Source organism: Drosophila sulfurigaster, chromosome 3 (genome assembly GCF_023558435.1).
Source record: "Drosophila sulfurigaster albostrigata strain 15112-1811.04 chromosome 3, ASM2355843v2, whole genome shotgun sequence".
NCBI lineage: Eukaryota > Metazoa > Arthropoda > Insecta > Diptera > Drosophilidae > Drosophila > Drosophila sulfurigaster.
Window position 1 is genome coordinate 6,868,922 of NC_084883.1, and position 267,437 is coordinate 7,136,358.

Below are 267,437 nucleotides of genomic sequence, written 5' to 3' on the forward strand. Positions count from 1 at the left end.
GTATATAACTTGGCATATATGAGCGTGTGTGTGAGTGTGTGTCCAACAATATAAACAAATCACAAGCAGGGGGCACATTTACATTTGCGACACTTTCAGACTCGGCCAATTGCTGTTGCGGTTTTGTAGTCGGACAATTGGTACAATTCAATTTTACGACAGCTTGTTAATTATTGTTGGCATTGCTTGTTTCTACTAATTGTTGTGGCCTTTATTAGAGCTTGCGGTTTGCCCCTGATTTTACGATGAAGACCAGAAATACCCTCAAGGCAATGTGTGTGGTGGTCAGTTTTTGCAAATTTAATACGTCTTATTTATAGCACAAATAATAAAAATGACTGCTGCATTAAGTTTCGCTAAGTTAACTTTAGGTTGCTGGAAGCGATCATTATTTTTCTTGATCGCAAACATTCTTATTACTCTTCCTCTCTCTCGCACCCAGCAAAAATGAAATGCAACTTATACACCTGCATATATATGGACACGTACGCTGCAGATCAATAGGTGTTAAGAGCGCAGGTCAACTAAGCGCCAGCAACAACAAACAGTAAAACAAATTGCCAAATGACCAAACAAACTAAAGAACGAATGCCAGAAACAAAAGCAAAAACACACAAGCACTGGAAGAGCGGCAAATGCAAACTCAAAGTGTTATACGTGCTAAGCGCAAGCCTATTGAAACCGAGAGAGCAGCTGTTATACAGCGAGAGAGAGAAAGAGAGAGAGAGAACAAGCGCTCTCGTGGCCTGCTTTGCCATATGCAAAAACAATTTTGCCAACAACAACTGCATCTACTACACTGTTCGACGCCATGGAAATGATGACGTAAATTGAAAGCAAGTCAAAAGCTGCAACAACTACAAAAACAACAAGAAGAAGAAAAACAAAATCTATTTGCATTGTACGTCTGCCGTCTTAGATTTGTCTGTCTGCCTGTCTGTCTGCCACGCAATGTGCTCAGGTTCAGGTGCTGCTCTGCTTTGCTCTGCTCGTGTGCTTTCAGCTGTCGCTTGTTTGTCGAGCATTTGTCGATTCGTTCGGCCAAGTGCACTTTTTAAATGCGGATACAGTTACCACTTATATTTACAATTGTTTGCGAAGCAATCAAACATCTTTTTGATGAAAATATTAAATAAAAATATTATTAAAAGTATATTTAAGTATATCAATTATTTTTAAATTATATAATTTGTTGTAAACCTTTCTTGTTTAGTTAAAAAACTATAAATCTATTCTTTTTTTTATAATCTCAAATGAAATCAAGTTTCATGTGTTGCAGGATGCGACCTGCAGTTGGTTTGTTTGCTTGCTGACTTTGTTTGCTGTATGTGTCCTTCGCAGGATATCCACTCACTCACTCATACTCACACATACATACACATGCTCACACTCAGTGTCTCATATTTCTCTGTGTGCGTCCTTAAAAACTTTTGCACTTTGTGCTCAATTTTGTTTTTTTGTTGCGTTTGCGTTTCTATTTCTATTTTTAGGCCGCACAGCTCGTTGCACACATTTTTTACCACGCTAAGGTTAATGGTTTTTCTTAGCCAACACTGGCTCAAAGCATTTGCTATATCAATCATACGCCATGTGCTACGTTCACTTTCTCTCTCACTCTCGCTATCTCTGTCTCTATTTCTATCGTTCTCTCTGTTGCCCTAGCAGCAATTTTTCATGCCAAAAATGTATAAATTAATCAACAATGGCATAGAAATAATCGACATTGTTGGCGAATATCCGCACACACACATTCACTCTTACACTTAGACAGTCTGCTGCTTAGCACACAAACACACACACACACACACACACCCGCATCAGACATTTCCTCTGTGATTGTCTTTGGCATTGTCCAAGTTTGTTGACGTCCCCGTTCACAGACAAACCATTGACGTCACAGCTGCACATGCACGCTGCTCAGCACGCATACACATAACATAGAGAGCGGGTGCCAGCTGCTGATTTCAGTGATTGCTGCCTCCGATTGTCGCATTGCAATGATGCTTGAGGCACAAGCATAAGCACTAGCATCAGCTAGCAGCTACACTTGACTGACCTTCCTCAAATTGTTTACACTTATCATGACAAATGCTTTTACAAAACGTTGGCCAATTACCAATTTTTGGCGTACTTGCAGCAATTCGTAGCTGTAAAATGTGCTATTGGAGGAAAACATTAATGTTGAGCAAATAACTAGCTTTGTAATTTCAACTCTAATTAACACAACTTGAATTAAATATAGTCTTTATGATTCCTGAAAATTTGGTTGTGATCAAATTAAAATACTTATGTATGGCTAACAATCTGGTATATTTTTTTACTAAATATATAATTTCGTATATTTTTAGTATTTTTGGTAAATTTTTAAATAAATACCGCTCAGTTTTGCTCTTATTCACAATGGCTAGCGGGTATGTGACAGTCGAGTACACTCGACAGTAGTTTTCTTACTTGTTTAATACCAAAATAATGAAAATTTAAATTACATTATAAATTGTTGTGTTAATAAATACATATATTGACATAATATATATCAACCTTTAAATTAATATTCTATTTCATGATTCTAGATATATTTTAATTGCTTTATATTGCTTTTTTTTATATGTTGTATTTTGAATGAAAAATAAAATAAATATACCAGAATATGTGATATTTTGGTATAAGCCATATTTTCAGCATATATTATTATTTAAATATATTAATTTGGTATTTTTTAACGATAATATCTCTTTCGAAGTTGAGAAAACTCGACGGTAGCTATCTTACTTGTTTTGTTTTGCAATATTTTGCATAGTTGTTAATTAGTAAAAGCGCAATTCATACCAGTACTATACAAAAATAAAATGCAAGTCCGAGCATAAGTACTTTATTGACCTCTAGACCTGGAGAAGCATTGCAACTGCTGGGGACTAACTTGGATGGCTTCTTTTGTTCAACAGCGTTTAACTATCGACTGCAGCGGGTCAGTTGACAGTCGCGCGTCGAATAGCGCGGTATTGCCTGAGGCAATATTTCTTTTGACATCCTTGGAGTATCCTTTTGAGCCATGGCGGCCGCAGCAGTGGCAACACCTGGCGCTACAGTGCTACCCACAGCAACTGCGGCACCAGCAGGTCCTGCCGCACCAAAAGCACCGGCGGCAGCTACAGCAGGAGCTGCAGCTGGTGGAAAAGCACCAGTTAACCTGGTGGAAATCGCAGGGGAAGCGAATATTGTCAACTATATGAAGAATCGATTGCGTAAGGGCGCCATGAAGCGGAAGGGTCTGGAGATTGTGAACGGACATCGGTTCACAGTGCGTTTCTTTAAGCAGCCAACGTACTGTGGCCACTGCAAGGACTTCATCTGGTGAGTGAGCTGGAGGACCACAAAAACCGCAAAAGATAAATATAGCCACGACCCATTTATTTGTGCTGTCGACCCTCGGATTGTGCAAGTTTCTTATTTTTTGCCGCTTGCTTGCAAGCGCTGCGTCGCCTAATTTAATTAGCATTCTGTAAGTTGACACGTTTTGTTGCTCTTTGCATTGTTGCATGCGGCGCCGTGGATAATTTTCAGGGGCTTTGGAAAACAAGGTTTTCAGTGCGAGGGTATGTTAAAGAATTTCTAGCAATTCAAAATTAAATTTAACAGTTTTGCTACACAGAATGCCGCTTTAATATTCATCAGAAATGCTGCAAATTTGTGGTTTTCAAGTGTCCTGGCAAGGACACCGATTTCGATGCTGACTGTGCGAAGGTGAAACACGGCTGGATCTCGACCACATACACAACGCCCACCTTCTGTGATGAGTGCGGCATGTTGCTTCATGGTGTTGCCCATCAAGGCGTCAAGTGCGAAAGTAAGTGATGGATGAAAGTGAAATAATGAGGCAAGTCCAGTGTGGCGAGGAGTAAGAGCTTAATGCAAAATTTTTGGTAGTGCAGAACTAGTTTAGGTTTAGGGAATTTAAATGTTCGGGTTAGAACCAAATAGCGCTTTGATGAATCCAACTGTGTCTCCTTGTTATTATATATATTTATTTTAAAAGTTTTATATTATTATTATTATTTCATCTCTCTCAAATTTGGAGGAATTTTAAAAAAAAAACTTGATCTACTTACTTCTAGTTTTTATAAATCTTGTTTAGTTGTTTAAACATACTAATTTTATTCTGTTACTTGTTGGCTGATTTGTCTGATCAAGGATATATATAATTTATGAGGTGCGAGGTGCTCTACTCTAATCGTTAATTATAAAATAAAGCTGCCGTATACAAATCCTTACCTATTTATCCAATTACGTCGCAGACTGCAATTTGAATGTGCATCATCAGTGCAAGGACCAAGTGCCGCCCATGTGTGGTGCAGACATCAGTGAAGTGCGTGGCAAGCTGCTGCTTTATGTAGAGCTCAAGGGTAACAATCTCAAAGTGGAAAGTGAGTGTGACCTTTAAATTATTGAACAGTTAAGTTCAATCTCTCTGTAAATTTTTGCAGTCAAAGAAGCTGCCAATCTTATTCCCATGGATACCAACGGCTTCAGTGATCCTTATGTGGCAGTTCAAATGCATCCCGATCGTTCGGGTCGCACTAAAAAGAAAACCAAGACCATACAGAAGAACCTCAATCCTGTCTTTAACGAAACCTTGACCTTGTAAGTGACACTTGATGGCTTCAGAAATTATACTTATTTTATTATTTTAAAGTGAACTGCAGCCTCAGGACAGGGAGAAGCGACTGCTGATTGAGATCTGGGATTGGGATCGTACCTCGCGCAATGATTTCATGGGCTCATTCTCATTCAGTCTGGAGGAGCTGCAAAAGGAGCCCATCGATGGCTGGTACAAGTTTCTGTCCCAAGTGGAGGGCGAGCACTACAACATTCCCTGTGTGGATGTCATTAATGACATGGCACGTCTACGAGATGAGGTCCAAGTGAGTAGAGTCTGCTTTTCCAGTTGCAACCAGTTTATTGACGCATCTTGCGCAGCACGAGCGTAAACCGAATGAGAAGCGTCGCATGGACAATAAGGACATGCCGCATAACATGAGCAAACGGGACATGATACGTGCAGCGGACTTTAACTTTGTTAAGGTCATCGGAAAAGGATCCTTTGGCAAGGTCTTACTAGCTGAGCGCCGTGGCACTGACGAATTATATGCTGTGAAAGTGCTGCGCAAGGATGTCATCATTCAAACAGATGACATGGAGCTGCCAATGAATGAGAAACGCATCCTTGCACTGTCCGGTCGACCTCCCTTCCTTGTTGCAATGCATTCTTGTTTCCAGACCATGGATCGCTTGTTCTTCGTCATGGAGTACTGCAAAGGAGGCGATCTCATGTATCACATGCAGCAATATGGACGTTTCAAGGAGTCAGTGGCCGTGTAAGTTACATACATTTTTTTTCCGACCACTTTTCGTGGATCAAATTTTTTTTCTATGGTCACGATTATTAATATTAACAAAAGTCATAGAAGTTACCTAAAAAATAATTTTATATCGCAAAAAAACTTCATTCGGGTTTTAGTTGCTTTGGTTGTTTCTGTGGGTTCATTTGTTTTGGGATTGAAATATCTCCTATTCACAATTAATAATCAAAGAAAGATCTTACAATTTTATGGAGTTCCTTTCGGTCAAGAAAACTCGACTGTAGACTTCTTACTGGTTTAATATATTTACTGAGTTTTCTTTTATAGTTTCTATTCGGTGGAAATTGCAATTGCTTTGTTCTTTCTACATGAACGTGAGATTATTTATCGCGATCTAAAGCTTGACAATGTGTTGCTTGATGCCGAAGGACACGTCAAGCTGGTGGACTTTGGGCTCAGCAAAGAAGGCGTCACTGATCGACATACTACACGCACTTTCTGTGGCACTCCCAACTATATGGCACCAGAGGTGGGCTTCTACTAGAAGCGTATGAATTTTTATCAAGAAAGCATTTTTGTTTATCATTTGTTTATAGATTGTGAGCTATGATCCTTACTCGACTACGGCTGACTGGTGGTCATTTGGAGTGCTGCTATACGAATTAATGGCTGGCCAGGCGCCTTTTGAAGGTGAGGATGATAATGCCGTTTTCCGAAATATCAAGGAAAAGAAGGCTGTCTTCCCCAAGCACTTTTCACAGGAAGCCATGGATATTATCACCAGCGTAAGCATAAATTTAAAAATATTCTAATGACTATTAAAAGTTTTGATATTCTCCCAAAGTTTCTAGCAAAGAAACCTAACAATCGTCTGGGAGCTGGTCGCTATGCCAAGCAAGAAATTACTACACATCCTTTCTACCGTCTAATTGATTGGGATAAGGCCGAAGCTGGAGAAATGGAACCACCTATTGTGCCCAAGATTGTGTGTTACTTGACCGATATAATAATCAACTCTTTTTAGTAATTCCTTAATTTTTTACAGAAACATCGCAAGGACATTAGCAACTTTGATGATGCTTTTACCAAAGAGAAAACCGACCTGACTCCCACAGATAAGCTTTTCATGATGAACTTGGATCAAAATGATTTCATTGGATTTTCGTTCATGAATCCAGAATTCATAACCATTATTTAAGCTTTGATTCTATTGTGAATTCTTGAAAGCTCCAAAATAACTGGATAATAAAACTTTGCGTTAAACTTGAGGCAAAAACCTGGACGCGTTAAAGCTATTTGGAAGCTTTCGAGCTTTAAAAGCTATTGTATAATCGATAAGCTTGGCAATATAACAGTTTTAGATTGAGACAAAAAAGAGAGCAGGCTTTGCTCTATGTGCTTTTCGCTGTTAACTGCTAACATTTCAAATCCCAGATAGTAAATGAAAACAAACCCGCACTCCTGGACGAGCAGTCTCTGAATAGAGTCGCCAAGTCTCCGAGCTGCTCAGAGTCACCCAGTTACCCAGTCGCATCGAGCTGAAGCTGCTCAGCTGCTTCCACCCCAGTTTTGACCAGGTGAAAGCTAACGATGAGGTTTTTACGGTTTCCCCTGTAGCATACTACTATATACATATGTATGTATGTATACTGAACTTTAACCTTCAAAGGGGAAGTTCGCATATGAAATTAGTCAGGGGAATAGACGCTAGATGAAACTCACCATGTGCTTTGAATTCTTAAGACGACGCGTCGGTGTTGTAGACCAACAACTGCGGTACTTGTGTCTGAGCCTAGTTGGCTAATTGAGTGACCTGCTGCTAAATGATGAACTGGCTGTTCAGCATTTGACAGGTCTTGTCAAATTTAATCATTTGCTGGGAAAGCAGTGGTGGGTGGACAGGTCGTTGGGCCTTACTTGTTGCACCTGTCACACGTTGATTTACCATGACAATTAGTCAAGGCTCTTGAGTAAATTAAATTTATTTCGCACTTTAGTTGCCATTTTTGCCACTCGACCACCAGTCTCCCAGTCCTCCACCGTTTTTTGATAGCCACGAATAGCTGCCAGTGGCGCGCTCAGCTGTAAAATTCTTCGAAAATTGTTTTCCTGGCGCCCACACTTACACACGCATACACACTCACACACGCACACTTACATACCTATATACTAAAGCATAGACACACACACATGCCATGGGGCAGATGCCTTTTGCTTTATTGTGGCTTTACATGAAAACTATGGCATCTGCGTTGTTCGTGGACCCTCGCAATAGTTTTCGGCAGAACAAATATTTCTTGGCTCGTCTTCCATAGACATTTTAATACAAATTCCATGGCCAAAATGTTGGCACAGCCAACAGACACACAACGCTGCTTCGTTAAAGGTCAGACTTCAGAAAAAAACAACAATAAGCTAGTGGAAATTGTGGTATGCTATAAAAGTGGGAATTCGCAATGAAATTACCCAATTTGAGATAGCCATTTGACAGGTATTTGGCTAGTTAGATCTTGATAGCACTATTCGCTTTAAATAATGGATTGTGCAATAACGAAAAGAGAATTGTTTGATGTTATTCAAGACGCGTGCATCATCATATTATAATTCCAATTTTTTAGATCGATTCATTTAATCAGCGATTATATATCAAAAAGTGCGTAGAGTTGTTCTGTATTGTAACTTCTTTGGTCCAAAATGTCAACCTACTTATAGATCAACTGTTAGACCTAGGAGGCTGTTTTATTCACACAACATATATTGATGCAAGCATATTAAAATAATTCTTAATAAGATATTTCTAAATTTAATTTAATTTAGCTCACCATATTGAATTAAAATAAAATATAAGTTCTTGTCATTTTCTATATACAGCACAATATCAGTGAGGGTATTTTAGTTTCGATTGTCTAATGCTTTTGTTCTCACTTTTCACTTTCCGTCCTTTTCCCTTCGCATCGTTCGACTTTAAAGCTATTTGCACTCTATTAGTGGCAATTTACAGCTTTTACGTGCACTTTTCGTGGCTGTTAGGAACGTTGCAAGCTTTTCAATGTATTTGGCTGAGCATTGCCCTGGTTGCCCATTTCCTGTTTGTCATAATGCTGCATTGGTAGCGTTGGGTGACGAGCTGCCGAATGCTTTGTCTGCAGCTCTCTTTCTATCACTTCTAATGCCTGAGGCATTCTTTTGACTTACGCGAAAAGAAAGATGGAGCAGAAGTAGTAGAAGAAGGGAAGCGGGGACAACACTACGCATTAGGATGTACTAAAGTGCTTAACACAATATAAATAATAGCATAGCAGATGACAACGGATGGCTGCGGATGTATGTATATAGCAGTGGCAATAGTTGTGGCTAAGGCAGTAGCTGTAGCTGTAGCTGTGGCAATTGGAAGCTGTTGCGTAATAAAATGGGACACAACTGAGTGTGGAATATCCTCCTCAGCTCGCACAACCCTGAAGCTCATTGCTTCTGTTGATGCTTAGGAAGCCTTGACCTGCCACAAGATAAATGCGCCGATAGATGACACTCAAGTAGTTAGTCCAGAGTACAGCATGCATAAATCAGCACTCAAAGATTTCCATCTCAGGCTAACTAAGACATAAACCACAATTACGAGCATAGCAAAGCTCCGTGATGAGTAGCAATCGACGTAAATAGGGAAGTGAAAATGCATGTATAAACAATGCATGTATAACAATAAACATGATTAGTTATATAATTTTAATGTGAGTATAAATAACATAGTTGTGGGGTATCAACGATGGTGAATTAGCAATCTGATTTTGTTTAAATGTACTCGTTTAGTATTTCTGAACTTTTATAATTATTTTCGAACTTAAAAAATTATTAATTATGGTAGGACATCAATATAACCACAACACAATATAACCATTAAATTTTACAGTTTTAGATAAAATAAGTAAGATAGCTACCATCGAGTGTGTTCGGCTGTAAAATACACGCTATCCATTTTTAGTGAAAGCAAAACAATAATAAATATATCGATAAATAACGGAATTTACCAAATGACACATTTAGTATACTGATATTCAGTTGCATTCAAACTTACGAAATCTAATATTATATAATTGGTATACATATATGTATGTGTACAAAATATTCCAGATTATCAGATCTTGCGAGGGCAATAGTGCGAATGCCAAAAATCTAAAACGAACTTGAGTTGCGAGTAACAATAAATAGATAGACGGGACATGCTAAAGTTAATGAAATTATTAGAATTAAAATTTGTAACACTTTTTAGAGTCGAAAAGAAACCCAAACATTTCTCTACGAATCATTATTTGCGCTTCTCTATGGAAATTCATCAATTACCTCAATTTTTTCTAAAAAATATTTCCACTTTAATTTATTACGTAGAATCTATTAACCTCTATGAACTACATGAATTGTTCGTATTGAATTTCTAGGCATAGATAATACAATAATTAATCGTCTGATTATGAGTTAGTTTTAGCATGCATTAAATTAAAATTCTTCCTTTTAATTATATGATTAATGGTCTTTTCATAAAGCTTGTATTTGTCGTTAAGAGGCTGGAATGGCAAAGCTTAAAGAAAATATCACAGCAGCCAAGTGCAGGGTGCTGAATAGCTTATCTAACACATAGCTACACTCACACATATTGTAGAGAGGCACATTAGGAGCGTGCCCGCATACAATATGGCATGTAAATACTTAGATATTTATGCATATGGTTTTGTCAGTTCGTTTGCCAGGGACAGCGATAACGATAACGATAAAGATAAAAATTGTTACGATTTACGAAGTGCGTTTCATATTCATGTCCCATCTCAGTGCCATTTTCAGGCCCTGCAGACTTCTCGTTCCCTTGACGTCCTTGCGAGTGCTGCCCGTCCATCTTTTTCATACACTGTCACTTCCGTTTCCGCATGAGCACCCGGCCCCGGCCCCGGTCTCAGTCTCGGGCTCGGTCTCTGCCAGTGGCAGACTGCTTGTCTTTTTTGTGGCACACCACTCTCAGACCAGACCAGACCAGACCCTCCCTCTTTATGAGGCTGTTGATGGTTGGTCTTCCCACTCTGTAGGCCCACAAAAGCCACAAAATATTGCTCAAAATTAGCCGAGCTCAGTTCAATGTGTTCTTGCGACAATGAATTTGATCCTCTCAGGTTAATTTCATTGGTTACACTTTACGCTAGTTGTTGATGTTGTTGCTGTTATCCTCTGTAAGTGCTGCCTAAATATTTAAAGCTCTATGCCCACCAGCCTCCAGTTGCTCATCTGCAATGCAAACATGCCTATGCCAGTGTTTGTTTTTGCAAATGTATCTCAGTCTTTTTTATTCCTATCTGCATCTCTATCTCTATCTGTAGATATAAACGTATCTGTATCTGTATCTCTTTCTACGACTGTTTTCTGTATTCCCATTTTCGCCCCACTTCACGGTTCCCTCGGGCATGCGTTGCGCGCTTTCAACACTTTGACAAACAAACTGTTGCCGTGTGCCCTTGTTTGCTTTTATCCATTTTTTGTTGTTCTTATTTTTTTTATTTTTTTGTTTCTGCTACTGTCATTTAGCTGCCTCAGAGGCAGCACAATACGCTCGCTGTTGCAGTTTGCAGTCGTCAGGCGGCAGCCGGCAATTTGGTGAGTGCACAGCTTCAATTTTAAGCCGGGACTCGGCAGGCTTCAGTGCCCATCAATGGACCAAAACGATTTGCATTTTCCCCTCCTGTCAAAAGCACAACTCAACAGCTGAAAAAACAACAACAAAATATGCACAAGGTGCGCATTTCTTTTATTTTATTATATAAACAAACATAGAACGCTTTCATTTTTTTTTGTCATTTGCAGCAATGCTTTAAATTCGTGACGCAAATTCTATTCCCTCATACTCTTGTAGCACCATCAACAAGAAAGTTTGTTATTCGGAGGTTGCTAAATTTAAAATTTCAGAAAATTATCATAAGGAAACATTTGTAATATTTATGTTTACATATTTACATACATACATCCAGATTTTTAATTAGAAATTTATACCTTTAATTTTTTTCACATAAAATCGAGGCAATACAATTTATGTAACGGCTTAAAGTCGTTATTTTCCACCCTAAAATTTATTCACTTTTTCTCTTATTATGAATAATATTCTTTCTATTTTATTTTTTCATATTAATTAATTTAGAAAACATTTTAGCGTAGCTATAATTTAATATTTCCAACTTCACATTTATAGATACTGCAGTTAAAATTCCATAAATATTATATAGTGCTGTACATAGTCAAACTCTGGCAATCATTTTTGTGTCTCTCAATTTACTTTCCCTACAACTATGAATTCAACGTAGAGATGGAAACATAAACAGAAGCCCTTGGGCAAGACATAAAATACTTGGTCTAGTAAGCAACGTATGTCATAAGTAGTTCTGCGGCGGAAATGTTGAAAATAAATGCGCAAGCAATATTTGAAATTTCATTTTTGTGGCATTTTTTTTATATCTATATTTTTTTTATTTTTTTATTGAACGACCTGGACACGGCACGAAGAGAAAACTGAACGAGAAAAAAATACGACACGTGGACGCATGTCGGCAAAAAATTATGCAAATTCTGAAAAGATTTCAGATTTCAGTGGAATTATTTGTAGCATATTTGCTTTTATTTACGTGTTTGCTTCTGCTACGTTTGTTATTCTCGTGTATTTCATTTGATTACGCATTTGATGACCTGAAATGTGAGATGCAGGATGCGAACCGAAATTATTCCGCAGTATACATTATATGGAAATATGCTCGAGAGGCGGGATATGCAATTGTGCGTAGTATAGTAGCTGGAAGCGAAAACAAACTAGAAGAAGAAATAGTTACGCTTAAAGCATGGCTTTTAAAGCACGCACAAGTCATCAATTCAGACACTCTGGCGACTCGTAAACCAAACACACAAAGTCCTTGCTACTGACAGTGGCGCAGCTTAAAAAGGGGATATTCAAATCTACTCACTTGCACTAGCATTAAAGATATGCTAGTTAAGTGAAGTGAACGAAATGAATAAGTTTCCATTCATCGTTCCTTTTGTTCAGTTGCTCAAAATTGTTCGAAAGTTCGTTTTTTCAGTTGTTAACTTTTAATGTTTACACCATATTTGTACCAAACGCATCTGCTTGATGTTATTCTATAATGCAAAGGTTTACACTGTAAACTTTACATCAAAGTCGTATTATTCAAACAGGTGTTTGGGGGTGAAAAAGTTAACAAACTCAGACAGGAATAATAATATCAAAAGTCAATTACAGAGCACACATAAAAATGATTGGTTACACCAAATGATTCCAAAGAATCCAGCAATGAAGAATATAGTAAATTTGCAAGTGAACATGTGAGCGAATTAGCAGTGAGTAGTGAAGTGAACTAAAAAGAATAACTAGAAAAAGACTTGTTCACAAGCTCTTAAATGAGCAGATTACTCTTTTTCAGTTACTCTCGAGCAACCCAGCACTAATTCACTATTCCATATTTTATTCATTTAGGGTTTCTTGTCTTCCACGAGCGTTCATAGGTTCTGTAAATTAAATTTTCACCATAGAAATTTAATGTAAAAATGCAAACATTTATGAAACTGAATATATAATAAATATAATACTATAAATTAATATAATAGTGTACCTACAAATAAAGCGAATTGAAAAGGAGGAACGTTAAATAAGTAACGAACAACGCTAACTAGTATTAACTTTAGCACCCTCTTTAGGTATTTTATAGGATGTCTCTGGCTGCTTTTAACACGCACATGTGCACATTTGTTGTATAGTTAGATTTATACCATACACACATACATACATACATATATGTAGTTGGTTTGGAACGTAGAGAGCAGTCTCAGCTTCCCCCTTTTGCATATTTGCCTGCTGTGCGTCTCTTATTCCCAATCCCAAGTCAAACAGCGCGCATGAAATAATTATGCAGACTTTACTTTATACATATATGCTACAGGTAGTAGACCCCCAATCCCAGTCCCAGTGGCAGTCCCAAAGCCAACTACACGAATACACAAGCACACACAGCTACATATTGTGTATTGATAACTATCCGGTGTGTGCGTGTGAGTGTGCCACGGCAGCTCTCTTTATACTTGGGCAACTTTAGGCGCATTTAAAAATTTCCGCACGATTCGTTTTGTTGCGACTTTGTTCGAGCAAGTTAGCTCAGCAACAATTTTATTGTTATCTGCTGCAGTGACGTGCAGCGCAGAATATATCCAGCTGGTGGTCAGTCGTGTGTTTAATTAAAGTAGGCAATGTAAAAATGGAGACGTTGTCCGAGGCAGCTCATTCGATTGCTATAAACGAATTTATGACACGCTCCGTCATAAAGTTATAAACTGCAATAAAAATAACAAAATCACAAACAACAACAGCGAGTAAAATAAAAGACCAACTTCGCAGTATTTTCTGTTGTAGCATAAAAGCGTCAATAGAATAGACAAAGTAACTCGGCTAAGTTGCTCGGTCGTTGCGCTCGTTACGCTTCAGCGCACTTTAAAAGCGCACTCTGATGGCGTTGATGTGTGCGTGTGTGTGTGTGTATGTGTGTGTGCTGGTGTGTGGGTGTTGGTTGTGGACTGTGCTATCTAACGGCGCAATGGGCGATGCTTGCATCAAAGCAATGTCCTGAGCTATTTGGCTCACTTTTATTTCATTTGATTGCCCGCGCGGCTAACGCGGCGTATGTGTTGCCTTTTTTATACTAGTACGCAGACGGTTTTAGGGGTATATTATGCTTATGAGATGCTAGTAATGCGTTTGCGAAGGAATTTATACGACTGTTATGATTTTAGGCCACTTTATTTAATATATGTGCATATTTTAAAATGATACTTAAGCGAAACAGACACAGATTCTGGGGAATGGCTTAAAGCAAACGAAATGAGTAATCTTATAGTTGGTCATTTAAAACGTATCAAATGTTGCATATTAAAAAGGCTAGTACTGCAAATTTTAGAAGAATGGTGCAAAGAAAAGATAACGAAAAGATAATTGGGCAGTCGATCATCTGAAACGCTTTATTTTAATTTATTTTCAATTTGTGCAACTGGTTGGCCATGCCGATTTGGGTATGCGTGTGTGTTTGGGTGCTTAATCAGGCACATGAAAGGGCTATTTTGGGCTATAAAGACTTCATGGTCTCAGCCCAAACTGTTGCCTCTAACTTGGTGACCTTCAATCGCATATTAAGCACGGCGATAGGGTTTTCGTTTGGCTTCGGTTCTGGCCGTGGAAATGTTTATGGCATTACGTGTGCGTTTTCATTAAAGGATGAAGCAAGGAAACGAAAATGGCAAGAAAGAAATCAAGAAAACGATGGAGTTGGAAAAAGGTGGGGAAAGCAACCCAATGAGCTTTTAATAAAAATGCACATAAATTTTTTTTTTGGCCCACCTTTCAACGTTAACTTAAGTGCCAAATTGTTCGGCGTTTATTGCCGCTTTGCAATGTTATTCTTACAGCCATTACTGAGGGCGTTGATGTGGCCACATAATGCCAAATTGTAATATATTTAAGTGAATTTTTCATGAATAAAATGTTGCATATTGGGAATGTAAATTGTACATATTTAATTTATTGCAATATTAAGCGGTCCGCAAGTTCAACCATTAATTGCTCCCCGCAGTGCACTAGAGGAACTCTTTTTCGCTGTCCCTAAGTACTTCATTTGACTCAAGCTGCCAATTTGCAATTGACAAAATGCCAGCGAAAGACAATTTCATATTCTTTCTTTTGTCAATTTCGGGACAAAACATGCGCCCAGGAGAGCACAGCTCAAATAATGGAGGAAAATACTAGAAGAGAACACAATAGAATATGTGGACCAAGATTATTCCCATCTGATAGTGTAAATACTGAGGATGGTAAACGGCTGAGGAAGCTAAAAGTGATTCGCTGCTGCGTTTGTTGCATACCAATGAGAATAATATAAGCATCATGAGATTGACAGATTGAGCCATGAGATATACAACTATGTTAATATGCGAGGGTGTACAAAGAAATTTCTAAAAATGAGAATGTTTCTCATGAGCAAAGAGAGATTTTAAAAGACTCATCATAAAGTTAAATTATCAATTCAAACTTAACAAAAGTAATTCTTTAAATGTTTGGTGGGTAAAATAAAATAAATTAAATTAGTTAAATGAAATGCATAAAATAGTGCTAATGGGATTACTAATGTCATAAATTGCATAATACGTAAAGATGATTGAAAATTCAATTTCTTTGATAAAGTCTAGATATTTTTGTATAAAGTGAAATGATTAATTGTTGGAAAACACCTCTTAAATTTATATGTGTACTCGCTTTTATGTGCTGACACTCTTTCTGCTCTTTTCAATAAGCCAACTGGCTTACTCTGCGATTCCGCCCTCTGGCAGAAGTCAGGTGTGTTATACGTTTCGTAACTTTGATTAAAAATTCATGTCGTATACGAAATTCAACGAGTCGCAGGCATATTTATACGACAATACGTATGTATATACTATATGGCATATTTGGAATCTCTGACTGACAAATGAAGCAGCTGGCTACGGATTTCTCTTGATGCTGTTGCTGTTATTATTATTCTTTTCTGTTGTTAATGTTGCGTGTAAATAATGTAGGCCATAATCAAAGGCAAGCAAAAGTAAGAGTGGCAAAAAGGTCAAGTGCGAAACAAACAACAAACAACAGATGGAGATTGAGAGAGAGTGAGAGAGCGTGCAATGAAGATGGAAATGAAAATGAAAATGAAGATAATCGGATTGAAGATGATGGCATCCTCCATAAAAGAAAACGGAAAATCGCTTAATTTGTGCTCCTTAATTGTAAGGGAAATCGTCGCTAAAAGGTGAACAAGATGAAAAGAGCTCCAGTGTAAATACAAGGAAAAGCGAATGATGCGATAAACGAGTAAAGAGTCGCTCTGCTTGACCACTCGGGCGTATGCGCAATATGCGATGTAAAAGGAAAGAGAATAATCAAAAAACAAATGTAATATTATTGATAGGGAGCAATGTCAGAAACCAACTTTTAAGAAGATTCACTGAATGCCTTTAAAAAGTAATTTAAAATTGATAGAAACGACTTTTATTCATTGATATTAAGAATGATATTCAATTAAATATTAATTACAAGAGTGCATGTAATAATTTCTCCATTTACCTCAAAGAATACAATGGAATGCATTCAACTGGTGTCCATACAACAAATAAAGTCAATAAGTTCAACTGCAGCTTAGAAAACTTGACCCAAGGCAAAGTTTACCATATTGTTTTTGAAAAGTTAACCAACTGTTCTGTTGAGCATAATCGCCATTTACTTAGGATAATCGCTTTAAGGCCAATTTGTAAGTTGATAACAACAAAAGCAGCAACAATGAGTGCCAAGGTCTTAACTGCAGACTGCATAGTGAAAATGAAACTACGATTCAGACAGAAAATTGAATGTGCTGCCAACTGGTAATCGTATCCATCATCATCAGTAGCAAATAGCCTTCGCACTAGTCATTATCGTCTTGATTATCATCATCATGGACCGACTCTGTTCTGAAGCGACTGCATCAGCTGCAGGCACAAGAAATAATATAAAGAAGAGAAGAACAAAAAATATATATGTATATATAAAAGACAAACGGTTTCAACTTTTTTGTGTTGCTTGCGTCCCCCTTTATAAGCAAAAATTGCTCAATTGAAAAGGAAAAAGGCATCTGCAATGGGAGAAGGGCATCAACGCTGCGCCGCCATCAAGGCCTTCCACATCAAAACTTTTCACTTTTCGGCAATAGAAAACTTTTTCAGGTTCATGTGGGCGCTTGCGTGTATGTAAGTTATGTTGTATGTGTTTGTCCCTGACAGCAAAATAGTAACAATTGAAGTAAAGAAACAAATTAAAACCTGCACTAAAGATAAATTTTAAAAATTAACATGTTTAAGAAAATTTACCAAGAATTAATGCAAACAATATTCACTGATAGATAATCGTTTATATTCGAGTTTTCAGAATTTTTTTTTTAAATTGTAAACATTTGATTTCAGATTTACAAAATTTTTGAGAGCACATTTTCCTTTACAAATCGTAATTAATGCGGAATTAGTTTTCTGGAAAATCAGTTTATGCTTAGTTTGTGACATTCAGTTGCTTTTATTTTAACCACGCCATTAAAAGAATCCGTTGAATGCGATCGTGGATAATTATTCGCATGTCTCGTTTTTGGCATTTAAAATAAAACTACCTCGCGATAGTAATTTGTATGCCTCGAAGACACTTATCGAGTGTTAGGATTGGATTAAATGCAAAACAACGCTTTTTTGGCTAGAACATTGCGCATATTTTAGTATTTTTGCGGAATATTGTTTATTTTAAGAAGTCGAGCACACTCGACAGTCGCTAAGCTAAGTTGTTTTTCCTTTCATTTTGAAAAACGCTCACTCGCTAAATTTTTATTTGCATTATTCCAATAAAGTGTCCTAATTATTATATTATCAAACATGATTTGAGACTACAAAGATGTCTTGATACTTACATAAGTGTCCGCTTTAAAAAGACCTTAATTATTGATTGTGGCAGCTGCTGCTGTTACTTTTGGTTGAAAAGTTTGTTTGTTGTTGTTTTTGCAGCTGCAAAGCAGCCAACATTAATTGCACAACTATTTTAATCAGCTTTGGGCCAGAAGGAGCGACCAAGTTTCCGGGTTGTCAAAACATTGCTGGCAAGCTTTCATAATTTTCAATAAATTACAACGACCGAAAAGCCACGCCCACTCAAACCCAAAAGCGTGGGCGGGCAAATATTTAATCAGTTGTTGCCAAAAAGTCAGCGAGCCACACTCAAAAGACGCAAGGCGCTGCTGCTATTTGCCCACCATAAACAACAGCAACAGCAAAGAGCAAAACTGAGCAAAAGCAAAAGCAAGACGAAGGAGCAGAAAAAACAGTTGCAGGCTGCGCGCAACGGAAACGGAAATGAGTAAAGAGAAACTGTGTGAACAACGTTTAGCAACAGCGCAAAAGGAAGAGAAGAGCGGGACGGAAAGACTGGGACAAAAAACGGAAACAGCAACAGACACAAAAGCAACCGAAGCAACAGTTCAGCTGTAAAATATTAAACGAAAATGAGGCGATGGGCTGTGACTGTTTCGAGACTCACTCTTTTGCTGGATACTAAAATACGAGTACAACAAACTGCCCTGAACGCAAAAGACAGACCGGCAATGAGATGAGAATGGGGGAGCACTGGCATAAAGGCAAACAAATCAGCCAAGTTGAGGCAGTTTTCTATACACACTCGTACTCTTCCTCGTTTTATCTGAAAGTGTGCATGTGTGTGTGTGTGTTGTGGCTATGGGGCAAACTAAGCGTACAAGGGAATGGCATGTTAGTAAGCAAAACATGTTAACGCTAACATTAATGTTTACTTCTGCCTTCTGTGCGAGGCAAAGGCACCGGCAAAGGCACAGCAACCAAAGAAACACTGAAAAGCTTCAAGGCTAAACGACAAACGAAAGGAAGCAGAAACATGCAAGCCATGTTATGGGAATAAAAATAACATGTTCGAAACTGGCGCAAGTCGCGGATACATTTTGTGGTGATACCCTGTGTATCGCGGTGTTCTTTAAGCAATCCTTTTTAAGGGATTTTTAGAAGAAAGCTATAGACGAACGTTGAAGGTACACATATTAAACGCATAAACAAAATAAGTTTCTGAGCTAATTAATAAAATGTTAATATACAAATTTATGACTTATTATATTACTGGTTTATTTTTTTTTATACCAAAATTCTTGAATTTATAGAGTAGTTTTGTTCAGATATTATGAAGTTCATTATAAAATGGCTTAACCGGACCTGTACGCGAATGCGAAGCAAACGACCACTGATCGTGTGAATGGAAATCTAATTACTTAGCTTCCAAAGGTCGCGAAAATAAATGGACTACTCTTAACTATAGTAGATATTTAAGGGAATTTTTCTGTATTTTATGAAATAGTTGTACGCATGTTTACTATATAAACAAGCAAGAAAGCTACAGTCGAGAGTGCTCGACTGTGAGATACCCGCTACCCATTTTGAGTAAAAGCAAAATATAGCGGTATTATTTTCAAAATATACCGAAAATACTAAAAATATATTAAATGGTATGTAATATTTGGTATATCGATATAGTACCACATTCAAAATATACCATAGACGGCACAATATACCAGATTGTAAAAATTTGAAACAAATGCTGTCGAAAAAAAATTATAGTTTTATCTCTTATAGTCTCTGAGATCCAGTGTTTCATACAGACAGACAGACAGATAGACGAAAATGGCTGTATCGTCTCGGCTGATGATGCTGATCAAGAATATATATACTTTATGGGGTCGGAGATGCCTCCTGCTTCTACCTGTTACATACATTTCCTGCCGACAGAAAGTTATAATACCCTTTGTGAAAACCTTGGTACTTATGTACTATTTATCCTAGAACATTGTATTTATATTGCATGATAGGCATTCTCTTAACTCTATTTTTTTAGAGAGTATACAAATATTTGTATCGAAAAGAAACCACATCTGCCAACGCGGCAAACTGGAAAACTTAACCAGTCGACTGCTTTGCCCTACACCATAGTTAAAGCCAAATGCAACAGCAACCACGTCGTCAAATGCCACCAAATGCGATTGACATTGGCCACTTTATCGCAGCACGTGCTCAATGGGTTTGTTTTTATTTATACCCGTTACCCATGCGGTGTAGAAGGTTACTAAAACTTTGTGGCAACAAGAAAAGCAGAGACGAAACCAAACTTGGCTATATTTGTGTATATACTGCAGATCAAGTAATCATAACCTCATTTAATAGTGAGAATCCGCAATTAAGAGTACAATTAAAATAAAGCAAGAAACAATTTGACAAAGCACAAATCACTGGCTTCAATAATTTGAGGTCGTGCAAATGTAATGGTATATGTTCATATCAAATATACAATATTTTGGTATATTACAGAAAAGTCCGTTTTGGACTACCTCAAATATACGCTTATTAATTTAACAAAATGCGTAGCGGGCATCTCACAGTCGAGCACATTCGCCTTAGTTTCTTAAATTTTTTGCGAAGCGCCGCATGTGGTCAGAAGGATCTGTCCCAGTTTGGTGCTGCTGTTGCTTTTCAGTGATGGCGTTGACAATGAACGCATTTTACTGTTGTGATTTTTGGCTGCCTTGAGGCCAAAGCCGGCCAGCTGACTGGACTGGTGCAAGACAGGATGTAGCTGCCCAGGATGTCGCTTGCCACTGTGCATGTCATAGTCAATGCCTGGCAGCTGCTTAAACACTGTAACGCGGTCACGTGGTTGGATGGTTGGTAGCTGTAGCTGTTGCTATTGCTTAACGGAAACACCGCAGGAATTTAAGTGCTTCCGCTTTCAGTAGTGGCACAAATAGAGCATGAGCTCAAGAATGGGCACGAGGCACGAGGCGTGGCACGGTGTGTTCTCAAGATAAAATCAATAATCGAAATCATAACCAGCACAAGCACTACTACCGTGTGGGGGCGTGACTTGGCTGGAGTGTGTGGCCCGGGTGTGTGAGTGTGTGTGTGTTTGACAGGTCAAGAAAAGAACCCACAACCAAAAGCTGCTGGCAGCCTGTCGATGTCGAAGTCGATGTCGATATGGATCATGTGGTTGTGAGTAACTGCTCCCTTTGCTGCTGCCCTTGGCACAGCAGTTTCGGTAAATGCCTCACATAATTTTGGCATTAATAAAGGAAACGAACTGAGCAAGTACGAGCAGCAGCAGCAGAAGGTTCAGGGAATTGCCAGCACAAAACGAATTTTTAGTGAATTCATTTTGGCCAGGAAAAAGAAAAGCAACGAGAGACAGCGCACAAATAAAATCAATATAAATAAGTGTACCATAAAAAAAAAAATAAATAAAAATGAAAAGAAAACTTTAAAATACCGTCAGATGCATGACTGTACAGAAACCTTTATGTGGTAAACAGCTGCTTCTGATAGCCTTCGGCTGCTGTCAAAAATGTCCTCAAGTAACAGTGCAGGAATGATGATGATTCATTGCTTTCCTTACGTTGTACGCAGCGTAGTTGTAAAATATTTAAACTATAAAATATCAAAGATGAAAAACATTCCGACGACGCTGAAGGAGTAAATGTTTCTTAAACAAGGTAAATACATTGTTATAGTAGGCAGGGAATACATACATATGTGCCTACTAAATGTGCAAAAGGTAAAACATTATGCCTTTTAACGAAACGCTGACATTTAAATGCCCACATTAATTATACGCACCATAGCACCAAGAACCCCAAAGTGTTTTGCTGTAGTCAAGGCAACGCAACGCTGATGTTAAATGAGCGAAGGTAGCAAGGAAAAGTTACTTCACCTTAAATGCGAAATAAGAGGAGGCGTTCATTTTTTGTGTGTGAGCCACATTTGTTAATTACTTTTGCCATAGACAGTTTTGTGTGTGCTCGTGTTTTGTGCTGACCTCAATGGAAAGTTTACAATTTACCATTTTCCATTCTACAGCAAAGTGCGGCTCAGATTCGGCTGAACTTTGACAACTTAAGGCAGAGGCTATGGCTATCAACCTAACAGGCAGACGGACAGGAAAATGAACAGGCGGATAGACGAAGGGACAGAAAGACCAACATTCTGGGAATCATCGTGGCAGCTCAAGCTCAGCTCACGTGGGTTTTGCAAGTGGGTGGATTTACAACCACCTGGAAAAGGCCATAGGGCCGAAAGCTGGGAGTAAAGGCAATTAAAAATGCGTACTGCTAAATGAAAATTACAGATTTCTCAGCTGTCAAGCAGCATTACAAACAATCCACCTTCTCCTTCTCTCTTCCCCAACAAACAACACACTCCATGGGGGCAGCCCTGTGGCAATGTATTCAATAAGCAAGCGCATATAAATTAACCATTAAGGATTTGCCAGGCATTCGAGAGGCTCCAGCAATTGGCAAGCAAACGGGCCGCAGAATACAAACAAACTGTGTAAGGAAATTAACATAAAGAATGAAAATAACAACGCCGATGTTGAAATGCTCTTACATATTGCCTCTTTTACTTTATACAGATATTCATCTCGAGATAATAAGATGCTTAAAGCTTCTCAGCATTGTCGTATGTGAAATTTACTGCTTTGAATTATTAAAATTGAATTGCGGCGCATGCATAAAAATGTTATGTGATGGGAATGTGACAATCATTGCTGCTCTTTGTCATCGTCATCCTTCTTCTGCTTCTCCTTCTGCTTCAGCTGAATACCTTCATCTCGGCCATTGAGTGTGGGAGTCGCTGGCGATTAATCAACTTCTCGTTGCGAATGGAGTTCTATGTGATATTTTATTTCTTGTCTGCGCACCATGCGTAATTATGTGCTGTAATCAATATACACACGTACACACACACACATAGCTGCACCCATACAGCCACATTACAGCTGTTGCGCCTAGAAGTCGACTACAGTCTTTGCGCTGATGCATGACAATCGTAAATTCAAATCAACTGCTGAAATTGCCTGATAAAAATAATGGCTGTCATATGGCAGAGCGCGATAAAAAACGAAAAGGAGACACCAAAATCGAGAGTCAACCAGAGAGAGAGAGAGAGAGAGAGAGAGAGAAGCAAAGAAAGTGTGTACGTTAAACAAATGTGAATTTATATGTCTTGGTAGTTAAGTTGACAGCCAAAGGCTGCTTCCCCGCTTCAGCGTTTTGATTGCTGCCAATTTAGCTGGCCGGCATTACTTTTAGCACATAATTATATCCTTGGCCCATGCAATTACGCTGATACTTGGCCAGACACCCGGTTGTCCCAGGCCAATGGGCTGAAACCCGAGGACTCAGATGGGGGCGCGGCACTTAAAGTCAGCAAAGTGTAAAAGGGCGCGACTAGCTTTGCTAACTGGTTGAATGGACTTGACACAAGCGATAATCAATAATGTGATTGGAGCCGAGCCAAGTAAGAAAAAAAAAAACTGACAACCTCAGCTCAATTCTGCTGTGCGATTGACCTTAACATAAGTTTACTTAAAGTTGACCGATTGCGGTTGTTTTTGCTGTTGTCTATCTCAATGAACTTGTCCGAATTTGGAGTTCAGTTCAATGTCTCTTTGCAGTCAAAAAACTTATTACTTTCTGTAGCATTATTCAAATGTAAAGTTTTCAGCTAAATCATTTTCTTTGCCAACAATACAGTTCATGAACCGCAAATAAAAGTTGAGTTTTAAGAAAATTAATTCTCAAAATAGTATTCAAGACGAAGAACAATAACTTTGGAAATATTTTATTATTACTCCTATACATATTTTTATGGTAATCTAAATTAAATGATTTCAACATTTTGTTATTCTTGTTTAAATGAACTACAATTTAAATATTTCACAAACTAAACATAATATTGATTAAACACATCTTAAAAGACAGACATATCATGAAAATGAACTTCCATAAAGTTTTCTGATTTACCAACTATAACATTAACCCTAGATAAATGAAAACATGATGTACTAGTCCCAAATCTTTAGTCTTCACAAATTACTAAATTGTTATGCAATCGTGCTTAAGTGTTAATATGCTGATTTAAAACAAAAAATTAATTTAATTTATTCGATAAGTATTCAAGTTTCATTGCATTGCTCAACGCATTGATTTTATTTTATAAAAATTGTATTTTTAATGCATACATATTATAAAAGAACTGATTTCCCAATAAATGTTCTCAAAACAAGCATTTTCAGAATTTACCACTGAGCTTCAATTCAACTGCAATAAATTCAATAAGACAATATTTATCAATCGTTTGACGGTGAGGTAGTTTACAATCATCGCTTTCAGCGACGGAAAATTCGATGAAAAACTTGCAGGAAATTAAATCCCTGCCAGAAAGTGAAAGATGCAGGAGATGGAAAACTATATACGGACAATATGATATCGCATCGTCAACAGACGTTTTTAGTTGCAATCAAGCAACGTAAACAAATCTCAAGTGTCGCCATTGCTTTAACCATCGCCATTTCCATCGCCAATGCCATTCGCATCATAACCCAATGCTATTTTCAGAGTTGGCTGCAGATGACGCTATTGCGCATTGAATCAGCTCAATGGCGAAGAAGATGCCGCGGAAAACAGCATCGCATATCGAATACTGGAAATTAAACACGCAACAGACCTTTTACGCATTGAATAAGTTGTTATTGACGTTTATACGTTCTCAGTTGCAATTCAATTTAAAGACAGCTCATAATGAGCATCCAATGTATTCGCAATCAATTGTTAAGACACTTCGATTCATGGCAATAGACAGTGCACTATCACATAGCCACTCAACACCGGATAGTAGTTTCTAATACTACCAAACATCACTTCCCTAATTGCAATTCCGTGTTCTTGGTAGTTGCTGATAGTGGACGTGAACGAGGCGATTCATCATTCACTTTTCTCTCCCAACCGATTTCACCTTTGCCGCTCAATTAGTTAAACAGCTCCTTTAGCAGCCCTTTCGTCCTTTCGGTGCTTTAAGTTAGCCAAATATTTCATTGATTACTGCTCAGTTACATGGGGAGAGAGAGAGCACTTTGAAAAGTTTAACAGCTGCCGCTTGTCGGGTCATTATAAATGGCACCTAACTAACACACACAGTCAGACATACTCGTACTCAGATGTCGGACAGGAGAGACCCTTACAGACACTTGGGCAACACTTTCATTTATCTTATCGAACGCACTGACATAATTTCTTTTACTGCTCTAGCGACGCCAGCAATACACTATTACCATTTATATATAGTCCTTTAAGAAACGTTTAATCCTGGATGTTTAAGTATGCATTTATGTTAAGATTATATTGTTAAAGTAATCCTGTTTGAAGATTCGAATTATAATAAATATAAAATATTAGTTAGAAAATACTCGATTCTATCGAAAATTCTATTTTGAAGTTCGAATATATGTAAGTACTTAGAAAATAAACATTTTCCGTATTCATTTAGAATTAAGTTGTTAAATTAATGCTGTTTGAGGATTAAAATTATATTGTTAGACTAAAATATAATATTATCCTGCAAAATACTCTAGTGTATTTTTGTGAATTAACGAATTTCAGAATCTAAAATGTACATTATTTTTTTTGGGTTACGACTAAGACGGCCGAAATTTGGAGAATTTATTATGAGCATTTATTCCGAATATTTCCCTTTGTAGTACATAGTCAGTACTTTACTAAATTTTAATGAGAATTCAAGTTTTAATTATGGATAAATAAATATTTAAAATATTTTAGGCAATCCAATTAGATTTTTAATTACTGTACTTATGTAAGTTTTAATGAGAATACAATTTTTAATTATGGATTCACTAAAATAAGCAAGGTAAATATTTGTTCGATTACCTTACATCCAACAAAAACCAAAAATATTTTTTTGATCCGATTTGTTTAATTATATACTTTCTTTAATTCAATTTTGGTTACATTACAATTATACATTTTTTGTAACTAAAAGAATAAAAATACTTTAAGCTTGTTAGATTAGTTTATTGACTTATAAAATGTAGAGCACACAGCATTCGTTGCGTGCACAATTTAACTGTTTGTAATTAGCAAATGGCCGCATGAAAAGCAATACTTGTCCCCCTGTTCCACCTCCTCAAATACCCTGTGCATCACATCCCGTTGCATCTGGCTTGCACTTAAGATGCCTTGTCAAGTGATTTGAATATAGCATTCTTTCCATCACGTGTTGCTCTTGTTGTTCAGTAGAATGGAAATGGCAATCATGGGTGCGTTTACATTTCAATGAAATACGTTTAAGCAAAAGTTTTACGATGTTGTTGGTTCTGCTGGTTTACTCTGGCTGTTGCTATCGAATTTCTGCAGAAGTTGTGGGTGCTGTTGCTCTTTCAATATTTATTCAATCGTGAACTTTCAGCAGCTTTTATTTTACATACACACACATGAACTTTTCTTTGTTCTCGTTGACTGTTGAGGAAAATAGAAAAATAAATTTGATTTATGCTCCGAACAAACTTTGTTTATACCCCCAACCAACTGAAACCACATTGAATCTTGTTCGGTTTCACTGCATTGTACTGGCTGAGGTTTAAGTTCTGTCTGGTTGCGTTAGTTCACATTCGAATCTTGTGTGCTCCTGCCGCATTCACAATCTAGTCGCTAATACTCAGCATTTTCTCTGCACTTCGATGTGACAGCTGCCACTGCATTGATTTTCAGTTATAAATCTTGGCCAAATCACTGAAAGGGCTCTTCGCACTGAGTTTCACATCCCGCCAATGTTACAAGAGAAAATACGAAAATTTATTCAAATAGCAAAACACAGCCTCAGATACAAGTACACTTTGAATTTGCATTTTAAAAATTTGAAATGTGTGTGAGTTGGTGTGTGTATGTGTGTGTGTTTCAACAATTCCTGGAAGGCATTTCATGCAACGTCTTTTTATCTGTAGTGCCCCGCCCCATAACATGTTCTGTAATATTTTCTTTTCTTTTTTTTTTGCATTCCAAATTGGCCCAGAGCAAACGAGAACAAGAAAAAAGAGGACAAGTTGGAGTCGGGTGCAGAATACGAACATCATTCTCGTATTTTCCGCTAAATTTTGCCAATGTTTCAATGTGAACGGTACCCAGTTGTTGTGTGCCTTCCCACACCAGGCGAAATTGGCATAATAAACAATGACAATGTGCGTGCAAATGTTGTCAAGGATGCTGACAGGCAGGACAACATCGAAACACACACACATACCAGACAAACAGAGAGTCCAAAAGGCTCAACGGCAGAATGTGAATATGCCAGTTCGAAAAGCGAGTTAGCAAAGTGAGTGATGAATGGGAAAATATGAATGGAATGGTGAAGAAGTTGGCATGTGAACGAATGGGAGACATTCAGACTCAGAGTCAGACTCAGACTGAGACTGAGACTCACATGTGGCCATATGGGGAATACTTTGAAGACACCGAATTTACGAGCACTCGTAAAACTTAATACATTGTGCGCGTGTGCGCGATCCACATGTTCAAGTTGGGTGTAAGTGACTCTCATGGAGATATGCTTACGGTTCTGTTTGCAAAATATACAGTTAACAGCTATCACGGGGTAATTATCAGAGTCACAAATTGACATAGCTGTTACACCCTCGACCTTAAAAGGCCACAAGCTAACTTGACTACTAATTACACTGAAATAAATTTATACAGAGTTTTCTTTTCTAGCTCTGTTCTAAAAACCATATATATTTGTCTGTAATTTTATTTATCTATTTACTCATATTGAAATTGGTAATAGCGTTTATTTTGATATATCGATATTTGTCGGTAATATATTTCTCAACACTACTTGTTGATGTGTCGTGATGAAGTTAAATTTATCGTGAAGAAAGCATACGGACAGAAAGTCTGCTTGGTAGATCTGTTTTTTAATTTTTAAATTTACTGTCCATCTTAACAACTCTTAACAATTCGCATAAAATCGGCAATATAGTACCACAAAAAATAACTAATTAAGTCTTCAATCGATATATATTTTTTCATGACATTAATATTTTGAAAACTTTAGACTGCACACTAAATTTCTCGTTTACTTACAATTTTTTGTTTGTTTTACTTTTTTGACTTCTTAGCAGGTTATAATCTTAATCGTTTTTTAAGCACTTAATTTAAGTTTTTTAGTAACTTAACAAAGTTAATCAAAATCAAAAATATAAGTAAATTTTATAATTTTTTTTAGAACATTTTGAAAATTGGGATTTTAATAGATTAAAATTGTATTTCATTTAATATATTTCTTAGCGTTTACTATTTACTCCGACCAAATTTCTTTATGAATTCAGATATTGGTTCGGTTAATTTTTCACCATTTTATATGGTTTGTTTATTAATGAATTTCTTTATTTTTATAATCCCTTAAGAAAATAAAGTAATAATAAATATAAATATTAACTTTTTTTGTAATATTTTTTGAAAGTTTAAAATTTGTATATCATTTAAGATATTTGTTTGCGCTTACTATTTACTCTTACTTAATTTCTGAAAGTGTTTTAGTGACTGTAAAAGACAAGGCATTTCATTTATCAGCCAGACAAAATGGTTATTTCTATTGTCATCTAATGTCCTTGTGGCCATTGCCTCACTCCTGTTTAGTTTATCTCTACTTTATTGGAAGCTTCAGAGTTGGCCGTTAACTCTACTGACTGTGAGTATTAAGTACGATGAAAGCAACTTTGCCACATCTTCTATGCGTCTTATATCAGCTTCTCGCGAACTACTTAGTTATCCTGGACGTAATCCACTCACAGAGACACACATGCCAGCACTCAGCCTGAAGGCATTGAATGTGTTAAAGCCAATGTTGCATGATTGATTAATCAGATTGAGGACATAAATTAATAGCTTTAATTAAGCGTAATTAGAGACCATGAAATTGAATCTAATCCATCAGCAGACTCACTTATATTGCTCATTACTTCATTTTCAGCGAAAGAAACGCAATCTCAAGACGCTGCGTAACGCTCTGAAATTGTTAATTAACTTTCTATAAAATGAGCCACAGAAAACCATAAACAATAAACGAACAAAGTTCACAAACTCTCGACTTTCTAAAATTACTAGCTGACTGCGTTCGTATGTATATCAGTATGTATAAGTTTGTATGTATTTATGTATCTGAGAGTATGTATTTATAAGTCATTGGTTCCTTGTTTGTCCTTTAACGATTCAATGAGCTCTAAAACGACTTTATTGATTTTGTGTTAGCCTGCCGATACAGAAGTCAACTCTCGTTGGCAGGGAAGGAGATAAGTGTGAAGGGGAAGCGAACATATATTATGACACAGACCGATTATAAATATTTATCGCACACATATGCACAATTTAGACAAAAGCGAAATGTGATACGTGCTCCACAGGAGAGATTATGAGAGCTAATGAGAAAGACTTTTGGAAATTTGAGTAAATAAGTAAGCTAAAAGGTGTTTAGAATAAAATGCTATGAACTTGATGGATGGGTGGCCCCATCCATAAACATAATAAAATATTAACACATAATCGATTTTCTTTTATTAGACCTACACCAAACATTTATAACGTTTAAGCTGAAATCTTAGTGTGTAGCACTCTTGAAGGTGTTTTTTTAGGAACGATTTGATAAAGTTTGTGCTTGATTGTTGTTGCTAGTTGGTTTAATTTAGTAGGGTCATATAAATTTGTGCCTACAGAAACTAAAAAGAAGACATCTCTGCCTCGATAAAGTAGATGCTGCAATTAGCTTTTCATTACTTTTTGTTGACAATAGTCTTGATTTTTGGTATATGTTGAATTTAAAAGAAAATTGTTATACCTAATATGATTTTTGTTATACTAAATTATTTTGCGGTATATTAATATTAGTTTGTTATATTTTAAAAATGATTAGCGTATATCTCACAGTAGCTTTCTTACTTGTTTTACCTAAAATAATTAGCATATTTTGTAAATTTACTAGCACACTATGATAATACCTTTGTAACAAAAATTCCTGTACTCTTGGTATACACAGGAGGACTATAAACTTGGCACAGTGCACTTTACATGGACGCTTCTTATTCATTGTTCATACTAAAACGTACTACCGACATCGCAAGTCACGAAGTGACTTCTTCATCTCTGTAAGTAAACCAAAATGGTCGAAAGCCACTCACGTTTCACTTAACCATTGGCAGGCGAGAGGTAACTCTAAAATGACAGCACCAGAAGTTGCAAAGGTAGCAGCAGAACTTAAGTATTGGGTAAGAGGCAGCAAAGACGTAATTAGAAGTGGCCAAGCTTGTACTTATTATATGCAAAATAGTTATTCACAAAAATAACAAAAATTGCCAATTTCACTTTTGGCTGTGGGTCAGCGGAGAAAGGCACTTAATTACTTTGGTTTCGTCATTTTCTTTGTGGGATTCTTGTTTATCTTAAACGTTCGGTGCTCTCAGACATTTTGCATTTGCCTTTCGCGCTTAATTTGCGGAGCTTAAGCTTCGAACCCAAAAAGAAATGGTAAACAAAACAAAGCGAATGATACCGGAACTGACAGTTGAAATAAGCAATGGCGAAAGCAGAAGGAAAAAGCATGAGGCATGAGGCATGAGGAGAACAAATAAGGCTAAGCACATGCCGCACTGCCAACAATCCAGGAGTCAAGCAGCTGTTGCCTGCTTTCGGGTGCTAGGCATTTGTTTCACGCTCTTTTGCTTGAGTGCCTCACGACTTTGTTTTGCCTTTATCTTACTTTGGCATTGTCATTGTCTTTGTCGATTTGAATAGCATTGTGAAAAAGTGCCGTTAAACTGCCGCAGTGATACGGCAGAAAAATTGAGTGTGGAGTCGTTCTCCCGTGACTGCTAAAGGTACGTGCGAATGAATTAATATTCAAGTGCTCAGATACTATGTATACATATATTTAAAACTGTTTTTTTTAATCGGCTATAATTAACCAAATTTCATAATATTATTTAAATTATAATATTAATTAGAATTATTGGATGGAATTATAAAAAAATGCTTTCAAATTATAATCAAAATTAACTATATAGTAGGTTTAATTCATATTGTAGTGACTAAAACTCTTAAATTGTAAAAAAATATATTTCACAATGTAAAACCAATTTACACTATCAGACAACTGAGCTTATGGTTTTTAATAATAATTATTTTTATGTTTTTCTAGAGGGGCTTCTTTTAATGACTTTGTAAATCTCTATTGCATATCTTATACACCTTTTTTTATTATGTGTTAACAATTTTTTGTAGTTTTTATTACTTCTAATTTATTTTTAGTAAGGCAACTTAAACAACTTAAGCACTTACAACATTTGCATTGAAGATTGAAGCTACAGCCAGCTGTAGTTAAGACAGGATTCTGGAGTATAATGAAATGAACGCCTATTGCATACTTTTTGGCTTTACTTCGTTTGTCTTTCCTTTCTTTTACCATTTCCATTACGCAAACAACTCTTATTGTTTTCTCCTCAAAATGTTGCGTATTTGCTCTCACATTGCCAGCGGCTGGCAGAAAAATGTTCTTTGTTATGCTTGCCAATACCATTGCCATCTTTTTCCATCTTTTTCTCTCATTGTTTCCGTGGTTACCTCAATGACGCGCCATACGCAGAGTATTACCAATTAAATACGTTAAGCACACACACCTACTCACAAACACCCTCACACCTCGACAACGTCTATGAGCATAATTAACGCACATGACTAGACGAAAATTTATCTGGCTGGGCGTTGAGCTGGAAATGATTGGATTAGTGACCAGTGTACCAAGCCCACAATGGAAGCCCTAATTAATTTGCACTCAACGTGGAATTAATGAATCTATTTGTTTCTGGTTACATGGCCCTTGAAATCGAAATTTCAATACAAAACAACTCAATTGTTTTAAGTCCCAATTTTGAAATTCCCTAAATAGCAGAATGCGATTGGAATATGAGGGAAGAAGCAGCTACTGCAAAGAATTCCACAAGTGTAATACACATGATAATATTTGTATCGTTTATAGATGTACAAATATAATAAATATAAATGGTGACCCACCCAACATAGTTCGTGTTCTTTATCAGCATTCTTTCATGTACTTTAAGTGCTTATTTATGTGCTACGCCCACATTTAATCCACAGCATACCACATCGACGACCCCATTCTGTACTTTCATTTATTTGAGCTGGCGATTCGCCTTCAATGCTTTCAACTCTGCTGGCAGCTTAAGCGCTGCTGTTGCAGCTTTTTGTTTGGTTCGTAATTAAAACCCATTGAAAGTTTTGCTCAGCTCGGGGAATTTTTGCAACCCTCTCTTAGTTTCCTAGCACTCAAGAGCAGCCCAGCGCCATCGACATCGTGTCGGGAGCTGCAGTTGAATTTATGTACAATTGATTTAGTCCGGGTGAGTAAAAGTTTTAATTAAGCAAACAAATGGGAGCAAAAAAAGAAGAGAAAAAAGGGAAGAGAAGTAGATTCAAAACGCGAAACACATTTCAGAAAAGTCATACGTTGCGTATACGTGATGCCATCTCAAATATCTGGCCATGCGCGTTTCTTTTTTTATTTGCCTTTGCCAGATGTGCTGACAGTTTGCATTTTGGAGCATTTATCGCTGAGCTTGCGTGGCATGCGGTAGCGGTATATGTCTCCCTATGGCGTTTCCTATTTTGCTATTTACCCATTTTCAACATCTACTATCAAATGGCGTCTGGCAGTTGCCACGTCCTTATGGTGCCCTGGCACGCGCTACAATTTCCTTTTAATTACACGCCGCAAAGTCACCAACTGTTTTGCGTGCAAATTGGGAGACGCTCCCGATCAAGCTTCTGCTCCGGTCGGTCCGTTTAGCTGCCACGTGTTGAATCATTTATGACTGACAAGAGGGTCGAACGAAGCTAAAGCTGCAAAACCTGCGTCGATGACGACGCCTAAAATTCCCACGAAGTGCCCTTTGGGGGCAACAGCAAAAACAACTGTGACGGCCGAAACATTTAGCTGCCCGTTACAAATGTGAAATGTGCAAATATTTTCACTTTTACATTTCCATGGATTAATTTTTGGGATATTCTCCTTTTTCACTTTCCACTTTCATTTTTGACTTTCACTCTTAGTGCCTTTCCAGCTTTGTGTGAACTTTGCATATAAATTGGTATTTCAGGTGGCCAAACAAAGAAAGTGACAGCTCCAACCCAACAACACACAAGCGGGAGGCGTTGGCAATATGTAAAGGATATCAATTTGTTTGGAATTTCAAGGGTTTCCCAGCAGCTAATCCAATCTGTCACACTGTCATATGAATTTAAATCAATTTATCTGATTTACCGTGTAATTAATGCATTCCGCATTTCGCACACTTAAGGTGAGCCCAAAACCGATTTGTCAAAATAAATTTAGCATATTAAGAAAATTCCTAAGAACCAACGAAATCAGATCAATTAATTGAAATGAATGTAGGCATTATATAAATAAACTGGTTTCTCTTAGTTCCTCTGTTTTATCCGTAAATTGTATTTAAAAAGTTTTTTTTCTTGAATTCGCCAATTTTAATTAAATGTATAATGTATAATTTTATTATAATTTACATACTATTATTTAATAATCTTAGCTACTATAGGATTGAAAGATTGTATTGTTTAAATGTGAAAATAAATTAATCTATTAAAATAAAATACCCAAAAGACTAAAATACATATATCAAAAGCAATAATTGAATTACAACTATTAAAATACCTTATAGGGCACAAAATATACCTGATTATATAAACATACTTTTTCTGTAGGTTTAAAGTTATAATACCCTTCAATCCTATGAATAACGGTTTTAAAAAGAATTTGTAACAATTATTACAACACGAACGGCAAAATAGTATTCGAATTTTAAAGGGCTATTTAAACACTTAGCGTAATATGTTATTTCCAACATGAATTCTTTATTTCAGTTGAGTTAAGGAATAATAATTTATTTAAAAACTTATTCCCTTAAGAATTGTCAGCATGAAAAAGTAATTCTTTTTTCGGCGAATTGAAATGCAATTAAAATAAAATAAATGAAATAACTAATGTCGAGTGTGAAAGCAAAACAATGCAATATCATTCTTCAAATATACCAAATTAATATAAAAAATATGCTAAATATTGATGTACTAGAAATTGTAAATACTTTATGGATTACCAAAATAAACCAGAATACCATCCGAAGCAATTGAGATCCGATTGCAGCAGGCATTCTATATCTTTTCTGAAGGTTCAAAGCTATTCCCTTATACCATATTGGTATTTATAGTTTAACGAGATATTAAAGAACTTAGCTTACAATAACATAATATTAATTTTCCAACATAAATTCTTGATCTCAGTTTATTAAACACTAATTTATTAAAAGGACTATCCGTTTTGATATCAGCATGAATTCAGTTAACCTCTTCTTATCTGGAGCGACAGATCCTTGACAGCAGCTCATTTCAGAGGTCAGCAGCTGACATATACACACATAAGTCAAAAGTTTCACTTACAAGGCAGCTGGCCACAGTTCAATTGTTGTTGAGCCCTTTTCAGAAAGAGACTGAACCACTGAGTCCATAGTCAATTCCAATGTTGGCCAGGCTATTGTTTTAAGCCCGGCAACTCTTGATCTTGCTCATTGCCTGCCTGCATGCCCCCTTCCCCCACTTACTTGCTTTTACTCCTACTGCTACCTACCCTCGTCTTGTCTGTCATGTGCAGTCCGCACAGTCATCAGGATGCTCATCCTCATCAGCTGGTTGGCGTTATAGCACGTAACACTAACGCAGACACTTGCGGCCATTGTTTACTTGCCGGGGCGCTACGGATTTTCCATTGTTTAGGCCAAACTGGGCGTGCTTCGAGTGGGTCAGTCGTGCAACTAATGGAGACCTCTGCCTTTCCATTTTAGTGCCTCGCACTTCTGAACATGTGCTTAGCTATCGTTATGTTGATTTATGCGCCTGACACTCGACGAGCATGAAAATCTGCGTATATCGATTTACATTGCAATATTTATGATTTAAAGACTTTTGTCTGAGTCTCCGTCGATTAGGAAAAAAGTCATCAGAATTTTCTATTGCTCCAATTAAGAAACATAAATTTTGATCAACAGTTGGCCAAGTCTCGGTTCCCTTTCTGCCATCATCGCGAATTGCTTAATTTAATAAGGAATAAAAAGCGTGCCCAGAAACGTTGTCAAAGTTCTTCGAAACTTGTCTGCCAACCATTCTGGAAGAGCAACCGTCAAGTTAGCCCCAGATGTGGTACATAGTAGAAATACATAGTACGCTGCCAGGTATCATCAGAAACTTTTCACAAAGTGGTAACAGCGCTCGCTCTTGCATTGCCAGAGTTGGGTAGCACGTATTTTTTGTGTAAAGTGAGCTTCAACTTTAAATTGTCTTTTATTTATTAATTCTTAATGCTTATCATTTTTTGTGCAGTTGTTAAAACTTTTTGAGCCTTACTCACCGCTTTTTGTTATCATAATTTTTTTTGTTATAATTGGTACTTAGAGTGAAACAGCGTGAAAAATTGTTCACATAATTTCCAATTTTTGCACAATAATTTTGTGCCACTTTTGATTTAATTTAATTCCCACAATATGGTATAATGAGGAAGATTTTAAATGAACACCTAAATGTATGCAACATTATTTATAGCGCAATCAACGAAGCTGCGAATAATGAAATGGTTATCAATTCCTCATTTATTTCGCCACAACTATCCACGACTGAAAGACGCAGCATTGAATTGAGCAGCATTTCGCTGGGAAATTTCACAACAATAAAAATAATTTTAATTTATGTGCATAAATAAATATTAAATGAACATTCAGTGGGGCATAACCTGAAGTATAACAAATCGTGCGGCACGGCAGCAAACGGCGCCACAGAAAAGCACCGCTAGAAATGTTATTAGTACAAGGCAAAAACACAAGAGAAAAAATTAAAAGCTCGGCCACAATCAAAACACAAATTCCACGGCCATCGGCGATGGACTTCAAGTCTGGCCCGAGTATTTTGAATAAGCAACACCGAGTCGTCATGAGTTCCAAATATGTTAAATATATTCGTCGGTTTATTCGACAGCAATAGTGTCAAGAGAGACTTTAAAATTGAATGTTGAAATCGTGTACCCAGTAAAGAAAATGAAAAGTAGAATAATTTCACAAGAAATAAGTATGTAATTTACAAATAAATAAAAATAAAATGAAATGAATGCTGTCGATATCCAATTAAAATAAAAATTGCTTTCGACCCTGAAGCAAAGTTTGCAATGCGATATTTCTCCAATGATAAAACTTTGACCTTCATCTCGCATATCAGATGCTTTCGATTGAAATTCTCCACTTGCTGTATTTAAATAGGCGAAACTTCCATTACACTGTGAGGTTGTCCAGATGTTTAATAATTTTCACTCAATTATTTATAGAACATTTGATTTATTCACTTGAATCGTTGCTGATAACTTGACCGAACATAAAAATAAAGAAAAACAAAACTCAGCCAACCCATATTCGAGTGTACTCTGCAGACGAAAAGCAAAAAACAACAAAAAGAACAACTTTACGATAGGCAAACAGGCTTATAAAAAAAAGCACGCCTTAAATGTTTACAACAATTGTAGCTGGCAAGAACAACGAGAACCAGAATTCAGGAACTGAAGAGATAAAAACAGTAAACAATTTAATTTCAATTTATTGCACTGGGCCTTGTCTATTATACAATATATGCGTGATGACGTGTGTCGAAAAATTAAAATTGGGATAGGTTTTATTTGGCTCGCAATGTGTGCATAGAATTTTAAAAAACGTTTATCAAAGTTTAATAATGTGACAGAATAAACAAAGCAGAAAAAAAAACAGCCATTAAATAAAAGCAGAATCAATAAATACAATAGTACGACTGGCAAGCAGCCAGCACAGAAGCGTTTTGCGATGAATCTGTAACTGCATCCATTTACAATTGCCGGTCCAGCAGATGTTTGTGTTGTGCAGTTGCCAAAATAGTCTCTCGAAAGAGGCAGTGACAGAGAGAGAGAGAGAGAGAGCGAAGGAGAGAGTGAGCAAAACAGATGCTGTGATTAGCTGCAATCATTCAGAAAGCGGGAAACGCCAACGCATGGCAAACATAGTAGCTGCAAATTGAATGAAAGAAAAAAGCAATACCAAAAGCAACAACGTACTTATGTATGCAATAGCAACAAGCGCAGCGACAACAACAAGAACAACAAGTAAGAAAGTTACAGTCGAGTGTGCTCGACTGTGAGATACCCGCTACCCATTTTTAATAAGGGCAAAATATTGTGGTATTATTTTCAAAATATACCGAAAATACTAAAAATATACCAAATGGTATGTTTGGTATACCGATACAGCACACCATTCAAAATATACCATAGACGGCACAATGTACCAGATTGTCGGCCAAAGCAACTAAGAGCCCTAGTAAGTGGGCGTCAGGAATCATAACTACTATAGTAGTTATAGTATATACCAAAATTCACAGCTCTAGCTTTAAATTTACGCTTGTTATTCGATTTTTTTGATTTGCGGGGGCGGAAGTGGGCGTGGCAAAAATTTGAAACAAACTTGATCTGCGTGCAAACATAACAAATGCTGTCGAAAAAAAATTATAGCTCTATCTGTTATAGTCTCTGAGATCTAGGTGTTCATACGGACAGACGGACGGACACACAGACGGACAGACGGACAGACACACAGACGGACAGACGGACATGGCTAGATCGTCTCGGCTGTTGACGCTGATCAAGAATATATATACTTTATAGGGTCGGAGATGCCTCCTTCTGCCTGTTACATACATTTCCTGCCGGCACAAAGTTATAATACCCTTCTACCCTATGGGTAGCGGGTATAACAAAGCTAAAAGTTCGTTTATCGAAGCCAAACTACTCTAGCAAAAGCATTCATTGAATTGATTTAAAATTGGAATGATTTTTTAGATAAATTATAATAATAATAATAATAATAATAATAATAATAATAATAATAATAATAATAATAATAATAATAATAATAATAATAATAATAATAATAATAATAATAATAATAATAATAATAATAATAATAATAATAATAATAATAATAATAATAATAATAATAATAATAATAATAATAATAATAATAATAATAATAATAATAATAATAATACATCATCGAAAACGAAAAATGAAAAAAACATTTGTAGCATACTCATTCACATAACATACTCATTCACATAACATATATACCCCATTTCATTCGTGCTTACCTTACGAAAGCTAACTTCTCGCATTTATTCGCATGGCAAGCTGAAAGTCAGATCGCATTTGATCGTTGCCGGTTGTCGGTGGCACAGTGGCCCAATCGTCGTCGTCGTCGTAATCGTGGTCGTTGTCGAGTTTGTTCGTCGTCCGTTCATCGTAACCGTCGAACCGAACCGGTGTGGCCTGTCATAACAAATCGACAAACAGAGACGCTGACGCAAACAGCGACCGCGACCGTGACTGCGACTGCGACTGAGACGCAGACGCAGACGCTAAAACAGACTGCGAAGCTCATTGCTGGCGGCTGTGAAGATCTCAGCGACTGACCAGCGTTCGTTTTTATGGCACAGACAGACTTGAATTGTATCTGTATCTGAACGATACGAAGTGGCATCGGGGCAGCATCAACAGATAGACGACGTACGTAAACAAAAGTGGGGCAACGTGTGGTGTGTGTTTTTTGATGCGGTTCGCGCTCTCGTTAAGTGCTTTTTATAACGGCTACCGGCAAAGCATCGATCCATCTGCGATCGATGATTGATTCGATTCGGAGGCAAATTGCTGGAACATTTGTTGCATGCTGCCGCACTGCGAATGTTACATATTTAATTAAATGTCTGTCGACTCTCTTTTTCTGTATGTTTGTGTATAATTTGCTCAGCATCAATTGACAAAGCGGCAAAAACCTAACAAAAGAATTCAATTTATTCGCGTAAATTCAATTAATCCCACAGTCGCTACATTGACACACCTAACGTATATACTAAAATGAATAAATAACCACAATCTGATTTGACTCAAATCTATTTATTGCAATAAACAAACATAAACACGAATTTAATCAATAATCACATGATAAGTGGTAAACCAATGAAAAATGTGCAAGTTATTCTAACCATTCATGCGAGGCAAATTAAACTCTGTTATTTCTATTATCGCTATTCGTTGCTTTGATTGTCCTAATTGTATAAATTTGTTCTTTATGCGGGTGTGTGTGTATATGTGTACATGTGTTTGTGTGTGTGAGTGTGTCTCAGTCACGCCTTCGACCGCATTCAAGTGATGATTATTTCTCCAAAATATTTGTTGTGCGTGTAAAATTTATATTAATTACTCTGCCGGAATTTCTGCCACCAATTATCTTGTTAACATTTTATGTCTCGTTCTCTATTTGTGTGTGCGAGCATTTATAATTTTTTTATTCGCATTTGTAGTTGCATTTACATGCTGAAATAAATTTATTGCCAACAGTAAACAGTAATTAGCAAATTGTTTTTATCAGGTGCACAAATGACGTCACATACAAAATACTGTTTTATTCATTATATTTTCGCCGTATTCACATAAACAATATGTTTGCATTGTGTTGATCAGCGAGAGATGTTTGCATAGTTTTTTTTCGCTTATTTTAGAATATGGTCAAAGAAATTAGTTTGAACTTTTCGAACTGCCCTCGATTTTGAGATTCATTTCTTCCATAAAAAGCACAACTTTAATTGGGTCAAAGAGTTGTGCTTACAATGCTGTATTCATAAAAACCCAAAACCATATGCAAATGATATTCAAATTTTATGGTAATTTAAAGAGATTGAAGAAGTGAAAGGTTTACCTTAAATTCAGATCAACAAAGCTATCATCACTTTCACTTTCAAGTTTGCTAAAGCTTTGTGTAATTTTCGATTTGAGGATTTTCCAAGTGCCATCGGAAGTCCTTGAACTATCAATCGACTGTGCATACATGCAGAATGAGATGAAACATGTGACAGCAATTCGAATACTTAATTCAAGCACTCATCACATTCTAAATGGGTTTTAATTGGCTTGCGGCTTTCATTGAAATTTATTACTACATCAACATGCTCTGCATTCTTGTATTTCGAAAGATTTTACGTACTCTTGCTCTTCTCGTTACATTAACAAAATACTTTAAAATGCCAACTGTAAGTGCAAACAATTTATCCAGCATGAAATCAAAATCCATTAGCAAGAAAATGATTACCACAACATTTAAGTCACAAATTACAATTTGCATATATAGAGTGTGCGTGTGTGTTGTGGCTTTCTGTGTGTGCATAGTTTATGAGTTTTACACAAATATTTGGCGTTTTTATTAGAGTTCATCGCAACAAACCGAGCAAAACAATCTGAGCAACTGACCCAAACTCTATGTAGAAACCCAAAGCACAAAAAAAAAAAAAACCAAAAATATTTTGATTATTTATGGTCTATGCTGCTCTTTATATCTGCAACTTGTAGATATTTCCATTTCTATCTGGGTGTAGAATACATGCATAAATAATTATTGCATTAGCCGCAAAAGTTGTGCCGTTACTCAGTGCTCCACAGCCGAAACGTGACACTTTGCTATCAGATTTTGCACTTGGGTGCTAATAAAAAAACACGAATCACCTGAAGGTTGCGGTTGTGGCACGTAAATACACACAGTTAGCAGCGTCGTAAATACAAGTGAGTTGCAGTTACCCGTTGATAATCAGACCAGTCCAACAATTGCAGCAGCAGCCGAAAAGGCAATCGCTTAGCCAGTTTTTAATAAATTGTGCTAACCATCCGGTCTTTAATAACTTATTTCAACTAATTTACCAATTGGGTAGCTTAACAATGCTGCTAGAGATAATCAATTTTATTTGGATTGCAAATAAGAATCCAATGCTAATTTCACTTATGTAATGATTAGCAATCGAAGTGTATTTAATCATTAATTAAACATAATTCAATGCTAAATTCACTTAACCAATGATTTGCAATCGATGTGTATTTAATGATTAATTTTGTTATTTGTTATATATGACACATTATCGATAAAGAAGTTCAGTTCGTCATGAATATACATAAGTAAAAATACTTGTCGGGGTTTCAAATGTAAGAGTTTCAACGATATTTCCGGTGTTGTTTTTGTTCAAAAAAAATTCAGCGTAAGCTCTGAATTGACTTTGAAAATATTAACCGAACTCGGAGCCATCGATACGAACCTCTCGATTCTAGTTTAAGAATTTCATTCAGATTCTTCTGGTAGCCCAAATAACGTCACTACTCCAAAAAATTTGTGTTACTTATTTATAGACGGAAAGTCAGTTGCTGAAAGAGTTTCAGTCAAGTGCATTTCAAGTTTGGTACCTTGCATTTGTTTAAAAGAATTAATTACTTCGGATTGCAAAATAAGTGTATGCTAATTTCAACTATTTTCATTTAATGATTTATTTTAGTTTCTATTAAAAGAGCTTCAGCCAAGGGTATTTGAAGTTCGGTAGCTTGTGTTTTATATAATTTGTAGCAAAACGAATTGATATTTATGTGAGTGGTTGTATTTAAAAGTGACTTGAGCACTTCCCAAACAGCTCTCATATGCATTTATGAGCTTAATTGAGCAGCGCGACGCGAGGCAGACAGCGAAAAAAACACGCAGCGCGGCATTAACACGTTTCGGCCAATTGCCACAAGCATCGTCAATTAGCGGTTAAATGATGCTAACGCGATCATCGTCATCGGCAGCAGCATCACCGTTCGCCAGTCAAAGTCAACGTTTGTGGTCGTCGTATGGAAATTAGCAGGCTCGCAGACGCATGACATAAGTATAACAGTTGGCTGCGTATACGTAATTTCGTAGAGTGCGAGCTTACAGCTGGCTGTTAGTTAACAGAGACGGCGACATGCTCAAAAGCTCGCTATGGAAAATGGCAAACAGAGCACAAAATGGCCGCCTGTGGCATTAGAACGCGTTTGTAACTCGAGCGAAGCGCACGTGCTGTGGACAAAACTCGTGTCAGCAGCAGTTGAAGTGGACACAACAGAGAGCATAAAAAGAGGCGCCCCTACAACTTTAACTGGGGCCAACAACAAGTGTGTGTTTTCAACCTCTCGGAGTTCAGTCTCTATCTCTCGTTCTCTCTCTTTCTTTCGATGTGTGTATGTGTGTGTGTGTGAGTGCGTGTATTTATGTGTTTTTGTGGCAAAACTCACCACGTTGATACAACTAAGGGGGACACACACATACATAGTGTTGTGCCTTACATTTTGTGCTTTTTACAACGTGTGAAAATATTTGCACATTCACAACATCTTGGCCACTACGCGAAGGCGGTCGCTCCTCTTGGAATTTCAGCGCGAAGTGCGAGTTGCGAGCCATGAAGTGAGAGTGAGAGTGAAAGAAACAGAGAAAGAGAGAAAGAGAGGGAGAGTGCTAACGAAAGTAAACAAACAGCGACACGTCGCGTGCAAACAGAAAGAGAATCAAAACCAAAACAGCAACTCGAAAATTTGTCAACTGCCAAAAATAAGCTGAAGCGAAACGAAATGCAAACACGAATAATTACAGCAGAATTTACAGATCCATTTATTGTTTTCTGAAACTGTTGCTTGCCATTGGAACATGTACACTCACACACACACTAACACACTGTCACACACACGCACTAACACTTGCTCACTTGGTGGCAGGCGTGCATATGTTAACATATTTCCCTGACCGCCTGTAAATTCAATATAAACTTTATAGATTTTTTACTGTGCGAGCACACACACAGCAGGGTGGCATTTGTAGTGGGGGTTGTGAGAGGGGGTTGTGTGGGCAGCTACTTAGCGCGGAAGCGACGGAACGTGTCTATTTAAACGAACGAAATTGGCAATGCAAAAAACAAATAACATAAAAAAATACAAAATATAAAAACAAAATTAAATTAATAAGAATCGAATTATTTTCGCTTCTTTATTTGCACGCGCGAGCTAAACGAAAACAAAACGATATAAAATAATAATATTCATTTTCAATCACAAGCAATAAAAAAATGTAATGAAAGCAACAATGAAAATGATTACGTTGTTGTTTCAAGCAGTTAATGAACTGAACTCTAATTAAAATTAAAAGAAATTGAATGAAACTGTCTTGTTTTGTGGTTGTTTGTCAATCTTCAAGTTATGAATTCCGTTCGCCGATAAATTAAAAATCTTGTGTAAAATGTCAAAAGGCGAACAACATAAATACATGAAATTAAACGCATATATTTGTGTGATATATGTAGATTTAAGTGCCTTGTGTCGTTTCGTTATTCGTTTCGCACAAACTCGACCAAGTATCTCATTTGCATTTTAATCAATGTAAGCAAAATATAATTACCTTATATCTCCAGTTTCTGGTGCGGTTCCGAAGAACAAACAAAAGCATTAAGCATTTTGCCAGTCATTTAAAAATCAATACTAAAACAGACCAAAAAAAAGCCAAAGAAATTCAAAACAACAACAACAACAAGTGAACAAAGCAGCCAAGAATCAAATGAAGCAACAACTAAAGCAACAGCAAATAACACGAAATACAACAACAACAACAAAAACAACAATAGCAGCAACAATACGACGACGACAACAAATTAAATAATCTGTGCAATTTGCAAAATACAACAACTAAATAAACAACAACAACTACAACAAAGCGAAGTGCAACAACAACATGTCGGAGAGCAGCGATAATAATGGCGAGCAGCAAAGCCAGGGCCAAGGGGCGGAGGGCGAGGCCGTGGGTGAGAATAAAATGAAGTCGCGTCTGCGTAAAGGAGCCTTGAAGAAGAAAAACGTCTTCAATGTCAAGGATCATTGTTTCATCGCACGTTTCTTTAAGCAGCCCACATTCTGCTCGCACTGCAAGGACTTTATATGGTGAGTAAACCAGACGTTTGTTCAATGCTTTCGCTATTCTAGTTTTAGGTGTGCCTTAGAAATAATCAAACAACTTATTTGCATTTTAAGCTATGGCTCATTATTTGCCAACAACTATTTAATTAAAGGATTATTGCTAAGATAAGCGAACACAGATTTTCATTTATGGTGTAGCTCTTTAGTAAAAATCCTTAAGTAAAGAAAAATTTAAGCATTAGCTTGAGATGGAAATTTAAATTTTGAATTTATTTAAATTCATTTCTATACCTTATATATTAATATATATATATATATATATATAATATTAGATTTCTATACATTCGCTATTCTAGTTTTAGTTGCGTCTTAGAAATAATCAAAGAACTTATTTTCATTTTAATCCATGGCTCATCATTTGCCTGCAACTTTTTAATTAATGGATTATTGCTAAGCTAAGCATACTCAGCTTTTCATTTACGATATAGCAAATCCTTACAACCTCTGATGTAATAAACCTTAAAGTAAAGAACAATTTCAACTTACCTTGAGATTAAAATTTAAATGTATTTAAATTAATTTCTATACTCTATAAAAAAAAACACATTTTTGTTCTATGCTTTTGATATTGTAGTTTTCGTTGTATTCTAGAAATAATCAAAGAACTTTTTAAATAATTAAGACAAGGCTCTTCATTTGCATACGACTTTTTAATTAAAGGATTATTACCAAGCTAAGCATACAAAATAAGAAAGCAGAATGTAGTAAATCATTACAAGCTCTTTAGTGAATAATCCGTAAGTAAAGAAGAATTAAATTCTTGAGATAGAAATTAAAATTGAAATTGAAATTGCATTTAAATTCATCTCTATACCCTATAATTTCATTGAATACTCTTTAACTTTCGAGAAACCTTGTGGATTTCCGAAAATTCGAAAGTATTTGCGATATTTTTTGAGCCCGTTGCTAAGTCTACTTGATACTGTGGAAATTATGTTTCATGTGCAGCGCTTGTGGCACTTGTGGGTCTTACGCAGTGTGACTGCAGAATTGGCCACATAACTAAGCCGCCTGCCAAGCGGGCAAAGCAGCAATCGATATTTTGTCTATCGACACAACATTGCAGCAAAAAACAGAAACTAAACACACAAGCCAACAACAAGCTAATGACATTGCAATGGAACTTAAAATTCACAAGCCAAACCAAGCGACAAGAACAAGAGCAAGAGCAAGTATTGGGGAACTGCTCGTGTATAACATTTAATTTTGGTAAAACCCACTGTAGAAATCTTGCTTAATCCAATGTTATGCCTACCAAAAACAAGGCAAATATAAATGTTGCCATACTCGTATTTCCCTCTGTTCCTGGTCCTCGCTTATGTCCCAAACTTGTGGATTATAAACCAATCTCATGCGCATTAGGCACACCGTAGAGTTTTTGGGTCAGCTCAGTTCATTTTCTCGACTCCATTTGGATTATGTTGACACTGCGAGACCTCAGCTAATATTTGCGTAGTATGCCAGAGAATCAACAAAATTATACGCGACACTCTTTTACAAAAAGTTAATTCTTTTGGTTCTTACAGCGGCTATCAATCGGGATATGCGTGGATGTAGGTATTCTTCAAGTATATCTAATACTTCCTTGTAGAATCATTCATAATTATCATCGACAAGTTATTAAAACGAGGGATTATAATATACAGAATCGTGCGTTATCATTTTAATTGACATTTTCTAATAATTTCATTTAAAATGCATAGCTTGGGCAGGCCATCGAAATATACTTATGTCAACAGCTTTGGCTTAATTAATTCACATTTAAAATGCACAATGAACAGCAAAATACTCTGAAATGCTTGACCCAAGCAGAGAGCTGACAGTTTAAAGCTATATAGCATGAAAATGACATGAAAATTAATTGGAAAATTGCTCAGTAAATAGCAGAGCACATGTCAACAAGTCTATTGGAGTTTGGGCCCAAAGTGTCCGAACAGTCGGACAGACTTTGGGTGTGACGTTAATCATTATTGTTGTTCTTATAGTTATATATACATTTAGCCTAAGCTCTTAGCTAATTGCTACACAACAGCGTTTTGGGCAATAATTAATTTAATTACTGCTTAAAGTGCGATTCTGACAATCGAGTATGGCTAAAAAATGAGACTTGAAATGTAACTGAGCCATGTGAAAATACTTTAAGATACGAGTCAAGTTTGCCAACAGATACAATTCGAGGCATTGATTGAGATACAGATATAGATAAGCGGCTGGCACTGCAGCGTTTCACAATGTTGTTGTTGCTATTGGTCACATTGTGTACGCCTCTTTTGGCCAGCAGCTAATTAACAACTTCACCTCAACTCAGCCGGGCTCTTAATTAATAGTGTTGGCTCTTTGGGTGCACACGTCACAAAAGGCGTTGCAAGCACGTAGCCAACGCAACGCAACGCTCGCAACGCAAAGCAAAGTGAGGCGCCACAGGATCCAAACACGATGGGGTTGCAAATATGCGAGCTGCGATGATACAGCTGTGTCAGGTGGCTTCTCGCTTCTTCCCGCTCGCTTTGTGTCTACACCTCAACCAACCCACTGCCCACGTGGGCAAATGTTTCGTGTAGCAAGCAAGTCGTGGCTGGCGGCGCGTTTATGGCATATCATTTGCATAACAACGCCCAACGAAATGTGGTGCCTCTGACAAATTTTGAAATACCAGCTTCTTTGAGATACTTAAGTATCTTCTGTTAAATGCACTGAAACTTGTGCTACTTTCTTACATAACCGTAGAAACAGATTAAGCTAAGTATTTGCTATGACAGCTTAAAATTAGCTTATATATACTAGATGGTGAAGGATATAACTCGAATATATATTTAAATGCCATAATAAATGTCGTCAAGTTTCAAATGGATTCTTCAAGTTTATTATACTACAAAGATATAATATGACTATTTTAATAGTAATCGTATAAATAATATTTCAAAAGCAGAAGCAATATTATTAAGAAAGCTAAATAAAAAGCTAAAACATAATAAACAATCCTCTTTTGATTAGTCTAATATCTAATTAATATCTTAGTTTATAGAATACTGTTTTGAAAAGAATTATATTAACCAAAGTATTGGCTATGACAGCTTATAATAATTATATTTTATGGTACATTAAAGTGCTAATTTTAAAAGTGGTCGATTTTTTAGTCGATTATCTAAGTCAATAATAGTGTGAAGAAGCCAAAAAATTACTCAAAAAGTTTGAATTTTAATGAATTAAATATTCAAAGATTATTTTTAAAACAAAAGCAATAACATATTACAAGTTTTGACAATAAGACCCCTTTCACTTAGTCTTTCTAAAATTAAGAAAGCTCGTCTGTCGAGATCATTAAATACAGGTTAAATCTCATACTTTTGAGCTATATTTTATTTGTGAAAATCCTTTGTATTTTAATTAATTAATTAAAATTATGAAAAACAAGTAAGAAAGCTACAGTCGAGTGTACTCGACTGAGAGATACCCGCTACCCATTTTGAATAAAAGAAATATATTTTGCGGTATTTTCACAAAATATACCAAATATACTGCAAAAATGCTAAAAATATACCGAATGGTATATATCGACATAATACGTATTCAAAATATACCATAGACGGCACAATATACCAGATTGTCAGCCAAAGCAACTCATACCCCTAGTAAGTAGGCGTTTTTGCCCATACAAAAGTATTTGTTTAATAACTTTCACAATTTTTATCTGATCGCAACCAAATTTTCAGAAATTTTAAATACTATAGTTATTATTATACCAAAATTCGGAACTCTAGCTTTAAAATTACGCTTGTTATTCGATTTTTTGATTTGCGGGGGCGGAAGTGGGCGTGGCAAAAAATTGAAACAAACTTGATCTGCGTGCAAACATAACAAATGTTGTCGAAAATAAATTATAGCTCTATCTCTTATAGTCTCTGAGATCCAGTGTTTCATACGGACAGACGGACAGACATACAGACACACAGACGGACAGACGGACATGGCTATATCGTCTCGGCTGTTGACGCTGATCAAGAATATATATACTTTATAGGGTCGGAGATGCCTCCTTCTACCTGTTACATACATTTCCTGCCGGCACAAAGTTATAATACCCTTCTACCCTATGGGTAGCGGGTATAATTAATATAAGATGAATTTCAGTTTTTTATACCCGTTACCTATAGGATAAAGAGGTATTACAACCTTATGTTTGGTGCACTCTGTGGTATATTTTGAATACAGAACTATGTATATTTATATGCAAAATATAGGATTTGGTGTATTTTAGTATTTTCGGTATATTAATTTAGTAAATTTTAAAATAATACCGCTCTGTCTTGCTTTTATTAAAAAAGCGGTATTCGGTATCTCATTTTCCTACTGGTTTATAATGAGGATCAACGAAACTTTAACTATTATTACAGTTGAAATCTATTTGTTCGAAAGAAAACTGTTGCAGATTCCGATTATATATAATATTACTCCCTCAACAATATAATTTTGACAAATCGAATAGACCCCGTCTATTATTTTGTAAAATAAAGACTCTAATTAGAAGATAAAAACAACAACTTTTAAGCTCCATGAAAACTGAACCACAAAAGCATATATTCTCTATTATTAGATTGCCGCCAAATTGCAGTTGTATTGATATTTTTCTTAGCTGCATCTGAGAAAATCTTTACTATATTTCTAATTACTTGAAATCAGTGAATAAGTTTCATGTATGAGTCACGAGCATGTTTAGTATTTTATCTGTGCAACTTTTTAACTTAATCTTAAATCTCTTGCGTGTGTTTTTACTTTTTTCGTGGTTGCGTGTTAAATTGACTCTCCTTGCCAACATTTTTATTTTCCGTTTCTTTCATTTTAATTTCATCCATTATAATTTGCTGCATATAATTTTTTTTTTACTTATTTTCGCCACGCTTGACATGCGCTGAAACCCCGAGCGGCAAAAATGCGCTTAATTAAAAATTGAAAAAAAAAAACACAAAAAGAAAATTCTGAAATACGGCAAAACTGAGAAAAATAACAAAAAATAGTGTAGCATAACTACAGGCGCGGCGCATGGAAATTTAACTTCTAGTTCATTTAATACGCAAACAAAACTAAAATGAAATGCAAATCTAGTAAACAAAAAGAATCATAAAATGTGCAAACTGTAAGCAAAACCAACGAAATGTGATTGAAACCAATTTATAAATGACAAACCGTCTAAAACTATGCAATTTCATTGTAATTCTCAATTTGAATGCCAAATCAATGTTGTCAAATCGTATAATTTCATTTGACAAATAAGCAATGATATTAACTATATACATTGATATTAACTATATGCGTTTTGCATTCAATTTATTTTCGTAATGTTATGCATTAAAAATGCCAAGCGGAATAACAAATGTTGTAATTGCAATTTACGTGGCCCGATTTCAGTTTACTCGGGGGGCATGTCGCACAGTCGATAAGCGGCTTGTGGTCAAGGCATTTATGGCTTATGGAATATGCCTAATATGACTACGCTCGTTGTATTCATATGGCACGTAAGCTACAACCCGGCTACCAACCCGACAACAACTGGACCATGCAACGTAACGCTTAAGCTGAAAAGTAGGCAATATAAATAAGTTAACACACACACACACACACATACACAAGGCAAATGTGTGTGATGGCTGAAAAAGTTGGCTGAGTCAATGACAACATGACGGGAAATGTTTTGCATTGCAAATTCGTTCGTCACAGTACAACTTTTGTATGTAATATTTTTTTGTAGAGAACCTTGTTAGACAATTTAATTCGCATTTTATGAAAATAATTCAATTTAAAATCGTTTATTTCTTTAAGTATTGCTCAGTTGTTCTATTTTCACTTAATTTCAAAGTTATTGGACGGACATAGTTCGAATTTTATGAAAATTGTTGAATTGAAAGAGATAATCTTCATCTATTTATTCGTATAATTTATATTTTTATTTATTTTTAAGCTATTTTTCCTAACCAATAAAAAAAACAGATATTATACTACGGTATTATACTACAAATATACCAAATTAATATACTACAAAATAGTAAATTATACAGAAGGCTATAAATGGTATATAGGTTATTATTATTATTACTCTTACATTTAAAATACCACAGAGTACAAAATCTGCCAATTTGTTCACCAAAAATACTAAGTCCCAACTGCAGCAGCCGTTTTTCCATCTTGCTATTTCTTATACAATGATGATAAGTACGGTACTTATTATTGTGACTACTAATGTAGAATTTTTGTATTTACATACATATTAATTTATTTTGAAATAAATATTTATCACCTAATAAAAAACAGAATCTCAACGCCATCCTTACATATGTATGTTTATGTTTGTTAACCTTTTTTTTAAATACTAATCTTCTCTGTTCAATTTTTCTTTGTGAAAATTATTATTACAATTTATTTACACAAGAAAATGGTGTTTATTGTGGATTTAAAAATTTGAACGATCCTTTTTTTTTGACGCGAGTAACGTTTGTTGAAAAGGTTTCTTACATTCACATTGGGTTCTGCTTGAATTGGCTGTCTGTCATTAAAAATAATTTGAGTGGGATACTTGTTCACGACGACCCTGAGCAGTGCTTGCATTGCCCAAGGGGTTGACCTTTGACCTATCTCTCTTATATTAATTATATTGATTGAATTTAATGAACGTCTTTCGCAAAAAGCTACGTCAAAAATGTGCATATACGTTTCTGCTGTTTCTGCACATTAAATATTTATGCCTTGTGGTAATAATACTCATACACACACACACACACATTCAAGACCGTACATATATAAAAAAAAAAAATACGGCGTTTCTAATAACCATTCTATTCAATTAGCTGATTAGTATTCTCGGTGTGCTAGTAATTTAACTAATTTGTTTTCGATTTGACATTTTATAGGGGCTTCGGCAAGCAAGGATTCCAGTGTCAAGGTATGTAAAGACATCGGATTAAAACACAGAGCATCTAACTAAAGTGAATTTAACTCTTTTTACAGTTTGCTCCTATGTGGTTCACAAGCGGTGCCATGAATACGTCACCTTCATATGCCCAGGCAAGGATAAGGGCATCGATTCCGTAAGTATTCCCTTGTCATATATAGCTACTACACAGAGTTAGTCAACCTAGAGTCAATAACTAAATATTTAGCTGTAGCCTTAAGCGCCGACTTCAGCATTTTCAAGAGAACTAAACAAAATTCAATTTATTTGGTTGCCCAAATTTACTGTTGTGTTGCGCTGTCACTTCAAGGTTTCTTTTTGCGGAAATGCTTAAAGCTTTCCTTTAATATATCCACATTTTTCGTCCGCCCCTGCCACGCTGACGACAGTCCTGTCAGCTTTGCTCTTGGCTTATAAATGTGTCATTTTGGCTTTTTAGCATACCCCGATTTTCATATTACCTGAGCTTCAATGCTGTCCAAGCCAAAATGTGTGTGTGCTCTGATTATCTGTCACAGTGCACAGAAAAAACTTCTATTTATTTATGCAGAAGATGCCAAGTATTTATCATATGCTTACTGAAAAAACTAGAAAAAATTCATTGAGCAAGTTTAATATAAATAATAAATAAATATTTGTACGCAGGTGAAGTTATTTTTTGATATATTTAAAAAAATGAAATACCATTTTGTTTAGTAAGATCTTTAATAAACTGTAAAATAGTTTAATATTTATTGAAGTGGCACTGTAAAACTTTAAATATTTAATATGATTATTTCATTTGTTAATAATAAGATGATATTATATGAGTAACTAAATACTTTAACTTGAAAATGCCGTAAGTAGCCGTTGAATAGCTTTAGTAATCACTTAGAATAAGTAACTATTTAAAAGAAAACAGAATACATTAAAGAAAATATCACAATTTCAAATGTAAAACTGTAGTGTTAAACTTGGTTATGCTTTATGTCATCGAGCAATGTTTTATCGTCTTCATTGTGATCTGTTTATTTATCATAAATTGTATTTTGTATTTTCATGAACCAAACAAAAAATACTATCAAATTCTCATCGCTCACCAAAAAATATAAAACGTAATTGTGGCACGCATTCAAAATTAAACAAACAAACAAAAAACAAAATCGAAACCGCAGGATTCACCAAAAACTCAGCACCACTTCGAACCATTCACATACGCAGGACCCACATTCTGTGACCATTGTGGTTCCCTGTTGTATGGCATATACCATCAGGGTCTCAAATGTTCAGGTAAAGTCGTTCAACTTTCAACCACCCTTTATGTCCCCGCTCTTTTTCTATCTCTCTCTATCTCTCTCGCTCTCTCTCTTTCTATCTATCTATCTGCCCCTCTCTGCTGTTGTATATTACGTTCTCCCTTCTTTTACTCCTCTTAAGAAATACTATGTATTAATGCTATGTTGGCTAATCACTGTTGGACCTTAATCTATTGCTATTTGCTTACAACCCTTTTTAAATTTGACAATCTAAACCTTTTCCTACCCAAACTAGCGTGTTTATAAGTATGTGTGTGTGGATGAGAGTATGGGTGAAGATAAACATAAAATTTTAAAACAATTTGCGCCATAAATTAAATGCTCTTAAAGGGACAACGCCGCAGCTGAAAAGGAAAGAAAAACCAAGAAAAAGGTGCAGGCACAAAACTTAATTAACAAGAGTTATAAATATATATTGTGTGTTATATATACTTATGTTCGAACAAGAATATAACATTCTTTAACATGTAATTACCCGTGTATATACCCATTAAATTTGTTGTAACATATCTCTGGCTAACTTCATGTATTTCGTAAATGTTCCCATTTTGAAAGTTTTCGTTTTTTGTTGGCACATATCCAGAATTTATATACTCCTCCCTCCCCATGCCTGCACTCCCCAACAACGTCGTTGAACCAACAAGCCAATGGGCAGCAGGTTCATTTGCATAATTATGCACACGACAGCACTGAACCTGGAGTAAGCACTCTACCCCCTTAAATATTGAATATGCTATGTGATTCAGCCTTATACTCGTATCTAGTTTGTCTAAACTTCTTTAGCCATGATATAATTAAAATTTTAATGTTTGTACAGGCCGCTTGAGAATGATGTGGAAGCCATCAGATAAGAAGCTACTAGCTACTATTCACCTAAATCTTAGTGAGACGTACTAAAATGAGCTTTTGTTCGGCTTCCATGCAGCACAAATATTTAATGCACTTTCTGTTTTCGTCGCACAAATTTAATGTTATAACCATCTCGTCTGCTCTAGTGGCGACTCAAAACACACGAATGCGAGAGAAATTTCTGAAATTTTCAAGACAAAATAAATTTGCGATATAGATAGCTATTTAATTTGTCAGCATCCAGAAATTTCAGTGAGAGATAATCATTAGATGCATAAGTTTGACCCTTCAAAATGGTGAAAATACTTTATGGTCACACTGAAATTATTTTTATAATATTACTGTGCTAATATCAAATATCGATATAATTTTCTGCCTATGTCTGTCTTGCTGGCAATTTATAAACGAACTCAGGAAATAATTTTCAAGGTCTTTTATTTTAAATGAAGCTCAGCATAAACAAACGAGATATATTTTGACTGAAAATCTAGATTCTGATTCAAAGTCTTTCATGTGAAAATTGAACCATAAACACTTGACTGATAGTAAGCTTTAAATTTCAGCAATAACTTCTCGAGTTACTACAAAAAATTGCTTTCGTGCATTATTCTGATAATTACATTTCTTGGAATTTGAAAGAAATAGAAATCAATTAAAAAATATATTTAGAATTAATTTCGCGCTTTTGTGACACTTTGAAATCTAAGCTTTATCGAGAACTTAAAATAGAACCCTCGCACATGTGTTTGTTTACAGAAAGCTGAAAGTTGAGGTTGAGGATGCAATTTAGTAGAGCTCTTAAGTGCTATGTGCTTGCCGAGGCCAACTGGCAACACATTGTCTGTGCTAGACCCAAGGAAAATCGATGGGGAAATATGTGTGTTAGAGACGATGCGACGTCGAGCCATGGCAACTTTGCATACTTTGCGGCGCGTTTTCTTGTTTTGTTAATCAGCGCGCAGGCAAATGTGAGCGTAAATACAAGTTTTCTACGAAGCAGAACACTCAAACAACGCATAACAAAAAGAAGTTCAACTCGTGGGTGTGTTGGTGGCATTTCATCATAAATTTAAATACACTTGCAACACGTGTCTGATAAGTAAGCGCAATGCCGCAACTGTGCGGCTTCCCGCCCACATTTGCAGCTCACAATGAACACAATGTTATCAATTATGGTTCTCGTCGTCATACCGTCTGCCCCCTGCCACCTGCCACCTGCCCCCTGCACTCAGGCCTCAACCCTGAACCCTCGAAAGCCAAGCACATATGGCGTACAGGGCGTATGAGTGTTGTTTTTTTTTTCTTCTTCTGTAATACAATCCAAGTGCTTAAGTGTTGCCTTTGACATGTTTGAATCGCTTGTGATTGCAGATAACTTCGACAACTGCTTTGAGGACGTAGAAGTTCTCTAGACGTCCTGCTACTTTTACGATTTGTGGTATTGTTGTTAGAAATCGGATCAAATATACATTTTATTTGTTACGACTGGCAACTGGCGACTGGCAGAGATAGACTGTGTGAGATACTCGTATAAAGCAATCAATTTAGCAATGGTCGACTGCTCACGCACCTGTTGGGGCCACAGAGCAATTTTTCAAGTGTTTGCCAACTTTTTTTTTTTTGTTGCTATCGGTTTGGCAATCATTTCGAATTTCATCAAAAAATTCTTTTTGTAGGCGGCAAAAGTTTGAATTTACTCCATTTGAGAAATCTCAGTTCATTGTTGTCAAGTCAATTTGTGCATTTTATTGCGTATATATGGATAGATGTACATACTACATATATGTATATGTTTGATTGAATCGATGTCGATGTGTGTGTTAATTTATGTTCGCTTTGCACGAGCGGAAATTGAAAACGAAATTAGTTTGCAGTTCTGCTATTTGATTTACTTGATTGGCTCGTCTCATCTGTGCATCTAATTCAAATAAAATGTGTGATTATGCGACTAGGCGATGGAGTGTGAGTGTGTGTGTGTGTGTATCACATTTATTTTATCCCCACCCACACATACAGACACAGACACAGCAGACACTCTGCGATACGCTCCTTATCAAGCTGGCTGTCATAATAAATGACACGGCAATTTATAAATGCAACCCCAACTGCCAGCTGCCAACTCCTGGCCACGTTATCAGGACATCAGTTGTTAATATGATTCCACTTATATTATACGACTATGTCGCATACGTTTTATATGTCTACGCGCATGAATTACTGAAAATGAGTACTCCGAAATGGAGTTGGAAAATTGCTGGCTGGCAAAGATATGCTGATAGAGCACAGAGCGAACCCCCAACGAGGACGAGGACAAGGACGACGACGACGACGACGATGACGAAACATTCTAAGAGTGGGCGGTGTCTACAGTAAAGAGGCGGCAAATTTGTTAAGTGACAACAGAAAATGCCAAAATGTACAAAAGAAGTCGTGACAAATTGTTGCAAATATTTTTGAATTTTCGTTTTAATGCTCTGTGGCACGTGGCAAAAGGAGCAGAGACCAACGTGCCACACACACATACACACTGACAGTCTCTCCCCTTGGACGTTTTTTAATAAAATTGTTGTTTTTATATGTGAGCGACTGACACAGCAAATATAACTGGGGGATAAGTAAAAGTGTCACAATATCAGACTGACCCAATGTTGGATAAGTCGCAACATTAGACAAGCTTAAGAAATATTTAAATTTTGTTGCAGTTACTCCAAAGTTTATAGGAATTAAAAAATCTCGCCATGCTGTTCGCTTGGCGTTTGGGGAATCTTAATGGAAAAATGATGTTGTTCGCCCTTAGAAGTTGTTTGCTGAATTTTGGCTGGTTGTTTGTGCTGCTCAAGTGCAAAAAATAGCTGTCGAAACTTTGCAACGCGCAACATCCGAGTGGCACATGGCAGTTAACACCACCTGTCGCTGCTGCATTTGGGGCAAACTTTACAGCCAAGGTTGCACCCATATACAAGCACACATACACACACACGGGAACTCAAATACAATCGCAGAGCAATTGGCAATTCAATTTTACCTTCAAACAACTTGCAACACTGCACTACATTTAGTGCAAGCGCAAATACGCAAACACAAAAACCGAAACCCAAACCCAAACCCAAACCCAAACACAAATACAAATACAGACACCCACACACCCTCTCTCAGCCTTGGGCAACACTTTTTGTGTTTCTTTGTAGTTGTGCCGCTCTCTTCCCTTTGCCTTGCCCGCCAAAAGGCAATGCCAGCCACAAAGCAAGGACACCCCAAAAGCGATCTGCCCCCATCTCTGTCCACAACATGTTTTCTTTGTTGGCGTGTGTGCTTTTGCTCTTGAGTTTTGCTCTTGGATCGACTCTATTTTGTCTGTGTGTGTGTGTGGGTGTCTCGGCCCTGCCAGATACTCGTCCATATTAACGGCTGAGCATCACTGCAAGCTGTTGAGTCGCAAGAGCGACAGCCAAATGATGCTCATGCATGCGCATAATATGCTGCCCATACATTCATAGACATTCTCGTGTGTGTGTCCTTGCCCACTTTAAGAAAGCTGCCTTGGAAAACTAATACTAGCAAAGGCACAACTAACGGCGTCTGTGTGTGAGCGACTTTGGCACTGATGATGAGTTCAAGGCTCTGGCATTGCGAGTTCAACATCAGATAGCGATATACTCAACTTAGGCATGCCCTGTAAACATCTGCTGCTAACATGTTACATCAACTTAGCCTGTTCTTAGCTGCTCAACTTTGCAGGGTATAAATAAGCCTTTCGCACAATATTTCCTTGGCCTTGTGCAGCACTGCGTGTGTGTGTTCGTCTTTTTTGTCGCTTATGTATCTTTGCACGGATTAGACAACAATTGTCTGTTCTTGTTGAGCCTTCAAGGAAAAATAAAATGATGTTCGATGTACCCAATGAAGCATTAAAGCATAAACTTCAAGTCCGGCAACTGTCCATTATGTAGAAGTGTGTTCAAATTTCAAGACAAACCGAATTAAATTAAATGTTTTAATTTTTTGTTAAAGTAACCTCAGAAACGGGAAATTTCTTTGAAACATTTTTACAATAAAATACTCAATCTTTTACCTGCACTTTTAACCTGCCCTCATGCACAGAACCCATAACCAAATCCATATCTCCATTTCCATATCCATATGCACTCTCAACCTCTCTCCCATATCCATTTTGCTAAAAGAAAATTTAATTAATGTCGTGATTCATTTATCACAAATAATTCACGAAGAAAGTTTTGCAATGTATTTTTTTTTTTTTTTTGTTTTTGCTTGTGATGTGTTTTTATTACTTAGGCTGATGTCAGAGTGCGCGCGAGAAGCGAAGCGAAGCGATGCGAGAAGCGATGAGCGAAGCGAGAAGATGTCAGAGTGAGAGCTTTGCAAGAGCGATCTACATTGTTCTATTTTTCAGTTATTAATATGATGGTGATGGATTTGGACGAAGATTTTTTTTGCTTGAAGTGCAACATTTAACTTTGTTTTAAAAAAAAGTGGCGTCCATCCGCTTAACTGCAGTAGAAACGAAAAAGGAGAGTTCAAAAATTTATATAATGACTTGCGAAACCACCCAGAAAAGTTTTTTTAACTATTCAAGGATGTCTATTTCAACTTTTGACTATATATTAAATAAAATTAGTAGTCGGCTGGAGAAGCGTTGGACAAATTTTGAAAATAAGCGGTAATTAAATCACAGAATGCAACAAAACAATCGTACGCTCTGAGAGAGTTGAAGCGATAAAGCAGGTTGCAAACTGCTCTCTCGCTTTGCTCTCGCTTTCTCGCTTGAACTCGCAACTCGCTTCGCTCTCACTCTGACATCTTTCGAGCGATTGCATATGAAAAAGGTTGCAATGGTTTATCGCTCGTTCTCGCCCAATATTATCGCATCGCTTCTCGCGCGCACTCTGACATCAGCCTTAGACGTGTAATTGTGCAAATGCTTTAGTGTTTAATGTGTTACGCGTTCATAGCGAAAAACTTGCGTTAATTTTCCATTAGCTCTCTCCAACTGTTCCAATTCTCAGGCACACCAGATGCCACACAAATGGCACAACGTTGCCTTCCTATCGCCGATGTTTTGCGATCATTGCGGCTCGCTCTTGCACGGCATCACACACAAGGGTCTCAAGTGTCGAGGTAATGGTTAACAGACTGATCGATTGAGAGACACAAAGGACAGTCCCTAACTCTCGCACACATAGTATAGTCTCTCTCTCTGTCTTTTTTTGCGTGGCTTTTTATGTGTTTTTCTATGTATTGAATCTCATGGCGTGTGCGTTTCATATTATATCAAAGAATTCATTAAGTGCATAATACTGTCGCAGGTAAACCAAGAGAACAAGCATGCGATAAATTTATACGACACATGTTATCGATAGCGAAATTATGTATATCGATTGCCATTATTTAGATTTTTATTATTGTGTACACACTGAAAAGAGAAAGGAACTATTTGAAAAATAAAGTCAAGTAAAACACTTTAGGACATTTACAATAAGCTTTAACTTCTAAATGAAAGAAAGCCTCCAAATAAATGACAACTAGTCAAAATATTAGTTAGACTTTTGTTACAACTATACCTATTCAAAAATTACATTTTATTTTATTGTCTCTCCTAAATTATAAATAGTTTACGTACAATATTAATAAAATTTTAATTCAATTTAATTTATAATTTATATTTTTTTTTGGCATTTGACGATCAATATAATCAAGTGTTATACTTAAAATGACACGCTCTCATTTGATTAACATCCAAAACAATCGCCTTGTGTCGACTTGCGGTTGAGTTCTCTTTTTGGATGGTTGCAATTTACAATTTGCAACGCTTTGTTTTAACTCAAGTGCACACTTGTCTCGCGCATTGTGTGTGTGTGTGAAGTGTGTGTTTAGTTGTACAAGTATGTGTTGCACTGTGAGATATACTTAAGCCCATGTTTTTGTTCTTGTTCTCGTTCTTGGTGTTATTGTTATTGTTGCCATTGTTGACAAGTAGACGACTTTTCCGCTAACCTCTCGCGTTTCTCAGGCGTTTTGCGTTTTTCTATTTGCTTGCACTTTACAGTTTACAGTTTGTTAATGTAAGAAATGTTTGTATTCACATTTACAGATGCATTCGAAAATTAACGCTAGACACTGCTAATTATACGATTTAGGATTGCAATGTTCATTAGTTTTGTCATCAAAGGCATTTCTGTTTAATTATATTACTTACTTTCTGTTACTCTTTCTCGTTATTGTTTTTGGTACTGTTGTCTTTTTCGTTGATTGTTGAGAGTTTTTACTTTGCTTTGGTTTTTACTTTGACGAAAAAGTGCGCAATTTTCCAAGTCATTTGTTTGAAGTCGCAAATTGCCGCCTTTAATATCCGGCTTGGCCCTTGGCAAACAAATAATTTACTTACGCCTCATTGCCTCGGCCAGGCAAACAAGGCAGCATAACCACAATAACAACAAACAATAGATAAATAGACCACTTCACCCACTCACACACATACACCCAAACACATACACAGAAGGACACAACACACAGAGAGACAGGCCAAAAAACAAATATGAAATGGCCGACGAGCAAACAGATTGCGAATGGAAATGTAAATGTGGCAACAAAAAATCCTCCAACAAAGAGGCTCAACCACAACCGGATGTGCGTGTCGCAATGTCTATGTGTATGTGTGTGTCTGTGTCTGTGAGAGTGTATGCTTCTGTGCATGGGTGTGTGTAATTGTCATTATCGAGCGACAATTTCATGTTCGCGTATACACAAATGTGTGTGTTAGTTGTTTCAGTCTGTTCAATAATGATTGCAATTCTATTGCAATGCTGTTTACTATGCACTGCAGCAATAACCAGATCCGACCATTTTGAATATACATTTTTTGACAAGACTAGCGAATATCAATATTGAGAGTATTATTATTATTAAAATTATGCATTATTCTTATAGTGCTTTGTGACTAAAAAAAAAGGGTCAACACATTTTTTGAGTAATCGAAATCGAGTAGATGAGAATAAATTCAATGACAATTTTTATTATACATTACTACGAAAAATATTTCGAACTATCTTTAGAAAAGAAAATTGAATAAATATGTGGAATTAACAGGATTATTATCATAATAAATTTTTAGATATGCATCAGCTAATAATGTTCCTTTTGTTAAACACATTTTGTGCAATAAATTAAAGTCATAAAATATAGTTCAAAAACTTTTTTAAAGCCAAAATAAGCCTTAATACTTGTATACAACTATCATCCACCTGACTTGCCTGGCTTAAGTATAAAATTCCCTCCATTTCGTTAATATTAACGTATAATACATAGAGTCAGTTACATAAGCTTGCATATGTAGCTACATAAATAAATAATTTTACGCAAAAAAGCAGAACACACAAAACTGGGCCACATAATGAAAACACACGCACACACACACACACTTTCATTTACACTTGTTGTTGTTGTTTTTTGTATAACATAATGCGGCACGCAAAGGGAAAACCTTTTCTTTTCTTCTCCTTTATTTGCTTGTTTTTTCGTTGTATTTTGTGTTGTTTTTGGTGCGCTGCAAAAAAAAAGCTTCTTTCATATTTTCATTAAACACAACACACAAACAGCCCAACTGACCAGCCTGCCACGCCCACAGCCCACAGTTTGCCCTGAGCCCTGTCCAATGTGCTTGTGGACATCAAAAAATGATTACTTTTTCCATGTGTTGCGAGCAACAAGCGAAAATTTCAAATGTTACGTATACGGCACATGTGCCGTGCGTCCAATGACGTTGCTGCAGAACTTCACAGGGCCATGTGAAGGGGATGGGGAAGCGGAACGAAGAAGGGGATGGGACTTTAGGATTGTGTCCAAATGGTCAAAGCAATTTTACACATGAGCAAAGCGACAGAAGAAGGCAAAATAAACAAACAAAGGAAAAGCCGCCATGAAATCAAGCCAATGATGCAACGCCGTAGGACGAAACCGTGATGATGATGATGACCGGTGGAAACGGACTCAATGAAGTGAACAGCAGCCAGTAACGAATTCAATGCAAGCAGAGCAAATTCATCAGTTTGAACAGTTTTTAATTGAAAACCTATTGACTTTTAATAATACGTCTTCAGTTGGCAATTCTGTTACTCGAACCACATTTACAATTAATAGCTGGCAATGCTGAATTTTCTGCGTTGCCGACAAAACGAATTACAATTTCATTTGCAATAATTTCCAATTGAATACTTTTCCCCGTGCTTCGCTCCTGTGCCAACTCCTGCTCACATGACAGCGGCATATGCGACTCAAACTGTGCAACAGTTTTTGCGGCGCGCTGCGGTTCATTTCCTATTGCTGCCGCTGCTGTTGCTGTTGCTACCAAATTGATTGCGATTGCAGTTGACATCGCAAATTGGGCGTTGATTTGTATCTGGCGCTGGGTGGATATGTACTTTTTATGTGCCATCTGTGTGGGCTTGTGGGCTTGGCTGGGCTCCGCTTGGCTTGAAGAAGGCAAAATGAATAGAATTGCCGTTTGGCAATATTGGAGTCGGGTGAGTTTATTGGATTGTCGTGCTGATTGATAACCAAACGCAGCTGTTTGCCGAGTCTGTCAAGTAAGCGACACTTTTTGCTCGTCTCTCTTCCCACTGCAGTGGCGGGGTAAGTACTTGAGGCACATCAAAACTCACTTTGTATGCGTGCCATGTCGCGTGTCCTGTGTGTTATATTTATATACTGCAATGTGTATGTCTGAGTGAGAGAGTGTGCGTGTGTGTGTGTGTGTTTGTGCGTACGTTTATCCCTGCTTTCTATCACTTTACCCACATATTGCCCCACCAACAACAAAAGAAAAACACTTTCAATCTATGCCAAAAACTTTCTCTGGCACAAATCCAAACCTCCGGCCTCCCACAGAGTTGCCTGCCCCATCTATTTCAATGATTGCCAAGTGGCCACTAACAAGCGACTTATATTTATTCCACTACGTGACATCTGACCTGACCCGACCGGACACAACCATGGCGCTTATTTAGCATGCGATATGAATGTTCATGCCCGCTGCAAGGAGAACGTGCCCAGCCTCTGCGGCTGTGATCATACTGAGCGACGGGGTCGCATCAATCTGGAGATAAATGTCAAAGAGAATCTACTCACCGTTCAGAGTAAGTACGGCATAATGCCCACTTCAATTCAATGCGTACTACGGTCAACACAGCTCTTAACTTGTTACACAAACTTTCCATTCCTTTCCTTGTCATGCCTTTCTCCACTGAAATACTCGCATACCACTGTAAAGCGCTTAAGTTTCAACCAATTACGGCGCCTAAGAACTTTGCCATAAGCCTCCAACTCCGAAGTTTACGAACGAAATTTATACATATATACCAACAAAAAAAATAAAATAAAAATGCAAGTTGAACTTTTTCAACAAGGCGCTTAAAATGTTCAAGTTGTTTTCCATTGTGTTAGGCTTTAAACAAAATTCTACATTTTGGAAAGGAATATTCCGACTTTAAGCTAGTTAGAAGGAGAAGGAATTAATCTAAGATTTACTTTGCATTTTTCCCACATTTTTAAATACTAATGTAAAACTCAACTCTGCGTATGAATATTTGTTATGCAACGTGCAAGAAAATATTTAAAATTCAAGTCGTTGCATCAACACTGGCAAATTGCTTTTGCTTCTTAGTCATCCATAAAGAAAACTTAATTTTTAAGACCACATAATGAATAAGCCACTGCAGTAGCAAGACAAAAGCCTGGGAAATATGTTAAGTGAAGGCGAACACAAAAGCAATAACAAACAATGGCCAAGCTAATTCCTTGGCAACTTTCATACAATTGCGTTCGTCTTTGGCTGAGATGCTGAAAACTTTTATTTGCATCGTTGCAGTCAAGGAAGGGCGTAATCTCATACCAATGGACCCCAACGGACTTAGCGATCCGTACGTGAAGGTGAAGCTGATACCAGACGACAAGGATCAGTCCAAGAAGAAGACGCGCACAATCAAGGCGTGTTTGAATCCTGTCTGGAATGAGACCATCAGCTAGTAAGTTCAAAAAGAAGAATTGAAGAATTTAAAAAGAATAATATGAAACTTCGATACCATTGCAGTGACCTCAAGCCAGAGGATAAGGATCGGCGCATTCTGATCGAGGTGTGGGACTGGGATCGCACTTCACGCAATGATTTTATGGGCGCCTTGTCGTTTGGCATTTCGGAGATTATCAAGAATCCAACCAACGGCTGGTTCAAGCTGCTCACCCAAGAGGAGGGCGAATACTACAATGTGCCCTGCGCGGATGACCAACAGGATTTGCTGAAGCTGAAGCAGAAGCCATCGCAAAAGAAGCAGCCGGTGATGCGCTGCGACACTCATACGCACTCACAGTCCAAAAAGGACATGATACGTGCCACAGACTTTAATTTCATCAAGGTCCTAGGAAAGGGATCCTTTGGCAAGGTAATCGACACATCACATCACAAGCTCAATAGTGTTTGCTTAAATGTATTTGATGGAATGTCACAGGTGCTGCTAGCAGAGCGCAAAGGTAGCGAGGAGCTCTATGCCATTAAGATACTCAAGAAGGATGTGATTATCCAGGACGATGATGTGGAATGCACGATGATTGAGAAGCGTGTGCTGGCGCTGGGCGAGAAGCCGCCGTTCCTTGTCCAGCTGCATTCATGTTTTCAGACAATGGTGCGTATGCGCAATCATGCAAGATAATACGCTCATTTACACTTGTATCACGTATATAGGACCGCCTATTCTTTGTCATGGAATATGTGAACGGCGGCGATTTGATGTTTCAAATACAACAATTTGGCAAATTCAAGGAACCAGTCGCCGTGTAAGTAAACACTTGCTAACAATTTGGAAAAACAGACACGTAATAACACGAGTGTACTATATTATTTTATGTGTCGATAGTTTCTATGCTGCCGAAATAGCTGCGGGTCTATTTTATCTGCACGCCAAGGGCATCCTCTACAGAGATCTAAAACTGGATAATGTGCTGCTCGACGCCGATGGACATGTGAAAATTGCCGACTTTGGCATGTGCAAAGAGAACATAATGGGCGAAAAGACGACCAAAACATTCTGCGGAACACCCGACTACATTGCACCCGAAGTGAGTGATTCTTATGTCCGCCACTCGTAGCGGAAGAAGGGTATTATAACTTTGTGCCTGTTAGAAATGTGTGTAAAAGGCAGAAGGAGGTTGCTCCAACCTTATAAATTATATATATTCTATATCAGAGTCATCAGCCGAAACGATATAGGTCTATATAGGTCCATGTCTGTCCGTTAGTCCCTATGAACGCGTAGATTTCATCTATAAGAGATGAAGATATAATTTTCATCAGTACTTGTTATTTTTGCACTCAGATCAAATTTGTTAAAGAATTTTGTCACGCCCACTTCCGCCCCAAAATCGAATCACAAGCGTAATTTTGGAACTACACAATATATGATTCCTAAGATTTCGGTTGTGATCAGATAAAAGTTTTAAACGTCATTTGAGAAATACTTTTGTATGAGCAAAAACGCATACTTACTACGGGATTTAGTTGCCTTGGCTGACAATCTGGTATATTTTGCACCCTATGGTGCATTTCCAATGTATAAATATACTAAATATGGGTTTTGGTATTATATTAGTATTATTGTGGTGTATTAATTGGGTATATTTTTAAAATACCACACAGTTTTGCGTTTATTCGAGCACTCTCGACTGTAGCTTTCTTACTTGTTTTGTATGGTAAAAAATACCTACTGCAGTTCGGTTATTTTTATATTTTGAATTTATAACTACATCGATATACGAAATATAGCTTTCGGCAGTATTTTTGGTATACTTTTAGCATATGATTTTATTGAAAATGGGTTGCGAGTATCTCATAGTTAATCACACTCGATCGTAGCTTTCTGACTTGTTATTTACCTCATTGAAAACTTATTGAAACTTCTCTGTCTTTTATTAGATAATACTTTATCAACCCTACGGTAAGTCTGTGGATTGGTGGGCTTATGGTGTGCTGCTTTATGAGATGCTGGTTGGACAGCCACCATTTGACGGCGAGGACGAAGAGGAGTTATTTGCGGCCATAACAGATCACAATGTTTCCTACCCGAAGAGTCTAAGCAAGGAAGCCAAGGAGGCGTGCAAAGGCGTAAGTAGACTAAGAAACTTTCTACTTTCAATGTGCTTATTTCAATAAATATTCCCTTCCAGTTCCTAACAAAGCAGCCCAATAAGCGACTGGGTTGTGGCTCTTCAGGTGAAGAAGATGTGCGTCTGCATCCATTTTTCCGACGCATCGATTGGGAGAAGATCGAGAATCGCGAAGTGCAGCCTCCATTCAAGCCGAAAATTGTAAATAATTAAGAAAGCCTCAAACTAAACCTCGAAGCAATTAACTCTCCTATCATTTACATTACAGAAACACCGAAAGGATGTGTCCAATTTTGACAAGCAATTCACATCAGAGAAAACAGACTTGACGCCAACGGATAAAGTATTTATGATGAACCTGGATCAATCGGAATTTGTTGGCTTCTCCTACGTGAATCCGGAATACATTGTGAGCCCATAAGCAGTAGCAGTTGAAGCTATCGAATAATTGTAATTGGGCATTGAAATTACCCAGCGAGTTGTGTCATCAGTTGATATTAAGTGTTAATTCAAAAGACATTTGTTAGCTCATGTTTATTTAGTTTATATCTTGTTGTTATCTATGCTAAATGAAAGCAATAATATTGTCTTAAGCTTTATTTAGTGCTTATTTAATTATATACAACTAATTTTTAGAAATTCATGAGTACTTTAAGTTAACAAACCGCAGTATCTGAATTTAGTTGCATATTTCAATATCACTGTAAAGCAATTCTCCACGTTGAAACAGCAACTCGAAGCCAAAAAAAGCAACAAAACAAAAAAAAACAAAAAAGGAAAAAACTATGGAATAAAAACTTTTATTTTATATACCATTACCCAACGCTTTTCTCTGCTTTCAACTTTCACTACAAGCTGTAAAACTTTTCCTTGCACTTGCCTTTTTTCATTTTCATATTTCAATTTTCCTGACCCATTTGACAACTTTCTCTCACGATAATTCCAAACTCTCGGATTCAGCAAGTATTAAATTTGTGCTAAATTATTTATATGCATACAAATATTAGTCCATAATATAATAAAAGGAAAATAATTTTTAGCAAAACATCTGAATGTTATCTCACACATATTGAATACATAGAAAAATTAAAAGCTCACTCCGTTGAATTTGATAATCTATAAATCTCTGAATACACTATATATTTTTAGCCAAAGCACTAAGCAACAAAAGTTGAACTCAATCTCAGCAAATAGATGAATACAAATACCTTACAAAAGAATTCTACGATTCGGGTCAGAGTTGTAACGTTGTTCGATTATAATGTTGGCCCCTGCATTATCATCAAATCGAAATATACGTTTCACTATGTTGACAAGGAAAATTTCACAAACCTAATATCAAAAATATCTTTGCATAATTTTTCACAAATATTTCAAGTGTTCTTGAGCCACCAAATATTATTAAAACATCTTTTTATGTGTGCTTATGATTATATTATATGAATATTCATTATTCGGAAACATTTTTAATTCACATAAAAGTTTTATTTCTTAGCAGTATGTATAAGCCGAAAATATATCGAAAGGAATATATGATCGGCATAGAGTCTCAATGTACCATAATAAAAATAAACAAAAAAACACGTAGCAAACAAATTGCATAGCAATAAGTTAAAGCTATAATGTCTAAGTTTAGTCTATTAGTAAATAACTATATCAAAAGGAAGAAAGATGATGATGTCAAAGATAAATTATTGCTATTAACTGCGCCAGAAGTGTAGCTTTCTAAAGTACTTACTTATAGGTGGGAGGAAAAATACCTATTGTCTTTGTTTTGACACTTTAGTACCTAACAAAAATTAGATGCTAAAACTACTGTTAAACAATGAGAAAAGACAATCTACTATAAGCACATGAAATACCTTGAGTTACACAAACAAACATAAAAAACCAAAAAACAAAGAAAAGTAAGCAGAACAACAGTTAAATGAAATCAAATTCAAACTTAACATTTTTGGTAGCGCAACCTAAGCTAAGCTTTTGTGCCTCTTATAGTTCTCTTTCTTTCAGCAAGCGTAAGAAATTCTGAACTCTGAAATTTAACTTTAAAAAGAATAATACAAAATACAAGAAAATTATAACTTACATATTTAATAAATATTACATAATACGTATAGAACTTAATCAACTGATATCTCTGTAGCCAAGCTATGTGCTAAAAAGTAGGGCACAAAAACCGATAGATTGAAACTAAACTAAACTTAACTTAACAAAATGATAAAAGCAAAAGAAAGATAAGGAAAATGTATTATGAATTTGATGAATATCTAAAGTAATTTGACACATATTTATATAAAAGATGTATAACTCCGAACTTGAAGCATTTAAATCATTTATTTCATAGCAAAATGATGCGTCGAAATATTATGAGAAATGAAATCAAATATTCAGATATACGTATTGTAAGCAAAATAAAAAATAACATAACATAATATGATACTATTTTAATTTGATATAAACTAATTTTGTGACTACTTATGACTACGACGAGTACCACTAAAAGTTCAAGTTCAACAGATTGTATTTGCTCGTATATTATATGACCTAAAATATGAATATAATATATTTAATATGACGATTAATATGCATATGTATGTGTGTGTAGTACGAACATAAGATGATTGATTACTTTAATGAATTTGATGGTAACAAAACAAAATTTCCAAGTCTGTTCAAATATTGAAAATATTTACGCATTAAATCTAAAATTACAACTAAACTAAATATTAAAGTTTAGATAAAATTAATTTTACTATTGAACTATACAAATGGCATATTTATTATTGACATATACATATAAATACCAAATATGTATAAGTATATACGTTTATATATACTTGAATATATTTCTTATTAGTCATTATTGCATATTAATTTGTTATTTATGATAAGCATTTTACAACATATTTAATTGTTTGTTTTTTTTTTGGTAATATTTTTGAACAACTCATGTATGTGTTTTTTATCGAATATTACTATAAAAACAAGCATTAATTTAGTACAAATTCAACTACAAATATTAATATAATATATATCAAAATCAAATACAAATCTCGATGTTTGCCGTAAGCATATTAAAAACATAAATTCAACTCAATAAATTTCTTCAAAAAACCAAAACATAATACCTTTTAAATAGAAAATAGAGTAGCAGGGCTCAAGTACTATAAAAGGTAAGGAACTGGACCCTGTCTATAGAACAGAAATCCAATCGATTCTAAAAATAAATATTGTATATTTTGCATTCGTCGAAAATATTTTTGCTATGTTGTCATCGATTTTCCACTGACTCAGCAACAAAACACTGAACACTAAACTAAAATGAATTATCTGCACAAATACTACTATTTATTTGGGAATGGTATGTACTCATATATTACATATAAAATAAATAAATTTAACGCAAATCTATCGAAAGTTAGCATAATGTATCCGAATTCTTATCTCCCTACAAAATCTGAAAAGAAACATTAAATTTGTTTCTCATCATAAAAGTAGTTTCCTAAATTTAAAATGTTAATTTTTAAACATTATTTTTTTTTTTTTTGTTATTAATATTAATATATTTTAATTCATGCTATTTTAGGATTACATTCAAGACTTTTACAAAATATAAATTAATTTTTATTTATTTATTTACTATTAAATAGTTAAAGGCTTTACTAATATGTAATTAAATCAAATTTTTAAAATACATTTTTAGAATGCAACTTTGTAGGGGATGCAGTAGTCGCAATATTTAGGGAAAAGTGTTTATTCATTGTGAAAGTAAGTTAGTTAGGGGCGTCTAGGTACTCGAACTGTTTGGCTCTTTATCATTGATTGCATACAAATTAACATTTATGCGCACGTTAGCATTAGATAATCTTATCGTATGAATTTGCAAACAATTAGATAAACATGTCCCACAGCCCATCCAGTAAGTCAGCAATCACTCAGACTATCAGTCATGTTAGTTGTCCTGAACTTCACCAGCCCCACGAGCAGTGGCAACAGCGACTTTCGCAATTTGGACCCAACAAATCATGAGTGCATGTTCCAGAGAACTCCACCGACTGTAACCATATTGCTAATCTATGGATTGGCCGTTCCCACTCTGTCATCCTTTGGGCTGTGCACCAATTTCATAAACTGCGTGGTCTTCATGCGACCAAAGATGTCGCCATCGGCATTTTCATATATGGCGGCACTTTCGTGCTTGGATTGCATCTCCTGTATGCTCATCACATTGACAGCGCTCTCAAGAAGCTATTTCTATAACGATGCCGCATGGATAGCTTATGATTATCAGTGGCAAACGCCACTCTTTGGAATTAGCACTGGGGCTGCCAATCTAATCCTGGCAGGCCTCAGTCTGGATCGTTTAGTATATTTGTCGCGCTTCAAGCGCAACAATGGTGCCCCAAGATTCTGTCGTCGAAAGGTTGCTCGCTACATGATCTGTGGTGGCTTACTCGTCTCAATAATTGTTAACATGCCTTACTTTTTCGTATTCGTCGTCGATCTGGATACGGCCACCTGCTATGTTACCAATTTGTACTACTCCAAGTGGGTGACAGAGTTTCAAGTTCAAAGCAAAGTCATCTTGATTACTTTCATTTCATTCGTAGAATATACGAGTGGCACAATTGGTTCTCTTTTGCCCTGTTGGCCCTCATACCGGCTGTGTTTCTGTTGATGGGCAACATTGTCACCATTATTGTCTTCCATCGCTGGACCAAGCAAAGCAAATTGTGCCATCAAAACGGCAACAATGACAACGATCGCACCACGCAAAAACGCTATCAGGTATGCCTCGACTACTATTAATAAATGAATTAAACAGCATCTTTTACTTCTGTAGCATCAAATGAAACTAACAATCAGCATCGTTATAGTCATCACATTATATATGGTGGGTGAGTTGCCCGCTCACATGACATCGAGGAAAAGTTCATTGAATCTGCTCTTTGGCGGCGATGCCAACAAAGTGAATGTGGAGCTGATGGAGCAACTGGAAGTTATATTCATTACACTAAACGCACTCCAGCTCAGCCTCAACATTGTGGTCTACGGTGTCATCAATCCCAGCTTCATGCCAGAGTTCTTTTTATGCATGCGCAACACTTCCGACATCTGCTTCAATTTGTGCTGTTTGCCAGCGCTTTCGCGTGGCTGCCGTCGTTGTTGGAATTGGGCACGACAGCGGGATGAGGCAACTGCAGAGGAACGCGTGGTCAGTTGTGCGGCGCCCCTTCAGCTGCCTGCGGATGAGGCACCCAACTGCGGCTGTGAAAGCTGGAGCAGCGATTCGGGCTGTGAAAATGACGCCCATTGCAGGACAGCAACGGGGACGTTTGCCTTTGTCGATGAATTCGACTGCCAAGAAGATGTGCAGGAACCACAACCAGAAGTCTTCCTTACCAAGTCTAGTGCTCTCATGCTGCCCTCCGAATGTATGCATTCTCCCAACAATTTTACTGTAATTACATAGATTTATTCGAATAATAAACAAATTAGTTGCAGTCATATGACGATGTTATCGTGTTGCTCCAAGAAACGTCGCCACAGTGTATTGGTGAAGCTTCGCGCCGCTGTTGCATTACCATTGAAGATTCTATAAAATGGATCATCTGGGAGCACTTTATGAATGGTAATTCGAAACGCACTATTCGATGAACTATTACTCGTTGCTTGCAACATGAGCAGACAGAGAACAAGAAGGTACAAACAGCTTCGCATTGCAGCAGTGTCAAAGTAGAACTGATGAAGAAACCACAAAGAGCTCGAGACCCTACAGCAGCTGAACAAATAGTATGCAGTCTTTGGGATATTGATAGTTTTCTTATTTATTATGTACATTGTAATTCATTCATTTCCATAATTACGTTCTTAGATAGCTTACATTTATATTTATGTATTAGATATAGAAATTAATATTACATAACAGAATGTTAACAGTTACGGAGCTTCACTTAATTTCATAGCAATTCAAAATTATGTACACTTATCTCCACATAAATTAATTTGTTATCTCTATGTAACATACTTTGTTTATATCTATACATTTTTAGATAATTCTAATAAATTTATTTGCCCTGAAGCTTTGACAGAAAGTCCATCAAAAATTGGTGACGAGCTCGCAGTTCGGTTTCATTCCGATGTGGAAGCTTGGCGACCATCCTCTGAATGAGATGCTGGCGATCTCTTGCGCCCATCTTCATTTCAATCAATATGATTTTATCCTCTTCACGCTTCCAGGCATTCGAAGTGCCTGCTATTGCAGTTGGCGATGCAGCTGTATTTGCTTTTTCAGCAGTTGACTCAGCTGGCGAGGTCTCATCATCCTCCTTATTTGTACAGTTTGCTAGCGTAGCCACAACATCCAGTTTGCAGTCTTCATCGCTGTCAAACTGTGTGGTAATCACATGTTGTGGAGTACTGCAGGCACTTAATGACTCCAGTTCATCACCAGAATTCTCCACATCCATTTTAATTACTGGTAGAGTTTGCTCTTTATCGTTTCCCTCTTCTACTTTAGTCACTGGCGGCTCTGGGCTTTGTTTCGCCTGTGCAATGATACGAATGCCAACTTTGCTGTCTACCTCATCTGGAATAACACTTTCCTGATCGATCAGAGTACGCAAGCGTTTGGCACATTCAATAGCTGGTGAGACGGGCGCCGATGAACGCATTTGAGGCTCGTGGATTACCACCATGGGTTGGTTGTTATAACGTGGACGCGGTTGCGTCTGAGCTAAAGGCGAGCGAACTTTCTTGCTTGGCGATTTCCTTTTGTCCGACTGCGGCGATGCGTTGCTTGTTGATGCCGTTGCTCCAAATGGAGTCACACCCGACAAAGGCGAAACGTTCGACGAATTTTGACGACGTGGCGACATTTCGCCAAAGTTAATGGCCGTCTTCTTAGCATTTGGATGATGCTGAGCATGATGATGCCCACTACTAACATTTGGTGTGCTGGTGGTTGCACTATTGAAGTTGTTGCTATAATAGCTGGCATTCAGTCGCATTGCGTGTGCTCTTAATGCCACATCATCGCACATATCGAGGGAGGAGCAGCTGTTTTCCTCGTCCCCCGTTGTAGTGTCAATGACTAAGGCACGACTCGCATCATCCTCTTCGCTGCGTTCAGCGGCATCATCACTATCCACAGCAGCTGCAGCACTAATCAGCTTCTCTCCCTGGGCTCGCACACCATGAGCACAAGTGAAATTCTCTCCAATCAGCGCATCATTGTGTTGTTCATTGTAGATGCTGGCAGCTCGAAAGGATAATTTTGCCGGGAGCATAATTTTGGAGCCATAGAATATACGACCATTAAGATATCGCAGTTGGCAACCAGGTGGCTTACCCTGAGCAGGCACATCTTCCAACAATTCATTGACAGTCTCCACAAACTCGCCGCTGTTGTTGTTCAGCACCTCATGCATATTGATTGTCTCCACAGGCGGCAGCATTCTAATAAATAAGAAATAATTTATATTACTTAAACAGTTAAAAAGAAAGTCTTATAACTTACCTTTTGGGTGGTTTTGCCTGCGGAAATTGCTGCAAAAACCAATCGCATAGGAACTGATTACCTTTAAGCAGTGGCAAGATTTTGGACTCAACCTTTTTAATGCTCACACTTGGCAACTCGGCCAACTCGCTAAGGCATGCATAAATTTTGCGTATTTGTGCCGGTTGCTTGCAGAAATATATGTTAAGTTTGTTTATAAAATTGCTGGAGTTGGTGATCATGAAGTATTCGAAAAATTTGCCTAGCTCGGCGGCCTCCTCAGGTAGCAGAAAGTTGAGAAACACTTCAGCCAACTCCGGATGCTCAGGGAGCAATAGTTTTTCTATTTTCTGAGGATTTTAAGAATATTATTAAATCAATTGATTAGAGAACAGACATATCGTACTTACCAAGTATAAATCCGATACTTTGTCCTTCTTGGGATCGAACGTTTGCAACAACTGATTGAACTTTTGGCAATCTTCCAAGCGATTTGATGAAAACAAAGCCTCCTCCACTTTGTCATAAAAGTTAAAGGCAAATGCTAAATAGAAGAACACGAAATTAATGTGACGCGTTGAACTGTATTCTCTTGACTTACTGGCATCTTTGCGATTGCGCTCCTCAGCACTATCTGGCCGCATCATATGGCGCAGCATCTCCTCCTGCCGATTGATTCTGCGATTGCGAGCAGCTTCTTCGCACCGTTGTCGCTTCTGCTGTTGCTGGGGCGAGCTTGCCGTTGCCGCCACAGCTTCCTCTTGCTGCTTGCCTTGAGTAAACATCTTCAAATCGACCAAGAGTTGTGTGTACAGTTCGAGTGCCAAGAAGCGTCTGTGACAAATCTGCACAGCCTCGGCGTGGTCATATAGATTGCGCTGTTCTTGCAGGTAGCTGGTATACAAGGTAATTAGGAACGCGCAACGTTGCCTGAGCTTGTGGCGCAAACGTTGGCGCAATAAATGATAGCGACTACGTCCTTTTAATCCTTTGCGTAGTTTATGACAGGTAACAATGCCCCTCTTTAAAATGCAACAACGCGCCCTTTTGCTCTTGACAGATGTTGAACTGTGATCCTTAAGATTTATATCATCTGTCCGCTCTGCAGACTTATCCAATTCTACGATTTGCACCGTCTGGGATGCATGATCGAAGTTAAAGTTAACTGCCGGCAGCGCATCGTCGGGCAATGGTGGAATAGGAGGCGGAAGATCCAAGGCAGTAGATTCTTCATTGGTGTGAAGTGTTGAATTTAAATTGGCAACGTTATCAGCAAAAGGGCCAGGCAACAGTGGCACGGATACACCAGCGCATTGTGACTGCGGAGTTAGTCCACCGCCAAAAACGTAGTTAACATTGATGGTAAGTGATGACGCGTTGGCTTGATTTCTGGCCGGAGCGCGGGATTTCTTTTTGGGCTTGTTTTTGCATATCTTTGGTGCTGATGATTTGGTAACTGAGTCCTGCGACAAATGACTTGTATCGCTGCCATGAGGCACCGCAGCCTCGCCCAAACTATCGGGTAGCACCAAATCCTCGCCAACTGCTTCGCGCACAAATTCTAAGAATGATGCACTTGCTGCTGGCGAAGCTTGAATCGTGGGTTTGCTGTAGCGGCGCGGTCGTTTTGTGTTGTCCCACTTTTGCTGCAATGATTACGCAAATACAACGTAATTTAATTGCCAAAATAGCATATACAATTGTTTTTTCTTGTTGTTTTTGCTACAGTCCACGATTTGTAAACAGTGTAATTGTTTTGTTGTTACTTTATCGATATATCGATAGCTGGTCAAAAATATTCTTATTTCAAATATAATCGATTACTCGTAACGTATCGATAACGCGTTTAAAGAGTCACATTTGAAATCTTATCGCTTACGCAGATATCGCTCATTTGCCCATCACTGTGAGTAAGAGCAGAGTGCATTTATTTTTTGTTTTCATCAATTTTTGCAAATACTTTCACTTAATGGACGATAATAAATAAACCCAATATTCAAACAGGTGTTGCAGCAAGTACACTCCTTCCCAACAACCCCTGAAGCGGTGTACATAGTGCTAACAGCTTGCAGTTCAAAAGTGAAACTGACCACGTCACAAAGTATTTGCATTCCGACCAAAAACACAACAATAACGCAACATAATGAGCAAAGTGACATTTAAAATAACGCTAACATCGGATCCTAAACTGCCGTTTAAAGTGCTCAGCGTACCAGAGGCGACGCCCTTCACCGCCGTGCTCAAATTCGCCTCCGAGGAGTTCAAGGTGCCCGCGGAGACGAGTGCTATCATCACAGACGACGGCATTGGAATCAGTCCTCAACAGACAGCTGGCAATGTGTTCCTCAAGCACGGCTCCGAGCTGCGTCTGATTCCTCGAGATCGCGTCGGTCACTAAACTAATTTACTCCCCTTTATCCGTTAAAATAAATCGAGATTTGTAATCCCTTAAACAAAAAAAAGAAAACTTACCCCGATATAATATTTCCAGGCGTTAGCCAACAGATGATACTGTTCTCGAGGGGTGAGCACTACGCCGTCTTTGAATCCCAAAATCATGCGATTGACGGGCGGCGCACGCTGATGCTCAAAGTAATACTTAATAGGATTATAATGCGTTCCTTGGCACAGTTCGTTGACTTTAAAGAAGATTCGTCTATATTCTTTGCCATGTATCAAATCCTTAGCCATGCGCTTGCATGCCACACGCACTGGATCTGCGTGCTTACGCAGTGGCTTCTTGGCGCTCTTTATCACATTCAAATGCTTTTCCAGTCCCATAGCAATAAGCTGATACTCCGACGGCGCATAGGCGGTGAATTGGACATTTTTTGGCTGGAACGCCATGCGAGGCAGATACTGTGGGTACATAAACACTGGACTGTCCAGCATGAGGTCCATGATGCGGGGCGGTAGGCGTGGCACCTGCCGATTATTCGATTCGCTAACAATAGAAGTAGTGAGTTAAATTATCAGCTTAGCGTGAGAGTTTTGTGAGAACTTACGTCAATTGCGCCTCCCGGTTAATGAATTGCATCATGGCTTTATTCTGCTCTTCAAACTCGTCGCTGCTTAGCTCATGCTCCCATTTTTTAACCAGCTCAATTGCTCTACTCAAATTCCAGCAATTGAAGCTGGCATCTTTGCTCGATCTCTGCAGCAACTCCTGCAACATCTCCCTGGGTTTATGGGCCATGGAATACAGAGTGGGATGGGAGTAAGTTTGCACGAATGACTGCGTCAGCAGCTGCGTGTGGAGGCGCAATTGTTGCTGCAGCATATCGTGCATATCCTGAGTGAAGCCCATGGTGTTTGTGGGCGGATATGAAGGTATTGGATTCAAGTGCCGCAGACTCTCAAATTGCTCTTCGTACTCGGAGTGAATATGCTTGCGAACCGATAGATATTTGCATGAGAAATTGAGGTCATATGGCTCTTCTGATGTAGACTCCTCCAATACGGTCTCTGATGGGAGCTCCGCTTGAGGGGGTGCGGGATCCAACACTTTGGCCAGCTGAAAGCAGTTGGGTTGTCCTGGCAGTGGCACTGCAATGAACTCGGATGGCTGATCCAAATCATGAGTTGGTACGCTTAATAATTTAAGAGTGCCGGTTGCATCCATGTGAGAGCTATTCAAAGAAGTGTCTGCTACCACATGGGATAATGTGCTGGGAGTGGACATCACGTCCGGCTGAAAAGTGGCGAGTTCAGTGTGCGATGTCACCGACAGCTCAGCTGCATTTGGTGCTGCAGCCGGAGTTGGACCTGGTGTTATTGAATGGCTTAGTGGCGCAAGTCGGGGTGGACTGTCAAAGTTGATCAGACGCGTCACCTGCTCCACGGGATCACTTGGCAGGACTACAGATGGCTGCGAGTCCACTTGATTGGTGAGAAACTTTTGAGGCGTTTCCAATTCTATGGAATCGAGTGAAACGCCTTCCTGCAAGAGGCCGGCAAACAGTTCCGAGACCAAGTCAGTGAGTTCCTTCTTTGATATATTCACATCACGCAGTTCCTCGGCATCTACGGGCACCATCTCGGCGGCCACATACTCGGGATCATTAATGGGATCGTCATCGTCGCCCAGGAAGCTGTTGCCTAAAGAAAAAGGACAATCAATACAACATACAGCAAGTTGCGTCGACTACTTACTCAATGGTTTGGAGAAGTCGTTGAGAAACTGCATCCAGTCCGCATCATTGGCTGTCATATCATGTTCGTGCACATCGTTAGGTTCCTCGACGTCTGGAGGCACAAACTCCGACTGCAAATCCTCAATAGTTGTCTGCTGAAGACATAGCTTAGACCGAGTACGCGTTGCAATTCGTGGATCTTCGGTATTTTTATCCAATGGAAGCTTAAAACAGCCATCGGAGCTGAATTTCACTGGCGAGTCCTCATTAGCAGTCATCGGCGTTTGTGGTGTGCAGGGATTTGAATCGAAATCCGAAGCAGTGGTATTTGGATCCTCATCCGACTACGAGATCCATATAAATAGCATTATTAATGAATCAAAAGATCTAAAACAAAAGTTTACTCACATGAAAATCATCTTCCTTGAATGTATACTCCTCGTCCTCCTCGTCTGAGTGCAAGTCCTCGCGTATTAACGCTTCAATATCATTATCCACCGAAGTATCCTTCAGAGGAGGCAACGTTATGCCTGGCGTGCGATTCAATTCTCTTGCCTTGGCTCGCGTTAATTTGGCCACCGATGGGGTCTCGGTGATAATGATGGCACCACGTTGCGGCTGCTGTTGCTGCTGTTGTTGCAGCTTCTCTTGGGCTTCCGCCTCACGCTTTTCGCGTGCCAATTCGTCCTCAGCCTTGAGCGTAACCAGCGCCAACACGTGCTCATTGCGTACTACACTGCGGACCACTTTGTGCATATCCTCACTGGTGATGGCATTCACGCGAGCCACCTTGCGCAGCCGTCGATCAATCTCCTTCACATCCTCAATGTTGCACTCATCCAGCTCAAAGCTCGGTCGTCGCTGCTGTCCATTGTTATCCTTTTCCAATCGACGCCGCTTTCGCGATGGTCGCCGGTTGCTGTTTGTTGGCGTGGAGTTCACACTGCTGTTGGTGCTGCTCGCTGCTGCTGGTCTTGTAGGAGTCTTCAGTTCAGACAAGTCTGATTTTTTTTTGAATTACTTGGCATGATTTTGTGCTCATTGAAATAAGAATTGTAACAAATTCACAAAATGCTCGCTCGATCAAAACAAAAATACGGCCAGTGTGTCCATAAAATGCCGCCACATAAATTGCTGGATATCGTGCCAGGGCGCTTAAAAACTTCATTGATATCGAATACACAAATCGATAAATATTAGCCAAAATCGAATGTAAAATTTATAATTGATATAACATTTATGTGGTTATTATAAATATTTTCCTTTTTTTTTTGGAGCAACTAATTTGCTAATGTAATATTTGTGAAATCTTCGTCAAAGTGTAACCAGCCATGTTAAGTCATGCGGTAACATTTAGGATTCTATTTTTTTTTGGTATATCAGCGCTAAAACGTATATTTTAGAAATGGTGCTGGTGGTCACACCATGAAATTCGGAAAACAATTTCTTCGATAATAAATGAATTTATAGTATTATTTGTTTGTGTGATGTCAGTTCATGTGAAATGCGTATCTGCATGGTATCCGACTTTTTTCTACCCCAGTATTGGAGGCGTCGAAGAACATGTCTACAACTTGTCACAAATGCTGCTCGCTTTGGGTCACAAGGTGCAATTAAACTAGAGAAGCCACTCAATATCCTTCAATATCTACTTTAACTGAGTTTTATGCTGCAGGTCGTTGTGCTAACCCATGCCTATGGTGACTGCAGCGGCGTTCGTTACGTGACCCACGGCCTTAAGGTGTATTACCTGCCCATCAAGGTGTGCTACAATCAATGCATCCTCCCCACCGCAGTGTGCAATGTGCCCATGTTGCGTGCGGTGCTGTTGAGGGAGCAAGTGGACGTGGTTCATGGTCACTCTGCATTTAGTGCCTTGGCGCATGAGGCTTTAATGGTTGGCTCGCTGCTCGGTCTCAAGGTGAGCGACGTAATTAATCACATTGCCGATTCCTGTTCTAATTCATCCCCGCTTGCAGACTGTATTCACGGATCATAGTCTGTTTGGCTTTGCGGATCTGTCGGCGGCGTTAACCAACAAGCTGCTGGAGATTAATCTGAGCATGGTCAACCATGCTATCTGTGTTTCCCACATTGGCAAGGAGAACACGGTGCTACGTGCTCGGGTTGCCAAGCATCGTGTCTCGGTGATTCCTAATGCGGTAGACACCGCACTCTTTACGCCAGATCCGAAGCGAAGGCCTGACAATGGTGTCATCAACATTGTGGTCGCATCGCGTCTTGTCTATCGAAAGGGTATCGATCTGTTGGCGGGAGTGATTCCCAGGTTCAAGAAGACGCCCAATGTCAACTTTATTATCGTAGGCGATGGTCCTAAGCGAGATCTACTCGAGGAGATCAGGGAAAAGACCAATATGCAGGATCGTGTCGAGATTCTCGGTGCAGTGGAGCACGCCCAAGTGCGTGAGGTGCTAGTGCGTGGCCACATCTTTGTAAACACATCGCTGACTGAAGCATATTGCATGGCCATCGTCGAAGCAGCCTCCTGTGGCCTGCAGGTGGTCTCCACCAGTGTGGGCGGTATTCCCGAGGTGCTTCCCAATAGCCTAATCCTGCTTACGGAACCCGACATTGAGACCATTTACTCGGCCATATTGGTAGCCATCGAGAGGCATCGCAATCTCGCAACAACAACATCGCCATCTGCAGCGTCTTCCAATGGGCACATTCCTCCAAAGACTGAGACAAATTGTCGCTCCAAGCGAGCAAAACGTCGCAAGAAACAGGGAAACGATGTGCCTTCCATGCCTGCTACTGTCCAAATGGCTGCAATCGCTCCTGGCTTTGATAGTGGGAATAAGACAGAACCAGTGCTGTGCCCATATCGATGTAACGAATTGGTGGAAACGCTTTACAACTGGGAAGATGTCGCCCAGCGCACGGCTAAAGTGTATGAGCGGGTGATGAAGGAGCGAGCATTTACGTTGAGTGAACTAATCTATGCGGTGTATCAATGTGGTGCCTGGTTTCTAGCCTTCCTCGTGGTGGGCCATTTTATGCTACGCTTACTCGAGTATTGGCGGCCTCGCAGTCGCATCGAAGTTGCATTTGAGCCGCGGTCGCAAAAGGGCTTATGAAATAGATATTTCGTTGTTAATGACATTGCCATAGGTCAACAATTTTGTGAATTAGTCAAATATACTTGTATTTTCTCTTTTTGCTCAACTAATTCTGCTTATTTAAATTGGCATTTAAATTTTAAACTGTCAACCCAATTGTATATTTAACATCTGTTAACAGTATTGGGTTATGTTAACGCCAATTTGAGTCTCTAATATAATCGATAGAAACGTGTTTCGATAACAATTGACTTCGGTAATAGTCAATTCGTTTATTTCTTGTGAATGCTATTTAGAAGATAGAAAAACTAATTTATTTGGCTGATACCTTAAATTGGAAAGTATGTATATAGAAAATCATGATGTTGGGCCTTTTGCGCACTACAGAATATCTCGATATTTCGTGTCATATTTTAGGCATAAGTTAGTATATTTTTAAATCATGTGGTATATTTGAAAATTCGTCTTGGGTCTCACTGACCGATTGAAACTCAGTCTAATAACAAACGAGCTTCGGTAGACGGGAAGACGTGTCCGCGGTTAAATTGAAGTTGAAGATTTGCGTATAACGAATAGCGTTTAAATCGTCTTCGACAGGTCGGTATTTTGACGGAATATGCAAAAAAATCGCGAGCAGTTTTATTTTTCTGCGAAATGCAAATGGATTTGCTGATACGATCTAGTTATTAACAATTTGTGAAACTATTTCAAAGAAACGACAGTTATATTATAATTATAGTAAAGTGTATAAATTATTTGGCCGTTTTTGATGTGTGGTGCAAAAAGTGCAACTAACAAAACGTGTATTTGGAAATCAGCTGAAAGATAACTGCAAGATTGGCCAATTTAGATACGAAGGCGTTCAGCATCCTTGTTGCTTTATGACGTCATTCGCGCGCTACATTATATACAATTCGCAATCATTGTGTGTATACATTGTATGTGAGTGTGCGAGAGTGTATGTGCGAGGCCGAGGCTCAGTGTGCTTGACTGTGTGAGAGAAATTAGAACGGGCTGTGTGTGTGTGTGTTTGGACCAACGAAGCCAAGGCCAAATACCGTTGGCATTCTTATCAGCCTATTTATTTTTCATCTCTTCGTTTTCGCACTTTATTGAATTGCAAACGCGTTTCGTTTTGTAAAATTTCTTGAAATTTGAATTAATGAAGTTTGTGTTTTATTTAATTTCTTTCCTTCCTCTTTTAGCACTTTTATTAACAATAAGAAATTAAACAACAAAAACTTGCATTTGAATATACACAAACAAATAAAGTCAAGGATATTAGAAAATTTTTTCTGGTGAGTACATCTTTTAAATATTTCTGTCCTAGATCCTTTTTTTTACGTATTTGGAAAATGTTAATTCATTTTTCAGCTTTAGGCAGATTTTTTATATTTTTTTTTTTCGTATTTTGGGGGACTTTTTAGTTAAATTGCATTTGAGCGCGTTGAAACTTCAAAGATTTCAAGCTAATGAATTTTTAATGCGTGCTAAAAATCTCCTGTGGCATCAGGGTCTCCTAAGTGCGCGTCTCCTCCGAGAGGAAGACGAAGAAATCGTGCCGGAAGAACTTAAACTCCCATAAATTATACTGCGAATGTGAATGCGGGCAGCAAACTCAGAGATACGCATACATACACATAAGAAACAACAGTATTCCGAAAATTCCGAAATGGCAAACCACCGAAATGCCGCACACCGTTGGGAGGCTGTAAATAATGAAACACCAGACAAGCACCAGACTGCACAACAACAACAACAACACGTGCAAAAACTCAAATAATAAAAAAAGAAGAAGTTGGAGTAGAGGAAACCCCTCGCTTTGGAGTACATGGAAAATAACAAATCTCAAAGGAATAAGGGGACATCATAATCAAAGGCTTTTATGGCGCCATTAAATAACCAGAAAACTGTTGGCTCAAGCGTTCCAGGGGAGTCTACAAACGATACGATTGCCTTTTTTCTCTACAAGAGACTGGGGAGAGGGAAAAAGAGAGACTGTTATTAGGCCAGTCTAAGGAACGCCCGGAAACCGGGCACAGACAATTTGCCTAGTGCGCCTCGTGACAGGGCACGTTCGACCTAATAAGCATGCGGGAAGGGAGAAGGGGAAAGGGACAAAGGGGAGTACGGGTCATGAAGAGACACATGGGGTGGGGAGAACCCTATGGAGAATGGGACGAAAGGTTCCCCAACATACTTCTCAAGCGGTTGGTGAGCAAAGTGCTTCCGTGTTGGAGGCCAAATCGATTTTTATTGATATTCAAGTTGAATGCACTGCGAATTGGATTTAGTTTTTGGAGCAGTTACCAAATTGCTTAGGGGTTGCTTTGTCCCTGACAAGCTGAACTTTGTGGCGAACTTCAATTCTCTCTGATATCATCACCAAAAACCGTCTGCAAGTCGCGTCAACGTTTCGAGACTGAGAAAAAGTAATAAAAGTTTGTTTTTTGGCATTTGCTACGCACTTTTCGCTCTTGATATCTGATAAGGTCTCGACGAATCGCAAATTCCCTATTGCCTCTTGCGTCGTGACGGTGGCTATGGAGTCAGCTTCAGGTCTTCTTTGGCAATCGTTCTTCTTTTGGGGACTTTGTTCAGAAACTTGTTTTTTGCTGCTGTTGTTGTTCTTTTCGACCTTTATTTACTTACCAATTGTGCTCTATTTTTATTCTTGTTTTTACCTTCTAACATTTTTGACATTCATTTTTCTTGTATTCTTTGAGTCGGGTTGCGACTTGTACCGCTCTCTCTCTCTCTCTCTCTCTCTCGTTCTCTCTGTCTCTCCCACTCGCTTTTTAAGGCCGAAACAATAGACACTTAATGGCGCCAGCAGCTCGTAGAGTGCAAATGATTGCTGTAGTATGGTAGTTGTTGTTCTTGTTGTCGTTGCGCTTTGAGCCCTTGGTCGAAAGTTAAGTGCTTTGGGTCGAGCGATAAGCCGATTTTGGGCTTAAGCTGATGGGTTTTGCGGGTCTGGGATCAGAGTGAATTTGGCTGGTTAAAACGATTGTTTAGTGGGCGTTTCAATAATCAATCAGCAATGAGAAATTGCTTGGCAAAAGCACAAAATTGAAAATGTTTTTTAGTGAAAGGAAAAATCGCTGGAGCTTTCTCGATAATCTTTAAATAAGGTTATTGCACGCAAAAGTTTTATAAAAAAGCTTAAGTTGAGAGGACTCTTTAAATCTTATTTAGTTAGAGAAGTTTGGTTTATTTTTTCTTATTTACTGAATTCAGATTTTTGATTTATAATTTGCAGTACGCGGCAAATATTTATCAAATTTTGAGTATAAACATATACATATAACAAATATTTTGTTATTTATAGAATTTATATATTTAAATTGTAGAACTAGTCAAATCTATGTTGAAATTTATATTCAGAATGGGACAAATGAATATGCAAACTTTTTTTTTTTTTTTTGAACTTCAGCCAATTTCAATTGCGAATTTGTTGTTTTTCACCTTTTAAATGCTCACCATACTTTTTATACCCTTGTATATCGACTATTGTATTCTCGTGATTGCCTCGTGTCATGTGTAGCTGACAGCTGGCTAGGATGGCGCTACAATGGCGCCATTGGTCTGTTTATCCTTCACTTGGCTGGTCGGGAAATGGAAAAGTGGGCGGCAAGGATATGAAACCTATTTGCGCCACGCAAACAGCTGAGCTAAAGGACAGCCGCATGAAAACAAACAACTGAACACACACACAAGCTCAACTCTACACACATGGTTGGTTGTTCAAGGAGCAGCTAAAACAAAAAAAGTAAAAAGGACAATTGCTGGTCTAACAATGTGAGGAAACGGAATGAAAGCCATATGAATAAAGTTCAGAGTTAATTTGTTTTATTGTTGTCACAACAAAAGCCACGCCAACGAAATCCGAATCCTGAAGACAGCCCCGCGATTCGTTTTTTCATTTCGACCTCGCCCCGACAGGATTGAATCCTTCTGAAGGCCATCGCCAAAGTCGTGAGTCATACTTGCCACAGAGTGCGTAGCATGTTGCTTTCGCTGTTGCTGCAGGCATAACTTTTATAACATTGTTGCCGCTCTGTCGCTTCCACCTACATCTCTCCTCTCTGCTCGCCTTATTCTCTTTATTGTCCAGCCGGCTCCAAGAAGGAGCCCAAAAAGTCGTAAATTTCCTATTGCGTTTGTCGCTGGTTCCATTTGAGCATTGTTTTTTTTCTTCCATTTTCGCGTTCGTTGATTATGAAATTTCATTTGGGGCCCAATTAACTTGCGTCGCGCACGCGATTCTGCTGCCCCACATATACAATTTTTAACGTATAGACACATACAGTATATAATACTACCATATATCTGCATACATATATAGTTTGTGTATCTTTTGATGGCGTCGTCGCCTAGCATTCGGCGTGTGGTAGGTTGAACTTCTCGTTTTCGCTTAATGGTCTTTTAAATGTGGCGCCAGTTTTGCGCAGTTTCTGTTACCGCCCTCCAAACGCCTCCTCAGCAAACGGAAATGTACATTTAAGTTCGGCAAATGGGTTTAAGGACCTTCAGAGACAACGAAGTGTCCTGACCAAGTTGGCTTTTTTTTTTGCGTGTGGTGTCGTTCGAAATCAAATCGATTTGATGTAAGTTTGACATGTGAGCATGCTTTTAGTTGTCAAAGGTCAACCTCGAGGGCGTTGATGTAGTTTCTTTGCCCCAAAGTGAGTGTGGATCAAAAACAATAGGTTTAATGAACTGGTGGAGCGATAATCAAATATAGAACAAGTTGACAAGTTGATATAAAAACTATGAAAAGTATCACTTCTTAGTATGAAACTTCTTATATGTAAATATCTAAGTATACGAATCTGTACTTTAGTTAATTCTTATTAGCTATGTTACTTAAAAGCTGTCTACTTTAGGAAAGTATAAAGCCGAACTCCTGTGCATATCAAAACGAATTGTAAAATAAGTCTATAACAAAAATAATCAGGTAAAAAAATCATAATAGCTAAAATAGTGAAATATGTGAACTTACATCAAATTCCTTAAATGTGTAAAGCTAAGCCGTATGAGAAAATCAATGAGTGACTCATGAGAACAGCATTAGTTTGCCGGGCCGATGACGAAATAGACAAGGCCCAAGGTCTTGACCATATTAACATAATAAAACATCTTGAATTTGATGATATCACTCAGTAAAATTGTTCACCACGTTGCTGTTGATTAGGAGAGAGCTATGCTTTTTTATCAGTCAATGTGCAAAATTGTTCTGTATTCATTCAAAATGGATAAAGGTCGACGTCAAAGTAGGAAACTAAGAGTCATAGGAAGACGTATGATAATGAGAATAAATCTCAAAGTGAATAGAAAATTTATAACAAACACCAAATAAAAAATGGAGTGCATGGAAAACCTAAACCTTAATTGTATATTCAAAATTAACTCCATTAAATTATTGCTTTTAATGTAAATAAAAAATTTTGATAGCAATTTAATTCGCAGACTGTAGATTTATTCATTTTATATCATTTCATTTTGATAGAGTTTATTAGCATGCGGCTATGTTATTAATCTTGTGATATTATCGTCCCTTGGGCGCTCTGATTGTGTGGATGATAAATGGCCACAAAGTTTTTGCTTTTAGCCAAATCATAATGATAATTATGATGGCTTAGCTGTAGACTAAGTCGGTTGACCAAGAATTGGTAACCTCATTAGTTGCCACTAATGTATTTGATTTTGGTTTGAATTTGAACGGGTTTGTTTTTGTGTCTGTGTTGAATTCCTTCTTGATGTCTCACAAACTGGAGCGAAATCCCCAAGAATGAATCACGAATTGCCTTACACAGCAGCCACTCTTGTGTGTGTGTGTGTATGTGTGTGTGTATGTGCCTGAGTCAGTGTTTGTGTGAGTGAGTTCACTTCCAGGACCTGCATTGGAATGGGCGCGCGTGAGCTTGGCCCTCTGACGGAGATTCAGACGACGGTACCGAGGATGACGCGTCGAGACAAGTACGCAAAAAATGCCTGCAAGCAAACTAACAACTGGCGACAGCAGCTGCTGTTGCTGTTGCTGTGGCTGTGGCTGCTTCTTCTTCTTCAACTTCTAGTGGCATTGTCCTTGCTGCGTCGAGGGGTGGTTTACACTGCTTTTCGGCTTCGGCTGGCTTGGTGTCTGGCCTCTCGCTTACAGCATTTACACATTCCTCCTCATGCCGTTGCCAAATCCTCCACTCTGCCTGCCGCTCGCATCGTTCCCTTTGCCCTTCCCCTTCCCCTTGCTATTCGTGATCCTGTTTTGTTGCTTGTTGCCACTCGCAGAAATCGTTGCTTCTATTTTTTGGACAGACAACAAGGACTGTCGGGCAGCAGCCGAGGACAACGTCAACGCGCTTACTCTCTCTCGCACTCATCCATCCGCTCATCCCATTTACATTCGTAGACTCGGGGGTTGGCATCGGCTTGCGGCAGTGGCGGTGGCGGTGGCATGCGGCATGAGGCATGCAGCATACGGCATACGGCATGCGCTTATATTTTATTATTTATTTTCTATTTCATTCTCTATTACGCTTTGTGCGCATTTCGCTGCTTTCGGCCTCTCTGTTGTGTTCGCCCATTCGCACAGTTTTCCTCGTTTTGTTTCCATTTTGGGGGGAGGCAAAGTCCTTTTCATGAGTCCCTTCACACGTTTTCAGTTGCGTCGAGTGCGAGTTGAGTGGAATTTTGCCTCTAGCTCAACGCCAAGGCGAACAGTCGTGTCCAAGATAATGGGCATGCCCTTTGAGTGCGTTTGAGACAAGTCTTGTGGGTTATCCAAAACGAGATTTATATCATTGATGAATTTGTAATATTTCCCATGTTCAGCCCATTCTTGGCAAGTAAATCTATGTTAATATACACAAATTATTGATTTATTATTAACTTTAAATATTTCTTATATTTACCAAATTCTTTGCAAGTAAATCTATGTTAAAAACCACGAAATATTGATTGATTATAAACTTTAAATAATTTTCACATTTACCAAAAAAACTATCATATTAAACAGGAAATATTGATTGATTCTTAGCTTGAAATACCTCTCATATTTAACACACTAATTTAATGATGCTTTTCATGAACTCTTTCAAAAATTCTCCACACTCTTGTTCACTCATTTCACCCATTGAGTAGCATTTCACTCTTAAATTGTCAATTGCCAAGCTTCCGCTTGGCTTTTCAACGAGTTCAACGTAATGTCTTCATCTTTTTGAACTGCATTTCCTGCTCTTGTGAAATTATGAAATTTCCGGATCAGAAAAGTGCCAAAAAAAGAAAGCAGCAATTCAAGAAACAGTTGGATGTTAGAAGTCAGAGGTGGGCTGAGTATTTGCTGAAAGGGAAGGGGCCACCCAGTAGCATCATCCGCTGTCAGAATCTGTTTTGCTGGTTTGTTGACTTTTTGGCAGCGATTTCCCAGGATACACAGTTGCACGCCGCAGGCGCCATTTGCAATGAAAATCCGAAAAGCAGAAACCGCACGCGTTGCCACACGACGCCACACTGCAGTGTGTCCGGGTCCTGATCCTGATCCTGTTGCGATAACCCAAGCGGCGCCCGTCAGCAATTACTTCACGTTCTATAAACAAACAAACAACAGGCGCATAAAATTAATTTCTACACTCGAAAGTCGGCGACGAAATTGTTATTTTGCGTGAAATCGCTCGACACCGTCACGAGTCTCGTTTTCAAATATAAAATGCGTTGTCCCCCGCTGTCCTGCGGTGTCCTGTTCCCGGCTAATGAAAACCACCCCGCATTATGCCTTTGTCTTCTATTGCTTTTGCTTTGTTTCACTGAGTTCGCTTTTTTTTGTTGTAATAAATTGTGAAAATTACCCACATTGGGTTTTGTTTTTACTTTACCTTTATTATTATTATTATGCTCGTTTGGTTATTGGCTGCGTTTCTTTTGTTGGGGGCGGGTTTGCGTGCGAGCTTCCCTCATACCTTTAGGTTTTTTAGGGACCTTTTTGGACAGGAGGTCACATCGCTTGCATTCTTGCAATTAACATACTCGACACTCTCTAACTCTTGAGAGCTTTAAGTGTTGTTTGACGTGCCTTTGAAATTGTTGTTGTTCCCCTTCGAGTTGAAGAAGCGTAAACAGTTTAGCTTTACGAGTTGAGAAAAGCGTAACTCAAATGGAAATAATTGCTTGTTATGGGTATATTGTAAAAGCAAGATGACGATGTTATTGTTGACTTGGCAGAAAACTTCAAGTGGGTGGTAATCTTTTCTCCCCAGCGAGATTCTAAATAGATATATGGACGTAAACTTATTGAATAATCGTATTACTTCCTGTGATTGAGGTCTTATTTTTCTATTTATACCTGGAACCCATAGAGTAAAAGGGACGATATAGCCTAGTCCCTATGAAGACCTAGATCTCAATAATAATAAATACAGTATTTATGATTCCTGAAAATTTAGTTGCAATTAGATAAAAATGAACTTTATGGTAAATTTATATAGTAATACCAAATATAGCCTTCAGTTTATTTAAGTATTTATTCGGTTTATTTTTATAATATGGTTTTATTGAAATTGGTTATCGAGTACATAACAGTCGAGCACACTCGACTGTAATTTTCTTACTTGTTTAAATTTTCAAAGATTATCATGTTAAACCCAAACTCAATATTGATACCCTCGAAATCGAAATCTTATTTACGACTTTTTTCTCCCTAACAATAAAAATCTTTTTTTTTTTTATCTTCAATTGTGTAAAATAATTTTTTTTTAAATTTAAAATGCAAACGTATTGCTTTTCATATAGAGTTCAAGTAAGAAAAGATTTAAGATTTATCATATGTAGAACCCAACCCTAAAAACCATTTCAATAACGTCTTCACCGCACCATATTTTTTGTAACTCCACCACTTTGTGGCACATTCAACTTGCACTGCGATTATTTCGAGCAAGCAACTGCGGCAAATCCGAAAAGCCATAATACAAAAGACGAGCATACGAACTTGAGATTTTTCACTTTCCTTCGACAAATCCTGGCGCACAGAATGCAGAACGACAACAAATAGAAGATGAAGTTGAGGCAGCGGCAGAAGCTTGTAAAGTTCACGCTAAATTTAAAGTATACAAAAGAAAAAGCAAACGCAGGCCAGACCAGACCTGAACCAGACCCAGACCCAGGCCCAGGCCCAGCCCGATATGGCCCAGGAAACATTTTAAAATCCAACATCAAGGTGTGTGTATGCACAGCTGTTGCCAACTCATAGCGAGACTCACCCACAATTTCAGCCCGGAGGCACTGAATTCGATATGCCTCCCCCCAGCAGAATAATCGTACTCCCCCAATCTGCCCCCCGACTTGCTCTTATGCTGAATTGCATTTTCGCAGAGACCGCAGACGACTGCAATTGCTGCCGCCAAATGGCTTTTATGAATGCTCCAGCAAAAAAAGCGAGAGAGAGCTATGGCCAGGGCCAAGGTGAGCACAGGGAGTGAAAACCTGGAGATGCTTTGCAGCTGCTGCCTTGGCTGCTGCTGATAAGCGGATACAACGTTAAGCAGCGCGTTCGAGTGGTTTTCTGATAACATGTAACACCCTTTAACAACCAATAGTCCCATTTATGTTTAGCTAGATCAAACTCAATGTACAGAGCAGCAATGAACAATTGTTGTGGGGGGAAAATCAATAGTCGGACTCTTGGCAACTCGAATGCGAATTGTTGCAACACTCATTCTACGCAGTTTGAATGGGCTCTAAAATGGACTCTCCAATGTTAGCGCCATGTCCATGTCCATGTCATGTCATGTTGTTATTTCTATTTTCCTTTTTTTTTTTGTTGCTGACCTGGCACTTGACATGGTGGCTGCTTGTAAAGTGAATCCTGCTGGCATTCGGACTTCTTGTCGCCGCAAATTAAATGTGCAGGTTTCCCAACTCCAGTTCCTCCTACTCCTCTTTTTCATTTCCTTTAGGAGCAAGCCCACAGTCAGCCCCTAGACAGGTTCTTAAGCCAATTTTCCATGCGGTTGGCCAACAATTGTTGCGCTCTATGGCACAAACAATTTCTCTTTTAACGTAGAATTGAACCTCTATAAGTATTCATAATTGGACCTGACCCGGCAGCTGGAGTCCTATAATTTTCTTGTGGCCAATGGAAAATGGGCTGGGTCACTATAATTGCGAGTGTGTGTGCGTTGAGTGTATGCGTGTGTAATATTGATTTATATATGTGGTTGACTGGCGACAGTTAGGCAGCTCATTAATTTTGTGGTGGGTAACTTGTGGCAACCGCAACTCGACAATAATGCTCTTATGGCAAAAGCAATATACGAAAATCGAATACGGTATGGTTAACAATTGGAAGTATTAATTGATAATATGAGGGGAAGCTCAGTAATGTATATCTGCTAATAATAGCTGAAAGCATTTCCCAAATAATAATCCTTTAAGCTTAACTATTCATATTGCAAAAACATAATGTTTTGATTTTAACTGAGTTTTTCATATTGGAATAATTCTTTATCCCTATGATTATAATTCTCCTTAAAGTTCTCTGATATTAACTTGCAACAATTGTTCAATCTACTAATAATATAAAACTTCCTTGCTAATTTATATTAATGACTCACATATAACAACAAATGTTGGCAAATATACATACATAAAAAGAAATTTAAATTGTATTTTCTGTCCCAAAAAATACAAGTTTCAAAAAAAGGATTTAAACTGCAAATTATATCAAATTTAATTTCACTATTGCTTTTTAAATATTTCTGGATTTCATCGACATTTAAATTGAAACTTAAGTGTTTCTCTATAACCTAAGACTACCCACTAACTTAGCCACAAGAGGCTTACATAAGCTTAGGACAAACGTTTCAGGCCTTACAGCACTTCAATTGCAATGAATCTTCCTACTTGCTATCATCTGTCATCTGCAGTCTGTGGGACATGGAATTTGCAATTCCATTCTCTAAATTTGAGGCTCATGAGCTAACCACAACAATTCGAAAATCTCGAGCAAAACCACAACAAATCTTAATCCACTCTTGACGCCTTGTCATTTTGCATAGCTCTGCCTCTTGCCCCGCCCCCATAAAAGGGGCGAGTACAACTAGCATCCACAAACAAACAATGTGAGCTCATGTTTCGGGCATTTGCTGATAGCTCTGAATTGTGAGGCAAGTGATTCTCGGTCAGTTGGCATAAATACCACAAAATAGCAAGACAAACAACAAACACAGACAATCACAAGCAGAGCACACTTCACACACACTCACATACGCACTTGGGCTAGTGTCATCTCAATTAAAATGCCGTTTGTTTGTTGTGCTGACGGGGGCAACCTAATAATGAACTTCCGTTGCCACAGTGCAAGCAAAAAGTATGACGCCAAGCAATCAAACAGCCAGACAAATTTCAAAGATACATCTACAACATCTTGTGTAGGAGATGAGCCAACTACACTCAGTTACGTAAATAAGAAAGTAATTAATAAGTACTTCATTCCCTCGTGACATAATCGATATACATATGTAAACATCGTAACCATCTTTATTGCTTTTTGAGGCGTGTCAACAAATTGGAAATATTATTATTAATGGATATCACAATATTATGCACAGTTCTAGTCAGTCTCTCAGTATGTCAATCAATGTCGCAAAAGTTATGAACTTTTCACACCTTAATGGCTGACACGAGTCCCCAGGTGGCATTTTGTAAGCCTGTAAACTTGTGGTCGTCTAACGGTTAACGGTCTCGTGGTGTCTTCATTCACCTGCAACGCTATAAAATTTTATGGACTTCGCTCATAAAAGAGACATTTCGCATTTCCATAATTAATTAGTAAATATGTTTTATGTCATTTTATGACCAGAGTCGTTAATTAGCGACAAAAAGGTGTGTTCCAATTATTGTACGTACATTGTTTCAATGTCTGAAAAGCCTATTGAAACATTTGAATTTTGTCGTACGCAATTACTTACTACATTGTTTTCAACATACAATGTAATCAAGGTAGTTTAATTGATATCGTAAAAGCAAAGCTAACAAAATAAAAAGAAAGAGGTCGAATGAATAAGAAGCAATAAACCATTTTTAATCGTTTGGTCAATTTATTTTTACAAGCACTTACGTGCATTTTTAATGTGTGTAGGGTATAGTTACTGCATGAAACATCAACATAAATTGTTTATTATTATCGACTTCTTATTGATAATTGCATACCAATTAATAATTTACTAAAAATTGTTGTACGTACGGGTATTTGTACACCATTTGCAAAGCAGAAATTCGAGCAAAAATAGCATGAGCAGGGGCAAATGTTCTTGGTTTTATTGAATGATGCCTTATGAAGAGAAGGTATTGAGGTATCCACTATTGTGTTTCAATGCCAATTTCAAAGCCAATGTAATTGTAGCTTCTCGGGCAATCCAATTGAATTTCTTGACTTCAATTATGATTGGCTTCTGGTCTGTGTTTACTGACTTGATCCGATTAGATACTTAACGTTGCTGCCTCACATCACGGGGGCACGCCACGTACTGTTGAAGTTGCATCTTAGCAAACGCGACTCGCGAACCTTTCTCCAGCCCGGCCTCCGTTGCCCCGATTGCTTTTCGTCGGTTAGCTCCAATTTCCTGCTGGCGGCTTCTTTTGTTCTAGCGCTCTTTAATGTGTCTTGGCCCCGGTACAAAAGCCACGTGCAGTCGCTTTCCTAGACTTGCCACCGCGCGCGCAGCAATCGCAAACGGGTTTCACCATATCAAAAGCCAAAGCAATAGCAAAAGCAACACAACACAACAGTCAAGCACATATGCCACACAGAGGTAGAGCGAGCGACTCCAAAATGTTGCTTGTTGGCGGCGGCATTGCAATTAGTCTGGCTAAAGTCGTGGCCTAACGGTAAAAGCATAATGTTCTATCTGCCATCTAAAAATCCCACCTCCTCTCTAGTCTCATACCTCAAAACTATGACCCATAATCGCATCAAGCTCGTGAGATTTACACCGATAATGTCGGCTCAACTGATAGATTACAATGTTGCTTTGGCTCCATGGGCTGGGGATTTTGAGTATTTTATGGAAGAGAATTCTCTAATGGGGTTTTCATGTTTGTTATTTCAAGCTCCTGATTTAACATATTATTAATGATCATTTACTTTTTTTTATTTGCAGATTAATTGCATTTGCAATTTGGACAATCGAGTCGTAAGTATACAAAATATTATATACATTTTATTTTCGCCATAAAATATGATAGACTTACTTATAAATGGATAGGAGACTTTCACAGTTTCGTTTTGAGTTAAGAGTGTGTTTCTATGTTAGGTAGTTTCTATGTGTTTCCTTAAACGAAACCCAACTAACAACTCAATCAACTGCCACAAATTGATGCCATCAGTTTCAGTCGCACCTTTTACGCAACTCACCTGAAATGCGGTGCCATGTTTAGAAATTTAGATACAAATAATTGAAGTTTTCAACGGTTACGCAGACGCACTCCAACTTTTTCAGTTATATTTGCTGGGACTTACATCACTTGGTCTGTCAATTAGCGACGCGTTTCAAACGACTTCATTACCATCAATCTTAATTGAATAATCATTGAGGCTGCATATAAATTCAGTGAGAAGATGCCAGAGAATCGTCAAGGCTTGTTCTCCCTGTTCCATCTATCCGACCCGTCTATCCTTTGCGAATTTCCGCGATTATTTGCGGCCCTCGGAGCGTGTAAAGTTGACCGTGCGACAACTTAAGTAGCATGAATTATGAAACAGACAGTCAAGACAGATCCGGACAGTCAAGTCTCAGAGTGTCTACAACGGGCATGTCTATATATATCTGCATCTGCATCTGCATTTCTATCTGTATCTGCATCTGCTGTTGTGTAGCTCGTTTTGTGTTGAGCAAATTGTGGGCAATCATTGTCAATTTACAATGCAAGCACAAAATGCCTTCTACTTCTGATTGTCCCCACTCAAAAGAAAGTAAGCATCTACAGTGGTGTTTGCCTTGGCAATATCAACGACAGCGTGAGAAGTTCATCAATATATTTTTATATGATATTTATCAATATTTCCTTTTAAACAAATTGTCTAAACTAAGCACAGCTTTTGACTATATTTTAACGATGTATTCACATTGTTTTCCTTTTATTGAACAGTGGTTATTTTCAAGTGGAACACACTCGACTGTAGCTTTTTTCAATTCTGATTTAATATCTACATTTTAAAATAACAGATAAACAGTAACTTTCTAGGATCCCCACATTTTTACCCAGAATAGCTACTAAAATTTCATGAGCCAATAAAACAAAGTTTTCTAGAACGTTAACTAAAAACAGGTATTCTTAGTAATATAAAAATTGACAACCGACTATAAAAATAGTTAAATATAGTTTATAAACTTCGACAGATATAGAACTGAAACATAAAAGCTGACTACACTTGTCTGACACATTCTTCAACCAGTTTGCTATGCTGTATCAATAGAAGACTCCTTATCCACTCCATTTGGATTTGCATTTCCGCAGTACTTAAGTGCTTTCTAGTGAAGCCTCACTGTGCCCGCATTGTTGTCGCTGTCGCTGTCGCTGTCGCTGTAGATGTAGCTGTAGCTGTCTCTTAACCGTTTGTAGGCGCACCTTGAACTACAACCGACTTCGTGTGCATGTCAAACTGGTGTTGCTAACGGAGACAGCGGTAGCTTAGGGGCCGGTACCCGCAGCGGGTCTTATCCAAGCGCTGAGATCACACGAGACTGTTATCGTTGCTGTTGCTATTGTTGCTGTTGCTGTTGCTGTTGGAGATGTTGATGATGATGGGGTCGTTTGAGGGGTTTTCTGCGCTTTTATTTACCTTGTCTGCGATTTTATGAGTGTCTGTCTCTCTTTCTTTCTAAACTGTCGGTCCGTCTCTCTGTCTGACTGCCTGTTAGTTTGTTTGTTTGCTTGCTTGCTTGTTTGTTTATTTGTCGCCCAACACTTTTTACGCTTTTAGTTGCAGTATTTTGCATTTTGTTTTTGGACTTTTGTTCGCTTTTTCATAGGTAAATTTGCATGCTTTGTGCGTTTGTTATTTTTGCTTTTTCCACACATTTTGCTGCTTTTATTGCTCTTATTTATAGCAATTTGTTTTTGTTATTGTTTCTCGCGTGAACATAAATCCAATTGCTTAAATAAATAGCCCAGAGACAGGCTTTGCAACTGAACTTGTGGATGGCTGTTGGACTGTTTGAAGGGGGGGAAAGTGACAAGTGCGGAGAGCAAACGAACCACCAAATTGTCGACAGCTGCTGCCTGTGATTAATTTCAATGTGGCGACGCTTTGCATTTATTCATTCAAATTTACGGGAAATTTTTTGTTTGTATATACACAACATATATTTATATACTCGCATGTTTTTTGCTGCTTGTCACGAATTCTGAACAATTTGATGGACACATAAAATTTACGAGCCCATTGAGAACGGCTTGCAAAATGGGACAGTCTCTGGAGAGATTCCAAAGAAATTGGCCGGCAAGGTTAGCACAATTGAATGAAATGTTTGCAAGTACTAAAGCAAGGAATTTATGATATCAGCCATCAGCCACTTGTAATTGAATTTAATTTTGGCAATAGGCTATAAAAGAGTATAAAATGTAAATGAATTAATTGTAATCGATAAAATAATAAAGTAATTAAATCTCTAGTGAACCGTTTCCAAGCAGCGCTTCTCTTCGTTAACTTGTAATTAGCGGCCTACTTTTTATCTGATCTGATGTCAGTTATTATCAAATCAAGAAGAAAATGGACGTGTCGTTTGCGAACTCCTGCGTTTTAGTCTTCCATGCCACTGCATCACTTTTTATTTGATCAACTATTTTTGACATAACATCAAAGTGGATATACATAGTAATCATTTTTAACCGACATTATCAAATGGTAAACAAAGCCAAAACAGCTGATACCACAGTGTGATTCTTTCTGTTTGTTTAATATGTTGAGACAGCCAAACCGTTTTCATTTAATCGATAAATTAGTTCTATCGTTAACTAACTATGTATGCAGATATCGAGAAACCGTCCCCATGCCATGTATTTCAAAATTAAACTATAATTATATGTGCACTTGACTAACTTTACCCACTTAACCCACTTACCCACTGCCGTGCGGCACAGCAAGAGCAAGTAGCAAGAAGTGCGTGGCACTCGTTAGAAAGGGAACTCGAATTTGAAGTGCATACTCCAGTCTTGCGATGCCGCTTATCGCGTTTAATGCGACATATCATGTGCTTTGAAGCTCACCCACACACTCGCATCGCATCATTAAGACAATGGCTGAGGAACACACTCCACTGGGAGAACGCGGCGGGTGCAGTTCCGGGCCATTAGGTGCTCGCTGTGGCCAACATTACATAATTTATCTGGGTAAAACATCTATTGGATGCGTTTTGTCAAGATGCGTGTCAATGTTGTCAAACGATGTCATCAGCTTCAGATGTAGATGTGGAGCAAATCATTATGGCTGCAATTTAATTCCATTTAATGTCAAGTGTGAGCAGACGGAGCAAACGCGTATACACACATTCAAACATATGTTAGATAGATACTTATTGGCCTCTGCATGATATCACGAGATGATCATGGATATGTTCCTGGCCTGTGCCCGCTTTCAACCTCAATTAGCAAATGCAGTGACTGTGACTATGACTGTTTGCCTCAGTCCAACTCAATTATATAATTGCTTTGGCTGACATTTTTCGTAATTGCAACAGCAAACGGCAGCGTGCATGTCATCGCCAATTAATTGGGGCGTGCCACAAGCAGCAACGCCACCTGCCGGCCGTTTGTTGCATTTCTCAACTGCGTTTACGGCGTATTAGACTCATCTTTATCCACTTTACGGACTGTTCATTATCATCACATTGCTGCATGCTAATTCCTGGCCACATTCTTCAGTTTTTACAATTACTCGAAATGATTTCACAGTTTTCAGTCGGCATCATTAACATTCTTTTGTAATGTATTTTGTTTTGTGCTTATTCTCATTTGAAACTCATGTATCTGGTCAAGGCCTCGAGAGCATTGTCATTACAAATGTGTGTAGTGTAATAAACTTGTCTGAAATACGATATTCCTATTTTAATTTAGCTATGTTATTTCCTGCGTTTTCCATTCTTCCAGAACAATAACCATATACTAGCAAATTAAAAAATGGTTATAATATGATATGATTCCCTTCATTTAAATTTGCGAATATGGTGTAGAATTTAAAAACACTTTAATTTTAAATCGCGAATAGAAACATAGTTGAAAATGAATTTAAATTAAAGAAGAAATTTGTTCCGCGTGTTTAATAATAATTCAGAAAATGAATTTAAAAGTAATTTAACAATTTTGTTTAATTTCCCATGATATTGGCGAATATTGTGAATTAAAGGCAAAAGACATTGGCTTGCTTTTTTTATTCTTATACAAATAAAGTTGACCGATTGTTCGTTTATTTGTTTGCTTTGAAGAACAGGAAATTGTGAATATATAAGCGATTTACTGCTGTCTGAAATGGCTAATAGAAATTGAGGATTTAAAGATCTGAAATGTCCAGTACTTTATATTCAATGCGTAGTCAACATATACATAAATTCTTATATAAATGTATAAAAATTGGTAGAGAAACGACGAGAGAGAATTCCTAGAGTCATGTCGTGATGCAAGTTGCTTTATTTATTCGTTTTCAGTCAACAGACTCCAGTAATTTGCATTTTTTGTGAAAATTTATGCTGATTGTGTGAGTGGCGCCAACAAAACTGGTCACTCGGGCGTTGTCCGTTGTCTCAGATGGTCATTTCGACATAACTAATTCATTCCTTAAGCTGATAAAACGCATAAACGCATTGCTATAGCGAATATGTCTCGCTTCAGACAGTGTAGGGGCGATAGCAGCCTTTTTTTAATAGCTCCCTCGTCCAATGCTGACCTCATTCGGCGGATCCATGTCGCAAGCCAGAGCCGCAGCAAAAATATCTGAAAACGCGATTTAAATTGCTAGAAATTGAAAGTGACACTGAACGCATACGAGTAGAACAAATGACAAGTTAGCTTGTGGGCCACACACACTAATAGACAATCTAAAATAGAAATTCGTTTTTATTATAACAAATTAAATAGCCTGACTTGACTGCAAAGCACCGTCCCACATTTCCACTCCGACCGTTGCCAAAAAAATTGACTTATATACGCGATAAGAAAGCTGGAGACTGTGATGTCTTAGACCCAAGTAAGATGGGAACAGCGAGGGGAACGAAACACTGCAAAAAAGGGAACAATAACAAATTAGACAAAGTAAACAGCAAACAATCGCCATTCACAAATTTATAACAACAATGCGGCCTGACGAAATGTAAACAAGTTACTGTCGCGTGTGCTCGACTTTGAAATACCTGCTATCCATATTCAATAAAATATACCAAAAGCAATACTTAAATATACAAAAATATGTTATATCGATACACTCCTACATTCCAAATATACCATGGAGTACAAAATATACCTGATTATCAACCAAAACAATGAAGTCACAATACCAGTAGCTGTTTTATGTCAGATAAAATTATTTCTTGGTTACTTAATGGTGTGCGAGATGCATCCTGTCCTTTGTTGTATTCATTTGCTCCAGACACAAAGTTATAATACCCTTCTAACCTAAAAATAGCGGGTATAAAAAAGTACGAAAGACAAAAGCTTTGAGGCTAAGCTAACACTTTTATTGGGAATGATGGAATCTGAAATGCCCTGTAATGACTTTGCGAACAGATTAATCGATTTACCATACTGAAGAATGAGCTATACTTAATATGGCTTAACTGCGCTACGGTATAACAAGGCTTCGTTAAAATGCAAATTGCCAGTTAATTACGGCGCAGTTTAAACGTGTTTTTGGGGAGGATTCGACCGAGCTGAACTTAGGGCTGTCCAAAGGATCGAATGACAAATGTGTCGAGTTTAGCTTGAGGACATTTTTTAGTCATTTAACTGGGCAATTCGAGCTGACAGTAAACGCAAAAAAGTTGAGTTAATACTTCAGAACCATCAACACCATCGAGTGTGGGGCACAAGAGAGCTTTGTCAACATATCTTATATGGGTGTCAAACGGAAAAGTACTGGTAGTTGATGATGAAGACGATGATAATGAGATACTCTCGGCTATACAGTTTATCAGTGAAATTTGAAGATTCATATGTGTTGTAAGGCACTTCAATCCAGACGATGAATTATGCACTTTGGCGCTATAATGTTTACAAATTTCATTTGATGTACACACAACATTGACATGGAGTCAGGTATGAGAGATGTAGTGCTGTTTATTGATGGCCTGTCAAAAAGTCGTCATTGAAAGCTAAGGCAAACACTCTATGATGATATTTACTTATGCTGAAGCAATATCAACTTCAGATGTGAGGAAGGTTCTGCTTATAGGCCATGAAGGCAACCACAAGATACATGCATAAATGTATCTTGAAGATACATAATAAGTGCGGCACGCGATATGCAGTAAACAGCAGCATTTACTGGAGCACATCATCAATGTGTAATCTAGTTTCAATGTGATATCCAAGCATATTAAGTGCCCACAATGCAGCTGCATCTGCATCTCCATCTCCAACATTAGGTGGCAGTAACAGTAGCGTTAGCGGTGCGTAACTAGATGCGAGTTGTCTTGCCTGTCAATGAGGTGCTAATGGAGCCGGCGTTGAAATGTTGTCATCGCATGACCGGCAAACAACCCTCAGCGAGTCAGCTCAGCTGCAGTTAACCACCACACAAGCGTAACCATAACTTTGATGTACAGTTAGCTTAACCTGGCCAACAGCAAACCACAATCAAGTCATGATTTATCATGCATCAAACCGATAAAGCCTGCTGCCTCTTTAAAAACATTGTTTAAAGTTGCAATTACCACCAGCATTCGCTCCGTTCCACAAGTTTTGTGCTTAGAGTGTAATCCAATCCCACATCTGTTGGCTGTACATTAAATTTGTAAGGGAACTTGAAAGTCCCATGGGGTTTCTGCCTAAGTCGACTCTTTAATCAACTCTACTGCAAGAAATCAACAGTGTCTAAGTATTTTTTGAATATTTGTACAAACATACCACGTGATATTGATGAATATTCTAATACTTATTGTATTTGTATTTATGTTATCGACATATAATAGTAATCAATGGTGTATTTTAAAAGTGGTAATATATTGATATACCAAACATATTTTTTCGGTATATTAATGTTAAAAATGGGATGACCTTTCTGTCAGATGGTTAACGGGATCTTACGACTGTAGCTTTCTTACTTGTTAATTGTTAAGTATTGTTAGAAGTTAAAAATATTAAGAAAAATAATTCAATTAAAAATAAATTTAATGTGCGAATTCATTTTGAATATTTTAATCTTTATACGGGTTGTATTTATAAAGAATGAAATCTAATTAACGTCAAAGAATTCTTATCTGCAACAATATTCCATTAAATTTGCAATGGCAAAATAAACGGCAGCTGATATAATAAAAATTAATTGCATAAAGCCTGAAAAAGTTGTGTGATGTGTTGTCGGCTTTTGAAATAATGAGACATGATCACGCTACAAAATAAGAAAACAAAAAACCGTTGGAAGCTCAAAACTATGCTTTACACTGGAACAACAAATACTCAAATAACAATAGTGTGTAACTGGTTCTGCAATTTTTTTTAAAAATCTAACAAAATTACATTTTGTCTATTTTTATGACTCAGACGCGCAATTTTATTGCGAGTGTAGCTTTTTGAGATCTGTGAAGCAGCATTGAAGTACTTTTTGTATTCAGCTTCAGTTTGTTGGGTGTCAAAATGATTTGTGATATGTATTATGCTTTTTAATGCTGACATATGCGAATCTGATTGTGATTCTAATTTAGATACTCGAAGCGCAAGCAACAAGTCAAAATTACAAAAAAATATCTGTGACAATGAGCTCGCTAACCGGCTGTTTGCTGGCAGCTCTGACAACAACGAGATAAATCTGAAAATTGATTAACTTTGATGGCAATCACACCGATTGAGTACTGAGAGTAGTAACGGCGCACTGCCAGCTTTTGGGTATTACGTCACAGTCACAGTCACCTTGAGAGTGGGCTCATAAATTAAATATTCAGCTACACAAATACATGGGTATGGATACAGATAGAGATATATTTGTAACGCAGCTTAGAACACTGCTGCCTATTAATTATTTGAGGCAGTCAAATTGAAACATGGCAATGAACATTGAATTCAAAACAATACTCTGCTTAGGAAAGGGCTATATGCACTTCATAACTCAGTTAGCTGGCAAATTTATAACTTCACTATATGTTTTGGCGTTTCATTGTTTTCACTGTGGAAGCGCCAAAAAAATAAACGAGTTCAGTTCTGTGTTGGCTTTTGTTTTTGGCGGCAAATGGGAAGAGCACGTGGTGTTGTCATTGGACCCTCTATGAATACCGGTTTCAGTTGTGAGTTTTTATTTCTGCTGGGGCCCGATGACGTAGTTCTTTTGCTGGAACATGTGGCAACTGTGGATCTCAAAGTCAAACGGCCCATGACCAATTTAGTTGAGTAACTTCGCAGTCGCCACAGCATGCTGCAAAGTGGGGTCAATGTATTCGATATATTCCATATATGAAAATAAAACTAAAATTGGAATAAAAAAATTTTAAAATAAAAGCTACACATTGTTTTCATACTGAAATTTGCTTTTAATGGAAAAATCGCCTATTGAATTATTGAACTTAATTAATTTACTCAAGAGGTTTTAAGTGCTTTTGCCATCTTTTTGTGCATAATTAAAATGCCATTATAATGAAATATGCGATATGTGTATGTGACGTTCATGTGTTTCTGCTGCAAGTGCACACACAGAGGTTCAAGAACACTTCAGTCTCCGTCCCCTGAAATCCCCTATTTGTGTCTTGTTTTGGCCTTGTGCAGAAATGTGCCACACGAGTTGCTGGCTGCATTGTTCCCATATGCGCTTGCCTCTTGAGGCATTTATCTTTTGTGTCAATCAAATGAAATTCATTTCGACATCGCAGCGAGTGCGCATTTGAATGCTCAAAATTAATTGTTATTCGTATTACAACAGATTTAATTGATTTTAATGATGCAAGTAACGATAAAAAATGCTTTTTGTATGCGCAGTACAAAATATTTCAAATTTTTTTCAGCTTCTACATTTGTGTTATTCTCCCAATTACAATATAGTCAAGCAAATCAAATTAACAATGAAGACAATTATAGACATACATTGATGTTAAAATACTTAAAATTTACATCTTAAAACAAAATGTGTTTCATTATTTCATTAGTTTTTGCAATATGTCGATTGGCAGTGGAAAGACGATGGCTTCGGTTTTGTCATTGCAAATAGTGTTCAAGGTTTGCAGGTAACGCAGCTAAGTAGGAATGAAATTAGGAATTAGTTACGGATTAAAATTAATATTAAATCGATAATAACTTGTAATGCTATTGGATTCGATTCCATAATGTCAGCTGCTTCCTTCAGAGCCTTCACAGCATCCCGCTCGCCATTTGCAGCAGCAACCTTGGCCATGGCCTCTCGTCTTGCCTCCTGCTCCACGGCCATGGCACGTTGCAGGGATTCGGGCATAAGAATATCGGTGCTATTACATTGCTGATTAAACGAGGTTGTTTTTAATTGGATCGCAACTTACATTTCAACTCGCTCAATGCGAATGCCCCAGGGATCTGTTGCACCAGTGGAATCGAGCATGTTTTTGATTTGCCTGGATAGTGTTTTCTTAGCGGAAACCAGTTCAATGAGCATATACAGACCGGTGACATTGCGCAATGTTGTCATGGCCAGCAACTGGCAGCAATATGCGGGATCAATCACCTGGAGTGCCACGTCCAGCGGATTACTGATTCTATAGTAGACCACGGCGTCAACACTGACGGTCACCGAGTCCTTTGTCAGTATATCCTGCGGCGGCACATCCAACGATGTCGTTCGCAAATCCACCTTTTGGTATTGATCCACACATGGCACAATGAATATCAAACCTGGACCTTTGGGTCCGCCCGGACGCAGACGACCCAATCTTAAAACCACAGCACGTTGATACTCCTGCAGTATGACGAGACACATGAAAACGGATATTGGGAAAAACACGATCACCAAGACATAAGATAATGCTATAAAAATGGTTTCCCAAATGCCACGAGGCTGATTCTCAGCTGGATATGGAATTGGCTGACATTATTTTGTAGAATAAATGAATCATCGGAACTCACTGGTTTTAACATTTCGATGTATATTAGTCAAACGTCCCGAATCGGAACTTTCCGAATCATCGTCGTCGGTCTCGCGACTTTTATTAGTCGGAGTATATTTGATATGGTCAATTTCCTTATATCCCTCTGGCGTTTCCTTTGCTTTAGTATCGCTTTTGTTCTCCATACCCAAAGTTGTAGAAGTAAGACTAGAAATTTGTGTGAATATTGTACAGAGAACAAGTAAACAATTGAATCAGATAAAACTGTCAAACATTTGTATGGCAAACAGGTTTCAAAGGTTATCAGAATTGGCATTTACATACATTTAAATATTTGAAAGTCACGTCTTAGGCACGTCTCTCAATGAACTGCGTTTCTCAAATCAATAGCTCTAAATTCAGCTTAAAGAGTCATGTTAAACATGCTGTACATTGGACATATTGTCTTCTATAAAATGTTTATCAGTGAGCTTGTAAAGATATTATTATAAATTTATAAAACTAAATTAAATGTTTAAATACATTTTTTTCTAGTTGCCATTAGTTAAATTGAACATTGTGTTTAGTAATGTCTATAATATTTTCCATTTGTAATTCAATTGAAACATTTTTTGACCTTCAATAAGTTTGAGTTGCGGCTGATGAGAAACATGCAAAGGCATCAAAAAGTTGCCGTCTAACGACTACAATTTAAATATTTAATTGCGCACATTTTTTTGAAACGGAATCATCGATTTTATTTTTTCTTTCATGTGAACGTTTTTTACCAAGCGAGGAAAATTAAATTACAAATAAAGTAAAACAAATTATGAAACGAATGCGGCCCTCTTTGTGGCCCATATGCATTTTTTTGTTAGCATATTTATTTAATTTTGAATTGGAATTAATGACAAATTTATTGGGCTTAACGAATTAATTAATTATCCGCTCATTTGTTTGTTTAATTTTCTATTAATTGAATGTTTCTCAATGGCATGCGATGCCTGTTTAAATCTTCAAATCTGTATAAATTACTAAGCGGTTTTGCCTATTAAATGTGAGTCAACGTTTTTCTCATTAGCGGCAGGAAGCAAGCACGTTTTGGACTATCAAATTATGTGATGGCGATTTGCATAGAAAATTGTAAACATAATGATAAATAAATGAATTTTGAATATGGTGATTAAATTCATGCAATATTCATACTGGAGCATAAACTAATTAAAGATTATTTAACTTTCCATTGACTTAAAGCTCTGCAACACCTCAGGTGGTAATTGATGGGAATTGAATCGGTAATAGTACAATGGCACACAAAAGCGTTTCAAATTAGGCTTCCAACTCGTTAATTTAATGGTTGGACTGCCAACCAATCGCCTTTTTCCTAGCTCCTACTCTTGTGCCCTTTCTACCGCATGTCGTCAAACAAAACGATCGATTGATCCATTAAATTAATTGAGTGTAGTGACAACGTTTTGCCAACAGAACCAGACAGATGACCAACATTGGACAGAGTCTGTGTGTTTAATCGAGGAAGGGGAGGGGTATGTACTTTAACCTGAGGGAGGAACTCCATTGTCAATTGCGTCACGTGCAAACTGCAGACGATTTAATGGGCTGCACCTGGCTCAATCTGTTGCTAACGAGTGTTTCAGAGTCCTCCAGACGCCTTAATTAATGCAACTGCAATGGCTGCACATGCAAATGGACGCTACTGTAACACAATACAGTGGAGGGAGACGGTAGATGGTGTGAATTGTATGGCAGTAAAGCTGGGGCTCAGCTGGCCAAACAGTTGCGATGCTCTGAAGTGGCCTCCAGATGACGAAAGAAAAAAACAATGTTGAAAAAGTTTCAAAAGTAAACAAAAAAGAAAAATAGATGAGAGTAAAAGAAATCGTGACATATGAACAGAAATATTTTGATTGATATGAAAGCACAAAAGGTGAGAGAAAAAGATTCGACGAAAGCTAAAAGAAGATGTGTTGAATAATGAAATTATAATAAAGTAAACAAGACTTAAAGATGACGCAAGGCCTGTACATGAAATAACAAATGTGATTTAAAACTTGTTCAAAAATTTAAGCAAATTTTGCTGCAGAATTTAAAATATTTAAAAAAAATTGCTGAAAATATTAATTTTAGTTGCTAATAGTTGACAACAAAGTACGCCGTACCCAAATAAATATTTCCACACACACAATTAACAAGATTAATTAAAACACGTGCAATGCGAATTATTGCGTGAGCGGATTTTGTCATCAATTATTTTCTGATTTGCTTTTGTTTTACGAACAAGTCACAACGTGATTAAAAAGGTGTTATTATATCACATTTATAATTGATCTATTGTTTCTATACACTATAGCATACGAATTTGTCGAATTAAAAATGGAAATAAGTAACGTTCAGTTCTTTTTGGGTTTTTGATTTTATTTCATATGCTATATAGACAGTGTTATTATACGCAGGGAATATAAATGAATTTCATGTACATATGTCATAAAAACGACAAAAAGTAAAAAGTGTGATAAAAAGGTAAAATGAAATCCACACGTACTCAGCCAAGTGTTTGTGCCCTTTTAACTGTTAACTTAGAACCTCGTCAAATATTCAACCTAGGAACGAAGGGGACTTTGAGTAGTCGCCTCAGCTTGGACCACGTGCTGCTTTGGTGCTTATCTCTTGTTACCTTTACGCTGTGCACTTTAATTAAGTTAACAACTGTTTGAGCCAAGAGAGCAACAAGCGAGCAACACTGTAATTTCGTCTTTTCTTTGATTTTGCCTGCCACAGACAAAACATCAGAGAAAAACTGCGGCACATGCCGCACGGCACTTGAGCAACAGTCCGTCGCTCGCTTGGGGCAACGGTTGTGGACTGTGCTGAGTGGCTTGTGCAACTGTTGCATAAACAATCGATAACTATATTTGGGCGATTAGCGTAGGTGTGGTAAGAAGGCGACTGCAGGCAACGACATCGTCATCATCATCATCACCTGTTATCAACTATTGTAAATCCAATAAGCAATTATAAATCTTGGTGAATGATCCAGTAGGTTTGCCTACAGGCACCTTTAATAGCAGAGAGCAATTACAATGCCCAACCCAAGATGCACTTTTGACTGCTGTTGCCACCCACAATTTCAATTGATGATCAACAACAAAACAAATGCAAAAACACTTTGTTAAAGTCATTGAGCAAAACTCAACTCAATTCATATTCAAGCTCAATTATGACACTATATCGTGTCGTTGGCTTGTCGTTTGCTTTTGCCTGGAATTGGCATTCCATAATTGAGGAAACGCCAGAGCAAAACCAGCAACCAAATTCCAGACTCAACTATCAATTAAGTTTTCTACTGCAAATTGAAAAAACATTTATCAGGCCTGGCCTGAAAGTGGCTCAATAGACTGCGGATACAGATTACAGTCGGCCACAATTACGAGTATTGAATGGAATCATTGAATTGATTGTACACCTAGTTTTCTCAACTGGAGCACACTCGAGCAATTACACAATCGATAGTTGTGTAAATATTCATTTTATTCACTTTATACTTGTTGCAACTTAACTGCCTCGCATACATATTTAATTATAGTTTAGCCAATAGCAACATTAAAACAATAGACTAATATTGCGTGCAAAGAAATTCAACATATTTAAATATTTATTTATTTCCACATTTATTTCGTGCAATCTTAATTAAATCTATGCTCTGATTTCAATCGAATTTAATTACTTTCTTTGCTCAAAGCATTTTCATTGCATTTATTCGAAGAGTAAATAATTGAAAATACATTTTCAGTTGTTACTTCTTACATTTGCAGTCTGATTTATTGCTTAATCAAAGCAGCAAAGCTTAGCCACCTTTCGGTCACTTCCAACTCTCAATTGTAATTGAATTTTACAGACAACTTTTCACTTTACATCAATTATCCAAGTGTCGTAAATCTGGAAATGTGTTTTGTGTTTCTCTCTTTCTATCTCTGTTTCTTATGCCATCATATTATATTTTTGCTACATTCCCACGCCCAACGACAAGCGTCAGCACGTACAGCAAAGTCTGTTGGGAGGAAGGTTTCGATTTGGCTGGGGTCAAATAGTTGTTAATGACTTTCTAATTAATTTTTGTTTACGAAGCAATCAAGCGATTCTTTAATGACCCCAACAAGTGCACTGAACTTTGGCGAGTGTCTAATTCTCAGCTGAGAAGTGAGAAATCAAGTGTGTGGCACAGTCAATACGGCAAACCTTTTGTGCAGTGGCAAATTGAGTTGATTGAAGCGCGGGTCGCCCTCATAGCACATTATGAAAAGTGAACAGTATCCATAACGGATCATAATTGAGTGTACTTGTGTTTGCTGCATATGCAACACGCTCGCCTATCGGACAGTCCGATCAGCAACAACTTGTTGCAGTTGCAGCAACTATGAGGGTCAGAGTCAAAGTTCAATAAAATCCAATTAAAGTGGCGCAGTGCTGCCTCACACTCTGCCTCCTCTTCTTCTTTCGAGGTATGTTGTACCCGCAGACCTTTCAACAAAACCAGTCTCGTAAATGTAAATGAACTACAACCTGCAGCTGCCCCCTCCTTTAGCTGCCCAGAAAAGTTGCAAACTTGCAGCTATTTCATTTAATAAAAGGCAGCATGAACTTTCACCGGAGTTTTTCCCAGCAGCTATTTCAATTGAATTCTGGCGAGGCTGCGTCTACACTCGGGTCATTATCTGCTTGCAACGTGCTGAGACCGACTGCAGCGATATTGCATTGACTGCGCCTTAAATAATATTCGTATACTGGTATAAGTAAATTTCCTTGGGTTATACTTAATTCGCTTTGCTATTTTTAGCATATTTATTGCCATGCGCAGAAAAGGGGGCCAAACTCTGCGGTTACCAGAGGTCAATTTATGGTCTTGTTATTTCCAACACAAACTCAACTACGTGCACCCTTCCCTCCCTTTGCTTCTTTATGACAGTTACTTCCGTTCAAGAGTTCTTCTTCAATTCCATCTCTTTCAGTCATGCGTCACAGTAGTTGAGCGCATTAAGTAACGAGTTGCAAAGTGAGTGTTCGTACATCTTATGGTTTTGCACACATTCCGAAGCATGACCCAAGCTTAAGAGTACAATCTTTTAATTTTATTTGCTTTTGAGTTTAAATTTAAATTTTACACTGTGTGATTCATACGACACCCTATAAAGTTCGTGATTAAATTATAATAGAATAATTGAATTGGTCACAATAATAAATTGTTAAATTTTCACACAAAACAGCATTAAATTCGAAATTTTTATAATGAATAATAAAATTTATAACTTATAAATAAATATAAATAATAATATTAATAAATCATTCAATTTTCACAAATATTCTCTACTTGTATTCATTAAATTTCAACTTTCGATATTCCATCAAATAGTTATTTTATCTAATTAAATTAAGTTATTTAACGAACATTCAATGTCTCTGTTAGCGAACTTCAAGTCAAAATAAATGTAGATACATTTGAAAAGTATCTTGTAATCGCTGTAATCCTTTCAGGTCTGAAGCAACAGCATCGCCATCCATCACTTGCTGCAACAATCGCTGCAGCAACCGGCAGCACTTCACACACACACTCGAGTTGTGTGAATTATTTAAATTTTTGACTCACGTCACTTGAACTCAACGCCCCTCGCTTTTCGAGGCACTCGAAAGTTGCATGCCCGACGTTGGCTTTAGAAACACTATCACAATAACACATCATTTGTCAGGCAAACAAATGATGTTGCATGTAACCTTATCATCTCATATCCGTTGCAGACAGCGGCTACAATGACAGTGAGCGGACACTACAACACAGAGGGGTGAGAGAGAAAGGGGGGCACAAAGCGAGGTACAGCACACCTAAGGTCAAGCGCTAAGGTTAGACGATGCCTTGCAGAGAAAGCCAGCACACAATGCAGAGTGTCGAAAAGGGGGCGTGACGAAGACGGAGCGAAGAGTTCTGGTGGACACTGACAGGATGCAAGCCATTCACAATGGCTGCTAATGAATAAACATGGTGTCGTGTCAACTTCCGGAACAGCATTTCCCTATACCCTGTATCGATAGAATGTGTAAATATGCATAGAACGATGTGCAGGGTGGTTACAAGTCCACAACTTTGGCTAAAATGCTTGCCATGTTACGTATACGCTCCATGTGTCAGTTGCCGATGAAGTTGCGCAAACAAGTGACAAATTTATTGGTAGGACAGCACAAAGTCCCCTTGCGAGCACAACAATGTCTCGACTCATGTACTGTGTCCCTGACTAAGGTCTGAAGTGGTCTGTGCTGGTTCTGTCGCTGACATTGACGCGTCTAATGATCAGAGATGTCTGCCGGACGTGGTCAACCCGCTGCACAAGCAAATAAGTTTGGTGTTTGTTGTAAAATGCTAAGTGAATTGTTTTTCGCTTCACAATGTGGTTCCGTTACATCTTTGCCGACCATTGTTTATCCCATTTAAGCTTCGAATGTGGACGCTCGATAAAGGCAAAAAAATGTTTGCCAATGGCGTTGGAGTCGTCCAAGCGAACTTCCGACATGGTTTTCGGTCTAGTTGGATTAATTTCTTGGTGCGAGACAGTATGTGTTGGCTTTGCTGATTGCCATTGGCACTTGCTCGCATTGTAGTTAACTAAAAGCCATATCAACGGGTTGAGAAAGTCTATTAAGGATGGCAAGCTAAGATAATCGGACAGTTACGTCAATACTATTAATAAAAGCTTTGACTAATGATTAAGTTAGACTTTTACCATAGCTTAGAAGAGAAAGGTTAAATAAAACAGCTAAAAACTGACTACGAACAGCAAGGAAAATAGTTACATTCAACATAAATTGTTAAACCAGAATGAAATGTTATGTTTACTTATTACATTTTTGTATTTCCTTTTTTGCAGAACTCTCATCAAACCACAGTGGGCCTAAACACAATGAGCAGAACCAAAAACCAAACGAAACGAAGTACAATCAGCAGAATGACCTCCCGCTCCAATACTGCAATTGTAGGATGTCTTCTGACATTATTGCATTTAATCACACCCATGCAGTGTCTCACGCATTCGGTGTTCACGTTCACGAATGCTTCGACATCCTTTGGCCAACTTGTCACCTCCAGCACCTTAGTGTGGGAGACCTATGAGGATCCCAAGCAGCTGCAATTTGCCGTCGAGGGTGGCAAATTCATATCGGAGGATGAGCATTATCCCATTTACGTTTGCCGTGTGGTCATCGATGGCGTGCCCACATCTGGTCACACCGAGAAAGTACAACAGAAGCATGTGTGTGTGGCAGCTCTCGCCAAGCGCAGTGTCAACCAACATTTCGATGTGCTGATGAATAAGGGACATCTCGGCAAGATCGCTTGGAAGCCGTGGCGAAAGTTCAATGTGGGCATTCCTGTGGGTGCCATTCGCGTGGGTGACGACACCTATGTTGCACGCCACCGGGCACAGCATGACGCCAACGCTGGAGCACAACACGGGGCTGATTACTATCTGGGCCGCTTGGAGCAGGTGGGTCTTGGCAAAATCAAGGTTGTGGAGAACGGAATGGAGAAGTACTACGATGATGGTGAACTTCTCATTGAAACGGAACCCTTCCGCTACGAGCTGCGTGACATCAAGTTGGATGGCGGTCGCATCACTATGCGCGAAAATTCCACCGAATTGGGTAAGTGAACACATCGTACTTATGACAATTTGTATGCTAATTAATGTTTACGTTGAATTGTCCATATAGCTACTGGCAAACTAGAAAATCGCGGTGACACCTACGACACCGTGGAGATGGTGATGAGCTACAGCTTTGACTACATGCAGTACTGGGGAGCCCATGACGGTGTCGCCAAGGGCTTGCCTACTAAGATCTTTGAAAAGAATGTTGACACTCCAGCGGAGATCAACTGGGCCCTGAAGCATGGCGAGAAACGGCGGGAAAATAAAGCCGTATACTCCAAACTCTGGCCGGGAACAGCCATTAATGTGACCCTGCGTGGCAACTACGTGACTCTAGATTCGCCCTATTCTGCCAAACTCTCTGCCTTCTACTATGACAGCGAGAGCGTCTCACGTTTGATCAACGCTGAGGTAAGCTAGTCGTATTCTATTAAAGCGAAAACTAAATTAATTCGTATATTTATTTTGCAGGTGCGTAAGAGCTACTTGAAGGATGTGAAGATGGAGTTCAGTCCAGTGTATTGGATTGAAAATGGCACCGTGGTGCCGACAACAACCACTACATCGACAACGTCAACGACGACACACGCAACTACAACCATCAACAACGAACCTACGCCCATCAATGAACCACCGAAAGTGCGTATTGAGCACATGGGCGTGAAGCATTCCGGACCGGACTCGCTGGAAAAAACGTTAAATGATGCCAACAACGAAGTCAACTCAAATGATGCGCCCGAAAACATGTCCTCAAAGGATGCAGCGTTAGCCGGCATTGGTGTGAGCGGTCAATCGGGAGCTACAACAATCACCGCAGCAACAGGAGCTCTATTCACGTATCTAATTGTGACGCTAATAAATCTGTAGATGGGAATCATGCCAGGCCTTAAGAGGGCTGAGACAAGAAGGTCTCCCTATTAGCATAGCGTTTAATTGTTGTTGTTGTACCTGTTGTACCCGTCTTTGAGAGCATGTCGTGAGATGCGAATAGAAACCGAAACAGAAAGATAGACAGACATGGAATAGATATAGAATGGCATGAAATGAAACCGGATCGAGGTTTGTGTGGCTCCAGTGTGTGGGTGCGTGGTTCAATAGATGTATGAGGCGAAGAAGAAAAGTTGATATTTTTATACTTCTCCCATGACTGCTTCTTCATCTATATAAAGCATATAACGTACGTAGCGAACAAATTGAATTTTAAGCAACATAAAACATTCCTAACTAGCCCTCACAAATGAAAAATGAATCAAAAAAATATACATATAAATATATATATATATTTCCATATATATCTTTAACAAAAAAAAAAAAAATATTTACATTTTGTAAGCAGATTTGTTTTAATATTTGCTTCGTCTTTTAGTTTATTAAGAGAGCGCAAAATGAATTCACAATAAACTGTAGGAAAATAATTAATTGAATGATCTGGCGATGATGATAATAAAAAAGTAGGGCTAAAGAATGTGTGTACATGCGTTATATAGCGTACGTTCAATGATAAAATGATGTATATGTATGTCTAAAATGTAAAATCTATGTAAAACATAAGTATCTATGTATAAAATAAGTCAAACACTCCAAATATATGTAAATTAGTTACTATTTTCATTTCCACCACTAACTTTAAATATACTTTGCTCTACTTTTCTGTCTCCTGTCTTTCTATAAGTTAAATTTTATGTTTTTTTCCAATTCTGTGTTGAGATATGATAAACGAAGAAGAATCTCTAACTTATAATTTCGTAAAAACTGAAATCAAATAAAGCTTGTAAATTAAAATTGATCGATTTTCAGTGTGGATTACCTTATCATTTATAATTGGCGAACTGGAACTCTTGATATTATTTACTGTCTTTCGATATATACTGTATACGATCTTTCTAGATTTCTATATCAACAGCTGAGACTTGTTGTTTAATTAGCATTGATTATAAAAAACAGCAAACAAGTTTCAAAAAGCTGTTCAAATTGTAGTTAGTATGTATAATATGTTATGGTATCAAAATGCTTTCATATTTGCGAGATAAACAAATGCTGTGTTTTCTCATCTTGGTATTCAAAAGCTTGTATTGACGGATGGTTGAATTTATTTAACATGCTGACAAATATCTTAACTGAAAAGCTGAGTTCAGAATATGAGACAGCAACAGAGGAACATAAAATATATAATATTTATTGACAGAACATGCATTAACTTACTATATATATTTCAACACTCTATGCATTTCTTAAGACTTTACGTACTATGTGTATACGCCTTGAAACGGTTACCCAATGTCATAAAAGTCGCCTTTAATTAATTCTATAAAATATGCCCGACACATCGCGCTATTAGCCTCACGTTTAATGTCCAATTACATCTCATGTGACACCTGCAATTCTTTTCAGTTTATTTGATTTCGATTTTGACTTACGAATATGTGCGGTGGCAGCCAATTACAGAAAACGGTAGACAGTTAGACAGCTAAACAATAGAGCAGCGAAAGCCAGATGAGGTCTGTCAGATAATTTCCCGTCTATTACTCATACTCAGTATAGACCGAGTTGCCACCAGCTCTGGGCGGGTTCGGCAAAAATAAAAAAAGAGTATAGAGATCACAGACCGGCTGTTAGAGCCAGCTAATTAACAACACGCAGACTGAAGTTGTTTATTTTATATTTCTGTATATATTATGCGATCGTTGTTGTTATTCTCATTGTTAATTTAAATAACAAATTAGCAATGGAACTGCCATGCAGTCTGCTGGGTCCTCGATTATAATGCAAAACACGTCGGCACTGCTTGCTTTAGCTGTGATAATGATGTATGCGACTCGACGAGTTTTTGGCGTACACGTACTTATCGCAGCCACTGCCACGATTTTTATTACACATCAATTCGAATGCTGTTGGTTCTGGTCTTTTTGCTGCCATAGCCACCAAACACAATAGCGGCCAGAAAGCGGTTTTATTTTATGATTTAAAATTCGAATTTTTGCATTAGAATTATTTTCTATGTAGTAGAGTAAACGTGTGTGTTATATTTTTAAAGCGTGACCTCACCTAGGCGATTTCAAAACGAGTTTTCATCTGATGCCTATTGAACTAGTGATGTTGTTATTATAGGGGGCGTACACAATGGGGAGGGCTGCTCCAAAGTGCTATGAATATGAACCGAGTACGTTTCACGTTTACGCTATAGGTTTCTTGTTAAAGTGCTGGCCAATTTTCGAGGCGGCAACAAGTCTTCCAAAATTGATTAACCTGTGAACTCAAGTGGGCATTTGTGTATGCTATATGTATATTAAAATATACTTTTAAAATTCAATTAATTACATTTCGTATAATCCTCATGAAGGGTCTCTGTCGATAGTGTTGTTAGAATTTTTATACTCATAACATAACTTTGTGCCTACACGAAATATATGTTACAGGCAGAAAAAGGTAAAACACGGCGCTTCTGTCGGTTGACTGTGGTATATTTTGTAATTTATAGTATATAATGGTATATCAGATATACCAGATATGTAGCATTGGGAAGTCAGTATTTCCTGTGTTGTTTTGATTTTATTGAAAATGAGTAGCTAGTATCTCACAATCGAGCACAATTGGCTGTAGCTTTATTACTTGCATTTAATATGCAACTATGAACAAAATGAGAATAGTATTTTCCCACATATGAATTGAATTGTGTGTGTTATATTTGAAATTAATTTACTGCTCCAATTATTTTTATTTTTTGACTAATTTATTAATTTGATTAATTCTCTTATTAAATGCATGTAAAATTCTTTCTTTACTACTTCAATCATGCAACTCACCTTTCGCACTCATTTTGAAATTTAGCATTTTGTTTAAAAGTATTTGTGGTTTGCTACGATGAAAACGGTTTGTGAGAAGGCGTTCTATTTAAAATTAAAAACTTTTTGTTTGTTGTGGAACTCTCATTAAATATTTGCCTTGGTTTAATATAAAATTGACTTCAATGGCAAATGTTTTTAGAACACTTTATCGCCGCAAATAATCAGCCTGCATATTTTATGCGCCCAGTTGACGATGCTGCTGAGGATGAGGTGAAATCATCCTGGACAGCAGACTGTGCCGCTGTGCTCTGCTGGCGTTGGCGCTGTACTAACCGAATTTTATGCTTGGCTACGTTGAAACAATTGCCTTCGCTCCCGCACCGCCGCAAAAAGCAGTTGCACCGACCGGCAAACCACCTGCAACCCCTTCGCATGAATTTCTATTTGACGTGCGTTAACTGAATTTAGTTTAGTCCCGGCCGGTTTTCAGCTTCGTGGCCTCTTGCATATCGGCGTGCAATCTGAAATCTGCATTGAGGCGTGACGAGAGCCCGCGGTTGCCTGCTGGCCCCTCATAGTGTGAGTATGTGAGGTGCGAGGGTGTGTTAGTGTCTGTGTGTTTGTATTTCTCAATATGAACCTAAGGTGCACTTTGTGCAATTTACGCGCAGCTCCGCTGACGTTGTGTTTACGCTTCATAATTTTTTTTAAGTATTTGCATTAACATTCTGTATCCTTTGCATTACAGAAGCAGGGGGAAACGATACGAGTGCATAACATATGGCGTGAAACTCGCTTATATTGGTTAAGAAATTTATTTCTTTTGGGATTACGTTGACTATTGACTGTTTCACCTTTACTCCCGTCATATGTGTAATTAACCTATAGAAAAGTAAATCGATTTAACTATATTATAAACAGGACATTTAATGAGGAAGTTTCAGGAAAAGTTTAAAGGTGTTTAAACGGAATCATCAGCATTCTCTTCAGCATCATCAGCAACATCGGCGTTATCGCTGTCTCCAGAGCTTTCGAAGTTAGATGAGCCACCCTCTGAATCGCCTTGGGAGCCACTTTCCTGATCTTGCTGATCATCTTGCTCTTGTTGATCTTGCTGATCTTGTTGATCTTGCTGATCGCCTTGAGATAGTTCAATGTTATCCTGCTCTTCCTGCTGTCCCTGAGCAGCAGCCACAGCAACCAATCCAATCAATACAATCACGATGTAGAAACGCATTTTGTTTTTTTGTTAATGTTACTTTGCAAAGAAGTAATTTAAACTGTTTTTAATTATCGAGATCACTCCAGCTTATATAGGCGTGACTTTTATTCGAAAATCCCCAACAGCTGTAGGCCGAAAACGTTTGTATCTTTATTTGATTTGCCCTAATGCATGTGGTGAGAATAATTGATGGTAGTTCAGCTGTTCGCACATTGTTTTCTTATTTAGATTTCTCAGTATTTATTTTACATGTGACGACATAAAAATAAATTACGTCAATGATATTTAAAAAATGCGTAAAATAAAAATAAAGCTCAAAGCCCTTACAATACAAATTTGAATGTTAATACTTCCCTATTAATTAATAAAAATCATTTTCAGTAATTCATATACGTTTTAATTGAATTTGTTAAATAATGCGAATAATGCAATAACCGAATGAAATTATGTTTAAAAATAATCGAAAGAAAAATATGAGGTCAAAATATTAATCAAAGTGAATTTAAGGATATTCTTGAAATAAAATATATATATAATTATTTTTATCTATTGTAACTTAAAGATTCACAAATCAATATTAAAAATTAATTAATTTTAAAATATTAAAATTATTTTGACTTTCATTGCACATGGGAATAGAGTATTGAATTACGATTTGGAATTTAAATCCAGTTGAAAAGTGTCACGTATAATTTCGAGAAAATTTTATGACTGCCTTATGAAAATGGAGAAAGCTTGGCGGTATATCAATGCTTTTGAAAAATCGCATTTCTCATTTAATTGAGTGCTGAGCGTTGCGCAAGTGCTGTAACTGGCTGGATAACAAACGGGTCCTTAGAGAGCCTTGGGCATATGGATAAATAGGCACGCAAGAGAATTGACATTTAACTCTCTTTAACCGAAGGCAAAGAGTCACTCGCACAGTTGGTCAAAATGGAAAATATAATGCGAAAATGTAAAATATTTTTTGAATTACGATTTAAAGGAAGGTAATGCATAAGGGGTTTACTATATTGTCGTGAATCACCTATGAATATAGCGTAAGCTTCAGTTATATATTTGGGTTGCTTTGTGCAACTTGGGTTTATAATTTTGCAAAGCTATGTTGTTGCCACTGTGCTGCATGCTTGCCCTCAATATGCCAACAAGTTACACTTTGAAAGCGAGCTGCTATGACGTCATTACCTACATAAGCAGCACACAGAGCCAGAAGGAGGAGCTGCCGGAGCAAGCCTGCAAGCCGCTTGCCAACTAGCAACAGATGCCGATTGTGGAACTTTGCGACTCTCGTTACGACCCGAGAGAGTAATTCGAGGTGCCGAGCGTTCTCAGTTTATCCGGGCGTTGTGTTCGGTTCGGTTCGTGTTCGACAATGGGCCAGTATAAATAGCAGCGTGTCCTGCGTGCAGGATACAGTCAAACGAAAGACTTGCTTGCGTGCGTGTTCGGAGCTAAGCTGACACTCAGCTGAGACGGTGTCCGTTTTTAAGTTACAAACAGTTTGAGAGTGATTGTGCACAATTGAATTCACCGTTGCATACTTTTAGGCATTCATTTTGACTTGCAAGTGCCAAGTCGTCTCTTCTTCCACTTGTTCAACGCTCAACGTTCACGTCGCGTCGAGTCTCGTCGCGTCGCTAATAAAACAAAAAACCAATTAATTCGGTCTTAGCTGTCAACGAGGAGCACTTTCCATCACAACCAGGACAATGCAGGCCGTGCACAAAACTGCACAGAGGAGCAAGTGGCTGCTGCTGCTGCTCTCGATGCTACTCAATGCTGTAAGTCGATGGGGGGCAGACAGGATGCAAGGGGGTACCGTTAGGCAGGGATTATATTTTCAATTTCATATTACCGCGTTGCCCAGCTATCACGCAACTTCAGCAGGGCTTTTCTTCTGGTCCTCGTGCTGTCTCTTCTAATGTTTCGTTGTTCTATTTGTGTGTGCGTGTGTTTATCTGTCCTAGCAAATGGACATGGACGTGTGTGCGTCGAGGCGTAAATTTCCTGCAAAATCGTCAACCAGTTTTTTATTGTACTCGCGTATACCATTATGTATTTAAATAAATGCGGATTTCAATTGAATTTGCCAGGGGATCAGCAAAAATAACCAGAGCAAAAAGGTTTTTTGTCTTATTTTGTGTACAAATTTGTTTGTCATTCTAAAAATGAAAACTGCGTAGGCGTTCATTAAGCCTAAAGTAAATTACAAAAATATTTGAATGAAAAAGATTTTTAAATTATATTTAAATCCGAAAATTAATTATATGCAAAATTACATTCTGTTTTATTTAGGAATTGAGAAATATTTGTATTTAAATACACTTTCTAGTAAATCTCCCACATAAAAATTATCACATTAAAAACGAAAAGACTTCAATGCCAAAAAGTATTATAAATTAAAAAAAAAGAGTTACAAATTATATAGTTTATTAAATAGAAGTCTAAAAAAACGTGAGCATGCAAAAAAATTGTATTACGTAATACTATAAAAAAAATTAAAAGTTTTGTAATTTAATTTGTATGTAATATTTCACAAAATGATTACAAATTTTTGATCATATTTTATTTAAGTTAGATCCTTCCCAGGCCAGCAATTAATTAGAAATACTACTAAGAGATTTTATATATCTAAACTGTATTTCACATTTTTAATTCACTGTGACTAGGAAAAGATGTAGGCATATATTTTATCAAAGCAATAGCCATTTATCCATTGCAATGAACTTAAAAATTTCTATAAAGTCATACAACGAAGAGATGTAAAGTATTGTGATTAAATTTATATTTCACTTTGTCTTTACATGTTAATAAGCAATTGATACATTACAACATTTATCGGAAGCAGTAGCCTAGCTTATCCATTGCAATTTTTAGATTAAACTTCTCCATACATCTTAATTTAGTTAATAAAATACTCTTTTTTTTTTGGCTGTCATGTTTATAAGAAACTTTTTTTATAATTAATGACACAATCTAATCACATAAATGCAGGCATTTGGCTTGCCACACATTCCTGTTCTTAGTCAGTGCAAGTTTTCCCACACAATTACAAAATTAAAATGTTAACTAACAATGGGTGGCACTTGAGTGCGCTCCCAAGTACAGTAAGCACTTACTTAGAATGCACTTGACTTACAGCTGCTACAGCTGTTCAGCTAACGGCGAACTGAATTGTCTGCAATATTTCAGTTGCACTCAGCAAACGCCTTCGCTGTGCAGTAATTTATGTTGCTGTCACGCCTCCCTGGGGCGCAGGAAGTGCAGCAACAGTTGCCATTGTGGCTACCATGGCTGCACCGACCACAAACTGGTCCATTGCCATTCTCAACACGACGAGTTGCTCTTGGTCCAGGCGCCACGTGCAACTGGCCCAGAGTGCAATTTGTTTTTTACTCTTTTCAGTATTTATTATACTGGGTATGCAATATCTCAATCAAAACGGAAATGCATATTTACTTTTGTTCTTGATTAACAGTCTATCTATCTCAATCAATATTCTAGTGAATGGACATTCTATCTCTACTGTGGTTTGCTTTAAAATGAATTCGTTGAAAACTCCTGATTTATGTAACAAGTATTTCATAGTCGACTAACCCCTTCGCAAGTTTCTTGCTTGTTTTTTTTTCATACTGCAGTTCAACATTGAACAATTTATGGGGTAAGCTCAACATTTTCTATTGTTGCCTGCTGACATTTGTTGGCATTTGTCAGCGGCTGCCTGCGGTCCTGTGACCTGTCCGTGTCTGTGTCTGTGTCCCTGTCCAAATCCTTTTTTCCGTGTGAAACCTCGAGACAGCTGTCCGTCATAAATGCGTGACTGAGGGTGAAATTAAAATTGCGCTTGAAAAATAACATTCCAAATCTGAGTCTTGTTTTTCTCACAAATTGCTTGTTGCACATTTTTGCTTTCGGCTTAATTAAAGTTTTGCAGGCTTCAAATTCATGTGCTATATTATTCCAGCTGAAACTTATTACCCGGAATGAAGCGACTCAAGCGTTTTGATATTGCATTAAATTACACAGATGTTGCTAAAACTACAGCTTCCACAACAAAGGAATAGGACGAACAAAACTGTAAGAGAAGTACTTAGAAACAGCTCAAGTGACAGGACTAATAAAGGGAAGGAAAACTAGAAGAAGGAAGCTTCGGCAAAGAAGCTTAATTGCGGTTAGCTGGCGCGTAATTAAAGTTGTTTAGCAGTGGTATAAAGTGTTTATCAAACTGTCTTAGTTAAGGTTGTTGCTATGGTGTCTTGCAAATACATTTATAGAGAAAGTAAACAGTACTTGCAGTTGATTGATTACATTAATCAATTTAGGAATCTGTCCCTATTTGTGCGGAGGTCAGTTGTCTGCATACGTTGTAAATATGTGGATGGAAAATGTACATCTTACATTTGTAAGATTAAATATTTTGAAAAAATAAAACGAAAAGCAAGTGTAATCTTTAAGTCAACAATTTGAAAAAAATCGAAAATCAAGCGTACTCTTTAAGTAAAAGTCACAAAGAATCATAACTACTGTTGTTATAATCCCTGAATCCCTGATTTGGACCAGATGAAATACAAATTGAGCTATATTTTGAACGTAATGGTATATATTAAATAATCAAAGAATAACCACAAAAAGTTTGGGTTAATTTACTTTACTCATAATTTATTTATGTTTGTTTAACTATCCTTCCGTATGAACACCTGGATCTCAGAGACTATAAGAGATAGAGATATAATAAGATTCCACAGCACTTGCACGCTGATCAAGTTTGTTTCAAAATCTTGCCACCCTCACTTTCGCACCACAAATCGATAAAAGTCGGATAACAAGAGTTCATGCATGATTCGCAATTGTTGGTACATATAATACATTTTTTCTTTATGGTTTATGCGATCAGATATAAATTAGAGAAATCATTAAAGAAATACTTTTGTATAGGCAAGTCGTCTACTTACTAGGGATCATAGTTGCATTGGCTGACAATCTGGTACATTTTATACTCTATGGTGTATTTTGAATGTAATATTATATCAATATACGTCATAGCCTTTGGTTTAATTCAGTATTTTTGGTGTGTATTAATTTGGTATATTTTAGGAATAATTCAAAAATGGGTAGCGAGTATATCACAGTAGAGCGCACTCGTCTGTAGCTTACTTGTTTTATTAAAAATGGGTAGAACGTAGAGTCGAACACACTCGGCTTTAGTACTTACTATATAGCTAATTTAAATACTTTTGAATAAGTTCAAAGGTTATAAAATATCCTTAAGCTTATGTTCCGCACTTTAAATATAGTATTCAATTCTTTGTGCAATGCATAGATTTATAATTAGCAATATCGCACACACTATAGTTGTACATCAAGATTTGCTGACGCAAATCAAAGCACTGCAGGCGATATGTGTATCAATTCAAATGCTGCTGACAGCAGCAACTACGTCAACTTAATTGCAATGCGCGCATGTTGCTCAACATATCCTGGCGCGTATGCCAACTGACGCTTATTAAATCCTTTACTGTTCGACGCTTGGCGAGGATGCTCATCCTTCTTGTGTGTGTGTGTGTGTGTGAAGAATGCGCTGATAAGCGAACAAAGACAAAGACAACGCCATGCACATGTATTCGGATTGACATGCCGTCTGTTCTGTTTGATGTAACTGAAGCTTGCAGTGTTATGCTGTGATTTTGCGTCATGAATGTTGCAGGCACTTATGACGACTGTATAACAATGCTGGCGGCTGCATGCGGAATGCAAATCGAATTATGCAGCCGATCGATATGGGAACTAGGCTGTACTATGCGCTATGATATCGTATCATTGCGTCTCATTAAATACTGAATGTTGCTCATACGCAACGTTAACCAAAGCAAGCAAAATGTTATAAAAATAATCAACATTCATGAAAATGCACATGGTGAGCATATATGTGTACGCTGAGTGCTAGCAAATATTCATTATCTTGGGCAAACATCAGGCACCCACATACACTCTTGAACAGTCAAACACTCTCACCTTTATGACTGCAAGTATGTATGTGAGACTTTTCATGCCGTTGTCGTTGCCGTTGTCTTGAGCCATAAATAACAAAGCGGAATTCAAGCGCCAACTGGGAAGACAACTGTAAGCTGCGCGTAATTGAGAATTCACACCTGAATAAGAATTTCCCCATACACACCCCTCACGCACAGCAATTGTATTTGTATTTGTATTTGCTCAGATGAAAACTGAACTTGAAGCTTGGTTACTTATCGAACCGCATCAACCAGACATTGGCCAAACAATTGTTGCTCAACTTGGGGGAACTGTCTAGAAACTTTATGAAAAGTTTTGGGGTACGCAGGTTTTGTACATTCAATGATTGGTAAATATTACCTTTAATTAAGTTTCTTTTTATAAAACAATCTAATGTACTTTGGCTGATTGTCATTGAATTTTTTCGATTCAAACTTTAAATGATTTGTATTGTTGTAAGTAAATAAAAAGAAGTCATAATTTCCCTTAATTCTACATTTACTTAAAGCAATGACAGCCAAACTTGTTGAATAGGATGAAAATAAATAGATGTTAAATTTAATAACCTACATATAGTTTCATGTATGGTAAGCTAAAATTGAATCTGAATTAAATTCCAAAATTCAATTATCTGTTGCGCTGTTCGAACATAATATCGAAAATAATGGACTTTAGTTTTTGGCACAAAATCGATTTCAATTTACATGTTTATTACTTTTTCGCACCATTTGCAGTGCGAATACTATGAGGTAAACAACTAACAAACTATGAAGTGAACTAATAGTAGTAGCAAAAACGCTGAATAACTTTTCTCAACTAACTTCAACGCATAGTTCAGAAAGTGTTCTGATAAACTGACTGCTGTTTGAAAAATTTTCCTTTATTTATGCTCTTCTAAGAATTTATTATGTTTGAAATCAGAAACAGATGAGCTCAATATTATGCAATTCAATAAAAACACGGATTTCTGTTGTCAAAGTATATTAAAAAAGTATCATATCGAGATATCAATATGACGTCATGTTTTTGAGCTGGCTTTGACTTAACATTTTTATTAAAATACCAGCAACGAACGCCCTCGCATTCAAATTATACAGAACAAGTATCAACGAAAAAAGTGGTGCAAAGGGGGAAAGGAGGAAGCTCCGCCTCTTATCATGTCTATGCAGCACACAAAAAACATTTGTTGCTTTTACGGTCCTGGCTGGCATTTGTTGTTATGGCCTTTGTTATGTGGCAATGGATGTAAAAATGCTGTTGCCAACATTTCGGCGTTGCGATAAAATACGTATACGCCACGTGTGCATTTCATTAGCAATATTCGGCTTTAAATCTTGGAAAGATTAAGGTGCACATTAAGTTAGGGTTTCAGTTACAATATTATTTATTTAATACTTTCATAAATGTATTCAACTTTATTTGCTTTATTTGACAAAGGTCAATGATTAAAGATATTGTATATCCGAACTGATTTTTATATGCACAAAATTCGACCTGTTGTTATTTCACCAGCGACTTAACAACTTTATTACGCATACGAAAAAGGAAAAAGCAATTTCAGCTTGAGTCCCATTTTATTGATTGATGACCTTTGATTTGGTATAAAGAGGGACATCAATGTATTTGCAGAGACCAGCTAAGGGAACAGCTGTGCTTTAACTCCGAGTGGATCATCGCCACAATCAATCACCACTTGCTCTGTGTGGTGCGTAGGATTTCAGATTGAATTCCATTCAGTAACATTAACGCAAATGCTGTCACTGTTTGTTGCCTTTCCACTTCTGGCATTCTATTCTACTAATGTGTGTAATTGCTCGCCTTCCCCCAACGCTTTGTGTATTGTCCACATGGTGTGTAGATTTCTATATGTCAGTGAAGGACGTTGGTATTTCTGGGCATACATTACCATAAAGGCATGTAACAATGGTACATCGAGCGGATTCTCGTGGGTAATTACAATTACAATTGTGTGGGTAGTGCACCATATAAAGATAATGCTCTGACATGCACAATTGCTTAATGGACGCCTTTGGTTTCAAATTGTAGTAGACAGACATTCAAATTAATGTGATTGTTCCGAAATGGACCATGTCTCGACTTACGCAGTATTATTAAAAATAAAGAGTATTTATGCAACGTGAGCAAAGTCTATTTGAAACAATTTGTTCAAAGAAGAAGCCCTTTTTTATTCAGTTAATATTCTTTGTGCATTTTCAAGCAACGGCAGCAAATATGTTTTCAAAAGAAATAGCGTAAAATTAATTACTGCCATAATTTGCAACCTTTTCTTAAGTCCCTTGTAAAGAAACTGCTGAAACACTGAGCTCACTTTGGACTACGCGATGCTGTGGCGCACAATACGGAGCAAAGAACGAAAAACAATGTTGGAGAGGCCAAAGCACTTAAGTTTTAATGCCACCTCACAATATTTATTTAAGTAAAAGAAAAGCCAAACGAAAATAGCAACAAACTGCGTCATTAAATTATCCAAAGTAAACGAGAAAAGCAACAACAACAAATGGAAACATTCCAGCTCGGACGTTGGCGATAATAAAATTTGTGTCCTGTGGCAGGAGCAAAGCGACATAAGCGGCTCAACAGGCAGCCAGATGATAGCGAGCACGGGAGTAATCAGGAGAAGGCGAAGTCGACAACAGACTGTCGTTAAGCTCGTTAGAAACCAACAAATCTTGGTCAAAAGATGATTAAACTGTTGGATTGCATGAAAGTGGTTAGTTAAAGGCGACGTACCCAATTAGTGAACAATATATTATATATATAGATATCGACAAAGAAATGAATCGCTTCGGACAAATTAAAGTCAATTGTTATATCCCGTGGACAGCCTTTCATTTCATTGCACTTCACGGTAAATTTAATTGACATTTTATATTGGACTTTAATTAATTTTTTATTACGCTGCGAGGAATTCGTTATCAGGTGAATGCGGACGTTGCTGCTTTTGACACCTTTCCACTTTACACTTTTCATTCGCTGTCATTTTAATTAGCAGGCACAATATTAAATAATAATTATTGACCACGCTTTACACAGAAATTTATTCTTATAAAGAAAAATTCAAATTGATTGCCGCATTCTTCAACATTTAATGAAAACTCAATTGTTTTGAAAAGAATTTAAAATCATTTAAATAAAAATACTTTCCTTTAAAATTGATTTGAAAGTAAATGTAAAAGTGATATTTAAAGTATATAATAAAATTTGCACTATAAATCTAAAAATTTATTTTAAATACGTTGTTTCAAAACTTTATGTAAATTAAGATATAATTAAGAAAAATGACTTTAGAAAATTGGATCCTTGTAGCAAAGAAAAAACAAAAACTATGAATTAAAACATCGTGTTAATCCAAGCAGGCGGAAAAGACTAATCCGCTAAGTTTTTAGACAGCTGCACATAAATTTAATATATTCAGAGCAGCATCGTGCCAAGTTTTTTGTGACAATTCCTTATCTTCCCCGAAAGAAGAACAAGTGCAGAAACCTTAAGAATTTTGTCAAGGCTTCTGCGCTTCATTTTATAGTACAAAAATGTTTGGGTTGATAGTAAAAGAAAATGCTTTATTTTGCCTCATAGCGCCTTTGTTTATTTGGGCGTCGAGACTGTCAGAATGGAATGAGAAGGACTGTCACTAAGGTTCTGTGTTCTTAGGGGCGAAAATGTGAGCTTCAAGATCTTGAAGGCATAAATTTTGAAATTAAATTTTTGTTGCATGCTTTTTTCGCGCATTTGCATGAATTGACAGTTTTATGCGTGCGAAGAGATTCCAGAACAATGCAGAGACAGAGCAGAGCATGTCACTTTCGCAGCCACTGTTGTTCTTGTTGTTGTTGCTCTTGTTTATCTCTTATTTGTTTTTGCAATCTACGCAGTTCACATGAATAAACACAAAGACAAAAAATCACGGGTGCGCTGAAAAGTATGCACTAATATTTTGCCACATTTTCAGCATTGTCATGTGGCGATTTATGGTATTCCTGTGCAAATTTACGACTATGGCAATCATTTATGATTCTGCAAATATTTTTATACGCTCCACAAGATGAAAGGGCTCCACATCGGGATGGGACAACAAAATCAACAAGAGGAAATTCAATTTGAACATGTACTCGGATATGTACTATACAAGTTGTTGCCATTGGTTATTGGCTTATTGACACTCGTGAAGAGGAAATTAATTTGCAATAAAGTGCGGAATTCAATAACCATAAACAATTTGAGTGGAATTGTATTGTTGTGGTGCGCTGTAATAATAATGTATGCAGCAACCAAGTAGTTAAAGTAACATTAAATAGCATAAGTTCCAAGAAATTGTAGGAATTTCATTGTGAGACGTTATTAATAAGATTTCGTTAAATGTTTGTAAACTGATTACAGTTACAATCAAAATCCATTTATTTCTTTATGAAGTAGAGAATCCGTACAAGTAAAAGACAGCAGGACAAAAGCAGGTTAAAATTACGAAATCGACTCTCTTTGAGGAATTCTTTAACCAAAATCACTGAGTATATAATATTTTAGTCAACCTGATTAAATGTAGTTTACTTCTGAAGTAAATATTTGAAAGTTCGTTTATAAGAGCGTTTCAAAGTGTTGCTGAGCAATTGATATATTTGTGTTATATATTTTTTATTCAATTCAAGTTAAATACGAAAATGCTATCGACATCTGAATTTAACAATCATGTTAGGGCCTTTGAAATGCTATTGTAGCAAACTGGTTAATGAAATACACAAATCTATATATAAAGGGTGCACCTAGAAGTTGAATCTTAATTCTTCTTTTAAAATATTATATTGTTAGCGAATCGATTTGTCTTTCTGCGTATACTCGTGAAAGTCTTTCACATTTGTCATCGATTCAGCGTTAGATTACACACAACTGGTTCAAAGTAAAAATATTTCTATTGAGATCTTCTTCTTCGTATATAAAGCTGTGGGTTAGTTAACGTAAAAGTTGCTACACCAACTGCGAAAGCTTTAAGATCTATTCAGTGAATCAAATGCTAATAGATATCATTCAGTTGACTTAGTAAACACCTTGGGGCCACTATTTGGAGTGCTAATAAGCGATAAGGCTCTGACATGCAGTCAGTAAGCTTAATAACAAGAACAACTGTGGCGAAGCTAAAAGAACAACAAACATTCGCACACTCACGCACTCACACACTCATATCGCACTCACATGTACACATGAGTGCACATAAGTAGTTGTCAATTTCTGTTTGAGATTTACGGTGCTTATGCCGCCGGCGAGCACATCCTCAGTCATATCCTCAGTCCTGCACGCGCCCTGCTGAGTTATTAAAAACGGAAGTTTTGTCTTTGCCTCTGAGGAAGCGCACAATACACACACACACACACACATACACAATCGCACACAGGCAAGCTCACGCCTACCCGGCGGATGAAGGACATTCTCATGCGTTAGCGACTTGTTCTTGGGCATTATCCTTTCGCTACAAGTGAGTTTTCCTTAGCAAAATGTTTTCTCTAGCATGCGAGTCTATGAAAACCAAAAAATATTATGTGCTTAGCTGTTGCTGTCGTCTGTTTGGCCAAGTCAATGTGTTAGACGTGAAGAGTCTTTTGAGATTTTATTGGCCTGTTGCTATGAAGCATTAGTCTCAAGAATAAGGGATAAATAGGCTCAATTGAAATGGGACTCTCAAATATTTAGAGTTGCTAAAAATAGAAACAGTTTGGCAGAGTTTAGTAAATGCGAAATGCTGGTTGCTGATAAATGGTGCCCGAAAGTGAAACAAAGATAACAATAAATTATGCTGTTAGAGTGAAGGAAAGAGCCAATATTCGTGGCGCAAATGCGCCAAACTTCGACACATTTTGAACTTAATTTAGCGTAAATAAATGTGGCAATTAAGTGAATCCCAAGAATTACCCAAGAAGAGGCCAAGCAAGGAAAAAAGCGCGCGTACAGCTAATTGAAATGTTTTCAACGAGATTTGAGCGTATTTTTCATTGTGTTCTTTTCTTCTTCAATCTTCTTCCCGCAAACAACATTATTTCAGGCATTGCAACCACGCGCTTTTGCCGTAAATGCCACAGAGGATATTGGCAATGTATCGCCTTGCGAAATGGAGTCGATAATAAATCAACTCATGAATCCCAGCCCGGAGTATCAGCTACACGTAAGTCACCTGCCCGTTCCAAGGATTTGCTGCCCCTGGCAGCAGCTGCTGTGGCTTTAAATTGAAATTGCCATTTTTATTCCCCACTTTCCATTCCTTTTCCATAGGCATCCGCTTTACGTAACCAACTTAAGAATCTGCTGCGAGAACGTCAACTGGCTGTGGGCGAAGAGCAACCGTTGGGCGATTACTCCGACTACTTGGACGAGGATAAGCGTTCGGTCGCCGCCTTAGCTGCCCAGGGATTATTGAATGCACCCAAGCGTAGCCTTGCCACATTGGCCAAGAACGGACAACTGCCCACGGCCGAGCCGGGAGATGATTATGCCGACGCCGAGTCCGGTGAGCCCAGCGAACAGAAGCGTTACATTGGATCCCTGGCCCGAGCTGGTGGTCTGATGAGCTTCGGCAAACGTAATGTGGGCACCTTGGCACGTGACTTCCAGCTGCCCAACGGAGCTGGCAAACGTAATCTGGCTACCATGGCCCGTCTCCAGAGTGCACCCACTTCGCATCGGGAGCAACCCAAACGCAATGTCGCCGCCGTGGCACGCTACAACTCGCAACAGCATCAGAATCAACGCAGTGCTGCCGAGAAACGTAATCTGGGTGCTCTGAAGTCATCCCCGGTGCATGGAGCACAGCAGAAGCGGGACGAGGAGGAGATGCTATTGCCCGCTGCAGCTCCCGACTATGCTGATGCCATGCAAAGCTACTGGTGGTATCCCAGCTATGCTGGCTACGCTGATCTCGATTGGAACGATTATCGACGTGCCGAGAAGCGTTTCCTAGGTGAGTAGCGATTGTAAATTGAAAAACTATGCTCATAGTCTTGCAGAGTCCGATTTCCAATCTGAATTGCTTACGATCTTTCTAAAATATCTGCAAGACACGAAGTTCTTCGGCAGGCCGAAGATGAAATCCGATGCACCAACCCAGCACCTTGCACCCAGTTAGCTATATTTTTCTCTATTGCACTGTTTGTATGTATATAAATATATATACCGACAACCTATTCGACACGAACTATCACCGCAACAAATAGACACCTCGAAGGATCCCGAATTGTTTGGCATTGAGCATGGCAATGATGCTGATGTTGCCAATGCAGAGGACGATGCTGATGCTGATGCCGTTGCCGTTGCAGAGGAGCTGGAGGAGCAACATGAGCAGCAGACAGCGTTGCCACAGAAGCGTCACATTGGCGCCGTATATCGATCTGGCTTTCTGCCCAGTTACCGTTATCTGCGCAGCCCCACCGGCAGCACCGGAGGTGGCTTCGACGGCGCCAGGGGACGCTTTAGTCGCTCGGGACGTGCCAGGCAATTTGTATGAGTAAATGGCGATGGTTCGATGTGTGCTGCATAATTTTATAATTTCCCCTCATTCATTTCGTTGTTGTTCAATCGTTTTCATTTCGTGTGTGCGTCTTGAATGTGGATCTCGTATTATTGTTTTCTTATTTTTGGAGTTAAGGCCTGCCTCAAAACACACTCAAGATCAGCCGCCTGTTGACTTTCGCCTGTCGTAAACTTCAGATAGAATGAATGTAATTATCACGCGTGTCTACTTATATTCTATATATAATCTGTTCTTAGGTTGGAGCATGTTCAACTGCTACCTTCTTTTCTCCTCTGTCTTTCTCTTGCATCTATACAGACTGTTGATTTGCTTTTATAAAGGAGACACGTATTTTCAAGCATGTGATTTGTTTAATATCGAAGTGTGAAAATAATATTGATTTCATAGTTTCAGGGCTAAACAATCGATAGTAAATCCATCAAAATGTGCACAAAAGCCATTCATTTGCTATAACAATCCAATTTTTGTTCACATTTCCTTCAACACATTCAAATGCTGTGTACAATTTGTGCTCATATTCAAAGAGATTGTCACATTGCCTAACGGAAATTCGATTTTCCGTCTGCTTTGCCAAATAAGTACATTCCACCCGAATTTAGATGGGGATAATCGTCTAATTTCCGGCATTTTGTTAGCTGTCGGCTCACAACTTTCATTTGGCTGCAGTTTATTTGCTGCTTAAAAGTTTTTGGCGAGCTTTTCCAAATGTATTTTATTGCTAATCCGAGCGAATTTAGCACTTAAACAATTTAATTCTTCAAACTTTATTGCAGTTTTGTTGCTGCTTTATGCTACTCCAAGCTATTTTAAGCATTTAATACAAATTGAAAAAATTCTGTTCTTTTTGTGTAATAGGAGGGTTGTTGCAACAACTAAACTGTTCCCAGTTGCCGCTGGCAACGTAAAATACGTAGCATACTTTTGGGTGGTGCTCAGAAAGTTTTGTATAAAATACTGTTGCATACTTTTAAGCTGCTATCAAATTTATTTCTTGCTGTGAGCGATTTACAAAGGAATTTCATATTTTATGGGATTGAATTTAGCGAGAGTCGCGCAGGGCTCTAAATTTGCCAAATTAATAATTTCTGTGCGTTTTGTTTAATAATGATGTTTATGTTTACTAAATTTACCGTATCATTTAAGTTTGTTTTTTCTTTTGTCTGCGGTTTTTGATGATTACTTTAAACATTGGCATGTTGCTCAAACAGAAAACTCATTGGCATGTTTGGAATTGATATTTATTTTGTAATTTCAGTGTACTACCTTTAATTTAAGTCGTCTTATGAAATGTCTGTGTCTAGGACTGACAGAACATTGAATAGAAACATTCACAATAGTTGCATGTGTTCTGGTAAAAACACATAATCGTAGGTTGTTTTTTAAATTTCAGAGAAGCGTATTGCATTGCATACTCATAGTTATTGTATAATCTGTTGAAACATTTGTTAGTGTAATGACTTCAAACTAATGCAAAATGTGTGTGTTTGGCAACTGCAGGTCGAGTACTACCCCCAACACGAGCGACTGCGTCAACCAATCGCAGCCGTTTGTAAACGATGTTTCCTACCCAATCGACCGATGATGAACTGGAGCGGTGCTGGCATACGCGGTCGTCTGTCCAAAATCTATGCGGATCCCATTGAGTCAGCCAGTTCATCGGCAGCGATTGCTGCACGCCAGCGCAGCATCTCAACAAACTCGCTGCCCAGTGGACCGGCCGCCATCTCCCGCGGTCCCCCATCCTATCCACCCTTCCACTCGTGGGGCACTCCGCCGCGTATTACAGCACTGCAACGAGGCGTCTATCGACGCAACGGTGAGTCCATGGACAAATACGAATACTAAACACAACAAGATTTATTAAGACAATACTATATAATCGAACTATACAATAACGAAACAGTATTATATCACATACAAGATAATGGTTATTAACGGTTAATTATAGAGTATTTTCGATTTTCGATTTACGATTTACGACTTACGATTTTCAATGTACTACGAGTAGTTCTTGTCACCGTCACACACACACCTGCAGCACTCGCGGCTACACAGAGCAAATGTGAAATTTGAAATGAACTTTGCGCGTAGTTTCGGTGCCACCCAATACGTATAGATGCGTACCATAAATATTTATGTATATCTTAATATCAATGTAAACTGGGTAACTGATGTCACAGTGCAAAGCAAAAGAACGTTTAAATATCAATACTTAACTAAACCATATCGAAACTATAAAAATCCTAAAACAAAAACCAAAAACAGAAACGAAAACGAAAACCCAACTGCAAATTAGTGCCAATGCCGTTACTTGGACACAAAGTGTTTAGCTTGAATCCTTTTTGAAATATTTTCAACTCCCTACAGATTGTTTTATTATAATTATTATTATTATTATTATCGTTATACATACGTGTGTAGTTCAATATGACAATAAAAATGTACCAGCGTTATAAGTCGAATAACGAACGAAAGTATGTAATGATATTAGTACTCGTATATACGAAAAAGAATGTTGGAAGAAAAACTGCGTCAAAGACAATAATTAAGAAACTTTGAGAAGATTTCAGCGAATCAGACAATAATTGAATTGACAATAAGATATCGAGCAGAAAAATGTACTCAATCATTTTAAACATTTCTTTGTCATATAACAAAAAATAACCACAAAAAAATAAGAGAAACAATTATATAAATCCTAAATAAAAAAACATATTCAATGTGCGTAATTATAAGTCTGATGTTGTCAATATTTAACTTAAATATTTATTTCCGATTTAACGTATTCCAAATGCAAAAAATAAAACTGAAAACAAAGAATAAATACTGTATTTAGATCTATATTATATATATTTTAAAATATATATATAATATACATATTTACTTCGTTTATCTATACATGTATCTTTGCATAAAACAAAAGGATGCTCAACGCAAAATGGCGCTGTAAAATATAGTACACACCTAACAAGATGTTATATCTATATACAAATTATATGAAATACCTAAAATAATACTAACAAACAATATATATATACATACTTATTATCAGTTTGCTCCTAAACTACTGAATTATGTTGTTCATTTATTTAACGGGCTGGATCATGATTTATAATAAATTTAGAGATTTAGACAGAAGTAAGAATTGGTAAGTATAAAGTAAGTGTAAGTGGACATTATTGATTCAAAAGTTTTGCGATCAAAATATAATTCAGAAAGAAGGGAATCTTCTACACATTTTCAATTAAAGCAAAACAGTGCGAAAGCGATATAAATAATTTATATACCAAACAGCTACAGTCGAGTGTGCTAGACTGTGAGGTATCCGCTACCCATTGTTGATTTTTAAATATACTAAATTCATATATCACAAAAAACTCAAAATATACCAAATTGTATAGTTCAAAATTTACCATAGAGTGCATATATCAGATTGTCGTCCAAAGCAACTAAGCAAAATTTTGAAACAAACTTGATCTGTGTGTAAACATAACACATTCTGACGAAAATAACCTCTACATGTATATATATATATGTATATATAGATATATCTACTATATATCGTCTCGGCTGTTGAAGCTGATCGAAAACAAATGTACTTTATAGGGTCGGAGATGACTCCTTCTGCTTGTTTCAAAAATTTCCTCATACCCGATGGGTATCGGGTTATAAAATATATATCGTATAAATTTTATATCGTTATGGATGTTGATTAAGATATATAATATACCTTATGTATTCCGGGATACATTCTTTTGTAAGTTAGATACATTTCCAGCACAAAGTTATAATAACATTCTTTTCAGGTATTTCTTGCAAATTACCCACATGTACATACATATATGCCTTTTGTTCTGCAATTATTTAAACTCAATAAAAATTCGTTTTGATTTTATGATAGATCTCTGTATTTTATGAATAATATCGCGTTGTATCTAAAGTTCAAATAAATATACTTAAGTGGTAAGTAAACACGTTGCCTGGCAAAGGCTAACTGAATGCGCCTCTGAAAGCCGTGTAATATTAAAATTATAATATTTTATATTTAGCTAAGCGGATTGATTTTCATATTGGGCGAATAAATAGATGCCTACGATTTACATGTGCCTCTCTGCTGTTAATTGAAATGCATAAAAAAAAATAATAATCATCAACTAACTGGCTTCTGCTGTTGATGTTGTTGTGGTTGTTGTTGTTCCTTTTATTGGCTATGAATTAACTCATGACCAGTACTTGGCCCCCTGACCTTGAGCGGGCAGCGGATGATTGTAGGCAGCGGCCACATTGCCATGTGCCGCTGCTGCCGCATAATCAGTCAACTGATGCTGGGCGACTGCATGGTGAGCTGCTGCCGCATTGTAGTTGGCCGCCGCCACCGCCGACTGGTTAAGATGGTAGGCGGCCTGGGACCAGTTGGAGGGCGACTCCAGCTTCGAGTAGTTATCGCTTAAATGCAACGAGGGCGAGATCTTTGAAACGCTGTCCGCGGTCAGCTTCGAGAAGTCATCAATAGTTAGCTTGGAGTAGTCTAGAAATTTGTAGAAAGAAAGAGATATTTAGGATTAGAGTGGATAATTAGAGATAGATACGTATGTTAAAGATGCTTGGCTTGGAGAAAATAAAATAAGGCTAAAAGATGCACTGCGAATGAACAATAATTGTAATGGGATACTTAATGAAAGTATTAATGCAATCTTATGAGTCTTACACACTGACATTCGTATTCTCGGTTCAGCTTTTAAATAAAGAAAGCGACCCAATTTAGTTCAAAAAATAAATAGTTATTGTTGCGTTTGATCAACCATTCTTGGTTCATTAAAATGATCAGATAGATCGTAATAACTGATTTTAAACCAGCCTATTTTAATTTCATACGAGAGTATCTCGAAATGAAATTGCCTGTCTTAACATTTCTCTAATAAAACAAAAATGTAAAGTTCGCATTTACGAAAAAAAGGTAATACAAAAAATTTGGACTACTTCAAAAAAAATTAAAGGAAAAACATGTAGTGATGTAAGTGATGTAGTGATGTATCCTTTTTAAACAAGAGCTTATACACTGTCCCTTTAAACCACAAATATTGAACTAATGACAACATATGATATTTGTGCGGTTTTGCGAACTAACTTTACAGCAGTACAGTCTTTATATATCGACAATTTTTTTCTATCAATATATTGTAAGTATCGGCATGGATGACTTAAAGTTGAAAGAATAGTGAAAGATTCAGCACGTAAGCGAATCAAATAAAAAACAAATTAAAGATGAATACACAAATCCTCAAAGGATAAGATATGTATGGATGTTGAATAGGACATAGATAGATGTACAAATAATTCAGTGGGGAGTACAATAAAGCATGTATTTAAGAAGCAGCACTCACCTTGATGATAGTAATTCTGGCCGCCAAAGTGGCCATGCTGCGCAAAGCCGCCTGGGAAGCCGTGTTGTGCCGCGGTCTGCACCAGATCGTAGCCACCCATCTGTGTGTGATGATGAGCCGCTGCCGCAGCGGCTGCTGCGCTGTGAGAGGTTGGTGCATGTGCTGTGGTGTGATGATGATGCGAACTGTCACTCATGCCCGTTGCCCCACTCGCAGTAGTGCCTGCGGCGGGACTGTAGCCGGCCATGGAGCCAACACCAAGTGGCCCAAAGCCAAGTGGGGCAGCTGCGCTGCTGGCAGTGACGCCGACGCCAACATTGGAGCCGCTGCTGTTCATGGGCGAGAGGCCAGAGCCGGAGCCGCCCGAATGTTTGCGTAGACGCGCACGACGATTGGAGAACCAGACTTGGATGCGAGCCTCTGTCAAGCTGGTGGTTTGGGCAAGCTCCTCCCGAGTGTAGACATCCGGATACTGGGTGCGGGCAAAGGCACGCTCCAGCGCCTCCAGCTGCTCGGCGGTGAATGTGGTGCGAGAGCGTCGCTGTTTGCGTTTCAAAGGAATGCCCGGCTCCGATTCGGTGTCACTGATGTCCGAGTCGCGGCCTGCCAAAAACAAAAAGAAGAAAATAAAGGAAAAGAAAAGAAAAGATGAGATGAGAAAAGGGTGTCAACTCGAACTTTATTAAAAGACTACTAAAATTATAAACGGCTCGTAAGAAGTCATAAAATTGTTCACGCTCCGCGCAGCCGCACAGAGGCGAAAGGGAACCAAAAATGACTAAATCATATTCGATGGGGCCACCGACGTGGTTCTCACTCTGATCGTGTGAATTCCCCCTGCAAAATCGAATGAGAGTGCGAGTGTGAATGTGAATGGAATCGTAGAGGAGCAATGGGAGTGTCGACGTTCACTGCGCGCCATTGCATATTAATTGAATCGTCAGGGAGCGCAACAAATCTGTCAAAAGCCACCGCCACCGCCATCGCATCACAGATGGCAGCAGATTATGCGATCGGCAGATCTTCAACTGGGGCAAAAGGGGGAGTTGCCGCAGGCAGCTCGTAAAAGTCACCACAGTTGACAACTGACACAATATATCAAATTACACAAGAAGATGATCGGCAAGTTGTCAACGAGGCTACGCTTACTATGTACATACATATATAGTACTCTATAACTATGACCCACACACATGGAGGAGTGCGCCAATTAACTTCGGCATCTGTTTACGAAAGCCGAATGCCGACAACGTTGTCAAATCGGCCATGAAGCGCGGCGTGTGGCAGATCTTCCAAGAGTGTTGGTTATGCTAGTGGCATGTACAATTATTTGGAGAGCTCATTACACAATAGATTGACAGGCGGAAAGTGTAATAGGGTTCGTTTTCCTCTCTCTCTCTCTCACTTCGAATTATTCAACGAGATGGCAAGATCATTTTTCAAAAGAGTTACCATCACCCACCACACACACAGTTTGACTTGATCCTGCTATTGTCCTCAAAAGAGGAAATTCTTTCATCGCATTCCGCGCTGCTTTCACTTCTACTGATCGTCCTTAAGTTCCATGTATATGTGTATCTGTGTTTCCTTTTGATTGCGGTCAGTGTAATCTTTTCCGGTCTGTCCATCCTCCGAAATTATTAATTGATTTACTGGATTAGAACACTTTGATACCGATCGTGTGATAAATAGTTTTAGCTAGTCGAAGGGTCTTAACAGGAAGTGAATTCGTAGAATTCTCTCTTCTCTTTGGGATCATCATGTAGTACAGTACACAAAAACTTATATAGGCAGCATGTGAAAAAGTTAACTTGCAGATAAGCATGAGAAACTAGTTTTTACACACTGATTTTTTTGTAAGATTTACAGTAAGTGACAATTTCTATTTTATGTTTTTAATTCGATTTTGTATAGTAAGTAAAAAAGTTATAAAATAAATTAAGTAATATTTTATTTTAAGTGAAATATTACACTGCAGCGTTTAAATAATTCTCTTCTTAATTACTGACTAAACTAATGATTTAATATTATCGTTTGGTACCAAAAATATTGGAAAAATAGCTAAGAATATAATATAATATAATCTTAGTTATTCCATTCACTTGCAAGCCAATAAAAGAATAAATATTTCAATGTTTATACTTCATAAGAATTTTTGGTTAATTTGGAAAATGCTCATCAATGAAGTTCTGATTAAATGCGTATTATTTTAGCTCAGAGTAGGACAATGAATAAATCTTATTTATCAATATATAAAGGCAGATCTTAGTTAAACTATTAATGCAAAGTAACAGTTTTTGTGAAGCTGTTGAAATTAACGCTTTACTCGCTTTATGAATGGAATTATGCACCTGCTATATATGGAAATCAATGCAAATCCTTAAATCGTATTTGCAGAAACCAATTTTAATGGCTATAAAACACACCCAAAAACACAAGAGTGTATGATGGAAAGAAATCTTGAAGCTTGGAACGCCCACTGTTTAGTGAATAGACATCGAAATCGACATACGAAAATTCACAGTCTTATAAAAAATAAGATGAAATATAAAATACAGAAGTCAGACTATTAATCTTTCATCACACACAACAATAAAACTTAATTAAACGAAACGGGTTCCAAAACAAAAAATAAAACTGCAGAAGCCGTTCAACAAAACGAAACGATATGTGAGAAAGACAACAAACTTGGCGAGAGGAAAACAGACTTCGAGTGAAATAGAAAGAGAGAAACAGAAAGGGATGGCAATACAAATATGAGAAAAAGAAAAATCAATTAGTTTTTAAATGTTAAACAATTTATTAATTTGTTGCTACCACCACAAAGAAAGACAGAAACTAAGAGCCAGCCATGGCTCTGGTGGTCGAAAAAACAATCCAACACAAAAAATAACAAAACAAAAGGCCACTTTTTGGCACCACAGTGGCTACTGGCGGCAGTGGCTTTCTTTTTGACTCGCCTTGTGATAAATTGCTGCGGTTTTGTAATCCAACCCGGGATATCGATCATTTTCAACGACGTTTTGAGCTGCAGTTTCAAACAGCAGGTAGTAAATGTTGGACTCCCTGAAACTGGGGGAACACTGAATAGCTCCAATGTGTGGTCATTGGGTAGTGTGTAGTGAGTGCAAATGCCCTAACACCATTCACTTTTGATAGACTGTCCAGGCCAAGTAGAGAGGGCAAAGATCAATCGGTGGAGGGGGTCTATTATCTGTGCGTATCAGTGCACATTATTGGAATACCCCAAGTGAGACCCCGAGTAACAGAAATTCTACAGTCATCAATCAACAAGAATCTGACACAATTTAAATTGCCTGCATCTAATAAACTATGCGAGAGACTCGCTGAAGCTCTCTCACTTCGCCTGTTTCTCTTTCTTTGCTCAGATCTCAACAATGCTCGACATAAGCAAATGAATTCTGTGGATTGAGCATATGACATTTTATTTGTTGGGGAATGTGAGACGAGGCCCACTGTCAGCTGTCAGCTAGAGACATGGAGACACGCGCGGTTCACGGCTCACGGTTCTGTCACCGGGCAGATTTGGGAAACATTTGAGTTTCATTTTGGGGCCTTCCTTCATCTGCTGCCTCTTGACATATAACATGGCTTATGGGGCGCTGGCTTCAACATCAGACTCCGATTCAGACTTATACGTGAAGCGGACTCAGTGTTTGCCTCGGTTATGTTATAAGGCTTAAGATTCTTGTCAGCAAAAGGATTACAGGAGCATTAAAAAATATGCCACTTTTATTTTGGATTTGAAAAACAACACGCGTTGAGTTGGAATTCTTTTGTGTTGTTTATTTATATTCTATTCTTGGTCTTTGTCAGACATTTCAAGTGAATTGAATGAGTGATCGTTATATTTATTATTGCATATTATATTTATTTTCCATAAATATTTATTGTCTAGATTTATTTCTTTTTGCGTTGAAAGCTCCAAAGAAAAAAAATGAAAACTAATATAATCCATTTCTTATTAGAAAATAAGACATCCTCCAAACATCGGTAACTGACTTTGCCTTTGATATTGATCAAAAGTTACCCCAATTCTTTCCTTCTCTCTCTATTTCTTTGTGAGACCGCCCAGCTTAGAATTTGTAAGTAAACGGATGTCAAAGAGCGTATAATTATATAACAAACATTTATTTAAATGCTTCTACCGAATATATTAACTATAATGTATCCACAATTTATGCTATCAACGCCCTCGCGATGCCCAAGTGATTTGAAATACAAATGAGGAGCAAATTATTTGTGACGATGACGATGCACGAAGAGCAACCCTGTTTCCATCCAAAGAAGAACATTTAAACTAATTTACAAAATTGTTAACTGACGACACGAAAATTGAGAAAAGACCAAAAATTAGTTATAATCATAATCCGGCGGCAAAAGAGCCGATTGTATGAAGCCAGGGCCCCCCGAAGATGCCAAGATACAAATGCAGATCAGAAAATGCAGAATGAAATGAAACTAATTTAAATAACAATGCGCACAAACACTTGATCAAAACAAATCCCCACCGAGATGAGCAGACATACAAGACAGCACAAGACAGCGACTGCGACAGCAGCAGATACACAGATGCAGATGCAGATACTGAGACACAGATACACAAACACATACAGATACAGATACAGATACTGCATTGGGTAGCCCGGAGTTGGCTAAAGTGCGATAATACGTTAATAAAATATTTTGTAACTCATCAACACGAACGAGCCCAGCGGTACATCGAGTCGAGTTGGATCGACGCGGCGGCAAAACAGTCAAGCCCATTGGCTCATGGGCCCACAATGAGATCAAACGGAACGCACAGGACACCCCGGTGGGCATTAAAGATGCCGCATACGATCGGTGCATTTGAAGTCGAAGCGCTGCTTTTGTTAACGTTGACACTTTTTTCGGGCATGAACGATTTTAATGGGTTTTCTGGCCGAACAAATGAGCCACACCACAAGCACCACGAAGACCCCAGACCATATGGATGATAGAGGGCAGACAACGACCACATCTCTACTACACAGTGTGTGTGTGCGTGTGTGTAGACCGCACACACATGCGCTGAAGAAAAGGACCAGGATATTTTTGCGCAATCACTGAAGAGGCTACGCATCTTCCATCTCTCTTTCCGCTAGTTCACAAGTCATTTGTCATGTGACACTGCAAGAATGCAACATCTACCTTCCACTCGCTCTCACTCGCGTTCTTCCCTGCGTCAGTGTCTGTCTCTTTCGCACTGCTAAGTTCTTTCTTGCCATTAGAGAAGGTGTGAACTGCTTTAGAACACTACCAAACCCGAACTTGAGTTTCATCGAGCGGCGACCGTTTGTCTTCTGTAGCCATTGCGACTTTTCTTCTTTGTCTCTTCGTTTCTTTTCTCTTTTCTTTACTTGTTTTTTTGCAAATAATTGAACCTGTTTGTATTTGCGCTAGCTATGGATCTGGATCTGGCCCCTGTTTGCCATTGTTGCCGCATTGTCTGGCTAAGGAAAATATTTTGGTAAATTGCCCCTGGGCCCTGACCATTCTCACGCGTCGAGGTGTCCTGGCGGTCTCGCTTGATGCCTTCTCATCTATTGTCCAGAGCGCGGCTTTTCATTTACACTAATTACCACAAGTGTTTCCCCCGACTTGACTTCTTGCTGGTGTCGGTGTTTTGGCATTTGATTTTTTTGTAAATGTTTTTGTTTGCGTCTCTCACTTTCCTTTTGAGTGGGGCCTTGACCTGACATGGGTTGGACTATTACCATGCCAGATAATACAAATCGCACGCGTATTTATCAGACACAAGGTCGGCATCACAAACTGGGATCAGTCTATTGTTGCACGCGTTTAGCGAAGGCGTTGCAACATTTAGCGGCAACATTTGTTGTCGCTACAAAAATGAGGCGTGCTATCAAATGAGGCGCATTTCACAGAAATGTGTTCCGAAATTTCACTCCAACCGATCGATACTTATCTTTCGGTACACTTTAATCTGCCCTTCAATCAATTTCTGCTAAATGTCAGAAATAAAATGGAAATAAAAAATGCATATACCAAAAATAAAAGCAATACCTAATAATATTTTCTTGTAAAATGAAATATAATAATATTAATATAAAACCTGAACTAACAGATTATATAAGTATATCCATGAAAATCATGAAATCAGAAAAATGATAATTATAATTATTATCAGTCATCTAAAATTGGGCAAATTGGATCTTAAGCTTATGAGAATTAAATAAAGCACAAACAAATATACTTTAATATCTACGGTTCAATGTTATACAGAATTTGTCAAAATCCAAAAGGTATGCAAAACAATGCTAATATAATTATAATAATCATAATAATTATTATTATAATTTTGCTGACCAGCGAAATCAATAAATACAATTACATACTTTTGTGACTCAAATAAAAAAGATAAATTTCCTATTAAGAGATATTCTAAATGAAAGTATAAATAACTATAATATAGTTTCTCTTCGAATTTGGAATTGCTATTGATGAATTCCTTACGGCAAATTGCATTTAGTCGGTCACAAAAAAAAAAGAATATGCTCGAAACCCTTTTTTTCGGCTTTTCTGTTAATTTCAAACTGTCTATCTATGCAACATATTGAATCATATTTATTTTTGTATAATGTAATGAATTTTTTAATTGGTTTTTAGTTCAAACGCGTGTCGGCAAACTATAAATAAAACTATCAATGCTCCTAATAACATCTTTATATTGTGATATCAATCGCTATTGATGAATTTCAGTAAGTTTTGAGTGTTGGTTTTTTGGTTTTGTTTGTCACCAATAGCTCCCCAATGACAGTTGCAGCCCCCACACAAAAATTTCTTTTTGTATTTTCAGTTATTATTTGATATTCCACATCTTTTCGTCGCTTTTGGTGTATACGAAAAGATCAAAGCGAGCCGCCGCTAAACACAGCCAGCGACAATGAGCCCAGATGAGAGCCAAAGTTTTGGGATCTCAGGGTCGGGGATCTGAGGGCTGAGGGCCAAGAGACGACAGACGAGAGATGAGAGCAGTGGCCCTGTGAGCCAGTTGTATAAATTGTACAAAATGAAAATCAAAATCAAACGAAATTATAAGTGAAATACGAGACGAAGAAATATATATTTAATAATGCATAATTTTTTTCGGGTGCCACAGCTGAGACCCGGGCTCGGGTCCACGGACGGTTGGTTGGTTACTCCTAACCCTACCATACGACGGCAAAGAAGGCGTTGATTACAGGCAACGACACCGACTCCAGAGCTCTGATTCTGGATCACAAGAGTCAAATGGAATGGATGCTCACTGTGAATGTGTCTCTGTGAATGCTGTTCCGATTGCAAATGGGTCCAGCTGACCAACTAAACATAATGACGGTGCCTCTGATACCGCTGCTGCTGCTGCTCTGCATGATTACGAGGAATGGGAATGGAGATGGGAACAGGGACTGGGTATTGGGCATGGCAATGATGATGGGAGGGCGTGTGCTTATTATACGCTTCGACAACATAATGATAGCTCTTGTCTTGGAAGTTATATAGATTATGTTTAGTAATTCGCATTTGTACAATTTGGAATAGTTAAATGGCTGACGCACACAGGTGCTCAGATAACAGCTAAGGGGTTCGTTGAGTTAATAATTTAAAATGCGAAGACAGAACTGAACATTAATTGCTATGGATTGCTGCAGTTAAATTTTTGTTTTGTATTTTCTTGCATTCAACTTTGAGTTAGAAAAGAGATTAGTTAACATTCAATTTATGATTGAACCCCTTGGAAAACATGTAAAAAGATGCATACAAAATGGCTCCAGGGAAATAAAAGAAGTTGCGCAAATTTTAATTATAATTTTTTATATTTTTGTTAAAATTAGCATTTTCGTGCATTCAACTTCGAGCGAGAAAATAGACTAGTCTAGAAAAAAGTCAGTTAAAGTGAAAGACTTCGAAAGACGTAGATAAAGGTAGTTATAGTAAAAGGCTTAGTAAATATGACAACATAAACATATGCAAATGCTTTTAGCAAAGGGTGTAAAGCAAACAAAATTTTGTTTATCCACCTGACGTTGCTATTCCTCAGTTTCACCTGGAGTCATAAAGAACATTCGCCTCGCCGCAGGATGAAAGAAAAAACGGAATGAATTATCTGCCGAATGTCAGCAGTTCAAGGTTAGAGGACACCCAAAACATAATCAATATTCATTCAGAAAGTGCAAGCCGCAAAATGCAACATAGGACATTGGCCGTCTCAAGGTGACTAAAGGAAACTGAGGCACCTACTGAGCCATTGTCACCTTTTCGGCCGTGTTGTGACAGGAATTGTAGCCCAAATATCAGAGAGGATGTCGGCAAAATCGGACAATTGGCATAAAGGCAAAAAGAAGAAAATTCAAATGACGAGACTTGTGAAAATGTACGTCTAATGATGCAACAAAAATATCTAGTCAATTTTCTGGCCGAGACTCGTAAACTATGCCTCCTATATATGTATGTAAGAGAACAGGCCAACTCTTTGACCCCCGCCGATCGTTTATCGAATGACTATGCATATTTAGCCTGATTATTGGCCCCGTTCAGAGTTTGAGTGAGTGACGGAGTAGGAGTCAGCAAACAGACTCAAAGCTCAAACTGAGAGTCAGAGTCAAAGTCAGAGTCAGAGACAGCGTCGAGGTCTCACGCAAAGGCAGTGAAAACCAGGTTATTAGCTGTACGTTGCGCTGGAGAATCTCTAAACTCCAATATCGAATCTCTCGTGTACTTTTTTTTTTGATTCTCAGGTGTCATCATCTACACCTATTTGGTGTGTTTGATCTGTGTTTGAGGCTGTTGTGTTGCCAACAACGAAACGATCGTTATCGAGCGAGGGCAGCCACATCCATTGTAATATTTTGAGCGGCTTTGATTTAAGTTTAAGTCGCTCGTTCTAAGACGATCAAAGCCGAGTTGCCGACACACACACACAAACAATTTTGTTGATTTGATCAACAAATGATTTGAGAATGATTTTACGAAATTACTTGTACATATCAAATGATCTGTAATTTTTGTAGCACGTTTTTTCCCCTCGTTTGCAAGAGATTCATTACTTACCGCCGAGTATCCCGTGTATGGTATAATCCTTGCGCCCATCCTCACTGCTTCGGTCACTTCCTCGTAGCAGTCGACTGATCGACGATGTTGACGGTGGATCCGCAAAACCCTCCTGTTGGAGAAAAAGAGTGGACAATGAGCTGGAGTCTTGTAAATCTATGTTATGTAACATATCTTCGTATTTATACCAGTTACACATAGGGTAAAAGGGTTTATAACCTTGTGCCTACATGCAATGGTATTTTTTTCTGCCTGTAATATATTTTCAATACCATTTTTTTTTTTGGTATTTTTAGTATTTTTGGTTTTATGAAAATTGCATAAAGGGTTTCTCACAGTCGAGCACACTTGACTGCAGTTTTCCTACTTACAGTTTTCCCGTTACAGATTATGGTATTTTTTTGCGAGCTATGGTATATTCTGAATTGAATAATTGCCGTTATACCAAATTTAACTTTGAATATATTTTTGTATATGAATTTTGTATATTTTAACAATAATAGCGCCATCGTCACTGTTTTGCTATTTTTAAAATTGGGTAACGGGTATCTCACAGTCGAGCACAGTAAACTGCAGTTCTCAGACTGGTTGTATCTTGTAACTGTGTATCTTATCTAAATGAGCTCACGCTATCGCACCAAATAAAGCACACAAATCCAATTAGGATCAGTGATCGCCGCATAAATATCTTTTTTGGGCTACTGGTTGGGTCTATAAATTTTACGATAGGTAGCTCCGAGTCAGCTTGGCTTTTTGGGATTGGTTCGCTCAACTTCGGTTTAGACTCAGCTTTTCTTTTTTTTCTTTTTATTTTTTTTTGCTTTTTTGGTTTTTTGGATGCGGATTTACGTTGCACTTGGACATTAATTCCACAGACGCTCGGCAGCTGCCCACTTGGTGTTTGGACAATTTTTATCTTTTCCCCACTCTTTTGCTTTTCCACGATCTCTCTGGCTGACTGTTGTAATCCCAATTAAGAGAAATGTCAAGCGTCTGGCGACAAGCCCTAAGAATTTGTCCGAGTGTCACGTGTTGTCTTAAATACCGCGACAGATCGCAGGTGTGAATTTTAATACATTTACTTGTAAAATTCAGGAAGAAAAAGGTGAATAAAACAACAACGACAGTTTCGTAATCCTTAACACAATCGCATTTCAATTGTTCACTTTAATTAAAATTGCGACTTTATATTTACTACGAAAATATATCATGAATTGAAACAAAATTACATTGCACTAATCATAAATATGTTATGGGCTAGTCAATTTTCTAAATTTGATCAAAATATTGACGCTTAGAATGAATAACAATAAATGCATTTATGTTATTATCTTTAGGTCTTGTATAGATATTTTGTATTTGCTACATATTATTATTAATATATATATTATAAATTATCATCTGATATAATTACAATATTGAATTAATTTCTTTAACTTGTGTCACTCATCTAATATAATTGCAATTTTGAATTATTTTCTTTAACTTATGTCACTCAGGTTGCACTTCGTACCTGTGATACCAAAATTTATGGAAATTCTAAAACGTAATCAAATCAAAATGCTTCAAGTCCTCACCAATTTCTCATGCAATGCATCTAAAAACTGTCAGTTTTCATTAGAGCAACACGTCGACTTCAACTGCCATTTCAACCGCAGTATCGGCCTCAACTACACACAAATTAAAGGCGCAATGTAATCGCAGTCTGACGCAGACGATCTGTCTGATCTCTGGATGGAATTGGAGCTGATGTAGAAGTCAGATTCGGAGTTGGAGTTGGAGTTGAACGTCAGCATTTCAAATGGAGTGGCATGTGCCGCAAACATTTTCATGATTAATAATAATAGTAAACATATATTTTATTCATGCGGCAAAAACCCGTCCACGTAATGTTTTATAATTTCGGAACGAACAATGGTGCCACAACTGGCACCTCATAGTCATAGAGACAAGAGCCAGACGCCGCTTGGAGCCAACTTGCAACCGAAACTGACATTTTGTCCAGTGCGAGCATGGGAGCTGGGAACTACGCTTCACTTTGCTGTCTGGTTAGCTGCTCCGGCTACTGGCTCTTATTTCTATTGAATGTGTCATGGAAATGACAACAACAACAACACACGTTGCAACAGCAACAACAACAACTGGCGAAGTATGTTTTGATTTTCAACTAGACTTTTGTTGCGTTATTTATGAGTGTGCCCCTTGGGTAATGCTCTCTGTACATGGCTATGGGTCCATCTGGTCAGTTGTGGTGGCTTGCCTACCGGTTGCCAGTTGCCAGTTGGAATGTGTGACAGCTTATCTTGTACGAACTGACAACTGGAACCCGTCCCGAACCCGTTCAGACGCCAAATCGTTGCCCCCGACTGAGCGACACCTTTTTTTCTTTGATTTTTAATATTCCTACTCTTGATTTCAGGCTACACAAATTCAATTGAAATTTAATTAATTAGTTGACAGTTGGATTGACACTTGAGCGCGCTTTATGCACATAAGTATTTTCTATATTTTGGATATATTTTCGACTCCAACTTCTTGGTTGACTGACAGGTGTGGTTTGTTCTCTTCTCAGAAAGCGAAGATTAAAGTAAGAGATGAGTTATTGTTGCACGTGGCTAACATATGTATGTATGCAAATATGCAAGCAGTAATAATTAGAAAGGAAAGTCGTAAGCTTTAAGAATTAAAAAATCGAATAATCTATAATGAGATGAATTGCTATTGAGAATTTTTATAAATACTAAAATAATAAACGATGGCGACGATTTTTACGATGTGAATTTGAAATCTCACGATAAATCTATTGATTTATGTAATTAATACCAGCTGAATCAATCATAATGCCGTCGAAACCACAGTAAAAACTCAAACGACTATAGATCAGATGCAGATACAGATTGAAACTCAGCGATCATGATGCGAAGATCGCCAATGGCGTATTCTAATTAAGCGTGAAGCGCACCTGGAGGCTCTTTTGACGCCTACTGCCAGCCCATGCAGCGTGCACCACAGAAATAAACAAGACATGGATAGAAAGACAGCGAGTGAGAATGAGATGATGAAGAGAGTAAGAACGAGGGATAGGAACAGATGCAGATGCTGAGATACAGATACATTTCAGATGTGATGCAATTTCTTAGCTTGATCGCATCGATGGCCGCTCGAATTGGTATCGCCACATAAACTGTAACTAATTGCGGCATCAAATAAAAAGAGCAGCATAAGGAAGAAGACATGAGCCGCCGAAGGCAAAACCGAGTGTGTAAGGAGTGGGGATCACGGTCAGCTGCCTATGCCTCTGACCAGTAGGCAGCATGCCCAAAATAAATTAGAGGAGGAACAACAACTGTTCCCCAAGAGCAAACAACATTGGCGTAGGTTCAGAAAACGTTTGAGGCCATGATTGGTTTGTTTTGTTTCGCCAAAATATATTTTGGTTTGCGAAAAAAACTAAATAGTGATATTTAAGAGGAGAAATAAAACTTAGCTTATAAAATTTAGTTTCCAATATAATTACAAATATTAAAAATGTATATTAATAATTCTTTCTCAATTACTACAAATAAATCATATTTTTGTAGACCCTAGAAAAATGGGAAGATGACATCCGGACCCGTCAATTACAAGAACAGACTGAGGAATATGGGTACAGAAACTCTAGTATTAATGGTGATCAATATATATATAAATATATAAGGTGCGTGTTGCATAGATACATATATAAAAACCAGGATACCCTTTTTTTTGGTGTCTAAAATATATAAACCGTAAAATTAAAGTAAAAAAAGAAGTACAATTTTCACCATGTATAATGAGTATAGAGCAAGTCAAGGTGCCCTGAATCATAGACTGATCGTCGGGGCTTGTTGCTTCATGTTGAGATGCGTGTCAAACCGGAAGAAACAGGGAAAAATAAAACAAAATAAAATTACACCTTGTGTGCTATAAGGATAAAACAGTGCCGCTTGGAAAGGAGGTCAGCACGAAGACTGTTGGCGTTGGCTCATGGCTAAATCGATTTGTTAACGGTTTGGGTGGCATTGCGAAAATTTGTCGTCGCTGTTGTACAACAAAATTGTCAAGTTGCTGCTGTTGCTTGTTGTACCTCAAAAAGGGCAGACGGCATATGCAAAAGGGCCTAAAGATGTCACCGGTAACTGGCAACGTGCCATAAACAAAGCCAGCGGGCGGGCAACAGGACTCAAAACTGGACACGGAATCGAAGGCGAAGTCGGGCCCGAGAGTGCCACGTGACTTTTCGGAAAACGGAAGTAAGCCGACGACTTTCGATTGTGTTTGTATTGCGGCTCTGAATGGACATAATGTCATGTGGTTAGAGCTACTGGGCGGATCCTGCGTAAATCCCTATCCTATTTACGCTCTCACATTTTTATAGCTTCCTGCGCAGGTGCATAAAAGACATAAATAGAATAATAGAGCCTCCCACTATGAACTCACCTTGATCAATTTCTCGCGTATCTCCCAACTGAATATGCCGGGATTTTCCTTACGCATTTCATCAATGCGTCCTTCGATCTCTGGCGATGTTACCTTGGGCTTCGATCCGCCAATCACTCCCGGTCTTATTGAGCCTGTCTCCTGGTAGCGATTCAGTATTTTCGACACACAGCCATGCGATACTCTCAATTGTCGCGATATCACACATGGCCGGACGCCGCTGGCCGCCATTTCCACTATTTTCAGGCGTATGTGATTGGGCAGCGGTCGACCATTTATGAAGACGCCTCCGAGTTGATTAACGCGTCCTTGGCCTGTACATATTAGAAAAGAGTGTCAGTTTATTAGATTAAATAAAGATCTTGGGGCAATTCTGGGTCAATTTGCGTAATGAATCAAGCCAGCCAATTAATAAATTACTCTATATTTGTTATATTCTCAAAGTATAAGTTATGGTTTTATATAGAAATTTTAGATGGAGTGTCGATTAACGTAACATAACCATATACATACGTTATGTAGTCTGCTTTATTCTAGTTAATGTGAATGATAGCTTTCTCTAATATGTCTCTTTAAATATTAGTAATTTTAATTTAAGTATTTAGTTAATACCCTCAACCTTGGCATGTACTTCAGGAAGTAATTGCCGTATTTTCTAATTCTATAAAGAATGATAAAGTTTTTACACTCATTGGTCAAAGTTTGCGTGTCTGTTGGAAAGGAAACTTTGATCGATTAGGAAAGTCAAAGTTTATCTAGATACATATTTACTTGCAAACTGATCAACTTTGGTGTCAATATCTAGTTTACCTAAGCGTTAAATCAATAAAGCCAGTTTATTATTATGAAGTGTATGATTTCATGTGATAAGCTCGTTTCAATAACCAAATTATGAGAAAATAATTAAATTCAAAATTGCGCAAATGCAACATGGTTTCCCGTTTCTTGGAATTGTGCGCATTTGAAGTGTTCAAAACAAATTAAACCAATCTGAAACAGGCCTTAAAGTATTAAGACGATAAGATATAATGACCAAAATTGAGAATTCACCGCTTAATATTTGATCTGTATTCAGACGATTAGATATTACGACGATCAGATTGAGAATAAACCTCTTAAAGTTTGATCTGTATGGCATATTTGTTAGATAAGCATCGATAAATGTTAGCTTACCTTGAAAAGGATAACCGGCAAAAAGAGGCCGTAAGGAGTTGGCGCTGGACATATCCATTTTTTAATGTTGTGCTTAACAGTTAACTTAGAAACTATGTTTTGCAACTTTCGGCAGTACGAATAGCGTGGACCACAAGTCAAAGGCTTAAGTGGGTCGATGCATGTGGTCGATAAGCATACACCAGCACTCACTCACACACACACAAAGAGATATAAATACGGACATATACAATAATTAGGAAAATATGCAAATTATAATCCACAATTCACATGCTGGTCAAAAGCTATAGTAAATATAACTATATGCTAGCCAGAGCTATAGCTGTAACAGTAAATTGCGCGCACGCGATTTCCGACGGAAGGAAGCGAGGCACGATGCTGACGTTGACGTTGACGATGATTCGAGTGGATGCTGAAAACGCGACGTGGTTTCTCGTTTCTTGGAATTGCGCGCGCTTGCAACGATCAAACAGCACGAGACTTGCAAAGCAACTAAAGGCATAAATTAACGAAGGCCGGCCGGGCGACGAATGCGGCCGACAATGAGATCGCGGCTATAAACTGGTTTCCCACCAAACAATACAACACAACAAGCTGAGGGAGAGAGTGAGCTGCGCACAGCTTTCGCGTCCGCCCTTTTGTGCTGCTGCTGCTGCCTGGCGCCACAATATGGCAACGATCAAAAAGTTGCCAGCGACAGCGCGAGCACGAGTGAGAGAGCATGATAAGTCGTTACTCTCTCGCTGCTCTCTGCTCTCTCGCTGTGTGCGCTTTAATCGATTGCGACCACACGGCACGCCTCTGAACTGTCTGCGCACGCTGATTGGCCGACTGCTTTGGGGCGGTTCGTGCTCAGCGCTTTGATATCAACAATAATCAAGAACATCAACCCCCTCCCGTTCCCGTTGCCGTTGCCCGTTGTCGCTGCCGTTGTCCGTCGGCATCATCAGCGATCTTTCTGCAGCTGTCACTAGTCCTGTCATGGCTGTTGCAACTGCTCGCTCTCTCTTTCTCTCTCTTGCTTGCTCTCTCCTATTCAGCCCTTCATTGTTGTCCTTGTGTATGTGACACTTTTGTATAAATGGATGACTTTTGTCGCTGGCAGCCAATTAAAGCGTGAAGGCTGCCGGCGGCTGGCGGCTGGCACGGCACAGGGCACAAGGCATGGCAATGGCACAGGATAGAACAGGACACATGGCCACCGATTTTACCTTTTGCGCATTATATTATCAATCGTTCCGCTTGGCATTTTAGCACCCACGGTCGTCTGTGTGTACGTTTGTGTGTATGTTTATGCCATTTTTCCACTTCTTCTTCTTCTTCTTCTTCTTCGCTGTCGTCTTTTTGGTTGCTGTTGTTGTTATTGTATTCATTTGCAATTTTGATGGGTTGTTAGTTGGGTTAGGTCCAAGAGCAACTCGACATAGACATAGGCATTGCGTAGTTCCCGCATTGTTGTTTGTCATCATCAAGTTTTATGGGGGTTCCAGTTTCTTTGACTTGCTTGGCTTATCCTGCCACACTCACTCACACACACACACACACACACAATGCAAGTCTATGCCTATTTACGTGCAACGTTTTCTTTGTCCAGACATCATGTCATTTTGTTTATCTAACCCCATTGTTACTCTTGTTGTACCATCGATGTTTCGTTAGCAGATAAGAAACTTTGAAAGTTGTGTTTGCAATACATTTCGATGGGGTTGGCTACGATGGTAATTGGCTAGCATGATTAACATATAACTTTATCAAATCTGGCAGATTTATGGGGTAACAATTGCTTTTAAGCACTCAATAATTGGCTTGGATTTCCTTTTTAGAATTGGATTATTCTAGAAAGACGCTCAAAATACAAAATTTCTTTGCAAGATATAAAATATCTTTAAAGCTTACTTTACAAAAGCTATATTAAAATCATTTAATTGATTCTAGTGTGCTTACACTATATCCATTTATAAAGATTCATAATTCTGAATATACTTATGTAGCTACAAACATTACTGATATTTATGTTTATTCCTCAAATTATAAATATCTTGTCTATAAAAATTTAATATTAAAATAAATATATTAATTTAAAAACTAATTTCGAAGTTCAATATAATTTCAGAATATACAAAAATTACATTTTATGCCCAACTTGAAACTGTCAAATGAGTTCATCTTTCCTTCACATATGTCAGTTTAGCTCCAAAAACCCATTTTCAATTGCAACCCTCAGCTGTGCGAATGACTTACCCGATATACAAACATAAAAATCTATCAACAGCCATTAATTGCAGTCGATTTCGATATAGAAGTTCAAAATTGAAAGTCACACCTGGCCCAAGCCGATGGAGTTTTTGAAATGAAAAATTGTTAAACCAAAAACTGAAAACTAAAAACTAACGAAACAAAAGCCAAAGAGCAACGAAAGGACATCATCATAATATACTGAATTAAGCGTGAAGTTTACGCATATTAAGGATACGCATATGCGAACACACGCCGCCTGCATCTGGCCAAAGGAAAACCAATAGAACCAGCCCTGAAAAATGGCCGTTGTATGTGAGAATGTATTCGTATGTGAATGAGAAAGACTATCATTATGTGTGTATATGTGTGTGTGTGTGGCATCAGGCCAAATGCAAATGTGTAGCGTATACAAAATTTAATCTGAAATAAACACTTTGAGTAAATGGAATTGAGCGGAATGAGCCCGTCAGTCTGTAAAAATACTTGCAGCAATTGAGACTGGAGCTAAATCCTGCTGGGTCCTCAGTTGGTTCAATCGAATGTAAGGTTCACATAACATATCTTCCCAGCCTAATCAGCATAAAATTCGGGTGCTAATGAAGCGTTGTGCAATCCCGAAACGAGGCTCGACCACTGAGTACTTGAATGCACCAACCATGGCTCATCTACATTCCGAGTGCAAATGCAAATGAGCCAAGGGACATGGCAAAGGACCCGCCATTAATTCCACATCTGTAGTTGTGCCTGCCTCTGACAGCGCAACCACAAAACTTGGTCACGATAAACATGACAAATTTTCTAATTTGCCTATTGACAGTTTTCAATTATTGGAATTCCTCAAGCGTGGCTCTGCCGGCGAGGTTCCGACCTCTTCCCAGAGCGATAAACAGCCAAACATTTTGAGGTTCTGCTTATGTTGTCCTTTTTCAAACGGAAGTTCTTTGCTCTTGTGGGTGTCGTAAACTGGTTTCCTTTTCGACTTGCGTATTATTACACGTGCCAGGAAATTGAATTTCACGCATAATAATTGGGTAGCCGACTATTGAATAATATGATTTGTATAATTAGTCATTGAGTTTTAGCATAATTCATAACTTTTTTAACAACACACAATTTTATGAATTAAAAGACTACGAAGACAATTAACAATTGTAAATCACACAAATTAATTTTTTTCTCATATAAATTACATATATTCTTAGTATTTGTTTTCAATGGTTTTATATAACCTTCCTTAATAATCGTATCTTAGTGTTCAAGCGAAATTTAACAATTTAAATGAATAATAATCTAGACCTAAAATAATACTAGAATTCTATAAAGAACGATATGGAAATCTTAGCAAAATATCCACATTAAATTATCCATTTCGATAGAAATATAGTTTTCGTTTTAATTTTGAATAGTCATACATACAAAAAATCTTAAAATTATTCGCCCCTATAAATATTGTTTTTGAAGATATTACTACTGAAGCCATATGAACACATTTCTATCTGTTCTTATTATACAGCTCTAACAATCTTTTTAATTATACAAATATAATAAAATAAATAGATAATAATTAAATAACTTAATTATTTGCTAAAATATGCAATTGTCTATATTTGACTGCCGGTTTTATCTATTCCGAATATTAATCAAGAACTCAGGGAACATGTAATTAAAATCTTTCAAGTACATGCTTGCGTTATACAGAACCCGTTGTCACTACCGTTACTGTTTCTCTAAACACTTCTTTTTCGAATTTTCTAATGAAATTCCTCGTTCAATCCTTTCGATTATTTGCTAACAGTAAAGTTAACAGTTTTGCGGGAAACACATATTATAATGAAGTTCCCGTAACTGATCCATCAAAAAACCGTTCGAAAAACTGTCAACGAAAACCTGGAAAAAATATTCATATGAGCATATTCACAAGTATACAAAACACCAAACGCCGCCAGTAGCTGACAATATTCTGACCAGAACAAACAAATGCATGGACAAGTTGGCAATAACATCAAATATTGAACAATCCCAAGGTGAGCACATGACGGATGGCCAGCCAGAATAACTCAAAAATTAGACAAACACGAAGACTGTCACACAAACAGTTTTCACTCCTTCATGCTAAATTTGCGCTTCACATTGAGGTGCTATCCCGCAGGATTTAGCATGAGGCAAATGCCAACAGATGTACAGAATACATTCAACTTGTCGACGGGGTGCGGTGTGCAACGGTAGCACAGCAAGTGGCAATAGCTGCAAGGATGCAAGGACATTTGGCTACTCCTTACCGATTCGGTAGTCATAAACAAACTCTAAACACAATATCAGAGTCAAAGTAAGTGTCTGATATATTTGAGAGGTTGAGAGAGATTCTCCATCTTTCCTGGGAATCCCAATTGAGTCTGATACTTTGGACACGTCTCGAGACACTCCAGTTCCAGTTACTGAGTGTTTTTTTATGATTCTATCAGCTTGAATGAATTTGTCTCTGCTTGCACTTCAACTTTAACTGCCGCATATGATGATATCTTCACCTAGTTCTCACTTTCAAAAGACGACACAATTTACAGCCACTAGTAAATCATTGACGATGTCGAACATGTGCTCCTTGGCAGATGATAGATACTTGGAACAGTGTTTTAGCACTTCCATTCACATAATGTCTTTTGGGGGAATTCGATTATTCTTTTTGTATTGATAGTTTTATGTTTTTTATATTTCGTTTATAGAACACTAATTGGGGGCTTTGTACGTTCAATATTAAATGGAAACTCCTAACAATTTAAGTCAATTCGTTTTCACACATTTTCGCCTGTATTGAGTTATTCGATTGAAACTCGTTGATCTATTTTTCTTATTTGGAATTGCATTTATTCTCGTACAGCAATTGTTTTGTCAATAAATCAAAATCTCTTTTGACTTTACAGCATTAAAAAAGACTTTGCTAAGGAATTTTGTAAATTATTCCTAAATCTTCAAATGTAATAATTATTTTAAAAAAAATGTATTATTTGTAAGTTGACCAAACTAAGAATTTTAATTTTATAGCTTAAGACAAATAAATAATTTCTAATATATAATATTAAATGATTTTATATTCTGTTATTGCCATTCTCTTTTTTATTTACAATAATAGTTAAGTAATGCATGCTTTCGAAAATAATATAGTGAAGTAAATTATTAATTAAATTAAAAGTGAATAACTTTGTGCCCACAGAAAATGTATACGAACAATTTAATTTAAATAAATACATTTATAGGACAAAAACGTATGCATCTGACGAGTCTTAAGTATTTAACTAAATATCCAGTATATTTTGTATATTATGGTATACTCTGAATATGGTACTATCCCGATACACCACATAAAGTTTTTAGTATATTTTTGGTATTCTACCATTATATTATTTTGGTATATATTTTAAATATTTATTAGCTTTGTCGTTTACAAAGAGAATACTCTACAATAGATGTAAGTACATTAAATATACGCCTAATAATTGCAACTCTAGCCTTTAAGGTATTTCTTAAACTACAAAAAAAAAAATTAAAGAACTATGTGAACCACAGTCCTTTCTTTAGTTTGCTTGTCATTGTAGCACAAGACTTGAGCCATATGCAAATTTAGTCATCCTATGTCTATGTTATGGAATTTTACCGGTAAAGTACAAAAATAAAATAATTTCAATTTCATTTGTCATTTCGTTACGTTTGCGAATGGGGAGGTAAACAAGGACGGTGAAGGGGTAAAAATGGGGCTGTGGAAACATAAAACTGAAAAAAACTTTTAGCTGACTTTGATGAATCCGCCGACAGGAAAGCTGTGTGTGTGTGTGTGTGAATGTTAAACGTCTCGCTTAAATGAAGTACCAAAAACTCAATTTATTTGCAATTAAATTGTAAAACTAAAAAAGTATGCACAGCTTTTGAGGCGGTTTAAACATTGTCCAGCCGAAAACTTGGAACATGGTCGACGTTCCCAGCTGCTGAGTTGTTGAGTTGGCAACGTTCCCAGTAGTAGTCGTAGTAGTAGTTGTGGTAGTAGTGTCTTAGCCCACTTAACGGCAAGTGCGTTCGCGGCTTTAGCGTTTGATCTTTTGACCGCTCACACGCACCTCCAAAGCGCTCTCTTTCGCTCAGTCTCTGGCCAGCTGTCTCCTTTTGTTGTGTATGTCTCTTTCTCTCTCTGCGATTGTCTGCCCAGTGAGTGGCTGCAAATCCAACTCATCTCGTCTTATTGCATCGCATCTCATTTGAAAGTCGGGTCGCCCGACCTGGCTGACCGCCTCGACTCTCCTCGAATGACGGACTGCTGCTGGACTGCTGGCTGACGTGGCGACTGCCTGACTGGCTGGCTTGCTGGCTGGCTATATGTCATTGTAACATAAAAGTTCAATTTTAATTGCCGCGCTTGACGTGCTCAAGGTATTTGGCTTGGCATTTTTACGATCACTTTGGCAAATGTGCGCTTCAAAGCCATTTCAGTCAGCTCCAGCTGTGATCTTCAGCTTCTTCGACTCTTCTTCGGATGCAGATCTGTTTGTCAGTGACTTTTGTCGGCCACTTTGTCCAGCCACTGCATCTCCCTCCCCTCCTCTGTCTCTTCCTCCTGTGTCACTCTCCCCTTCTCTCCTTTTCTCGCTGCCCTTTTCTATCCTGAAGGCTCTGTGTCAAGTCGTTAAAAACGTCAGCGTTCCCGTCAGTTGAATTTGGCTTTTTTCTCTTTATTGTTGTTTTTTTTTTGTGGCGTTCCGAACATGGATTTTGCATATGTTCATTTGTTTATATGACTGCGACTGCGACTCCGATGTCGACTTCGGCCTCAGGGCAGAGGGCGGCCTGTTGCAGATTGGCACTCAACTTAAGCGATTGCAAATCCGTAACTCATTCGCCTTCTTTTTAAATACTTGCAAACAAATTTGTATTTTTATTTTGAGTTTACGTTTTCGTTTGCGTTTGGGGTTTTCTCTTGGATTTGTGATGGGGCTTTGTCTCGTGTATTTGTCTGTACAACCTTCAACGATACTGCCGAATTGCATTGTCTGCATCATCGTATGTTGCATGTCGCTCATTTTCCCACACGCACACGCATCGATCATGCTTTTGGGGCCTTAAGGAAGGGACTGAGGCGTTAGGTTACCTAACTGAACTGTTTGCTTCTTGCCAAATACTTTACACCTTGCAAAAATCGTTGAATTTTAATTTTGAGAAAAGAATTGGATAAAAAGAATATGATTCATGGCAAAATATAATATCAATAAATTCGCATTCAAATAATTATTAATGCAATAACTATTGATACCATTCTAGTGCAAGTGAGTTTTCAAATCCACTGGACTATACTCGTAATAGGAGTAAATATAATTCTTATTATATACAGATTTATATTTATTGCATGCGAAAGTCTGTCATTATACCAAAAACAGTTTTTGGAATATTTTAGTATTTCAATAAATTTTAACGAATTAACATCTTTCTCATTTGGTCTTAATTGGAAGTGGGTAAGGAGTATCTCATTGTCGAGCACACTTGACAGTATCTTTTTAACTTTTTCACTATTCGTAATATTCACTATTCGGAACACAATTAATCATTCTCTTCTAAATATTTCTTCAACAAATTTACTCATTACCAAGCACAACATATTTTAGTGCTTTTTTGTACATTTTTTGCAACTGTGAGTGTTAGTTTTAACTACCTAAAATACTAAACTATTTTGCTGCTCTTTAAAATACATATTTATATTTATCGTTGTTATAATTACTTAATTAAGGAGTGCTTTCTTGCTCGCTGAGTTTTCGCACTGAATCGCAAGAGTTTCGCACAGTGTCTGCCATATATTTTCACATCAATAACATAAATTCAAAACCCAGGCAAGGGCAACTCCCCGCGGCATTGCTTTGTGCAGGCTGCTGACACATGCAGCAACACCCCTCAATTCCGGGCAATATCTTTGGAGCAACTGCAGCAGACTGTATGTCGTCGTCGTCGTCGTCTCCCACATGCTGACTGTGGTCTGAGTAATTTGTAAGCCACAAACGCATTGGAATCGGAATTGCTTACCATTCAGAGTTCGCTGTTCGAAGGTGTTCTTCTTCAGGGCAGTTCGTTATAATTTATTTAATGGCTTGTTGCAAAAAAGCGAGGAGCGAGGAGGAGAACTGGGAGGCATCAATGTCGAAGTGTTGAGTAATTTGCTAAACATGCAGCCCAGCTCAATGCTGAATGAGAGGCGCAGAGGCAAAGGAAAGCACAACTCGAGTCGATCGCAAAGTTCTCGCAGATTTATGATGACGGTCGGCGTTTTTGTGTTTATCGCATAGCATTGGTCATAAACATTTTTAAATGCAGTCGAATGCGTTTTTAAACAGCGCATCTTAAATCAAAGATCTATGGCACCGACTAAAGGCCGAAAGTCGCAGCCAAGTATTCAACTGTCGATTTCCGGCGAAAATTGCGTGCGGCTTTTAGCAGATAACTAAATTAACGGAGCAGCGCTGAGCAGAGGGCAGCGGTTAAGGCGTCATAATTGCTGCGCTTCGCGGCTGGCTGGGCAGAGGCGTGGGCGGAAGGCGTGGCTGTTCGTTATGTTTGCCACGCAACAGGTGACACAGTGTCTGGCAAAAGCAGACAGAGAACATTCAAGGACTCGCAGCGCACTAACAAACCATTAACACCCGAACCGCAGAACGACAGCTAAAAGATACAAATTCTAATACGCAGATAGAGATACAAATGCAGACAGAGTGAGCTACCTGTTGGGCAACAGCGCGGTAGGTCCTGTCTTTTGTCGCATGATTAGAGCCCATTACAAATCGTAAGTGTTACGCTACAGACTCGACTCGACTTGGCTCGACTTGACTTGACTTGACTCGACTCAATGTCTGGCAGGTGGTCCACAGGGCCAGTAAATAGACTTGTCAAACTGTGCCAATGATCGATTTGATACGCCAACTTAGTCAACTTCTGGATGCGGATGCAGATGCGGATGTCCTGCTATAGCGTTGCCAATCGCTTTAGCAGCTCTTTTTAGTCTAAACATACACAAACATCCACAGATTGAGCTACAAATACAGCTGCCGATACGCTTACTCTGGTAGGCGCTGCTAAAATTACCCAAAAAGGTGTTGCCAAATTATGCTAATTTAATTAGCCGCCTTTCGTCGACCACTGATTGTCAGCTTGTGCATCTCCGAAATCCAATTTTAGATACCATAATCATAGATTTCTGTCTGATTGCCGATATGTTAATTGACCATTCAATTTAGTTTCTTGCAAATTGATTTTTTACGCCCACTAAAACCAGATTTTATTTGAATAACTTAATTTACTCTTGACTATAAAATATTTTAATATCACTTTCGAGTTATCAAAGTGTTGAATCAATCCTAAAAATAAATAAAGCGAAACAAACGATGTCTTCGCCACCAATCCAAATTCGAAATCTACATAGTATATTATTATTTTGATAGAAGGAATAAGATATAAGTATGCGAGATAAAAATTTATTTTAATTGGTAAATTTTTTCAGTAATTGAATTTAGATTTTTTACACCAGCTATCCATAGTGTAGAAGGGAAATGTACTATATCTATATACCAAATATAGTGGTTGGTATATTTTTGGTATTTTTGTGATTTTTTGTTTTGGTATATTTTAAAACTCATACCGAAAAGTTTCGATGTTATTCATAATGCAAAATGTGCTAGACTTTCTAACTTGATATTATCTATTGTTAATATACTTGTATTATATAAAATAATAATAATATATAAGTATTTTCTCTTAGATGTTAGAAAATATAATAAAATCAAAATTTCATCACACTCTTTTAATCTAAATAAATAATACCTATGTATAATTTTCTTTTATAGATAAGTGTGTGCGGCATCTTTAGAAAAGTAATTACAAATTCTGAGAAAAATAACATCAATTAAATGCAAAAATGGCGCAACGAATCGAAATCGAATTAAATCGACTAAAGATAACATGAGACTTAATTATTCACAGTCAGCTCTCGACGGCAAGAAGAGTTCATAATAAGTCGCAAAGAAAGAAAAGAAAACTTTAAAGGGCAGCCGATGTAATTTGTTTTGGGAAAAGTCGTAGTCGGCACGAGTCGGCTTCGTCTTCGGCTTAACGGCAAAACTTGGCTTGATGCCACAATTATTATAACTGCAACTGCGACTGCATCATGTATTGATAAATTAATAACTAAAGTCCAGTTGGGTCACAGCTTTGACATGTGCCGCCCGATCAATCTCCTGCCGCATGCTGGGAATAATTGAAAATCACGCTGGCCAATTGCCACTCCAGTGCATTGGCAGCAGCGACAAGTTGGAAAAGAGAAAGAGGAGGTCTGTGAGGGGGGAGTGCTGAGATGAGGTTTCTGAAAAACCAACAAAAATGGAAATTGTAGCCAATCGATTTCGGTGGGGCTGAGTGGAAAAAGGCAGTGAAAACATAGGAGACGTGTCTGAAAATGCGTCTTTAATTAGTAGAAGAATCAATTCACAAAGTTCACAAACCAAATGGCAGCCATGTAACCTTTCGATAATTATTTATTTTCCCATTTTCACATGGCACTTTATGGCGATAATTTCGGGAACGGTGGCACTGGCTGCTGCACATTCTGCTGCTTTCAGCCGCTTCACTCAATGCAGAACTAAAATGCATTACGAAAATCCATTTACTATGGAAAATAAATCAAACGAGAAAGCGACTGAGAGTAGCCTTTTTTGGTGCTAACCAAAAGTGAAAAACTGCCTCGAATGCGCGTCTATTTATTTTTATTATTTATGTATTTGTAGCTGTATCTAAACTCAGTACTTCACAGCGAACAAAGCACGAAAGAGATAGAGATTGTGTAGAGGTTGCTACTACTTTGCATCATCATCAGCAGCAGCATCAAAGGATTGATTGCGTTTCGTGATTATTTGGTTTATGCTTGTGTCGGTGGTGTCTTCAACGAGAGAGAGAGAGAGAGAGAGAAAGAGAGAGGAGGGGAATGAATCCGTTGGGTTTTTTCAATCTCCCCAAACATGCTAATATTTCAATGTCAAATTAGTTGTAATCAAAATGTGATAAATATGTATGTGAATTATGTAAGCTATGTGGAATTTATGTTGCCATGCATAATTGAGCACGTTATCAATAAAATGATTCAGGGATTGACAGAATATTTATTCTCGGAGCTGAGAAGAGAGAAAAATATAGTAATTAATACTTGTGTTAAAAATTAAGTCAACAACAAGATAAAATCTCGCTCAGCATTTGAAATTTAATTTCTGTTCGTATTTCTTTAATACTTTTTCTTTTTAAAATGAGTATTTATTTATACTTTCTTTTGTATTAAATAATGATACGAATGGTATGAAAATTTGCATAACAAGTGAATAAAATGTAAATCTGCTCCAAATGATTAAGTTTTTATATAACTTTTTATAACGCACTTCACTTTTGCCACAATACTTTAGTTATTTATTTATTTTTTATTAAATATCAAAATAATTTAGACACACGAGTGTTATACAAATATAAATCGAAATAAATATATATCTGTTCCAAATATAATTAAATGAATATTGTCGAATATATAACATTTTAAGAAGCTAATTAAATTTGTAAAGTATAATGAAAAGTAAAAAAATGTTATAGTTGTTGTTTGTTTTAGCATTTAAAGATGTAAAAATAACTTCAAAAAATTTAATATCATTCATCACTTATAAATTCAATTGTGCTCTTCATTTTTAGGTTTTATAATTAACTCTTCTCGCGTAACGTGGAAGCAATGCGGCTGTTTTAGTTGAGCGATATTAGCAATCAATCTGAAGCAGATTGATTAGGTGTGGTGTCGGCAAGCCTTTCATTAGGTAAATACTAGGTGCAGGCGTTATAATTATAATCATTGACATAACACCTCGCCTCAAGAGGCAGAGGCAGCGGCAGCGGCAGAGTCTGCGGCTGTGGCAGGGTCAGTGGCAGGTGCTAAACGAATTTTATGGCTTGACGCCAGAGCAGCGACAAAACACAACAACAGCAACAACAACGTGGAGAATAGCTCAAAAGCAATTGGCGCATAACGGTGCGATCGAGTGGCCGCAGGCTCAAAAGGAGTTGGCACGCCCCTATGCAGAGTGAAGAGTGCTAATCAAGGATCAGTGATGTCTATCGTGGCCAGAATTAGCAGGAAAGCGTTAAAAGAAGGCGCTACGTTCAATGCCGAGGGCAATTAGGAGTGTTCCTCATCATCATCATCGTCATCCTTTTGTTTTTCTCTCTTCTTTTGGTTGTTTCAAAGAATCCGCCACATTTCAGCGAGGATCCATGTTTCGGCTCTGCAGTTCAAATATTTTTATTTACGATGATCTCGCCAACGCCGACGCGAGCTGTTAGAATTCACACTTCAGCGACGCCACCGGCGATGGTGAAGGCGGTGGCGGTGACGGTGGCGGTGGTCACGGCGTGTGTGTCCTACTGGCCCTTGACTTTGTCGACTTGCCGACAAAGCGCCGCAAACGAAGACAAAATGAAGCAGAACAAAAAGTGCACAAGACACTGAAATCGACTCAAAGAACGAGCCGAAGAGAAGAAGAGAAAACCGCAGATCATGCACATAATGGCATCCTTTGTTTCGCTCTCGAATAAAAGTCAAACTCGATCTGCAGCTATCCTTTTTCCCGTGATCCTTTCTGCCACATCATGCGGGCCAGGATGCGCGTGCCCTCCCGCACTAATCGAACTGCACTTGATTGGCCATCCAGATACACTTTAGCTCTTACCTGATCAGCGATCTTCCTTGTTGCAATTAGTTAATTTCTGGCCAACTGGCAACTGATCTGCTCGGCATTCCATGACCTCTGTAGGCGTCATCGGATCACACATTATTAATTCATTTTTAACTGTTGCGAAGGAGTGATATATTTGTACATATTACTCTTCTCACCTTTTGGCCGACAGCTGACCAAAAGTCTGACAGTCTGAGAGTCTGGGAGTATCTGGCTTACGGTTGTGGATCTTCTGCTCTGGCAAGTAGCTCGATCCAATTAATCATCTTTCTCTCTCTCTCACTGGGATTTGATCTGAAGCCGCGCGGCTTTAAAGTGCCGCCCTTTTGTGGTAACATTTGCTGTGTAAACAGTTGCGGTTGAGTTTTAATTTAGTTTTCTTGTTTCTTGTTTTTCTTTTGCCCCCAAACAGCCAACAACCAAGAGCTAACAGCTGTTGCCGGGCCAAAAGGGGCTTTCGTTTAAGCTGACATATGGGCGTTAGTGGTAATTTTTCAGTGAAGTTTATTGGGAACGTTTTAAGTATCATTAGTCGGGCGTTTTGGGGAAATACTTTTTAATAGCATATGACTGAGCTGCATATCGACTTTTATAGGCAATTTATTTCGCTCTTAACTACTTTTAAGGAGTAGTTTAAAACTAATAATTTTAAAATGAATGTTTAAGAATATTTATTTATAATAATGAAAAAAGAACTGTATTTTAACAGTAATTTATTTCTCAAAAAATATTTACACATTTTTAAATTTTCAGTTCAAGGCATTTAACATTATAATTTGATTTATTTGTACTTTTTGTACTTTTTGCATTTAATTTCCCAAAAATTACATTTTTGCTTTTCACAATTGACCAGACTAACCAGTAGATTTTGAATTGTAAATGCAATTACTTTGGGTTTTTAATAAATCAATTTATTTATTTATATCTTCAAGTTTTTGTTTATCTTTATATTGTCTTGTTAAAAGCAATCATTTTAAGTTCAAGACACTTTTTTCTCTTTCAGTTCTTGTACTTTAAAGTTTCGCAAGGAGAAAAGGACAAAAGCCAATATAAAAAATTGAATTCTGGAGCCATTAGTCAAGTCGATAACTTTCCAGCTGCATGCTTGGCTTGCAAATGAATTTTCAACTTGAACTAGATACTCTCGCATAGCTCAGTCTGACAGCTAGGCAAATATTTCTTGTCCCCTTCTGCCACACCGTGTGGCAACGGCAACAAAAAGAAGAAAAAAAACAAACTGTTGCCACAGAAAACTGAAGATGGAGAAAAAAATGTAGAACGTTCAAAAAATATGTAACAACTTAAAGCCAAGGCCTATATATTTATTTATTTATTTCGGGGAATTGAAAAACGTACACATGAGGTACCAACACATTAAATATAGAGCAGGAGGTCGGCGGAGGAGGAGGCAATGAAAGTGTAAATATTAATAAGCGGACGCCGACAAAGGGCGCTGCTGTCTTGAAGCCCCAGACAAAAGAGCGAACGAACACTTGCCATTCGAAAGTTCAATATCGAGATACAGATTCAGATAGCGATACCGATATAGCAGCAGTAGCAGATAAAGATACAACTACAGCGAGCGCTTGAGATACATGAATGCCGCAGATTCATATGCCAACAGTAGCAGTTTGGGTTGTCATAAGTTTTGAGCGATTGCCCCGCAGCGAAGCCACACACACAGCGTGGCGGCTGGCCAAACAATAGCAGCACAATTATTGCCAAATGGCACACATACACACATGCACAGATACACACACAAATACTTGTACCAACACCCACATGCGACTGACGAACACGTACGCACAGAGAGAAATACGAGTAACTTGACAATTGCCTCACTCTGGCAACAGAGGCAATAACAAGCTGGCTGCTGTTGTTGTTATCGTTGTTGTTGTTGCCTTGGTGACTGCGCTTTTGGCCAGCAACAACAGGGCTAAAATAGAAGTCGAAGCATAATTTCCATGCGCGCACACGCGGCGTATACGCAACATGGACAAAGTTCTTTGATTTCGACCGCCCCGACAAACAAGAAACAACAAGAGGCCCAGCCTCAAATTAACCAAAAGTCATGCACTAGGAAATTAAGTTTTCGTCATTTTACTTTGTTGCTTTTTTTGCTGCTCGTGCGAAAATCTTTTAGCCAGCTTCCCAAACAAACCAAAACCACTTTTCGACTCATATTGGGCCATCTTTTTCTCATGAATATTCATTTAGTCTTGGACTCACTTGCGGGTGGGGATTGTACTTAATTAACACGCCAAAAACCAAGTCAATTGTTGTGTGTTGTTACCACAGATTTCGCAACAGCTGGAGCTTGTAAGTAGAGACTTGAGAGAATAGTAAATTGTAGTAATTTCTAGAAACTAAAACCTGATGTCATCAGACATGTCGTCCTTAATCCATGCATTGCACACTCGCATGTGGTTATCAGATCATCTTTGGTATCTGCCGTAACTCACGCATTTTGTGATGTCCGTCTAAAAGCATCCGGAGTGCAGGTCCTTCGCCCATGATGTCTGAGTGCTAACAAAGCCGTTTACTGTTTTTTAGCCAAAAAGCATCTGCAAAGGCGTTCGGAACTTATGTACATGGAAACAATGGAAAAAATGTGAGCTATCCCACGCCCCAACGGGAGCATAAAGATACTTCGAGGTTAACTGTTGACGTTGTCAACTTTGCTTGTTGTTGCTCAGTGGAATGTGGGTGGATGCTATGGCACATATTCCACAATATCCTGGTAACCTTTACTGTCGCCTGCCACTGCATAATATTTTTGCATTCCATTTTGAAAGCTGGGCGAAAGAAAAAACGAAAACATCGTCAGTGATGGGGGGTTTTGTTTCTAATGTTTTCTTCTTCACTCATCTATGGTTTTTGGTTTGCAAATATTTAATATTCAGGCGAGAGCGCTTTGAAGTCCCATATTTAAACATTAAATATTGGTGGACAATAAAAAAGTGGTCGTTAAATCTAAATTGATTAGTGAAATTAGATTAAAAAGTGTTGTCCTCAAACTCAGATTATCTCAATAAAATATCATAACTCAAAATTTGATAAATGTGATTAACTTAAGTAGAAAAATGAGCGGACAAAAGTATTTTCTTCCCATATATTATAACAAAAGCCATAAATGCCATAAACAGTTTAAATAATTTAGACTACCTCCTTGCAGTTTGGCTCTCTACTAACCGGAAATTTAAAATACAAGTACTCTAAAGGCAAACCCACAACCACAATAAGAACAGTTAACTGCCTGGGAAAGATATCAAAATGTGAGTCGCGCAGTTAGTTGCGCATAACTTCAAATCAAGCGAATATGCGAATGAATATAAATAATGTTTATGCAGTAGAGAGATCCAGATACAAAATTCGCTTAGAAGACAAACTAAGTCTAGGCATCAGATCAAATGGGGCGGCGCTACATGAAATTGCAGCCATGCTAAGAGTATTCATTGGTTCTCTTTAGCACAGCTGCGCCGTCTGCTCTAACACACACCGAGAGAGAGCAGCAGAGTAACACGTAGTGCTGTGCTATTCGCACTCTTGGCGTGGTAGTGATCGTCTGTGTTGGGCTCTCGCTGTGCATGCCTATGGCCATCTCGCTCGCACTTGCCACCCTCGTTGCGTGGGTTATGGTGTTTGTTGTTTTTGTTCTGTGAACGAAAACAAGAAAAAAAAACTTGTTTCTGTTTGTTTGTGTTCTGCATGCAGCAGCGCTGCCGTCGCCGTCGCAGTCGTCGTCTGAGAATCTCACAAATTCGTTTTAGTCTCGCTGCTGACCGTTTCAAAATCAGTTTCGAGCTGTCAAGCAAACGAGCAGCATCAAGCAACAGCAGCAGCAGTTTTACGCATGCGTATTAGCCAAACAACAACAGAAAAATATCAGTTGAAAGAACTTGACGAAAAAAAATACGTTGACAAAAATAGAAATAGAAATTTGTGCAGTTGTTCGAGAAGTGTGTTAGTGCATTACAACTAAACAGCTATATAGGCTGATCAAACGGATTACACAAAACCAATTCAAATAAATCATGGCTGTATCAGCACTCAATATGACACCCTATTTCGCTGGATATCCCTTCCAAGGTAAGCATGCGCGACAACATACATATCATACACATGTGTACATATATGGTATACAAGACGGTGATCATCATCGCTCTATTACCAATTACCACAATTACAAGTACAAAACGACCAGACCAAGACGTACCATAGACAAAGAGTAGAAAATGTGCCCGATCATCATCATGATGCTGAGGGGCAGCGCTTTCGCCGCCGCCTCGTCGGTTTGGAAAACGAGAGATCATTACCCGTTCACTAGCTGTGCTAGCAATCATGATCAGCTTTTTGACTTATTGATTGTGATCGCAACTTGCAGCACAGTACAGCACCAATAACAACAACAACAACATTCCAGACTTTGCAGACTTTTTGGCGCGCTCGTTGTGCTGTGTTGTTGTTCCCTTTCAGTCTGCAGCCTCCAGTTTTGAGTCTCCGATCTCCAGTCTCCACTTCGTATAAACTCTGCAGTCAGGTCGGGTCGGCTCTGTTGCTTTGATCTTGGCTCAGCGTCTGCTGTTCGGGGTCTTGTGTATCACGTAGCAGCAACGTCAGCGCCCCAAAACAACAGCAACAACAACAACAACTACAACTCAGTCTGAGTTACAGTCTTTGGGGTTTTTGGGGCCGGCCTTTTATGCTCACTACACTGCTGATATTAGCTGGCACAGCTGGACGTCTGTCTGTCTGTCCGTCCGTCTGTCTCTTCGTTTGTCTGCCTCTCAGTCTCTCAGCTTTCTTGGATTATTAGTTTGATTTGATTGCATGGTCCACATGGGCACATGGGCAACACAGCTGCACAGTGATCGGCATTTTCCAAGCCATCTTTATAGTAGTTTCATGTTTTCTTTATCAGAGCAGAATTTTGGCCCACGCAAATTGGCAATTTGCGCATTGTTATATTCTTTTGGACAGACAAATGACCAACGTATTTTTCAATCCAACAAAAAAAAACAATAGATCGTGCGAACTGATCCTTGCAACTAATCCTCGACCCACGCCGTACAATGCATGCTGCATAATTGGATTACTTACTGCCGCTCAATCGAGCAGGGAAGAAAAGTTAATTGCCCACACACATGCAGACTCACAGAACGATCCTCTCAAGCTTATGCAGATCATCTATCGAAGATCCTCCAGCACTAATCACATATGTTTTCTTTTTGTTTACTTCTTGCAGGACAAGGACGCGTCAATCAACTTGGCGGTGTCTTCATTAATGGTCGTCCTTTGCCCAATCACATTCGTCGTCAGATCGTCGAAATGGCCGCAGCTGGTGTGCGTCCGTGCGTTATCTCCCGACAATTGCGCGTTTCGCACGGCTGCGTCTCCAAGATCCTCAATCGCTTCCAGGAGACGGGCTCCATTCGCCCAGGCGTCATTGGTGGCAGCAAGCCACGTGTTGCCACACCCGACATTGAGGCCAGAATTGAGGAGTTGAAGCAGTCTCAGCCCGGCATCTTCAGTTGGGAAATCCGTGCCAAGCTTATCGAGGCAGGAGTTTGCGACAAACAGAATGCTCCCTCGGTTAGCTCCATTTCACGTCTTCTGCGCGCCACCTCCGGCTCTGGAGCGGCTCCTGGCACTGGCTCCCACAGCATCGATGGCATTTTGGGCGGCGGAGCCATTTCTGCTGGTAGTGAGGACGAGAGCGAGGATGACACAGAGCCCAGCGTGCAGCTGAAGCGTAAGCAGCGTCGCTCTCGCACCACCTTCTCCAACGATCAGATCGATGCCCTGGAGCGCATCTTTGCTCGCACTCAGTACCCGGATGTGTACACACGCGAGGAGTTGGCTCAGAGCACAGGACTCACCGAGGCACGTGTTCAGGTGTGGTTCTCCAACCGCCGTGCTCGCTTGCGCAAGCAACTGAACACCCAGCAAGTGCCAAGCTTCGGTGCCAGCTCTACTAACACAGCATATGCCTCGAGTGCCGCGACTGCCCCTAACATGGGCATGGGCATGGGCATCTATGGCTCACAGTCGTGGCCAGCTGCAGCTGGTGCTGCGTATGAGACACATGCCGGCTATGGTGGCTCTGTGGCCTCCATGTCACCAGCCAGCAGCAGCGGCAGCAGCTCAGCTGCCCACAGCCCAGTGCAGTCGCAATCGCAATCGCAGGCTGTCGCCAGTGGCAACTTCATGAACTCCGCCTATGGCATGGCCACCAACAGTGGCAGCTATGCTGGCTCCACTGGCGTCTCAGCTGCTGCAGCCTACTCCATGCCCAGCACTGCAGCCAGTTCCGCTGAGCAGCTGAGATCACAGTTCGCCTCCGCTGCCGCCTCTGGATCGCATCATCCATCATCCTGGGATAGCTACAACTTCGCTGGCTCCTTCTTCCCACCAACCGCGAGTGGCAACCACCACATGGGTGGCTATCATCAGTCCGTTGCTGCTGAACAGAAGTCATCTGTAGTGCCAGCTGCTTCTGCTTATCCATACTTTGGCTTCTAGTTTGCCATTGAGCAGCACCTGCATCCAACTCCCAGTTTTAAGTTCATCTTGTAGATTAAGATTCCTCTGTACTTTGTTTTTGTTTCATTAGCTGATCAATAAGTAGTTGTAAGAGCTTGAGACTGTTTAGAATAAGTTTATTGTTAAGCTAAGTGTTCTAGTAAATAAGTGCAAAAAAAGCAGAAATCAAAATAAATATTAATATCACAGCACACTTGAATGTCCTTTTTTATGGAAATTTACTTCAGAAAACACTTGCATTCTTCAATTTCAATATGGAATTTTCCCCCTTGTAGTCGCATTGATTTACAAATCACTATTTGTTCTTTGAAGAAGATAGATAGGGCAGGTTTCAGAATGATTAATATCTATAGTATTAGCATACTAGTTTTTCTATTTTTATTAGCATTTGTTATTGATTTACGAGGGCATTATCAGACATACCGATGAAAATCATTTTGAATTATTTATTTTATTTGTTTGTTTTAATTTATTTGCAAAACGATATAGCTATGAAAATATCAGAAATTATTTTTCATGAATAGTACAAATTTAATAAACATGAAGTAAAGAATAAATACCTCAGAAACTGAGTCATCTTAGTTACTTTTAAAGTGGATCAAAAATTCAGAACGAGTATTTGTTTTTTGAAAATAATATTTTCTTATGATTTGCAGAAATAATATAATGAATATTTCTATTTCTATTTCTACATTTTTTAAGATTTAGCAGTAATTTATTTACTTAACAATTGTGTCTAGGAACAATACTTAATACTTTTTATACCCGCTAACCAGAGGGTAGAAGGGTATTATAACATTGTGCCGGCAAGAAATTTATGCAACAGTCAGAAAAAGGCATCACCTATCCTATAAAGTATATATATATTCTTGAACAGCGCCAACAGCCGAGACGATATACAGTATTTATGATACCCGAAATACTTTTGTATTGGATAATTTGCCCACTTACTAGAGATCTTAGGTGCTTTGGCTGTATATGTTTAATGTAGTATATATATATGCCAATATACTAAATTTACTATTAATATTAGTATTTTGGTAAGCTATTAGAATAATCCCGCGCTGTTTTGCTTGAATCAAATTGGATAGAGGGTATATCACAGTACACTCGACTGTTGCTTTCTCACTTTATTTTATCAAAAAATCGTCGAGGGGTAAAACAGTACGATGACATTATCGTTGAAATATACTAACTTTATATTCCTTAAATACTGAAATATATACACAGCTATTCCAACGTATATTCCATTACATTCCAAATACAGCATAAAGTACAGAATAACGCCACGTACAGGATTTTTTTTTATTTGTCTATATTTTTAAAGTTTTTTATTTTTTCCAAAAACCACTCACAAAAACTGACTCTTGCTTTTAAAATATGGTTATTATTCGTTTTTGTAGATTTTCGTGGGCGAAAGTTGGCGCGATATTTAACATGCATTAAAATCAAAATACTATTTCAGATATAAGAACTATTATCCATAATTAATACATTATTTTTATTCTATTTAAATTTTAAATAATGGATTGATTACAAGTACTGGAAATGTATTGTATGGAGCCAATGTATTACATTTTTTTCATACTCATTTCGATAGTCTTTACTGTCACTTTTATCTCATTAGAAGTTAACACAACTAAATACCTGTCTTACTTACAATACTGGCAACAAGAGCTAAGAACATTACAAATAGTTTTTGAAATGTGACAAACGTGGACCACACACAAGAACGTGGACATGTCCAAGGAGCCACAACAAGTTCAAGCCCAAGCCGTTAATTCCTCAAACTCATACAGCACAATGTCCCCTAAACAGACAAGCTAACAATAGGCCGATCCACCAAAGACGAGAGTAGAGTAGAGTCCTGTCCGTGTGTGACTGGATCACAACAAGCCCTGTCTCATGAGCTCACAATTAAACAATTAGAGACAATTGAGAACACGAACTGCGGACTCGATAATACGAAAATAATTTACCAAATTGTCAATTGTTGAAAAAGAGCCGACACTAAGCAACAAAATAGAGCAATTGACAAAAGGACATGCGCAAAATATGAGCCACCCGAGTAGAGAGAGAAGACCACCAACGTTATCGTCAGAGTCTTTCAAGATACCGACTTTGTGGGCCTGGCAAAAAGATGAGAGCCTGTGAGCCGACTCTCTTGCTCTCTCGCTGAGCAAAACAGGAGTGGACAAAGCCATTGACAAAATGCGGGAGGGACTCTGAGAGAGTAGGACCTGCACTATTTACGACATTCTTGGGTGGTTTAGGTAGCTCCCTTGTCCGCAGGACCCTCAATTATGTGTGCGCAGCGGGCGTCGCACTTACCACCTAGAATGAATACATTTGACTCTGTCGTCTCTGCCGAGACTTCTCGTCTGCGAGCCTCTAAATGAAAACATCAATTAGTTCATATCGCTCGGGGCTAGTACCCGAACCCCGGCCCAGGACCCAGAACTCAGGCAGGTCCAGTGCAACGACGACAGGTTTCGCAGGTTGCTGCTCTTCCCAACAAGGGTGATAATGTGTGTCAACTGTGACAATCATAATGGATCGCTTTTCTCTCATCTCATTGCTCGGCATCGTTGTCCTTACAGTAGCCTGCCTTTGACTGCCGCGTCCTTTAGTCAAGATCTTCTGTGCTCTGTGAGCCCACCAACTTCGATATTTTTATACAAATTTAATTTGTGTGGCAAGTCAAGAGCCGGACATCAACCAAGAAAGTGTCTTCCTACTGCGGCACTTTGAACAAAACTGTTGAAAGGCCTCCCGATCGTTGTTGAGCGATCGCCTGATCGTGATTTATGTGTTTTTATACCCGCTACCCATAGGGTAGAAGGGTATTATAACTTTGTGCCGGCAGGAAATGTATGTAACAGCTAGAAGGAGGCATCTCCGAACCTATAAAGTATATATATTCTTGATCAGCGTCAACAGCCGAGACGATATAGCCATGTCCGTCTGTCCGTCTGTCCGTCTGTGTGTCTGTCCGTCTGTCCGTCCGTCCGTATGAACACCTAGATCTCAGAGACTATAAAAGATAGAGCTATAATTTTTTTTCGACAGCATTTGTTATGTTTGCACGCAGATGAAGTTTGTTTCAAATTTTTGCCACGCCCACTTCCGCCTCTGCAAATCAAAAAAATCGAATAACAAGCGTAATTTTAAAGCTAGAGTTACGAATTTTTGTATATACAGTAATAGCTATAGTAGTTATGATCCCTGAAAATTTGGTTGCGATCAGAAAAAAATTGTGGAAGTAATTAAAGAAATACTTTTGTATGGGCAAACACGCCTACTTACTATGGGTCTGAGTTGCTTTGGCCGACAATCTGGTATATTGTGCCGTCTATGGTATATTTTGAATGCGGTACTATATCGATATACCACATATACCATTTGGTATATTTTTTAGTATTTTTGCAGTATATTCGGTATATTTTGAGAATAATACCGCAAAATATATTGCTTTTATTCAAAATGGGTAGCGGGTATCTCACAGTCGAGTACACTCGACTGTAGCTTTCTTACTTGTTGATAGTTGCACTGGGATCAAGTCGGTAGCCTGCAAATTTTGTTTTTGGCCAACTTCCTGTGTGGCCCAGAACTGAGAATATTGGCTGAATCTGTGGCTGTAGCTGTAGCTGTAGCTGTTGCTGTATACAGTAGCTGGCGGCAATATGTAGTCGCTTTGTCTCCAATTGCCACGTTTTGATTGATGATCGCTCTGATCGCCATGATGAACGAGGCAACGCGCTGTTTTTGTTTTTTGTGTGAAGGCGTTTATAATTGTGGAATTGCGGTCGGGTTGAAATACGAGCAGTTCGCAAATTGTGGGAACCATTTTGGCATTTCGAATTTCAGTTAATTCTCAAAAGTCCAAATAACTTTTTTTTTAATTCGTCCTTACTGTATATGTATATCTTTTTAATATGGTAATTTTATTTTGTTTAATTTTCAGTTCATCAGTTATTTAGTCTAATAAATAAAATCAGATCAGATCTCCTTATATAGAGTGCTAGAAATATATTAGAATATTAATATTAGATAATTATATTTATAGGAATTGTATAATTATCTAATCTTAATATTCTAATATATTTCTAGCACTCTATATAGGGAGGTCGTCAATTTTTATTTTTGTACAAAGCACTCACTAAAAATTATAACTATTTAAAATTTTGTATCCTATATAATGCTGTATGATATAAAAATTGTACAACTGTATTTTTTCTTATATTGTAAAAGTGGATAATATAGATACATTATTCCTAAAAAAAATAACATCCTAAATCAAAAACAAATGAAATAAATTTAATTTTTCAGTTTGATTCGAAATTTTATGTTATTTAATATTTAAACCCTATAAATTTTTCAGTGCTATATTATTATTATAAAATAAAATCACAGATATAAAGTAAGTTACTTCATTATTGATTTTGCTAAAATATTTTAAAAGCTTAAAATATAAGTTCGAAAAGAACCTTCTAGACTATGAAAATATTTACTTACATATAATGCACATCTCGGGAGTTCCTCTCAGTTTCCGCCACCTGCTGCATAATTCTTTGCTCACGCTTTAACCCCACCTCTATAGAGGAAGTACAACATATCGCTTCTGGCGTTATTGCATAGCTCATATGAGCAACACACAAACACAAACGCCAGGCTTATCAAATTTTCAACACGAATCGATCAAAATTCATGCGTAAATCGCCTTTGGGCGTTTTGCGGTGTTAAAGAGGAAGCAGAGCGCAGTCGAGACACCAAAAGGTAAAACGCAGAGAGAAAGAGAGAGAGCGCAGTGTGAACCAAACGTATTACTGTATCTGTCTCCTTCACACACTCACATTGCAATTGTTATGCTCTAAATTTGCGTTACGTAACGGAATTTAAAGCGTTCCTTATCAGATTGGTCTTGATGCTTTATCAACGCTCGCTGCACCCAAAATATCTGCTGTCCCGCTCGCACCTTCACTTCCTCAACGATGAGGCTTAGTTTTTTTTTTTTGTTGGTTGCGCTATTTAATATACGTAAATAATTTTTAATGAATATATGATAAATATATTTTGTTGTTGTGGTTTTCTGTTTTCATCTTCTTTTTGTAATTTTGGCGTGTGGTTCAAATAAGCGAATGAGTACGTGAAAAATTAGCGGAAAATTTCATCAACATCCTCAACACTTGTAAATTGTCTGTGGCTGTCATATTGACCGTACATGTTTATTTAGTTGAGATCGGCTACCACATCGCGATGTGGTGGCAATTAACGGTTGCATTTCTGATTGGCCACATGCAATTGGCCACGCACAATTGTGCCACAGACACAAACTGGTCTGTCGGCTACTTAGCCATCTTGTTGATCTATCAAAATTTGGCAAGCGTATTTTCATATTTGTTTACGAGTATTTAAAGTGAAGTGTGAATTGAAGCTAAAAAAAAAAAAAACGCCTTAAGCACGCAATCTTTGCTTTAATCAGTTTATTATTTTAGATCAAATAGCTGCCTGTTGGTATGTCCTCTTATTTATGAAAGAGTCTCAGAGCTAGAACTATATATTTGGAGTGTTTATAAAAATAAATTAAATAATAATAATTAATTAATTCTTTATTAACATAGTTTAAAGCAATTATTTTACAATGTCAATTTGGATGTCATAACTCGTTCGAACATAGACAATTATTTGTACGGTGTCATTGCAACTATATACGCTCTTGTGTCGTTATTTTATTCAAATCATTTTTATCAAGATTAACTTTATTGATAATGTTTAACTTCAATTCAATTGTTTAATTAACGTTTAATCAACCCTATTAACATTGTTACAATGCTAACATGTAAGCATTCTTTTGGATAGGATCAGGATATGTTCTAAGCGAGCAGTTTTGAATAAAAATATGATTTGTTTCGGACGTATATAATTTTATAATACAAAACAATTGTCATTTGCTGAATTGAGAGATTCGAGTGAGATGTTCATTTAGAAAGAATATTAAAACATATGTATAAGTACTTTTTTGAATATGGTAATCGGAATACTCGACTGTAGCCTTAAGATTTGATTATAACTTTTAGGCTAGCATAAGTAATAATTATTTGATGTCTTGATTTTAAATCTTTTATTGTCGAATTTTAAGGAATTCATAAGTAAGACTTTGAAGTCGTTCAATGTTCTTGAAACGGTACTTTCAGCCAAAGAACTCCTGCCACAATGTTGTCTGCTTGTATGCAGTTCAGTTGCGCTAACGTAAATTGACCATTGCAATGTCTTTATATCGTCTCTGAGCTGAGCAGAGACCTTAACAATCAGTTTGGAGAGTCACCCGAGGCGATCTGTGGTACCACAGAGTCTGGGCCTGTTGATGACGTAGTTGCAAGTCGCAACCAAATAGCATTATAATTCAATAAGAAGCACAGTAAAAAGAAGGAACAACTTTATAATGTTTGCAGCTGTGTGCTGCATGCTGCAAGCTGCAAGCTCCACTCATGGTCAATTCAACTGGCACCTGGCTAGAAAGCGGCAGCCAACCTGTCTGCGCCAAATTGTTGTTGTTATTTTCCTGTTGCCGTTGCTTTTGCCTTTACTGTAGCTGTATTGTTGTTGTTGAGGCCAATTGTAGAAATGATCAAAGTGGCAACATTGTAATTTCATCACTGATGGTGGCACAGCCGTCGGCGAACTGCTTTGAGCTGCGAACATGCTGCGATTGCTGATCGAGAGTTTAAGCGAGCGTTAAATCTGCTCGAAGACAGCAGAAGAAAGAGAGGGAGAGGAAACCTCCTTTTTGGGGGAAATGTGATTATGCTAGGTTCTTTTATTGCAACAATACGCGATCGATGGCTCGATCAGTTGATGAAATTGCTTGATCAGGTTGCACAAATTGAATGTTATTTTGCAAAATGCGCACACGTAGCCAGCCGTGGAATATGCGAGATCGCCATGGAGTTGCTGAAGAATGGGACATAGTGTTCTTCTTCCATGGATTGGTATAGCGCGCGAAGATTCTTTGATCATTTTACGCTCATTTCGAGACACAGACACACATACACACACTGCTGCTGACACTCGCTGATCTTTAGCATATTTTACGCTCAACTTGTGATCAAACCGTAACTTTGGTGTCGTACCTGCTCTCCATGCTGGAAACTTCGTCTTCGCTTCGTCTTCGTCTATGACTCATGGGCCATTTGGCTGTACCATCCATCAGGGTAACTAGCCGCAATGATATATTTGCATATAGCTTGGGAAAGTCGCCACAGAGTCTGTTTCTGCAGTAGATTATTATTACATATTTTTTTTTGCCTTGGCTTATACATATTTTATTATTTTTATTTTTATTATTATTGTTAGTGTTACTAACACTGTATTACTGCGAGTGTTGGCCAGTTAAATTTGTGTGATTTTTCTTTTCTCTCGCCTCTCGCAGAGCGCAGCTTTTGTGACTTCCCTTTGATCTTTTGCCGGCAAATGCGCCAACTGACATTGTACAATAATTGTAAGTATTGTAACCGAGTACTCTGACTTCGTTTAAAGTTTTCTTTATCTTTAGGTTTTGATTGGAACACACGGCGCGTCGCGTTCGTTGTTTGTTATTATGTCAATTGTTTGTAATTTCTTTCAAAAAGGCTTTTTATGTCTGATCTTCAATTAGATGCGCTTTGGCCAGATATTCAGCTCATTATTACAAATATATTAAAAATTATATAGTCATTCAACACAAACTAATACGATTTTAGTTGGAACATTTATTTTAATCATTCAAACATAACATATAAAAAGTAAATAAATTACATTAATTTCGCACGACAGCAAAGAAATGGTTAAAATTGCAATTCATTTTTTTTTTTCATAAATAATAAAATATAATTTCAAAACGTTCATAAATTTTAACTTACATTTTACATTTTGAAATGATGTTTTAAAATAACAAATATAAAACAAAACTGCTTAAACAATTTTTAGTAAAATTTAATTATATTAGCTACATAAATGTTACATTTCTAAAATAAAAAACTAAACTAGAGTTTAGAGAGTTTGTTAAATGGTTTCCATCACTTTTCGACCCATCGAAATATACAATGGATTTTCAAATGAGAAAAATCAGAATCCATTATTTGCAAAAATATCGCTGGGAAGAATATTGAAAAACGAGTTTTCGCAGCTCGCTCAAACACAATGCAAACAACCCAATCATTTAAATGAATTATATGAAAGCGGTTCTCATGGCGGCCCAACGGAAGAAGAGAGTGAGATAGAGCAACTGAAGGGAGCAGGGACAGGAAAAGGGATGTAGTGGAAAAAGCAATTGCCAAACTGAAATCTGGTAAAGCAGACGCATTGACAACTCTAGAATCCGGGAAATAGGAACAAGCGACCACCACCATTTGAAGCAGCACCACCACCATTGATCATCAGCTGGGCATGGCTGCGATATGGCGAGGATATAGTCGATGTCGATGGCGATGTCGACGTTGATAGGCGAGCAAATTGGCGTGAAGCGTGGCCAAACATCGTGGCTGCAAAGAGGTCCACACACTGCGACTATGACTGCGACTGTGATTGTGACTGTTCCATTCTATTTCATTTGCTGCTTTGCCATTATTTTTCAACATATCCAAAGTGAAACATTTTTGACACTTTTCGCTTTTTTTTATTTTTCGTCCGCCTCACTCTGCAGCTGGCTTCGCAGTCGCTTAGGAGAGTCCTCTGTACTCCTGTGTGTCAGGAGGGGGAATTGTGCAGCTTGCTTAGCGCGAAGATGGATTATTTTAACGCTCATTTTGATCTGCTCGGTGGATATTTGCTTTTGGCACTTATAAACGCTTGGTGTGACCAAGGATTCCACTATGAACTATGATTCCCTATATAGATTCACAAGGGTTGTCAGCCATATTGAATTGCAAATTTCTATGACTTTTAAGCTATACAAAATGAAATGAAATGGTGGCATTTCTGATTTTGAGTAGACATATCAAATGAGATTGGCTTCATAAAATGCAGCTTATTAATCAAGAAATTCCAATTAATGTCCTGCAAAATAAATATTGTTTTAAGAATAGGATGATAGAACAACTTAAGTATGTTAAGGGAAATTAACGGTTTTACTTAAAAAATATATTAAATTTAAATATTTTTTTATGGGTTCTGAAAAAAATGTTTTCAGTTTATTATTTGGATTATTCACATATGCCACATAATAACATTATATATCATATTTTTTCGTACATCTTAAAATTCAGTTTATTAATCAGCAAATTATTCAAGTATCATGCAAAAAACATATAGTTTTAAGGATAAATAATATTATTTTAGGAATCTATTACTTATTGCCAACTAAAAAGATATTTTAAATATGGATGGAATCAGCTTAAATCCCTGAATGAACGCTTGTGCAAAATAAAAAATAATTATTTCTTAATATGCTAATTAAAATTGAAAACTGAAACACTGCTTGGATTAATCGGAAATTCTTTATATAAATTATATTATTTAAATTTATTTTTGCATTTTAATGTTAGTAAAACATTTATTTGGTTGATTATTTTTATATGGTAAAATATTAATATTTGCAGTTAAATGAAATTAAATGATACAAATTCTATTTCTTCTTTTATTTTTGAATATTAAAGTGAGTTATTTATTCGGTTGATGATTTTTAAAAAATGTCATTCATAAGTTACGAGTATTTGATATGTTTTTTTTTGCACACACAATGGCAACATAAACAGAGAAGTCACAAAAAGTTAATCCATAAATTGTCACAAAATCAAAAATCAACCAAAATATTATTTCGCTCAAATTATTAAGCCGTTGGCTGCAACAACAAGTTCAACACCTAAGAACAATGCATATGTGTGTATGCGCGAGTGTGTGTATGTGCAGAATTCTGTTGAAATCAATATCCGATTATATAGATCAACCAGACCAGAAAACGGCATGTTGTCAAACGTTGAGTTGGCTGAGCCGCAGGCCAAGCTTAACTCTGGGTCTCGTTTTAGCCAACAAAAGTCAGCGAATTGGCATTGAGTTTGGAATGGAAGCCGGCTAAGAAGAGCGCAGGATGGGCGTGGCCGCATATTGATTCGAATCAAACACCAAAGCAGATTACAATTTATTTATTTATTTGGCCAAGCGTGTGTGAGCGTGAGTTGCGCGTGTGGCACATTTTCCTTGTGCACTTGTTTCTCTTGTTTTCCACACACACATCCACATTCACATGCACAGGCACTCAGCAGGCATAAAGTAGTCTATATAGTAGTAGTTGGTAGTCGGTAGTCAACAGTCGGGAGGGAGTCCCGGGTAGGCGACAAAAGCAACAACATTTAAAAACGGTCAAGTTCAAGAGCTGACTCGGGCAAAAGAAAGAGCTGAAGGGCAGGTCTCAAAGATGAACTCATCAAGGTTTTACTACAGCGTGAGAGCGGACACTGATCCCTTTTCGACATCGACATCGCGTTCGACTTCAACTTCGACCCACATGAGCCGATTGAATTTGGATTACACGCTGAAGCCGCTGCTAAGTCGAGTAAACGCCCACGTAGCCCAAAAGTCATTTCATGTTGTGCCAGAGCACTGACAAAAGGACACTGACACAATTTCTTGCACCTTTGTTGAAGCAGGCAGCAACATCAACCTGTTCGGCATTGATCTGCTGATCTTCTGATCCTGGCACTCACAAAGCGCTGAGCACGCTACAGTTTTGGCAATATTTATTGGCTTTATTGGATTTACAGCTTATCCAAGCAAGCAGGACGCAATCTTAGATGCGTATCGCTCGGCGAAGATTCCTTTGGCATACTGACCAAGAATCCTTCGGTCGTCTGCAGCCGAGCATCCTGTCGCCCCCTTGGGTGCAACGAATTTCACTTGGTCATGCAGTATAAGCTGCTCTCTTCATCTATTAACAACGCATCTTATCAACTATGTAATCAGCTTCACATTCCAACATCCGGTAGAGCTAAATAAATCCAGCACTTTCCATATCGAATTAAATGGAAGCAGAGAATTAACTCTAATTGAGTTGCTTGCAGTTAAAATTCAATTGAAGCAAATTACTAATTCAATTGGAACCTAAAATCTTTTAATAAAATTTATATTGCGAATTCACTAGCTACGGTAATAAGTGAATGATATTTTAAGACACATTTAATGTTAATGTAAGACATATCTAAGCTAAGAAAGAAAGCTACATTAGAGTTGGCTCAACTGTGAAACACCAGCTAATCATTTACATCAAGAGAAAAACTGTATCAATGTGGATTACCTTTAAAATATACCAAATTTATATACCAAAAATACAATTACTGATTTAACATACACAATATATAAAAAATATACGTTTGTATCAACATCTTTTATTCAATAACATTAAGGACGGACAGACAGACGGACATAAAAATCTTCAGTTTATGTGTCCTCTTTCTGCCTGTTACATATAGTGGGCTCTAAAAGTTGAAATACCCCTTTATAACCCCTATGGGTATCGGGTATACTAATAAAATACTAAAACCTAGACAGATGCTTGCTTTAAGTAGAGAGTTATAGGATTCAACTAATAATTGACTTTCAACATCAATTCGAACAACTAAAACTGGAATTAAATGAACCTTATCAAGTCAATAATATAAAGCTTCAAGAATATGATTAGTTAAAGATTTTTTATTGCCTTTAAGTCACATTTAATGTGAATTTAATGTACTTTAAAATGGACTACAGTTAGAAATAGATAGACACTTGTATGAAACTAGCAAAAACAGAGTCATTTCTCCAAGATCAAGATCATAAGCTGATGTTGCAGTTGCAGTTGCAGTTGCGATGATCGTGGATCTGTGATCAAAGCAGCTGAAAGTTAGTAAATTGCCGTTAGACTTTTGCTTTGTAGTTGAGCCGACAAATAAGCTCAATACTCGCCCATTTTTATATTCATATCGGCAGGCAATCGACATGATCAACAGAACGGACAACAAAAGATATATTGCCCTAGGTGATCATAGGAGAGCAGCTGGCTGGCTTATGAATCACTGAATCACTTACACACAGAAAGCCAAGATATCAACCTACTCGTACTACGCTCCGTCCACACACATTCGCGATGAAGTCTTTCGGTTACTTGTATCTGTATCTGATGCTGCGCTTGCCCCCAAGGCGAGCACAGACAGCACTCACTGTACATGCAACGTGAGCCGTTGATGTGGCTGCCTTTCTGTCCTCAACTCTGCTGACGTCCGATTAGCAAAGTTGATACCCATTACGATTACGATTGATTGCTCTAAATACCTTGTTTTAGGCATTAGTATTTAAGCTCTCACAACAATAAATTCATTTGAAATCCTTATCGATTACTGTTCTACACCGAACAACGAGATATACATATATTTGTGCAACTAAAGAAAAATCCAAAATTGAAAAAACCAGCCAACTCGAAATGCCAATTTCAATGCAGGCTTTGTGTGCAGTCAGTTGACCAAAAAGGAAAATTTTTTCTTTTTGGGTAATGAATGCAGCCGCAAGGAAAAGCTGTAGATGTGTGTTGTGTGGGTGGATTCGAAAATACAGACGTCATCGCCTCTAATTGATGATATCTGCTGCATGCCCTTTACACTCTCCATTAGGGCATCTATGGTTGACCCAATGAAAGGATGCTGGCCACTCTTTAAGGGAACATACACAGAGAATATCAGTTGGGCTTAAGGTGGGAGCGGGCAGTGAACATTGTCAAAGAGCGAATTTTACGATGTGAGCTTTTAATTAGTAACATGAACTTGAGCACGGCCAAGTCGAATAGTTCAGCTAAAGTTAATAAGTAACAAGTAAGTTTTACTTGTTGTTGACAATATAAGACGCTACGAGAAAAAATAAGAAAAACAAGACTGTGATGCTGAGCGTTGTTCGTTTCTATGTTTCGAGTACTTTTTGACATTGCACAAAAGTCAGACAGAAATAATTTAGTTCAATGTTCATCTTGTGTATTGAACTAAAACTTTCTTCAAGTATTAAATATTGATTTGCAATAAGTCCAATCGAGTAATAACATGCTTAAGGTCAATTGGTAAAAAAATACTTAAAAGCAAAACCTTTCAAGCTGCATTATCATAAAAACATATTCAAATAATAACATAAATAAAAATAATACATATAATTAGCCGTTTAATTTTATTTAAAGAAGAAAAAACTGTTTAAAGTCAATTTATTTTTAATAGTTTATTATGAATATTAAGTATTATTTTCGAAAAATTTTAATTAGCAATAATAACCCTGAAGTCAGTACTTAAAAGCAAAACCTGTCAAGTTGTTGCCTTAGCTTAAGACATAATGAGGTAAGCCGATAATTTTAATGGTATTTTTAGTACAAACTCAATGTAAAGATTTATTACTCTAAACAAAAATTGAGGACATTGTAAATCATTTATAGAACTTTATTATGTCAATCTCTTGTGTTCAATGAAATTTAATAATCAGAAAAATAAAAATTCTTACTATAAAAAACAAATACATATATTAATCAGCATAGACTTTCAGATACTCATACTCTTACTATTCATCGTCATCATTTAAGCAAGCCAAACTGATTTAAAATGCTTAGTACCATATCAAATTACATTCATTCTTCTCCCGTGTCCAAATAGTACGAGCTATAACTATAAGATCAACTGGTGCGAGCAGCCAAGCTACAGAGAGTGAAGAGAGATGAGAGTAGGAGAGAGACGAATAGACTACGATCGGTTGACAATGGTGACAGGAACACACCCAAGCTGCAGACAGAGCTCGGCGAACATGACAAGACGGCGAAACGAATCGCCATTTTGCGCCCAGTCCTTATGAATAGTCATCGTTCGTCCTTTGGCGATCATCCTGTCACGCGTTCGTCGCATTTCGTTTTTACTTTTTTTTGTGGGATGTTTGCTATTTGCGTTAAAACAACCAACAATAAATAAAATAAAAGACGCAAATCTCTCGAAAATGACACTAAAATGGAATTTTTGTACAGCACTTTCCTGCAACTCCCCTTCTGTCTCTTTCTTTCTCGCTCGCTCTCAATATTTTCCTCTCTCTTGCTGTCTGGCTAACTTATTAGCTCCGTGATAGGATTTAACTTCACACATCGCATGTCCTACGTCCGACTTGGCACTGAGCAAATGATTTTATTGTCGGCACAATTAGTTCCGATTGGCACAGGCTCTGACCGAAAGGATCGCAGATCCCTTTGCGCATATGCTCGATCCGAATGCCGAGGCTCAATAGCTCGTAAATGAATGCTGCATATTGTGCATTTACCTTAGATTAGCGACGGCGTACGCAATCCCATTGTATCCCCTGAGTTGGAGTCGCACATCTGCCGATCGGGAAATTTGTTGCGCCTCATCGTCAATACCTCCTACTTACCACATTGCCAACAATAAGTTACTGCATTGTTTTCATCATACGTCTAATTATTTTTAGGTTGCAGGGTTAACCAGACTTAATTTTTGGGTTGCACAGTCTGTTCACATTTGTACTTATCCCTGATGTCTAGCGTTAGTAAGTTAATCGCACAAAAAACTCACTAACGAAATATTAAATTATTATGCGCAATGTTATATCGCAAGCAATATGATAATTTGTTCAGTCCAAAAATGGACGATGAATTCCAAGAAATCTAATTTAAATAATTTTAAAATTTGATGTACATTAAAAGAGATTACTTATTATTTGGCAACGTCGCTTAAATTGGTTTGATATAAAATAGAAAGAAAGAACTTATTTTAGTTGTATTAGTTTTATTTCAGCAAACCATTTTATTAAAATTATATGTTGAATCTAACATTTAATGTGCTAAATTCAAGAATTTCATATATTTAACACCAGTTTACGAAACTAACACGGCTGGTGCAAGTCGAGGGCTGCACAATAAAATATATATATAAATTATATGTTGAATCTAACATTTAATGTGCTAAATTCAAGAATTTCATATATTTAACACCAGTTTACGAAACTAACACGCCTGGTGCAAGTCGAGGGCTGCACAATAAAATTAAATATTTTCGATGTCTAGGGACTTTTCTAAGCTTGAAATAATTGTAACATTATTGATATATTAAGATGAAATTTTTAGGTTTTGACCAAAATAAAGGCATTTCATCCCAATGTGCAGTGTTGCTTCAGCTTACAATGAAGTTGAAGTGTCGCATCTAGTGGCTGCAATTGGAAACTAAAGTAAATAAATGAATTGTCGATAGATGGCGCTTGCGACCATTTGCAAATGGGCCGCACTTTCACATTATGAGCAGCACTGTTCGAGTAATCTAATTAGCAGATGCTAATAAGTTAAACTCTTATCTTCCAATAATGTATTTATGCGGATTCACAGTTGAACTTTTCTTGTTGAGTTATATGAAGATTTGTTATTCGTACTTTCTTGTTTTTAGTTGCCATGAGTCTGTAAATTCAGCTCCAGGCGGCATTTCCTACAATGTAATCATTTTATCTTGAATGTGCCCTGCAACGCCCACAACTGGCACGCCCCCAACAACAACGACGACGACGACGTCAACAACAACTTGAACGTGGACGAGGCCGAGGACGAAGGCGAGGACGAGGTTGCAATCGAGAAATTTGTACGTGCTGTCATCGATCGCGATCGTGAGATATGCGGTCAGAGGAGAGACCTAAGTCGAAGAGGTCCGTCAGGTGATAAAGCTGCATCGGTGTGCAGAGCACTGCGCAGAGCGACTCTGTGCTCTCTGGCTACATGCCTAATGTGATTACAGACTTTAAGTTTATAAACATGAGTCCAGGCCGCTGCCTACCGAGAGCCAGCTCTCTGAAGCTTAACACAGCTCAACCGAACCACAAGATCCAGATCCACAGATCCAGCAACCGAGGGTTTGCGGCCCTCCTGTTGAGTTGCAATTACGGCGCGTGCAGGCGACCCAGTCGATCCCCTTCAGTTGCTCTCTTCTTCATTCCCCTTCTGCGCTCTCCTTTATCAATCGGCGGCTGGAGCCCTCTTCTTCTGCATGATGAATTCTTATTAGCTGCCTTTTGGTATCCATCGGCTGCGCAGTTATGAGCGGCAAACTTCAACCGTGGCTTCCTCATAACTTTTGCTCTATTTTTATACCCGGCACCCAAAGGCGAAACGGGTGTGTGGAGTCTACATCGATAATTATTATTCTAATCAAGACTGAAATATCATCCAATGTAAATTCACTGGTCTATTATAAATCAATCATATTGCAAAAAACATTTTAAATACATTTTTTTTTTTAATATTTTATTTTCAGAGTATTTTTAAAATCTTTTACTATTTTCATTTCTTTTTATAACAAATTGTTAACGGATGCCTTTCAGTTGAGCGCACCCAATTGCAGCTTTCTTGTTCTTGTTCCTTTTCGCTTTGTATTTTTTTTTTTTTTGCTTTCCGCTTTTCGTTTTATTTGCTGATTTCGCTTTGGTGTGGGGAACTCGGGATCTCCCTTGAGCTGTCCGAATGTCTGGATTTGTCGGATAAAGCTGCTGCTGGTGCTGCCTTGATGTCTGCCCCAAACTTTCGTGCTGCGAATAGGGTCCAGGGTCCAGGGTCCAGCTTGTCAGCGAGGCACGCGCAAATCCCAAATGGAATTCAGTCCCAACTCTCGATGTGAGTTGCACTCTAAGGAAGAGGGTAAAGTGTTGGGGGGTTTGCCACACTCATATCGCATGTGATGTGGTGAGTGAATCATTAAAACAATAACTTGGCCAATGGTGGAAGGAATTTAAAGCATGGGATAACTGTTTGCTTATGCAATGTGCACTTTTACAATTGCTAATTATAATGTTATTCAACAAGTTGGATGGAGATTTAAAGTTATTAGAAATACTGTTTGCAATTCCCTGAATAGTCTTGGATTTCCCCATTTAAATTTTTACTCCAGATACTTTAATTTTTAATTTAATAAATTTATTGAACTGATAACCATTTTGAATCATAATACTAACGTTGATTAGAGATCGCGTTCTCATTCTCGTTGACCACATTATTTACATTAGAGTAATACTTTAGAACTATTATAGAATTGTAAATATATAGTTTAGTATATTCGGAACTATTCAGGTACTATGTAATATCACTTTAATCATTGAGATCCACACCCTCGCCATTCACCTGTATGGTAATGTGATCGCCACTCTCAGCGTCCGCATGCTCCCGCTGAGGAAGCTGCGAAGGTGCAGCGGGTGGCATGGGATGCACCACTCCTGTGGCCACACGTCGCGGCATCGTTTGCAGGGATATCTCATCGCTTTCACGGCGAATGAAGCGACGACGAGTGCGCGCAAAATCGAAAGTTTCACGCTGCCGCTGGCGGGACTGGGCATAGGAGGCATCCGTCAGTTGGTGCAATGTATGCGTAGAGCTGGTGCGTCGCATTTGCATTTGCAGCTGCGGTCCATCCAAGCCTGGAGTCTGTTGCAATGATGGCGTGCGCTGGCGTCCGAAGCAACCGGTGGCATAGCGTCCATCTGCGGAGCGGGAGCGACGTTGTCTCTGCGAGTCTCGAGCACTCAATAGTTGCTGTGCCACAATGATTTCAGTAAGTCAATTCCGTATACCGATAAACACAACAACTTACCTGCTGCATTTCATCCTTGCGCAGACGTCGCAGTCCTTGCTGCTCCTCCAACTTGTTGCTCATCTGGGACATCCAGTCGCGTGCCTGAGATCTCAGCGACAAGGAGCTCTGAGATCGCTCGGGTAGACGCACCGGAAATAGTGTTTCTCTAGCACCCACCATGCTGCCAGTGTTGAGCACATAGACGCGGGGAAAATCGATCACAAAATCGCGACTGCGTATGAGATCGGCCAGTGCACTGGATGGACCCTGAGAGGGTCCAGATTCCTGTGCTAAGATAACTGCTGTCTGGGGATTTGTAGCATTGGCAGCTCTATCTGGCTCGTACTCCAGTATACTTTCCTCACTGCCCAGGAACTGCAAGAGAACAGAGGGCAGGCAAAAGAAGAAGCTACTGAATGCGGATATCAATATTGCAAATGGATCCACGGAACATCTATAAGATATGGATATGGATGATAAGCAGCTGTTTCTACATTGCAAAACAAGCGAAGCGGTTTCAAATTCAATTAATTTATTTGGTTTTTTGTTGTAGTTTCTTAATTATGCTTGAGTCCACAATTTGTTTAAGGTTTAGCAAAAACTAGAGTACATACATATCTGGTATTTGTAATCGACAACTAATTAAGGCCCTACGTTTACTTCACTTAATACAATTTAACTCTTAAGCGGGCAGTAGATTTACTGGGTGTGTTTTTCAATGATGAATCATGTTCAAATCAAATGTGAAAAATTTTTCCACAAATAAAAATGTAGAAATCTAAAATAAACAAATGCAAATGTAATTCTTTTCTTTTGGCATTGAATCGCAGATATGTTTTACTTAGACTTAAGCAATTTTCAGAAACCCTGCAACTCATTTCTACATATCATATTGTATCCATCTAAACATCCATAGTTTATTCCTATTGTAATTTGTGCGTTCGAATAGTTTAAGATCCCTTTTCGAGGAGATCAAGCATTACATTAGCTATTTCTAAACATTTATGATGCTCTCAATTTAAGCTCATTCAGCATACCAACATTTCACATAATACAGAAATTTTAAGATCTGTCGAATCTCCGTTCAAAAAATATTGAAATGAAAATGAAGAGATGAAGAAAAATTAAAATAAATAATATAACTAATGGTTTATTTATTATTCAGTTTAAACAACTAAAGCTAAAAGCAAATACTTTGGCACCTTCGACATTACTTTTTAAGATTGTTTATGAGTGTTCTGAGTTTATATATGCGTATGTATATATGAATATATCATGTATCGTATGGTATCTATTTTATGTGTGGGTGGCACAGCTTCGATGCCATTGCCAATGACTAGCAAAACTGATTTTGCTACGAATTAAATTGTTTGCATTGAATATTACAGCTACTACATCTACGCGTCTCATGATTTATCATAGTTATAGTTATCGTTATCTTTATCGTTATCGTTATAGTTATACATAGTTGTAGTAATAGTAGTTATTGTAGTACTCGTAAATATTTCTGCTTTCGGTTCTTCTCTTTGTTATCGACAATTGGTACGCTTAAATTTACAACTTAAATTTAATAAGTATATTTAACTTAGAACTCTGCGGTTTTCTTTAAATGTGCGTGGATTTTCCTTTGCGAAGTCTTCGGTCCTCTGTCTACAGACTTCTGTTTGGAGCTGTCAAATCAATCGATGGCAATACTAATAGTAATCAATTAGGAATGTATCTTCAAGTCATATTTTGTATCCAGATACATTCAGAATTGATTGTCTTAAGTGTAGAGAACAACGATTGTTTTGATTCAACTCAACTTATGGTCAGCGTCAGTTTTAAGTACACAACGTGCACTGCTTTGCACTACTTGACACTGCTTGTCACAAGCAGTGCCAAACCTTTGCACGCATATTTACACGGTAAGTACGCAGCAAACGTAGAATGTGGAATTTAAATTTTAAATTTTAAATGTATATATAAAATAGGGTAGTTGTTTTAACTTAAACATCAGTCACCTGACGACTGGCAGTGCATATGATTTGGGGCATGGTCGCCGGAGCCGAATTGCGTCTACCGCGCTCAGCAATTCCAGATTGATGGTGCTGCTGACTACTACTAGGACTACGTTGATGGTAATTAATAGCACTAGCGTTAAAACTACTAATATTGTGTTGAGGCAGTCCCACAACGATGACCGGCACCTCATCGGAGGCAGTCGGAACAGCAGCAGCTGCTCCTCCAGCACCTGCTGCTGCTCCTGTGGGGGCCAATGCAACTGGAGCATTATGCTGTGGGCTGGGTGTTTGATAGATTTGATCACCCACCACATAACCATAGAACTTGAGCACATCAAGTTTACACATTGGACACGTGCGATGTTCAATTAACCATGGATCAATGCAAGTCTTGTGGAACTCGTGCCTGTAAGAAAAATCATTGTCAATTAGTAAAATCTCTTTAAGAGATTGTATAACACTTACTTGCAAGGCAGAATACGTATGATATCTGCGGGCTTGTAGGATTCAATGCATATGGCACAGCAGTCACTGTCCATGTCCTTCTCATCGGTCATCTTACCCGTTTTCGTGGGTATTTTCATAATCGCCTTCTTGGTAACGGAGCAAAGATTGCGCTAAGTAATAAGAGACATTTATTTAACTTTAATTAAAAATTCGCGTTGTTTAGATTACTAACCGATTGCTGATCTTTTGCCTGCATGTATCGGAACCTTTGAATATAGTAGAATATAAGCCAAACCAGCGATATTATCATGAGCACAATAAACGATATGGAAACAAACAACACGGAAGTTCTGCAAGAAAGAAATTCGAATTAATCAAATAAATAAAGCAGTCCATAAGCAGTGTAACAAAAAAAGCTGTTCACAATATTTCAAAGGTCGATTAAGCAGGAGTTATGGCATGGAATTTCACTGCTTGTATACATGTAAGACAATAGTCATGCCACATAAGCAAGGGGACGTAGCTCAGTGGTAGAGCGCTCGCTTCGCATGTGAGAAGTCCCGGGTTCAAACCCCGGCGTCTCCATGTGAATTAGTTAATTTTTTTTGACAACGCAAACACACTTTTCAACCTGGAAACTGTAGCCGGCTCTGATTACACATAAATAATATAAGTATAACAAAAAGGATACACAAAAGATAAAGAATAAAAAAGAAAACATGGCATCAATCCTTTAAGCAATAATTTTCAATGGTTATGTACGCTATTTGACGTACGCTAATTTCATGGGGACGTAGCTCAGTGGTAGAGCGCTCGCTTCGCATGTGAGAAGTCCCGGGTTCAAACCCCGGCGTCTCCATGTTATGTGAGGTGTATTTTGCTTTTTAAAAAAATATTTGATTTTGATTTTTTGTTAAATTTAACTTTGTTTGACGAAATTTTTTTGTTCTAAATATGATAATTTCAATCTTAATCAATATTATTAAAAATCTTAATCTTTTATAAACCCAAAGGTATCTGCAGAGATTGTCAAATTCAGCTTCACACATGTGCAAAGACTTGACATCCACGGTAACCAGCTCGCAATCAACCTGCTGGACAACAGTCTCTACGTCAGACGCCTTAAAAGACACCACTCTCTTGACCTGCCCATTAGGCCATCTAGCGAGTGGTGACCCTGTAAATACTCCCTTGTAAATATTCCCCATAAATGTGAAACCTTCTGTATATACCCCCCATAAAATGTACATAATTAGTAAATAAACAGAATAAGAATAATAAAATAAAAAAACCTTTTTAAAAAGTTTTCAAATTATTCCGAATTTTATGTTTGCTGTTGTTGGTCAGATATAATCAATTGTTGCAATTAAAATTTGTTTTTGCACGGGGACGTAGCTCAGTGGTAGAGCGCTCGCTTCGCATGTGAGAAGTCCCGGGTTCAAACCCCGGCGTCTCCAGACTGGCTTGGGTCAATTATTTTATAATTTCTATTAACTGAAAATATGTGCTAATTGGTTTAATGGTCGATCTTTGTTTTTCTTATCAACAGATTTTTTTAAGAGTGCCGAGTACTTATTTCTGAGTACTAGAATGGGTCTGGATCAACTGCGACAATGTAACTCCAAACTTTTCAATGGGGACGTAGCTCAGTGGTAGAGCGCTCGCTTCGCATGTGAGAAGCCCCGGGTTCAAACCCCGGCGTCTCCACTTGGGGATATGTGTCATTCTTGACATATGGTTTTTTTGTATGTGTGCCTAAAAATGAGTGATCTGCAGCTCAAAGATTTAGTTTAATTAATGTAGGCTACATCAGAGGTTAAATATGCAAACTTAATGAAAATATAACAAATCATAAATGACTTGCTTCTAAATCAATTACGCGCTTAGAATATCTGTGTTTAATTTTACGTGTGCCACGATTTACTATAGATTGCAAAAGTACTTCACCTTTTGCCCTGAGTGTGAAAAATACGCATCAAATAAGTATGTAATTAATAACTAGAACGTATTTAGAATTACTGCTACACTTTTTCTGCACTTTATCACTACCATAAATAGGACGGAGCAATTAAGCAGTCATTGCAAATGTTTTAAACACGTCAGCGCCTCATAATCGAGCACGCCTAAAGCGTCTTAGCGTGTTATCTTGTTATAAGTTCAAGCAATATTTATGTGCCTACTTACTTGTTTAGGCTGGCCAACGGTCGAGCGCCTCGTCGCCCCTCGATGATGGAAATGGTTACATTGTAGCCCTTGTCCACAGTGCTCGCCAAATCAAGTCCAATTGATTGATAGGTTATAACAGCAGCAATGTTGCCTGAAAAATATGTACATATTTGAATACACATAATATTATATATCAATTTTTGTATTATAATGCTACTTACGAGTCTTAACCTTGATCTGCATTTTTTCCAACTGCATGACCTGCTTGTCATTGTAGATAATCACACCGGCAGCATTGTAATGATGGACATGCTTTACTTTATCCTCGAACGTACAACGGCCACGACGAACCAGCGCAATCCACGGCACGCCCTTCTCAGGCAGGGGCGTACCTCGAGTGCCGCGTATATAAGGTGTGCAGGCAAAATCGTCGCTATCGTCATCTGCAGTGCTGATGTGAATCAGACGACCTGTCACATTGAGTATCTTGCCCTCTCCATAGCGTGCTTTCTCCTCCGAGAATTCACTCTCGCATATGGTATTCACGGTGTCCACATACGACCAGTTGAGGAAGGCAAATGTATAGGTATCCATATTCGAGCGCTCCTCCACATGACCCGTGTAGGTGTGCGATGCATTAGCTGCCCGAAAGTATCGCTCTAGATCCTGATTCGCAATGGTCATGGCCGCCACCAAGGTGGTTGTCGTTGTTGTGGCGATCAGATGAGGCTGACCACCCAACAGGAGCACCAAGCTGGCCATCAGCAGCATCCTCTGACAGAACATTACACGGCTGGCTGATTTATCAAGTGTTTTCCTCAACAACAAGAATCGGATGTAAACTTTGCAATCGTAATCGAGTGTCTCACTGAAATCGATGAAACATTTGTTGCTTCCTGTCCGTCGGCAAGCAAAGTCGTCTGTCAACTGAAATGATAGCAATGCCGACAAGCAGGTATGAGTGTTTGAATATATTTGAAATCCATTCAATAGCAATTGAAATTAAGAGAGTCATAGTGTGGGGCCGGTCGGTTAATTGCAGATAAGCGGCCATATTGGAAACACTCTTGAATCCCGTCTAGTATTTATGAATAGACATTAGCACAGCTGATAGACTTATCTCAAGAAAGTATTGATTTCTTTATGGCTGACGAATCCCTTACTCGAGATATTGAAATTAATTAGGCGCAGATCACGTCTACAATGATTTACAAGCTAAGGCAGAAAAATGGAATGAACAGAAAAGAATGCTATATCTTCGACACAATACAATATGTAATAAATTCTTGATCAGTCAATAAGCTGTATAGCTTTGTCTGTTTACCTTAATCTCGAAGATTATAAGATCTTTAAAGCTACGAAAATGTTGATTAGGTTTAACGTACAATAATATTGGGTTATACATTCACTGAGTTTTTGAATACTATATAAGTTCGTTCGTTCATTTACGATCAGTGAACTAAGTTGTTCGTTCGATTTTGTTGCCAAAATTTTCGATCGACATTTTTTGGTAGTTAATTATACCCTCTAAAAAATTGCTCCTGCAGCGGAGGGTTAATTTCTTTATCAATATACCGAAATATACCGAAAAGCTATTTTTGCTTATATTTATTTGGTATATTTTAAGAATAATACCATTATTACAAATGGGTAACGGGTATCTCAGCGGTTAACTTTCCTACTTGCCTTAAACCCGCTTTGTTTATTTATAAGCATTTCATTATTTTTGTAGAAAATGTTTCATAAATGTTTCTATTGTGCTTAAAAATTATATAATTCACTTTAATATAAATTTAACGATAAAATAAGTTTATATGTATTAGTTAACCACAAAAGTAACACTAATCAAAAATGTAACTTATTAACAAGAACAAAAGAAAACAATATTTCGATCACTCTATTGAATACCCAACAGTTGTTTATAATTTTAATATACAATCGAGATTACACAGTAGTTGACTTCTTTGTTTTGGTTAAAGCTAAATTAACTAATACGTGTACAACTCGAGTAAGACCAACACTTGAGCGGCTACAAGTATAAATAGATTTTTATTATTCAAGATTAGATTAACACTGAGACGTGAATAGCTGATGGAGATCCCCAAAATATGCACGATCATAATAGCTCTCGGTTTGTAGTAGAATTCTTAAAATTCGACGATAAGTTTTTAGTCTATCATAACGTATATTTTTGTAGAAAACTGCCGAACTCTTTTAATTTCGAGATTTAATAAATCATAAGCATAGCATATTGTCTAGGCATTTGCATCGTAGCCTTCGCGTTGGCCATTCCGCTGCATTTAAGCGCCATCTGAAGGCCAATGCCATTGGCAAAGGCGCTGCCATTAATATTATGCACAATGCCCCAACCCAATCCGAGTGTCATGCACCGCCGTGTTCCATGTCCCCGCATGTCCGTGTGCAAAGTTGCGGCAACTGTACGGCGCGCACAGTGTCAGCGAAATGCAATGCATTTAAATATTTCATTATATTTACGAGTGTATTCCCAGGGCTGGCCAGGGACAACTGGGTGTCCACGAGGGACGAAGATGGCCAACTGGAAGTCGTGGGTGTGCTGCTGACACTGAAAAGTGGTCCGGCAGGCAAAGAGCAAGAGCAAGAGCAAGCAACCAGTTTTTTTTTGGTTTTTAAACGAAACAACTTTGGACACCTACTTGTAATAATTCTTTCTCTATCTTTCGTTGTCTTGCAAAAATGAATTTATTTGCATTTTCTTTTCTTTTTTTAGCTATCTGCTAACCACAACAACAACAGTAACAACAACAAACCCATCGAGTGTCCCAACACCAATTGAATACAAAACTTTATTTTGACGCCTATTTATGGGCTCGTAACTAACTCAATGCACTAGACTGGGTTACTTGGCTGGCTCATCGCTGTTGCTATATACTCTACTCGACACACGCGATAAATCATATTCGTACTTTAAGTTTTTTTGTGGTTAAAATCTATTTGAGTTACGAGGCGACTTTATTAACTGACAACTAGCTGAGAGTGAATTGTAGCGCCCATTGTAGGTCGACTAAGTCGAGCCAAAATGGCTCTTCGATTGCTCGTTGCACATTTTGCATGCATCGTTGCATTTTATTTCAGTTTTGCCGCAGTTGCTCTTGGCTTGGCATGTGGCTAACCGGCGCGGTGCGGCGCGGCACGGCAACGCAGGCAGGACAAGGGCAGCGATCGATGGAGTGGCATTGCCAGGGGATTACGACTAAATGGGGACAACTGTGCGAGCAGCGGACTTGGCCGACAAGCTATCTGCCAAAGCCAACAACAACGCAGAGAGCACCGCATGCTGCCTGTTTAGGATAATGACCCTGACTGTGTAGCTGTTCTGATTGTTGTTGTCTGTGTCGTTGGCTGCTGCCAAAAGTGTTATAAGTGTGCTTGGAGTCAATTTTTGCATATCTACAAGCGTACATACATATATTTGACGATGAGTCGGAAAGAGAGATAAAGAGAGAGACAGCGAGAAACACTGGCGAGGGAGCGCAAGAAAATAAAAGTGAAAAATGATTTTGGTATTCAATTTTTGTATCATTTATTTATTGCTTTGCGATTAACTCGCAGGCATGTGAATCTATATAAGAGTGCACCTTAAGCTTATGCTTGGGTGTGCCATTGCAATATTATTATAAATTCATCTTGAAATTGCGTCGCTTTTTCAAATTATATTTATTATAGAAAGTGACACCTTGAAGCACTTTCTATAGCATAGGAAATCTGTATTCTTCATATTTTTGACTTTCTTTGCCTTGATAAATACATTGAAATACTTGTGAATTTACCACCCTTCCAATTTACATTAATTTTGTAAAATATTTATAATCTTGCTGTCGGTATTGCACTTCTCAATTTCGTTTGTTTCGCTTGATATTTTTGTTGGGCTCGTTGCCAGAAAAACAACGGGTAAGCAATACAAAATGTTTTGAATACCCCTTAAACAATCTATTCACAGGGTATACTAGCACGAACTAATGAACGTTTTAATTTAAGGTATAACCTAGTTGATAATTTGAAATTGTTGTTCATTCGCTTTCTTATTTGTATTAATAAAGTTTCTATTATTTTGTTCATATTTGATGAGTTCTTTGTTTAGCACTTCATTTAGTTAGATCCACAGGTGTTTCTATTTTTAGATAATTTTCTGCAGTTTTTAGGTTATTTTTATAAAGAATATTTACATTTGGAAGCAAATGGTTTGTGTTTATTTTCTTTAGAGTATATCTTAATTTATATATAATTTATAAAGCTTCAAATAAAACAATAGAAAAAAACATATATCATGCATAAATTCCGCTAAACAAACAGAAACTGAAAGCACTGAGATAAATAGACAATTCCGAATGTGATTGTGAAAACACATCCACACACGCATTCATACTCATAAGTACACTCACATCAATATTGTTTATTTGTTTGTGTATTTACTGAAACGTGATTTGCAAAAACGTGACACGAATGATAAATTCGCATACGAGTATTTTGGGAATACTCTCAACTCGTGCAAATGTGTGAGTATTTCATGTGTGTTTATTTTTATTCGGTTGTTGCTGTTTCTATGTAAATCGAGTGCTGTTGTTGTTGTTGTTGTTGCGGTTATCGTTCACTCAAATAAATAAATATTTAATTTATGTGCATTTTGTGAATATGAGCAGAGGAAGCGCACACACTGAAAACTGAAACTGAAAACTTCAAGAATTGTTGCTCTCTATCAATTGAGTACTTGTAATCGTTTTTTGTATCTAAAGGATGCTCACAGCCTAAAGCATTTAACGAGTCTTCAAGCACATCTGACGGCAATTAAAATGTGATTAACGAATATTAAGCATTAAAATGCAAAACGTGTGCCAGGTACTCACCAATCGGTATGAAATGAGTGCCGCATTCAATGAGGAAGACTTATATATTCATATGCCGCATTTTAATTAGCTGCTGTTCATTCTTGTGATTGCTTTTAGTTATATTTTATGTGGATATTATCTTTGACAAAGTTATTTGCTTGCATTAGTTGCTGAGTCATTAAAATTAATGAATATAATAAATAAGACTCCAAACATTCATTTCTGTTGCATTTGTGGAACTTGTGTGACTCTCTATACTCTGAAAAATACCAGTTTCTTAAATCAGGAATTAAAATTCCGTTTTTTTAAAAAAAATTCTTTTAGATCACATTATTATAACTAAGAACATTAAACTGAAGAATATAAAATTCGCCAATTAAGACGTAAGATACAAAATGTTCGAAACCATTGATATTCCTTGAAAGTTTTTCATTTATAGCTCAGTTAGTCGAACTTTCGCGTACGATTTTTCTTTGTAGTCTGTAAGAGGAGGTTCAAATGCTCTAGAATTTGAAAGGTTCTTCGTAATCAGAGTGCTTTCTTTCATATCAACTATTCTTGAATCGAGATGTGATTTGTAACGTCATGATTTACATTTTCTTTAAAATACAATTTTTAGTCCTAAGACCGAAATTTTAATTTTATAACATTTTTTTTCAGTATACATATTTATTACTGCTGCATTTGTCGTACTTCAGTAGCACTCTCAATATAAAGTGTAACCATTTCGGAACTATATCTTAACTTTTCTAATGTATTCGAGTAACTTTTGCCGCTTGCCATCTGAGCTCACAGCAATTTAAATTACTGTTAACAAAGCTGCAAAACTGCAGTGTTGCCAACAACGGAACTTTTATTGTTATTATTAAACCACCAAAGTGGGGTTTTTCAAAAAGTTTTCATTTTGCCATTCGAGTGAATTTGATGCGTTTTTATGCGCTTCGTTGGCTTTAATGCATTTCGTTGAACTCTATGCAGGAACAAAAAAAGAAAACAAAACCAACAATACAATTACCACAAAAGACAGAGAGGAATTTATTTGTTTTTTTTTTTCGTTTGTAGAGAAATTACAGGTGTAACAGGTAGCACGGAAATATGCACTGATTACGGATTTAATTTATGCACCTGTTACGTCAATAGTAGATGAAATGCCAAATGGAATAACGATTGTTGTACCAAAAAAAAAAATTATAACAATCAGTGGAGCAATAGCAAAGAGTGGCCATAAACAATTAGACATGTGGCAAGCAGCGAAGAACCTATAACTGAATTATGCCGCGATTCAATTAGAATTGCGCCATTTGGTTGCCATCGCACTCTCAGCTGGTTCCGAGTGCTTCGTCTCATTCCATGTTATTGCAACACACGCATTTCAATTTGCTAAACGACGCTCGTTCTCAAAGTGTTGCCAAGTGCACAGAGACCGAGAGGGCGAAACTTTTGCTCTGTTATACACAGCACGAAATGCACCACATCTACATCTACATACTATATGTATATATATTTCTCTGTATTTGTGTGTGGGCACTTGTAAATGTCGCCAAGCTGTGCTGCCAGTTGTTCCCAATGACTGCCACTGTCAGCATCAGCAGAGTTAGTCTGACCGCCCACTGGCTGCTGTTGCCACATCCGCTTCCTTGTCCCTTCCTTCACGCACCACTTGCAACTCGGTCTCTATATTAGCACATATCAGGCTGTTGCCTGCTGTCAAATGCAGCCAGCTGCAGAAAGCCTTCGAACGTAGCACAAATTAGCGAAATGAACTTACTTGCAAAGTTGATACTTTACTTTAGGCATTGGTACTATAATGTTCATATTGAAGATTAGCAATACGTTTTTTTTTTACCCTATACTACACAGATAAAGAAAATTATGTTCTAACAAAAATAATGAAAATCTTGAGAATTTCAGATTGAGAATCTCTTGGAAGAAGTATATAAACGATAAGCTTTAACATACCCACATATATTAAACAAATAAGAAAGCTACAGTCGAGTGTACTCTACTGTGAGATACCCGCTACCCATTTTGAATAAAAGATTAAGATTAAGTCCTTGATTTTAGATTTTCCGTTTCAGTTTCAGTTTTTCATATTTAATGTTTAATTTTGATTTAAGGAATTGATTTCTGAGTTAAATTTTGTCATCATACATATCGATTCGATTTAAGAATTTTTTCTTTATTTTTTATGTTTTTTAATAATAGTGATCATAAATAGCATTGTCAACATTGATTACAAATATTTATAATTTTATTCATGCTGCGTAAAAAAGACAGTCTTCATTTTTCCTGAAGGTCAAATATAGGCACTTATTGCACCGCAACGACAAATTGGATTAAATTATTCAAAACATATGTATATTATTGTCTGCAGATATACTTAAAAAGCTTAAAAAGTTTTGTACGATGAGTCAAATGCACAAGGAATATGTCGTTTATATATGACAATCACTTCTTTGTTGATACAACAAATGCAATAAATGTAAAATTATCAGCTCTGCTTTCACAGTGGTTTATTATTAATGAATACTCGTCTGAATTAATTTTATATCGTTTTCAATGACTTTTGTTTTCGTTTATTCTGTTTTGTTTAGAGTGCATATGTTGAGAAATGTTTTGTCAGCTGCTTCTTTATTTTTCTTATGATAGCCTACAGGGAAATTGTAAGAGTACAAACTCCACTAAAAGACTGTTTTATGATTCACTTTCCGTCTCTCTTTCACTATCTTTAAGTTTCTCATCACTCGCTTTATGCTTTATCTGTGTTTCAAATGCACCAAGTGCCTGGCACCTTGTTCAGTGACTGATATTCCGCTTGTTTGCATATTGCAACATCTGTGCAAGCGAAACCAATTTAAAACATACGCCACCACATGCTCACTCACTCACACTCACACTCACACCCACATATACCCGATGTGACCTATGAAACTCACACACATACAACACCACAAACACATATGTTACTAAAAATATCAAGCCAAACATTTTTCTTCTGTCTCTTCTCGTTTCGTCTCATTTCTCATTTCTCGCATTTCTTTTCCTTTGACATATTTTGAGATTGCGTTCGACTTGAACTTCAGTTTGCTGCGAAGTGCTGTTGGAATTTGCTTTTAAAGCAAATATTTTAACGACTTTAATTCCTTAATTGCAGAATTAATTGTCTTTGATCTGGTTAACAATTCACCCCTCAGCAATCAAGAGAAAAATGCTGCCAATTAGCAAGCGTGCTCTTCAAATTTGTCAATTAATAAATATCTGCCCCTTAAGCAGCTATGCGCGATTAATTTTTCAACAACTTTCTATTCTTTAAAATATTTAAGAATCGCTTGCTCATTAATTTTTCTCACTTTTATGATAGGATCTACATACGTATGTGTTTGGAAATTCATTTTAATATTTCAGACAATCTCTCAGACTTTGTTGACTTCCTTCCGCCCCTTTTTTGACTCTACCCCGACCCCGACTACGACCCATTACTGATTGTGTCTCTACATAACAATTTCCGTGACCTACATGGGATGTGAAAACAGAAAATAAACTGCAGCAAGCAGTAAAGTTCTTTTAAATAATGCATACAGGAAATATGGTTGGAATGAAGCTCTTTGGTTTTTGTTTGTTTTTATTTTGACAGAAATTGAAAAACGCTTCGCTTGAGCAAAAGGCCAAATGAAAAGTTTAAATGAAGTTGTTGAAACTTCCTCTTAAGTTTTCCGCAAGTGCGGAAACGCAAACCGCAGTCGACCACCCAACACAACACCCAAAACACTCGCTTGAGTGCTCCAGTTTGATTACGAGTCGTTCATAAATCATTTTACAAATTATAGACAATCTATGACTTATGGACCAACTTGAAAAGTTCAAAGCCAGTATATGGGAAGAGAACTCGATTAGTCATTTGAATTTGCCAAGAGATGCTCGAGTCTCGAAGTCGAATCAAAATAAAGCAGCTGGCCTAATCTATTAATGGAAGTGGAACTCTTCTTACAATTGCACTTTCGAATGGGGGCGTAAATTGAGTTTCTAATTACTGACAACTGCTGCAAAAGATTCAAATTGCGTGATGGCAATTAAAAGCGTTCCCTCTCTCTATACATGTACTTTTACTTTCGCCTTAGCTCCAATTGTCCAATTGCCAACTGGGGGACTGAGGGCTGTTCAGTAATTTTACTGAGGGATACCAGCAAGCAATTGTTTGGCTCTTTGCCAATTGGACGACTGCTGCTTTTTATTTGGCAAATGCATTTTAATGTCACTTTACTGCAAATTCTCATCGCAGCCATTCATCACGTCCTCTCAGTTTCCTCTCTCTCTCGTCTCTCATGGAGACCAAATTCTATGTCATCATTGTCATTGTTTAAGTAGCTGCCGTAAATGGCACACAAAATGTTTTTATCGAATGGGAAATTTCAATTGCAGTTGTTGCCATGCAGCACACTTTACGCCAAGGACATAAAATTTTTAGCTTAGGATGCTTTTCAAGGACACACTAACTGCAATAGGCATATAAAGTGCATATAAATTACTATTGAAGTTTACATCATAAAGAATAAAATAAGATTCAAGAAAATTGATTATCTTTCAATTCTTTTCACATTTAATATAGAAAAAGTTTTGTTAATTGTTTATCTTTGAATTCTTATTAAGTATAAATATTTCATGCTCATATTGAAATGCTTTACTCGATATTTCTCATTCAAATCATACTACTTAACTTCCAAACTATTTGCCATAAATTTATTGTAGCTCGTAAAAGTCTGTCCATAATGCAAGATGAAAATAAAGCAGTGACTCATAATTGAATCATTGTCCGAAGACCATATAAAAACTCATTTCAGCCGTTTAGTTAGGCATCTTTGTTGTCTGCCGCACAAAAATCACTTGCGTGGACATTTTAGCTAATAAATTAGATATATCTGCCACACCTACTCAATGTCAGAAATGCACTTGAATTGCGACGACCAAAATTGATCTGCAACCAAGAGGAGAAACTGTGAAAACTGTCTGCCGTAATGCGGTACACAAATATTTATAGAACGTGTTTGACCTCGCATTGATGATGAAGCCCCAGTTGAAGATGTCTTTGTTGTCTTGCCTGGTCTTCAGCTAATAAAAGCGTCGCATTGCCATAAAAAGTAAACAGTTAGTGGACAAACTGTGGGGGAAAACTTCTTGAGAAATCAAAATGTAAAACAATAAAAACTACAATTGATTATTATAATAAATTTCTTGTTCCCAGTAGCAGACAAATCCATAAAGATATAAAAGAAAATATTAACACGCTGGCCACATGGCGACAACCAACTCAGGGAAAATCACGTTCTCAATAGTCACGTTTAGCATCGGCGACAACAAACACAATAATAATAACACAGCAACTGCAACACACATTTCACTTATGTTGCAGCTACCCTGGGATCAGATATGAAGTGTGGTTAAGACAGACGCAGGAATGAATTCTGTCAGATTGAATAATTTATGAATTGAATTCAATCATAATTTAAGTATAGTAAAAGTGAAGGAATATAATTGCTTAAATAAAAAGCAACATTCTAAAACCATACCGATTTCTACATTCTTTTTCTTGAAGTAAATAAGAAATTATATTTTTTGCTTTTGCATTGAATTTTTATGTGCTTGACAATTAAAAAGAATTTGTAGCAAATTGTTTGTCTCTGAGAGTAGAGACTAATACAGAAACCGAAGCAATGTGCTAAGCTTGAAAATGTAGCTTCAAGAACGTTTTGTATTAGAGATCTACAAATATTCAAGTTTTCGAACTTCGTACGCAAATAAATACCGGTTAAGTAAGACTATTTCAAATTCTTCAATTTGGGATTAACAAGTAGCATACTATATTACTTTTTTTTATAAAACATTAAACATTTTTCGATTTATTCTTACTCAATTTGATTTATGCCTTATGTCAATTAATAATAATTGTAGTATTTGTTTATTAGTACTTAACATTATTATTCACATGTGTATATGTTACACAGGGTTACTCAAGCATTAATGTAGCGTAAGTTATTAAAAGAGATACCGGAGAAATATTTTAAAAATTAAATTCTATTTCCAATAACTCTTATTTACGATCGAAATATTGTTAAGTATTTACGTAGGGTATGCTGTAGTCGAGCATTAGAGCGGTGTTGCTTTTCCTATTCTCTTGCTTTGCAGTTGGAGAACAGGGGCAATTCTGGGGCTGGGGTTGAGGATGGGGTTGGGACTGTTTCTATAGCTTGGGTTGGGGTCCGGACTGCGTAAATGGTACAACATGTGTAAGCTAGCGCTGAAACGATGTCATAAATCTTCAAACACCTTCTGTTTGTGCGCCATCCACCCACAAGCACAACCCGTTTGCCAGTCGGAAGCGACAAAGTTGCTTGGATCGCCACCAGCTTGGTTCGCTTCGTTGCGCTGCGTTTGTTGGATACCAACCAAGCCCCAACCCAACCACACCACATCCCCCAAACTGTGCTCAGGCCTATTCCACAGTCGCAGTCACCTTTATTGGCCACTCGAGCGTCGGCATTGTTAAAAACGTGATTTCCGCTATTTGCTTCTTGTAATTGTTTACGTCTAGTGGATGGGGGAGATTGTGGCGGGGCCGGGTGAGGGAAAGGGGAATCGCTGTCCGTTTAGCTTTTAGTGTTTTTGTAGTTGTTTTAGTTTCGATTTGGCTTCTGGCTTATAAAAAGACGTCATGTGCAGACACTGAAAAAGTGCACAGCAAATGCTTCGCCCTGACATCTGACATCTGTCTTTTAAATTTAGCAGCAATGCCGCGAAAACAGATCGGTGACGGGGGTAAAAGGAACATTGACAGTTGCGTAGCTGCGAAATATTCTAAAGCCTGAAGGCAGAACGTTTGGAAAGCTGTTCACAAGATTGCAGCTGCAGGTGAAAAACATTTAGAATATCGTTAACAGGACAGTTGGCAGGCAAGTGTGAAAAAGCGACTGCTGAGCAGCTTAAAAATTAAATCATTGTAGTTGTTTTCCCTGGCTTACTCTCTCCTTGACCCAATTTGAAATATCAAGTGTCTAAGATTTATAAGCACAGAGAAAATTACGTTCTAGATGCAAGAATCAGAAACTTAAGTTCGAGAAGTTTTCAATCTAATGCATACAATTCTGAAATAAGAATTAAACAATTCTTAGAACAAAATTTCGATTTTAATTTTCCATTTTGAGATTAAAAAACTCATATTTAAAGAATAACTTCTTCAGAAATTTCTTAATCTGCACAGAGAGTAGAAATAACATTCTGAAAGCAAGAATCGCAATCTTTTCGATTGAATTACACGAATGGCCAATCTAGAATTATTGTAATTTGGATCTAGATTTAGTATGATCTAAGATTTTTGTTCTTTCTGGGTATGAAATCGGTGAAAAACTTTAATTTTTTAAGGTATGAATTGTAAAATCCTTTATGCAAATAGAAAAAATATAGACAGTATGTAGAAAATCATTTCCAAATTTTATTTAAACTCTTTTGTCGGTTATAAAATGCTGGCAGTTTCATCGAAATTACAGCACTTTTGCTATGTCAGTTCCACTGTGCTTAACGAACCGAAGCTCACACGAGCACTCAGACTTAAACTACTAACTGCAAATGGCTCTCTGACAATGTGTGTGTGTGTGTGTGTGTGTGTGTCTTGGCATTTGGGAGTACAGCACATGCCATAAGGCTTCCTCCCTTTTGGCACGCCTTTAGTAATGTGGCTAGGAGGAGCGCGTTGTCAGCTATTGATTTTCAAATAGCAACAATGGCAAGCATTTTTCCTGAACTACTGATGACTTGTACATTTACCTATCGTAGTTGTTGTCAAGTCTGTGCGCTTTGTCAAAGTCAAAAGACTGTTGACATTTGACTAAGTTTCAGTCCAGGAAAATGTGTGCATAAGTAAATGCCAGAAATCAGTGTTTTGAGTAAAAAAAACAAAATGGTAAAAATCCATCTTAGAAACGTAAATGACAATGCCTAAAAAAGTTTATATCACAAGTTATTCGATTTGATTTATTTATTTAATTATCTGTACAACATTTCAGACTAGTTAGTAATATAAGAGTTAAGAAAATCAGAAGTTTCACATTACAAATTCAGAAATAACGTACATATTAAGAAACTTAACATGTATTTCCTATGCTTCATGTACAAAATAATATGTAATGCTTTGGCAGTCTTCAGCGCAACTTTTCATTTACTCATTGCAAAAAGCATGTAATAAAAACTGACCTCAATTTGCTTATGAACCGAAGCATAAGAGCATAGATTCCACTTCAGCTTTATTTTCATTTTCATTTTCGTTTTCAATTTTAGATTGGGTTAAGGTTGCCGACCCACAAGCACTGCCTTCAACTCCCAGTCTCTTGGTCTCAGTTCGAATCACAGATTCAGTTGTCGTCGTTGATGTGGGCCAAACAATGATGCCTCTTTTTCACTCTTTACGTTATCTTTTCGATTCAGTCTCGAGACTCTTTGTGTGATGCATCTGATTTTTGCTATTGTTGTGTGTTTGGCTGTGTCGAAATCCAGTGTGTTGTGTAATCTAAACTTAGTACCGAGTTATGATTGAAATTGTGCCATAATTGTAGTTATAAATCGTTGAACAATGCATTCAATAACAGTCATCAAGTCGACAGATTACCTTAGAGTTTACTAATCTCCATTATAGTATCTGACAGTATGACAGTTGACTGAACTATTTAATACAAATGAACGAATAATTTGATTAAAGTTTTTTTTATTGATACTTTTTTATAGCAATTACATTTGAACTTCAGGCACGACAATCGTTTGTAGCTATTGTCATGTACATTTCGTATTTACTTTTCATTTATTATTTATTTGCTGAGGGGATTTCCTGGTATCTTCATGAATATCGAAGCCCCACCCAAGTGCTCGACAACCCAAATGTGACACAAAATACAGCACACGTGGATTGCCACGCGCTTTTGCCCTCTCCACCCGCCCTTAGAACCTATTCCCTACACTCTTTGAGGCACCCACTCTTTTACTTAGCAGGAAGCTCCATTTAAAACCAAACATATGCTAGTATATTGACTGCTAAAGAGCATGTTACTTTTGGCCGGAAACACTGACTAAAAGAATGTACTTTTGTACGTTCTGATTGACAGTTTGATAGATTGACTGACTGAGTATAAAAATACTTAAAACTTTTACAGAAGTGTATAAAAGTAACACGGAAAACTTTCTCGCAATGGAACTTTTAAAGTTATATTTACTTATTAATAGACATCGACGGCAATTCAGTTTCTCATTAATATAAAAAATAATAGAAAATATTACTTTTCGACTGATTTTATGTGACAGCTACATAACGGTTTTGCCTTAATTTAATCATGGCTAAAACATGGCGTCATTTATCATTAGCTGCGACCTTAATTTTGCATCTGGCTAGCAATTGATATAGCATTTTTAATTAGCCACAAGTCAGAACCGCTGACATTATTAGTATGATATATGACCTAACACGTTTCCATGCCAAAAACTTTCCAAACAAAAGCCATAAAAGTCAGCTCTGACACTTACCACAATTTTCGATTGCCTCCAGCTGCGTCAATCTGCAAATGAATAAATTACAAATAAGTCAATAATCAAATACCAATTTAAATATGTCATATGCAAAAGTAATATCAAATACACTGTGCTAATTGTTCATTTACGAAAGCAATCTAAATGTATATGTATGTAATTTAATTATTACGTATACGCAGTGTTATGCCCATTCAACCTTGTCTTGTGTGCCTATTTAGCTAGTAAATTGACCAAGCAATTCATTTGCATTATTGTAGCTGTTTGTTGTATTTTAAAATTTGAAATGTAGGTAGGAATTATTAAATTATACATTATGCTGTTACATTTGAGTTGGCTTTGCAAATAATTAAACTAAACATAATTTGCTTAGGGCATTTTACTCAGGTCGTTGTTTAGAAAATAAATGATAAAATTAATCTCACTATTATATCCATTAGCCACCTTATGGTATTTTTTAGTTTTTCGTTTAGTTTTTTCGGTATATTTAAATGTATTAGATATATTAGATCTATTTAAACAATAAGACCGTTTTATCGTTGTGTGGCTGTGTTGCCTTTATTGAAATCGGGAAGCTGTCATTTCTCATTTGAGAATACTCGACTCTAGCTTTCTTAATTGTTTTGTTTTTGCCAGCTCATATTATTCCAAGAAAAATGTGCGATTTCGCTGTAATAATTTAGAAAATAAATTTGAATTTGAGAGCCTCTTAACACACTTACTTCCGGATTGCCTTTAGGCAAATCAAATCAAGATTATTTCTTAAGCAATCTAATTAAGTTAGCATTGAATAGATTTCATAAAATCATAATAATTAAGAGGCCATTAAATTTGAGGCTAATAAAGACCTTTGCGCTTCTGATCTTGAGGTAATATTTGCAAAACAAAATAAACTTTGCTGCGAATATTCATGTGAAAACAGATGTGAATAGGTTTCTCGACTATTTATATGCGATTTAACCATATCAATTAACACTTGACTGATTAATAGCATAGCTTTTTTTACACTCCACTCCCCTCACACGTTCCTTGCTTGATTTGTGGTCATGTGCTGCGAAAACGTGCCACAATTAACAAACGAACAGCAACAACAACAACGAAAATAGGGAGAGGAATATAAAACATTTGCTAATTTAAGTACAAAGACATTAATACAGACATTAGAAACGAGTGGAGGCAAGGCGAGAAATGCGCGTCAAAATGTTTAGCACTTGGTAATTAGTGGGCAGTTCTCTTTGTGTATGTCTATAACCACCAGCCAAAGTCCCATCCCCCTCCCCCAATCAACCCCCCTTCCTAATGCCATGTATCCCTTCTCCATCTACTGTGAGATAGCCATGGCAACAAACTGCTGCTATTGTTGTTCAATTGCGTGCTGAGATTGTTAAGCAATATTGATTTTCATAGAATGACGAGGTATTTAATCATCGACAGAAACCTCCCTAACGTCATTTATACCTACCTCCCTCCTTCCCACCTCACCTTCCTCAACATCATTTTACATTCCCGTAAATCGCATTCGGAATCCAATTAGTGAGACGCTGTGTACACTTTATTTAATTTATCGATATTCATTTGGTATTGAATTCGAATTCTATGCATATTTCGCAACGCACAAATTACTTCTGCGTTGTTGCTTCCATGATTTTATAATTATTAGCAGCATAATTAATTCTACAACATTTTTACAAAAGCATTTCACACATTTACCTATAGTGCCCCCGTCAAACTGTCAATCTGTGCGCTAATCGTCTATGCAAATCAACATTCGCTTTTGTTCAGTTAGCTATTCTTTATACTCGGATACTCGAATGTGTTTGTTATTTGCAAGGCTGCTCGATCTGTGCTACACAACATTTATCTTAGCTATCTGCTTGCTGCACTCAGAGCGAACTGGTTGAAAGAGTCTGCTAAAAATGCTTCCTTGTCTCTCACTTTTGTATCTTGTATCTATAAATTTGTTTGTCAATGTCTTATTTACGGCGAATCGGATCATGTGATAAAGTTGTGCCATAAATAAATATTAAATTTGTGTTAGAATCGCATAATTAAAATAGCTTTGTTTATTTTCATAATTCTCATTAAATGCTAATCAAATATATACTCAACCAGCTGTCAAGTTATCTCTGTGGGCTATACAGACGAAACTTATTTGGGGTAGTATCATTATCTATTCATTGGACTTTCACTTTTGCATCACATATTGCAGTCAATAATCGATAAAGAAGCAGCCACAAATACCTGTCATAAAATTAGATTAGTGGAAGTTAAATAAACTAGTATCCACGAACATGTTCGTACTCATATTTCCAAATGATGCAATAGAAACAACATATATTTATCGTGATTAGTTGTTCGGGTTTCTCGTTACAAGCAAACCAAGATATTCTCATCGAGAGAGAACATCGAGTATAGAGCAATTGTTATTCGCGTGCATTTCATTATTGCGTAAATTGTTTTGATTGAATACGGGGAGATAATTTCAAATATTACATCTAGGGCAATGGAAATACGATAATTGAATGTCTAATGAATTTAAGATGGTATATGGGAAATCCATATTGGAGAAACTGTATAGAAATAGATCGAAGCAATGCCTTGCTGACAAGGAATAGTATGGAATGCATCAATCAATGTCTGAATTTTTAGTAGATGCATTTACTTTTTGGAACTTCTCTCCATTTCTGATGACACCTTCCATTAGCTAGCTTTTAATAATTTTCAAATTCTATTCCTTTTCCGATATAAAACATAAGCTCCAACACAAAGCAAGTTGAGTGTTTTTACTTAGAAATTACCGGAATTGCTTTGGATATCGCGGCTCAAGTGCTGCACTCGTGGGAAACATCTGACAGGGAGGATGCACTCATTTGCCAGCCACTTAAAGCTTTTCTGGTTTAGAATCGTGTTTGGTGTTGGAGATGGGGATGGGGATGGGGATGGGGATGGCGATGTGATGTAGTTGTGGGAGTGTCCACAATAAATTTGTTCACACAATCAATACTAATTAACCTCCTTGGCGCGCACTTAATTATGACGCTGACGGGCAAAGAGCAAATAAAATAAATATTTTCTTAAGCTCGGTGAGACGGCGACCCTTGGCGGCATTAAAAGCAGTCAGTCGACTGCAGCATCTTGTCTCTCTTTCCCCGCCCTTGCTCTTTCCCTTTTGCGCTATATAGAAACGCGCCTACGTACGCTGATCATTTTCCACTTCAACACGCAGCTGGTTTGGAAAAACAATGAACAAAATTAAAGAAAACAACAAAACAATTCTTGGGAAAGAGGAGTGGAGGAGTCTCGAGTGCTTTCGTTTCGTTTCGTTTTGGGGAGGTCCCTGCTCTAAGCCCCTACCCATTGCCCCCTCCATGTTGTCTATCCCCAGTTCTCCTTCCTCAGTCGCCTTTTCGTTCTTGCTTTTGTCGCTTTAATTAACACTGCGTCGCGGAGTTCGTCTGATTACCATCGGGAGCTGACAACAGCGACAATGACTCACAGTCTGCTAGTTATTCTCGTAGTCGTAGTTGTCACTCTTGTAGTTGTAGTTGTTGTAGTTTTTACTGTGCATGCAAATGCGTCTCCTGCAGCGAATGAAACCAACCCAAAGGCGAGTCCGTTGGTGGTTGATTCGTGGCAACTTTAGGATATCTGACGCACTCTGGAGGCGTTTCTTTTCATTTTTTTATTATTCGAATTTTCCTGTTCATTGTTGTGACTCATTGCGAAAGGCGCCAGGTCTAAAAATAGCATTGGCTGCACAATTTTCCAAGGAATTATCGTTTACACTTTTTAAATAGATTCTTTCATGCATATTACCTGTTGCCATATGGAATTTGTTGGGGCAAAAATAATAAACTTTGATGTTCTAAGAACACTTTAAAAAGTTCTTATACCCTCCACCCAATCTGGAACATTTTGTACTCTATGGTATATTTTTAATATAATATTATATAGATATACCAAAAACACAACTTGCAATTTGTTTATTTTTTCTTATCTGGTATATTATTTTGGTATATTTTGAGAAGTAGCCTTCACACTTGTTTTTTTTTTTATCATTTACTTTTATTTCTTGATACTTCTCTTTTTTTTACTTTAAAGGTGTGAGAATTTCATTTCAGTGTTTTCCAAATTTGTTATATAATTATTTACTCTTTATATATTTTGTTTTCTTATGCTAACTTAAATCTAAAGTTTAAAGAGTTCCAGACACACAGCTGTCTAAATATTAAATATTTGTATATATTTCTATTTGGTTTTGCTTAATAAATTACTTAAAATAAAACAACTGGGCTCACAGCATTGATTGAGTTCATTTCTGAACTGTCTGTCAGTGCTCTAGTCTCTGTTTTCGCAATTTCCAATGAAAAACCTTCTACCTAGACAATATTTACATTGCTGTTATCAATGTGCAGTGTATATGATCAGAGTGTCAATATGATTGTTATCAGAGAGGTTGCTTAGCCATCTGAAAAGTTCGTTGAACATCTGCAAGAACATTCAAATCTATTCATATACATATATCACTTCTAATAAATGTTAAATTATGTTGACTTTTTGTTTATATTTGCTGCAGTCTAAAAAATCCAAGCAAATGCATATCAAAGTAGATTCCACTGTCTCTCAGAAAGCAAACAACAAGCAATTAAATCGGTCAAAAAATCCCAGACTAACAGCAACAACAACATCACGAGTATAAAATTTTTTCCATCCCACAAGTTGAATACCCTAACCGCGAAAAAGAAGCCTTACAAATTTGATTAATTTGATGATTACTTAGAAAAATGAAATTTCAAAGTGTCAGAAAGTTTCGGGGTCTACAGTAATTAGTATATATGAAAGTTGATATATCGAGACAGATAGCATGAGAACGTGGTTGGGGATAGAGCATTGTGAATAATGTGTGCCGCATTGGCGCTTAAATTAATTAAAAGCTCAAGTGGCAAGTGATAGCGAGCGCTTCATCAGATATTCAGTACTCGAATGTGTGCACATGATATTTACTGATTGAAACCAGAGAAAACTTCACAGTGGCTGTGCGAGGGCAATGCCAACTGGTTTGAGCCAAGTCACTGAACGCGTGCTTCCTTCTCTCTGCGAGAAAAGAGAGGAGGGGGAGTTCGTCAATAGACAAAGCTGCCAAAAATTAAATACATAACGTGCTGAGTCTGCAGAGTTCAGTGTTCAGTGTTCAGTGCTCAGTTTCGTTCTTGCCCTATCGTCATGGTCATGAGCACACGCACTTGTAGATACATTTCTGTAATTTGCCGTGTTGACGAATTGCTCGACATGCGTTGCTAATTTCTCTCTGTTTGTTTGTCGCGAATATATCTGGCTCCCATATCGCTTATATACGCATTAACGTAAACAGGGAAGGGAAGGGGAGGGGGATGCTTATTGTGAGGAGAATCGCGTTATAGACGTCGTGGCTGGGTTGTTAACTCGACGCTGAAGGCGTTTGAACTTTTAACGGTTTCACATTTTCATTTTGTTGTTCTCGTCTAAAGTTCATTGTTAAATGACTTTTCCAGCTGCTCAGTATGTATGAGTGCTTTAGTGTGTGTGTGTGTGTGTGTGTGAGTGTCTCGTTGTGTGTTTTTTATTTCGTTCCTTTTATTTGCTTTGTTCTTGCTCTTGTTGTTATTCCAGGGTGCGGAAAGTGTTCGGTTTGATTTCAGTTTTGTTTTGTTAGTTTTTATGGTCTCTTTTCCCACATACCACCCCCTACTCCCAATTTACCCCTCCTCCTACTAGTTTTTAGTTGCTTGTAGTTAGGGAGGCAGCACAAAGCAACATAAAAATCGATTTGCTATGCGATTTGTCGTGCCATTGGGTACTTGGGAATGCCATATGACTGATATTGTAGAGCACAGTTGGCAACCGATTGCGAATACCGAGTAATGTCTGATATCTGCTCTTATTCACAATGTTCAATTGGGCCTTTAATAGTCGCTTGGCAAATAGTTAATTGAAAGGTTTATGAACTGCGAACTTTATACATTAATTTTGCTTTCATTTTTAAAGACTAGAATTGAACTTGAGTAAACTGTTCTATCTTCAAGGGGTGTTAATCTATCTAAAAAATTAATTACTATAGAGAATACAAAATAGACTAGTGAGAGGTTTCCTATTAATGCGTTCCCAGTGTTCATTAAGCATGTATTTACATGTAAAATTTCACACTAACACAATATTACTAGCTTCAAGTTTACGTGTCTTAATAAAAACTTGAATAAAACGTTCAAATAAGTAAATAAACTGCTCTATCTGGAAGCATGTACTCAAAAGATACCCTTTTTACACAATTGTGAATTGAAAGTAGTTTTTATTTTATGTTTATCTTTTTTTGGTAATATTCAATAAATGTTTCTTGTAACAAATATTCATTATACATTATTTCCAATATATAGTTTTATTATCTAGTAATGTAAAAAAAGTTAAATTGATAGGTTATGTTAGAGGGAATTTCTTAAGCTGGTGTTTTATTCCATTTCGCAGCTCTATGTACACTGTATTCTGAAACTCTCCAATTCTTTCCATTAAAATTTTCATGCAAGTCACATATGCATAGATTATTTCTAAAGAAAACAGGTGTTTAAAAAGTTCGTGAAATGTTTTTGAAAAGTGTCTTTGAATTGTACTGATTTAGCTTTCTTCACAATTTAGAAAAATGTATTACAATACAGTTTATATCTACTGACGTTTAAGAATTTAAGTGCAAATATATTGAGACGCCATTTGAAAGCAACACAAAATAGGTTGTAAGTTGCAATTTAAAGGCTAAAATATATTAATACAATAATTATAGGTGTTGAGGCCAAGTTTAAGATGTTTAAGGTATACAAGGAAATTACAAAAAAGTCACATAAAATTAGCACCAGTGTAACACGTGCAAAATGAGTTGTTGACAATCATTTTTAGGGACTACGTGTGAACTATAGAGTGGACTCTGAGCCAGCTTAGACAATGGTTGTCAGAGCACACTTCTACATCAATAAACATTCAATTTAATATCAGTGCACACTGCACATTCATTCATTTCGACATCAAATAGTAACTGGGGGAGAGAGAGGGAGATGGGATGCTTATACAATAAATCAAATGAAATTGATTTGCATGTTACATTGGCGTGGGTGATTTTAAAATTAAAATGCTTTGACTGTGTCGCCGTGTTGGAAATTTCATTGATTTGCCAATTGATGCTTTACTTTCTCTTCTCCCCACTCACTCACTCACTCAGTCAGTCAGTCGGTCGGTGATCGATTCGATTTGATGCCGTTCGATTCTTTTCTCCACTCGAAACAATTTTTACTTTCATTTGAAGCGCGGCGCTGTTGACTTAACTGTTATTTAATGAGTCGTCGCCGCTGCGTAATTATGCCATAAAATGCTTTCAAATTAACATAATTTACACTTCACGCTCTACACACACACACACACTCATCCATATGGTTAAGTGAGTGTTGAGACATCAGTTAGTGGGTGTCTCCCTGCGAAAGTGAATCACTCACAAAACGAGTATCTGACATATCTTATGTTTATTCGCATTCGATTTGTTTTGCTACCTAAAAATAAATTGAGAAATTTGCATTTAACCCAATTCCCCGCTTTAGTCGAGCGCTAAATTTAATTGCTATTGTAATGCGACTGTAACTGTTAATGTTATTGTTATTGTTGCTGTAGCTGTAGCTGTAATTGTTACTATTGTAGCAAATGATTTGTTTCACCGTTAACTGCTAATAAGCAAGCATTTCTATAGATCTATGTAGACGCCCACCTGCCTGGTAATGAGCCATCATCATCATCATTATCATCAGTATTATATCGCGTCTACCTACATTCTGTAACTGCCCAGTCTCATGGCATTCAGCAGTAAGCAGTTGAAGCAGATAAATGGATGAAGTTCATGGAGAGAGAACTAAGTCTATGTGAGGAGAAAAGTAAATAGAGGTGAAAACTTGTGTGCGATTTGCAATTGGATTTCCAGGTGCCCGATAGCTGAGTACGTGGCTGGCAATAGCGAAATCTGCCCCAAGACGTGCTTGCCAGTCGAAAGGTATTAATCTTATAGATCTTTATGAGGGAGTCTATAAAAAAACAGTGCTTCAAAAAGTTATTACCTCAGATCATTAAATCATTTCTAGCGGAACTTTTATTGCCAACTTGAACTTTTACAAAGGTTCAAGTCCTATGAACGGTAAATTTTGCGTGCTTAATTCCTAAAAATTAATCCTTTAAATTGACTATGAAAATTACTATAATAACAGAAAAGAAGTAAAGATTATTAATACTTACTAAAATTAACCAAACAATGTATTAGAACTGAAGTATAAGAGTTTTTTTAAATACTCAATACATATTTTAGTGAATTTTTGTTTCTTCCTCTTCGTTCGTTTGTTACGTCAACGAGCTGGCAACTTGTTCTATTTAAACAAACAAACTATCGAATGATTTCTGAAACTATCGATATGTCTTATTTACAAATGGGTAATTCTCTGGCGAAACTGTCGCGTACGAATTGCAAACAAAAAAACCTTTTGTACACCAAAAACATTTTTGAGTTCGTAGAATAAGTTTCTAAGATCAATCTTTTCTCTAAATATAGTGTTACTCTAAAGTAATAAGAATAACCTTTGATTAGTTTTAAATTTTCAGTAAATAGAAGTATTAGCCTTATGCTTACACATACTACTAGCTACTACAATATTCAGATAAAATTAATACCATAAGGTATACATGATATATTCATATATATTGTTGAATATTACATTTGCTGTGCTATATTATTTTACAAAAATGTTGTGGTGCTTATGAATTTTTCAGTGTTGTGGCTTTTATATTATGAGGGTCCCTAAATATAGGGGTAAATAAAAATAATTGTATAGAGTCAAGTAAACAAATTTTCATTTTGTTCGAAAAGACTTTGTGTCCCTTACTTTCACTTAAATAAAACGCCTTCTATTGAAAATTACACTATCACCAAGTGTCTAGCGTGCTGACTCACAACTTGTAAAGTCAAGCAAGCAAAAGTCACTCTAGGTTAGTTTTCTGTAGTCCAAAAATCAAAATGCAAATTAATAGGGTATTGAAATTTTAATTGAAATCAAGTTGCAATGAACTTTGCAGTCCCCAATGATCTTAAGAATTCATAGTTGATAATTCTACGGACAAATGAATACAGATTAAGGGAAAATGTAATCAGATTGTGCTCAATTTAAAAGAATTAAAATTACAATTCATAGTTGATACTTATAAGTATAAATAATTCAACAGATTACAACTCTTATTAAGAGAAAATGTAATCAGATTGAGTTTCATTTAAAAGAATTGCAAATTTTCCGTTTAATAAACAATATTTCCTTCCGTTTCATACAGCCAGCGACAATTACAATTATATGTTAATGGATGGCCGACACATATCAATTGGCATTGACCAGTTTGGATTGGTTTAGTTTGCAGTCAGTCTCTCTGAGACTGACGTCAAGACGTCGACACTTCGCCTCGGTGAAAGGCGTAAAGCACATGATCGTGGTCGGGTCTAGTGAGATGTCGTCGAGGGTTCCCCCTCCGGCTATTTATTGAACCAGCTGAAATTCAGCTAACCAGCTGACCAGTCGAGCTGCTACGCTGAGCGGGAAGTATGGGAATCCGGAGAGTGAGACTTCCTCATGGCGGTGCCAGGCGAAAACCTGTAAAGGCCGGCGAGCCACGACGACGTCATCGTCACGTTCTGGTTTATTAAGTATTGAATAATACGATTTGGTATGGCGCATACCCGTGTACCCCGAGTCGAGTCGAGTCGAATACGAGTACGAATGCATATTAAGTGGGAAGCGTGTGGCACCTCTCCTCTTGCCTCTTGTTTACGTTGGGGCGTCTCCGACATGAGAAAAACACAATGAGCTGAGTTGAAGCAAAACAACAATCAAGCTGCGTCTGGTTCATTCTAATAAAAATGTTAACGAATATTAATTGTTTATTACATTAAATCATTACAGCCCGGACCCTGTCGCTGTGCACAGTGGAGCTGTCGCCAAGTTCCGCTGCTCACTAATTAATAGTATTTCTTTAGAAACTTGTTGCACAATCATTGAACTTAAACTTTGTATTTCGATGCTTCGCTGTGAGTGAAACTGATAAGCTTATCACAATGGGTTTCTTCAACTGTCTAAACATCTTTATTATAAGCTATTTAAACATCAATCCGTGTTTGTGTGTGTGTGTTAATCGCTAATTTGATTTTAATTGTTGCCCTTGCTGTGAACTCGGAACTTGGTTCTAGAAACTGGTAAACGAAAACTGGTTTCTTCTGCCACTTTTGACCCTGACCAAAGCGATGCGTTGCCCTTCATGGCAAAATGCTCTTAAGACCAATCAAATAATGTTACCTATTTGATTTATGATTGACTCGAAGTCATTGGACTTTATTTGTTGCTGTGGCATGCTTTTGGCATATTCATGAGCCAGCAACTTTATATTTGTAATAGATTTTTACTTTTATGCCTGCCATACACGAATTACTTAAGACGACATATTGGAAGACCTTGAAGAGTAATAGAAAAGCGAGAAAGCAATTCTTGCATTTATAGTTATTACTTAACTGTTTATGGACACAATCTATATTAATTATTCAAGTGTGTAAAACTTGGTCATGTCATGACCTAACCCAATAATTTGGCTCAACTTTAGCATATAAAATGCAATTTGCAGATGCATAATATTTCATGCTTAACATGAAAATGCATTTATGCTCAACAACTCAACCATTCTCAACCTCAGGCCACACGCACATGGCAAATCGTGCCGATGGCAATTAATACTATATAGTATAGGAGAGTAAATATTCCGTCTTCAGCGAGTGCTTAATTTGTGTGCATGTGTCAGATGTAATGTGGAAAGCCTGAGGCACGAAAGTGCAAAGCAAAGCTTACTGCACAATGGATTTACACTCATACTTCCCTCACACGCACAGTCTTGCATATGAAATTACGTATACGTAACATGACTTACAGAGAGTGTGAGAAAGAGAGAGTCAGAGTCAGAGTCAGTAAGTTTCCCGCCTGGAACAGGGCTCTTGCGATAACACAAACATTTCAAGCGATTAAAAATTTAAAGCAGATTTGCCTGACAGACATAGACATTGACAGAGTTGAGAGAGCCACAGAGAGACAGAGATACAGAGAAAGAGAAAGGAACATAGAGACAGCTCTTGAACTCTTAACTTTGCAGCTTCTCGAGCTTTGCAACTTGGACACACATTGCATGCGCAACGGAGATAATGTACGGATTTAGACAGAACACCAACGCTACAGACTAATTGAGTTTTAAGGGCGTAATTACTGTGGAAGAAAATGAACAAAATATAACTAGTTATTTTGGAAGTAAGATGATCATACTTGATCGCTGCTTAGATGCCTTGAAATGTATAAACAGAATTAATACGAAATGTATATCAAAAAGTATTCAAAATTAAGATTATAGAAAAATAATTTATTTGTCAATTTTACCAAAATCAATATACAATAGAATACATTTGGAAACGATAGAATAAAAAACGAACTAATTACAATAATTGTAAAAAGTTAAGTTTCAAGTTTTGAAGGAGTTTCAGTAATACTGATGTGCGAAAGAGTTCATTGCAATTGGTATACAACAATTCCTACGAGATCTTGTTGTCAGTATTCAATATTCTGCGCAGTTCAACTGCAATTTACCCCACTGTGATATGACTAACGTGCACGTTATATGCGAAAATGCTGCGAGAAAATTATTTTGTACAGACTAAACATCAGGTATGTATAATATGCATGAAGTTACGCCCTGATACAAACACTTACAACCTCACTGTCACGCCATCTCTTTCCCCCTCGCAATGTGTCAGTCCGTCTCTGTCTAGTCCACTCTGTTTCCTCGCTGGCTGTGAAAAACTGCTAAGCGTTGTCAAATATGAGAAAATAAAAGTGGAAAACTTGCTGCACCGGCTTCTGCATTTTGATAGTTGGACCCGATGGAACAATTATCGCACACTCTTTCTATCTCTTTCTCTGTCGCCTTCTCTTTCACTCTCACTGTCTTTGGGATAATTTTGTAAAGCTTTGTTGCAAAACTGTGCAGCGTTTAAAGAGTCGCAGTTAATAAACAGCTGTTCGCATTGCACCCAGCTGCAGTTCAATGCACCTTCGATAAATAATAAAAATGTGAAGATACGATGAGTACGGATAGTAAACAGAGCGTCATCATATTTGCTAGGGCTTACAGTGGCAATGCCGTGTAAAATTACAGATTAATTGTTTGAAAGTCTGGTGAAAACAAAAGGGATTCCATACTCAATGCTGTTCGCAATTCACAAAGACCGCGAGGCAATTGCTGATAGAGACAATGAAAATAACAATGCGGAAGCTTTTGTTTTCGTTGTTTTTTTTTTTTTGTGTAGTTCATGGATTGCATTTTCACTTTTCCACTTTGTGGCCAGCCGAGAGTTTTTCTTTCTTCAGCAGTGGAAACGCATATGGTGTTTCTCACTTCAACTTATTTTCATGCTTTCCCCTCTCGAGTGCAGCAGCCTCTTTGGCCCACTGACCCGACCATTTGTTGATTTTCACTCTGAACGTTCTCGGTCGCAGTCTTTTATAGTCATAGATGATTAAGCTGAAGTTTGCCAAGAGACTAGAGAGAAGAGACAAGCGCCAAGAGCGCGAGCAAACGCCTCACAGAGTATGATAAACACATCCGCTCTAGATATTAGCCAAGAATATTATTTCAATGTGACCCACTTGTGTCCATTGAATGAAAAACTGAAGGAGCTACCACTTCAGATATGAACTCGACTCTAACAGCCACTTGTTAGTCCGCAGCACCAGGAAAAGAGATGCACAGTTCAAGAGAGAGAGAGAGAGAGAGAGAGAGAGAGAGAGAGAGAGAGAGAGAGAGAGAGAGAGAGAGAGAGAGAGCGAGAGGATGCTCTCAATAGACACTTGTAATACTCGTACTATGTATGAACAGCCACGAATGACCCAATAAACTTGTCGCGCCTGCAGTTTGTTTAATTTAGTTTAGCCTGATAATGAAATTCAGGCACTTCACATAAATAAAATCAAATAAAATAGATATTTAGTTTAGGAAATGACCGAATTACCAAACTCGTGTGCCAACAGCCATCTAAAAATAATTCACTTTATAAATACTTATTTAGTATAAGATAGTCGCTCATTCGTATTTTAGTTCTATCTAAGCAATTTTATTCTTGATTGTGAATAGAGTAAATTTAAAATGAAATTGAGTTAGAGTAGTTGGCACAAATTTCTGGCAGAGTGCGATGCAAATGCAACCAAATGAAATGAGTGAAATTAAAATATATAATAAAATATTTCCACGTACAGAAAAAGAGAATGAATGTTTAATATAAAATAAACAATTCAAGAATCTGTAAGAGTAAACAATAAAAAGAGTAAACATTCTATGCACATCTAAATAAATATAAAAATTAATGAATATAATTGGAATGTAAACAAAATCGAGCACACTCGACTGTGAGATACTTGCAACCCATTTGAATACTACATTCAAAATATACTATAGCAACTATGCAAAATATACCAGATAGTTAGCCAAGCAACTAAGATCAGTAGTGAGTAGTTAAAAGTTCTACAATTTTTATCTTATCGCAACCAAATATTCAAGAATCATAATTATGCTTGTTATTCGATATATAAAATTACACTGGTTTTTTAGATTTTTATTGAATTGCAGTGTGAAAAAAATTTGAAAGAAACTTGATCTGGGTATCAATTAAATATAAATATAAAATATACAATAGTCGAGCAACTATAATCAATAAGAAGGAAAGAATCTTTAAGGGATAATAATATTAAATTAAACGGAATATTCGATCTACATCTTAATTAATACAGCGATGTCGTAATGTGTTAACTATCGTAACTAATCAGCAATCAACCTGCCTTATATTCTGCATATTTGTGTTGATGTTAATGCATTGAGATCAAATGCAATTGAGATTACAATGCAAATGAATAGCTGACACGTAACAATTAATAGTTATAGGAATTGTTACATATTATCGCCACGTGTGGAACATTTCTCTTTAAGATAACTTTTAAATGTGATACCCAGGATATTTGTACTTTCTCGCTCGCCAGCTTTCACTTTTGCGCCAGTTTAAGTGGTTCAATGCTAAAGTTCAGTTTTCAACTGTGACGGTGCCACGCCCACAGCCTCCCCCCAAAAGCATTCATACATACAGATATATGCAGATTAGCAGCGTTGGCGAAATGTTGAATGCAACGGCTGCAAGTTGAATGCTTTTTTGTTGCACGGATTCAATGAAAAACTCACTTCTCATGTCAATTTTCATTTGGCTCTATCCAAAAAAACACAAAAAAACGAAGCAAAACCCGTTCAATTGCTGTTATTGCAATTGCTATTAGTAGGATTTATATAGGCTGAGAGGGGAGAGCGGGACATGAGTAGCACAGCCGGGCCACAATGCAATCCTAAAGATACACACAAGCGACACAATTCGCTTGCTACAACGAAAAAGAAAAAAATAGGACAACAATAACAATGGAACAGGAACAGCAGCGAAGGGGGGAAGAGGGGGGGAAAACTTGATATTTGGAGGAGAGAAAAATCTTGTGCGCCTGCGTCAGAGATACTCAATTCGGGACTCTGGACTCGTTTTCTACACTTCTTGTTGTTTTGTTCAGGCCAAAACTATCGCTCACAATTTGGTTGCTAGCTGGATTTTCCTTTCTGTTAATGGCAATGACTTCCCTACGAGATGCAGTGTGAAGGGGATGCGAAGGGTGTTTGGCGCCGGTTTGTATTAACTGCACTTGATAAACGCGATTTGCAAGTTGCGTCTCGTTAATTTGTCTACCTTTGCCTTCTGCGATTCGTTTAATTAAAAGCCAAATCCCAATTGCCGTTGGCAACAACAAGAACTCACTTTCACAGCGTAGTATTTTTCATTCTCTTTACTTTTTTTGTGAGATGAAATCGAGGAGGTGACTGAAGGTGGAGGGGAGCCGTAGCCTTATGCTTGATGTTTGCCTCGTTTTGCGGCTGGTCGCGTGCGTTTTTATTGATTTTTCCCGCAGTGCGATGAAAGTGTTCTTTATTGTTGTGCAGCAGCAGCAAAGTAAAGACAAAAGTGTGCGTGTTGTGTATTCATCGAGTTCCTGTTCCTATTCCTTTACCTCTTTCTAACAAGCTAACTTTGTTACTTGTTATTAAGAGGTTGTTAGTTGGCTCGCTAGATGCACAGCGATGTTAGAACAATTTATGATTTACCTCTCATCTAAAAAACATTCATGTAAATTGAATTGAATCCTCACTAAGTAGTAGAGTAGAGAGTTTTCAACTAAAAATAATTTTTGAAATTAATTTGTCCTAAAGAAATCATTTCAATTGAATCAAAATCTTTTCGCTGAGTGCACTTTGCAGTTAGTGAACCCCGTCAAATGCCACTGACTGACTCGCTGTGCTCTTATCTCTTGTCTGAGACTCAAATTCAACCGGCAAACTTATCAGAATTATAACAATACAAAGTACGCAAAGCACATAATACGTAAATGGAATATTTGGCACATTTTTAACCGGCAAAATGAATGCACAATAATCTGAAAAAGTTTCTTAAACTCACCTTGAAAGCTGTCACTCGGGTGCAGGAAATTGAATTTCAAACTAAATTTGAATATCAATGTTGTACAATTGTTTTCGTTCTCAACTTAAGAAGTTGTTTTTCTCGTGGTCGTTCTCGATGTTGTTGTTGTTGTTGTGATTGTGGTTGTTGTCGTCGCGCCAACAGCTGTTTTGTGCCACTCTCAGAGATAAAACACACACACACCGACACACACAAACACACACAGAGAGACTTCAGAGATGTGCACACTCATACAAGCGCGTTGCCGAGCACAAAACATAAATAAACAACAAATATTTTTTGGTATGATAAAAAACGTCGCGTATTTTCTTTGAGTATTTTTTCTGTATTATTTATTTCATATTATTTTTGTATTCAATTTTCAAAGCTGTTTTTTCTCCTTTTTTTTAATTTTCGTGCTGCATTTTTTGCAATAAATTGGTTGTTGTTGTTTTTCAGTAGACACTGTTGTTGTTGTGCACACGCGCTTGGAATATTTATTTGTGTTTGAAAGTGCGCTGCGGAGCGACTACGACTACGACTACGAAGACGGATAGAGTATCTGTGAGATACTTTATTGACAATTTGGCTTTAGTTGCTCGCTTGCGGATAACTCAACCAAACATCAGTGCGAATACTAATGAATATTTCTTCAGCTATTCAATATTCATCATTCAAGAAACGACTTCGCGAATGTTAAAGCAACTGACTTGCTAAGCAGCAACAGCAAAATGCACAGACAGACACGGGGCCAGATATAGATACGCAGCGTTGAAAGCAGCGGCAGCAGCGCCAACCGAATTGTTATCCAACTCGTTGCAGATACGAAAAGCAACTGATTCCACGGCTCGCACAACACAAACTGAAAACAACGCCGGACTCTCCGCCGAGCACACACGAAGAGCAAAAAGTGAACTGCGAGCAACACAAACAGAGAACGTTAAACGCAGGCGCCTCACATCGGCAGTGAGAGAAGTACAGTGGAGACTGACTAACAACGCATGCAGGCGTGCTAATGAATTGTGTATATGTTGTTATTATTTATTTATTTATTCTAATTAAATACTAAAATTGAATTACCAAAAAAAAAAAGAGTAGCAAAAGCACTCTCTTTCTTTAGGCCTTTGACTGAATTATGTATATTTGGTACAATCTACAAGTAATTGGAAAAGGATTATAAAATAATATTGAATTATACATAATTTTAAAATATTGCATTTTATTTTTCTAAAATTTAATCATATTACCTGTTGACATTGTCGATAAGTAAAAAAAGGTTCTAAAGTTCAAAAGAAATCCAGCTAATTCTTAGTTTTATACGGATTTTCATTAATCAGTTAATGTATAAATAGATATATGTATATATATGTATATTTTAAGCAAATAACTTATACGAATAAGTTGTTTAAAAAAAAACGAAAAAAATAAAAGAAGGGTGAATTTTAAATAATTTAATAAATATTTTTTTTTGTACAAAAACCAACTTTTGTATACCCGTAACTGAAGTCTTTAAAACTGTAGTCTTAATTTAGTTTTGGATTTTTTCTTTGTTAATGCATTCTGAATTTTCTAATGTATTAATGATATAATAGTATTTTATTTTATACTACACAATATTTTTAATTCTGTGATTTTATTACTATAATTTTAATGTAACTTAAATAATAATACCCACTTTTTATTCTCAGTATACACTGCTTTAGTATTGGATTTAATACTATTGACTTGTGCTTAGCATTAAATTAAATTTTTTTTATATTATGAGGAAGTAAAATTGTCAAAGTAGTGAAAGAGGCTTTACTGTAGTGCACATGCCAGAGAATAATCGTTGAAGAGAGAGAGAGAGAGACTTGTTTCAATTTCAGATTCCATTTCAGTAGCGTTGCTCGTTCTCGTTGCTGTTGCTGTTGCTGTTGGTGTCCAACTTACCACCAGCTGTGGCTGTGGCTGTGGCTGTGGCTGCGTCTGCACTTGGGGCTTAGGCTTTTGTTATTTTTAGCGCCACTCGAATCGGTTGTGGGAGTTGGGTGGTGCACACACGTTCAAGGGGAGCGAGGAGGGTTCAGCGGGTCAATGCGTGTGGTTGCCGCATGTCACATGCCGGCGCGCATCGTCCGCATTTCGTTGGTGCAACATGCTGATGGTGGCAGCGAGTGGTGGCTTCTCTGTCGTCAATGTCTTGCAATGTGACCGTCGTCTCACAGAGCGCTGCCGTTGTCACCTTTGTTTAGCAACTAATTGCAGATGCCACCCAACATGAGGTCGGACGATTGCAATTAGTGCAACTAATTAATAATAGAGCATGCTAAGTACCAGCCACTGACTTGCTATCGATTACCTTGAGACCATTTCGGGGTTGCTACTAGAGTGAAGAATCAATTCAGATGAGAAAGCATCAACTGCCTTGGATTTATCTTTATCATCACGAAGAGATAAAGTGAAGTGTAAATTGGCATTTATTATGTTACTTCACACGTTTTTAACTGTATTTAACTGTTGTTCAAAATCCCCATTTCGCAATACAATAAAAATAACAAATAACTGCATTCGGGGGGTAAACACACGCGCCATGAAACAAGACCCAATCTTATACCATAATAAATCACTCAAGAAGAGTATCACACATTTGGCAATTGGTTTGTAACATGGGACACTTGAACTCTCTGTTGCCTTTTTAGATTTCTTTATTTTTTATTTTAAAAGGGTATTCGCTAGTCGATCTAAACTAAAGTTGTTTGTGTGTTCTTGCTGAACCTGATTCGCGTTGAGCAACACTCAAAAGGCAAGAAAGCCAGACACGTGTTTAGTATTTATAGCGATTGCTTGCTCTGGGCCAATTTCGATATGTTGATGGAGCCCATGGACAGGCGCTGAAAAATAGATACAGATTGGTGCAATTTGAAAAGCGTACTAAGGCTGACTATTCGCAGAATAGTACTTGAAATGCCAAAAGCAAATGCAAATGGAAAAACCACAAGACAAAAGGCAGCAATGCAAATACATTGACTTCAACTAAGGAAGACAGTGGAGATGAGACTTGTTTCTTTGTGTCGTGTCAATAGACAAACATGGAATTGCAGTTCGAGACATTTTGCTCTCAAGATCAGTTCTGGCAGCAGACTCCACACAGCTCACATTGTAATTCGGACGCTTAAGTTAATGAGCCGTTGACTGAGTGCGTTTGAAGTTCAATGGCCAATCGAATGACTCGTGCAGCTAAATTGAGTCACAGCGCATTGAGGCTAGCCACCAGCCACCAGGCACCAGCAGAGAGGTAGAGATAGAGTCGCATGCCAAACATTTGCATAGAAATGTTAAGATACGACGACGCCGACGACAACAAAGGCGAAAGGCCAAGCAACTGGTAACTGGTATCTGAGTGACATCCCGACGAGATGATGATGTTCTTGCTGACGAGGCCAGAGAGCCAGCCAGACTGACGCTTCGCTCTGTGCCCGTGTCTGTCTGTCTGTTGACTGCCTGCCTGCCTGCTCGATACAGTAATCTGCAATCCTGTGCGATACAAATTAAGCAAATGCGCATTGAAGTTTGATTTGGAACGGAGAGCGAGAGGAAGCTGCATGCAGCAGGCAGGTATCAGCAGGTATCATTTCTGTGTGTCTGATTGCAACTGGGTTACAAATGGTTGGAGAACTCGCCGCAAAAGCCGCAACCAAACAACCAGACAAGCTGAACAACTGATAGCCATGTTCTCGCTGTTCGCCGCTAGCATGAGAGATCCCCATACATCTGCACTTGTCAATAAAATTGGGGAAACAAAGCACAAATACTCGAACGCATGCACATATAACAAGCACACTCATCTACAACTACAGCCAGAGGCATGGATTGAGAACTATGTTGATGTTCATTTTCCACATTTGAAGTCGAGGTCAGAGTTGGATTATTGGCTGACCATTGCCACATTTCTGACAACCTTTTTGACACTTTTGTGCTGGGCGATTCATCATTAGTTATGAGTGCACATTGCAAAAGCCAGTTTTGCCATTACAATCAGTAAAATACGCCCAAAAGCAAACAGATAAATCCAACATGTTAAGACAGCTAGACATCAATGAACAATGTCAAAGAAAGGTAATTCCATTTGATTTGAGTTTTCCAATTTGTGTTTGTCTTTGATGTTATTAGAAACAGAATGCATTGGTATTGACGGTACACTGGTGCTGTACTGTTAAACATATATTAAACGCGCCAAGAGTTGTGTAGCATAAGCTGAATGCTACATCACTTTAATTGTATGTTCCGTTATCTTGCTCTAACACATGTCATTCGTAAGTAGTCATCCACGCAACTTCCTCCCTAGGTGTGAAAGAGACAACTCTCGAGTGATTTCACGATTTAACGAAATGGTTCGTGTCTTCGCTAAAAGCGCTTTAGCGGAGACAAGCACATAGGCGTGCGTTGTTATTAGGTTAGACACAAACCATTCACATCGACTAATTTAATAAGTCTATCGTCCACCACCACAATCTATCGATTAATTAATCGATTTACATATTAATTTAACAGTGCGCGCCAAGAGAGTAGCAATTTCCCGTTTCGTAATTTCCTATCAATATCAATTGTGTTTTTAAATATAATTAAAACGCAATTATTATTTAATGAATGATTTCATTTAACTTTTTATTTAATAACCTTTACTAATTATATGTATAACTTAGACAATATATTTGTTTTGTTTTTCTTTTTTGTATTTTCTTTAATTGTAATTATAATTAAAATATTTTGAGCTTATAAATTATTAAAACTATGCGCGGGGGAATGAGTCACATGCCAACACCAGAATTGGTTGGTTCATTTACAAATTCAATTACAAAACTGTTATTTAATTGGGAGATATGATTCCCTTTCATTATGTTTACTTTGTATGCTTGCTCTACACTTACATAGCGACTTCTACAAATAATGTATATTTATTGTGTGCGTGAAGTATGTATGCAATGTTTTGTGAATGACGCGCGAACCCATCGACATCGTATCATAATTTTGTTGTCGGGCATAGATTAGAGAATTTTTGTCAGATTTCGATTGCGATTTATACAGTTAGAAATTGCCTAGTGGAAAATACAGTTAAACTACAACTAAATAATTGCCGCTGGTTCATAGAATAACATTAAAAATTTTGGTACAGTCATCGTGAATATTATACATAAAGTACTAATATCAATATGCCAATATTCCAATACTACTTTGCGTTGCACATTGTCTCCAATACTTGTATCGCGATTCACTTTGTGTCCTGGCTTGCAATTGGAATACCCCTAATGCTGCTTGGTTTGGTTATCGTTGTGTTCATAATATTTACAATACTCTCTTATATGCGAATAGCTTTCAATTGTTATGTTTTTGATTTGATTATTTCATTCTGAATTACATATACTTACATAAATACAATAATTAATATATAATTAAGCATAATATCGAATAAATTATAATCATTTCAAAGTTTCAAATGTATTTCAATGTATTGCCTCAAATGCTTTGTAAGCTTTGCCATATTCAGTTACTTAGCTTAAAATTAAGAATTAATTAAATGTATAATATGTAAATTAATACTTGAAATTATAATCGGGAATAGGAACTAAAAGCACCAGCCAAAAAAATATACATTAAACATACACATCATAAAAACGAAATGAAAATTGTTCATTGGATATTGTCGTTAGCATAAAAACTAAATAATTATTAATGCATAAATTCATAAATAACTACACAATTAATTCATTTACAAAAAAACACACACACACACACACACATATTGCATTCAATTTTCACATGTCGATGTTCACAGTTTCAATTTAAGTTCGCAGCGGCGGAGGCAGCTGTGGTCTCGTTGCTGATGCTGAAGGCGGTGGCGGAGGTGCTCCTCCCCCTGCTCCTGGTGCCTGCATCTGCATCTGGACGCGCTTGGCCCGATAACGCTTCAGCTTGCGTCGTGCCATAAATAAGCTCGGATTGAAGTTGAAGTCACGGCAACCGAGCGGAGGCGGCGGTGGCGGTGGCTGCAGCGGGGCGGGTGGTGAGTGGTGGGTGGCAGCCTCGTCCAGCTCGTAGGGCGGGAAGAACATTGGGTTGGCAGCCCAATCCCGCCACATATTTCAATCCTGCCCAGCACCATTCGCCTGCGCCAACGCCTGCGCTCCATTGCTCCCCACCTCGCTGTGGCGTCGCTGCTCCAAGGCCAGCGGCAAACCGGAGGCCGCAAAGTCATCGTCCAGCGAGGAGGACTGCTTCGAGCCCACCGACTTGCAGTCCTCATCCATGCTGACACCCAGATGGTGCATGGCCACCGCGGCATGATGCCGCTCAGCTGGCGGCAGCAGATTCAGCATGCTCAGCGGCAGTCCAGGGAAGCCGCCGGCAAAGTCCGGATAGAAGCCTTGCGGATTGAAGGGATTGAACAGCGCATTGGGACCGCTGAGTAGATCCGGCTCCGAGCTGCCGCTACGTGGACCAGCTGGCGGACCCAGCGGCAGTCCCAGCTCCAGATCCAGTGGACCTAGAGGTCCCAGATCGTTGGGATGTGGCAAAGGTGGAGGACCACCTGGACCGCTGGCATTTGGATTGCCGGCAGAGCCATTGTTGCCACTGGAATTGGCCGAGTTGGAGCCTGAACCATTCTTGTCCTTGTCCTTCTCCTTGCGTTCCTTCTTCTCGCTCTTCGAGCTTCCTCCGCCGCCTCCGCTGATGCCCATCTGCAGCATCTCGATAGGCGGACCACTGATGCAGTCCTTGCGCAGCTGCTCCAGCTTCAGACTCTTGCCGTACTTGCCGCGCACATACATGAGGAGCGAGTTGTAGGGAATGCCGAAGATGCGCGACGCCTGCGACGTGGTCATCTTCTTGTTCCACACATGCTGCAGTGCCTCCGTCAGTTCGGTGTTTGTCCACGAACGTGGCGGGCCACCGCGTGGCGCCGAGTGTTGTCCTTTGGGGCGTGGCACTAAAATAGAGAGAGAGAGAGAGAGAGAGAGAGGGAGAGATTGATTAGTTTAAGGCACCTGAGTGGAGTCGGGTGGGGTTATCGCATGGCGACCATCTGCTAATGTTTCAATCTGCTGGCCCCATATGCTGGCCCAGACAATTTCGCTGAAAGAGTCGCCCATTGTCTGCACTTTGCCTACAGCTCATACACACCCAGTGCAGCTTTTGTTGTAGTCGCAGTTGCTGCATGTGGCACCTAGAAAAAGGCGAGCGATCAAAGCTGCAACGCTGCAACGCTGTGGAGGTTCCCATACTATAGCCTGCCTCGCCCCAGCCTTCTTCCATATGCAAATTACGAGCATGCAGCAACGTCGTCACATGCGCCGCTAAAACTCAATTTAGATCCATAGATATCGACTTGCCCCACAATGAGAGAGCGCCACAAAGCCGCAGCCGCAGCCGCAGTTGCAGCTTCAACTGCAGCCACAGACACAGACACAGTCGAAGTCGAAGTCGCAGTCTGGGACACAGGTTGAGATTGCTTTCAACGATCAACGAACAACAACTTTAACTGCAACTTCCACTTGCTGGCGCTGTGTGACACCATCAGTCGGTTGATGCAACAAAGTAAGGCAGGGGGGAACCACAACGAATCCTTTGGCTGATGGCCAGTGGAGTGCGAGCATGCATCCAAAAATATTTACAGCCAGCGATAATTCACAGTTTATTGCCGCTTTTCAACTGATGATATGAAATTTTCTTTTATTTTCTTTTTCAATTGCAAGAGTGAAAATAGTATAAACTATGCTCTGGGCAACAATATGAAAATCAAATTAGCGAAACGAAAGTCATTGTCAAAGAAACTAATATTGCTTGCTTGAAATTAAATTCTTTTACGTCCTAATGCTATGAGTATGAGGTTTAGCCTGAATGAGTTTTCCTAAAATGTATTTTTATAGTATTTTATTTCTGAACTGAAAAATAAATAACTGCTCTTATACGGTTGAAATTAAGATAAATTAATTATTACCCTTTTTAAGATCTTAAGATATATTTCTAACTTTTTAATAATGGTATTTAACATTAGAAAATTGTGATTAGATGGAGACAAAAGCTAGAAAAATGAATTTTTTATGATGTGTTTGCAATCTGTTATTTAAATGAAATAATTAGGAACTTTTCTTCATACTTTGAATTTAGTAGTATTTCGATATACGAAATACAGCTTTAGGAATATTTTAGTATTTTGAGGTATATTAATTTATTATATTTTAATGACAATAAAAATATACTTTGTATGAAGTAGTATTTCGATATACAAAATATAGCTTTAAAAATATTTTAATATTTTTTAGGTATATTAATTTAGTATATTTTTGACAATAATACCACAGTGCTTTACCTAATAAACGAAATGTTAAGCGTACTCTATTGAGCAATAGTAATAATCGAATATTTAATTAAAAACTCTTATTTATTGAATAAATTCTATTTCTTGAAGTAATGTAAAGCTCTCGAGTAACGATTTGTGATTTTCCTTCACATTCTTAACCAATTGGCTTATTTTATTCTTATCACATCCAAATGGCATTCCTCACATAACACGACTATTATTTGTATTAGCTGAGCTCTTCTTGTTGTTGTTATAGCTGCTGTTGCTGCCTCAAATTTGGTTTCGCGAATAGGTCACAACGTAGGTCTGACCTTTTTTCCAATGAACTGCAACAAGAACAAGGGGAGAAACCTTCGACCATGATGCAATTGTTTAAGGTTCTTGCTCTTTATGTTGCTGTTGTAGTAATTGTTGTAGTTGTTGTTGTTGTTGAAGTAGTTGTTAAGGGGTTCTAATAAGGCATCTAAGGCAAGTCACCAATCGTTCCCCCCGCAAAGCACATATAAAGCGAAATTTGAATTTGTAACAAATCGCAAATCACGTTTTGGGACACAACAAAAAGCTGAGAGAAAAAGACAGCGAGAGAGAAGAGGAGATAGAGATAGAAAACAAAAAAGAGACAGCTGAAGAGAGCGGCGCAAAAGACAATCGCGAAATGAACAAATGAATGTGAACAAATCAGTTAATCACACCCACACGAACAGTATGAATGCAGGCCCTAAAAAATCTGCTTCTCCTCTCTCTGTCTCTCAGCTGTGTTCCTTCCCCCTCTAGCCCTTTGCTCTGCCCCGTCTCCTAAGGCAGTGCCTGTTTAAGCCAAGTGTAGATTCTTATCAATTGTGGCCACACAAACCCGTTTCGCCAGATTCGCAATAAAGAATATCGTGCTATACGCCAGATTTGCGCTTTTTAGCACAGTTTTATTTACTGTTTCTGTTTCTGTAGCTTTTGTTGTTGTTGTAATTTAAGCAGCGATTGTCATGGTCGGGATGAATCTGAGATCTCAGCCCGAAGATCTCTCTGTGACTCTGTTGTTGTGGTATTTTCTGGTATTTCACTTTGGCATGCCGAACCAAACATCTGATCACGATTCCTCCTCTTGTTGTATTGATGAGAAAATTAAGCAATTAAATGTGATCCAAGCTGAAAGTGTGTCTGCATGGCTTTTTTATGCAAAAGATCAACGAGCGATCTCGACTTCACGTGGGGAACTTAAGTACACACTCGTATGGCGCCTGCTATCTACAGTTCCCAAACTAAGTGATCTTTCATTCATAAAAAGCGTTTTCCAAAAAAAAAAAAAAAAAAAAACGATAAAAAAGGTGGAGCACTTAACCCATCAACGCCAGCTAACTGTCAAATAATCTGTCAAAACACACAGCACTTGGCTCATATGGATCAATCTTTAGGTTAACAATCATCGAACAATCTCTCTTTCTCAATTGTCAATCACATGACAATCAAGCGCAACAGTTTATTGATTTCTAAGCTACATATTACTATATGTATTATTTCCCCATACACATAAAAACATTATTAACTTTTTGAGGTTTCAAAAAATCGAAAGAAAAACTACAACGAAAGAAGAAACAAAAGCAACTCTGAAAATCGAATGCATTTATGGAGCTGCCTATTTGTCAATCAAGAGAGCTGTTGCAGGTTGGAAAAGCGTCGCTTTACGATATGCATAGGTGCACATGTTCAATGAAGAAAACAAAACAAAAAAAAAATAAAGAAAACAGCCTACAAAAAAAAAACTAAACTAAACAAACAAACACAATTGTTATACGCGATCCCCAGCTGAGCACAGGAAAACCACAAAAACAAATTTGCCGCCTCACATGATCGCACTAGTGATCACTGGTGATCGCAGCTCTCAATGTGTACTGAATGGGAATGAAAGGCAATCACAATAGTTTTGAGTTGGATCTGTAAGAGGATATGCATGATTTTTAGTCATCATCATAGATCTATCATTAGCTTTTTGCCACTGATCGATCTAAGTCTATCGCAAAAAGCAGACACCTACAAAGACTTGAGCGAAAAAGAAGCAGAACAACTCTTGGTTGAACTCATGGCACTAAACCATCAACGGGTTCAATCAGTCAGGTGTGAAGTAAGGCACGAAGTGATCCGCGGAGGGCAAATTGAGACGACATGGCAATTCTCGAACTTTTCTCGTTTCTCGTTGCTGAGTTCGCAGCTAACTCACAGAAGGTTAATTAGCTGTTTGTTTTAAAGTTCGTCGTCGATTTGCTACCATTTGATATTATATAGGTTTAAGTTACTTACTTTTCTTTTTGAGAAACGGCGGCGGACCTCCAGGCATGTCACGTGGATCGCTCATTTCCATCAGCGGATTGTAGAGTTTGCCAGGATCAATGCCGGGGGGAAACAAACCCAAGGGGGAATCCAGGCCAAACACTGTTAAAGAGAAGATAGATTTATTTATAAGCTAATTCGATAGAGTATTCAAGTCTTTGTCTTGCTATTTATAGGTTGAATGCAATTTTCATTTGTGTAAAGCATATTGCAATTGTAAGTTTTCCATAAGTGAGTCATTTTCCAGCTCACTGATTACCCAGCTAGCGAATTGCTTCAGACTCGAATAAACACTCGCATACATATTCACTATCGAGACTTGAGTGTGCCAAGTGAATGCGAATGCTTTGCGTTTGTGGATGCGAATAGTAAACAATGGCAACGTCATTATTCTATTAATATTTTACGCTTGGAGTGCACTCCTTCACATGAGTGAAACAATTCAAGCGCTGATGAGGCGGCGACAGTATAAAGGATGCTCAAGGATAAGCAAGGAAATCCACGCAGCTTCAAGTGTCTCTGTCTCTGTTTCATAACTACGCGCTCAGGATTCAAGGCACATCACAAGACAATGTGCTGGCATATGAATAAATGGGGATAGTCGTTCATACTCGTATCTGTATCTGTTGGGGCATGTTGTTGTATCTGCAGCATAATGACACAAATAACGAGCGCGTATTGTTTGCTCCCGCGTTTTGTTCGAGTAGACATTACAACTCGCTGCGTATACGTAATATTCCATTTCTTTATTTTTTGTTTCGGTCTTCAAACTCGCTTTGATGGCAAGCAAAATTAGTGCGGATTTCTTTTCACGTTTATCCTCAAGGGGTCTAGAACAAGACAGCCATTGACTTACACAACCACACACAACTCACACACGCACACACACTCATTGCCATACCCACATGTCACATGCTATTAGTTCAATGATTTTCACGCCGAAATGTGACTACCAAAAAATAAATCACATTCTTTTTGGTAAATCTTTTTCTACGCCTGTCTGCAAGCTCCTCTGTTTGACTAAACTGACTGCATGAAGATGTGGTATTAACACTTTGTGGTGACTTATGCGACAACCATTTTCAAAGGACATTGTAGAACACATTAGATCAGAAATTTAACTTTTACCAAACGATATTTTTGTTCGTCATCTGCTGTTGCCGACTACCATACTTTATATTCATTTAAACAACACAGTTTGTTCCGCCCACTTTTTCATGTGATACTTTATATCTGTCTGCTATATTCATTTAATTAAATAGCTTAGCCCTTCAACTACTCTCTTATCTCGGTGCAACAAAATTTGTTTTTTTCCGTTTCCTACATTGATGTTTTCTACTTTGATTTAAAAGTTACTTATTTTCTAATTGTGATTTAAGAAAGTTTACTGCTTTATTCAATTTGCAGAGTATTCGCATAGTCATCATTGTCCGCAATGAACTTTTCTGCATTTCTTAGCTTGACTTGGGCTCGATGTGTATCCTTGGCTGGCATTCTTTGCCTGCAGCCTGTTTATGCAGTAGTTAGCGAGTTGCTTGGCCTCCCTTTTCGGTATATTTTTTTGGATGCGACTCATTCCGCTCTTTGGATTGCCCTGATATGTTGGCAGAAATTTTTGTCGCATTAAAAGGTATTGCGCTTCCTGTGTTGACTGCCTGCTTGATTCCCTGATTCCCTGACTCCTGCTCGGCATTTTCGTACAATTTTTCATATTTTTGTGCCTTAATTTATTTTATATCCTGTGTGCGCGTCGGAGACGAAGACGACGACTGAGGTTGAGGTTGGCTGAACTGGAGTTGGACTCCCCAAACGGATATTATTAATATGAATATCGCGCGACTTATATGCAAAGTTTTATACGAAAAGGGAAGCGACTTGGGTGACGAGATAGAGCATGAGAGAATGGGAGAACGAAGACAGGACTAAGGACTCTAGAGCGACTCTGTATTTTTATTTATGCCGCCGACGATGCCAAAGTTGTTTGCCAAAAGGTTTAAATTTGCAGCACAGTCTGTTTGTGTGTGTTTGTGTGTGTGGCATACTTTAAACAAAACACGTGCAACACACGCTGTTGACTGTGTGGGCGTGGCAGTGGCAAGGCGAGTTGTCTGTGTGGTAACTTAAAAGTCATTTGGCTAAACGTCTGCCGACAGTTTCAACTCGCAACTGTGGCACACACTCACATGCCACACTCACATGTTGCCACAGACACAACATAAATTTCTAGCACGCAACGCCACCGATTGCGACTGCGACTGAGTCTTCGACTGCGACTTGAGCCCATTCATTGCCGTCTTTCATCCGGCTCCCCTTTGCACCTTTGTGCTCGCCTCGGGTGACATAAATATAAAAAATCATATATAAACCGCAATTGAATTTATTTGGACTGCAGCTTGCGACTTGCAACTTTTGCAACAACCGCAAATGCAACTCCCATTTCCTTTCCATTCCCATGCTCCATGGCTGACAACTTCTACCCCAGACAGCGTTGTTGTGACTGGGACACATAGTTTGCCTCTATAGGGTTGAGGCAATAACTAAACTGTCAAATTATTAGCTGCACTCGCAACTCGCAACATTGCAATTGCACTTCCATATTTCTTATGAGCTGTCAACAGCATAGAATTGTTTATGACTTAATTAGAAACGAAACCAAAACAATTGTCTGAGGAAGAATGAAGTGAAAGAGGCCAAGACCTCTAATAAAGTTATAAATTAAAAATCTAAAACTAATGATAATATTTGAGCATAGAAAGTAATTATGACAAATGCATTAAAAGCAAATGGGAATTTTAAGAATTTTACATAAGGCTGTATAAATTCCCTAAAACTCTCTGGTATTAAATTGGAGGAAATGACACATGAAAAGGAAAAAATAAAAAGTGGCAAACAGCTATGAAGTGTGGAGGGTTGGAAGTACTTGGGAAAAGTACTGGGGAAGACCCTAATACGTTTAAAGGCTTTGCGACAGCTTAGGCCATGGCAACGACAAATGCATGACGAATGCAAAGGATGCTGTTGCAGTCGCTGGCACTTTGAGGTTGTCAGTGCAGAGGCGACAGACAGATTGCCACATGTTGCATGCAGTATATTGCAGCTTATTAGATGTGAAGTCGCTGTGTCAAAGCTCAAGGAGTCAAGCAGTCAAGTAGTCATAGGAGTCACCGAAGTGAAGGCAAACAGAAGGACTGCGATATTGGGACTTCTGTCTGTTATTTTTTTTACGCAAATAGCTTAAGGGGGAGGTGGACAGTCGTAATGTGTTTAGACAGGTCAGGATGTGGCCAGGATATGGACATCCGGCTAACCCAGTGACCTCAAAGGATAAAAAAAAGGTTTTTGTACTTACTGTGCGGCGGCGTCAGCGTCAACGCCGAGGACATGCCGGGAAAGGGCAGCGGCGACGGCGGATGCGGTTGCCCATCCGGTGGATTGAAGTGTCCGGGCAAGCTCATTGGCGATGTGGGCGCGAATTCCTTGCAAAAGTCCTTGCCAAAATCTTTGCCGAACTCCTTGCCGAAGTCTTTGCCAAACTCCTTGCCGAACTCCTTACTCAACCGATTCATGCTCTCCTCCAGCCGCTCATGCGGCGCCTGACCCGGACATCCGGACCCAGGTCCGCCCAGCGGCACCCCGTTGTGTCCCCCGAAAGGTGGGAGTCCCATGGGACCGAGCAGGTTGCTTGCGAAAGCATTGTGCTCCCGCTGCATGGCCTGCTCTCGCGTCTCGCGAGGATCACGCGGCTCACGCTGATGCATCGCCGCCGCAGCGGCAGCCGCAGCCAGCGACATCTCCATCTGATGCTCCATGTGATGGAACGGATGCTCGCCGGCGCCAGCAGCTGCCACAGCAGCAGCGGCTGCGGCATGCATTTGCGCCTCTAGCGCCTCCATGTGGCAGGGTGGACTGTCGGGCAGGCCGGGTGGGCGCAGACCAGGTGGGGGAAACGACAGCAGTCCGTTGCCGGGTGTGCAGGAGTTGGGCGTATGGCTGGGCGTCGATGTGGCATTTGGCTTGGCGTTCAGCTGTCTGATGTCCTTGAGGGACAACATGATGCGTTGATTGTTGTCCTGCAGCTTACTGCTATTGTTGTTGTTATTGTTATTGTTACTCTCCCCGTCCGAGGAGTGGGAGTTGCTGGTGTCCTTGTCCTTTTTGGTGGTGCACAGATCCTCGGGACCATCGCTGGGACACGGGGACATGGCTGCTGCATTTGCAGCGGCGACGGCCGCCTGTCGACGCAGCTCGTTGGTCGTGTGTATAAGCTCTTCGATGTCCTGTTCGTCCTCGTCTTCGTCCTGTTCGGGACCTTCATCGTCAACTAGATCGTGCACATGCTCATGATCGTGATCGTGTTCATGATCATCGTGCTCCTGATCCTGTTCCTGTTCAGGATCGAGCTCGTGATCGTGCGCTTGATCCTCATCGTCCTCTTCATCTATCTCCTGTTCGGTCTGTTGATTGCTGTTCCCCGTCTTATCCTGTTGCCGATCTCCACGCTCGACATCCTCCAACTCCGTTTCATGCTCTGCCTCAGGCTCATTACTTTGCTGTTGTTGTTGCTGTTGGGACTGCGGCGGTTCGTCCTCTTCTCCCATGGGACTATCCTCCCCATCACGCTGTTTATCACTCGGTTCCTGATCGTCCCGCAACTCATGCTTGATCACAGCCTGAATTGTGTCTACCGCTGGCAGCGATGTCTCCGATGTCTTGTTCAGCGCAAAGTCATGAGGCACATCACCTGACCTGCGTCTGGGACGCGCCTGTTTGCGACGTGGCATCGGCGAACTGCCGCCCAACTCCTGATCACTCTCCAGCTCCCGTTCCGACTCCTGCTCCCGCTTGCGGCGCAAGCTGAGCGCTGCCATCGCACTGGCCGGATTACCAAAGAGTCGAGAAGGCATTATTAGCTTGCCCGCTGCTGGCCGCACCATCGAGGGCGACTCGTCCTCGAAGCTGGATGAGAGCAGCGAGGTGTCCAGCAAGTTGAAGTCATCGGGCGAAGCGGCTGGAGTGGGTGTATGCTCAGGTACCGAGCTCTCCACCAGGCCACGCACCTGAAGCGATTCCCCCGCCTGAATGAGCGTCTGCAGACGCTGCTGGGGAACGCTGATCTCGCCGCGATACATGAAGTCAACTATGGCCTGGACGACCCACCCACGAAAGTCCTTGAGCACGATGACAGGATGCTTGCAGGGGGTTTCGGCGAAGACACGCTGAAAGAAGGGCGAGCAGGCGGACAGCACCATTTTGTGAGCACGTATCGAGGTCTCGGCACAGACGAGAGTCACGTCCACCAGGGTCTTGGTCTGGAGCAGGGCGTCGAAGGCGCGCAGGATGTGATTCTGATGGTTGTTCCAGCGCAGGCTGTAATGATCCTGGGGAGCAGTCGAATTGGCGCCAATAGTGGTGGGCGTGGCAGGCGGACTGTGCGTTGATCGATTGCTCGACGTTGCAGTTGCGGTTGTTATAGAAGTTGCCGCCGTTGTTGCAGTTGTTGTTGCTGTGGCAGATGCAGCTGCAGTGGCTGTTGCCGTTTGGCTCATGTTAAGGGGCAACGGTGGCGGCGTGGGCGGCGTTGTGGGCGGTGTGGCATGGACATGGGCGTGGCTCTGGCTGTGTGAAGGTGGCGGCAACTGATGATGATGCTGTTGCAGCTGATGATGATGAGGATGATGATGCTGCTGCTGGTGATGATGGTGATCCATGCTAGACGCTGTCGTCGTCATCGTCGTCGGCGGCTTCGCCAGCAGTGGCAGGGGCAGCGGCAACGGCAGTGGCAACGCTAGCGGCGCTGGCGCCACCTGGCGGCCGTAGTCGTTCATGTGCAGGGCCAACGGCAGCGACGTCAGTTTGCAGCGTTTTATCAGCTCCTCGGCGTCCTTTAACATGCCCTGGCAAACGCGTTGTTGCCTCACGTGACGTGCTTCAAAGTTGTTGCACCTCGTTCACAGTCTGCTGAAGAGAGATAGACAGAGAGAGAAAGAGAAGGATAGAGTCAGTGATGGAGGCAAAGATTCAGGTTAAGCTCGAGGATAATGCTTTGTATAATGTATTCAAGCTCTGTACTCCTGACATATGCCATCTCGTGTATGTGTTGTGATAATATGTTAATGAGTCGCGGCATATATCATATTTTTTCAAACCCCCTCTCATCCCTCCACCATTACTGTGCCTCATTTTCGGCAAATCCCAAGCACAACAATAAGCAAAACAATGCACAGCAAAAGCTAAGAGCACAGGAGGCAGCGCAAAGAGCAACATGAGGCAATCACAGTCGGCTACGTGTCGTGTCGCGTATCCTTGAGGACATCACATGCAGATGTGTGATGTGTGATAATGGCTCACTCATCTCAGTCTCTGCCTCTGTTTTATTCTGTTCTATCTGTTTGTCTGTCTGGCTATATGAGTATGTCTGTGTTTTTGTTTATCTACTGGTAAGACACACACAAACATGTGCACAGTGGGTTCTGCAGCTAGAAGATCCATTTTAATGAAATTTCATTTGTAATTTAAAGCTAGTGAAATTAATATTCGATTATTAATTAAGGGAAGTCAACTCGATTTAGTTTAAAACTTATTTATTTTACAGCAATTTTTTTTTATAATATTTTAAGTATGAATTTAAATTTCTTGCTTCCATTTATAATTTCTAGTTCGTTTACTTTGTTAGTTGTTTATTGAGCGGAACTTGAATTTTTAAATTTAATTTGCTTATCTTATGCTTATTTTTATCAATAATAGTCCTCAAAATGTATATTTTATTTTTATTTTAACTTTTTCAGCTACACATAGTAAAATGATATTTATTATTAAAACAAGTCGCTATAAATATTTTTAACAAAAATAAAAAAATTGAAAATTAACAACTGTTTTGCAACCACTGTACAGAGCTAAGCTTTTTTTTGCGACTCGGTGCGTGGCATCTAATTAATTCAGCAACTTTCTAGCTTGGTGTGACGTGGCATGCCCCTAACAGCGCATCACGCACCCCTTCCAACGGTCCACAATGCGTTGCACGCTGCGTGTGTGAATTTTTAAAAGAGTCGGCAGCTGCCTCGCAATGACAAATCTGAAGTCAGACACGACTAGTCAAATGCCAAATCCAATCTCTAACCCCAAACCCAAACCCAAGCCCATAGCACGGACCTGAGAAAATGTCTCCAACTGCCTGTCAGCGACGACAGTTGGATGCAAAATTAAAAAAGTTTACTTTTAGCAGGGCAAAAGCAAAATAAACATTTTTATTTACAGTTTGTTGCAGCGTCTTCATCTTGCAGCGGTTAAGCGGTTGCAAGTTGGCGCCAGAGACCCAAACCGCATATTAACACATGCGGCTGCTGCTGTTGTCGCTGTTGCTGTTGCTGCCAGTCAACGACAGGATGCGGCACGAGGACACCCACGCACGCTTCAATGCAACAATGTGCAATTAGCAGCTATGCGGCATGTGGCAAGCGGCGCGAAGCGACTCTTTTTTATCTTGCAACTCATTTGCGGTTGTCAACTGGAGATAAGGCAACATTTTTATTTATTTACTCGCACTTTACCTCTCAAGCGCCGTTAAAAGCGACACACTTTGCTTGCCACCTGAGTTGCGGCAGAGAGTGAGTGAGATGGAAAGAGTTACCCGACTTTTTAATTAATGTCAAAGTAAGTCAGTCAATTCAGATTTAAAATGCTAACAGATGTGGAGAAGATGATGCAAAGTTTCAATTTAAAATTTGAATGCAAGTCATTAAATCTTGAGAATTAAATTGTCGACGATCAGAAATAAATAAAAGTATATTTTAATTTACATAATAATAAATAATACTTTAAATAAAAGTATATTTTACTTAACGTTTTATTAAAGTAATATTATGAAAATTAGTTCTTCTAATAGTTTTTGTAAAATAATGGCCAAAATTGATTAGAAATCAAAATAGATTCTTCTCGTATGTCTTTCGATTTCACTACATTTGAGTTAAATCCTTTCAAGCTTAAATTTTGATGATCCAACATACCATTAAATATCGTTAGCAAAGCGTACTTTAATTTCGAAATATCCTCTTTGAAGCTCTTTTCTGTTTGTATTAAAACATGAATAATAGACTTGAGTCTCTGTGATCAGCTTTGCATAATTATGGCACAATTCGTAGCACTGCTTAGCACTGGAATCACAAAATGTGAATTTGAAATTAGATATGCTTATTGTAATCGAGTATTATTTTCGCTTTATTGCAGTTCACATATGTTTTATTTGTATTATTATTTCAAGCACACACAATAAATGGAAGATCGCACACGTTTAAAGTTCTGGTTCTGTTTCTGAGTTCGGTTCGATAACAAACAGAAACTGCGCGTTACCGTCGAGGGTTTGCCACAAACTGACTGAAAGCAATGCAAATAAATACGCAGCAAGTCGAAAGTACGCTTCACATGTGGATATGGATATGGTTAGAAACAGAGCTAGAGATAGAGGGAGATTCTGAGAGCAGCCCTCACAATCCGCACCCTCAAAACACACACACACACTCTTGCATATATGTATATATGGTGTGTGCGTGAGCATGTGTGAGTCTGTTTGTGTTTGTGTGGGCAGGATCAGTGCTCGCTCTCAACTTGTTCTTGCTCTCGCATTCGACACGCCGCAATTTCCCATTTTCTGCAGGTGATAATCAGGTGTGTGTTGACACATGTACACTGAAGTAAATAAACACACAGCATGTAAATAATACAGCAGGTACTCGACAATACTGGACAAAGGTCCTGGCACACAGGTTTTCAACTGCTATTAAATGGCCGCTGACAGATCAATTTGTGGGCCAAACGCTGCGGGCAATAAACCAAAACCTTAATGTGCGTTTATGTTTGTTTTGAGGGATCGAGTCTCAATTTGGTTGACAAATTTCATGGAATTGTTTGCGATTCATTTGAAAAATCCGCGTTTTATGATAGGCGCGATAGCCAAAACACACACTTTTCAATAATACATATCAATCCGTTCATAATTGAGACAGTTTTAAATTCATTTTAAAATTCTTTTGCATTGCGCACTTTTATATTTACTAAAGTTTTTTTCTGGAAATTTATATAGTAGAATTCTTTTAAAAGTTCATAATTATTTATTTTGAAAAAATGAAGTTTGTTTTTCTATTTAATGAACTAAATACACTATATTTTATTATATGAAATCTTTTGAGAAATTTCTTTAAAATTTTTTTTTAATAAATAAATTTGTTGTATATTTTTTAAGTTTATTTTTTTGTAAGTTTGTTATTTTTAGCTAATTATTTTTAACACTTTTATTTACCATTTCACGTTTAATTTTATTATTGAATTTTCGAAAGAGTTATAAAAATTGTTTTTATTTATTGTTGTTAATGTTTGTAAATGCCGTTAGAATTACAAGACGTCCATCTTCAGGCAACGCACACAGATAACTGTCTCAGAAATAGTCTTTTTTGCCATTCACATGTGAGCGCTCGAAATTGTATCACATACTTCTCAAAAAAGAGTTAACGGTATACAGTTTGGCGTCGGAATGAGATCGTAACGGTAACGGTAACGCCTCGCTTAGTATCTTCGCGAGTCGTGTGTGTGTGTACGTGTGTGTCCTGCGGTCGCGTGTATGTTTCGAACCGTTCAAACGTCACGAAGCGACTAATTCAAATGAAGTCGGCCCGAAAAAACAGATATGCGAGCCAAAGGCGGCGATGGCAGCGCTAACGACGACGACGATGACGGCGACGCCGGCAGCAGCGTCACATACACGCGACCCCACCACCCCCGCGCCAACCCCACGCCAACCCCGCACCCCTTCCCACCCACGTGCGCGCACACGTATGAGCAGGCGAGGCACAAACAACAAACAGCATGCGAAACACATGAGGATGCTCGGTGCTCGGGCTGGACGATAGAACGGAACGATGCGACGCACGAGTAATGTTAACGCCAGCGTCAACGTCTGCGTTTGCGTTGCGTCGACGCTGGCAGCGACGCAACGAAGTTTTTACTCCTTCGTCATATAAAATATATTTTTTGCCTTATCACAACAACAACAACAACAACAACAGCAGCAGCAGAACCAGTCGACGTCCTCGCACGTCACGTATACCAAAAAAATTTATTATACGTATACATACATACACAGTACACGGTATACGAAATACATTTGCATACACATGCGTAGCAAAGCCGAAGCAGACAGCAACCGAGTGGCCTCGACACGAAGTGTACCAAAAACGAAACGTAAAAAACAAATGCGAAAGAAGAGCGACACGAAAGAGCGACGCACCCACACACATACAAACATACATACATACATGCATACACACATACATACATACATACGTGGCATGTGGAGCTTTGCTCGCTCGTAAAGAGTAATAGCCACCACCAACATCAACAACAACGACGACAACAACTGAGTCGTCACCCACCCCCGTTGACGCCAATGCCTCGTTGGCTCACATGGAGTTTACGCTCACACACACACACACACACACACACACACACACACACACACACACACACACACATACAGCGGCAGTTGTCACACGTTGGCAGCGACGTCGGCGTCAACTGCGCGTGAGTGTAACATTTTTCATAAAAGGGGCGCCAGCAGCGCTGCCAGCGTCGACATATCCTTTTTGGCCAGCACCAGCTTATGGAAAATACGAAAACTCAAAGCTGCGAGTTGAGTTTTTGCTTTCCAGTTGTATTTGTGGCAATAGCAACAACAACAGCCGCTGGAGCGAGTCAGAGAGCGAGAGCAAGAGAGAAAGCATACTGGCAAGAACAACCCAACGAATAAGTGAGTGAGAGAGAGCAAGCGTGTGAGTGAGAGAAAGTGCGCATATTGAAGGATATAATGTGTGTATGTGTATATAGAATGTATGTAACTAACGTACGTGGCGCTCTGTCGCACTGTCTGTCTGTGTCTGTGTCGGTGTGTGTGTGAGTGTTGAGTGTGGAGCTCACATGTAAAGCTTTTTTGCTACCGCACACACACACATACACACAACTCTTCTGCTCATCTGGCGGAGACTGCGACGCTGGCAGCGCCGAACTGTTTGTTGTTGTTGTTATTATTATTAAAGTTGTTGCTATTGCTAAAGCCTTTCCAGCTGCTGTAGCTGTTGCTATTGCTATCTCTCTCGCATGTGCTCGCCTTTTAGTATGTTATCTATTCCTTGTAGTCCTTGTATTCCTTCAATTCCCTGCATGCGGACTGCGTTTTACATAAGCGCTGCCGTTGACGTTGGCGCAGCTCCAGAAACAGCGGAAAAAAAAAAACAAAATGTAAAATCATATACACAACATATTACTCACACACACACACATACGTACTGGCAGCGCATATGCATATGTGTGTCTCGCTCTGGCATGTGTGCGAAAGAGAAATGCGAAAAAAATATAACGACTCGATGGTCGGAAAAACCAACCCCTAACCTCGCTGATTTCAGTCCACAAAAAAAACAACAAAATACAAAAAAGAGAAAAATGAAAAACTCTATGGGAAAATGACAAACACACGAGTGCGTTGCTTTAGGGGGAGGGTTAGCATGTGCATGTGCACGTATATGTGTGTGTGTGTGTGTGTGTGGGACATATGAGTACTTTTTGCAACATTTCGATTTGTTGGCCGTATTCGCTCTCTCTCGCACACACACAAGCACGCATATATACATACACACACATACACATGTAGTAGTATATAGGGTGCATGTACATGTGTGACGGTTACAAACGCCCACATATGTGTATGGTTGGATTAGCTGAGGTCAGCAGATTGGCTGAGAGAACCTCGCTTCAGTCATAGATAGAGGGGATGTCCTTGTGAATATGCTTGCATATAATGCAATATCTACAAATCATGTCAGTTTTAGAATTGGAAGATTTATTCGTTGACCAAATCTATAATAAAATATATGATATCATTTTTAAATTTAAACTAGAATATTTGGATTTATAATAGAATACAATACATCGGGATACATTAAAAATAGAGTATTTCAATTTAATCTTTTTTAACTTATTTGAGGGGAAGTATTAATTATATAATGAAATCCACCTTTATTTAAAAAATGCAAATTTCATTCGAAGCAAAAATATCTAATATATTAGTTTTCTGACTTCATTTTTAAGTGATCGAACTGCAGATATGCATAAAAATATAATTGATCCGGAATCAATATACTGAATATGTGTCCTATGCATTTCGTTTGTAAAAATTTAAGATTTTTGACCATATAACAGTCTTTAAAGCGAGCAAATAGTATTAAACTAGACTTGTGGTTTAATATAGGAATATAGTAGATCGGGAACAAATAAACTTATAATTTTAAATTTTAGTTCAGTTTTCTAATCTTTTTTATGATATTTGAAGGAAAGGAACAGTTATTAATATAAAAACGTAAAAAAGTTCATTTTTAGGAAGGCTCCTGTTATCCTTTGATCCACATAAACCTTACCTTTTAATTGTAATACTCTATTTTTCTTTGCTTTGTGTCTCTGTTTTTGTCTTTATCAGCACTGCCCATTTGGCTGAGTTTTGTGTGCTGGCTCTTTACTTATTCTCATTTTCATTTTCGTGTGCCTCCGTTTTGTTTGGTTCATTTGCATTTTATGATTTGTTTGCCTGCGCTTTGTTTTTTCTGTTTTATTTTTGCACGTTTTAATTGTTTTTCTTCGATTTTTACATTGCGCCATTCTCTCTCTCTCTCTCTCTCTCTCTCTCACTCTCTCAGTCTTTTTTGCTGGAGGCGCTGCACCGCCAGCTAGGAGCCAAGCAGCTAGAGCAGTATTCCTATTGTCGGGGCGCCCTCGAGCCTCTCGTCTAGGCGCTGTCAGGTCGCACCTTTCATTGTTGGTGTCTCGCCTGCTCTCTTTGTTGTTGTTGCTGCTGTTCAGAGGGGAACAGCGGCTGACAAGAGAGCCGAGAGTCGAAACTGAACTTGCTCTTCAAGCCAAATAAAGTAGGTTGTTGTTTTTACTTATTGTCAAAACTTTTCTAGGATTTAATAACTTGAATTTTTGTGTTGAGTTTATGGTGTCCCCCCTTGCCAAATTGATATAAATCGAATTTCACAGCAGAAAGACAAGAGTTTTTAGTCATGCTGGTGAATGCAAAGAGTGGATATTACATATTGTATAAGAGTATAATCTTTAAATTTATTTAATAGATTTCAATATTTTATTATATACTTAAGTTCAATTTTATCTACATATATTAAGCTTGATCTTCCCAAATCGATCGATACTTAAAGCAAATAATATTAGATAATCGTATATGGTAAGTTTTGTTTACTTACTTTACCTTGCTTAAAATGTCCTATTTTTAATAAAATATTTCCATTGTCGACTCAAATCTTTGTGACTGAGTTCTCTGTTCTTCTAGCGAAATATTCTAGATAACTTTTGGAAGCGATAGTAAAAGTATTAATGTGTGACATAGTTCCTCCTAAAACTTAATTCAGTATAGATGTTAAAGATGTTAAAACTTTCAAATTGCATAAAAAAAAAAATTAAAGAGAAAAATATTCACATATTGAAAGTGTTATAGATGCATATGCAGATTCTAAAATATGCTTCAATTTTATGGTTATCGCTTGTTAAAGATCGGTTACATTGTCGCAGCGACACCTGGCTGTGGTGTCGCATTGTTAGGCAAATAATTTGCATATCAGAAGATTAAATAACAATAATTGCGAAACCCAATGAGGCAAACGAAACGAAAAGAAAACTGCACATATTTCCGATGATCGCACTAAGCTGGCAAATCAGCTGCAATAACTAGGAGCAGGGATCTGGCCAAGGATCAATCAGTGCTTCATAGGGAACAAACTGCACGCATGCGCGCGTCGATTATGCAAATCATCTAAATCACAGAGAAAGAGGTATAAAAAACTACAACTACCCCCACTTTACCCCTTGCAGCCTTTGAGCGTGTTGTGTTTCATATGCAAATGAGATGAAACAAAGGTTCAACAAGGATAGGTTTACTCATTTTTTACACCTTCAACAATGCGGCGGCATTTGGTGTATTTGGCAGGGTGGCTGCACTTCCTGTGTGTGCCAACCTTTATGGCCAAATTATGCAAATTCGTTTACCCACTGCAACTGTTTACGATTCGAGTATCTCAGTTGTTGTCGCGTTGCAGCAGCGCGTGGCAGCAACCGCCGCGAATGTCTGCTTGCGACAGCGGTTGCGGCATCTCTGCTTCGTGTGGCTGGAAAAATTCGAATGGAATTTTCACAGTTCTTCGCTCTTCGCTCTTCGGTCGTCCCCTCCCTGCTCAATGCGCACGTGCGCATGTCCCGTGCCCTGGACCAAAGTCGAGACCGTCTCATCCATTTGCTGCTCCATTTTTTCCTCAATTTTCCACGCTCGCGAAAATGAGCGCGCGCTGAGCATCGAAACAAGGGGCAAGGGATGCCATCTCCATCTGCGAGTATTTCCCTCTCGCTCATTTTGCACTCGTTCCCTGTCTCTTTCGCTGTCTTTGGCACTCACACCGCATTAACTCTTCGGTTACCATTCGAAATGGTTATGGGGCATCACATGAACTGCGCTTATACTCTGCAGGCGTGGGTGGGGGATGCTCTCGAGAAGGGTTGGTGGGGGAGGGGGGAGTTAAAACTTTTGTAGGTGCGCCTGTCCATGATGAAGGGTTTCGGGTTCTTGACTTGCTAGAGATAATTATGAAATGCATGAAATGCTCTATGTATGAGTTATATACGAAACAGGGGGATGCAGTGGATGGTTGGAAAAGGGGGAGGGGGTGCAGGCGCCGCCATAATGGCCAGCATTTACTAATTAAGAGCTCACAAGTTTTGCCTGCCAAGCGTGCTGAAGAGCGACTATCTTGTCTTTTGGCTGAAATGGAGGAGGCAGCGGGCATCTTGTTGCAGCACTCTTGAGCATAATGCGATGGCTTGAGGCGGGCAGAGGCAGAGGAAGAATCAGAGGAAGAGGCAGAGGAAAAAAGGATTGAAGCTCTTGCTGTTTGGTTAGTAATGCATGCTAATGAGATGTCAGGTGGCTAGAGGATGTGCCTTTGAGTCTCGCCATTTTCATGTTGATGAACCCTTTAAGACACATTCACTTTAAAATGCATGGAACATGACAAATTCGGCTTGAACATTTTACTATTTCAAATAATTTAACTAAAGCATTCGATACTAAATTTAAGAAGAAATATATCAAATAATATATATAAATGTAGTAATTTCTGTATCTCCATAAATAACGTATGAATTATAATATTTTCTAGTTTTCTATCCAAATCAATGCTGAAGTCCAAATAAATAATTATAAAACTAAGCAAACATCTCACATTTTGCCAGACTTCTTCGCTTCACCTGCTGGCAAGTTCTAATGTCTGGCCAAAAAGTTGACAAGGCGCAGACAACGTAAAAGTGCAAAAGAAATTCTAGAAAGAACAAAAAAACACAATGAGAAAAAAAACGCCACAAAAACAAAAGTACGTAAAAAGAAAACCGCTCTGACCAGCGAGAAAAATACAAAGAAAAGCGGCGAAAGAAACAAAAGAAAAAAAGAGAAAAGAAAAAAATCAATGCGCTACAAGTGTAAATATAACTTGACCAGAAGCAAACAGAGGCGACTTCAGACGGTCGCCGTCAACTGGGGCCGCCAGAATGGCCGGCGACGTCCAGCCGTGGAACAGGCGCCCAGAAAGCAGCAGCAGGTTGCCGCAGCACAAAGTGAACGGGCCGCCAAGAAAAACTCGCGAGAATGAAGGAAAAAAAAACCGCAACAAAAGAAATGGGAGAAAAAGCGCGAGAGCGAGAATGGAAACGCTGAAAAAATTAAATATGATTAAAAGAAAATAAAAAAAGCAAGAAAGCACAGTAAAAAACAGCGAAGAGCGAGAACTCGGCAAAAGAAAATTTAAATAAGGCAAAAAAAAAACTTTGTTGCGCAAGGAGCGGGCGGCGGCAAGTCAAAAGCAACAAGCGGCGAGGGGTGGCAGACTGAGCAGGGTAAAGGAAATGGTGGTGGGGATGCCTAAGGGGAATGGGGATGCAGCCCGGCGCGTAGATGATGCAACGCAGGCACGTACAGGAGAAGGCACTAGAGCACTTGCTCCTAGCGAGGGAAAGTGAAGCGAAGTAGAAGTTCTGGCTAGGCGGACAGAAGATGATGGCTGATGGCTGATGGCTGGATGGCCGTAGTGGACACACACAGCTTTTTATGCCTTTTGTTGAGGCCGCGTCCCAGAGGAAGGTAACAAGGACATGCATAACAAATAACCTTAGCATCTAGAGGAGCAACTACCAGAGTTACACTCGAAGAGGAGCCATGGTGGCGATGTAACGGCGACAGCCATCAACGCCATTTTCATTTTGTAACTGTTGACAGCAAGACGACGCTGTCGCCTCCGTCTTTAGTTCTGAGTATCGCGGAGAGCCTGAGGATTGCGCCTGCCTGCGACACATTGAACAACGCCGCCGACTGAAGGCTGAAATGGAAAACGACACAAACAGCCAGCGGAAAAAGAGTGAGAGAGAACGAGCGACGGAGAGAATCCTGTCGTGGTCAGTACGCGGTAATTCTGAATGTTTATCAGACTGAGCGGAGTTGCGCCAGCAGTTTCCCCCTTCGATGGAACGGGTAATTGCATCTATCGATAAGCTACTTATAATAAGTACATAGTTATTCATAAATCTAACAATATTTGTATACTTGAATACTTAAATTACCATTAGTCACATGTCTTTATACTCATAAGAGATAGTAAAAAGTGCAATAATAACTAATTTCAAAATGAATATAATCTTAAATTTCTAAAATGGACTATATAGAATTTGTAGAATTTTTAATTTGTAATATCTTGGTTCAATTTTGACGTCATATAATCGTGATTCAATATGTTATTCTTGATTTTAGTTCCCTTGGCATTATTACTTCATTGTGATTTAGTCTTCATTCAAAAAAATTCTTAAGTAATCATCATGAATTTTATTAATATCTCGTCTTTTCTTTTCGATTCCTTATCATTCCGCTTTAAATGACTTTCGAATGCAGCTATCAAGTTCTTACTTAAAATCGACCCCCAATCAACGGACTTAAACTCCTAAATCAAAGGAACTGCATCAATCGCGATTCGCACAGCGGTCGCTGCCAGTATCAGTGGATTGACAAACGGAACGAAACAAAATGTGTTGCTTTGAATGAGGCAACTCATTAATGAAGATGGACAGACGTGTAGACAGACAATGGGGCAATAAAAAACAGCGAGACACAAAAAATGTCTAGAGAGAAGCTAATACGAAGTAACAGAAAGTGGAATGTCTTGAGCATAAGGAATTAATTGAAAGTAGCAAGAAAAAAAAAGGAAAAACGAACTTGACGCACATTTGCAACCACCAGGAAGTCACCGGAAGTTAGGGAAGAGAGGGAATTGGGGAGTGGCAGCCAAGCTAAAATGTCCACATATCTTTCAGGGAATAGTCCTATCCCCCACTCCTCCCACATTTTGGAAGTATTTGCTTTTCGGCGTTGTTATTTAAAAAAAACCGAAGAAGAAGCGTCTATTGTCTTTTGAGCTCAAATTTCAACTTAAGACAAGAAGAAATAAGGACATGACAGCCAGTGGAGTTGGCCATGGCAACGGCCAGTTGACGTTGTCCAGGATAACAAGGGACAACAGCTGCCTTGGAGGTTTTTGGGGGGGCCTTTGAGCCGGAATTGCTTCCATTTGCCTCTTCATTCCTGAGCTGCTGCTGCTGCTGCGGCCAAGTGGCATAGAAAAATGAACGAAAAATGCTTTGGCAACAATATTAATGAATGAAAAACTGTAAGCAAAAAACCGAAAGCGACCAAAAAGCAATAGAATTCCTGGGGATGCCAACTGTCTAGCAAAATGCTGCCTGACTTGACATTCGCAAAAGCAAAGCAAAAGCGTCGTGTATAAGGTCCTGGCAAATACTCCTTGACTCTTACTCGTTCTCACATATAATTTGTAATGAAAAGTAGACAGAGAGTAATTGCAATTCCTTGCATAAAGACAGCCAAACGAATGGTTCAAATCTGACTAGTTTATGGAGTAACGTGAAAAGATTGTGAACTGTAGGAAGGAAAGTCTAAGATCTTTGAGGAGATTAATAAAATAATCCTTTCAGTAAAGTTTAATGTTCATAAGCATGTGAGAAAACTCAATTACGGATATTGATTTTTAGTTCAGAAAATAATAAAGCAATTTCATGACTTTAATCTTCTTGAAGTTAATTGAAAATATATATTCTCCGCTGTGAAGAAATATTAATAATACATTTGGTTATTGGCAACTTTATCGCAATCATCAGCAAAAATATTTTCTTGGCCTTTTAGTAACTCAAACTCACTTGCTCACTCTTACAATTTTTATTTGCCGTTTATCATCTCTCGTTGCTGCCTCCCATAATCAGTCGCCTAATGGACTGCCGCGAAAACAAACTTCCTGTGTCGACCATATAATGTAACGCTCTTACTGCCGCGCTTTTCTAACCTCACACCTCTCTAGTTTTCCCTCCCATGGGCAACTCATTAGAATTCGACAACGAACGCTGGAGTTCGCTCCCTATACTATACAAAAAGTGAAAGTCCTGAAAAGTGCCTACACGCAGACCCTAAAAATGCGCGCACGGCGCTTCAAAGTTTTGTGTCCTGGCCACGTTTCTTGTTCCTCTCGTTCCTCTCCTTGCTTACAGTCTGCACCACAAGTGTTTTCCTTGGACCCAAATACTGATGGGAGGGACTGGAGGGGTTGCCTTGGTTTGTGTGTGTGGGCGCGTCTCAAAGCGGTGTTTTCATTTTCGCCCACTCTGCCACGCATTTTCTTTCACATATTTCCAAGCATTTTCAAGGGACTGAGCTGCGCACTCGCACTCATACACTCATACACCCGTTTACCCATCCTCGCACCTCCCATTCCCCTAGTTGCCATTCATGTGCTGTCGTGGTTCGTCGTCTTCGTTGTCGTCATCTATCTCGTTCACGCGTGTTTGCAAAAGTTTTTCCACGAGTTGATGTTGATTTTCTTTTTTTTTCTTCGTTGCTGTTGTTGTTTCTTCTTGTTTTTCACCCACGCGAAAAGTTTGTCGTAGCTGCCAGCGCTTCTGCTGCAGAGTTTTCCATGCTTTATATGTTTGTGTGTAGGTATGTGTGTGTGTATGTACTGTTATATACCAAACAAACTCATATAAGAGTAATGCGCGCATTCATACGTTGCCAACTCGCCGCTCCCCCAATGAGGGAGCATCGCTTAAGCCCTTCCCCAGTAGCACTCCCAGTGCCTACTGAGTAAACTTCAAGTCATTGTCTATATACATATGTATGTATCGGGATATATAGTACACACACCCATGCATACACATTCACATGCACGTACTTACGCCGCTTAGAATGCTGTCAACACAACAAGGAGGCGTATACGTAATATTCAAAGCTTGCAGGCAACGAAAAGTGTCACCTTGGACTTTTATTTGAAAGAGTTAACATATAAAAGTACTGTGTTACTTATGAGGAGCATTTATAGTTAGTCATAGCAGTTCTATTTTATATTGTTTTTAAATTTATATTAAACGTTTTAGTACAAAATTGATCAACAAATTAAAATACTATAGACTTTTGTCATGTTGAATATCTTATGCTAAATAGTCACTGGGAAAGTACTTTGATAAAAATGGTATATTAAACAGATGCAAAAGTATCGCATCTTACATAATAATCAGCACATATTATCTGAATAATTAGAGAAATAAATTCTAAAACATCATAAGTGGTTATAGTAATTGGAAAACTGTAAGTAAATTAGCCCAGGGTAAATTAAAGATAGAAATTGAAGAGCAATCGTAAAAAGCAATAAATATTTCCAAAACTTACAAACCATATTAAATAAATCAAGTAAGAAACCTACAGAAGAGAGCGAAAGACTGTTTGATATCCGCTGCCCATTTTCAATAAATGGAAAATAACAAGTAAGAAAGCTATAGTCGAGTGTACTCGACTGTGAGATACCCGCTACCCATTTTGCGGTATTATTCTCAAAATATACCAAATTTACTGCAAAAATACTAAAAATATACCAAATGGTATATGTGGTATATCGATATAGTACCGCATTCAAAATATACCATAGATGGCACAATATACCAGATTGTCAGCCAAAGCAACTAAGACTCTTAGTAAGTAGTCGTTTTTTGCCCATACAAAAGTATTTCTTTAATAGCTTCCACAATTTTTTGCTGATCGCAACCAAATTTTCAGGGATCATAACTACTATAGTTATTACTGTATATATCAAAATTTGTAACTCTAAATTACGCTTGTTATTCGATTTTCTTGATTTGCGGGGGCGGAAGTGGGCGTGGCAAAAATTTGAAACAAACTTGATCTGCGTGCAAACATAACAAATGCTGTCGAAAAAAATTATAGCTCTATCTCTTATAGTCTCTGAGATCCAGTGTTTCATACGGACAGACGGACAGACACACAGACGGACAGACGGACATGGCTATGTAGTGACTGTTGACGCTAATCAAGAATATATATACTTTATAGGGTCGGAGATGCCTCCTTCTACCTGTTACATACATTTCCTGCCGGCACAAAGTTATAATACCCTTCTACCCTATGGGTAGCGGGTATAAAAACAAGCAAATGCGGTATTATCAGTGAAATTAAAAAAATGTATATATAAAAAAAAAATACCAAAATACTTTGCTTTTAGGTTGCCTTAATATTCAATCATAATGTTTAGTAAAGTACTGTTGCATCGATAATTAAGATTTTATTGTTCCAGCAAATACTGAGCATTTGAGAAAAGGGGCAGTCAACAGAGATTTTTAACGTACTTAAACTAGATTTTAACTAGATTCAAGGCATTTGGGGTTTTAGTTCCCATTGGACATTCACACACATCCACACGCTCTTAAGCACCCGCGGGAGACAGTAAAGCTGCTTTAGATAGCACACCTGATCATTACTTATACAGTTAGACCACATGAATCCGTAACTAGCACCCGAAACTCCCACACACACAAAAGTCGTCCAGCTGCTGTTCAAATGTGAACACATTCAACAATTCCATACAAAAGAAAATCTTTTTTTCTCCAGTTTTTCACACAATTCAATGCGTTTTTCACACGCTTAAATTATAATTTCAGTTATTTTTTTTGTTGTGCCTTTTTTTTGGTGGCCCTACGGAGTAATGTGGACATACGTATCTAGTTATAGAGGTAACTGAATGATCACATGAGCATATAATTTTCAGAAGAGACAAAACTACAAAACTGCTGTCGGAGCTAATTTAAATTTTTTTTTTGTTATTTTTTTGGGGTATCTCAAGGCGATGGGCGCTTTAAGAAAGTTGACCAGGCCGTGACTTGTTTCATTGCCTCATTAACTTTCGCACGTAGCTAGTGTTCCCCCCGCTAGTCTTGTGCCCCCCTTTCAGCACCAACACCAGCCCCCACTTTGTTCTCAAAAGATAAAAATCGATTCGCGCGGTCGTTGGCCAACTGTCCAAGTGACGCGTCGGACACTGGCCAACAACTTTCCTAACTTAACCTTTATTGTCCGAAAGTTCTTCTTATTACTCTCTTGTGCTTTTCTCTTGCACTTTTTTCTCTTCTATTTCTTGGCAGACACAAAAACAAATTTTCTTTTCTTTTTCTTTTTTTTGAGTAAAATTTACATTTTTCGCGGCCTTTAAGCGATGCTGGTCATTCGGCTTTACTTCGTATATTTTTTTGTTATTATTTTTTTTTTGGTCTATTTTCTTGTGCCTTGTGCTTCGTCTGCTGCTTTAAGCGATGTTTATCTTTTGTCATAATATGCACTGGGAATCACCTTAACTGATATTATCGCTGGCGCCTCGAGTGAGTCTCCGCTTGCACACCACGAATTGAGTTGCTCTCTGGGTTGCTCTATTGAAAGGGGCAGGCAGGGTTGAAGGAAGCCCATATCATCTTTCTCTATCACTATCTACGTATATCTCTTCTTCTTTTATTTCTCTTTTCTATTCCCATTAATACCGTGTTACTGTTATACGATTACCACTGCAATGTCTCCGTTGACGACTTCTGTTTCTTTTATTACCTGTTTCTGATACGAGTTCCTATGTTGTATTCGTGGGTGTTTCTGTATTTTATTTCTCAGCTACACAGTTAGTTTCCCTTTTTTCGGACAATGGTCAGTAATTGTTTTAAATATTTATTGTAATACTTCTCATGTATATATCTTCGATTCTTTGCATTCGTAATTACAATTTCACCGATAACACTCGAAGAAAGATTTGTCAGATGTATTTAATCTCTTAAGTATTCACGAAAAACGAATTAGAAATAACATTGGAATCACCAACCAATTATTTCAATTTTTTTACTAAAAATACTACATTTATATCACTTTATAACATTTTTAAGCATTTTATTTAATATATTTTTGTTTAAAAATAGGGTTGTTTTTAGTCAACCGTAAACAAAATTAAGGATAGAATATAAAATGAAATTGTATTGAGTTTTTTTAATTTTTATTTTGATTGTAGTGATTTAACATATACATTTTAAACCATGCAGAAATATTGTGTTTAAATTACTAACAAATTTATATAATATTTATTTTCTCAATATACATATATTTTTTTTTTTTAAATGGTTAAATTTAAAAAGTCAGTTAGGGAAAAATTTGATTTTATTTTCCATGTTAGTTTTTATGGAAGTGATTTTAATTTACGTAAGAATATTGGATCTTTCATACAGATTTCTGGCACTTCATTTTATTATTTGAATTTTAAATTTTGAGAAACAAGAGCAAAAGAAATCCTACGCAGCTTATTTGTAAATCGGAGCGAACTTTTAATTGGGGTCTGTTGGCAATTGGAAATGTAATTAAAATTGCGTTAGAACTTTAATAAGTTTTGCGGTTCAGTAAGTCGACAAAACTTAAAGAAAATACTAGAAATATCTTATTTCACTACAACTAAAGTTAAAGATGTAAATATAAAGCAATAGTTTTCAGTTTTAGTTAATAACTAATAACTGTCTTTGGGCACAACTTTTGAAAAGTTAAACTCAAATGCCAAGCTGCCAATCTATGAAGCTTATGGCCAAGGCGATTGGTTTTGGTTTTGGATTTTATTTTATGCCAAGGCTGCAGCAAGGGGGCACCACACCCATCGACATTCATTGTGGCAGCGCCACACATGTGAGGCACACCACGAACAACAACAACAACAAAAACACGTGCCCCAAAACAATGGACACTGCGATTGAGGCAAGCTGGGATCATTCAGTTCTGTAGACAGACAATCGATGGCTCTGTTAAGCGGCAACAAAGAAGATCTATGCAAATACGAGTATGCAAAAATAAATTAAAATAAAAAATAAATAAATATTATAATATTTATTTATAGCCCCCAAATGGCTTTATTGTTTGCAATCATCGCAATGTTATTGATTTCGCTATGCAGCTGCAACCTCATCCTCAACCACATCCACATCTTCTAGCTTGCCGCAGGCGTAAGATTCTATTAGAGGCTGCAAAGTTGCTTCGTAAAAGTGGCGCCAGGGATTGTTGTGGCCATTGTTTTGTGGGGTCTCTTGGGAGGTTTCTCGCTTGACCTAGAATCGTTTGCCAAGGGATATGTTCTTGCATACTCATTAGTCAAAAGCAAGTGCTTGGGAATTGCATCATGATCGTGGTATATAGAAGAAGAAGAAGAAGTGATGATCATCAAAATTGCATTTGCGAAACACTCTTATCGCGATGCCTGGCACTCTTGGCCATTGTCTAGACTTGTGACTGAGCCACGTCTAAAAGGCGGATTATCCTAGCGCCAGGATTAAGCATATGAGTTGAGGCGCCGTTGCAGTTTCAGACTTTGAGTGCAGACAAAAGCGAAATCAAATAAACATTAGCAAAAATCCTTTGCCAGCAAAAAGTTAAGATTAACATCGTCTCGTCTCGCTGAGTAGAGAGAGAGAGAATTGCAGAGATTGATACGAGGAACGAGCGAAGTAAAGAGAGGCAAGTTGCTATTAGCTACCACAAGACAGGGTCGCTTAATCCTCTACATCACACAAATTAGGTCAGTCCCTCGCTCAGTCTGTGTGGGAGTGGCATTTGCAAGGAAGTTCTACGCCTCCTTTTCTTGCTACTGTTTTAGTTGTTTCACTGCGGTTGCTGTTGCTGTTGTTTCGGAAGCGCCGGATAATCATGAAAATTAGGCGAGATCTGTGATTAAGTATGCTTCGCGTCTGGAACTCGTGATTGACTGACTCAACAAACTGTCTGTTGTTATTGTTGTTGTTGTTTTGGGTTTGTCGGAGTTTGGTTAACGATTACAAAATCTCGATTGGCATCGACTGCTGGCGTGCAGCCTTTAATGAGGCGTAGCACAGAGGCTTAGGCCAAGTGCTCAGATCGAGAGCTCAGATCGGCAAACAAATCAGTTCATTTGCAACTTGCTGCCCTGATTGGTATTTCAATTTTTGATTCAATTGAAATGAATATTTATTTGAGTTCTTTGAATTACATTGACACTATTGTTTCAAGTTATCAATGAAAATTATAAATATTCTCATGTTTTGCTCTTCAATAATGATGTAAATAAAAACATAAAAGTTCTCCAAATAGAACCTAAATCTATATTTCTTGCACTACACATTCCATAGACTTTATACCTTTCTAAGTAGTTTTATTATTTTAATGCGGTTCGATTTTAATTTTGAAAATATCAAATTTATGAATTTAGAAGTATCACGCATTTATTTAAACTGCAAATAAAAGTTGCAATTAAGCAAGTCACCAAATTAAAATGATACATATTCCAAACAAAATTTGTTATACATAAATTAAGTAAACTTTAATGTAAAAAATGTAAGAAAGCTACAGTCGAGTGTGCCCGACTGTGAGATACCCCGCTACCCATTTTGAATAGAAGCAAAGTAGATAAAGTAGATAGTAAAATATACCAAATTAAGAATAATAATAATAATTTCTTTAAGTGACATTATTTCTCGAAATGACATAATTTGTTTTCGTAAATGTGATTTTTATTAGAAAAGAAACTAAAAGAAGATCTAACATTTAAATTACATTTATATTGACCCTTCAAGCAAAATTCTAAGGTCAAACACATTTCGTCCGTCCAAAAAAGCCGAAATTGACCTACAACCTATATTGAATATCCTCAAAATAGTTTTGTTCAGAGTGAGTTTTCACTGTAGATGAGAGTGAAAAATGCCTTTAAAAATACTCTTTAATCCAACTTAATATATTCTGCCATTATATTATTGATACAGAATCGCAAGCAGTTTTACTAATTGTTACTATTTTTTTTTATTTTTAGGCCTTTTAAAACATTGATTGTTATTCTCATGGTAGTGCCAATCCTAATATTCGTGAACTGTTGCTGCTCGAAATTTATGCACACCCTCTGGACAACCTCTCGTCCTCCCACTGAACACTCGAATCCGGATTTGTATCTGTATCTTGTTGCATCTGTCGGCTTGGCTCGGCCCGTCTCCGTCTCCAGGGCAAGTTGGCTACTGTGCTTTTTGTTCGAACCAATCTGGGAATCTGGGGAGCTGCTCTGACTCTCCATGACTACAAATTGTGTACAAGTGGCGGCAGTTGAATATTCGTACTCGACTCGAATGCCAAACCCACTATCAGCATGCTGTCATATCCTTTTGCATATCCTTGGGCCAGAAACACACACAGAGACACAGAGAGACAGAGAGAACGTCGTCGCTTGGCTTTTATTGCTTCATTTCGTTGGCGATTTGTTTTGATTTGTGCAGTTTGATAACCTTTTTCTATGGAGATTTTGGTATTGGTTTCAATTGCTGTTGTTGCTGCTGCTAGTTTTTGCTTTTGTTTTGCTATTAGTAATTGTTGCCAATTCCCTGCGGATATAAGCAACAGCAACAATAACGTCAACGTTTCTTGCCATGTCTGCACTCTCGCATTGTTCAATTTTGATTTCAACTATTCAACAGCAGCCACATGTCTCCTTCTTCTCCACCTCTCCCCAAACCTCTCCCTAGTTTACAGAGCTCTGTCGACCTTATTTTTGGACTTGGAGTTCGACATTTGCCGGCGTTGCTGCAGAAACACCGAAACGGAAAAACTTCTTCAAACCAAAATCAAAAGTAAAGCGAACCGGTTTCGTTTTTCGGCAACATTTTCTGATTTGCACTAACAAAAAACTTGTTAATAAAATATATACTTGAATCTATGGCGTGAAGATTGTGGAAATGCAGTTCACACTATTAAAGAATAACTTGAATATTTTATTATCAATGCTTTCAGAAGCGAGGAGGATTTTTATAGTTCATACTGAGTAGTTAAATCATTATTACAGTTTTATATTTTCATTCCTTAAGATTTATTTGTAAAGAAATAAAAATAAAGTATTAGAGAAGAAAAGAAATTTTATAGTTCATACTTAATAATCATGTAAGTATGAATCGTATTTACTGTTTTATCATTCGTTCATTTTAAGTAATGAAATGTAAATAATTCTATACTAACACTAATCCCTTTAGAAATATCAGAACTTCGCTTAAAAGGTTGCGTTGAAAATGAACCTTGACTGAGGTCTCATAACTTTAGTTCTTGGAAAAGTGAAATCAGCCGATGTGATGATTATTGTGCGCAGAGACCACTGGCAAATATCTACGAGTATGCGCCGGATTGCGTGCTGTGCATATTTTAACAGTTTGCTCCTCCAAGTGCAATGCCACCTGCTACTTGCCACATGCCGCAAGTGAAGCCGTAGGCCACCCGGTGACTTCTTAAACTGAGAGCCAACTAATTGAACTTACCTTCAACTTAAAGTTGCATGGAATATTTGCATGAAATATTCGTATTTTGAAGAAGGCAAAAGCGTTGGCGGCGGCGATGGGTGTTGAACTTGTGCATTGAAACATCGACACGGGAGACTTTTGTTTTCCCCCGATTATAATTCAATTAAAAAATATTTAAAATATAATTAAATTTGTTTGCCGCGATTATTCATATGCCATGTGAGAATTTATGCTAATTTTAGGAAAATACATTTTTTTACTTATTTATTTTTTGCCATTTCATTTGTTTTGTTTTTATTCAGTTAACACTTTGGGCTGTGGCATGCGCGGCCCTCACAAAGACACACAGGTTTTTAATTTTCTAGAAATCTGTTTAATTACGTAAAAATTATTAAATGATAAATGCATAAGAAACAATGTGATTCATTTGCATTTTGCATTTTGCGATAATTGAGATTTAATGCATTAATAAAATTTGCATTGGTTTCGCGTGAGTTTTTAACTAATTTATTGAGTTTTTAGTGCACTTTTTAACGAGCTGCTAATAGCTTATAGTTGAACTTGGATTTCTCTACTTTTTCCACATTTTTGTTTTAGTATTTTCTGTTTAATTACATTTGTTTTATATTATAGTTAACCGTTTTGAATAATGTCTGAGAGCGAAGAAATTTCCGACGGTTAGCTGCACTTTACGATAAAACGCTAAGCGTTACATTTACGATCGACGTTTACGATATTCCCGTTTCGGGACTCCAATTGGATTCTCGTGAGTTGCGCCTGCGCGTCTGCTTCGGTTCGCGTTTGCCCAACAACTGACTTTCGACTATCGTCCACAGCTTCGTTCGGCCAAGCTCAAGTCGAGCTTTCGAGTCTTTTGAGCGTTTTTCGTGCTCGCTGGTTGGTTAGCGGGATTTAAGCTGGTTTTTCGTTTTATGTGTGTTGAGCTGGTTTGGCCAGTTGAATGTGCACACACGTGAGCAAGAGTCTCTGTCTCTCTCTCTTTTGGCTTGTCGATCTGCCGGCCTGACTAATTGGATGGCGGTCTTCCAGTTGGCGCTTGAGCAATTAGTTTACGTTCTAATTGGTCAGAAATTATTATAACCGACATTTGCTGTGCCACCGATCTTGTCAGCGGAGACAACACCAACAACAACAACCACAACATATACAAACTGGTTTTTCGGCAAGCGGTTCTCTACGACGTCTGATTGGATCTCGAGCTTAGTGTTTCTACTTCGCCTGTTAATGGGACAGTTATTAACGGGTTATTTTGTATAGATATGTTCTGAAGTGATGATTTGATTGAGTAGTTAACGAAAATACAAAAAAATAACTTCTCTCTCGTGCTAATTACCTTAGAGTTTCGTGTTGCTTGAGCAATGAAGCGAAAAGGTTGTGCAATATTTGGTTTTCATTAGCAAGGTTAGAATTAAGTTTAGGCACTTGAACCTACACATTAAATACAATTCATTTCAGTTCACTGAATATGCAAACAATTGAATTCAAATATAGTATTTTAATGTGTGATCTTGTTAGCACAAGGCTACATTTGGCTTAACTAATCAGACGCTTGCAATACTTTACAAATTGTAATACTAGTTTTGGGAATTGTAACATCTAATTTACATAAATCAACAGAAACACCAATAATGTTAACAATACTATATGCAAATTATTAATTTACATCTGAAGAAAACCTAAAATTACAGTTTACATTAAAATTATGATGAAAATATTCTTAAACAATATTTAATACTACTAAAGTATATTTGTACCCACTACCCATAGGGTAGAAGGGTATTATAACTTTGTTCCGACAGGAAATGCCTATAAAGTATATATATTCTTGATCAGCGTCAACAGCCGAAACGATCTAGCCATGTCCGTCTGTCCGTCTGTGTGTCTGTGTGTCTGTCCGTCCGTCCGTGTGAAACACTGGATCTCAGAGACTATAAGAGATAGAGCTATAATTTTTTTTTCGATAGCATTTGTTATGTTTGCACGCAGATCAAGTTTGTTTCAAATGTTTGCCACGCCCTCTTCCGCCCCCGAAAATAAAAAAAAAATCGAATAACAAGCGTAATTTTAAAGCTAGAGAATTTTGGTATATACAATAACTATTACAGTAGTTATGATTCCTGAAAATTTGGTTGCGATCAGATAAAAATTGTCGAAGTTATTAAAGAAATACTTTTGTATGGGCAAAAACGCCTACTTACTAGGGGTCTTAGTTGCTTTGGCTGACAATCTGGTATATTGTGCCGTCTATGGTATATTTTGAATGCGGTACTATATCGATATACCAAATACACAATTTGGTATTTTTTTTAGTATTTTTGTAGTATATTCGACATGTTTTGAGAAAAATACCGCAAAATATATTTCTTTTATTCAAAATGGGTAGCGGGTATCTCACAGTCGAGTAAACTCGACTGTAGCTTTCTTACTTGTATTACTATGTTTCTTGAGATTTTCTCAGATATATTTTAAGAAAATCATAAGAATCTTAAAAAATAATTAATTTAATTATAATGATTTAATTGAATTATAAAATCGTTGAACAAGGTTAAAATCTATTTTTGGCTGGTTTAATATTATTAATTAATATTTTAAATTTCTGAATGATGTATTATTAGGATGTTTTACTATCTATAAAGTATTTTGGCATACTTTAAATACTATATTAAAATACTTTATTCTGGAAAATTTATAAGAATTTCAGAATTAAATTAAATTTTAAACTTTTTAATGTTTATTGTTTAATTCCCCTTCTTAGAATATGAACTTTATTATCTATAATCTATTCTGGCATATTCAAAATACTAAAAGAAAGTATTTTTGTTTTAAATATTTGTCAAGAATTCTTAAAAGATATTCAGGCAAGGTGGTTATAAATAAAAAATTTAATAAAACTTTAAACTATACTTTCATTAGTATGTTAGTTTTATTTCCCATAATTTATTCTTGCATACTCATAATAACTGACTGCTGTTTACTGCACTTATGAGCATCTGATACCACAATGTAGAAATGCGATAAAAACTGCAATAAAAAGTGGCCAACGCGCATAGTTGCAAGTAGGCACTGCAGAGACAATAACAATAACAACAATAACTACGGCAACGGCAACAGTTGCAGTTGCAGTTGCTTCCGCGGCAGCAGCAGCAGCGGCAGCAACACGCGGGATATTTAGATACAAGCAAGAACAGCAACAACAACAGCAACAACAACAACAGGCCAGGCAAATAAATCGTGATCACATGGTCAAGAGGGCTCCAGTTTAGCAGTCGAAGCAGTCGCCAAAAGTGTGGGTGCAGGAAGAGAGGAAGAGGGAAAGAGAGAGAGAGTCGAAGTGTAGGTGGAGTTAAAGCTGCGACTAAAGGCTCAACTCCTTTTTAACTCCCGCAGCAATAAATGTTGCGCTTGTCGAGCTGATAAAGCCACACAAAGCGAGTGATCTACTAACAGGCACGCCAGCAACAACATCTACACCAACAACCACAGCCACAACAACAACAACAACAAGTACTATAACAACTACTACTACAACAACTGCAACGAGATCATGTTTGTGTTTGTCGTGTCATACGAAAAGAAAAATGCTACAAAGAGGCTGCCTCGCCTAGTGCAGAGAACTGTTGCTGCAACCAACTTCGACTAGACGCGAACCGATCGCATACACAGCAACAACAACAACAGCAAAAACAACACGTTTTTTCAGCTCTTTAGGTTGTAGCCTCAGTTTTAGCTTCATCCTCATACTAAGCGTCGTCATCGTGGTGGGGCATTGAAATTTGGCGCTTGAATTTGTTGCAAGTTCAGAGTTGAAGTTGTAGATACGGCAACACAGCAACAACAACTACAGCAACAGCAACGGGGCGTCGTCAGCAGCAAGAACAACAGCAACAATGCATGTCGTTGTCGCAATCGAAATCAAGATCAGAACAGAACTCCACCAGCCAGCAGATTCAAATCAGCAACGTCATCAGCCACGCTGTTGCACGTAACAAATGTGGTAGGTGCAAGTCCGTCCTCTACTTGTAACTTGCAACTTGCAACTCGCATCTCCCATGTGATCGTCAGATCGATCGTGACACACATTGAATGTGGTCATGCAGCGTCGCATTGCTTATCGACAGTTGCTGACATCATGCCGCCTTCTACCTGCCACACAGTTCACCAATTTGATTCTAATTGTCAGCGTTGGTGTCCAGTGTTTAAGCTTGCCACGGGATGTCTACAGTGAAGACATACGATACTTGAAATTAAATATGAAGTAAGGATGGAAAATTTAGAAGGAAAAGAGAGAGACTGTGTTAATTTTAATTTTAATAATAATAATAATAATAATAATAATAATAATAATAATAATAATAATAATAATAATAATAATAATAATAATAATAATAATAATAATAATAATAATAATAATAATAATAATAATAATAATAATAATAATAATAATAATAATAATAATAATAATAATAATAATAATAATAATAATAATAATAATAATAATAGTAATTTCTAAAAAGAAAAAGAAAATAAACAAATCTTATTTGACAAATTTTAAATACTTTGTTAATGTTTTTTTTTTTTAAATCTCAAATTGTATTTTTGTTTAAAAGTAATTTAGTACTGAATCAATTCAGTTGATTATATATTGTTTTTTTTTTTAATTAGTTTGGAAAATTTTGAATTTAGATTAAAATTTCTAAATTTAGTAATAACATACATAACAATAAAATAAAGCAATATGGTATGATTAAGTAACTACAGAAATTAAATGTACTGACACACATTTCTCGCAATTTCGATGTAGAGAATAACAAATTCAAAGGGAATTGTGTCCGAACTAACCGTGAACTCTTGTATCTTTGCATTAGCGGCATGTTGCACGCGTGATTAGCGGCTCAACGAGTAACAGCTCGAGTAACAGCTATAACAACACAAACAACGGACATCAAACATATGCGCTGGACTTAACAGATCACACAGACAGACAGATCAGATCGGAGAGAGATCAAGATCAAGGCAGATCAACCATCAGGCATCGGGGCATCAAGACTCAGTAAACAACAAACTGTTCACGATGCCCCCAAAGCCTGAAACTGAAACGTACCTATTTGTATCTTGGCCTGTGTAAAAATGTATCTGTATCTATGCATTGGGTATTTGTCTATCTTTCGGCTGTATTTTTGCCGGCTTCTAAAGGGGCAAGAAAGGTTGAGTTTGGGGCACAGCATGTGAGCGCTTTCAAATTGTTTCAAGTGTGAAGATCAATTTCATGGCGCATTACCGTTTCGTCCCTGCCCCTCCCAACATCTTCTACAACTCATCTCCAGTTGGACTTGGGTTCGAGTTGAAAACAAAGTCGAAGACGCAGACGAAGCCCATTTGCATGAATTTGAATACAATTGACGAATTGTAGTTCAGTTATTTGTCTGTCCGTTCAGTTTTGTCTAATCTTATAATGTTTCTATTATAATATGCGCCTTTGTAGTTGTTGCAATTGAGGGCAAAACTACAAGTATGTTGTTGTTGTTATTGTTGTTGTCTTCTTCCTTTTGTTTATTGTGTGAGAAATTTTGTTGCTCAGTGTGTGAACGAAGCGTGAAAATGAATCTGGCCTCTTGATAATGCTGTAATTGTTGCCGCGTCTGCGACTGTGACTTCGACTTAGACTTCGAATCGAAGCTAGATATTCGATTGGACTCATGGCGTGTTAGTTATTGATCCATCAATTGAGGATCGAGTGAACTTTAGCCACAAAGTAATTAGACGCCAAATGCAAATGTCAACAGAAAGTTCAATGGACCGTTGGTGGAAAGGGATTGCAACTCATAATCTTTGGCGATAATTTATTATTACGACACTAAATGCTGACCCAACATTCAATGCCCTGCACTAATCAGATTGACCCACTAAACTAGTTGCCAGAACGGACTGGAATCCCAGACTAGGGCAAAGGCACGGGGCACAGTCGCAGGCACAATGAGTGCATGCAACCCGTCAACATTATTATTTGGCTTGTTAACTTGTCTGCACGAAATGACATTTTACAGCTAAATTTGCCTGGTCTGGACAAGATTTCCCAAGACAACTACAACAACAAGAGCAACAGCAACATCGAATCGAGAGCTCGGCTAACGACGTCGAAGATGTCCAACTCTGCTACATCGATTTCGCAAGCTGTTCACTTTGTCTGCTATCCCCAAAACCCAAAGCCCAAACCCAAACTCAATCCGTATTCAAAGCCCCAACCCAATTCCAATATCAAGTCCCGCTTCTGTCTGCACTCATTTATTCTCTCTCTCTCTCTCTTTTCGTTGTATCCTAACGAGTACTTGCCAGCTAAGTAAATGTTTGAGCTGGTCCAAGAAACTCGCTGTGCTAACTGGCCACCAAAACAAATGCCCCACCGAATAAATCACAGTCATCAAAAGCGTTCCCTTTCGATTCGGTGCTTTTCAAGTGACAGACATCGATGGCGTTTCGTTCACCAGCCACAAGATATTGTATATGAGACAGTTCCACAACCAGTTACAATATGCCAAAACAAATCAGAGTCTCATTAGTAAATTAGCACTACCAAAGTGGAGCTGAACGTGGAGCTAGCTTCGGGCTGCTAACAAATAGTTGTCGCGAAATTCCCTACGATTTAATGTTAGGAATTTTCGAACTATTTGGCCTGTTAAGTTGTCTTTATATAAATTTTCAAACTTTTAATAAATACATATATAATTTTGGAAACTAATAAATTTTTAATACACACTAATTAAACTAATTGGAGCTATTGAAAATGTTTGGAGTTTAATTAAAATTAATGTTTGAAATTTTTAAACTATTTAACTGGTGGTGGTGATTTAATTTTATTTATTAAATTTAATATCAATACATAATTGTTGAAACTAATAAATTTGTGAATCAAATAATAATATTTACCTTAAGCTTTTGTTAATCCACATTATTTTAAATTCACTCCTTATTATAGAAATCCATGAATTTTCGGTCTATTTGACTGATAGAATTGTTGTAGAATAAATAAATCAATTTTAAGCCTATACATTGTTATTAAAACTTTCAAGTATTTTTAGCAGAATACTAATATTTCATTTTACAAAATTTTAAACAGTACTAAAAATTTATACCGCTCTAAAATCTTTGTTTAATAGTAAAATGTAATAGTAAATGTGGAACACACAATGACATTTATTTTGTACTATTTTGAATAATTTCAGTCATGAATTAGAATTCTTTTAATTAACAAGTTGAAATACATTTATGTCCTAGTTTAATAGTTCAGAGTATTATTATTTTGGTAATTAGAAAATAAAATATCTTTTATATATTTAGTACAAGTTTCTACAACTTCGTATATGTCCCATGATTGTAGAGTCTCAATGAATAGCACACGAATATTTGAGTCAAATAGCAGGCCGAAAATATCGACAAAGCCATAAATTAAATATTTGGCCAGCGAGAAAAAAGGGTGAAGGCAACAAATTGCTGCACGGGCAAGGAAAACACCTCGAACACTATTAGCTAATGCCTAGAAGCTATACAAAAGGCGAGAAATTTGCAAAAACAATAAAACGGCAAAGACAAAACTATTGTGGGTGCATTGAAAATGCATTTCGAGGCTGAGACCAGTTTTGAAGTTGTTTTTGCTAAACGATCAATCGTCGCGATGGAGGGAAAATTTATAGTGGATGCTGTTGCAGTTGTTGGTGTCAGATATATTGGTCAGAAGAGTGATATGGGGCTATTATGTAAGTGAGCTGGTAAAGACAACCGAGCAAAGCTCTATTGCTTAATACCAAAAGGGATAGACAAGTGGCTAATAGTTGATTTGACGTTTGATTGATTTTCATTTCATTTTCATCCATGTTGCATAAGCGTAGGAATCATTAGATAAATTAAGTATATACAAGTATAATTAGCTACTTAATAACAAGTCATCCATAACGGCAAAACTTTTGGGACACTTTAATCATTTAATTGAATTTTGACAACAATAAGGGAAATTACCTAACCACCCAAAAAACGTTGTTGAAAAGTGCAGAAAACAACACTTACTACCTACAAACAGACTCAAATCTAGAAAGTGGACAACGACAAAGGGAGAAGGCGGAACCTTTTCATTTGCAGTATTCCGCTCGTTGCTTTTTTGGAGGAGGCAGAGAAAAATGTGAGAAATTAATTTAGCCAAAATGCCAAACTGATTGATTCGCGTCGCACAAACTAAAGTTGAATCGATTAGAGGGAAGAGAGTGAATGCCAAGATGATGACGAGTGTCGTCGTCGTCGTCATCGCCGTTTGCCGCCCACACACAGAATCCAGCAACAGTAGTAAAATTATCAATTAGGCTTCAGCGAAATTTTCGGATTCAGCCATTTTCGTGAAGGAGAGTAAAAGCCATTGATTCGTATGAAAAATCACAGTAAATCACTCAAAGAGCAAAGTGTGCAATAGACCCCGTGAAGATAATCAGTGAAGGGCTCCCAGTTGATGGGCCTTGGGGTTGGAGTTGGAGATGGAGTTGGGGTAAGAGTTGGGGGTTAAGTGCTCGGGCGGCGCAGGTGTAATGACTTCCATCAAAATGGCTTTGAATAAATTTTAGCCTTAAAAGGGTTGCCAATACCATCTATAATGAGCTTTTTTTGAAACCCCTTTCGCATATAATGCC

At 38.0% G+C, this 267,437-nt stretch overlaps 13 protein-coding genes, 2 long non-coding RNA genes and 4 other non-coding genes across 28 annotated transcripts; 14 read left to right on the forward strand and 5 right to left on the reverse strand.

Annotated features, from left to right (window-relative positions):
- The first annotated feature begins 2,966 nt into the window (after positions 1-2,966).
- LOC133843840 (protein kinase C, eye isozyme) lies at positions 2,967-6,633 on the forward strand. Its single transcript, XM_062277576.1, has 11 exons — positions 2,967-3,351; positions 3,562-3,593; positions 3,650-3,844; positions 4,293-4,421; positions 4,482-4,638; positions 4,691-4,919; positions 4,975-5,372; positions 5,685-5,886; positions 5,954-6,142; positions 6,202-6,342; positions 6,403-6,633. Exons 1-11 carry the CDS (start codon positions 3,050-3,052, stop codon positions 6,553-6,555), a joined length of 2,127 nt encoding a protein of 708 aa, XP_062133560.1. The 5' UTR covers positions 2,967-3,049; the 3' UTR covers positions 6,556-6,633.
- Positions 6,634-38,268: 31,635 nt separating this feature from the next.
- LOC133841259 (protein kinase C, brain isozyme) lies at positions 38,269-67,923 on the forward strand. 8 transcript variants are annotated; one of them, XM_062273625.1, is made up of 16 exons: positions 41,900-42,031; positions 43,316-43,838; positions 45,401-45,427; positions 50,777-50,808; positions 50,874-50,953; positions 51,972-52,086; positions 61,982-62,110; positions 62,842-62,998; positions 63,064-63,412; positions 63,479-63,652; positions 63,712-63,803; positions 63,884-64,085; positions 64,939-65,127; positions 65,190-65,330; positions 65,398-65,538; positions 66,279-67,918. In XM_062273625.1, exons 2-16 carry the CDS (start codon positions 43,633-43,635, stop codon positions 66,288-66,290), a joined length of 2,046 nt encoding a protein of 681 aa, XP_062129609.1. In that variant the 5' UTR covers positions 41,900-42,031; positions 43,316-43,632; the 3' UTR covers positions 66,291-67,918. The 8 variants fall into 8 exon arrangements, with proteins under 8 accessions (XP_062129607.1, XP_062129610.1, XP_062129612.1 ...); XM_062273623.1 differs by lacking the exon at positions 41,900-42,031 and adding an exon at positions 38,269-38,591 and having other exon boundaries at positions 65,398-67,921; XM_062273626.1 differs by lacking the exon at positions 51,972-52,086 and adding an exon at positions 57,986-58,097 and having other exon boundaries at positions 41,899-42,031; positions 65,398-67,923.
- A 914-nt stretch (positions 67,924-68,837) lies between these two features.
- LOC133846438 (uncharacterized) lies at positions 68,838-71,147 on the forward strand. 2 transcript variants are annotated; one of them, XM_062281422.1, is made up of 4 exons: positions 68,838-69,677; positions 69,740-69,917; positions 69,973-70,564; positions 70,629-71,147. In XM_062281422.1, exons 1-4 carry the CDS (start codon positions 69,079-69,081, stop codon positions 70,640-70,642), a joined length of 1,383 nt encoding a protein of 460 aa, XP_062137406.1. In that variant the 5' UTR covers positions 68,838-69,078; the 3' UTR covers positions 70,643-71,147. The 2 variants fall into 2 exon arrangements, with proteins under 2 accessions (XP_062137406.1, XP_062137404.1); XM_062281420.1 differs by having other exon boundaries at positions 69,973-70,629.
- Positions 71,148-71,195: 48 nt separating this feature from the next.
- LOC133846434 (uncharacterized) lies at positions 71,196-77,927 on the reverse strand. The gene is made up of 8 exons (XM_062281417.1): positions 77,169-77,927; positions 76,780-77,104; positions 75,633-76,725; positions 75,100-75,571; positions 73,229-74,273; positions 73,038-73,171; positions 72,649-72,977; positions 71,196-72,587 (listed from the first exon to the last, which is right to left on the reverse strand). The coding sequence occupies exons 1-8, from the start codon at positions 77,514-77,516 to the stop codon at positions 71,198-71,200; spliced, it is 5,136 nt and encodes a 1,711-aa protein (XP_062137401.1). The 5' UTR covers positions 77,517-77,927; the 3' UTR covers positions 71,196-71,197.
- LOC133846439 (ubiquitin-fold modifier 1) lies at positions 74,518-75,094 on the forward strand. Its single transcript, XM_062281423.1, has 2 exons — positions 74,518-74,533; positions 74,632-75,094. The coding sequence occupies exon 2, from the start codon at positions 74,771-74,773 to the stop codon at positions 75,023-75,025; it is 255 nt and encodes an 84-aa protein (XP_062137407.1). The 5' UTR covers positions 74,518-74,533; positions 74,632-74,770; the 3' UTR covers positions 75,026-75,094.
- Positions 77,928-78,133: 206 nt separating the features above from the next.
- On the forward strand, positions 78,134-79,950 carry LOC133846437 (uncharacterized). The gene is given in 4 exon segments (XM_062281419.1): positions 78,134-78,288; positions 78,290-78,367; positions 78,436-78,681; positions 78,740-79,950. Coding segments are annotated over 4 exon segments (1,467 nt in total). The 5' UTR covers positions 78,134-78,264; the 3' UTR covers positions 79,859-79,950.
- Positions 79,951-80,307: 357 nt separating this feature from the next.
- LOC133846436 (protein unzipped) lies at positions 80,308-112,164 on the forward strand. Its single transcript, XM_062281418.1, has 6 exons — positions 80,308-80,437; positions 81,046-81,138; positions 92,995-93,027; positions 110,010-110,781; positions 110,851-111,197; positions 111,258-112,164. The coding sequence occupies exons 4-6, from the start codon at positions 110,043-110,045 to the stop codon at positions 111,651-111,653; spliced, it is 1,482 nt and encodes a 493-aa protein (XP_062137402.1). The 5' UTR covers positions 80,308-80,437; positions 81,046-81,138; positions 92,995-93,027; positions 110,010-110,042; the 3' UTR covers positions 111,654-112,164.
- LOC133843097 (uncharacterized) lies at positions 88,519-90,225 on the forward strand. The gene is made up of 3 exons (XR_009894472.1): positions 88,519-88,634; positions 88,770-89,051; positions 89,107-90,225. It is a non-coding gene; the product is annotated as an uncharacterized LOC133843097 (long non-coding RNA).
- On the reverse strand, positions 102,080-103,376 carry LOC133844348 (band 7 protein AGAP004871). Its single transcript, XM_062278290.1, has 4 exons — positions 103,121-103,376; positions 102,541-103,063; positions 102,324-102,489; positions 102,080-102,261 (listed from the first exon to the last, which is right to left on the reverse strand). Exons 1-4 carry the CDS (start codon positions 103,284-103,286, stop codon positions 102,163-102,165), a joined length of 954 nt encoding a protein of 317 aa, XP_062134274.1. The 5' UTR covers positions 103,287-103,376; the 3' UTR covers positions 102,080-102,162.
- A 5,033-nt stretch (positions 112,165-117,197) lies between the features above and the next one.
- Positions 117,198-131,598, forward strand: LOC133843341 (neuropeptide-like 1). Of its 2 annotated transcripts, XM_062276848.1 has the most exons (5): positions 117,198-117,574; positions 127,855-127,974; positions 128,082-128,766; positions 129,020-129,303; positions 130,834-131,598. In XM_062276848.1, exons 1-5 carry the CDS (start codon positions 117,503-117,505, stop codon positions 131,179-131,181), a joined length of 1,509 nt encoding a protein of 502 aa, XP_062132832.1. In that variant the 5' UTR covers positions 117,198-117,502; the 3' UTR covers positions 131,182-131,598. The 2 variants fall into 2 exon arrangements, with proteins under 2 accessions (XP_062132832.1, XP_062132833.1); XM_062276849.1 differs by lacking the exon at positions 129,020-129,303 and having other exon boundaries at positions 117,199-117,574; positions 130,834-131,015.
- A 1,640-nt stretch (positions 131,599-133,238) lies between these two features.
- LOC133843924 (protein gooseberry-neuro) lies at positions 133,239-150,018 on the reverse strand. The gene is made up of 5 exons (XM_062277692.1): positions 149,448-150,018; positions 148,275-148,588; positions 143,817-143,928; positions 134,721-135,323; positions 133,239-133,864 (listed from the first exon to the last, which is right to left on the reverse strand). The coding sequence occupies exons 1-5, from the start codon at positions 149,503-149,505 to the stop codon at positions 133,557-133,559; spliced, it is 1,395 nt and encodes a 464-aa protein (XP_062133676.1). The 5' UTR covers positions 149,506-150,018; the 3' UTR covers positions 133,239-133,556.
- LOC133843925 (uncharacterized) lies at positions 140,924-141,830 on the forward strand. The gene is made up of 3 exons (XR_009894553.1): positions 140,924-141,028; positions 141,393-141,484; positions 141,544-141,830. It is a non-coding gene; the product is annotated as an uncharacterized LOC133843925 (long non-coding RNA).
- Positions 150,019-166,062: 16,044 nt separating the features above from the next.
- On the forward strand, positions 166,063-169,192 carry LOC133843694 (protein gooseberry). The gene is made up of 2 exons (XM_062277343.1): positions 166,063-166,552; positions 167,709-169,192. The coding sequence occupies exons 1-2, from the start codon at positions 166,498-166,500 to the stop codon at positions 168,983-168,985; spliced, it is 1,332 nt and encodes a 443-aa protein (XP_062133327.1). The 5' UTR covers positions 166,063-166,497; the 3' UTR covers positions 168,986-169,192.
- A 16,763-nt stretch (positions 169,193-185,955) lies between these two features.
- LOC133841851 (E3 ubiquitin-protein ligase goliath) lies at positions 185,956-222,154 on the reverse strand. The gene is made up of 9 exons (XM_062274625.1): positions 221,286-222,154; positions 205,622-205,653; positions 191,420-192,125; positions 191,217-191,349; positions 189,265-189,382; positions 189,051-189,202; positions 188,895-188,991; positions 186,601-186,957; positions 185,956-186,542 (listed from the first exon to the last, which is right to left on the reverse strand). Exons 3-9 carry the CDS (start codon positions 191,982-191,984, stop codon positions 186,102-186,104), a joined length of 1,863 nt encoding a protein of 620 aa, XP_062130609.1. The 5' UTR covers positions 191,985-192,125; positions 205,622-205,653; positions 221,286-222,154; the 3' UTR covers positions 185,956-186,101.
- Trnaa-cgc (transfer RNA alanine (anticodon CGC)) lies at positions 189,546-189,617 on the forward strand. Its single transcript has one exon. It is a non-coding gene; the product is annotated as a tRNA-Ala (tRNA).
- Trnaa-cgc (transfer RNA alanine (anticodon CGC)) lies at positions 189,820-189,891 on the forward strand. The gene has a single exon. It is a non-coding gene; the product is annotated as a tRNA-Ala (tRNA).
- Positions 190,418-190,489, forward strand: Trnaa-cgc (transfer RNA alanine (anticodon CGC)). Its single transcript has one exon. It is a non-coding gene; the product is annotated as a tRNA-Ala (tRNA).
- Trnaa-cgc (transfer RNA alanine (anticodon CGC)) lies at positions 190,668-190,739 on the forward strand. The gene has a single exon. It is a non-coding gene; the product is annotated as a tRNA-Ala (tRNA).
- Positions 222,155-227,272: 5,118 nt separating the features above from the next.
- On the reverse strand, positions 227,273-241,666 carry LOC133843582 (protein jim lovell). The gene is made up of 5 exons (XM_062277201.1): positions 241,238-241,666; positions 239,949-240,095; positions 235,295-237,903; positions 231,916-232,047; positions 227,273-228,249 (listed from the first exon to the last, which is right to left on the reverse strand). The coding sequence occupies exons 3-5, from the start codon at positions 237,834-237,836 to the stop codon at positions 227,405-227,407; spliced, it is 3,519 nt and encodes a 1,172-aa protein (XP_062133185.1). The 5' UTR covers positions 237,837-237,903; positions 239,949-240,095; positions 241,238-241,666; the 3' UTR covers positions 227,273-227,404.
- Positions 241,667-267,437: the final 25,771 nt, after the last annotated feature.

Coding starts and splice junctions, on each gene's coding strand:
- LOC133846434 (XM_062281417.1), bottom strand. CDS start 77,516: ATGCACAAAGTGGTCCGCAGTGTAGTACGCAATGAGCACGTGTTGGCG. Junction 77,105..77,168: donor TCAAGGAAGATGATTTTCAT/GTGAGTAAACTT, acceptor TGGATCTCGTAG/TCGGATGAGGATCCAAATAC. Junction 75,572..75,632: donor AACCGGGAGGCGCAATTGAC/GTAAGTTCTCAC, acceptor TTCTATTGTTAG/CGAATCGAATAATCGGCAGG.
- LOC133846439 (XM_062281423.1), top strand. CDS start 74,771: ATGAGCAAAGTGACATTTAAAATAACGCTAACATCGGATCCTAAACTG.
- LOC133841259 (XM_062273623.1), top strand. CDS start 43,633: ATGTCGGAGAGCAGCGATAATAATGGCGAGCAGCAAAGCCAGGGCCAA. Junction 45,428..50,776: donor CAATCGGGATATGCGTGGAT/GTAGGTATTCTT, acceptor GACATTTTATAG/GGGCTTCGGCAAGCAAGGAT. Junction 52,087..61,981: donor TCAGGGTCTCAAATGTTCAG/GTAAAGTCGTTC, acceptor GCGCTTATTTAG/CATGCGATATGAATGTTCAT.
- LOC133846436 (XM_062281418.1), top strand. CDS start 110,043: ATGAGCAGAACCAAAAACCAAACGAAACGAAGTACAATCAGCAGAATG. Junction 110,782..110,850: donor CGAAAATTCCACCGAATTGG/GTAAGTGAACAC, acceptor TTGTCCATATAG/CTACTGGCAAACTAGAAAAT. Junction 111,198..111,257: donor CACGTTTGATCAACGCTGAG/GTAAGCTAGTCG, acceptor TTTATTTTGCAG/GTGCGTAAGAGCTACTTGAA.
- LOC133846438 (XM_062281420.1), top strand. CDS start 69,079: ATGTTAGTTGTCCTGAACTTCACCAGCCCCACGAGCAGTGGCAACAGC. Junction 69,678..69,739: donor ACCAATTTGTACTACTCCAA/GTGGGTGACAGA, acceptor TTTCATTCGTAG/AATATACGAGTGGCACAATT. Junction 69,918..69,972: donor CCACGCAAAAACGCTATCAG/GTATGCCTCGAC, acceptor TTACTTCTGTAG/CATCAAATGAAACTAACAAT.
- LOC133843840 (XM_062277576.1), top strand. CDS start 3,050: ATGGCGGCCGCAGCAGTGGCAACACCTGGCGCTACAGTGCTACCCACA. Junction 5,373..5,684: donor TTCAAGGAGTCAGTGGCCGT/GTAAGTTACATA, acceptor TTTCTTTTATAG/TTTCTATTCGGTGGAAATTG. Junction 6,143..6,201: donor CCATGGATATTATCACCAGC/GTAAGCATAAAT, acceptor ATTCTCCCAAAG/TTTCTAGCAAAGAAACCTAA.
- LOC133844348 (XM_062278290.1), bottom strand. CDS start 103,286: ATGGAGAACAAAAGCGATACTAAAGCAAAGGAAACGCCAGAGGGATAT. Junction 103,064..103,120: donor ACATCGAAATGTTAAAACCA/GTGAGTTCCGAT, acceptor TTCCATATCCAG/CTGAGAATCAGCCTCGTGGC. Junction 102,262..102,323: donor CGAATCCAATAGCATTACAA/GTTATTATCGAT, acceptor ATTCCTACTTAG/CTGCGTTACCTGCAAACCTT.
- LOC133843924 (XM_062277692.1), bottom strand. CDS start 149,505: ATGGATATGTCCAGCGCCAACTCCTTACGGCCTCTTTTTGCCGGTTAT. Junction 148,589..149,447: donor TGCCGGTTATCCTTTTCAAG/GTAAGCTAACAT, acceptor TAATATGTACAG/GCCAAGGACGCGTTAATCAA. Junction 135,324..143,816: donor CATACACGGGATACTCGGCG/GTAAGTAATGAA, acceptor TGTTTTTGGCAG/GCCGCGACTCGGACATCAGT.
- LOC133843341 (XM_062276848.1), top strand. CDS start 117,503: ATGCAGGCCGTGCACAAAACTGCACAGAGGAGCAAGTGGCTGCTGCTG. Junction 127,975..128,081: donor GCCCGGAGTATCAGCTACAC/GTAAGTCACCTG, acceptor CCTTTTCCATAG/GCATCCGCTTTACGTAACCA. Junction 128,767..129,019: donor TGCCGAGAAGCGTTTCCTAG/GTGAGTAGCGAT, acceptor CGCAACAAATAG/ACACCTCGAAGGATCCCGAA.
- LOC133843582 (XM_062277201.1), bottom strand. CDS start 237,836: ATGTTAAAGGACGCCGAGGAGCTGATAAAACGCTGCAAACTGACGTCG. Junction 232,048..235,294: donor GACGCTGACGCCGCCGCACA/GTAAGTACAAAA, acceptor TCTCTTTAACAG/TGTTTGGCCTGGATTCCCCC. Junction 228,250..231,915: donor GCCGTTTCTCAAAAAGAAAA/GTAAGTAACTTA, acceptor TCTCTATTTTAG/TGCCACGCCCCAAAGGACAA.
- LOC133843694 (XM_062277343.1), top strand. CDS start 166,498: ATGGCTGTATCAGCACTCAATATGACACCCTATTTCGCTGGATATCCC. Junction 166,553..167,708: donor CGCTGGATATCCCTTCCAAG/GTAAGCATGCGC, acceptor TACTTCTTGCAG/GACAAGGACGCGTCAATCAA.
- LOC133841851 (XM_062274625.1), bottom strand. CDS start 191,984: ATGTTCTGTCAGAGGATGCTGCTGATGGCCAGCTTGGTGCTCCTGTTG. Junction 191,350..191,419: donor GCAGATCAAGGTTAAGACTC/GTAAGTAGCATT, acceptor CATATTTTTCAG/GCAACATTGCTGCTGTTATA. Junction 186,958..188,894: donor TCAAGTTCTATGGTTATGTG/GTGGGTGATCAA, acceptor GTTCTCTTGCAG/TTCCTGGGCAGTGAGGAAAG.